We start from the raw sequence: 207949 nt of genomic DNA on the forward strand, positions 1-207949 counted from the left end.
GTATGCTTATATAATATTCATCACAGAAATACAGTTCAGTGTAGAGCAGGGGTAGCAAACTCTACCTGCCGCTGCGCAGGGGTACAGCAATTTCACCTACGTCAAAAAGGTAGGACCTTTCCCAAACCTCTTCAGGATTTCCCAAATATATGTCCATTCTACATAATCAAACGCGTGGGCCGCATCCAGAGACACCACAATTACATCGTCCATTCCCTCCTCCGCCAGCTGCAGGTATGTAAATAACCATCTAAAGTTTTAAGCGGTGCATCTACCAAGCATAAATCTCATTGACCTGAATGCACAAGCACCACAGCACCAGTTCAAGCACTGAATGCACAAGCTCAAGCATCACAGTACTCAGATGCAAAGCCAATATATTTATGTCAGTTGAGAGATTGGATGATACGAGTCTGGGGAAAGAAGATCCTTTCCAGGCTTTGGGATCAGCACTATTAAAGCTTCAGCCATAGAGGCGGAGTGAGCCATTCTCTAGCAAATAATTAAATATTAGTAAATGTTTTGGGGCATAAAAATCTAGCTGCGCTTTATAGATTTAAATTGGGAGACCGTCCACACATGGGGCTTTATTATTAGGGAAGGATTTTATAGCATTTTCATCCTCATCTAAGGTGATAGGACCATCAAAAAAATTGTTGGGAATCATTACATAATTCAGCTAAAATTCAGCTAAAATAACCTTATGTACAAAGCACTGGAGGGGAGTACTGCACAGCACACCAGATCAATAGACATTCAATTAATGGGTGCAGAAAACATTAGCGCTGGAAGGGGTATCCGTGCTTATCACACCATCAGCACTCTTTATACAGTGTACAAGTGGTGGGGGTTGACTCCTCCCTGGCCATATAAGCCATAAATATACTGGAGTGATCACTCTGTACATAATAATCATGGGTCAGTCCGTACCTGTTGACATAGAAAACACAATTTTTTATGTATTAAGACTGGCACACCTCTAGTGTTACAGTGAAAGGTAGAGTGGATAGTTCAGCCCACCAGTGGTATAACTATTACCAGCGATATGAATGCAATCACCGGCTGCGCTCCCACCGTACAGTCACAGTTGGAATTCCCTGCAGCTTCCGGCGGCAGCAGGGCCGCTGGCTCATGAGCCCAATCAGAGCTTGCAGTCCAGCAGCCGCTCTGATTGGCTGCCAGGCCGCAAGCTCTGATTGGCTAAGGAATCGGCGCTGCATTTGAAATGGCCGGGAACTGCAGCTGCTAGAGACATTCTCAGCAGGCACATGGGGGGCCTCTGTCATTCATAAAGGCTGCTGGCTGTCAGTCAGCCTGCCAGTCCTCCATCAGCACCTCCATCCTGTCCCAATGATTCAATAAATGGGCTCCATTTCTTATAGAATCGCCTTCTACCCTCCTCAATATCAGGTAAAGTTGAATAACGTTCCAGGTATAAGGTTTTAAGTAAGCGGGCGCGCAGTGTGTCAAGTCTAGGTGGGGAGCGGACTATCCAATTGGTGAGAATAAATTTTTTCCCAATGGTGAGAATTAAACATAATAGTGGGATAAGATGTTTTTGATTGCCAGGGAGTTTCCAGACGGAGAAGTTAAGCATTGACATGGCTAAGGGGTCTATCTTCAACTGGAGTTTAAAAATATTATTGATGAACCCCAGAGTTTTATACCAAAACTTTTTAATTTTGGGACATGAGCCATGATTCTGATGACCAGAATCAATGCATAAATAATGTGTAGAAGTGCCACATTTCAGACACCTTGGAGAAGATTCAGGTACCATATGGGCCCTCTGGCCAGGCGAAATGTATGCCCTATGAAGGAAACGTATATGCGTTTCCTGTAGCTGTGCCGAATGTAAGGATTTAAGAATTACACAGAGATTTCTGTGTAAATCCTTCAATATTAAGGGCCTTGATAAATCAGTCTCCCATGTTGATACTCCGCGCTCCCAGAGCTTATCCGGTTGAAGGGGGAGAAAGTCCCAGTACAAGAGTTTAAACCTTTATGGGGCCATGGAAACCATAGCTGACAGTGAGGTTAGGGGGGGTCTAAGGCTAGTGAGGAGTCGTACGGTGGCGGGAGTGATTGTACATAATTTCTTAACTGTAAGTACATAAAAAATCGGAAAGTATACCTTTTTTTTTGCCATAAGACAAATTTAGCATTGTTTTGAGATGCTGGGAAGCATGGATTACCACAAAAGGTGAGAAACCTGGAGTGAGCTGGGTGGCATTTTAAGAGCTTGTTTCCAGACCACCAAGCAAGATATGCACTTCAAAACAATGGATTGGACTTTGCCTCAAAAGGTAAAATGGCCCTAGGTGTGTGTAACAAAGCAGACAGGTTGTTCTAGAGCATGGGTGTCAAACACAAGGCCCTCGGGCCAAATCCGGCCCGCCAGACCTCGTCATGTGGCCCACGCGAGGAGATAGCACGCAGGGGCAGTGTGTCTAAAACAGGAGTGCTGCGGGCCGCGTCAACGTCCGCGGCCGCCTTACCTGTTCCTCCACTGTCGGCGGCCATTTTCCTGTAGGCACATATGTATGCGGCTACAGAAACATGGCCGCCGGTCTCTACGGCTACGTGGAGGAGGGCCCGGCCGCCTGTTCCCTCTGATGCCCGGCAGTGACAGACACTGGGTGGGGACATCATGATGATGACGCCGCCCGCCTATGCGTCTGTAGAGAAGTAGGAGCAGTCAGGGAAGCTGGACCGGGAGTCGGGGACAGTGTGGCCGCAGCAAGCAGTGAAGAAAAGCTGGAAGCCGCAGCAGCTGCAGGACAGACGGAGAAACAGTAAGTGAGGATGAGGATCACACTCACAATAAAAAAAAAATATATACAGTATCTGCTGTTTCCTGAGGTGTCCCCGTGTATAATAATAATAATAATGACATGACACCACAGGCTGCTCCTCCTGTATAATCATTTATGTGTCATGGCATTACTTTTATTATATTATACAGGGGGAGCAGTCTGTGGTGTCATGGCATTATTATTATACAGGGGGAGCAGCCTGTGGTGTCATGGCATTCATTTTATATTATACAGGGGGAGCAACCGGCCCTTTGAGGGTGACCAAACTGCTGATGCAGCCCCCGATGAATTTGAGTTTGACACCCCTGTTCTAGAGCAAAGTTAGTGTAAGTAGAGCGAGAAAGTAGCCAATCCCACATGTACAGTATCTAAATGCAGTGGCCTTTGAAAATGCTTTGATATCTGGGACTGCCATACCCCCATCCCCCTTTGCAGTTTTAGTTTAGGCATAGCTACTCTCGGTTTCTTACCCGCCCACATGAATCTGGTAAATACAATACTTTATGTCTGAAGATTTGGGGTACATCGGCAGCATTTGTATAATATATGTCAGTTTCGGAAATACTGTATAATACTCTTTAGCACTGCTACTCTACCTTGTAACGAGATTGGCATGTTAGTCCAGGACTGGAGGAGTGCATCAATCCTCCTAAACACTGGAGTATAGTTTATCGAGTCGATTTTAGGAATCTCTGGGGGTATGTGGATACCCAGATATTGAGTTTAAAAGGCTGAGAGATCAGAGGAAGAAGGTCGAGAAATGAGAGAAGTTGCAGCAGCATTCAAAGGGAAGAGCTCAGATTTATCAGTATTTATTTTGTAACCAGCAAAAGAACCAAATCTGTAAATCAGGTTCATAATGGCAGGTATGGAAAGCAGAGGATTGAAAACAAAAAGTAACATGCCATCAGCAAAGAGCGCAATTTTCATCTCATGCGATGCCACCCTGATGCCTTTAAAACTAGGTCATTTTCGTAGAGCCACAGCCAGCGGCTCTATAGCTAGCGCGAAAAGGAGAGGGGTAAGGGGGCATCCTTGTCTCGTTCCTCGTGTGAGGGGGATGGGGTTTGAGAGGTAACCATTACATATAAGTCTGGAGGTGGATCCTGAATAAAGAGATCTTAGTATAGTGATTAGGCTGGAAGGGAAATTCAATTTAGTAAAGGGTAAGGAAGATATGATCCCAGGAGACTATATCAAACGCCTTTTCCGCGTCTAAAGAGAGTAGGAAAAAGGCATCTGAACTTTCATGGGTAGATCTCCAGTGCATGGTTGAGATAACTTTGCGTATGTTTGACGTGGAATGTCTGCCTACTATGAATCCAGTCTGATCTGGATGAACTATATTTGGGAGAAGATTTTTGATGCGATTTGAGATAATGGAGGTGAATCATTTATAATCTACATTTAGGGAGCAGACGTATAATAGCGTTGTTAAAATATCTTGGGATGATACCAGAGGAAATAATACTATTAAAGGCAGCTGTCAACTGAGGTAGAAGTCTGTGTAAAAGAATTTTATAAAATTCTCCTGAGAAGCAATCTGGGCCAGGGGATTTAAAGGGTTTTAGCTGTTTGACAGCAAACTCCACCTCCTTTGGGTCATTAGCATAGGCGAATCTAGAATTATGGTAATGGGTGGTCCCAGATCTAGACATAACAGCAGGGGGACCTTTGCGCTTCGTAGCCGCGCGACAAAAAGGGGTGGGGTCTCATGGAAAGGAGGCGTGTCATCACAAAAAGGGGTGTGGTATTACACTTTACACCATACACAGTAATGCCTATTACACATTTTAGCAAACTCTGTAATACCCATTACACATAAAGCCACACGCCGTAATGCCAATTACACATTGTGCCACACATCATGATGCCCATTACATACTATATAACAAACCGTAATGCCCATTACATATTTGCCACATAAGTGCTGCTTACCTTCGTGCTCATTGCTAGGGGGTTCTTGCTTGATGGCACCATAGTACCCATTACACATGATGCTGCACACCATAGTACCCATTACACATGATGCCGCACACCATAGTACCCATGATGCTGCACACATAATGCCCCTTACACATGATGCTGCACACATAATGCCCCTTACACATGATGCTGCACACATAATGCCGCTTACACATGATGCTGCACACTGTAATGCCCCTTACACATTAAGCCACACATTATGCGTCCCCCACATACCGCCACTTGTAGCATCCCTAAGCAATGCCCCCAAAAGTGCCACTTTCTGTAAATTTTTATATGAGCCTTCGCTGCTGCTGCAGGGAGAGATGGAGAGCAGTGCAGCTGCTTCTATGGAGAGAGGAGCAGAGCGCAGCGCAGAGCACTCTCCCACTCCCCTCCTGGTGTCCCCTCTAGCCGAGTGGACATTTGAAATACGCTGTTGTTGTGCATGACGTCGGGGGAGCACACCAGGCGCCGGCACCACATGATTAAAGGGGGGAGGGCGTGGGCTGAGGTGAAAGCGGGGAGAAGAATTGGAGCGGATGCTGCAGGGGGGACAGTCATTGACAGCTGGGCAGAGAGCAGGGGGCTGCCCGGCTGTATTCAGAGCACTGCAGGTCACGGCTGTTTGAAATAATACCCCTTTCACAACAGAAAATGCAGGGATTTACCCGGGAAAATGGTCCCAGGATCATGCAGGGACATTCCCAGGCTGACCCCTTATACACCAGCCTAGTCCCTGCATTTTCTGGTGTGAGGGGAAGAGACAACCACTCCCCTCTCCCTACCCCCCTTTAACCAACCAGCTATATCTTCAGAACCAACTGACCCATTTACATGAGACCAGTATCATATTGAAGAACTTTTCAGTTGGCTTCGAATGATTTTGGTCCTGTGAAACTGGGCTGTTTGGTTCCAGAGAAATCTGCCCTTAAAGAACATAAACATGAAATTACATTTAAGAAATTAAAAAAATGGTTTAACCTCAATATCCCTGGAACCAATTAACCCATATGGATCCAGTCTAATATCAGATTGAAGGCCCAGCGATTTGGGTTCGACTGAGATCAACCTTGAGCTTCAGTGATGCCGAAGGGGGAACTGGCAGCCGTTGAACTGGGTGGGGGTCGGAATTAGCGGGTCCCATGTTATCATATAGGGAAAATGTTCCAGCTTTGCCTGGCAGTATCTCCGGTTCCCAGGGCGCTAGAGACATGGGGCTGGGCTCGTTGGAAAGCCCAATTCCTCAGCTACAAAATGGGCTAATGGGTGGTCCTGTGCATCCCCGGACCACCCCCTAGATTCGCCTATGGTCATTAGGTGAACTCAGACATGATGTTGCACCTTGATCCCAAAAATAGGATTCATTTCCAATGTCACAAGGGGGTTGTGAATAGATATCTGTGTAAAATGTGGATAGTAGAGCAGCGATGCCGGAGCCAGATCCTGCCAGATAACCATCAGGACGTCTAATGCTGTGAATTAGAGACGATGGTGATAAAGTTTTCAATAAACTTTCAATAAACGGCCAGTTTTGTTACCATATCTGTGAAATCGATGGTCTCTCTAAAAAGAGTGTCTGTCTCCCATGGCTATTAATAAAGTATCAAAGTTTTTTTTGGCCTTGTTGTAGCTAATTTTGTTGGGAAGGAAGGGGCATTGTTTGTAGTGATGTGTTGTTTCTAGTCTTTTAGATTAGCTGGTCATGTGACCTCAGCTGTAGGCTCTCCTAATTAGAACTGGTATATCTGTTCATGTAGAAGGCAGTTCTTTAATTGAGAAATATTTGAAGTGAGAAATTACAAAGTGGGAATTAATTATAAAGAACAGTTATAAAACAGTTGAAAAACATTGAACAACATCAAGCAAGGTAAATACAATACTTATTACACATTATTACAATACTATATCCACTCTACTTAACCTGGTCACCAACAGACAAACTATCACATCATGCTCACCACAATGTTACTTCTCATTCCATTACATGGCATACTCACCAAACTTCAACCATCCTATAATCTCCCTGACACTCACCACACTGCCTCTTCCATTATTCACTCCCCTCTTCTAAACACTCATGAGTTCTTTACTTACTTCTCTACTTGTACTTTCACATCCACATCCCATCACCAATACAAAAAACTGCAAACTTCCACCTATATCTATCTCTCCTTTCTAATCTTATTAGCTGGTGACATATCACCAAACCCAGGCCCCAACCACCTGACCCACTCAGATTTAATTGCTTCTAAGCCTAGAAATTCAGCTAACCTCATAAATATCACATGCCTCCCACCACACACCAAACAACTTTTTGCAATAAATTAACATCTATCCATGACCTCTTCCTCTCTCAACTTCAATCTGATGGCCATTACAGAAACCTGGCTCACACAATGAGACACGGTCTCGCCTGCAGCACTGTCACATTGTGGTTTCCACTTCACTCACACTTCCAGACCTGTTTACTGTAGAGGTGGAGTTGGTATATTACTTTCACATTTACAAGCCTTCACATACTCAGTTCTACCACTAGTTCCTTCACTCACATTTACATAATTTGAAGTACACTCCATTAGGGTTTTTATCCCTTTCTATCTGCATGTTGCTGCTATCTATCGCCCACCTGGGCTTCCCAAATCTAAATTTCTGGAAGATTTCTCTGCCTGGCTCCCCCATTTCTTATCCTCTGACATCTCCACTATCATCCTGGGTGACTTCAACATTGCTATTGACAGTCCACCATCTCTGCATGCCTCCAAACTCCTCTCTCTAACCTCTTCTCTTGGCCTCTCCCAGTGGTCTGACTCCTCTACTCATGAGGAAGGCCACTGCCTTTATCTTGTTTTCACCAGGCTGTGCTCAGTCTCTGATTTTACTGACACTCCCTTCCCTCTTTCTGATCACAATCTCATTACCCTCTCACTCTCCTCCATTACCTCAAGTTCACTGACACAGAAATCATGCAAGCCTACTATAACCCACAGAAATACTAATGCTATTCATTTTCCACAACTTTCCCTGCAACAACAGCTCTCACTAATTTCTACATTTACCTCTCCTGACTCTGCTGTTTCCCACCTCTACCAGACTCTTGAAACAGCCCTTGATGAAGTGGCTCCAGCTACCCATTACACCCCACGTAGGCTTAGATGCCAGCCGTGGCACTCCAAAACAATAAGACAACTACGAAATCAGTCACGTAAAGTAGAACGCCAATGGCGTAAATCTCATAATATGACTGATTTCCTCACATATAAGACTAGCTACCACTCCTACTGCAATGCTTTGGACACGTCCAAACAAACATACTACCAATCTCTCATCTCTTCTCATGCCACCAACCCTAAGCGACTTTTTAACACCTTTAAGTCTCTTCTGTACCCTCTCCCTCCTCCCCCACCGGCTACCATCTGTGCACAAGAACTTGCTTCCTACTTTAAGGACAATATTGATAACATATGAGATGCAATGGTATGCTCCACAACCTCTAACCCTCTTTCTTCCCCACCTGAACCCTCTGGCACTTTCTCTTCGTTTGGGCCCACAAATGAAAATGAAGTATCCACACTCTTCTTATCCTCCTACTCTACTACCTCTCCTCTTGATCCTATACCTGCAAGTCATTAAAAATCTATCTCCTGTGCTTATTCCAACCTTAACTAAAATCTGCAATCTCTCTCTTGCTACTGGTACTTTTCCGTCTCTGCTCAAACATGCAGTGATTACTCCCATTCTGAAAAAACACAATTCTGACCCTAACTCTCTCTCTAACTATCGTCCTATCTCTCAGCTCCCATGCCTTTCCAAGCTACTCGAGAGACTTGTCTACTCTCGCCTTACAAACTTTCTTAACCTCTAACACCCTATTAGACCCGCTTCAGTCAGGATTTCGCTCTCAACACTCCACTGAGACAGCACTGACTAAAGTGGTGAATGATCTGGTAACTGCTAAGTCTAAAGGCCATTACTCACTGCTTATTCTTCTAGATCTTTCTGCTGCATTTGACACTGTGGATCACACTCTCCTGTTACAAACACTACACTCCCTAGGTCTTAATGATACAGCCATTTCCTGGTTCACATCTTACCTATCTGTCGGAGTTCCGCAAGCTCAGTCTTAGGTCCTCTGCTTTTCTCAATCTATACCTCCTCGCTTGGCAAACTAATAAGCTCTTTCAGATTTCAGTATCACTTATATGCGGATGATACTCAAATCTATCTATCAACCCCAGAGTTGTCCCCAGTGGTTTTGGGCCGAGTCTCTGAATGTCTCTCTGCCATCTCATTTTGGATGTCTTCTCGCCAACTCAAACTCAATATTTCCAAAACAAAATTATTCCCGTCAACTAAGAACAGTTACCATCCTGATATCTCCATCACTGTTGACAACTCGACAATCTACCCTACCCCACAAGCTCGTTGCTTAAGGGTCATCCTGGACTCTGACCTGTCCTTTCTTCCCCACATTCAATCCATGTTACATGCATCTACAAAACATATCCAAAATCCGTATCTCAACACTACTAAATCTCTTATCCATGCACTCATTATATCTTGCATTGATTATTGCAATAGTCTCCTAACTGGTCTTCCCAAGAACAGACTCTCACCAATACAATCCATTTTAAATGCTGCTGCTAGGCTGATCTTCCTTGCAAGACGTTCATTATCTGCTGATCCGCTCGTCCAGTCCCTCCATTGGTTACCTGTATCTTACCGTATTCAATATAACACACTTCTACTAGCATATAAAGCTATTAACCATACTGCACCAGCATATATCTCTCTACTTATCACAAAATATCTCCCATCTCGACCACTCTGCTCTGCACAAGATTTGCTTCTCTCTTCTGAACGGATCACCAGCTCCCACTCACTATTACAGGACTTTCAACGGGCTGCTCCCATCCTATGGAATGCCCTTCCACGCACAATACTCTCCGCTAGCCTCCAAACTTTCAAGCGTTCCCTGAAAACTCACCTCTTCAGGCAAGCCTATCAATTTAAGTTCTACACGCATAACCGTCCGAGGCACATATGTATTATATATCTTCCCTTCTGGACTTGTAACTTGGTAGGACTGCTATGCTATTACTGATGCCTGTCCTTGTGTTTCCCTCCTATATCCCTATAGATTGTAAGCTTGCAGCAGGGCCCTCTAACACCCAAGTCTGTCTGTTGTTACCCAGTTTGTTTTATCACTGTCTACTATTGTAAAGCGCAACGGAATCTGCTGCGCTATATAAGAAACTGTAAATAAATAAATAAATAATATGTTGTGGATAACTCACATTGGAGTAGTTTGTATTTAGTGACAAATTATTTTTTTCTTTGAGAAACATATTGGATAATGCAACCTCAGTACTGCTTTTGACGTCTGCCAGAACAAAGCCGGGTCACTAGCGCAGATCCCCAAATTATCAATCCTGAACTCCTCCCAGAACATCTCAAGATGGTTGTGAAAGCCAATTGAAGAAGCTAGGTGTGAATGAAAGCGCCAAAGTTTGAATGCACCAATATCAAGGGACAGAGACATAGAGAACCAAACAAGAGAATGGTCAGAGAGGAACATTGGCTCAATTTGCGCCTCCACACAGTTAGGCAACACACCCTCAGACACTAGTATATAATCAATTTGTGACAGGGACCCGTGCGCAGCAGAGAGGCACGTAAATTCCCAGTCTGTAGGGTGTTACGCCCTCCATGTATCTATAAGTGCCAACTGTTCTGCTAAAAATGGAATACCCACATTAAAATCACCCCCCAGCACAATCTGATGGGGATGTATGAGGCTAGGGTAGTGATAAGATGGTGTAAAAAAAATTGAGCATGTGTTGAGCGCATAAATATTCATAAATATATATCTGATCGAATGTATTTTTAAGTCTACTAGCAAGTATCTTCCCTCTGGGTCCACAATAGTATCGGAGACCTCAAAGGGATGCATTTTTTAGACAGTATAGTTACTCCACGATCCTTGGAGGAGTATGGTGCAGAGGCTAACACTCTACACCACAGCGTATTCAATTTGGCACATTCCGGTTCCAGCAGGTGGGTCTCTTACAATAATGCAATATCTACTTCATACAGTAGAGGTACATCAATAGCTTTTTCCTCTTAATGGGTAAATTAATTCCACCCACATTCCACGACGCTACGTTATCTACAGACATGTATCGCTGTCAGAAATAGTAAGTGAAAGAGACCAGAGACGCATGATACCTAAAAGAGTAAAGAACTGGGAGGATATGGGGAGGAGTAAACAACTTCCAAAAAAATAGAAATGGAGTCCAACCAGTGGGCTCCCTTATCATTTTGACTTTGCATTGTGCATAGTAAAAACAGAATAATCAACATTTTATTAAATATAAACGGAAGCGGTGGCCCCGTACCAGGCCCTCCATACAAATTGAAAAAGGGATGTGACAGAGAAAGTCCCAACAGGACCAACAATCTCCGTTACACACCGCAAAACTGTAAGGTCAAAACATCAAGGATTAGAGTGGGGAGATCCCACAGCAATTCAAAAAGCATGTGAGTTATTTATAACGGAAACAGCATATTGATGGGAAACATTATAAAGTCATTCTTTCAGTAGTGAAGAAAAAAACAATTAAAGGCAAAAAAAAAAAGAGTATGTCACCCATCACTGTACTGAATCATAAACAAGTAATATGAGATGGTATGGAACATCTCGGTAGCAATAACTATCGTTGTTTAGTGTTGTTTATATCATAGCGTACAGCAGTGGTGATCTTCTAATTAGGAAATTAGGAAATAGGGATTTTCAGTGTAGATGGACCAGCTAGTATGAGGCAGAAATGTACTGATCAGCAGAGTCAGCCGTCTTTCTGTTCAGCTCTGTTCTTGCAAAAAGGCTTCGACATCATTAGCATTGGTAAAGTCATTGAATGAGGAACCATCGAATAGCTGTAATCGGGTGGGGTATAAGAGCACAAACTTTCTTCCAGTTTGGAGCATGTGGGTTGGGAGGCTTTTATCGCACGGGTCAATTCGGTGGAATAGTCCTGGAATGTCAGAATCTTTGCATCATTCCAGATCAAATCCCTTTTGCGGCGTGATGCTGCCCATATGGCTTCCTTATGAACATAATTGAGACATTTAAACATGACCACTCTTGGTTTGGAAATGGTGGAGGGATGCATTTGATCCGTTCTGTGGGCTCTCTCGATGACTAGATCACCAACTACAAGGCTCTAGCACAGTTTATGGCGGGTCCAGAGCAGCGGTGAAAGGCTCCCTACATCCGCCGCACCAGAACTGGAAGTTTCATAATGTAGGAATCATATTATGGGGGTACTCCCAGAGGGAGAGAGTGGGTAGGAATCTGGTGAGCCCTTTCAATAGCAAATTGTGGTGTAAAGGAGTCTGAACCATAGATATATATATTAGCCAGGTTAATATTGTTTTGGTTGAAAGCTTTCCACTTTTTCTGGGAGTCACACAAAACAAACATTGTTCCTCCTTAAACAACCGTCCATATAGGTTCACTTAAGCTTGTATGCCATTACCTGCAACTCCAGGGAGGTCAAACGAGCAGATATTGGGGTGTAATAGTCCGCTAAAGTAGATATACAGTTCTTGGTATCCCCAACTGTATCGCAAAGCTTTTGCATATCCTGCTGAATAAAAATTTTGGACATGTAGTTCTGCCAATTGTAAGAGTGGTGACAGCGTAACATTAGATGATTTGGCCATGCTGGGGAGAGAGGAGGGGGCTCAGCAGTAGAAGAAGATGGTGAAGTGGTGGAAACCGGTGTACACTCCTCATGTACAAACTTTGACAAATGTGCCACGGCAGTGGAGCCGCTCTTTTGTCCCATTAGTTATACACAGCAGGTTGAGGTTATAAATCACAAGGGACACCAAGCAACCTAATTCCACACCAGAGGTATTTGTTTCAGCAGACTGAGGCACACAAAGCAATCTCTAAATGTCCAGGAAAGCGGTAAAATTCAAGAAGTATTTATTAATATGTCCAGGGCATTCTAGGCTGCACATGAGGAAGTGAGAGGTGCAATGTCACCCTGTCACACTCCACAATGCACCGACACAGTTAAAGTCAAGGTAGAGAGAGGCTCAGCACCCAATGATGCAGCCATGCAAAGGAGGAGGGAGCAAGTCAGCTACTTAGCAGCTCCCTGCAATCCTCATCTGAAAAGTGTTTTGCAGCTGGAGTCTGTGGGTCACACATGGGAGAACAGGCTTTGGAGGCCAACAGGAGCTGTACCCGCCATGTCCCGTTGCTCCAATCACAGGAGGAGGTCCAGGCTGCAGCAGGATGGGCAAAAGCAGCCGCAGCAGCACCGGACACCTGGTTCCAAGATGGCACCAGTGAACTCTAAGATGTGGGCTGAGACCAGGCAGGAGGACGATAAAGGAGGGTCCCGCTGCAATCTGCCACCCCAGGTACAGGAGAGGGTCTTGGCTGGAGGAGGGAGTCCGGGTGGGTGAAAGCAGACACAGCAGGGCCAGGTCACTTAATCCAATAAGCTCTCAGGAGACACCACCAAGTAAGTCCCCACTAAGGGCAGGGTTTGCTGGGAGATATCAGTCACCCTGAGGGAATGTTAGGGGAATCCACAATGGGCTACAGGATAAAGACAGGCGTATAGGGATGGGCAACCAGCAGGCAAACATCCTACTCCATGAGCTGTTAGGTCATGCCTCCCCCTGTGCTAACACTAATTAGGATGACTACTACTTTGCACAGTGTAACATATAATATTAACTCAGGGTTAAATGAAACAATGCATAGGATGTTATTACTATTGGCAGAGTGTCTATATATACGTGCTGTGTGGTTGTTAGACGACACACTTTAGAAGATGTAACCAGCTTGAGATTTATTCAAGTGATAAGCTTGCAGAATACAACAGTACTTCAGTAGTTAACTTCAGGTGTAATACAACTGATGCAGGAATCACAGTTTCGGGTGTTACTTATCTGTAGCGTTCAGCTTGTGCAGGGTTAATGGCAATTGACTGGTTTACGCTGCGGTATCTCTCCCAGCGACGCTGCTGCCAATAGATGATGAATCTCCCTGTATAAAGGACACGCTTGTAACGGGAGTACAGCGGGGCTTGCTCTTACGCGCTCCGATGCACGTGGAGCTGCAAACAGGCATGGAGGATGTCACACATGCGCTGAGGCACACTATCACGCTATCACTTCCCTACAAGAAAGGAAACGCTGCCAGCAGGGTCAGGGGTCTCTGCCCTGCTATTCGCTATGTGAGCTGTCACTCAGGGTGACGTCTAGCTACAGTGGCTGCAGGGGACAAGGCAGTCTGTAGGCTGCACACTAACCAGTGTATGGAGACAGACGCAGGGCGCTGCTTTCTAACACTCCCCCTCGCTCAAGGCTGTCTTCGGCTACATAAAAGAACTTAATACAATACTTTGTCCTTTGTTATACCTGTAACCGAAAATATGGTTAGAGAGAAAAGACATTCAGAACATCAAAACTTCAAATCAACATTTTGAACTTAGACAAGTCCACAGTCCTTCACGAACTTAATAAGCAAGTTTGTCGACAGTCCTTTTGTAAGCATGTCAGCGGCATTCTTTTCACTTGCAATGTATTCAACATCGATGGACTTGTTCTCCACTAGTTCTCTGATGAAGTGGTGTCTGATCGTGATGTGTTTCGACCTCCCATGGTGCTTGGTACTACAGGAAAGATCTATTGCTCCCCTGTTATCACATGCGATGCTGTTAGTCTCTTCTTCATAAAGTAGACCTAACTCACACAAAGTCTCTTTGATCCAGAGTGCTTCCTTTGATGTCTTTGTAACAGCCATGTATTCGGCCTCAGTTGTTGAGAGAGCAACGGTTGGTTGTTTTCTACTCGCCCAACTAACTGCTGCCCCAGCCAGTATGAACAGGTAACCGGTGTGGGAACGACGATCATCTTCATCTGCTCCCCAGTCGGCATCGCAGAAGACTTTCAAATTTGAATTGCTTGTCTTGGAGAACTTTAATTTCAAAGAACTTGTACCTTTTAGGTATCTCAGAATCCTCTTCACTGCGATCCAGTGTTGCCTTCCAGGATTTATTGCAAATTGGCTCACCCGACTGACTGCATGAGTGATGTCTGGACGGGTTCCAATACTTGCATACATAAGACTTCCAACCACGTTCTTGTAAGGAACATCTTGCATTTCCTCTACCTCTTCTTGTGTGGTTGGTGACATACCTTTTGTCATCTTGATGCTCTTGTCAATTGGTGTATTTACTGACTTGGAGTCTGCCATCCCATATTTCAAGATTGTTGCCTCGATGTACATTTGTTGGTCGACTGTGACTGTTCCCTTTTGCAAATCTTGGACAATTCTCATTCCCAACAAATGATTGGCTGGACCTAGGTCTTTCAACTTGAATCTCTGTTTTAGCTGATCTCTCACACCTATGATGTGACCTTCATGACCTGCTATAAGTATATCATCCACATAGACTGCTATGATGAACAACTTTTCTCCCAGAGTTTTGTGATAAAGGCAGTGGTCAGTCTCTGATCTAATAAAATTCATTTCAAGTAGTACTGCGTCCAATTTTATGTACCAGCAACGACCACTCTGTTTTAGGCCGTATATGGATTTCTTCAGAAGACACACCTTCTCTGTCTGAAGCTCATCCTCATTATAATGATCTGGCGATTCCATGTAGATTTCTTCAAGTAGTTCTCCATTTAGGAACGCTGAGTCGAAATCTAGTTGGTATAGCAGTAAGTTTTGTAAGGTGGCGACTGCAATTACTAATCTAAGAGTGTTATACCTCGCAACTGGTGAGTATATCTCCCCATAGTCAATTCCGGATCTCTGTGTGTATCCCTTAGCAACAAGACGGGCTTTGTAACGGGCAACTTCTCCGTCCGAATTTAACTTCTTGCAGAAGACCCACTTGTTCTTGACTGTCTTGCGGTTGCTTGGCCTATCTACTATGGTCCAAGTATTGTTCTCTTTCAGTGCTGATAGCTCTGTGTCTATTGCAGATTTCCATTTCGCCCAATCACTGTACGCTTTCGCTTCTTGAATACTCTGAGGTTCACTGAAAGCAATGTTCGCATATTCTTCCTCATACCTTCTGGCTGGTATGCCTTTGTTGCTTCTTACGGAAGCCCTGTTTGTTGGTTCGCTTCCCTCTTCGGTATTTTCTATTTCAGGTATGCTTTCTATTTCGCACACCTCTACTAGTGCTTGCTTTTCTTGTTCTTTTGCTTTTGTGGGTGATGCTGTTTCTTGAAATATGACATCTCTTGATTTCAGAAGACGTCTGTTCTCTGCATCCCAGAGCCTGTACCCTTTGCTCTCCTCACAATAGCCTAGCAGTATGCACTGTCTTGATTTCGGGTCAAGTTTCTTTCTCTTCTCCTTTGGTATATGCGCATAAGCTCTGCTCCCAAAGACACGGAGATGACTGATGTCTGGCTTCTTCCCAGACCAGGCCTCTAAGGGGGTTTTTCCCTTCACGGCCACTGTGGGTGTTCTGTTTTTCAGGTATACTGCAGTAGATACAGCTTCTGCCCAAAAACTCTTCTCCAGGCCAGCATCGTTCACCATTGCTCGTGCTCTTTCAACGATTGTTCGGTTCGCCCTTTCACTTACGCCATTCTGTTCAGGCGTGTAGGCCATCATCAGCTGATGCTTTATGCCATGTTTTCTGAGAAAGTCGGTTAGTTCTTCATTTTCGTACTCTCCCCCATTGTCGGATCTCAGGGCTTTTAGCATTAGGCCCATCTGAGTTTCCACTAGGTTCTTGTACTCCACAATTTTCTTGACCACCTCACTTTTCTTCCTTATGAAGTACACGTGTGTCATTCTTGTGGCGTCATCGATGAGAGTCATGAAGTACTTGTAACCACTGGTTGACTCCTCTTCCATTGGTCCGCACACATCTGTGTGCACCAGAGCTAACTGTATTTCTGCTCTGCTCGCTGACTTGGGAAATGGGTTGTGGGTCTGCTTGCCTTTTATGCAACTCTCGCACACAGGTCTTCCGGTGTCTTTCACTGTGATCCCTGTTGCCATCCCATCAGCTAATTTCTGGACATTGTCATATCCTAAGTGTCCCAAACGTCTGTGCCAGAGTTCCATCGATTCATTTTCAGCAGAGGCTGCCAAAGCTACACATTCATCTGTGTCTAGGACGTATAGTTGGTTGCATCGGGTTGCTGAAGCAATTACAGTCCCTCTTTCATTATGCACCATACACCTGCCCTTTGCAAACTGGACTCTGTAGCCTTTTGCCTCGAGTACGCTGATGGCGATGAGGTTACTTCCCAATTCTGGTACATACAGGACGTCTTGGATATCTGTGACTACTGTCTGTCCCTCAATTCTTAGTCTCACTGTGATTGTCCCAACACTTGATGCAGTAAGGACCTTTTCACCAATCCCGGTAACTGTTGTGGGTGTACACTGTGTTAAAGAATTGAACCACTCCTTGTTGCAGCTGAAGTGTCTAGAGGCTCCCGAGTCCATGTACCAGCAATGTCTGCTACATTCAGTGCCGACTCGTTCTTCTTGTCAAGCCGCTTGTGCGTACCACTAGTGTTCTTCATCCTGCATTCTGAAGCCTTGTGCCCTACTTTGTGGCACACATAACATTTGAATGTGCATTTCTTGGGTTTTGCACCCTTTGCTACTAAGGCAGAACCCTCAGCTATGGCATCCTTGTGGATTCTCTCTTGGAACTGTAGTAGCTTGGCCCTCACAACTTCTGTTGTAAGCTTGGTTTCATTCGACTCTAGTGCGACAACTAGGAAGTCAAATTCTTCTGTCAAATTCTGCAGCATTACCATCGCCACTTCTTCCTCATCCACTTTTGCTCCTACACATGCCAATTGCTGAGCTATTGATATTATTTTATCAATGTAATCGTTTATGTCCTTGCATGCATTCAACTTTGTTCCATACAGTGTGCGTCTCAGACTTATCCTCCTCATTAGGCCTTTATTCTCATAAGCACCTTGTAGAGTTGTCCACATGTCCTTAGCGGACTCTTTCCCACAGATCGTAGAGTAAACATGCTGCTCCACAGCCAGGCCTATTGTACCAATGGCCTTGTCTACCTCTTCTGGGTTTGGACTATCTCCTGGGGCTATTGTGACTTTCCATAGCTTCTCCCTTTTAAGCTGCATTTCCATAGCGAACTTCCATGTAGTGTAATTCTCTGAGCCTTTGAGTTTTGGAAAGTTCATGCTATGCCCTGTACTGTGCATTCTCGTTAACTCTTCCACAAATGTCAATTCAGAAATATTTCTTTGTGTTCTTTTATGTACTGCGTTAGCACTTGGTCCTTAGGGGGTTAATCTTCGTGCACGTGACGTGCTGGGCCCATAACCTATTGGCAGAGTGTCTATATATACGTGCTGTGTGGTTGTTAGACGACACACTTTAGAAGATGTAACCAGCTTGAGATTTATTCAAGTGATAAGCTTGCAGAATACAACAGTACTTCAGTAGTTAACTTCAGGTGTAATACAACTGATGCAGGAATCACAGTTTCGGGTGTTACTTATCTGTAGCGTTCAGCTTGTGCAGGGTTAATGGCAATTGACTGGTTTACACTGCGGTATCTCTCCCAGCGACGCTGCTGCCAATAGATGATGAATCTCCCTGTATAAAGGACACGCTTGTAACGGGAGTACAGCGGGGCTTGCTCTTACGCGCTCCGATGCACGTGGAGCTGCAAACAGGCATGGAGGATGTCACACACGCGCTGAGGCACACTATCACGCTATCACTTCCCTACAAGAAAGGAAGTGCTGCCAGCAGGGTCAGGGGTCTCTGCCCTGCTATTCGCTATGTGAGCTGTCACTCAGGGTGACGTCTAGCTACAGTGGCTGCAGGGGACAAGGCAGTCTGTAGGCTGCACACTAACCAGTGTATGGAGACAGACGCAGGGCGCTGCTTTCTAACAATTACAGCAGAATATAAATGTAAGTTTCAAGAATACAGTAGGACAAGATTTCAAAACTGGATAAACAGACCCTGTTTGTTGCATAGGATGTAATAATAATAATAATAATAATAATAATAATGATAATTATATAGCACTTTTCTCCCAATAGGACTCAAAGTGCTTTACCATTGTCTTTACAGCTCAAAATACAAAACAAGCTTAACAGTAGATATCAGTAAAATGCTTGAGTAAATAGGTATGTTTTTAGTCTATTTTTAAAGGATTCTACAGTGGGGGCATCTCGCACTGTGCAAGGAAGAGAGTTCCATAGTGTTGGAGCAACAAAGTTGAAAGCTCGACCCCCAAATGAATTCAGGGAAATTCTGGGTACTGTTAGTAGTCCTTCTTCAACGGATCGTAGTAATCGAGTAGGACAGCAGGGAATCAGAATCTGCTGCACGTACCTTGGGCCTTGAAAGTGAGTAAGCCAATCTTGAATCTATTACAGCAGAATATAAATGCATAGGATGCTATTACAGCAGAATATAAATGTAAGGTTCAAGACAGTGGCGGAACTCTGGGAGGCAATGGAGGCTCCAGCCGCTGGGCGAAAAGCCCTGGCAGGGGTACTTCTGCTCGACTCCATTGTCACATCCAGAGTCGGCAGCCTGTCTGGAAGGTGAGTATCCCTGGGTCCCCCTGAAAACTCACACCCCACCCACGCGGCTCCTTCCACGCCTGATCATTTGTATGAGAGGCGTGGAAGATGAAACATCTCTGCGCCTCTCATTCCAATCGTGTACCGGCGGCAGAGCCAGCGGAGATGGAGAAGATGGAGAAGATGTCGGGATGTTCACCAGAAGACCTGGGTGAGTAGGATTTCCTTCCACAGGTCCCCCATGGATTTTTTCGGATCCAGGACCCCGGACTCTTCAGCCCTGGAGCACCGGACTAGCCCCAGAACCAAGCCACCGGACCCAGGGACCTACCGACGGGCTCAAGGTAGGTAAGTATCAGTATGTGTGGGCTTTGTATGTATTAAAGTTTTATTTTAAATGGGTGTCAGTGTGTTTATTTAACTATTTCTTTTACTGTGGAAATACAAGTGCCAGCGGGCCCTTTAATGCCCCGCATGCTGTGACTTGTGGTTCTCCAAGTCCCAGCATGCGGGGGAGGCTTGCTGGGACTCATAGTTCCACGGTATAAGATAATAGTTTTTCATATATTTTTTTACACCATTTACCAGCTCGATGCCCACCGCCCAGGAGAATCAAGGACGGCCCTGGGCTTCAGCATGGGCAGGTAAGTTCTGGAGGGGGGGAACCCTTCTTTGGGGGGGTCCCCACTCCCCAGGACCCCTGCCCCTGCTGACCGGTCAGGGGGATGAATGCTTTGTCCGGGGGGACTTGTACTGTGGCATTACCCTGCTGGCTGGTTGGGCCCGGTGCTGGTTCTTGAAATACGGGGGACCCCTAGTCATTTTGTCCCCCATATTTTGGGAACCAGGACCGGCCCTTGAGCCTGGTGCTGGTTTTATAAAATCAAGGGGAACCCTATTTGTTTTGCCCCGTGATTTTATGAAACCAGGACCGGCTCTTTGAGCCCGGGGCTGGTTATGCTCAGGAGGGGGGACCTCACGCCATTATTTTTTTTCGTTTTTTTTTTTTACCAGAAATCGCAAGTTCTATTAAATGTCACCCCAGGACTTAAAAGTCTGCAGATGCCTGGAAGTTGGAACTGGGACTTAACAGATTTTCCGTACAGATTTTCTGTCTGATCTATATGTGGGAACAAAAACCTGGAAATGTATGGGAGCAACTGACAATCAAAAAATTTATCCCAAACACTTGAAAACAGTGATCAGTCAGAAAAATTGATTAAATAATTCTGATATAACAAATTTATCAAAGCATATTTTTTTTTCTGTTTTCCAGCATTTGGGTGGAAATTTTGGATTGTCGTATGCTCCCATACATTTCCAGGTTTTTGTTCCCACCAGATAGATCAGACAGAAAATCTGTACGTGTGTACGCACCTTTAGACAGTGAGCTTTGAAGCTGGAGTAATCAACAAATTTAAAATTGAAACAAAGATTGGGACCAGGTATAACATGAACTAGAACCTCAAGGACAAGAACCTACAGCAGGCATTCCCAACCACGGTCCTAAAGGCACACCAACAGTGCAGGTTTCCTTCTGGGGGAAGGTTTGAAAGAATAAGTGAAAGAATAAACAATTAAATAATAAAATAAAATACATAAACAAACAAAAACTGGTGATGAATGTTTACAATCCTTTTATACCCCTTTCACATCGCACTTTTAAAACGGTAAATTGCCGTTTTTTTCCCTTTTTAAAACGTTTAAGCCTGCACTGTGAATGCACCACAGCCGATTTACCGTTTAAAGTTAACTGGCATTTCGAACCGTGTAAAAAGCAGAGTCCTACACGGTTCCTTGCCGTTTTTTGTGCAATGTGAATGTGTACAATGCTATGCATTCACAGTGCAGGCTTAAACGTTTTAAAAAGGGAAAAAAAACCCGGCAATTTACCGTTTTAAAAGTGCGATGTGAAAGGGGTATAAACCGGTATTTAAAACGGTAATCTGCGGCAATGTTAAGGCTCTGACCCGTTTTAATTACCGTTTTAAATACCGGTTTTTAAAACGTGTCGGCGATGTGAAAGTGGTATTAGAGTCCCGGAATGTTTGTAACCAATTGCTGTCTTGCCCTTTCTAAATGTACCAGGAGTCTGTTCGGCAGCTACTTCAAGGAGGCAGCTAGGTGGCAATTGCCGGTGCGCGGCTTCAGCATATGCGGCTTGGCAGGAGTCTGTTTGATGACGTCCCCCTCCTTTCATCTGTATGGTGCGGCAGGGTGCAGTCTTTTGGGCTCAAGAACCCCAGTCACTTGCGGTGCTCGTTGATGCCAGTCTCACCAGGGCCATTGCCAGAGGATGAAAGTGAGATTGGTGAGGTGGTAAGTACTGTACATTACATTGGCTTATTCATATTTGTTTTGTTTAAACAATGACATGTTGTACAAGAAGTATAGAATGTGTGCTATTGTAAGTGGGCGCTGACAACTTTGATATGTTGATTCCATGCCTTTTTTTGTGCTTTTTTGCTGTATGTAGTGTTTTATTTAACACTTGTTTTTTGTGTTATATTTAAGGTCACTGTTTTGGATGCAGACACTGACCAGCTCATCACGCAACATACAGAAGAGAAGCAGAAAGTTGTGGTGGAAAGCACACTTTGTCACATCCTAAGAGGGCCCTCACCACTGTCAAGTCTAGGACTTCTTCCAGTTCAGGACCAAACTGTGCAGAACAGTTTTTGAAAAGTGCAGAGGAGGTTCTGTAAAAGCCACCAAATTAATTTACGTTTTTTAGGACACATGTAGCTAAGGAATTGGTGGCAATGGCACCAGGCCAGCGCCTCCATTTCAAGCAGATTGTATACGATGTGATAATATGGGGGCAGAGTGTCGAATTGAGGCAAGAAATTTTCATATGCTGTACAATCCAAACCCTCCCCCTACCCAATAAACTGCTCACACATCATACCCACCAAAAAGTTTTCCACCTCAAACAACATCACCCTTGTATTGTGGCCCAAGTGCTACTTCATCACAGACCCAATATTAAACTTCCACACACAGGTCACTCTCCTGGGTGAGCCTGATCTTTACAAATTATGTTTTTTCTCACAGATGCTGAGAACTTCAGTATTTTGCATAGCACTGTTCATCAAAAGTTCTAGGAGTGGCTTATTTTATGGCTTTGTTTTTATGATGAGGTGACACTCATTGGTTCATTCTTGCTCGAAGAATCCAGATCCATTTTGTCTGGTTTGCAGTTTGACATTATTGAAAGTTCATTAAAAATTGTTACCAGCAAAACCAGTTTTTTTTTTTTTTTTTTATATATATACATTGCATTAGAGATGAGCATTTCCGGATTGGCCAGATCCAGATTCCCCCGAATGGCAGGGATCTGAGCCCAGATCTGAGTGCCATTCGGGGATTCCCACCAGCCCTCCTGAGTGCAAACACAGTCAAAATGTCATCATCTCACTTTGGATTCTCGCGAGATCCAAAGTCAATATAAGTCCCCCACTCCCGCTGCTATCTTCACTCCAGCATTGCAGAGCATTGAGGGAGGGTGTGCTGTGTGGCCTTTCAGAAGCTGGCGTGGGTGGTGTAGGGTGGGTGACCTAGTCACAATGGTGGTGTCCTCCTGTGTTGTCCAGTGCAGTCCAGTCCTGTGATCCTGTGCTGGTGTCCTATGCAGCTATAGTCCATGCAGTGGTGCTGTGTTACTGTTAAGTCCAGTGTTACTGCCGCTAAGACCAGTTTTACTGCCGTTAAGTCCAGTGGGACAGCCGTATAAGTCCAGTACTGCTGTTAAGTTTATTGTTACTGCCATTAATTCCAGTACTACCATTAAATCCAGTGGGACAGCTGTATTAGTCCAATGGGACAGCTGTATAAGTCCAGTGGTACTGCTGTTAAGTCCAGTACTTCCATTAGGTCCAGTGTAACTGCCATTAAGTTCAGTACTGCCATTATGTCCAGTACTGCCTTTAAGTCCAGTACTGCCATTAGGTCCAGTCCTGCCGTTAAGCCCAGTATTACTGCCTTTAAGTCCCGTACTGCCGTTAAGTCCATTGAGACAGCGTATAAGCCCAGTGGTACTGCCGTTAAGTCCAGTGGTACTGCTGTTAAGTCCCGTGGGACAGCAATATAAGTCGAATGGTACTGCTGTTAAGTCCAGTACTGCCGTTAAGTCCAGTGTTACTGCCGTTAAGTCCACTGGGACAGCCTTATAAGTCCAGTGGGACAGCTTTGTAAGTCCAGTACTGCCATTAAGTCCAGTGTTACTGCCGTTAAGTCCACTGGGACAGCCTTATAAGTCCAGTGGGACAGCTTTGTAAGTCCAGTACTGCCATTAAGTCCAGTGTTACTGCTGTATAAGTCCAGTGGTACTGCCGTTAAGTCCAGTACTGCCATTAAGTTCAGTGGGACAGCCTTATGAGTCCACTGGGACAGCCTTATGAATCAAGTACTGCCGTTAAGTCCAGAATTGCTGTTAAGTCCAGTGGGACAGCCGTATAAGTCCAGTGGGACAGCCGTATAAGTCTAGTACTGCTGTTTAGTCCAGTGTTACAGCCGTATAAGTCCAGTGGTACTGCCGTTAAGTCCAGTACTGCCATATAGTGTAAGTCCAGTGGGACAGCTATATAATTTCAATAGTACTGGGACAGTCCACTGGGACAACCATATAAGTCAAGTGGGAGAGCTGTATAACTCCAATGGTACTGCCCTTAAGTCCAGTACAGCTGTATTAGTCCAGTGGGACAGCTGTATAAGTCCAAGTCCAGTGATACAGCCATATAAGACTGTGGGGGAAATTTATAAAGATGAATTTGTTTTAAAAAAAAAATCGTATTTTCATAGTAAAATACGATTTTTTTGGGGGCGTATTTGTATTTTTGGCAATTACTAGTATACTTTACTTTACTAGTATTGATGGGACATTCGTATTTGTACAAATACGAATGAATACACCATTGATAGAATATGACAGGAATCACCATTGAAAAGAATGGTGATTCCTAATTTACTAAGCGGGCGTATTAAAAATGCGGCCGCTAATTAGCGTAAAACGGCCGCGAATTGCAGGCAAATACGCCAGGAAAATACACTTTATTTTCCTGTCGTATTTGGCAGAAGCCTGCACGGATCTGTGTAAAAAAATAGAAAAAATGGCGTGGGGTCCCCCCCACGGCCGTAACCAGCACCAGGCTGAAAGAACCGGGGCTGGTAATAAAAAATCAGGAAACCGGACAAATAGGGGTTCCCCGGTTTTCTAAAACCAGCCCCAGGCTCCAGGATCAGCAGACCCCCCCCCCAGGATCACCAGGATCACCGGACCCAGGGCTACCTACGGGCTCAAGAAAGGTAAGTATCAGTATGTGTGGGCTTTGGATGTAATAAAGTTTTATTTTTAATGTGTGTCCAGTGGCCTAGATAGTGTAAGGCAGCCACCGCTGCTGCTTGGGGGAGCGTGGGCTGCGTGGGCACTGGGTCCAGGCGCACTGACTGAGTCTGACATGCTGCTGTCCTCAGCAGCAGTGCCAACAGCACGTTCCCTAAACACCCGGCTCCTAAACACCCTGGTGGTGGTCAGACTTCAGAGGGGAGCTGCGGCAAGGACCAAAAAGGGGCGGGCTAAAGGCCAGAGTGGGCAGAGCTACATATTCAAAGGGGGTGGGGCTATAAGAGAGCAAGAGTCAAGACTGACTGGTGGAAAAAGAAACAGAAGAGAATGAGCTGCCACCAGCCTGAACTAGGTGAGTAACATGTGAGTATACTGCAACTGATGTGAGCATATGTACAAGAAGCACTATTACTGTCAACAACTGGTGTGGGCATATGTACAGGCAGCGCTACGAGTGTCGACAACTGGTGTGGGCATATTTACAGTCAGCGATACTACTGTCGGCAACTAGTGTGGGCATATGTATAGGCAGCGCTACTGCTGTCGGCAACTGGTGTGGGCATACGTATAGGCAGTGCTACTTCTGTCGGCAACTGGTGTGGGCATTACGTTTATGCACCACTACTACTGTTTATAGAACATCGTGCTTGCTAACTCTCCATCTTCTGTCTGTACTGTCGGCAACTAGTGTGGGCACATGTATAGGCAACTCTACTACTGTCGGCAACTGGTGCTGGCATTATGTATATGCAGCGCTACTACTGTCGGCAACTGATGTGGGCATATGTATAGGCAGTGCTACTGTACTTCTGTCGGAAACTGGTGTGGGCGTTACATTTATGCACCACTACTACTGTTTATAGAACATCGTGCTTGCTAACTCTCCATCTTCTGTCTGTATGATTGTAACATCCAAATAGTGGACTGTTTTGAAGCTGCATTCATAAGTCAGCTTAATTGGACATTGGTGACAATCAATCTTCAAAGGCTGCTTGTGGCCCTGTCCATAGGAGAAAAACATTGTCTATATAGCGGGTAGTCCTGCTATCTGTGACGCGATCTGATCATCAGTGAAAAAGAAGTCTTGCTCAATTTCAAACATGTAGATGTTAGCAAAGCTCGTGGCTACGCAAGACCCCATTGCGCACCCTGAGCGTTGCACATACATGTTTCCATTAAATAAAAAATAGTTGACAGAGTCAATTCAAGCAATTGTACAAAAAACTTTACATCCGGGCCTTTGTATTGCAAATTGTCCGACAAAAATCGGCGCGTCGTCTGGACACCCGCTGCCTGCGGGATACTGGTGTACAGGCTAGACACATCAATTGAGCACATCAGTGCCTTTTCTTTAGTGGTTGGCGGGGTCTGCGGTGCTATAGTTAAGCCGCTGCATTCAGTGTATTTTCGCCTGCCTGACCCTCCTTCTCTGTATGGCCCCTTGTGTAAGCCAGAGGATGGAGGGGCCAAGCAGGCACCACAAGGAGAGGAGACAGAAGCCTAAGCTCCCCACTCCCTCCATTGCTGCTGAGTCTGCTCTGCATGCTGCTGCCTCCCCCCTCCCTCCTCCTCCCTCCTGCCATACTGTTGTCAGTGTGATCGTAGCAGGGGAGGAGATTGCGACCGAGGATGAAGTGGAGCCCGGGCTGGGGTTGGACACACACTTACAAGAAGATGCCGAACCATGGCTGCCGACACCCGCTCACTGCTGAACACACACACATGGTAATGCACACTCACTGAAGGCCCCAACTCTACAGTCCCACGCAGTGTGTCCCGCATCTAATACTGCCTGCTTCTGGCTGGAGGCTGCAGGCCACTTAAAGTGACATTGCGGGCCGCAATTGGTTTGCGGGCCGGACTTTGGACATGTCTGCTGTTACGATACCCGCCTGGGCGCAGGGAGATACTGCTGGATACTCGAGTCTGGAGTTCAGGTGTGAGCCCGTAGCCGGGACCACCAATTAGGACGGCCACAGCGAATCCTACTCTAACTCTATTGAGTCCCCCAGCAGATGGCAAACCCCTGCAGAGCTAGGCTTCACCTGTGGCTGCCGCGTCCGAAGGAGCGAGTTATGCCCGCTCCAACCCCGATGCAGCTAGGTCTTAGGTATAGACAAGGGGTGAGCGATCAACAAGGGGTAGCTCAAGAGGACCGTCTAACTACTGGGCCTAGCTGGGAAATGACCCCTGACTGCCGGCACCAGGCCAAAGACGGGATTGCGACCTAGTCGCAGACACCAAAGACGGAGGGGAATCTCCACACAGAGACAAAACATACACTGTGACTCCCCAAAGCAGGGACCGGGATGGAAGAGGTAATCCCTGCCTAGATGGAACCATAGGCGTGCGCAGCACATTTTATTAGGGGGTGCACTGTCTAAGCGGTGTGTCTAGCACCACCTATTGGGCATGTCTAACACCGCCATTGGGTCTGTCTAACACCGCTAATCAGGCGTGCAATCACTACAATATAAAACGTCTCTCAGCCACAACAAAATCTCCTGCCTATTTCAGTTTTAATCTTCTAATTACTCTGTGTAACAGTATGTGCAAATAAAGTCAAAATCATATCTGGATGACACAGGTATTTAGTGATATGACAATGGTGTAATACAATTAATAATGCAAAACACACATAATTGATTGATGGGCGCTTATTTTAATGGAATACAGGTCTAAAAAGCAAAAGTCTTTGGTAAAAGGTATTGCTGGTATTATTAGCAGCAATAAGTGTGGGGGTGGGGGCACAGCATTAGGGGGTGCCTGTGCACCCCTAACACTCAATGTGCGCACGCCTTAGGATGGAACTAATGGAGGCAGGCTGAGGGGAGATCTGAAGGGAACTGAAAATAAATAACAAGACAAGGGGAACAGAAGGCCCACGGAGAGGCAAAGCCTCGGAGGGCTACTGAGCACAAGGAAAGAATGACCAGGCTCCACTGGAGCACTTACGTAACCCACAAGAAAGATGGAGAATGTGGATCCGTTGCAGGAACAGAGACATGACGGCCAAGGCAGAGACACTTGATCTGGAGGCAGAGGAACCAGTACAGAATGCACGGAAGATTCCAGGACAGAACACACGCTGAGCAATGCCGCAGGGGACCGGGTACATAAGCTATAAGCTATAACCGGCGTCTGTGCCCAGCAGACGCCGGCTATTTATTTGAAAATCGCGCCGCTTATATGACATCAGGCGCACGCATTCCCGGCCGCCGGGCGGAAGTTCGGGGACGTTGCCCGGCAACGTCCCTAGCCGCCTCCCTCTGCACTGCATCCGCCGTCCGTCCGGGTGCTGGGGATCCCGGACGGCGGCATGTAACATCTGCCTTACTGTGTCGGTTATCCATTGTTCCATTACTGCCTTATTCAAAATCTCATCCAGTTCCCTTTTGTAAACTGAAATAGGGTCACTATCAAATTTGGTATATATTTGGTAATCTGCTAATTGTCGGTCAATCTCAGCAATGTAAGTGTGGAAATCTTGCACCACTATACCGCCACCCTTGTCGGATGGATGGATCACTATATCCTTGTAATCCCCAATGTTTCGAGTGCTTAACGTTGTGACATGGTTAAACTATTCGGCGTTGCTTGAGAGTATTGAGTGCTGTTATAAATCGCCCGATCCATGAACTCAGTGAAGCACTTGATGTTTTTATTCCCAGAGCTTGGGGTAAAAGTTGATTTTTTACGGACTGCTGGTCTCTGTGAATCCTATGTCCTTAAGGAATCTCCAAAATGTTCACAGAGTTTAAGGAGACGGTCAAATTTGAATAGATCAACTTTGTCCTGAAATTGGTTGGCATGATGTGTTGGGACAAAGGACAAAACCTGCATTGAGGATGGCTTTGCATAGCTCTGCGCTATGCAACGCCATCCTCCCCCCTCCGTCGGCGCCGGGCAGGGGAAAGCCGTTCAGTGTGTATGCACTGAGCACTTTTCCCATTGACATCATCGCTGTCCATACACGCTGAGCATAGTCGTCTAGTGTGTATGGACCTTAAGTTTCCCTTGATCTGCTCAAGCCACTTTGTGGTTTATCAAATCAAATGCCCGTGTGGTATGCTCTATATCGGCAAGAGCACACGACAAATCAAAGAGAGACTGGTAATGCATAGGTCCCACATCAAAGCTGCCCTGGAAGGGAAAGCGGCCGACCAACCGGCAGCCCGCCATTGGAGAGATGCCCACCACAGCATCACCAATATAAAAATGAAGATGATTGATCATGTGCATGCCAGTAATAGAGGAAGCAACAGAGGTAGAACTTTACTGCAGAGAGAATCATACTGGATCCACACTTTACAAACCTTGAATTCCAAGGGACTGAAAGAAATGCTTTCGTACACCGCATTTCTATAATTGGTTTCCATCATCTGTGCATATGACTGACCGACTATCGGTCATCATGACTGAACATCATTATCATACTCTTTGGGTTTTCCCAGAGCATCAGCTAATTTTTTATGGCTGGTACACATTTAGCATTATATAACTGATTGTTGCGTTTGAACATGTTGCTTTTGCTCTGACGGCAGTAGGGGCGTTCTTGTTGTTGTCAACCTTGCCTTTAGCATCACCCTTATGATACGGACAGGATCCATGCTTTTTATGCATTGTAACTTTGCTTAGGTTGCCCTTGGCAATAGCCACATGCATTGCATCACTCCCATGTTTTGCTCTCCTCCCTCCGTGTTTTATTTTATTTCAGTGTTCTCTGTTGCTGCATGTTCTTTTCGATTTTTATGTTATGTACACATTTATTCACAGTGGTTCACTGGTTATTGAGATGATATTACTCCTAATGGGTGTCCACCAGTCAACGCTGCAAGTCAGAAGCTTTCAACACATTGATTCCCCTGCCGGGCAGCACGTACTGTGTCCAGAGAACACAGCATTCGGCTCCATGGTAACCAGCAGCCTCGGTGGAGCCGTGCCCCAGGGAGGTTCCGGGTCGTCTCTGCAGTCGCATCCTGATGACGTCACCGGACCCCGAACGGAGGTGAGGCTAGGTGATGGGTGTACTAAACTGTAAGTTTTGGACACTGTATATATATATATATATATATATATATATATATATATATATATATATATATATATATGTGTGTTTTGTACTTTGATCTCAGGTCTTGATAAAAGGGCCCTGAAAAGTTGGCTTAAGACGCTTGTGTTGCTTTGTTTTTTTGAGTGACATCCACTGCCGGATATATATATATATATATCTATATATATATATATATATATATATAGATATATATATATATATATCCAGTATGCAGCGCTACTACTGTTGGTAACTGTGGGCATGATTTAGGCATATGCAGGAGTACTCGGGGAATAGGGTGGAGCATAATATGTGTCGTAATATCATATGGGCATTATGGTGTAAGGGGCATTACGGTGCGTGGTATAATGTGTAATGGGCATTACAATGTGCTGCCTATTGTGTAAGGGGCATCATGATGTATGGCATAATACATAATGGGCATTACTGTGAGTGGTATAATGTGTTATGGGCATTACGGTGTTATTAGTACTTTTATATGGCACGACTTCGGCGCACACTCTCCCTGTTTTGACTATGGTGGTGGGGCAGTCACCTGGTACAGGGTACCAAAATGGGTAGCTACACCACTGGATCTGTTGGGCTGCTGTGTGATGCACAGACCCGGCTCTTTCAGCCTGGTGCTGGTTACGGCCATGGGGGGAGAACCTGACTTATCCGTGCAGGCTGACGCCAAATACGCCTGGAAAATTAAGTGTATTTCCAGGTGTATTTGGCCAGCAATTAGTGGGCGTATCCTGCTAATTGCCAATAATTACCTTTTGAATTCCTATTCGTATTCTGTGGTGTATACATTCGTATTTGTAAATACAAATACAAAATATGCCATAAATATGAATACGAATATGCATATTTTTGGCATAGTAAATGCCAAAAAATATGAATACGCCTAAAAAAATTCATATTTTACTATGAAAATACGATTTTTTGGGGGGGAGTATTTATCTTAGTAAATTTCCCCCAATATGTCTAGTCTAAAACTTAGAACAATAAATGTAGGAGGTGTCAATACTCCAGCTAAAAGGAAAAAAATGTTGGAATATTTAAATAAAATGAAGGTAGACTTGATACTAATACAGGAGACTCATCTCATCCCTTCTGATTGAGTTGAATACATAACAATGGAAAGTATTGGCATCGGCAACTTTCAATTCTAAGGCCAGAGGTGTCTAATATTAGCTAAGACAATCTTAGATATAAAGGTGCATAAGGTAGAAGAGGATGATCATGAAAGATATGAAATAATGGAAGCAACCATTAAGGGGAGTAAATATGTCCCGTGCAACAAGTATGCTCCAAACTCTAAAGCAAGGGAATTTTTCATGCCCCTGATTAATAAACTCCATGCATTTTCTACAGCAGAGATGATTGTAGGGGGATTTGAATTTAGTAGCCTCTAACATGCTAGATAGGAATATCCCTATCGCAAAGGGGACTCAGAAAACAAACTCGTTATTTATAGAATTAATACAACAGCTACAATTAGTGGAGGTATGAAGAGCTTATTTCCCTATGAAAAGGGAGTATACGTGCCTATCGGCAGCACATGGAATGATGTCCGGAATTGATTGTATATTGGCTTCAACAAGTTTGTTTTCTAGAGTAATAGATTCTAATATCGTACCAGTATGTATATCTGATCATGCACTTAGCTGGATGGAGATAGCTGTTACTATGGATAAGGGCCTAATACGCCAGTGGCGATTCCCTTCACATTTTACCAATCTGCCACCATTCCGTAACATGGTAGAGGATACATGGTTAGATTATTTACTAGGAAATGGAGCATTGGAAGGAAGCAATCCCATGTTATTGTGGCAAGCATTTAAACCCGTGATTAGGGGAAATACAGATGTAGCTGCTGTCATCCCACCAGCCGCCAGAAGGGGACGCGTGTGCACGAGACGCATGTGCATCCCATTACAATGGGGCTCCCCCTGGGTCCCTGCCGCCTCGCCGCTGGTCCCCGCCACGTTCCCCCACCTCTCTGCTCCCCCTCCATAACCCTGCCCATCTCCCTGAAGTGGATACGGGCAGGGTTCCTGTCCCCCCATCGATGGGAAACTGGGACGCACGTCTCAGTCCGATGTAGTGCTGCTCGTCAGTGGGGGTGGTCCGGCAAGCCCCGGTGCTGGATGAGCGGCACTACATCTGTATTATTTCCTACTGTAAACTTAGGGAAAAAACATTAGGATTTGTATACTGTATCTGGAGGCGCAAGATGCCCTGACAGAAACATTTCAAATATTCAATCAATTTCCTTCTCCCCAAAATAAGAATGAGTATTTAGAGAAAAAAAACACATTGTTGATAACATTCTCTTCTCATTGGAGGCCAAAAACTCTTTTTTCAGAGATGCGGCAGTACATAGATATGGAAATAAACCAGGAAAATTGTTATCAAATTTATTTAAGGGCCACTTTCAACCGTCTACTATTCAATCTATAAGAATGCTTATTACATCTATAAGGAGCTATAAGGAGCTTATTAGACAGGCCTCTGGGATAACTCAAGTATTTAGAGACTTTTACTCCCAAATGTATTCAGCTCCATCTATAAATATTAAAAAACAGGATGAATTTTGGTCTAAAATAAAAACTCCTCAGATCTCCCAGGTACAAGCGGAGTCTTTGTCCCTCCCAATAACAGTAGAAGAGGTGTTAAAAACCATCACTTCCTTAAAAATTGGAAAATCTCCAGGACCTGATGGATTATCCAATGAATTTTATAAAATCTTGGCACAGAAAATGAGTCGCTTGTTAGTTAAAATCTATAATAAGATCATGTTAGACACGCCATTACCATTGTACTTTAACTCAGCTACTTTAAAGATATTGCCAAAATTGTGTAGAGACTTAGAACAACCAAATTCATATAGACCAATATCTCTCCTAAACTCTGATTATAAAATAATGACAAAAATATTATCCAATAGACTAAAATTAGTCATGGCTTCAATTATTCACCCAGATCAGTCAGGATTTATATGGGGTAATCAATCAGTGGTTATCATTAGAAAAGGGAGCACGGTCATGGATTGGAATAAACACCATCCAACGGATAAACCCAATGTAGTCATATCATTAGACACTGAAAAAGCGTTCGATATGGTGAGCTGGGAACACTTGTTTGAGGCAATGGAAAGGTTTGGGCTACCGGATAGGTTTAACAATTGGATTAAACATCTATATACAAAACCAATGACACAAGTACCGGAAAATGGCTTTCTTTCACAGCCCTTCTACATCCAGAGAGGGACAAGACAGGGGTGCTCTCTGTCACCACTATTATTTGCTCTTGAGTTAGAGCCCCTAGCCATAGCCCTGAGAACATCAACAGTATACAAAGGGATAATGGTTGGGTAGATGGAGGCAAAACTGGAACTATATGCCGAAGATATACTTATACTTGCATCGAATCTGATTGATAGACGACTTTGCATCCTTATTAGGGTATAAGGTTAATTATACTAAGCCAGAAAATCATGGTCCTGTCCGGTGACCCTGAACCTCTGTTTGACCTCTTCCAAATGTCTGTACTGGCAATAAAAAGAAAAAGTTTCCAATTTAAATAGCTAGAGAATAAAAACAATTTGCCAGTAATGTGAAAAAACCTACAGCACCAGGTGTTCCCATGTGGTCTCCCACCCAAGTACTAACCAGGCCCATCACTGCTTAGCTTCCAAGATCAGACGAGATTGGGCCTATCCAATGTGGTATGGCTGTAGGTGAGATACATGCTCTTTTTTGCCCTCTTCTCTTCTATCACCAGGTAAGCTAATAAAAAAGCTTCCTAACTGTTTTTGCTTACTGAAAAAAATCATGTGTTGGTAATGTAAAAAGACCTACAGGACATGATATTAGCAGGGGATCTTAAATTAAACTACTAAAGAGGCTCAACACTGTTTAGCTGCCAAAAGCAGTTGGAATTGGGCCTAAACAGTGTGGTAAGTCTTTAGGTGATGGCTATTGTGTCTGTTTGACCTCTTACAAATGTCTCTACAGGCAATAAAAAGAAAAAGTTTCCAATTTAAATAGCTAGAGAATAAAAACAATTTGCCAGTAATGTGAAAAAACCTACAGCACCTGGTGTTCCCATGTGGTCTCCCACCCAAGTACTAACCAGGCCCAACACTGCTTAGCTTCCAAGATCAGATGAGATTGGGCATATCCAATGTGGTATGGCTGTAGGTGAGATACAGGCCCTTTTTTGCCCTCTTCTACTTCTATCACCAGGTAAGCTAATAAAAAAGTTTCGTAACTGTTTTTGCTTACTGAAAAAAATCATGTGTTGGCAATGTAAAAAGACCTACAGGACATGATATTAGCAGGGGATCTTAAATTAAACTACTAAAGAGGCTCAACACTGTTTAGCTGCCAAAAGCAGTTGGAATTGGGCCTAAACAGTGTGGTAAGTCTTTAGGTGATGGCTATTGTGTATGTTTGACCTCTTCTAAATGTCTGTGCTGGCAATAAAAAGAAAAAGTTTCCAATTTAAATAGATAGAGAATAAAAACAATTTGCCAGTAATGTGAAAAAACCTACAGCAACTGGTGTTCCCATGTGGTCTCCCACCCAAGTACTAACCAGGCCCAACACTGCTTAGCTTCCAAGATCAGACGAGATTGGGCCTATCCAATGTGGTATGGCTGTAGGTGAGATACATGCACTTTTTTGCCCTCTTCTACTTCTATCACCAGGTAAGCTAATAAAAAAGTTTCCTAACTGTTTTGGCTTAATGAAAAAAATCATGTTTTGGTAATGTAAAAAGACCTACAGGACATGATATTAGCAGGGGATCTTAAATGAAACTACTAAAGAGGCTCATACACTGTTTAGCTGCCAAAAGCAGTTGGAATTGGGCCTAAACAGTGTGGTAAGTCTTTAGGTGATGGCTATTGTGTCTGTTTGACCTCTTCCAAATGTCTGTACTGGCAATAAAAAGAAAAAGTTTCCAATTTAAATAGCTAGAGAATAAAAACAATTTGCCAGTAATGTGAAAAAACCTACAGCACCAGGTGTTCCCATGTGGTCTCCCACCCAAGTACTAACCAGGCCCATCACTGCTTAGCTTCCAAGATCAGACGAGATTGGGCCTATCCAATGTGGTATGGCTGTAGGTGAGATACATTCTCTTTTTTGCCCTCTTCTCTTCTATCACCAGGTAAGCTAATAAAAAAGCTTCCTAACTGTTTTTGCTTACTGAAAAAAATCATGTGTTGGTAATGTAAAAAGACCTACAGGACATGATATTAGCAGGGGATCTTAAATTAAACTACTAAAGAGGCTCAACACTGTTTAGCTGCCAAAAGCAGTTGGAATTGGGCCTAAACAGTGTGGTAAGTCTTTAGGTGATGGCTATTGTGTCTGTTTGACCTCTTACAAATGTCTCTACAGGCAATAAAAAGAAAAAGTTTCCAATTTAAATAGCTAGAGAATAAAAACAATTTGCCAGTAATGTGAAAAAACCTACAGCACCTGGTGTTCCCATGTGGTCTCCCACCCAAGTACTAACCAGGCCCAACACTGCTTAGCTTCCAAGATCAGATGAGATTGGGCATATCCAATGTGGTATGGCTGTAGGTGAGATACAGGCCCTTTTTTGCCCTCTTCTACTTCTATCACCAGGTAAGCTAATAAAAAAGTTTCGTAACTGTTTTTGCTTACTGAAAAAAATCATGTGTTGGCAATGTAAAAAGACCTACAGGACATGATATTAGCAGGGGATCTTAAATTAAACTACTAAAGAGGCTCAACACTGTTTAGCTGCCAAAAGCAGTTGGAATTGGGCCTAAACAGTGTGGTAAGTCTTTAGGTGATGGCTATTGTGTATGTTTGACCTCTTCTAAATGTCTGTGCTGGCAATAAAAAGAAAAAGTTTCCAATTTAAATAGATAGAGAATAAAAACAATTTGCCAGTAATGTGAAAAAACCTACAGCAACTGGTGTTCCCATGTGGTCTCCCACCCAAGTACTAACCAGGCCCAACACTGCTTAGCTTCCAAGATCAGACGAGATTGGGCCTATCCAATGTGGTATGGCTGTAGGTGAGATACATGCACTTTTTTGCCCTCTTCTACTTCTATCACCAGGTAAGCTAATAAAAAAGTTTCCTAACTGTTTTGGCTTAATGAAAAAAATCATGTTTTGGTAATGTAAAAAGACCTACAGGACATGATATTAGCAGGGGATCTTAAATGAAACTACTAAAGCGGCTCATACACTGTTTAGCTGCCAAAAGCAGTTGGAATTGGGCCTAAACAGTGTGGTAAGTCTTTAGGTGATGGCTATTGTGTCTGTTTGACCTCTTCCAAATGTCTGTACTGGCAATAAAAAGTTTCCAATTTAAATAGCTAGAGAATAAAAACAATTTACCAGTAATGTGAAAAAACCTACAGCACCAGGTGTTCCCATGTGGTCTCCCACCCAAGTACTAACCAGGCCCAACACTGCTTAGCTTCCAAGATCAGATGAGATTGGGCCTATCCAATGTGGTATGGCTGTAGTTGAGATACATGCTCTTTTTTGCCCTCTTCTCTTCTATCACCAGGTAAGCTAATAAAAAAGCTTCCTAACTGTTTTTGCTTACTGAAAAAAATCATGTGTTGGTAATGTAAAAAGACCTACAGCACATGATATTAGCAGGGGATCTTAAATTAAACTACTAAAGAGGCTCAACACTGTTTAGCTGCCAAAAGCAGTTGGAATTGGGCCTAAACAGTGTGGTAAGTCTTTAGGTGATGGCTATTGTGTCTGTTTGACCTCTTACAAATGTCTCTACAGGCAATAAAAAGAAAAAGTTTCCAATTTAAATAGCTAGAGAATAAAAACAATTTGCCAGTAATGTGAAAAAACCTACAGCACCAGGTGTTCCCATGTGGTCTCCCACCCAAGTACTAACCAGGCCCATCACTGCTTAGCTTCCAAGATCAGACGAGATTGGGCCTATCCAATGTGGTATGGCTGTAGGTGAGATACATACTCTTTTTTGCCCTCTTCTCTTCTATCACCAGGTAAGCTAATAAAAAAGCTTCCTAACTGTTTTTGCTTACTGAAAAAAATCATGTGTTGGTAATGTAAAAAGACCTACAGGACATGATATTAGCAGGGGATCTTAAATTAAACTACTAAAGAGGCTCAACACTGTTTAGCTGCCAAAAGCAGTTGGAATTGGGCCTAAACAGTGTGGTAAGTCTTTAGGTGATGGCTATTGTGTCTGTTTGACCTCTTACAAATGTCTCTACAGGCAATAAAAAGAAAAAGTTTCCAATTTAAATAGCTAGAGAATAAAAACAATTTGCCAGTAATGTGAAAAAACCTACAGCACCTGGTGTTCCCATGTGGTCTCCCACCCAAGTACTAACCAGGCCCAACACTGCTTAGCTTCCAAGATCAGATGAGATTGGGCATATCCAATGTGGTATGGCTGTAGGTGAGATACAGGCCCTTTTTTGCCCTCTTCTACTTCTATCACCAGGTAAGCTAATAAAAAAGTTTCGTAACTGTTTTTGCTTACTGAAAAAAATCATGTGTTGGCAATGTAAAAAGACCTACAGGACATGATATTAGCAGGGGATCTTAAATTAAACTACTAAAGAGGCTCAACACTGTTTAGCTGCCAAAAGCAGTTGGAATTGGGCCTAAACAGTGTGGTAAGTCTTTAGGTGATGGCTATTGTGTATGTTTGACCTCTTCTAAATGTCTGTGCTGGCAATAAAAAGAAAAAGTTTCCAATTTAAATAGATAGAGAATAAAAACAATTTGCCAGTAATGTGAAAAAACCTACAGCAACTGGTGTTCCCATGTGGTCTCCCACCCAAGTACTAACCAGGCCCAACACTGCTTAGCTTCCAAGATCAGACGAGATTGGGCCTATCCAATGTGGTATGGCTGTAGGTGAGATACATGCACTTTTTTGCCCTCTTCTACTTCTATCACCAGGTAAGCTAATAAAAAAGTTTCCTAACTGTTTTGGCTTAATGAAAAAAATCATGTTTTGGTAATGTAAAAAGACCTACAGGACATGATATTAGCAGGGGATCTTAAATGAAACTACTAAAGCGGCTCATACACTGTTTAGCTGCCAAAAGCAGTTGGAATTGGGCCTAAACAGTGTGGTAAGTCTTTAGGTGATGGCTATTGTGTCTGTTTGACCTCTTCCAAATGTCTGTACTGGCAATAAAAAGTTTCCAATTTAAATAGCTAGAGAATAAAAACAATTTACCAGTAATGTGAAAAAACCTACAGCACCAGGTGTTCCCATGTGGTCTCCCACCCAAGTAATAACCAGGCCCAACACTGCTTAGCTTCCAAGATCAGATGAGATTGGGCCTATCCAATGTGGTATGGCTGTAGTTGAGATACATGCTCTTTTTTGCCCTCTTCTCTTCTATCACCAGGTAAGCTAATAAAAAAGCTTCCTAACTGTTTTTGCTTACTGAAAAAAATCATGTGTTGGTAATGTAAAAAGACCTACAGGACATGATATTAGCAGGGGATCTTAAATTAAACTACTAAAGAGGCTCAACACTGTTTAGCTGCCAAAAGCAGTTGGAATTGGGCCTAAACAGTGTGGTAAGTCTTTAGGTGATGGCTATTGTGTCTGTTTGACCTCTTACAAATGTCTCTACAGGCAATAAAAAGAAAAAGTTTCCAATTTAAATAGCTAGAGAATAAAAACAATTTGCCAGTAATGTGAAAAAACCTACAGCACCTGGTGTTCCCATGTGGTCTCCCACCCAAGTACTAACCAGGCCCAACACTGCTTAGCTTCCAAGATCAGACGAGATTGGGCATATCCAATGTGGTATGGCTGTAGGTGAGATACCAGCACTTTTTTGCCCTCTTCTACTTCTATCACCAGGTAAGCTAATAAAAAAGTTTCGTAACTGTTTTTGCTTACTGAAAAAAATCATGTGTTGGCAATGTAAAAAGACCTACAGGACATGATATTAGCAGGGGATCTTAAATTAAACTACTAAAGAGGCTCAACACTGTTTAGCTGCCAAAAGCAGTTGGAATTGGGCCTAAACAGTGTGGTAAGTCTTTAGGTGATGGCTATTGTGTATGTTTGACCTCTTCTAAATGTCTGTGCTGGCAATAAAAAGAAAAAGTTTCCAATTTAAATTGATAGAGAATAAAAACAATTTGCCAGTAATGTGAAAAAAACCTACAGCACCTGGTGTTCCCATGTGGTCTCCCACCCAAGTACTAACCAGGCCCAACACTGCTTAGCTTCCAAGATCAGACGAGATTGGGCCTATCCAATGTGGTATGGCTGTAGGTGAGATACATGCACTTTTTTGCCCTCTTCTACTTCTATCACCAGGTAAGCTAATAAAAAAGTTTCCTAACTGTTTTGGCTTAATGAAAAAAATCATGTTTTGGTAATGTAAAAAGACCTACAGGACATGATATTAGCAGGGGATCTAAAATGAAACTACTAAAGAGGCTCATACACTGTTTAGCTGCCAAAAGCAGTTGGAATTGGGCCTAAACAGTGTGGTTAGTCTTTAGGTGATGGCTATTGTGTCTGTTTGACCTCTTCCAAATGTCTGTACTGGCAATAAAAAGAAAAAGTTTCCAATTTAAATAGCTAGAGAATAAAAACAATTTGCAAGTAATGTGAAAAAAACCTACAGCACCAGGTGTTCCCATGTGGTCTCCCACCCAAGTACTAACCAGGCCCAACACTGCTTAGCTTCCAAGATCAGATGAGATTGGGCCTATCCAATGTGGTATGGCTGTAGTTGAGATACATGCTCTTTTTTGCCATCTTCTCTTCTATCACCAGGTAAGCTAATAAAAAAGCTTCCTAACTGTTTTTGCTTACTGAAAAAAATCATGTGTTGGTAATGTAAAAAGACCTACAGGACATGATATTAGCAGGGGATCTTAAATTAAACTACTAAAGAGGCTCAACACTGTTTAGCTGCCAAAAGCAGTTGGAATTGGGCCTAAACAGTGTGGTAAGTCTTTAGGTGATGGCTATTGTGTCTGTTTGACCTCTTACAAATGTCTCTACAGGCAATAAAAAGAAAAAGTTTCCAATTTAAATAGCTAGAGAATAAAAACAATTTGCCAGTAATGTGAAAAAACCTACAGCACCTGGTGTTCCCATGTGGTCTCCCACCCAAGTACTAACCAGGCCCAACACTGCTTAGCTTCCAAGATCAGACGAGATTGGGCATTTCCAATGTGGTATGGCTGTAGGTGAGATACCAGCACTTTTTTGCCCTCTTCTACTTCTATCACCAGGTAAGCTAATAAAAAAGTTTCGTAACTGTTTTTGCTTACTGAAAAAAATCATGTGTTGGCAATGTAAAAAGACCTACAGGACATGATATTAGCAGGGGATCTTAAATTAAACTACTAAAGAGGCTCAACACTGTTTAGCTGCCAAAAGCAGTTGGAATTGGGCCTAAACAGTGTGGTAAGTCTTTAGGTGATGGCTATTGTGTATGTTTGACCTCTTCTAAATGTCTGTGCTGGCAATAAAAAGAAAAAGTTTCCAATTTAAATTGATAGAGAATAAAAACAATTTGCCAGTAATGTGAAAAAAACCTACAGCACCTGGTGTTCCCATGTGGTCTCCCACCCAAGTACTAACCAGGCCCAACACTGCTTAGCTTCCAAGATCAGACGAGATTGGGCCTATCCAATGTGGTATGGCTGTAGGTGAGATACATGCACTTTTTTGCCCTCTTCTACTTCTATCACCAGGTAAGCTAATAAAAAAGTTTCCTAACTGTTTTGGCTTAATGAAAAAAATCATGTTTTGGTAATGTAAAAAGACCTACAGGACATGATATTAGCAGGGGATCTAAAATGAAACTACTAAAGAGGCTCATACACTGTTTAGCTGCCAAAAGCAGTTGGAATTGGGCCTAAACAGTGTGGTTAGTCTTTAGGTGATGGCTATTGTGTCTGTTTGACCTCTTCCAAATGTCTGTACTGGCAATAAAAAGAAAAAGTTTCCAATTTAAATAGCTAGAGAATAAAAACAATTTGCAAGTAATGTGAAAAAACCTACAGCACCAGGTGTTCCCATGTGGTCTCCCACCCAAGTACTAACCAGGCCCAACACTGCTTAGCTTCCAAGATCAGATGAGATTGGGCCTATCCAATGTGGTATGGCTGTAGTTGAGATACATGCTCTTTTTTGCCATCTTCTCTTCTATCACCAGGTAAGCTAATAAAAAAGCTTCCTAACTGTTTTTGCTTACTGAAAAAAATCATGTGTTGGTAATGTAAAAAGACCTACAGGACATGATATTAGCAGGGGATCTTAAATTAAACTACTAAAGAGGCTCAACACTGTTTAGCTGCCAAAAGCAGTTGGAATTGGGCCTAAACAGTGTGGTAAGTCTTTAGGTGATGGCTATTGTGTCTGTTTGACCTCTTACAAATGTCTCTACAGGCAATAAAAAGAAAAAGTTTCCAATTTAAATAGCTAGAGAATAAAAACAATTTGCCAGTAATGTGAAAAAACCTACAGCACCTGGTGTTCCCATGTGGTCTCCCACCCAAGTACTAACCAGGCCCAACACTGCTTAGCTTCCAAGATCAGACGAGATTGGGCATATCCAATGTGGTATGGCTGTAGGTGAGATACCAGCACTTTTTTGCCCTCTTCTACTTCTATCACCAGGTAAGCTAATAAAAAAGTTTCGTAACTGTTTTTGCTTACTGAAAAAAATCATGTGTTGGCAATGTAAAAAGACCTACAGGACATGATATTAGCAGGGGATCTTAAATTAAACTACTAAAGAGGCTCAACACTGTTTAGCTGCCAAAAGCAGTTGGAATTGGGCCTAAACAGTGTGGTAAGTCTTTAGGTGATGGCTATTGTGTATGTTTGACCTCTTCTAAATGTCTGTGCTGGCAATAAAAAGAAAAAGTTTCCAATTTAAATTGATAGAGAATAAAAACAATTTGCCAGTAATGTGAAAAAAACCTACAGCACCTGGTGTTCCCATGTGGTCTCCCACCCAAGTACTAACCAGGCCCAACACTGCTTAGCTTCCAAGATCAGACGAGATTGGGCCTATCCAATGTGGTATGGCTGTAGGTGAGATACATGCACTTTTTTGCCCTCTTCTACTTCTATCACCAGGTAAGCTAATAAAAAAGTTTCCTAACTGTTTTGGCTTAATGAAAAAAATCATGTTTTGGTAATGTAAAAAGACCTACAGGACATGATATTAGCAGGGGATCTAAAATGAAACTACTAAAGAGGCTCATACACTGTTTAGCTGCCAAAAGCAGTTGGAATTGGGCCTAAACAGTGTGGTTAGTCTTTAGGTGATGGCTATTGTGTCTGTTTGACCTCTTCCAAATGTCTGTACTGGCAATAAAAAGAAAAAGTTTCCAATTTAAATAGCTAGAGAATAAAAACAATTTGCAAGTAATGTGAAAAAACCTACAGCACCAGGTGTTCCCATGTGGTCTCCCACCCAAGTACTAACCAGGCCCAACACTGCTTAGCTTCCAAGATCAGATGAGATTGGGCCTATCCAATGTGGTATGGCTGTAGTTGAGATACATGCTCTTTTTTGCCATCTTCTCTTCTATCACCAGGTAAGCTAATAAAAAAGCTTCCTAACTGTTTTTGCTTACTGAAAAAAATCATGTGTTGGTAATGTAAAAAGACCTACAGGACATGATATTAGCAGGGGATCTTAAATTAAACTACTAAAGAGGCTCAACACTGTTTAGCTGCCAAAAGCAGTTGGAATTGGGCCTAAACAGTGTGGTAAGTCTTTAGGTGATGGCTATTGTGTCTGTTTGACCTCTTACAAATGTCTCTACAGGCAATAAAAAGAAAAAGTTTCCAATTTAAATAGCTAGAGAATAAAAACAATTTGCCAGTAATGTGAAAAAACCTACAGCACCTGGTGCTCCCATGTGGTCTCCCACCCAAGTACTAACCAGGCCCAACACTGCTTAGCTTCCAAGATCAGACGAGATTGGGCATATCCAATGTGGTATGGCTGTAGGTGAGATACCAACACTTTTTTGCCCTCTTCTACTTCTATCACCAGGTAAGCTAATAAAAAAGTTTCGTAACTGTTTTTGCTTACTGAAAAAAATCATGTGTTGGCAATGTAAAAAGACCTACAGGACATGATATTAGCAGGGGATCTTAAATTAAACTACTAAAGAGGCTCAACACTGTTTAGCTGCCAAAAGCAGTTGGAATTGGGCCTAAACAGTGTGGTAAGTCTTTAGGTGATGGCTATTGTGTCTGTTTGACCTCTTACAAATGTCTCTACAGGCAATAAAAAGAAAAAGTTTCCAATTTAAATAGCTAGAGAATAAAAACAATTTGCCAGTAATGTGAAAAAACCTACAGCACCTGGTGTTCCCATGTGGTCTCCCACCCAAGTACTAACCAGGCCCAACACTGCTTAGCTTCCAAGATCAGATGAGATTGGGCATATCCAATGTGGTATGGCTGTAGGTGAGATACAGGCCCTTTTTTGCCCTCTTCTACTTCTATCACCAGGTAAGCTAATAAAAAAGTTTCGTAACTGTTTTTGCTTACTGAAAAAAATCATGTGTTGGCAATGTAAAAAGACCTACAGGACATGATATTAGCAGGGGATCTTAAATTAAACTACTAAAGAGGCTCAACACTGTTTAGCTGCCAAAAGCAGTTGGAATTGGGCCTAAACAGTGTGGTAAGTCTTTAGGTGATGGCTATTGTGTATGTTTGACCTCTTCTAAATGTCTGTGCTGGCAATAAAAAGAAAAAGTTTCCAATTTAAATTGATAGAGAATAAAAACAATTTGCCAGTAATGGGAAAAAAACCTACAGCACCTGGTGTTCCCATGTGGTCTCCCACCCAAGTACTAACCAGGCCCAACACTGCTTAGCTTCCAAGATCAGACGAGATTGGGCCTATCCAATGTGGTATGGCTGTAGGTGAGATACATGCACTTTTTTGCCCTCTTCTACTTCTATCACCAGGTAAGCTAATAAAAAGGTTTCCTAACTGTTTTGGCTTAATGAAAAAAATCATGTTTTGGTAATGTAAAAAGACCTACAGGACATGATATTAGCAGGGGATCTAAAATGAAACTACTAAAGAGGCTCATACACTGTTTAGCTGCCAAAAGCAGTTGGAATTGGGCCTAAACAGTGTGGTAAGTCTTTAGGTGATGGCTATTGTGTATGTTTGACCTCTTCTAAATGTCTGTGCTGGCAATAAAAAGAAAAAGTTTCCAATTTAAATTGATAGAGAATAAAAACAATTTGCCAGTAATGTGAAAAAAACCTACAGCACCTGGTGTTCCCATGTGGTCTCCCACCCAAGTACTAACCAGGCCCAACACTGCTTAGCTTCCAAGATCAGACGAGATTGGGCATATCCAATGTGGTATGGCTGTAGGTGAGATACCGGCACTTTTTTGCCCTCTTCTACTTCTATCACCAGGTAAGCTAATAAAAAAGTTTCATAACTGTTTTTGCTTACTGAAAAAAATCATGTGTTGGCAATGTAAAAAGACCTACAGGACATGATATTAGCAGGGGATCTTAAATTAAACTACTAAAGAGGCTCAACACTGTTTAGCTGCCAAAAGCAGTTGGAATTGGGCCTAAACAGTGTGGTAAGTCTTTAGGTGATGGCTATTGTGTATGTTTGACCTCTTCTAAATGTCTGTGCTGGCAATAAAAAGAAAAAGTTTCCAATTTAAATAGATAGAGAATAAAAACAATTTGCCAGTAATGTGAAAAAACCTACAGCACCTGGTGTTCCCATGTGGTCTCCCACCCAAGTACTAACCAGGCCCAACACTGCTTAGCTTCCAAGATCAGACGAGATTGGGCCTATCCAATGTGGTATGGCTGTAGGTGAGATACATGCACTTTTTTGCCCTCTTCTACTTCTATTACCAGGTAAGCTAATAAAAAATGTTAATGGTGATTAAAATATAACCAGAGTGACGATAAGTGAAAAGCGTTGGTTACGTAATAAGTCCGCAACCAACGTACCCTTTATACCTAACTACGTGCGAACAAAGCGTAGCGCAGCGTAGCGTACCTTTTATTGTATTATGTATACCAAGAACCAATACCTTATTCAGAGATTCCTTCGCAGTACTTTGTCTCTAATCTGCGAATATACCTTATCGGACTGTGTCCGCAATATACCTTATCGCTATTATGCGAATAAACAGACACGACCACTGAATAGGAATAAGGAGATTAGAACTCCGTAAAAGGTTTGTATTTAAGTCCCTAATGGACAAAAGGGGGTTACAGAAATAAGAATAAACAGGTATAACAGGTGATACAATATACTAACAATGAATACTAAACAGACTCTGCTAAGGGGAGAGAAAAACAGATACAAGACACAATCAGCCAATCAATACAATAAGGATAAATACCGTTAATGCAACCGTTTACCCGTCTCATCAAATATGCGAAGCGCAGTCCGGTCAGAGCTCACTATCGTTCAGGAATGAACTATAGTCCGGTAGGAAGGTCCAGGGAAAGTAGATGTGCCGAAGAGACTTTGGCTGCTCTGGGTCGCCTATCTTATAGGGTCAGAAAGGGGAGGTCAAAGGCCGTTCTCATTGGTCAGGGGTCGAATGTCCGGTCCACTGTGATTGGAGGTTAGACGCTGTACCTGGTCTGACCAGGTGCAGGGGAGTGAACTTTAAGAGTCCTTTGTTCTGTGGTTTCGGCGTCAGCAGTGATAAGAACTGGTTTCATCTAGTTTCCTTGTTACATTCTTTCAACAGAGACTGTCCCTGGATTATGGATTATGTCCATAACTATCGGGCAGTGTGTATTGCGAAATATTCGCAATGACCGGAATGCTTCGCATAATGAACTGAACAGAACGGTACTAAACACGATACAGATAGATGTATGCAGGGCTAACTAAGCTATGTGTGGCGTTCTAAACCTTTAACTATATTTTACTTAGGGTCAGTATGTGTTTATGAATTTATGTGTGATAGTATGGCTACTCTTCTGGTCCACTTTGCCACGCATACTCGGGTATGGAAACTTTATTTGCGCAACTCTGCGAACCAAAATGGCGGCCATACTATCCTAAAATGGCGTGTGTGTAACTCGACTTCCATAGTCCACCCTTTAACAGTAATTACAAAACTGTTACAATACAAAACATTTCACACGAAAATACAGAAATTCATAATCCTAACAGAGAAATTGGGATACATGAATTAAACATATAAGGGGAGTAAACCATCTGCTCTCGGCCGATCCAGGATCATGGATAAACGATGGGCCGCATTTATCGAACAACCTACTCAGGGTCACGAAGGATAATGTACAATTTTGGGATAAAAATAAAAACAGGGGTGGTTACAACATATACACGTTCACAAATATGGTTTCTTTAAAGGGAGGTGGTTTCGATTTTAGGGTCATATACCAAACCCTGGTCTTCCTCTGTATCTCTCGTTCTTACACTCATGATTTCGGTACGTTTTGTCTTTCCCTGGGTCACCACCTTTAAACATTTGAACAATAGCACAAAGACTATGATGGCACCACCGATACAGAGAAGGAGTTTTCCTATGCTAGCTATGATCCCTTGCGCCCATTCTCCTAAACCAGAGAACCAGTGCATTGGATTCAACCAGGAGGTCCATTCACTAATTTTGTTACCTATTTCTGCCAGGCTGATATTATGTTCCCTTCTAAATTCCCATTTAAGCTGAAGAATCTCATCCATCCGATGATCGATGATTTCTTCTGGGTCTTCAGTATTGTTGGTGATATATGTACAACACTTCACCCCAAACTGGGTAGAGAGGGTGACACAATATCCTCCTGTCATAGCTGTCAGATAGTTCAGCACCATCCGATGTTGGACTAGCTCTCTTTTATATGCTTGCAACTCCTTCCCAGTGTATCTAAAGGTGTCATCATAAATCTCTGTGATGTTATCTACCAAGCTGGCCAATGCTTGTATATATTTAAAATTTATGACTCCTCTGGCGGTATGGGTGATATCTAAAGCAATGAGGAGTTGGATACCGAACGACTCGTGTATCATTTCAGAAGCTAGGGGTTCTTTCTTGATTGTTAAATCCCTTTTATGGATTTGGTCATAATGGGTATGAGTGTAAGGAGGAGAAATACCTCTGTGGATGTTCATCATCTCATCATGTGTGAGGGTCATCACTTCCGGTAACACTCTGCCTAGATAACAAATACCAACGTAGTTCATGGAGAGCCATTTGTACGCCCTCCTACCACAAATATAATAAACATCGTCAGGGAGAAAATAAGGGACAGAGTATTTCATGATTTTGTCACACATTATCCATAAGAACATCCCCGTCCCCTGTTCCCTGACTTGTTCCTCACAGATCTCTGGCTGTAGGGTTACATTACAGTAGCCGGCTGATACTCTGCCGGCCATCATTTTACTTCTCTTCACCGTGTAGACATATTTATAGTGTCTCCCACTGGTTCGGATTTTTAACAACAATTCTTTATCAATAGGCTCTCCATCTGGACGTTGGGAGTAAGTTATTGTCTGGTTATGCCATGTCACTTCCCAAGTACCAATCGCTCTGGAACTCGAGAAGTTCATACATACCAGGGATTTATCCACTTGGTATGGGTGTAATCTAAGACTAGGGGACCTGGTATACAGGTATCTCTTATCCAATGGCCTCCCCTTATTTAATACGCTTATCTCTGAAATGTTAAGCGGGTATGGGACTAGGCCTACACTACTCCTTTTATGTAGCACTTGTGAACACACCCAGCATTCTGTTTGGTTTAAAACCTTACCCACTAGTGAGTGGTAATCACTCAAGGGATGTCGGCCGGTAGTTGCCTTACTTGTCGACTGACATCGCTGGATGCATTCTTCTTCCATTTTAGGTTGACAATATCTACAGACACAGTACTCACCAGACAATAACTCATCACATAGCCCTTGAACTACGTTTCCCTCATACCTTTTACCTTCTCCTGTCATGGGCAAAGTGTCAAGCTGGTTTAGGGATTCTACCTCACCCATATCTGGGTCCATTATTACACTGTCAGAACTCCGCTCCGATCGCTCTAGGATGTGGCAGCCACCGAGTATCTTTGGGTGAATAAAAGAACACAGAAAGAAAACAAAGACATATATGCATAACTGTGAACCTTTTGCTTGGAGTCCTTCCATCATCTCTACCAGGGGACTTTTATTTTGCTCTGCTCTTAGACCTTTGTTCGCTCAGGTTGCTCGACCTTGGCTGCTTCTCAGTGTTCCCGAAACAATGCTTCTAGCGACACTTCTTCTCTCTCGCTCTCTGCACACTGGGACTCTGGGTTACTGGCTTTCTTGCAGTGGGACGAATGTATCCAAGTCTCTCTCTCTGCGACTTTAATTGATGTAGTGCTGGTCAACAAAACTTGGTACGGTCCTTCCCAACGGTCTATCAAACAACCTGAGCGTAAAAAATTTCGGATCATAACAAAGTCTCCTGGTTTAAGATTATGACAATTCTCTGTAGGCATATCAGGGTTCAGTAATTTCAGCTGCTTTTGTTGCTCCCTTAGCTGTTTGTTTAGCTTTAGGAGATACTGTACAGTTAGCTCATTGTTACATTTGAGATCATCCTGTGGGTCTATCATGATGTGTGGCTGCCGACCAAACAATATCTCGAAGGGGGACAAGTTGAGCGGAGTCCTGGGAGTGGTCCTAATGCTATACAACACAATAGGCAGTGCCTCTGGCCATAACAACCCTGTTTCAGCCATCACTTTACCCAATTTGTTCTTAATAGTACCATTCATTCTCTCAACTTTGGCGCTCGCCTGGGGACGATATGGAGTATGAAGTTTACTATTAATCCCCAGGAGTTTACACATGATTTGGAAGACCTCTCCTGTGAAATGAGTGCCTCTGTCACTCTCAATGACCTTTGGGATACCATACCTACAGACAAACTCCTGACATATTTTCTTTGCTGTAAAGGTAGCAGTGTTGGAGGCAGCGGGGAAAGCCTCCACCCAGCTAGAAAACATGTCAACACAAACTAATACATATTTCAAATTCCTACAGGGTGGTAACTGTATGAAGTCGATTTGTATTACCTGGAAAGGGCCTTCTGTAGGAGGGATGTGGGATGGCTCTGTTGGGATGGCTTTTCCAACGTTCTTCCTCAAACAGGTGAGGCATGACATTGCCACTCTACCTGCTTGAGAAGCGAACCCTGGTGCACACCAGTAGGCCTTTACCAGCTTGCACATACCTTCCTTCCCAAGATGTGTCAGCCCATGGGCCGCCTCGGCTAGACTAGGAAGGTATGCTCTGGGGGCCACTGGTTTCCCGTGTCCATCTCTCCAAAGTCCGGTAGACTCTTGGCCACATCCCTTCGACTTCCATACTGCTCTTTCCTGTGGGGAACACAAATTCTGCATGTCTATCAGTTTGGATGTGGATACTATGTTCAGTGTACAAAGGTTGGTAGGATGGGTGAAAATATTTACAGGGCATGCGGCCCTTTTCGCTGCCTCATCAGCGCGGCTGTTACCAAGTGACACCGGGTCCTTCTCTGATGTGTGAGCTTTGCACTTGATAACAGCCACTCTGTCTGGGAGCTGAATAGCTCCCAGAAGTCTCCTAATATATGTCGCATGCGCCACTGGTGTGCCAGCCGCCGTCATGAAATTTCGGAGGCGCCATAGGGCTCCAAAATCATGGACTACTCCGAAAGCATATCTGGAGTCGGTATATATGTTGACTGATTTTCCTTGGGCCAGTTCACATGCTCTGGTCAGTGCCACCAGTTCCGCTACTTGTGCTGAGTGAGGTGGTCCCAAGGGTTCAGCTTCCACAATACCTTCTCCATCTACTACTGCGTAGCCTGTGCACAGCTCTCCCGTGTCCGTCTGTCTATGACAGCTACCATCTGTGAATAAGGTTATGTCTACCTCACTTAATGGGCTGTCGCTTATGTCAGGACGTGCTGTGAAGGTCTGATTCAGGTAGGACATGCAATCATGTTTGTCCTCACTCTCACTAAACTCTGCTTTACCATATTCAGCAACATTCCCATCACCCTCCACCCTTTGTGCCTTGGAAGGCACATGAGGAAGGAATGTGGCTGGGTTTAGTGTGTTGCATCTTTTGATGGTAATATTTACTGGGGCCATCAGCGCCAGTTCCCACTTAGTGAACCGTGCTGAGGACACATGACGTGTTTGGGCAGAATTTAGGAGGGCAGAGACAGCATGGGGAGCATGAACAGTTAAATCGTGTCCCAACACTACGTCCTCACTCTTACTTACTAGTTGTGCTATTGCAGCCACACTTCGTAAGCAAGTTGGGAGTGAGCGTGCTACTGTGTCCAGCTGGCCACTGTAGTACGCTATTGGTCGGTTGGCATCACCATGTTTTTGTACAAGCACTCCTGCCGCACACCCACCTGATTCAGTTCCGTACAGTTCAAAGGGTTTTCCATAATCTGGCATTCCCAGTGCTGGGGCCTTTGTTAGGCTCACCTTTAGTTCCTCGAAAGCCAGTTCAGATTCCTCAGTATGAGAGACCCGATCTGGCCTAGTTGAGGAAACCATCTCTTGTAGTGGTAATGCCAGAATAGAGAAACCTGGGATCCAATTGCGACAGTATCCACACATGCCTAGGAACGTACGGATCTGATGCTGGGTCTGTGGCAGTACCATATTCTGAATCGCTTGGATTCTGTCGTCGGTGAGGTGTCTCAGCCCTTGGGTAAGGCAGTGGCCCAGATACTTAACCCTGGTCTGGCATAATTGCAGCTTATCCTTTGATACTTTATGTCCTGTCTCTGAGAGATGCATCAGCAGCTGTCTAGTGTCATCCACTGATGACTCCAGTGACTCAGAACACAACAATAAGTCATCAACATATTGTATCAGTATCGAACCACTCATGGGTTGAAAGGATTGTAAACAATCATGCAAGGCCTGGGAGAAGATGCTGGGGCTGTCTATGAATCCTTGGGGGAGTCGTGTCCAGGTATACTGTACTCCTCTGTAAGTAAAGGCGAACAGATACTGGCTGTCAGGATGCAAAGGGACGGAGAAGAATGCTGAACACAAATCAATGACTGTGAAATGAGTACAATGAGGTGGGATTTGCATTAGGATGACAGCTGGGTTTGGCACTACGGGGAATTGGCTCTCAACTACCTTGTTTACCCCTCTTAAATCCTGCACTAGTCTGTAGCCCCTCCCCCCGCTCTTTTTCACAGGAAAGATGGGACTATTGGCCGTGCTGGAAGTTCTAACTAGGATTTCCTGTTGGAGCAATCGTTGGATCACTGGAAATATTCCTAGCTCAACTTCAGGTTTTAAAGGGTATTGCGGTATTTTTGGGGCTATCCTGCCTTCTTTTAAGCGGATTTCTACTGGAGCTACATTTGCCATTAGCCCAGCGTCCTGTCCATCTTTAGTCCAAAGGGAACTCGGTATTTTTGCTGTAATTTCAGCTACCCTAGATGGATTTGATTCTACAACAGTGGAACACAACATTAGCCTCTGAGGACTGTCCAGCATATCTTGCACTTCTTGTGTAAGATTTTTAGGAGTGTCCAGGAATACCCCCTCGGGGGTGCAATAGATGACACATCCCATTTTGCATAGTAAATCTCTACCCAGAAGGTTAGTCGGGGCCGCTGCAGCCAACAGGAAAGAATGTTTGGTATGCAAAGGCCCGATTGTAACCTCTGCTGGTTTCGTCAGTGGGTAATGTTGTATTTTTCCTGTTACCCCAATTGCCGCTACTGATTGGTTAGTGAAACCCAAGTGAAGAGGAGTGTTGAGAACAGATCTGGCCGCCCCTGTATCAACCAAAAAGGTTTGCCTTACTCCAGCTATATCAACCTTCACCTGAGGTTCCTCTCCAAGGTGTTGTGTTAGTCTAACTGGCTGTAGGATACAGGTATGACCTGTTTCCTATGGTCTGACCTGGGTTGCCCTTAGCACAGTGTCAGCCATCAGATGGGGAGGAGGCATGTTGCGTGACCTGTCTGTCTCCTCCCATTGTCTAGGGGCTGGGTATCTCCGTGTCTCACCTTTGTGAGATTCCCATTCTCGCTTATGTGTCTGATAATTCCTGTGGTTTCCTAACCTACAATGAGCTGCAATGTGTCCCTCCTGATTGCAGTTGTAACAGATAACTGGCTTTCTACCTGTGTCCCTGGTGTTTCGTTGGTATGCGGCTTTGTTTGGGGCATTAGTGAGGGCTTGGATGCTAACCATCATCAGTTTGTCAGTTTGCAGTTATCTGCGTTTCTTGATGTTACGGTCGTGGCCTACAGCAGATTCCCGTAGGGCATCCACTGTCATTCCACGCCAATTTGGAAAAGAAGTTTGGACTCTGGCTCTCAGGTTTTCGTTAAGCCCTTCCACCAGCACAGAGACAATCAGCTCCCTCAGGTGGGGATCGTCCTTAGGCTCGGAGACACCAGTGTACTTTGATACCGCCATCAAACCCCGGTTGAAATATTCGCTAGCTACTTCACCATCTTGTTGTTTGATAGTGAATATCTTGCTATATTCCACTGCTGCAGGAAAATACACTCCCAACTGTAAGTTAATCAGGCGTATATTCTCCTGGTTGATCTCATCATTTATCTCCTTGTCCACTTTCAATCCACTATCCTGAATGAATTTCGGGATGTCAATGTGAGTGGGGAGACAGGCCCTCAACATGATTCTCCAATCCTTGTTGGTGGGCTCATCAGAGTTTCCTAGATCCCTTACAAATTTCCGGCACAATGCCAGATCTTTCCTTGGGTCAGGGAAATCTGTAATGATGGACCGCAGCTCTAACCGTGTCCATGGGTTTAGCATGGTCATCTTTCTGGTAGGTATCACACCCTCTCTGTCTGCCTTACCATAGGGAACCTCCAGTGTGCGTACAGGGTATGTTTGTACCACATTCGCATTACTGGGACCTGCTTGGGAGTCATTTGTGTCTGTGCTGTGTGGTGCATCATTACCTGAGTCCGATACTATGCTGTTGGCATCAGCCGTCTCCTCCTCCTGTGCTGGGGCCTCAACAGCGGGTTGAGCTTTTCCCTCAATCATATTAATTGCATGAGAGACGGCCAGTGCCAACAGCTGCTCGTTTTCCTCTCGGGTTTCCTTGTAAGGGGATAAGACAGGGTACAGGTTAGCAACGGATACATTATTACTTATTCCTTTCTTATGCGTCATTATCCCCTTCGGCACATATGGGGGTGGGGGAGCTGTTTCTATTGTGGCGGCGGTTGCATTTATATTGTGGCTGATTGCGTCAGGTATTGCCAAACCTCTGCTTCCCCATTGTTCCTGTCCTTCCTTCTGCCACAATTTAAGAATATTTATATGCTTCACTCTCTCCTTACGACTGGAGAGTAGGCATATTTCATCTTTTACTGCCGATAAGATTTCCGGATCGAAGCTACCAACACTGGGAAATTCTAACTTGCTGCCTTGTGTCATTTTTCTCCATTTATTTTGGTAAACAACTGCGAGTTCACCGTGCTTCCTGCACATAATAAAAGCAGCCGATCCTCTTGGCCGGCTTGCTTCCTCCCTATCCTGCACGTTATCACAGCGTGACCCGTTATTACCCATAGTTACAGGAATAAACGTTCACAGCTTAATAGATAATCGGTGGGTTATTACTTATCTGAGAGCTCCCCAACCACTCACTTCTCCACACAGCGACACTTCAACGCAATCAAGCGAAGAGCCCACAATGCGAGGTAACGTACTCAATCACCAAGTCTTTCAACTAGCAGCGAACTTCTAGCCAACTTGCTTGGCGCGGCACAATTTTTCCAGGGTATAACAAACTTGTTTTCCTATACCCCCAAAAATCGGATTTCTAAAGTAGCTAATCGGAAACAAGTGCGTTCCGATATATCTTCTTGTACCCTCCTAGCGGAATCAATTCCACTGAAGGGGCAGTTCCTATGGGCACGTCGTCACGTGAACCCTAACCTTGTCCTACCTGGACTGTCCTACACTGGACTACACTGCGCTTGAGTCGTGTCGTCACACACCCGTTCGCCTCAGTTATTTTTCACACTGGGCGCTGGTTACACCTTGGTCTTATGCATATATTTGAAATATTTCTGTACAGAAAATCTTCCCAAGTTGGTAGCTTTTCACTGGATACTTATGCAGGTATAAATCCCTTATAACACTCTATAGGAATCTATTAAAATAATGCTTGCGTTGCTTGTTTAAAAAAAAAAAAAAAATGAACAAAAAAGAAAAAAAACTTATTTTCTTTTATTAATCACCGCCTCATTCGCAGTATTGCTATACTGTTTAAATAAAGCTAGTGGTTAAATACTGTTCACCTTTGCGTTCCTATGTGTGCTGCATGTGCAGTACCAATGAACAGCCACGTGTGTACATGCACTGTTCACAGGCCGCCGATGAATCGGCCACCCACGTGTTCTATAGTGTATTTGCAAGGTTGCACTCGGGTTTCGCTATACGCAGTAATTGCGCTTAAATGTGGAATAAATCCCTTAACTCCGTCCGAAAGTTACGTATCAAAATGCGAAATAAATCCCGCACTTAATCCGTAAATCACGTACAAAGATGCGAAAATTTCCCGATATGGGCACGTGCGCGCGCACCTTGCGTAATACACAATAGACGCTTTACGTTACTGCAAAAAGGCCCAGGGCTTGTCGCCACGTGGCTGAGTCCCTGGTTTTGCAGTAACTAACAAAAAGTTATAGTTTTGCACAGAGGGGATCCTCTATGTACTATAATAAACACAGACTCCACGTGTGCGAACCTTATCGCACGTGGTACATATACTATAATAAACAAGCAACCCAAGACACTATACCCCGTTAAACTACTTGTGGCAGGCAGAAGTACAGTTTACTAAACACTTAGGTATGATATGCTTTAAAACACGTGGCTTTCACTTATTGTACTCCGGGTTCAGCGCTAGCACTTCCCGAACCCCGCACCGCCGCGGACTCGGCCTATCCAGCAATGGAAACAAATAAATACTTCCACCCTTTTGCTGGTATAGGTCGAGTCGCACGCCTGGTACTGAGTTCCGGACTGTGAAACGACCGGGCGAGCACCCCAATTGTTAATGGTGATTAAAATATAACCAGAGTGACGATAAGTGAAAAGCGTTGGTTACGTAATAAGTCCGCAACCAACGTACCCTTTATACCTAACTACGTGCGAACAAAGCGTAGCGCAGCGTAGTGTACCTTTTATTGTATTATGTATACCAAGAACCAATACCTTATTCAGAGATTCCTTCGCAGTACTTTGTCTCTAATCTGCGAATATACCTTATCGGACTGTGTCCGCAATATACCTTATCGCTATTATGCGAATAAACAGACACGACCACTGAATAGGAATAAGGAGATTAGAACTCCGTAAAAGGTTTGTATTTAAGTCCCTAATGGACAAAAGGGGGTTACAGAAATAAGAATAAACAGGTATAACAGGTGATACAATATACTAACAATGAATACTAAACAGACTCTGCTAAGGGGAGAGAAAAACAGATACAAGACACAATCAGCCAATCAATACAATAAGGATAAATACCGTTAATGCAACCGTTTACCCGTCTCATCAAATATGCGAAGCGCAGTCCGGTCAGAGCTCACTATCGTTCAGGAATGAACTATAGTCCGGTAGGAAGGTCCAGGGAAAGTAGATGTGCCGAAGAGACTTTGGCTGCTCTGGGTCGCCTATCTTATAGGGTCAGAAAGGGGAGGTCAAAGGCCGTTCTCATTGGTCAGGGGTCGAATGTCCGGTCCACTGTGATTGGAGGTTAGACGCTGTACCTGGTCTGACCAGGTGCAGGGGAGTGAACTTTAAGAGTCCTTTGTTCTGTGGTTTCGGCGTCAGCAGTGATAAGAACTGGTTTCATCTAGTTTCCTTGTTACATTCTTTCAACAGAGACTGTCCCTGGATTATGGATTATGTCCATAACTATCGGGCAGTGTGTATTGCGAAATATTCGCAATGACCGGAATGCTTCGCATAATGAACTGAACAGAACGGTACTAAACACGATACAGATAGATGTATGCAGGGCTAACTAAGCTATGTGTGGCGTTCTAAACCTTTAACTATATTTTACTTAGGGTCAGTATGTGTTTATGAATTTATGTGTGATAGTATGGCTACTCTTCTGGTCCACTTTGCCACGCATACTCGGGTATGGAAACTTTATTTGCGCAACTCTGCGAACCAAAATGGCGGCCATACTATCCTAAAATGGCGTGTGTGTAACTCGACTTCCATAAAGAGTTTCCTAACTGTTTTGGCTTAATGAAAAAAAATCATGTTTTGGTAATGTAAAAAGACCTACAGGACATGATATTAGCAGGGGATCTTAAATGAAACTACTAAAGAGGCTCATACACTGTTTAGCTGCCAAAAGCAGTTGGAATTGGGCCTAAACAGTGTGGTAAGTCTTTAGGTGATGGCTATTGTGTCTGTTTGACCTCTTCCAAATGTCTGTACTGGCAATAAAAAGAAAAAGTTTCCAATTTAAAAAGCTAGAGAATAAAAACAATTTGCCAGTAATGTGAAAAAACCTACAGCACCAGGTGTTCCCATGTGGTCTCCCACCCAAGAACTAACCAGGCCCAACACTGCTTAGCTTCCAAGATCAGATGAGATTGGGCCTATCCAATGTGGTATGGCTGTAGTTGCGATACATGCTCTTTTTTGCCCTCTTCTCTTCTATCACCAGGTAAGCTAATAAAAAAGCTTCCTAACTGTTTTTGCTTACTGAAAAAAATCATGTGTTGGTAATGTAAAAAGACCTACAGGACATGATATTAGCAGGGGATCTTAAATTAAACTACTAAAGAGGCTCAACACTGTTTAGCTGCCAAAAGCAGTTGGAATAGGGCCTAAACAGTGTGGTAAGTCTTTAGGTGATGGCTATTGTGTCTGTTTGACCTCTTACAAATGTCTCTACAGGCAATAAAAAGAAAAAGTTTCCAATTTAAATAGCTAGAGAATAAAAACAATTTGCCAGTAATGTGAAAAAACCTACAGCACCTGGTGTTCCCATGTGGTCTCCCACCCAAGTACTAACCAGGCCCAACACTGCTTAGCTTCCAAGATCAGACGAGATTGGGCATATCCAATGTGGTATGGCTGTAGGTGAGATACTGGCACTTTTTTGCCCTCTTCTACTTCTATCACCAGGTAAGCTAATAAAAAAGTTTCGTAACTGTTTTTGCTTACTGAAAAAAAATCATGTGTTGGCAATGTAAAAAGACCTACAGGACATGATATTAGCAGGGGATCTTAAATTAAACTACTAAAGAGGCTCAACACTGTTTAGCTGCCAAAAGCAGTTGGAATTGGGCCTAAACAGTGTGGTAAGTCTTTAGGTGATGGCTATTGTGTATGTTTGACCTCTTCTAAATGTCTGTGCTGGCAATAAAAAGAAAAAGTTTCCAATTTAAATAGATAGAGAATAAAAACAATTTGCCAGTAATGTGAAAAAAACCTACAGCACCTGGTGTTCCCATGTGGTCTCCCACCCAAGTACTAACCAGGCCCAACACTGCTTAGCTTCCAAAATCAGACGAGATTGGGCCTATCCAATGTGGTATGGCTGTAGGTGAGATACATGCACTTTTTTGCCCTCTTCTACTTCTATCACCAGGTAAGCTAATAAAAAAGTTTCCTAACTGTTTTGGCTTAATGAAAAAAATCATGTTTTGGTAATGTAAAAAGACCTACAGGACATGATATTAGCAGTGGATCTTAAATGAAACTACTAAAGAGGCTCATACACTGTTTAGCTGCCAAAAGCAGTTGGAATTGGGCCTAAACAGTGTGGTAAGTCTTTAGGTGATGGCTATTGTGTCTGTTTGACCTCTTCCAAATGTCTGTACTGGCAATAAAAAGAAAAAGTTTCCTATTTAAATAGCTAGAGAATAAAAACAATTTGCCAGTAATGTGAAAAAACCTACAGCACCATGTGTTCCCATGTGGTCTCCCACCCAAGTACTAACCAGGCCCAACACTGCTTAGCTTCCAAGATCAGATGAGATTGGGCCTATCCAATGTGGTATGGCTGTAGTTGAGATACATGCTCTTTTTTGCCATCTTCTCTTCTATCACCAGGTAAGCTAATAAAAAAGCTTCCTAACTGTTTTTGCTTACTGAAAAAAATCATGTGTTGGTAATGTAAAAAGACCTACAGGACATGATATTAGCAGGGGATCTTAAATTAAACTACTAAAGAGGCTCAACACTGTTTAGCTGCCAAAAGCAGTTGGAATTGGGCCTAAACAGTGTGGTAAGTCTTTAGGTGATGGCTATTGTGTCTGTTTGACCTCTTACAAATGTCTCTACAGGCAATAAAAAGAAAAAGTTTCCAATTTAAATAGCTAGAGAATAAAAACAATTTGCCAGTAATGTGAAAAAACCTACAGCACCTGGTGTTCCCATGTGGTCTCCCACCCAAGTACTAACCAGGCCCAACACTGCTTAGCTTCCAAGATCAGACGAGATTGGGCATATCCAATGTGGTATGGCTGTAGGTGAGATACTGGCACTTTTTTGCCCTCTTCTACTTCTATCACCAGGTAAGCTAATAAAAAAGTTTCGTAACTGTTTTTGCTTACTGAAAAAAATCATGTGTTGGCAATGTAAAAAGACCTACAGGACATGATATTAGCAGGGGATCTTAAATTAAACTACTAAAGAGGCTCAACACTGTTTAGCTGCCAAAAGCAGTTGGAATTGGGCCTAAACAGTGTGGTAAGTCTTTAGGTGATGGCTATTGTGTCTGTTTGACCTCTTCCAAATGTCTGTACTGGCAATAAAAAGAAAAAGTTTCCAATTTAAATAGCTAGAGAATAAAAACAATTTGCCAGTAATGTGAAAAAACCTACAGCACCAGGTGTTCCCATGTGGTCTCCCACCCAAGTACTAACCAGGCCCAACATTGCTTAGCTTCCAAGATCAGACGAGATTGTTCCTATCCAATGGGGTATGGCTGTAGGTGAGATACATGCTCTTTTTTGCCCTCTTCTCTTCTATCACCAGGTAAGCTAATAAAAAAGCTTCCTAACTGTTTTTGCTTACTGAAAAAAATCATGTGTTGGTAATGTAAAAAGACCTACAGGACATGATATTAGCAGGGGATCTTAAATTAAACTACTAAAGAGGCTCAACACTGTTTAGCTGCCAAAAGCAGTTGGAATTGGGCCTAAACAGTGTGGTAAGTCTTTAGGTGATGGCTATTGTGTCTGTTTGACCTCTTACAAATGTCTCTACAGGCAATAAAAAGAAAAAGTTTCCAATTTAAATAGCTAGAGAATAAAAACAATTTGCCAGTAATGTGAAAAAAACCTACAGCACCTGGTGTTCCCATGTGGTCTCCCACCCAAGTACTAACCAGGCCCAACACTGCTTAGCTTCCAAGATCAGACGAGATTGGGCATATCCAATGTGGTATGGCTGTAGGTGATATACAGGCACTTTTTTGCCCTCTTCTACTTCTATCACCAGGTAAGCTAATAAAAAAGTTTCGTAACTGTTTTTGCTTACTGAAAAAAATCATGTGTTGGCAATGTAAAAAGACCTACAGGACATGATATTAGCAGGGGATCTTAAATTAAACTACTAAAGAGGCTCAACACTGTTTAGCTGCCAAAAGCAGTTGGAATTGGGCCTAAACAGTGTGGTAAGTCTTTAGGTGATGGCTATTGTGTATGTTTGACCTCTTCTAAATGTCTGTGCTGGCAATAAAAAGAAAAAGTTTCCAATTTAAATAGAGAATAAAAACAATTTGCCAGTAATGTGAAAAAACCTACAGCACCTGGTGTTCCCATGTGGTCTCCCACCCAAGTACTAACCAGGCCCAACACTGCTTAGCTTCCAAGATCAGACGAGATTGGGCCTATCCATTGTGGTATGGCTGTAGGCGAGATACATGCACTTTTTACCCTCTTCTACTTCTATTACCAGGTAAGCTAATAAAAAAGTTTCCTAACTGTTTTGGCTTAATGAAAAAAATCATGGGTACTTGTTTCCTAGAACGGCCACAATCGTGAGTGATCGTGGCTCTTAATTAAGGGACACGATCCTCACGATGTGGCCGATTTTTGACAATTTTTTCACTGTGATTGACAGAAATCGGGTCAATCGGTCGGTCGCGACCAATTAAAATCGGCCGCGATGCGACCGACCGATTGACCCGATTTTTCCATAGACTTCAATGTTAAAAAATCTTTTAACATTGAAATCGGTCGGTCTTGTGCCATTATAATGGCACAAGATGAGATGGACTTGATTAAGTCCATCTCACATAGGGTAAAATGATAAAAAAGGTGAAATGGGCCAATATGACCCATTTCACATTTTTTATGTGCCCGCCATGACCCCACGATAGACGTGAACCCGAAGCGTGGCGAGCGCAGCGAGCCCGCGAGGGGCGGCGGTGCGCGTCCTCCGACCTTTTCATTCCCCTACTATCCACTAGGGCGTGGAGTGAGAATATAATAGTGTGGCGAGCGCAGCGAGCCACCGAGCCCGAAGCGTGGCGAGCGCAGCGAGCCCCGCGAGGGGACGCGTATACCTGTGAAGCTAGACGCGTCCCCTCGCGGGGCTCGCTGCGCTCGCCACGCTTCGGGCTCGGTGGCTCGCTGCGCTCGCCACACTATTATATTCTCACTCCACGCCCTAGTGGATAGTAGGGGAATGAAAAGGTCGGAGGACGCGCACCGCCGCCCCTCGCGGGCTCGCTGCGCTCGCCACGCTTCGGGTTCACGTCTATCGTGGGGTCTACCACACTTATTAACATTTGGGGGGGCAATTTAAACAAATCTTGTGAAAAAAAAAAAAAAATCGGGTGAAAAATCGGCAGATCGGATCGGTCGCATCGTATGCGACCAAATCGCATGCGATGCGACCGATCCGATTTTTTATCTTACGACCACAACGATCTAAATCGTTGTGGCCGTTCTAGGAAACAAGTACCAAATCATGTTTTGGTAATGTAAAAAGACCTACAGGACATGATATTAGCAGGGGATCTTAAATGAAACTACTAAAGAGGCTCATACACTGTTTAGCTGCCAAAAGCAGTTGGAATTGGGCCTAAACAGTGTGGTAAGTCTTTAGGTGATGGCTATTGTGTCTGTTTGACCTCTTACAAATGTCTCTACAGGCAATAAAAAGAAAAAGTTTCCAATTTAAATAGCTAGAGAATAAAAACAATTTGCCAGTAATGTGAAAAAACCTACAGCACCAGGTGTTCCCATGTGGTCTCCCACCCAAGTACTAACCAGGCCCAACACTGCTTAGCTTCCAAGATCAGACGAGATTGGGCCTATCCAATGTGGTATGGCTGTAGGTGAGATACATGCTCTTTTTTGCCCTCTTCTCTTCTATCACCAGGTAAGCTAATAAAAAAGCTTCCTAACTGTTTTTGCTTACTGAAAAAAATCATGTGTTGGCAATGTAAAAAGACCTACAGGACATGATATTAGCAGGGGATCTTAAATTAAACTACTAAAGAGGCTCAACACTGTTTAGTTGCCAAAAGCAGTTGGAATTGGGCCTAAACAGTGTGGTAAGTCTTTAGGTGATGGCTATTGTGTATGTTTGACCTCTTCTAAATGTCTGTGCTGGCAAGAAAAAGAAAAAGTTTCCAATTTAAATAGAGAATAAAAACAATTTGCCAGTAATGTGAAAAAACCTGCAGCACCTGGTGTTCCCATGTGGTCTCCCACCCAAGTACTAACCAGGCCCAACACTGCTTAGCTTCCAAGATCAGACGAGATTGGGCCTATCCATTGTGGTATGGCTGTAGGTGAGATACATGCACTTTTTGCCCTCTTCTACTTCTATTACCAGGTAAGCTAATAAAAAAGTTTCCTAACTGTTTTGGCTTAATGAAAAAAATCATGTTTTGGTAATGTAAAAAGACCTACAGGACATGATATTAGCAGGGGATCTTAAATGAAACTACTAAAGAGGCTCATACACTGTTTAGCTGCCAAAAGCAGTTGGAATTGGGCCTAAACAGTGTGGTAAGTCTTTAGGTGATGGCTATTGTGTCTGTTTGACCTCTTACAAATGTATCTACAGGCAATAAAAAGAAAAAGTTTCCAATTTAAATAGCTAGAGAATAAAAACAATTTGCCAGTAATGTGAAAAAACCTACAGCACCTGGTGTTCCCATGTGGTCTCCCACCCAAGTACTAACCAGGCCCAACACTGCTTAGCTTCCAAGATCAGATGAGATTGGGCATATCCAATGTGGTATGGCTGTAGGTGAGATACAGGCACTTTTTTGCCCTCTTCTACTTCTATCACCAGGTAAGCTAATAAAAAAGTTTCGTAACTGTTTTTGCTTACTGAAAAAAATCATGTGTTGGCAATGTAAAAAGACATACAGGACATGATATTAGCAGGGGATCTTAAATTAAACTACTAAAGAGGCTCAACACTGTTTAGCTGCCAAAAGCAGTTGGAATTGGGCCTAAACAGTGTGGTAAGTCTTTAGGTGATGGCTATTGTGTATGTTTGACCTCTTCTAAATGTCTGTGCTGGCAATAAAAAGAAAAAGTTTCCAATTTAAATAGAGAATAAAAACAATTTGCCAGTAATGTGAAAAAACCTACAGCACCTGGTGTTCCCATGTGGTCTCCCACCCAAGTACTAACCAGGCCCAACACTGCTTAGCTTCCAAGATCAGACGAGATTGGGCCTATCCATTGTGGTATGGCTGTAGGTGAGATACATGTACTTTTTACCCTCTTCTACTTCTATTACCAGGTAAGCTAATAAAAAAGTTTCCTAACTGTTTTGGCTTAATGAAAAAAATCATGTTTTGGTAATGTAAAAAGACCTACAGGACATGATATTAGCAGGGGATCTTAAATGAAACTACTAAAGAGGCTCATACACTGTTTAGCTGCCAAAAGCAGTTGGAATTGGGCCTAAACAGTGTGGTAAGTCTTTAGGTGATGGCTATTGTGTCTGTTTGACCTCTTACAAATGTCTCTACAGGCAATAAAAAGAAAAAGTTTCCAATTTAAATAGCTAGAGAATAAAAACAATTTGCCAGTAATGTGAAAAAACCTACAGCACCAGGTGTTCCCATGTGGTCTCCCACCCAAGTACTAACCAGGCCCAACACTGCTTAGCTTCCAAGATCAGACGAGATTGGGCCTATCCAATGTGGTATGGCTGTAGGTGAGATACATGCTCTTTTTTGCCCTCTTCTCTTCTATCACCAGGTAAGCTAATAAAAAAGCTTCCTAACTGTTTTTGCTTACTGAAAAAAATCATGTGTTGGTAATGTAAAAAGACCTACAGGACATGATATTAGCAGGGGATCTTAAATTAAACTACTAAAGAGGCTCAACACTGTTTAGCTGCCAAAAGCAGTTGGAATTGGGCCTAAACAGTGTGGTAAGTCTTTAGGTGATGGCTATTGTGTCTGTTTGACCTCTTACAAATGTCTCTACAGGCAATAAAAAGAAAAAGTTTCCAATTTAAATAGCTAGAGAATAAAATCAATTTGCCAGTAATGTGAAAAAAACCTACAGCACCTGGTGTTCCCATGTGGTCTCCCACCCAAGTACTAACCAGGCCCAACACTGCTTAGCTTCCAAGATCAGACGAGATTGGGCATATCCAATGTGGTATGGCTGTAGGTGATATACAGGCACTTTTTTGCCCTTTTCTACTTCTATCACCAGGTAAGCTAATAAAAAAGTTTCGTAACTGTTTTTGCTTACTGAAAAAAATCATGTGTTGGCAATGTAAAAAGACCTACAGGACATGATATTAGCAGGGGATCTTAAATTAAACTACTAAAGAGGCTCAACACTGTTTAGCTGCCAAAAGCAGTTGGAATTGGGCCTAAACAGTGTGGTAAGTCTTTAGGTGATGGCTATTGTGTATGTTTGACCTCTTCTAAATGTCTGTGCTGGCAATAAAAAGAAAAAGTTTCCAATTTAAATAGAGAATAAAAACAATTTGCCAGTAATGTGAAAAAACCTACAGCACCTGGTGTTCCCATGTGGTCTCCCACCCAAGTACTAACCAGGCCCAACACTGCTTAGCTTCCAAGATCAGACGAGATTGGGCCTATCCATTGTGGTATGGCTGTAGGTGAGATACATGCACTTTTTGCCCTCTTCTACTTCTATTACCAGGTAAGCTAATAAAAAAGTTTCCTAACTGTTTTGGCTTAATGAAAAAAATCATGTTTTGGTAATGTAAAAAGACCTACAGGACATGATATTAGCAGGGGATCTTAAATGAAACTACTAAAGAGGCTCATACACTGTTTAGCTGCCAAAAGCAGTTGGAATTGGGCCTAAACAGTGTGGTAAGTCTTTAGGTGATGGCTATTGTGTCTGTTTGACCTCTTACAAATGTATCTACAGGCAATAAAAAGAAAAAGTTTCCAATTTAAATAGCTAGAGAATAAAAACAATTTGCCAGTAATGTGAAAAAACCTACAGCACCTGGTGTTCCCATGTGGTCTCCCACCCAAGTACTAACCAGGCCCAACACTGCTTAGCTTCCAAGATCAGATGAGATTGGGCATATCCAATGTGGTATGGCTGTAGGTGAGATACAGGCACTTTTTTGCCCTCTTCTACTTCTATCACCAGGTAAGCTAATAAAAAAGTTTCGTAACTGTTTTTGCTTACTGAAAAAAATCATGTGTTGGCAATGTAAAAAGACATACAGGACATGATATTAGCAGGGGATCTTAAATTAAACTACTAAAGAGGCTCAACACTGTTTAGCTGCCAAAAGCAGTTGGAATTGGGCCTAAACAGTGAGGTAAGTCTTTAGGGGATGGCTATAGTGTATGTTTGACCTCTTCTAAATGTCTGTGCTGGCAATAAAAAGAAAAAGTTTCCAATTTAAATAGATAGAGAATAAAAACAATTTGCCAGTAATGTGAAAAAACCTAAAGCACCTGGTGTTCCCATGTGGTCTCCCACCCAAGTACTAACCAGGCCCAACACTGCTTAGCTTCCAAGATCAGACGAGATTGGGCCTATCCAATGTGGTATGGCTGTAGGTGAGATACATGCACTGTTTTGCCCTCTTCTACTTCTATCACCAGGTAAGCTAATAAAAAAGTTTCCTAACTGTTTTGGCTTAATGAAAAAAATCATGTTTTGGTAATGTAAAAAGACCTACAGGACATGATATTAGCAGGGGATCTTAAATGAAAATACTAAAGAGGCTCATACACTGTTTAGCTGCCAAAAGCAGTTGGAATTGGGCCTAAACAGTGTGGTAAGTCTTTAGGTGATGGCTATTGTGTCTGTTTGACCTCTTCCAAATGTCTGTACTGGCAATAAAAAGAAAAAGTTTCCAATTTAAATAGCTAGAGAATAAAAACAATTTGCCAGTAATGTGAAAAACCTACAGCACCAGGTGTTCCCATGTGGTCTCCCACCCAAGTACTAACCAGGCCCAACACTGCTTAGCTTCCAAGATCAGACGAGATTGGGCCTATCCAATGTGGTATGGCTGTAGGTGAGATACATGCTCTTTTTTGCCCTCTTCTCTTCTATCACCAGGTAAGCAAATAAAAAAGCTTCCTAACTGTTTTTGCTTACTGAAAAAAATCATGTGTTGGTAATGTAAAAAGACCTACAGGACATGATATTAGCAGGGGATCTTAAATTAAACTACTAAAGAGGCTCAACACTGTTTAGCTGCCAAAAGCAGTTGGAATTGGGCCTAAACAGTGTGGTAAGTCTTTAGGTGATGGCTATTGTGTCTGTTTGACCTCTTACAAATGTCTCTACAGGCAATAAAAAGAAAAAGTTTCCAATTTAAATAGCTAGAGAATAAAAACAATTTGTCAGTAATGTGAAAAAACCTAAAGAACCTGGTGATCCCATGTGGTCTCCCACCCAAGTACTAACCAGGCCCAACACTGCTTAGCTTCCAAGATCAGACGAGATTGGGCATATCCAATGTGGTATGGCTGTAGGTGATATACAGGCACTTTTTTGCCCTCTTCTACTTCTATCACTAGGTAAGCTAATAAAAAAGTTTCGTAACTGTTTTTGCTTACTGAAAAAAATCATGTGTTGGCATTGTAAAAAGACCTACAGGACATGATATTAGCAGGGGATCTTAAATTAAACTACTAAAGAGGCTCAACACTGTTTAGCTGCCAAAAGCAGTTGGAATTGGGCCTAAACAGTGTGGTAAGTCTTTAGGTGATGGCTATTGTGTATGTTTGACCTCTTCTAAATGTCTGTGCTGGCAATAAAAAGAAAAAGTTTCCAATTTAAATAGAGAATAAAAACAATTTGCCAGTAATGTGAAAAAACCTACAGCACCTGGTGTTCCCATGTGGTTTCCCACCCAAGTACTAACCAGGCCCAACACTGCTTAGCTTCCAAGATCAGATGAGATTGGGCCTATCCATTGTGGTATGGCTGTAGGTGAGATACATGCACTTTTTACCCTCTTCTACTTCTATTACCAGGTAAGCTAATAAAAAAGTTTCCTAACTGTTTTGGCTTAATGAAAAAAATCATGTTTTGGTAATGTAAAAAGACCTACAGGACATGATATTAGCAGGGGATCTTAAATGAAACTACTAAAGAGGCTCATACACTGTTTAGCTGCCAAAAGCAGTTGGAATTGGGCCTAAACAGTGTGGTAAGTCTTTAGGTGATGGCTATTGTGTATGTTTGACCTCTTCTAAATGTCTGTGCTGGCAATAAAAAGAAAAAGTTTCCAATTTAAATAGAGAATAAAAACAATTTGCCAGTAATGTGAAAAAACCTACAGCACCTGGTGTTCCCATGTGGTCTCCCACCCAAGTACTAACCAGGCCCAACACTGCTTAGCTTCCAAGATCAGACGAGATTGGGCCTATCCATTGTGGTATGGCTGTAGGTGAGATACATGCACTTTTTGCCCTCTTCTACTTCTATTACCAGGTAAGCTAATAAAAAAGTTTCCTAACTGTTTTGGCTTAATGAAAAAAATCATGTTTTGGTAATGTAAAAAGACCTACAGGACATGATATTAGCAGGGGATCTTAAATGAAACTACTAAAGAGGCTCATACACTGTTTAGCTGCCAAAAGCAGTTGGAATGGGGCCTAAACAGTGTGGTAAGTCTTTAGGTGATGGCTATTGTGTCTGTTTGACCTCTTACAAATGTATCTACAGGCAATAAAAAGAAAAAGTTTCCAATTTAAATAGCTAGAGAATAAAAACAATTTGCCAGTAATGTGAAAAAACCTACAGCACCTGGTGTTCCCATGTGGTCTCCCACCCAAGTACTAACCAGGCCCAACACTGCTTAGCTTCCAAGATCAGATGAGATTGGGCATATCCAATGTGGTATGGCTGTAGGTGAGATACAGGCACTTTTTTGCCCTCTTCTACTTCTATCACCAGGTAAGCTAATAAAAAAGTTTCGTAACTGTTTTTGCTTACTGAAAAAAATCATGTGTTGGCAATGTAAAAAGACATACAGGACATGATATTAGCAGGGGATCTTAAATTAAACTACTAAAGAGGCTCAACACTGTTTAGCTGCCAAAAGCAGTTGGAATTGGGCCTAAACAGTGAGGTAAGTCTTTAGGGGATGGCTATAGTGTATGTTTGACCTCTTCTAAATGTCTGTGCTGGCAATAAAAAGAAAAAGTTTCCAATTTAAATAGATAGAGAATAAAAACAATTTGCCAGTAATGTGAAAAAACCTACAGCACCTGGTGTTCCCATGTGGTCTCCCACCCAAGTACTAACCAGGCCCAACACTGCTTAGCTTCCAAGATCAGACGAGATTGGGCCTATCCAATGTGGTATGGCTGTAGGTGAGATACATGCACTGTTTTGCCCTCTTCTACTTCTATCACCAGGTAAGCTAATAAAAAAGTTTCCTAACTGTTTTGGCTTAATGAAAAAAATCATGTTTTGGTAATGTAAAAAGACCTACAGGACATGATATTAGCAGGGGATCTTAAATGAAAATACTAAAGAGGCTCATACACTGTTTAGCTGCCAAAAGCAGTTGGAATTGGGCCTAAACAGTGTGGTAAGTCTTTAGGTGATGGCTATTGTGTCTGTTTGACCTCTTCCAAATGTCTGTACTGGCAATAAAAAGAAAAAGTTTCCAATTTAAATAGCTAGAGAATAAAAACAATTTGCCAGTAATGTGAAAAACCTACAGCACCAGGTGTTCCCATGTGGTCTCCCACCCAAGTACTAACCAGGCCCAACACTGCTTAGCTTCCAAGATCAGACGAGATTGGGCCTATCCAATGTGGTATGGCTGTAGGTGAGATACATGCTATTTTTTGCCCTCTTCTCTTCTATCACCAGGTAAGCTAATAAAAAAGCATCCTAACTGTTTTTGCTTACTGAAAAAAATCATGTGTTGGTAATGTAAAAAGACCTACAGGACATGATATTAGCAGGGGATCTTAAATTAAACTACTAAAGAGGCTCAACACTGTTTAGCTGCCAAAAGCAGTTGGAATTGGGCCTAAACAGTGTGGTAAGTCTTTAGGTGATGGCTATTGTGTCTGTTTGACCTCTTACAAATGTCTCTACAGGCAATAAAAAGAAAAAGTTTCCAATTTAAATAGCTAGAGAATAAAAACAATTTGCCAGTAATGTGAAAAAACCTAAAGAACCTGGTGATCCCATGTGGTCTCCCACCCAAGTACTAACCAGGCCCAACACTGCTTAGCTTCCAAGATCAGACGAGATTGGGCATATCCAATGTGGTATGGCTGTAGGTGAGATACAGGCCCTTTTTTGCCCTCTTCTACTTCTATCACCAGGTAAGCTAATAAAAAAGTTTCGTAACAGTTTTTGCTTACTGAAAAAAATCATGTGTTGGCAATGTAAAAAGACCTACAGGACATGATATTAGCAGGGGATCTTAAATTAAACTACTAAAGAGGCTCAACACTGTTTAGCTGCCAAAAGCAGTTGGAATTGGGCCTAAACAGCGTGGTAAGTCTTTAGGTGATGGCTATTGTGTATGTTTGACCTCTTCTAAATGTCTGTGCTGGCAATAAAAAGAAAAAGTTTCCAATTTAAATAGATAGAGAATAAAAACAATTTGCCAGTAATATGAAAAAACCTACAGCAACTGGTGTTCCCATGTGGTCTCCCACCCAAGTACTAACCAGGCCCAACACTGCTTAGCTTCCAAGATCAGACGAGATTGGGCCTATCCAATGTGGTATGGCTGTAGGTGAGATACATGCACTTTTTTGCCCTCTTCTACTTCTATCACCAGGTAAGCTAATAAAAAAGTTTCCTAACTGTTTTGGCTTAATGAAAAAAATCATGTTTTGGTAATGTAAAAAGACCTACAGGACATGATATTAGCAGGGGATCTTAAATGAAACTACTAAAGAGGCTCATACACTGTTTAGCTGCCAAAAGCAGTTGGAATTGGGCCTAAACAGTGTGGTAAGTCTTTAGGTGATGGCTATTGTGTCTGTTTGACCTCTTCCAAATGTCTGTACTGGCAATAAAAAGAAAAAGTTTCCAATTTAAATAGCTAGAGAATAAAAACAATTTGCCAGTAATGTGAAAAAACCTACAGCACCAGGTGTTCCCATGTGGTCTCCCACCCAAGTACTAACCAGGCCCAACAATGCTTAGCTTCCAAGATCAGGCCTATCCAATGTGGTATGGCTGTAGGTGAGATGCATTCTCTTTTTTGCCCTCTTCTCTTCTATCACCAGGTAAGCTAATAAAAAAGCTTCCTAACTGTTTTTGCTTACTGAAAAAAATCATGTGTTGGTAATGTAAAAAGACCTACAGGACATGATATTAGCAGGGGATCTTAAATGAAACTACTAAAGAGGCTCAACACTGTTTAGCTGCCAAAAGCAGTTGGAATTGGGCCTAAACAGTGTGGTAAGTCTTTAGGTGATGGCTATTGTGTATGTTTGACCTCTTACAAATGTCTCTACAGGCAATAAAAAGAAAAAGTTTCCAATTTAAATAGCTAGAGAATAAAAACAATTTGCCAGTAATGTGAAAAAACCTACAGCACCTGGTGTTCCCATGTGGTCTCCCACCCAAGTACTAACCAGGCCCAACACTGCTTAGCTTACAAGATCAGACGAGATTGGGCATATCCAATGTGGTATGGCTGTAGGTGAGGTACAGGCACTTTTTTGCCCTCTTCTACTTCTATCACCAGGTAAGCTAATAAAAAAGTTTCGTAACTGTTTTTGCTTACTGAAAAAAATCATGTGTTGGCAATGTAAAAAGACCTACAGGACATGATATTAGCAGGGGATCTTAAATTAAACTACTAAAGAGGCTCAACACTGTTTAACTGCCAAAAGCAGTTGGAATTGGGCCTAAACAGTGTGGTAAGTCTTTAGGTGATGGCTATTGTGTATGTTTGACCTCTTCTAAATGTCTGTGCTTGCAATAAAAAGAAAAAGTTTCCAATTTAAATAGATAGAGAATAAAAACAATTTGCCAGTAATGTGAAAAAACCTACAGCACCTGGTGGTCCCATGTGGCCTCCCACCCAAGTACTAACCAGGCCCAACACTGCTTAGCTGCCAAGATCAGACGAGATTGGGCCTATAATGTGGTATGGCTGTAGGTGAGATACACGCACTTTTTTGCCCTCTTCTACTTCTATCACCAGGTAAGCTAATAAAAAAGTTTCCTAACTGTTTTGGCTTAATGAAAAAAATCATGTTTTGGTAATGTAAAAAGACCTACAGGACATGATATTAGCAGGGGATCTTAAATGAAACTACTAAAGAGGCTCATACACTGTTTAGCTGCCAAAAGCAGTTGGAATTGGGCCTAAACAGTGTGGTAAGTCTTTAGGTGATGGCTATTGTGTCTGTTTGACCTCTTCCAAATGTCTGTACTGGCAATAAAAAGAAAAAGTTTCCAATTTAAATAGCTAGAGAATAAAAACAATTTGCCAGTAATGTGAAAAAACCTACAGCACCAGGTGTTCCCATGTGGTCTCCCACCCAAGTACTAACCAGGCCCAACACTGCTTAGCTTCCAAGATCAGACGAGATTAGGCCTATCCAATGTGGTATGGCTGTAGGTGAGATACAGGCACTTTTTTGCCCTCTTCTACTTCTATCACCAGGTAAGCTAATAAAAAAGTTTCGTAACTGTTTTTGCTTACTGAAAAAAATCATGTGTTGGCAATGTAAAAAGACCTACAGGACATGATATTAGCAGGGGATCTTAAATTAAACTACTAAAGAGGCTCAACACTGTTTAGCTGCCAAAAGCAGTTAGAATTGGGCCTAAACAGTGTGGTAAGTCTTTAGGTGATGGCTATTGTGTATGTTTGACCTCTTCTAAATGTCTGTGCTGGCAATAAAAAGAAAAAGTTTCCAATTTAAATAGATAGAGAATAAAAACAATTTGCCAGTAATGTGAAAAAACCTACAGCACCTGGTGTTCCCATGTGGTCTCCCACCCAAGTACTAACCAGGCCCAACACTGCTTAGCTTCCAAGATCAGGCCTATCCAATGTGGTATGGCTGTAGGTGAGATACATGCACTGTTTTGCCCTCTTCTACTTCTATCACCAGGTAAGCTAATAAAAAAGTTTCCTAACTGTTTTGGCTTAATGAAAAAAATCATGTTTTGGTAATGTAAAAAGACCTACAGGACATGATATTAGCAGGGTATCTTAAATGAAACTACTAAAGAGGCTCATACACTGTTTAGCTGCCAAAAGCAGTTGGAATTGGGCCTAAACAGTGTGGTAAGTCTTTAGGTGATGGCTATTGTGTCTGTTTGACCTCTTCCAAATGTCTGTACTGGCAATAAAAAGAAAAAGTTTCCAATTTAAATAGCTAGAGAATAAAAACAATTTGCCAGTAATGTGAAAAAACCTACAGCACCAGGTGTTCCCATGTGGTCTCCCACCCAAGTACTAACCAGGCCCATCACTGCTTAGCTTCCAAGATCAGACGAGATTGGGCCTATCCAATGTGGTATGGCTGTAGGTGAGATACATTCTCTTTTTTGCCTTCTTCTCTTCTATCACCAGGTAAGCTAATAAAAAAGCTTCCTAACTGTTTTTGCTTACTGAAAAAAATCATGTGTTGGTAATGTAAAAAGACCTACAGGACATGATATTAGCAGGGGATCTTAAATTAAACTACTAAAGAGGCTCAACACTGTTTAGCTGCCAAAAGCAGTTGGAATTGGGCCTAAACAGTGTGGTAAGTCTTTAGGTGATGGCTATTGTGTCTGTTTGACCTCTTACAAATGTCTCTACAGGCAATAAAAAGAAAAAGTTTCCAATTTAAATAGCTAGAGAATAAAAACAATTTGCCAGTAATGTGAAAAAACCTACAGCACCTGGTGTTCCCATGTGGTCTCCCACCCAAGTACTAACCAGGCCCAACACTGCTTAGCTTCCAAGATCAGACGAGATTGGGCCTATCCAATGTGGTATGGCTGTAGGTGAGATACATGCACTGTTTTGCCCTCTTCTACTTCTATCACCAGGTAAGCTAATAAAAAAGTTTCCTAACTGTTTTGGCTTAATGAAAAAAATCATGTTTTGGTAATGTAAAAAGACCTACAGGACATGATATTAGCAGGGGATCTTAAATGAAACTACTAAAGAGGCTCATACACTGTTTAGCTGCCAAAAGCAGTTGGAATTGGGCCTAAACAGTGTGGTAAGTCTTTAGGTGATGGCTATTGTGTCTGTTTGACCTCTTCCAAATGTCTGTACTGGCAATAAAAAGAAAAAGTTTCCAATTTAAATAGCTAGAGAATAAAAACAATTTGCCAGTAATGTGAAAAAACCTACAGCACCAGGTGTTCCCATGTGGTCTCCCACCCAAGTACTAACCAGGCCCATCACTGCTTAGCTTCCAAGATCAGACGAGATTGGGCCTATCCAATGTGGTATGGCTGTAGGTGAGATACATTCTCTTTTTTGCCTTCTTCTCTTCTATCACCAGGTAAGCTAATAAAAAAGCTTCCTAACTGTTTTTGCTTACTGAAAAAAATCATGTGTTGGTAATGTAAAAAGACCTACAGGACATGATATTAGCAGGGGATCTTAAATTAAACTACTAAAGAGGCTCAACACTGTTTAGCTGCCAAAAGCAGTTGGAATTGGGCCTAAACAGTGTGGTAAGTCTTTAGGTGATGGCTATTGTGTCTGTTTGACCTCTTACAAATGTCTCTACAGGCAATAAAAAGAAAAAGTTTCCAATTTAAATAGCTAGAGAATAAAAACAATTTGCCAGTAATGTGAAAAAACCTACAGCACCTGGTGTTCCCATGTGGTCTCCCACCCAAGTACTAACCAGGCCCAACACTGCTTAGCTTCCAAGATCAGACGAGATTGGGCCTATCCAATGTGGTATGGCTGTAGGTGAGATACAAGCACTGTTTTGCCCTCTTCTACTTCTATCACCAGGTAAGCTAATAAAAAAGTTTCCTAACTGTTTTGGCTTAATGAAAAAAATCATGTTTTGGTAATGTAAAAAGACCTACAGGACATGATATTAGCAGGGGATCTTAAATGAAACTACTAAAGAGGCTCATACACTGTTTAGCTGCCAAAAGCAGTTGGAATTGGGCCTAAACAGTGTGGTAAGTCTTTAGGTGATGGCTATTGTGTCTGTTTGACCTCTTCCAAATGTCTGTACTGGCAATAAAAAGAAAAAGTTTCCAATTTAAATAGCTAGAGAATAAAAACAATTTGCCAGTAATGTGAAAAACCTACAGCACCAGGTGTTCCCATGTGGTCTCCCACCCAAGTACTAACCAGGCCCATCACTGCTTAGCTTCCAAGATCAGATGAGATTGGGCCTATCCAATGTGGTATGGCTGTAGGTGAGATGCATTCTCTTTTTTGCCCTCTTCTCTTCTATCACCAGGTAAGCTAATAAAAAAGCTTCCTAACTGTTTTTGCTTACTGAAAAAAATCATGTGTTGGTAATGTAAAAAGACCTACAGGACATGATATTAGCAGGGGATCTTAAATTAAACTACTAAAGAGGCTCAACACTGTTTAGCTGCCAAAAGCAGTTGGAATTGGGCCTAAACAGTGTGGTAAGTCTTTAGGTGATGGCTATTGTGTCTGTTTGACCTCTTACAAATGTCTCTACAGGCAATAAAAAGAAAAGGTTTCCAATTTAAATAGCTAGAGAATAAAAACAATTTGCCAGTAATGTGAAAAAACCTACAGCACCTGGTGTTCCCATGTGGTCTCCCACCCAAGTACTAACCAGGCCCAACACTGCTTAGCTTCCAAGATCAGACGAGATTGGGCCTATCCAATGTGGTATGGCTGTAGGTGAGATACAAGCACTGTTTTGCCCTCTTCTACTTCTATCACCAGGTAAGCTAATAAAAAAGTTTCCTAACTGTTTTGGCTTAATGAAAAAAATCATGTTTTGGTAATGTAAAAAGACCTACAGGACATGATATTAGCAGGGGATCTTAAATGAAACTACTAAAGAGGCTCATACACTGTTTAGCTGCCAAAAGCAGTTGGAATTGGGCCTAAACAGTGTGGTAAGTCTTTAGGTGATGGCTATTGTGTCTGTTTGACCTCTTCCAAATGTCTGTACTGGCAATAAAAAGAAAAAGTTTCCAATTTAAATAGCTAGAGAATAAAAACAATTTGCCAGTAATGTGAAAAACCTACAGCACCAGGTGTTCCCATGTGGTCTCCCACCCAAGTACTAACCAGGCCCATCACTGCTTAGCTTCCAAGATCAGATGAGATTGGGCCTATCCAATGTGGTATGGCTGTAGGTGAGATGCATTCTCTTTTTTGCCCTCTTCTCTTCTATCACCAGGTAAGCTAATAAAAAAGCTTCCTAACTGTTTTTGCTTACTGAAAAAAATCATGTGTTGGTAATGTAAAAAGACCTACAGGACATGATATTAGCAGGGGATCTTAAATGAAACTACTAAAGAGGCTCAACACTGTTTAGCTGCCAAAAGCAGTTGGAATTGGGCCTAAACAGTGTGGTAAGTCTTTAGGTGATGGCTATTGTGTCTGTTTGACCTCTTACAAATGTCTCTACAGGCAATAAAAAGAAAAAGTTTCCAATTTAAATAGCTAGAGAATAAAAACAATTTGCCAGTAATGTGAAAAAACCTACAGCACCTGGTGTTCCCATGTGGTCTCCCACCCAAGTACTAACCAGGCCCAACACTGCTTAGCTTCCAAGATCAGACGAGATTGGGCCTATCCAATGTGGTATGGCTGTAGGTGAGATACATGCACTGTTTTGCCCTCTTCTACTTCTATCACCAGGTAAGCTAATAAAAAAGTTTCCTAACTGTTTTGGCTTAATGAAAAAAATCATGTTTTGGTAATGTAAAAAGACCTACAGGACATGATATTAGCAGGGGATCTTAAATTAAACTACTAAAGAGGCTCATACACTGTTTAGCTGCCAAAAGCAGTTGGAATTGGGCCTAAACAGTGTGGTAAGTCTTTAGGTGATGGCTATTGTGTCTGTTTGACCTCTTCCAAATGTCTGTACTGGCAATAAAAAGAAAAAGTTTCCAATTTAAATAGCTAGAGAATAAAAACAATTTGCCAGTAATGTGAAAAAACCTACAGCACCGGGTGTTCCCATGTGGTCTCCCACCCAAGTACTAACCAGGCCCATCACTGCTTAGCTTCCAAGATCAGACGAGATTGGGCCTATCCAATGTGGTATGGCTGTAGGTGAGATACATTCTCTTTTTTGCCCTCTTCTCTTTTATCACCAGGTAAGCTAATAAAAAAGCTTCCTAACTGTTTTTGCTTACTGAAAAAAATCATGTGTTGGTAATGTAAAAAGACCTACAGGACATGATATTAGCAGGGGATCTTAAATTAAACTACTAAAGAGGCTCAACACTGTTTAGCTGCCAAAAGCAGTTGGAATTGGGCCTAAACAGTGTGGTAAGTCTTTAGGTGATGGCTATTGTGTCTGTTTGACCTCTTACAAATGTCTCTACAGGCAATAAAAAGAAAAAGTTTCCAATTTAAATAGCTAGAGAATAAAAACAATTTGCCAGTAATGTGAAAAAACCTACAGCACCTGGTGTTCCCATGTGGTCTCCCACCCAAGTACTAACCAGGCCCAACACTGCTTAGCTTCCAAGATCAGACGAGATTGGGTATATCCAATGTGGTATGGCTGTAGGTGAGGTACAGGCACTTTTTTGCCCTCTTCTACTTCTATCACCAGGTAAGCTAATAAAAAAGTTTCGTAACTGTTATTGCTTACTGAAAAAAATCATGTGTTGGCAATGTAAAAAGACCTACAGGACATGATATTAGCAGGGGATCTTAAATTAAACTACTAAAGAGGCTCAACACTGTTTAACTGCCAAAAGCAGTTGGAATTGGGCCTAAACAGTGTGGTAAGTCTTTAGGTGATGGCTATTGTGTATGTTTGACCTCTTACAAATGTCTGTGCTGGCAATAAAAAGAAAAAGTTTCCAATTTAAATAGATAGAGAATAAAAACAATTTGCCAGTAATGTGAAAAAACCTACAGCACCAGGTGTTCCCATGTGGTCTCCCACCCAAGTACTAACCAGGCCCAACACTGCTTAGCTTCCAAGATCAGACGAGATTGGGCATATCCAATGTGGTATGGCTGTAGGTGAGATACAGGCACTTTTTTGCCCTCTTCTACTTCTATCACCAGGTAAGCTAATAAAAAAGCTTCCTAACTGTTTTTGCTTACTGAAAAAAATCTTGTGTTGGTAATGTAAAAAGACCTACAGGACATGATATTAGCAGGGGATCTTAAATTAAACTACTAAAGAGGCTCAACACTGTTTAGCTGCCAAAAGCAGTTGGAATTGGGCCTAAACAGTGTGGTAAGTCTTTAGGTGATGGCTATTGTGTCTGTTTGACCTCTTACAAATGTCTCTACAGGCAATAAAAAGAAAAAGTTTCCAATTTAAATAGCTAGAGAATAAAAACAATTTGCCAGTAATGTGAAAAAACCTACAGCACCAGGTGTTCCCATGTGGTCTCCCACCCAAGTACTAACCAGGCCCAACACTGCTTAGCTTCCAAGATCAGACGAGATTGGGCCTATCCAATGTGGTATGGCTGTAGGTGAGATACATGCTCTTTTTTGCCCTCTTCTCTTCTATCACCAGGTAAGCTAATAAAAAAGCTTCCTAACTGTTTTTGCTTACTGAAAAAAATCATGTGTTGGTAATGTAAAAAGACCTACAGGACATGATATTAGCAGGGGATCTTAAATTAAACTACTAAAGAGGCTCAACACTGTTTAGCTGCCAAAAGCAGTTGGAATTGGGCCTAAACAGTGTGGTAAGTCTTTAGGTGATGGCTATTGTGTCTGTTTGACCTCTTACAAATGTCTCTACAGGCAATAAAAAGAAAAAGTTTCCAATTTAAATAGCTAGAGAATAAAATCAATTTGCCAGTAATGTGAAAAAAACCTACAGCACCTGGTGTTCCCATGTGGTCTCCCACCCAAGTACTAACCAGGCCCAACACTGCTTAGCTTCCAAGATCAGACGAGATTGGGCATATCCAATGTGGTATGGCTGTAGGTGATATACAGGCACTTTTTTGCCCTTTTCTACTTCTATCACCAGGTAAGCTAATAAAAAAGTTTCGTAACTGTTTTTGCTTACTGAAAAAAATCATGTGTTGGCAATGTAAAAAGACCTACAGGACATGATATTAGCAGGGGATCTTAAATTAAACTACTAAAGAGGCTCAACACTGTTTAGCTGCCAAAAGCAGTTGGAATTGGGCCTAAACAGTGTGGTAAGTCTTTAGGTGATGGCTATTGTGTATGTTTGACCTCTTCTAAATGTCTGTGCTGGCAATAAAAAGAAAAAGTTTCCAATTTAAATAGAGAATAAAAACAATTTGCCAGTAATGTGAAAAAACCTACAGCACCTGGTGTTCCCATGTGGTCTCCCACCCAAGTACTAACCAGGCCCAACACTGCTTAGCTTCCAAGATCAGACGAGATTGGGCCTATCCATTGTGGTATGGCTGTAGGTGAGATACATGCACTTTTTGCCCTCTTCTACTTCTATTACCAGGTAAGCTAATAAAAAAGTTTCCTAACTGTTTTGGCTTAATGAAAAAAATCATGTTTTGGTAATGTAAAAAGACCTACAGGACATGATATTAGCAGGGGATCTTAAATGAAACTACTAAAGAGGCTCATACACTGTTTAGCTGCCAAAAGCAGTTGGAATTGGGTCTAAACAGTGTGGTAAGTCTTTAGGTGATGGCTATTGTGTCTGTTTGACCTCTTACAAATGTATCTACAGGCAATAAAAAGAAAAAGTTTCCAATTTAAATAGCTAGAGAATAAAAACAATTTGCCAGTAATGTGAAAAAACCTACAGCACCTGGTGTTCCCATGTGGTCTCCCACCCAAGTACTAACCAGGCCCAACACTGCTTAGCTTCCAAGATCAGATGAGATTGGGCATATCCAATGTGGTATGGCTGTAGGTGAGATACAGGCACTTTTTTGCCCTCTTCTACTTCTATCACCAGGTAAGCTAATAAAAAAGTTTCGTAACTGTTTTTGCTTACTGAAAAAAATCATGTGTTGGCAATGTAAAAAGACATACAGGACATGATATTAGCAGGGGATCTTAAATTAAACTACTAAAGAGGCTCAACACTGTTTAGCTGCCAAAAGCAGTTGGAATTGGGCCTAAACAGTGAGGTAAGTCTTTAGGGGATGGCTATAGTGTATGTTTGACCTCTTCTAAATGTCTGTGCTGGCAATAAAAAGAAAAAGTTTCCAATTTAAATAGATAGAGAATAAAAACAATTTGCCAGTAATGTGAAAAAACCTACAGCACCTGGTGCTCCCATGTGGTCTCCCACCCAAGTACCAACCAGGCCCAACACTGCTTAGCTTCCAAGATCAGACGAGATTGGGCCTATCCAATGTGGTATGGCTGTAGGTGAGATACATGCACTGTTTTGCCCTCTTCTACTTCTATCACCAGGTAAGCTAATAAAAAAAGTTTCCTAACTGTTTTGGCTTAATGAAAAATATCATGTTTTGGTAATGTAAAAAGACCTACAGGACATGATATTAGCAGGGGATCTTAAATGAAAATACTAAAGAGGCTCATACACTGTTTAGCTGCCAAAAGCAGTTGGAATTGGGCCTAAACAGTGTGGTAAGTCTTTAGGTGATGGCTATTGTGTCTGTTTGACCTCTTCCAAATGTCTGTACTGGCAATAAAAAGAAAAAGTTTCCAATTTAAATAGCTAGAGAATAAAAACAATTTGCCAGTAATGTGAAAAACCTACAGCACCAGGTGTTCCCATGTGGTCTCCCACCCAAGTACTAACCAGGCCCAACACTGCTTAGCTTCCAAGATCAGACGAGATTGGGCCTATCCAATGTGGTATGGCTGTAGGTGAGATACATGCTCTTTTTTGCCCTCTTCTCTTCTATCACCAGGTAAGCAAATAAAAAAGCTTCCTAACTGTTTTTGCTTACTGAAAAAAATCATGTGTTGGTAATGTAAAAAGACCTACAGGACATGATATTAGCAGGGGATCTTAAATTAAACTACTAAAGAGGCTCAACACTGTTTAGCTGCCAAAAGCAGTTGGAATTGGGCCTAAACAGTGTGGTAAGTCTTTAGGTGATGGCTATTGTGTCTGTTTGACCTCTTACAAATGTCTCTACAGGCAATAAAAAGAAAAAGTTTCCAATTTAAATAGCTAGAGAATAAAAACAATTTGTCAGTAATGTGAAAAAACCTAAAGAACCTGGTGATCCCATGTGGTCTCCCACCCAAGTACTAACCAGGCCCAACACTGCTTAGCTTCCAAGATCAGACGAGATTGGGCATATCCAATGTGGTATGGCTGTAGGTGATATACAGGCACTTTTTTGCCCTCTTCTACTTCTATCACCAGGTAAGCTAATAAAAAAGTTTCGTAACTGTTTTTGCTTACTGAAAAAAATCATGTGTTGGCAATGTAAAAAGACCTACAGGACATGATATTAGCAGGGGATCTTAAATTAAACTACTAAAGAGGCTCAACACTGTTTAGCTGCCAAAAGCAGTTGGAATTGGGCCTAAACAGTGTGGTAAGTCTTTAGGTGATGGCTATTGTGTATGTTTGACCTCTTCTAAATGTCTGTGCTGGCAATAAAAAGAAAAAGTTTCCAATTTAAATAGAGAATAAAAACAATTTGCCAGTAATGTGAAAAAACCTACAGCACCTGGTGTTCCCATGTGGTCTCCCACCCAAGTACTAACCAGGCCCAACACTGCTTAGCTTCCAAGATCAGACGAGATTGGGCCTATCCATTGTGGTATGGCTGTAGGTGAGATACATGCACTTTTTACCCTCTTCTACTTCTATTACCAGGTAAGCAAATAAAAAAGTTTCCTAACTGTTTTGGCTTAATGAAAAAAATCATGTTTTGGTAATGTAAAAGACCTACAGGACATGATATTAGCAGGGGATCTTAAATGAAACTACTAAAGAGGCTCATACACTGTTTAGCTGCCAAAAGCAGTTGGAATTGGGCCTAAACAGTGTGGTAAGTCTTTAGGTGATGGCTATTGTGTCTGTTTGACCTCTTCCAAATGTCTGTACTGGCAATAAAAAGAAAAAGTTTCCAATTTAAATAGCTAGAGAATAAAAACAATTTGCCAGTAATGTGAAAAACCTACAGCACCAGGTGTTCCCATGTGGTCTCCCACCCAAGTACTAACCAGGCCCAACACTGCTTAGCTTCCAAGATCAGACGAGATTGGGCCTATCCAATGTGGTATGGCTGTAGGTGAGATACATGCTCTTTTTTGCCCTCTTCTCTTCTATCACCAGGTAAGCTAATAAAAAAGCTTCCTAACTGTTTTTGCTTACTGAAAAAAATCATGTGTTGGTAATGTAAAAAGACCTACAGGACATGATATTAGCAGGGGATCTTAAATTAAACTACTAAAGAGGCTCAACACTGTTTAGCTGCCAAAAGCAGTTGGAATTGGGCCTAAACAGTGTGGTAAGTCTTTAGGTGATGGCTATTGTGTCTGTTTGACCTCTTACAAATGTCTCTACAGGCAATAAAAAGAAAAAGTTTCCAATTTAAATAGCTAGAGAATAAAAAAACTATTTGCCAGTAATGTGAAAAAACATAAAGAACCTGGTGATCCCATGTGGTCTCCCACCCAAGTACTAACCAGGCCCAACACTGCTTAGCTTCCAAGATCAGACGACATTGGGCATATCCAATGTGGTATGGCTGTAGGTGATATACAGGCACTTTTTTGCCCTCTTCTACTTCTATCACCAGGTAAGCTAATAAAAAAGTTTCGTAACTGTTTTTGCTTACTGAAAAAAATCATGTGTTGGCAATGTAAAAAGACCTACAGGACATGATATTAGCAGGGGATCTTAAATTAAACTACTAAAGAGGCTCAACACTGTTTAGCTGCCAAAAGCAGTTGGAATTGGGCCTAAACAGTGTGGTAAGTCTTTAGGTGATGGCTATTGTGTATGTTTGACATCTTCTAAATGTCTGTGCTGGCAATAAAAAGAAAAAGTTTCCAATTTAAATAGAGAATAAAAACAATTTGCCAGTAATGTGAAAAAACCTACGGAACCTGGTGTTCCCATGTGGTCTCCCACCCAAGTACTAACCAGGCCCAACACTGCTTAGCTTCCAAGATCAGACGAGATTGGGCCTATACAATGTGGTATGGCTGTAGGTGAGATACATGCTCTTTTTTGCCCTCTTCTCTTCTATCACCAGGTAAGCTAATAAAAAAGCTTCCTAACTGTTTTTGCTTACTGAAAAAAATCATGTGTTGGTAATGTAAAAAGACCTACAGGACATGATATTAGCAGGGGATCTTAAATTAAACTACTAAAGAGGCTCAACACTGTTTAGCTGCCAAAAGCAGTTGGAATTGGGCCTAAACAGTGTGGTAAGTCTTTAGGTGATGGCTATTGTGTCTGTTTGACCTCTTACAAATGTCTCTACAGGCAATAAAAAGAAAAAGTTTCCAATTTAAATAGCTAGAGAATAAAATCAATTTGCCAGTAATGTGAAAAAAACCTACAGCACCTGGTGTTCCCATGTGGTCTCCCACCCAAGTACTAACCAGGCCCAACACTGCTTAGCTTCCAAGATCAGACGAGATTGGGCATATCCAATGTGGTATGGCTGTAGGTGATATACAGGCACTTTTTTGCCCTCTTCTACTTCTATCACCAGGTAAGCTAATAAAAAAGTTTCGTAACTGTTTTTGCTTACTGAAAAAAATCATGTGTTGGCAATGTAAAAAGACCTACAGGACATGATATTAGCAGGGGATCTTAAATTAAACTACTAAAGAGGCTCAACACTGTTTAGCTGCCAAAAGCAGTTGGAATTGGGCCTAAACAGTGTGGTAAGTCTTTAGGTGATGGCTATTGTGTATGTTTGACCTCTTCTAAATGTCTGTGCTGGCAATAAAAAGAAAAAGTTTCCAATTTAAATAGAGAATAAAAACAATTTGCCAGTAATGTGAAAAAACCTACAGCACCTGGTGTTCCCATGTGGTCTCCCACCCAAGTACTAACCAGGCCCAACACTGCTTAGCTTCCAAGATCAGACGAGATTGGGCCTATCCATTGTGGTATGGCTGTAGGTGAGATACATGCACTTTTTGCCCTCTTCTACTTCTATTACCAGGTAAGCTAATAAAAAAGTTTCCTAACTGTTTTGGCTTAATGAAAAAAATCATGTTTTGGTAATGTAAAAAGACCTACAGGACATGATATTAGCAGGGGATCTTAAATGAAACTACTAAAGAGGCTCATACACTGTTTAGCTGCCAAAAGCAGTTGGAATTGGGCCTAAACAGTGTGGTAAGTCTTTAGGTGATGGCTATTGTGTCTGTTTGACCTCTTCCAAATGTCTGTACTGGCAATAAAAAGAAAAAGTTTCCAATTTAAATAGCTAGAGAATAAAAACAATTTGCCAGTAATGTGAAAAAACCTACAGCACCAGGTGTTCCCATGTGGTCTCCCACCCAAGTACTAACCAGGCCCAACACTGCTTAGCTTCCAAGATCAAACGAGATTAGGCCTATCCAATGTGGTATGGCTGTAGGTGAGATACAGGCACTTTTTTGCCCTCTTCTACTTCTATCACCAGGTAAGCTAATAAAAAAGTTTCGTAACTGTTTTTGCTTACTGAAAAAAATCATGTGTTGGCAATGTAAAAAGACCTACAGGACATGATATTAGCAGGGGATCTTAAATTAAACTACTAAAGAGGCTCAACACTGTTTAGCTGCCAAAAGCAGTTAGAATTGGGCCTGAACAGTGTGGTAAGTCTTTAGGTGATGGCTATTGTGTATGTTTGACCTCTTCTAAATGTCTGTGCTGGCAATAAAAAGAAAAAGTTTCCAATTTAAATAGATAGAGAATAAAAACAATTTGCCAGTAATGTGAAAAAACCTACAGCACCTGGTGTTCCCATGTGGTCTCCCACCCAAGTACTAACCAGGCCCAACACTGCTTAGCTTCCAAGATCAGGCCTATCCAATGTGGTATGGCTGTAGGTGAGATACATGCACTGTTTTGCCCTCTTCTACTTCTATCACCAGGTAAGCTAATAAAAAAGTTTCCTAACTGTTTTGGCTTAATGAAAAAAATCATGTTTTGGTAATGTAAAAAGACCTACAGGACATGATATTAGCAGGGGATCTTAAATGAAACTACTAAAGAGGCTCATACACTGTTTAGCTGCCAAAAGCAGTTGGAATTGGGCCTAAACAGTGTGGTAAGTCTTTAGGTGATGGCTATTGTGTCTGTTTGACCTCTTACAAATGTCTCTACAGGCAATAAAAAGAAAAAGTTTCCAATTTAAATAGCTAGAGAATAAAAACAATTTGCCAGTAATGTGAAAAAACCTACAGCACCTGGTGTTCCCATGTGGTCTCCCACCCAAGTACTAACCAGGCCCAACACTGCTTAGCTTCCAAGATCAGACGAGATTGGGCCTATCCAATGTGGTATGGCTGTAGGTGAGATACAGGCACTGTTTTGCCCTCTTCTACTTCTATCACCAGGTAAGCTAATAAAAAAGTTTCCTAACTGTTTTGGCTTAATGAAAAAAATCATGTTTTGGTAATGTAAAAAGACCTACAGGACATGATATTAGCAGGGGATCTTAAATGAAACTACTAAAGAGGCTCATACACTGTTTAGCTGCCAAAAGCAGTTGGAATTGGGCCTAAACAGTGTGGTAAGTCTTTAGGTGATGGCTATTGTGTCTGTTTGACCTCTTCCAAATGTCTGTACTGGCAATAAAAAGAAAAAGTTTCCAATTTAAATAGCTAGAGAATAAAAACAATTTGCCAGTAATGTGAAAAAACCTACAGCACCAGGTGTTCCCATGTGGTCTCCCACCCAAGTACTAACCAGGCCCATCACTGCTTAGCTTCCAAGATCAGACGAGATTGGGCCTATCCAATGTGGTATGGCTGTAGGTGAGATACATTCTCTTTTTTGCCTTCTTCTCTTCTATCACCAGGTAAGCTAATAAAAAAGCTTCCTAACTGTTTTTGCTTACTGAAAAAAATCATGTGTTGGTAATGTAAAAAGACCTACAGGACATGATATTAGCAGGGGATCTTAAATTAAACTACTAAAGAGGCTCAACACTGTTTAGCTGCCAAAAGCAGTTGGAATTGGGCCTAAACAGTGTGGTAAGTCTTTAGGTGATGGCTATTGTGTCTGTTTGACCTCTTACAAATGTCTCTACAGGCAATAAAAAGAAAAAGTTTCCAATTTAAATAGCTAGAGAATAAAAACAATTTGCCAGTAATGTGAAAAAACCTACAGCACCTGGTGTTCCCATGTGGTCTCCCACCCAAGTACTAACCAGGCCCAACACTGCTTAGCTTCCAAGATCAGACGAGATTGGGCCTATCCAATGTGGTATGGCTGTAGGTGAGATACAAGCACTGTTTTGCCCTCTTCTACTTCTATCACCAGGTAAGCTAATAAAAAAGTTTCCTAACTGTTTTGGCTTAATGAAAAAAATCATGTTTTAGTAATGTAAAAAGACCTACAGGACATGATATTAGCAGGGGATCTTAAATGAAACTACTAAAGAGGCTCATACACTGTTTAGCTGCCAAAAGCAGTTGGAATTGGGCCTAAACAGTGTGGTAAGTCTTTAGGTGATTGTTATTTAGTCTGTTTGACCTCTTCCAAATGTCTGTACTGGCAATAAAAAGAAAAAGTTTCCAATTTAAATAGCTAGAGAATAAAAACAATTTGCCAGTAATGTGAAAAACCTACAGCACCAGGTGTTCCCATGTGGTCTCCCACCCAAGTACTAACCAGGCCCATCACTGCTTAGCTTCCAAGATCAGACGAGATTGGGCCTATCCAATGTGGTATGGCTGTAGGTGAGATGCATTCTCTTTTTTGCCCTCTTCTCTTCTATCACCAGGTAAGCTAATAAAAAAGCTTCCTAACTGTTTTTGCTTACTGAAAAAAATCATGTGTTGGTAATGTAAAAAGACCTACAGGACATGATATTAGCAGGGGATCTTAAATGAAACTACTAAAGAGGCTCAACACTGTTTAGCTGCCAAAAGCAGTTGGAATTGGGCCTAAACAGTGTGGTAAGTCTTTAGGTGATGGCTATTGTGTCTGTTTGACCTCTTACAAATGTCTCTACAGGCAATAAAAAGAAAAAGTTTCCAATTTAAATAGCTAGAGAATAAAAACAATTTGCCAGTAATGTGAAAAAACCTACAGCACCTGGTGTTCCCATGTGGTCTCCCACCCAAGTACTAACCAGGCCCAACACTGCTTAGCTTCCAAGATCAGACGAGATTGGGCCTATCCAATGTGGTATGGCTGTAGGTGAGATACATGCACTGTTTTGCCCTCTTCTACTTCTATCACCAGGTAAGCTAATAAAAAAGTTTCCTAACTGTTTTGGCTTAATGAAAAAAAACATGTTTTGGTAATGTAAAAAGACCTACAGGACATGATATTAGCAGGGGATCTTAAATTAAACTACTAAAGAGGCTCATACACTGTTTAGCTGCCAAAAGCAGTTGGAATTGGGCCTAAACAGTGTGGTAAGTCTTTAGGTGATGGCTATTGTGTCTGTTTGACCTCTTCCAAATGTCTGTACTGGCAATAAAAAGAAAAAGTTTCCAATTTAAATAGCTAGAGAATAAAAACAATTTGCCAGTAATGTGAAAAAACCTACAGCACCAGGTGTTCCCATGTGGTCTCCCACCCAAGTACTAACCAGGCCCATCACTGCTTAGCTTCCAAGATCAGACGAGATTGGGCCTATCCAATGTGGTATGGCTGTAGGTGAGATACATTCTCTTTTTTGCCCTCTTCTCTTTTATCACCAGGTAAGCTAATAAAAAAGCTTCCTAACTGTTTTTGCTTACTGAAAAAAATCATGTGTTGGTAATGTAAAAAGACCTACAGGACATGATATTAGCAGGGGATCTTAAATTAAACTACTAAAGAGGCTCAACACTGTTTAGCTGCCAAAAGCAGTTGGAATTGGGCCTAAACAGTGTGGTAAGTCTTTAGGTGATGGCTATTGTGTCTGTTTGACCTCTTACAAATGTCTCTACAGGCAATAAAAAGAAAAAGTTTCCAATTTAAATAGCTAGAGAATAAAAACAATTTGCCAGTAATGTGAAAAAACCTACAGCACCTGGTGTTCCCATGTGGTCTCCCACCCAAGTACTAACCAGGCCCAACACTGCTTAGCTTCCAAGATCAGACGAGATTGGGCATATCCAATGTGGTATGGCTGTAGGTGAGGTACAGGCACTTTTTTGCCCTCTTCTACTTCTATCACCAGGTAAGCTAATAAAAAAGTTTCGTAACTGTTATTGCTTACTGAAAAAAATCATGTGTTGGCAATGTAAAAAGACCTACAGGACATGATATTAGCAGGGGATCTTAAATTAAACTACTAAAGAGGCTCAACACTGTTTAACTGCCAAAAGCAGTTGGAATTGGGCCTAAACAGTGTGGTAAGTCTTTAGGTGATGGCTATTGTGTATGTTTGACCTCTTCTAAATGTCTGTGCTGGCAATAAAAAGAAAAAGTTTCCAATTTAAATAGATAGAGAATAAAAACAATTTGCCAGTAATGTGAAAAAACCTACAGCACCAGGTGTTCCCATGTGGTCTCCCACCCAAGTACTAACCAGGCCCAACACTGCTTAGCTTCCAAGATCAGACGAGATTGGGCATATCCAATGTGGTATGGCTGTAGGTGAGATACAGGCACTTTTTTGCCCTCTTCTACTTCTATCACCAGGTAAGCTAATAAAAAAGCTTCCTAACTGTTTTTGCTTACTGAAAAAAATCTTGTGTTGGTAATGTAAAAAGACCTACAGGACATGATATTAGCAGGGGATCTTAAATTAAACTACTAAAGAGGCTCAACACTGTTTAGCTGCCAAAAGCAGTTGGAATTGGGCCTAAACAGTGTGGTAAGTCTTTAGGTGATGGCTATTGTGTCTGTTTGACCTCTTACAAATGTCTCTACAGGCAATAAAAAGAAAAAGTTTCCAATTTAAATAGCTAGAGAATAAAAACAATTTGCCAGTAATGTGAAAAAACCTACAGCACCAGGTGTTCCCATGTGGTCTCCCACCCAAGTACTAACCAGGCCCAACACTGCTTAGCTTCCAAGATCAGACGAGATTGGGCCTATCCAATGTGGTATGGCTGTAGGTGAGATACATGCTCTTTTTTGCCCTCTTCTCTTCTATCACCAGGTAAGCTAATAAAAAAGCTTCCTAACTGTTTTTGCTTACTGAAAAAAATCATGTGTTGGTAATGTAAAAAGACCTACAGGACATGATATTAGCAGGGGATCTTAAATTAAACTACTAAAGAGGCTCAACACTGTTTAGCTGCCAAAAGCAGTTGGAATTGGGCCTAAACAGTGTGGTAAGTCTTTAGGTGATGGCTATTGTGTCTGTTTGACCTCTTACAAATGTCTCTACAGGCAATAAAAAGAAAAAGTTTCCAATTTAAATAGCTAGAGAATAAAATCAATTTGCCAGTAATGTGAAAAAAACCTACAGCACCTGGTGTTCCCATGTGGTCTCCCACCCAAGTACTAACCAGGCCCAACACTGCTTAGCTTCCAAGATCAGACGAGATTGGGCATATCCAATGTGGTATGGCTGTAGGTGATATACAGGCACTTTTTTGCCCTTTTCTACTTCTATCACCAGGTAAGCTAATAAAAAAGTTTCGTAACTGTTTTTGCTTACTGAAAAAAATCATGTGTTGGCAATGTAAAAAGACCTACAGGACATGATATTAGCAGGGGATCTTAAATTAAACTACTAAAGAGGCTCAACACTGTTTAGCTGCCAAAAGCAGTTGGAATTGGGCCTAAACAGTGTGGTAAGTCTTTAGGTGATGGCTATTGTGTATGTTTGACCTCTTCTAAATGTCTGTGCTGGCAATAAAAAGAAAAAGTTTCCAATTTAAATAGAGAATAAAAACAATTTGCCAGTAATGTGAAAAAACCTACAGCACCTGGTGTTCCCATGTGGTCTCCCACCCAAGTACTAACCAGGCCCAACACTGCTTAGCTTCCAAGATCAGACGAGATTGGGCCTATCCATTGTGGTATGGCTGTAGGTGAGATACATGCACTTTTTGCCCTCTTCTACTTCTATTACCAGGTAAGCTAATAAAAAAGTTTCCTAACTGTTTTGGCTTAATGAAAAAAATCATGTTTTGGTAATGTAAAAAGACCTACAGGACATGATATTAGCAGGGGATCTTAAATGAAACTACTAAAGAGGCTCATACACTGTTTAGCTGCCAAAAGCAGTTGGAATTGGGCCTAAACAGTGTGGTAAGTCTTTAGGTGATGGCTATTGTGTCTGTTTGACCTCTTACAAATGTATCTACAGGCAATAAAAAGAAAAAGTTTCCAATTTAAATAGCTAGAGAATAAAAACAATTTGCCAGTAATGTGAAAAAACCTACAGCACCTGGTGTTCCCATGTGGTCTCCCACCCAAGTACTAACCAGGCCCAACACTGCTTAGCTTCCAAGATCAGATGAGATTGGGCATATCCAATGTGGTATGGCTGTAGGTGAGATACAGGCACTTTTTTGCCCTCTTCTACTTCTATCACCAGGTAAGCTAATAAAAAAGTTTCGTAACTGTTTTTGCTTACTGAAAAAAATCATGTGTTGGCAATGTAAAAAGACATACAGGACATGATATTAGCAGGGGATCTTAAATTAAACTACTAAAGAGGCTCAACACTGTTTAGCTGCCAAAAGCAGTTGGAATTGGGCCTAAACAGTGAGGTAAGTCTTTAGGGGATGGCTATAGTGTATGTTTGACCTCTTCTAAATGTCTGTGCTGGCAATAAAAAGAAAAAGTTTCCAATTTAAATAGATAGAGAATAAAAACAATTTGCCAGTAATGTGAAAAAACCTACAGCACCTGGTGTTCCCATGTGGTCTCCCACCCAAGTACTAACCAGGCCCAACACTGCTTAGCTTCCAAGATCAGACGAGATTGGGCCTATCCAATGTGGTATGGCTGTAGGTGAGATACATGCACTGTTTTGCCCTCTTCTACTTCTATCACCAGGTAAGCTAATAAAAAAGTTTCCTAACTGTTTTGGCTTAATGAAAAAAATCATGTTTTGGTAATGTAAAAAGACCTACAGGACATGATATTAGCAGGGGATCTTAAATGAAAATACTAAAGAGGCTCATACACTGTTTAGCTGCCAAAAGCAGTTGGAATTGGGCCTAAACAGTGTGGTAAGTCTTTAGGTGATGGCTATTGTGTCTGTTTGACCTCTTCCAAATGTCTGTACAGGCAATAAAAAGAAAAAGTTTCCAATTTAAATAGCTAGAGAATAAAAACAATTTGCCAGTAATGTGAAAAACCTACAGCACCAGGTGTTCCCATGTGGTCTCCCACCCAAGTACTAACCAGGCCCAACACTGCTTAGCTTCCAAGATCAGACGAGATTGGGCCTATCCAATGTGGTATGGCTGTAGGTGAGATACATGCTCTTTTTTGCCCTCTTCTCTTCTATCACCAGGTAAGCAAATAAAAAAGCTTCCTAACTGTTTTTGCTTACTGAAAAAAATCATGTGTTGGTAATGTAAAAAGACCTACAGGACATGATATTAGCAGGGGATCTTAAATTAAACTACTAAAGAGGCTCAACACTGTTTAGCTGCCAAAAGCAGTTGGAATTGGGCCTAAACAGTGTGGTAAGTCTTTAGGTGATGGCTATTGTGTCTGTTTGACCTCTTACAAATGTCTCTACAGGCAATAAAAAGAAAAAGTTTCCAATTTAAATAGCTAGAGAATAAAAACAATTTGTCAGTAATGTGAAAAAACCTAAAGAACCTGGTGATCCCATGTGGTCTCCCACCCAAGTACTAACCAGGCCCAACACTGCTTAGCTTCCAAGATCAGACGAGATTGGGCATATCCAATGTGGTATGGCTGTAGGTGATATACAGGCACTTTTTTGCCCTCTTCTACTTCTATCACCAGGTAAGCTAATAAAAAAGTTTCGTAACTGTTTTTGCTTACTGAAAAAAATCATGTGTTGGCAATGTAAAAAGACCTACAGGACATGATATTAGCAGGGGATCTTAAATTAAACTACTAAAGAGGCTCAACACTGTTTAGCTGCCAAAAGCAGTTGGAATTGGGCCTAAACAGTGTGGTAAGTCTTTAGGTGATGGCTATTGTGTATGTTTGACCTCTTCTAAATGTCTGTGCTGGCAATAAAAAGAAAAAGTTTCCAATTTAAATAGAGAATAAAAACAATTTGCCAGTAATGTGAAAAAACCTACAGCACCTGGTGTTCCCATGTGGTCTCCCACCCAAGTACTAACCAGGCCCAACACTGCTTAGCTTCCAAGATCAGACGAGATTGGGCCTATCCATTGTGGTATGGCTGTAGGTGAGATACATGCACTTTTTACCCTCTTCTACTTCTATTACCAGGTAAGCTAATAAAAAAGTTTCCTAACTGTTTTGGCTTAATGAAAAAAATCATGTTTTGGTAATGTAAAAAGACCTACAGGACATGATATTAGCAGGGGATCTTAAATGAAACTACTAAAGAGGCTCATACACTGTTTAGCTGCCAAAAGCAGTTGGAATTGGGCCTAAACAGTGTGGTAAGTCTTTAGGTGATGGCTATTGTGTATGTTTGACCTCTTCCAAATGTCTGTACTGGCAATAAAAAGAAAAAGTTTCCAATTTAAATAGCTAGAGAATAAAAACAATTTGCCAGTAATGTGAAAAACCTACAGCACCAGGTGTTCCCATGTGGTCTCCCACCCAAGTACTAACCAGGCCCAACACTGCTTAGCTTCCAAGATCAGACGAGATTGGGCCTATCCAATGTGGTATGGCTGTAGGTGAGATACATGCTCTTTTTTGCCCTCTTCTCTTCTATCACCAGGTAAGCTAATAAAAAAGCTTCCTAACTGTTTTTGCTTACTGAAAAAAATCATGTGTTGGTAATGTAAAAAGACCTAAAGGACATGATATTAGCAGGGGATCTTAAATTAAACTACTAAAGAGGCTCAACACTGTTTAGCTGCCAAAAGCAGTTGGAATTGGGCCTAAACAGTGTGGTAAGTCTTTAGGTGATGGCTATTGTGTCTGTTTGACCTCTTACAAATGTCTCTACAGGCAATAAAAAGAAAAAGTTTCCAATTTAAATAGCTAGAGAATAAAAAAACAATTTGCCAGTAATGTGAAAAAACCTACAGCACCTGGTGTTCCCATGTGGTCTCCCACCCAAGTACTAACCAGGCCCAACACTGCTTAGCTTCCAAGATCAGACGAGATTGGGCCTATCCATTGTGGTATGGCTGTAGGTGAGATACATGCACTTTTTACCCTCTTCTACTTCTATTACCAGGTAAGCTAATAAAAAAGTTTCCTAACTGTTTTGGCTTAATGAAAAAAATCATGTTTTGGTAATGTAAAAAGACCTACAGGACATGATATTAGCAGGGGATCTTAAATGAAACTACTAAAGAGGCTCATACACTGTTTAGCTGCCAAAAGCAGTTGGAATTGGGCCTAAACAGTGTGGTAAGTCTTTAGGTGATGGCTATTGTGTCTGTTTGACCTCTTACAAATGTCTCTACAGGCAATAAAAAGAAAAAGTTTCCAATTTAAATAGCTAGAGAATAAAAACAATTTGCCAGTAATGTGAAAAAACCTACAGCACCAGGTGTTCCCATGTGGTCTCCCACCCAAGTACTAACCAGGCCCAACACTGCTTAGCTTCCAAGATCAGACGAGATTGGGCCTATACAATGTGGTATGGCTGTAGGTGAGATACATGCTCTTTTTTGCCCTCTTCTCTTCTATCACCAGGTAAGCTAATAAAAAAGCTTCCTAACTGTTTTTGCTTACTGAAAAAAATCATGTGTTGGTAATGTAAAAAGACCTACAGGACATGATATTAGCAGGGGATCTTAAATTAAACTACTAAAGAGGCTCAACACTGTTTAGCTGCCAAAAGCAGTTGGAATTGGGCCTAAACAGTGTGGTAAGTCTTTAGGTGATGGCTATTGTGTCTGTTTGACCTCTTACAAATGTCTCTACAGGCAATAAAAAGAAAAAGTTTCCAATTTAAATAGCTAGAGAATAAAATCAATTTGCCAGTAATGTGAAAAAAACCTACAGCACCTGGTGTTCCCATGTGGTCTCCCACCCAAGTACTAACCAGGCCCAACACTGCTTAGCTTCCAAGATCAGACGAGATTGGGCATATCCAATGTGGTATGGCTCTAGGTGATATACAGGCACTTTTTTGCCCTCTTCTACTTCTATCACCAGGTAAGCTAATAAAAAAGTTTCGTAACTGTTTTTGCTTACTGAAAAAAATCATGTGTTGGCAATGTAAAAAGACCTACAGGACATGATATTAGCAGGGGATCTTAAATTAAACTACTAAAGAGGCTCAACACTGTTTAGCTGCCAAAAGCAGTTGGAATTGGGCCTAAACAGTGTGGTAAGTCTTTAGGTGATGGCTATTGTGTATGTTTGACCTCTTCTAAATGTCTGTGCTGGCAATAAAAAGAAAAAGTTTCCAATTTAAATAGAGAATAAAAACAATTTGCCAGTAATGTGAAAAAACCTACAGCACCTGGTGTTCCCATGTGGTCTCCCACCCAAGTACTAACCAGGCCCAACACTGCTTAGCTTCCAAGATCAGACGAGATTGGGCCTATCCATTGTGGTATGGCTGTAGGTGAGATACATGCACTTTTTACCCTCTTCTACTTCTATTACCAGGTAAGCTAATAAAAAAGTTTCCTAACTGTTTTGGCTTAATGAAAAAAATCATGTTTTGGTAATGTAAAAAGACCTACAGGACATGATATTAGCAGGGGATCTTAAATGAAACTACTAAAGAGGCACATACACTGTTTAGCTGCCAAAAGCAGTTGGAATTGGGCCTAAACAGTGTGGTAAGTCTTTAGGTGATGGCTATTGTGTCTGTTTGACCTCTTACAAATGTCTCTACAGGCAATAAAAAGAAAAAGTTTCCAATTTAAATAGCTAGAGAATAAAAACAATTTGCCAGTAATGTGAAAAAACCTACAGCACCAGGTGTTCCCATGTGGTCTCCCACCCAAGTACTAACCAGGCCCAACACTGCTTAGCTTCCAAGATCAGACGAGATTGGGCCTATCCAATGTGGTATGGCTGTAGGTGAGATACATGCTCTTTTTTGCCCTCTTCTCTTCTATCACCAGGTAAGCTAATAAAAAAGCTTCCTAACTGTTTTTGCTTACTGAAAAAAATCATGTGTTGGTAATGTAAAAAGACCTACAGGACATGATATTAGCAGGGGATCTTAAATTAAACTACTAAAGAGGCTCAACACTGTTTAGCTGCCAAAAGCAGTTGGAATTGGGCCTAAACAGTGTGGTAAGTCTTTAGGTGATGGCTATTGTGTCTGTTTGACCTCTTACAAATGTCTCTACAGGCAATAAAAAGAAAAAGTTTCCAATTTAAATAGCTAGAGAATAAAATCAATTTGCCAGTAATGTGAAAAAAACCTACAGCACCTGGTGTTCCCATGTGGTCTCCCACCCAAGTACTAACCAGGCCCAACACTGCTTAGCTTCCAAGATCAGACGAGATTGGGCATATCCAATGTGGTATGGCTGTAGGTGATATACAGGCACTTTTTTGCCCTCTTCTACTTCTATCACCAGGTAAGCTAATAAAAAAGTTTCGTAACTGTTTTTGCTTACTGAAAAAAATCATGTGTTGGCAATGTAAAAAGACCTACAGGACATGATATTAGCAGGGGATCTTAAATTAAACTACTAAAGAGGCTCAACACTGTTTAGCTGCCAAAAGCAGTTGGAATTGGGCCTAAACAGTGTGGTAAGTCTTTAGGTGATGGCTATTGTGTATGTTTGACCTCTTCTAAATGTCTGTGCTGGCAATAAAAAGAAAAAGTTTCCAATTTAAATAGAGAATAAAAACAATTTGCCAGTAATGTGAAAAAACCTACAGCACCTGGTGTTCCCATGTGGTCTCCCACCCAAGTACTAACCAGGCCCAACACTGCTTAGCTTCCAAGATCAGACGAGATTGGGCCTATCCATTGTGGTATGGCTGTAGGTGAGATACATACACTTTTTGCCCTCTTCTACTTCTATTACCAGGTAAGCTAATAAAAAAGTTTCCTAACTGTTTTGGCTTAATGAAAAAAATCATGTTTTGGTAATGTAAAAAGACCTACAGGACATGATATTAGCAGGGGATCTTAAATGAAACTACTAAAGAGGCTCATACACTGTTTAGCTGCCAAAAGCAGTTGGAATTGGGCCTAAACAGTGTGGTAAGTCTTTAGGTGATGGCTATTGTGTCTGTTTGACCTCTTACAAATGTATCTACAGGCAATAAAAAGAAAAAGTTTCCAATTTAAATAGCTAGAGAATAAAAACAATTTGCCAGTAATTTGAAAAAACCTACAGCACCTGGTGTTCCCATGTGGTCTCCCACCCAAGTACTAACCAGGCCCAACACTGCTTAGCTTCCAAGATCAGACGAGATTGGGCCTATCCAATGTGGTATGGCTGTAGGTGAGATACATGCTCTTTTTTGCCCTCTTCTCTTCTATCACCAGGTAAGCTAATAAAAAAGCTTCCTAACTGTTTTTGCTTACTGAAAAAAATCATGTGTTGGTAATGTAAAAAGACCTACAGGACATGATATTAGCAGGGGATCTTAAATTAAACTACTAAAGAGGCTCAACACTGTTTAGCTGCCAAAAGCAGTTGGAATTGGGCCTAAACAGTGTGGTAAGTCTTTAGGTGATGGCTATTGTGTCTGTTTGACCTCTTACAAATGTCTCTACAGGCAATAAAAAGAAAAAGTTTCCAATTTAAATAGCTAGAGAATAAAAACAATTTGCCAGTAATGTGAAAAAACCTAAAGAACCTGGTGATCCCATGTGGTCTCCCACCCAAGTACTAACCAGGCCCAACACTGCTTAGCTTCCAAGATCAGACGAGATTGGGCATATCCAATGTGGTATGGCTGTAGGTGAGATACAGGCCCTTTTTTGCCCTCTTCTACTTCTATCACCAGGTAAGGTAATAAAAAAGTTTCGTAACAGTTTTTGCTTACTGAAAAAAAACATGTGTTGGCAATGTAAAAAGACCTACAGGACATGATATTAGCAGGGGATCTTAAATTAAACTACTAAAGAGGCTCAACACTGTTTAGCTGCCAAAAGCAGTTGGAATTTGGCCTAAACAGCGTGGTAAGTCTTTAGGTGATGGCTATTGTGTATGTTTGACCTCTTCTAAATGTCTGTGCTGGCAATAAAAAGAAAAAGTTTCCAATTTAAATAGATAGAGAATAAAAACAATTTGCCAGTAATGTGAAAAAACCTACAGCAACTGGTGTTCCCATGTGGTCTCCCACCCAAGTACTAACCAGGCCCAACACTGCTTAGCTTCCAAGATCAGACGAGATTGGGCCTATCCAATGTGGTATGGCTGTAGGTGAGATACATGCACTTTTTTGCCCTCTTCTACTTCTATCACCAGGTAAGCTTATAAAAAAGTTTCCTAACTGTTTTGGCTTAATGAAAAAAATCATGTTTTGGTAATGTAAAAAGACCTACAGGACATGATATTAGCAGGGGATCTTAAATGAAACTACTAAAGAGGCTCATACACTGTTTAGCTGCCAAAAGCAGTTGGAATTGGGCCTAAACAGTGTGGTAAGTCTTTAGGTGATGGCTATTGTGTCTGTTTGACCTCTTCCAAATGTCTGTACTGGCAATAAAAAGAAAAAGTTTCCAATTTAAATAGCTAGAGAATAAAAACAATTTGCCAGTAATGTGAAAAAACCTACAGCACCAGGTGTTCCCATGTGGTCTCCCACCCAAGTACTAACCAGGCCCAACACTGCTTAGCTTCCAAGATCAGGCCTATCCAATGTGGTATGGCTGTAGGTGAGATACATGCTCTTTTTTGCCCTCTTCTCTTCTATCACCAGGTAAGCTAATAAAAAAGCTTCCTAACTGTTTTTGCTTACTGAAAAAAATCATGTGTTGGTAATGTAAAAAGACCTACAGGACATGATATTAGCAGGGGATCTTAAATTAAATTACTAAAGAGGCTCAACACTGTTTAGCTGCCAAAAGCAGTTGGAATTGGGCCTAAACAGTGTGGTAAGTCTTTAGGTGATGGCTATTGTGTATGTTTGACCTCTTACAAATGTCTCTACAGGCAATAAAAAGAAAAAGTTTCCAATTTAAATAGCTAGAGAATAAAAACAATTTGCCAGTAATGTGAAAAAACCTACAGCACCTGGTGTTCCCATGTGGTCTCCCACCCAAGTACTAACCAGGCCCAACACTGCTTAGCTTACAAGATCAGACGAGATTGGGCATATCCAATGTGGTATGGCTGTAGGTGAGGTACAGGCACTTTTTTGCCCTCTTCTACTTCTATCACCAGGTAAGCTAATAAAAAAGTTTCGTAACTGTTTTTGCTTACTGAAAAAAATCATGTGTTGGCAATGTAAAAAGACCTACAGGACATGATATTAGCAGGGGATCTTAAATTAAACTACTAAAGAGGCTCAACACTGTTTAACTGCCAAAAGCAGTTGGAATTGGGCCTAAACAGTGTGGTAAGTCTTTAGGTGATGGCTATTGTGTATGTTTGACCTCTTCTAAATGTCTGTGCTGGCAATAAAAAGAAAAAGTTTCCAATTTAAATAGATAGAGAATAAAAACAATTTGCCAGTAATGTGAAAAAACCTACAGCACCTGGTGTTCCCATGTGGTCTCCCACCCAAGTACTAACCAGGCCCAATACTGCTTAGCTGCCAAGATCAGACGAGATTGGGCCTATCCCAGAGCCGGCCCTAGCCTAAATGATGCCCTAGGCAAGATTTTGGTTGATGCCCCCTAGCACCGCCATTCCGCCTCTGATCCTGCTCCCCATTCCAAGCACCATCAACCCTCATCATAGCAGTCATCATTTTGGTGCTCCTACCCACAATATTTTAAATAGAAACAGTGCACATATTCGGTGCTCAGCCCAAACAGGGGTGTGTTCTTGCTGGGAAGGGGCAAGTCCACACATTAGTACCCCCAATTCAAATTATGCCACACAGTAGTGCAACTTTATTCACTTTATATCTTGCGATGGTGTCCCTTATTCACGTTACATCCAGGGCCGGCGCCACCACTAGGCAGCTCTAGGCATTTGCCTAGGGCGCCGGCACCTGGAGGGCGGCAGTTCGCCCCTCACCCCCTGCACTGTGGTACCTGCGTAAAAAAAACTTCTGTCCCCGGCGTCCCTGCTGAGTGCTGGTGTAGGGGTGTCCGTGCCGCCGGGGGAGCCTGCGGCGCTGTTATCGTGTATACGCTTGTCGCGCCCGGCGGGGTCCCTACAGAGCATAGAAAATAACGCCGCGCGCATAGCGCTAGTTATTTTCTATGCACTGTAGGGACCCCGCCGGGCGCGACAAGCGTATACACGATAACAGCGCCGCAGGCTCCCCCGGCGGCACGGACACCCCTACACCAGCACTCAGCAGGGACGCCGGGGACAGAAGTTTTTTTTACGCAGGTACCAACCAAGACCCCCCCCCCCCCCGCCCGGCACCGGGGCGCCCCCACCCCGACTCGCCTGGGGCGCTCCGGTGCCTTGCACCGGCCCTGGTTACATCACACAGTAGTACCACTTTACCTTATTTATATTACTCCTCACATTATACCCTTAGAAAAAAATCCTGAGAAAATATTGTATTTTAAGCACCTCCATGGCCACACTGCAACCCAGCACAAAGCAGTGTGTGCTGGACATAGGAGAAGAGCTGCAGCTGCTGCTGTCACTTAAGGGGAGGGGGCCCAGGGCCCCTACTGGGCCCTTCCATCAGACTTTGGCCTGGGTAATTTGTACCCCCTACCCCTTTCTCTCTGTACCCCTGATAATACCACACAGTAATGCCCCTTACACATGACACACATTATTAATGTCCTTATAACCATAATGCCCCTTACACATTATGCCAACATTTATTAATGCCCTTCATACACATAATGCCCCTTACACATATGTTGCACATTATTAATGCCCTTATACACATGACACACATAATGCCGATTACACATATGTTGCACATTATTAATGCACTTATACACATGCCACACATAATGCCTGTTACACATATGTCGCACATTATTAATGCATTTATACATGACACACTTACACATATGCCGAACACTATTGCACAACCAACCCACCTGCAGATAGCACTCGCACAGCCACTAACACTGTGACCTCTGCCTCTGCTTGGATACAGATGTTCCTCATACATTTTGACTTAATAAGACATGCAGCTCCAGGCCAGTTCTGCTAACATTGTTTGCCTTTTTTGTTGAAAATTCATCTTATTTGCATTGTTATGACCAGCACACACAAGGAGCTTCCAATGATTAAAATGATATGCGGCATGCCTATATTTTGTGTGCGACTGTGGCTGTACCTGCATACGGAATGCTATGTTACAGTGATTTCCATGAATACACTATTTTATATGCAGATTCAGCCTCACTCACACACAGAATATAGGCAATCTGCATATCATTTTAATCAGCAGAAGCTGCTGATGCCCCTAGGCATTCCAAATGCCCTAGGCAATTGCCTAGTTTGCCTATGCCTAAGGCCGGCTCTGGCCTATCCAATGTGGTATGGCTGTAGGTGAGATACACGCACTTTTTTGCCCTCTTCTACTTCTATCACCAGGTAAGCTAATAAAAAAGTTTCCTAACTGTTTTGGCTTAATGAAAAAAATCATGTTTTGGTAATGTAAAAAGACCTATAGGACATGATATTAGCAGGGGATCTTAAATGAAACTACTAAAGAGGCTCATACACTGTTTAGCTGCCAAAAGCAGTTGGAATTGGGCCTAAACAGTGTGGTAAGTCTTTAGGTGATGGCTATTGTGTCTGTTTGACCTCTTCCAAATGTCTGTACTGGCAATAAAAAGAAAAAGTTTCCAATTTAAATAGCTAGAGAATAAAAACAATTTGCCAGTAATGTGAAAAAACCTACAGCACCAGGTGTTCCCATGTGGTCTCCCACCCAAGTACTAACCAGGCCCAACACTGCTTAGCTTCCAAGATCAGACGAGATTAGGCCTATCCAATGTGGTATGGCTGTAGGTGAGAAACAGGCACTTTTTTGCCCTCTTCTACTTCTATCACCAGGTAAGCTAATAAAAAAGTTTCGTAACTGTTTTTGCTTACTGAAAAAAATCATGTGTTGGCAATGTAAAAAGACCTACAGGACATGATATTAGCAGGGGATCTTAAATTAAACTACTAAAGAGGCTCAACACTGTTTAGCTGCCAAAAGCAGTTAGAATTGGGCCTAAACAGTGTGGTAAGTCTTTAGGTGATGGCTATTGTGTATGTTTGACCTCTTCTAAATGTCTGTGCTGGCAATAAAAAGAAAAAGTTTCCAATTTAAATAGATAGAGAATAAAAACAATTTGCCAGTAATGTGAAAAAACCTACAGCACCTGGTGTTCCCATGTGGTCTCCCACCCAAGTACTAACCAGGCCCAACACTGCTTAGCTTCCAAGATCAGACGAGATTGGGCCTATCCAATGTGGTATGGCTGTAGGTGAGATACATGCACTGTTTTGCCCTCTTCTACTTCTATCACCAGGTAAGCTAATAAAAAAGTTTCCTAACTGTTTTGGCTTAATGAAAAAAATCATGTTTTGGTAATGTAAAAAGACCTACAGGACATGATATTAGCAGGGGATCTTAAATGAAACTACTAAAGAGGCTCATACACTGTTTAGCTGCCAAAAGCAGTTGGAATTGGGCCTAAACAGTGTGGTAAGTCTTTAGGTGATGGCTATTGTGTCTGTTTGACCTCTTCCAAATGTCTGTACTGGCAATAAAAAGAAAAAGTTTCCAATTTAAATAGCTAGAGAATAAAAACAATTTGCCAGTAATGTGAAAAAACCTACAGCACCAGGTGTTCCCATGTGGTCTCCCACCCAAGTACTAACCAGGCCCAACACTGCTTAGCTTCCAAGATCAGACGAGATTGGGCCTATCCAATGTGGTATGGCTGTAGGTGAGATACAAGCACTGTTTTGCCCTCTTCTGCTTCTATCACCAGGTAAGCTAATAAAAAAGTTTCCTAACTGTTTTGGCTTAATGAAAAAAATCATGTTTTGGTAATGTAAAAAGACCTACAGGACATGATATTAGCAGGGGATCTTAAATGAAACTACTAAAGAGGCTCATACACTGTTTAGCTGCCAAAAGCAGTTGGAATTGGGCCTAAACAGTGTGGTAAGTCTTTAGGTGATGGCTATTGTGTCTGTTTGACCTCTTCCAAATGTCTGTACTGGCAATAAAAAGAAAAAGTTTCCAATTTAAATAGCTAGAGAATAAAAACAATTTGCCAGTAATGTGAAAAACCTACAGCACCAGGTGTTCCCATGTGGTCTCCCACCCAAGTACTAACCAGGCCCATCACTGCTTAGCTTCCAAGATCAGACGAGATTGGGCCTATCCAATGTGGTATGGCTGTAGGTGAGATGCATTCTCTTTTTTGCCCTCTTCTCTTCTATCACCAGGTAAGCTAATAAAAAAGCTTCCTAACTGTTTTTGCTTACTGAAAAAAATCATGTGTTGTTAATGTAAAAAGACCTACAGGACATGATATTAGCAGGGGATCTTAAATTAAACTACTAAAGAGGCTCAACACTGTTTAGCTGCCAAAAGCAGTTGGAATTGGGCCTAAACAGTGTGGTAAGTCTTTAGGTGATGGCTATTGTGTCTGTTTGACCTCTTACAAATGTCTCTACAGGCAATAAAAAGAAAAAGTTTCCAATTTAAATAGCTAGAGAATAAAAACAATTTGCCAGTAATGTGAAAAAACCTACAGCACCTGGTGTTCCCATGTGGTCTCCCACCCAAGTACTAACCAGGCCCAACACTGCTTAGCTTCCAAGATCAGACGAGATTGAGCCTATCCAATGTGGTATGGCTGTAGGTGAGATACATGCACTGTTTTGCCCTCTTCTACTTCTATCACCAGGTAAGCTAATAAAAAAGTTTCCTAACTGTTTTTGCTTACTGAAAAAAATCATGTGTTGGTAATGTAAAAAGACCTACAGGACATGATATTAGCAGGGGATCTTAAATTAAACTACTAAAGAGGCTCAACACTGTTTAGCTGCCAAAAGCAGTTGGAATTGGGCCTAAACAGTGTGGTAAGTCTTTAGGTGATGGCTATTGTGTCTGTTTGACCTCTTACAAATGTCTCTACAGGCAATAAAAAGAAAAAGTTTCCAATTTAAATAGCTAGAGAATAAAAACAATTTGCCAGTAATGTGAAAAAACCTAAAGAACCTGGTGATCCCATGTGGTCTCCCACCCAAGTACTAACCAGGCCCAACACTGCTTAGCTTCCAAGATCAGACGAGATTGGGCCTATCCAATGTGGTATGGCTGTAGGTGAGATACATGCACTGTTTTGCCCTCTTCTACTTCTATCACCAGGTAAGCTAATAAAAAAGTTTCCTAACTGTTTTTGCTTACTGAAAAAAATCATGTGTTGGTAATGTAAAAAGACCTACAGGACATGATATTAGCAGGGGATCTTAAATTAAACTACTAAAGAGGCTCAACACTGTTTAGCTGCCAAAAGCAGTTGGAATTGGGCCTAAACAGTGTGGTAAGTCTTTAGGTGATGGCTATTGTGTCTGTTTGACCTCTTACAAATGTCTCTACAGGCAATAAAAAGAAAAAGTTTCCAATTTAAATAGCTAGAGAATAAAAACAATTTGCCAGTAATGTGAAAAAACCTAAAGAACCTGGTGATCCCATGTGGTCTCCCACCCAAGTACTAACCAGGCCCAACACTGCTTAGCTTCCAAGATCAGACGAGATTGGGCATATCCAATGTGGTATGGCTGTAGGTGAGATACAGGCCCTTTTTTGCCCTCTTCTACTTCTATCACCAGGTAAGGTAATAAAAAAGTTTCGTAACAGTTTTTGCTTACTGAAAAAAATCATGTGTTGGCAATGTAAAAAGACCTACAGGACATGATATTAGCAGGGGATCTTAAATTAAACTACTAAAGAGGCTCAACACTGTTTAGCTGCCAAAAGCAGTTGGAATTTGGCCTAAACAGCGTGGTAAGTCTTTAGGTGATGGCTATTGTGTATGTTTGACCTCTTCTAAATGTCTGTGCTGGCAATAAAAAGAAAAAGTTTCCAATTTAAATAGATAGAGAATAAAAACAATTTGCCAGTAATGTGAAAAAACCTACAGCAACTGGTGTTCCCATGTGGTCTCCCACCCAAGTACTAACCAGGCCCAACACTGCTTAGCTTCCAAGATCAGACGAGATTGGGCCTATCCAATGTGGTATGGCTGTAGGTGAGATACATGCACTTTTTTGCCCTCTTCTACTTCTATCACCAGGTAAGCTTATAAAAAAGTTTCCTAACTGTTTTGGCTTAATGAAAAAAATCATGTTTTGGTAATGTAAAAAGACCTACAGGACATGATATTAGCAGGGGATCTTAAATGAAACTACTAAAGAGGCTCATACACTGTTTAGCTGCCAAAAGCAGTTGGAATTGGGCCTAAACAGTGTGGTAAGTCTTTAGGTGATGGCTATTGTGTCTGTTTGACCTCTTCCAAATGTCTGTACTGGCAATAAAAAGAAAAAGTTTCCAATTTAAATAGCTAGAGAATAAAAACAATTTGCCAGTAATGTGAAAAAACCTACAGCACCAGGTGTTCCCATGTGGTCTCCCACCCAAGTACTAACCAGGCCCAACACTGCTTAGCTTCCAAGATCAGGCCTATCCAATGTGGTATGGCTGTAGGTGAGATACATGCTCTTTTTTGCCCTCTTCTCTTCTATCACCAGGTAAGCTAATAAAAAAGCTTCCTAACTGTTTTTGCTTACTGAAAAAAATCATGTGTTGGTAATGTAAAAAGACCTACAGGACATGATATTAGCAGGGGATCTTAAATTAAATTACTAAAGAGGCTCAACACTGTTTAGCTGCCAAAAGCAGTTGGAATTGGGCCTAAACAGTGTGGTAAGTCTTTAGGTGATGGCTATTGTGTATGTTTGACCTCTTACAAATGTCTCTACAGGCAATAAAAAGAAAAAGTTTCCAATTTAAATAGCTAGAGAATAAAAACAATTTGCCAGTAATGTGAAAAAACCTACAGCACCTGGTGTTCCCATGTGGTCTCCCACCCAAGTACTAACCAGGCCCAACACTGCTTAGCTTACAAGATCAGACGAGATTGGGCATATCCAATGTGGTATGGCTGTAGGTGAGGTACAGGCACTTTTTTGCCCTCTTCTACTTCTATCACCAGGTAAGCTAATAAAAAAGTTTCGTAACTGTTTTTGCTTACTGAAAAAAATCATGTGTTGGCAATGTAAAAAGACCTACAGGACATGATATTAGCAGGGGATCTTAAATTAAACTACTAAAGAGGCTCAACACTGTTTAACTGCCAAAAGCAGTTGGAATTGGGCCTAAACAGTGTGGTAAGTCTTTAGGTGATGGCTATTGTGTATGTTTGACCTCTTCTAAATGTCTGTGCTGGCAATAAAAAGAAAAAGTTTCCAATTTAAATAGATAGAGAATAAAAACAATTTGCCAGTAATGTGAAAAAACCTACAGCACCTGGTGTTCCCATGTGGTCTCCCACCCAAGTACTAACCAGGCCCAATACTGCTTAGCTGCCAAGATCAGACGAGATTGGGCCTATCCCAGAGCCGGCCCTAGCCTAAATGATGCCCTAGGCAAGATTTTGGTTGATGCCCCCTAGCACCGCCATTCCGCCTCTGATCCTGCTCCCCATTCCAAGCACCATCAACCCTCATCATAGCAGTCATCATTTTGGTGCTCCTACCCACAATATTTTAAATAGAAACAGTGCACATATTCGGTGCTCAGCCCAAACAGGGGTGTGTTCTTGCTGGGAAGGGGCAAGTCCACACATTAGTACCCCCAATTCAAATTATGCCACACAGTAGTGCAACTTTATTCACTTTATATCTTGCGATGGTGTCCCTTATTCACGTTACATCCAGGGCCGGCGCCACCACTAGGCAGCTCTAGGCATTTGCCTAGGGCGCCGGCACCTGGAGGGCGGCAGTTCGCCCCTCACCCCCTGCACTGTGGTACCTGCGTAAAAAAAACTTCTGTCCCCGGCGTCCCTGCTGAGTGCTGGTGTAGGGGTGTCCGTGCCGCCGGGGGAGCCTGCGGCGCTGTTATCGTGTATACGCTTGTCGCGCCCGGCGGGGTCCCTACAGAGCATAGAAAATAACGCCGCGCGCATAGCGCTAGTTATTTTCTATGCACTGTAGGGACCCCGCCGGGCGCGACAAGCGTATACACGATAACAGCGCCGCAGGCTCCCCCGGCGGCACGGACACCCCTACACCAGCACTCAGCAGGGACGCCGGGGACAGAAGTTTTTTTTACGCAGGTACCAACCAAGACCCCCCCCCCCCCCCGCCCGGCACCGGGGCGCCCCCACCCCGACTCGCCTGGGGCGCTCCGGTGCCTTGCACCGGCCCTGGTTACATCACACAGTAGTACCACTTTACCTTATTTATATTACTCCTCACATTATACCCTTAGAAAAAAATCCTGAGAAAATATTGTATTTTAAGCACCTCCATGGCCACACTGCAACCCAGCACAAAGCAGTGTGTGCTGGACATAGGAGAAGAGCTGCAGCTGCTGCTGTCACTTAAGGGGAGGGGGCCCAGGGCCCCTACTGGGCCCTTCCATCAGACTTTGGCCTGGGTAATTTGTACCCCCTACCCCTTTCTCTCTGTACCCCTGATAATACCACACAGTAATGCCCCTTACACATGACACACATTATTAATGTCCTTATAACCATAATGCCCCTTACACATTATGCCAACATTTATTAATGCCCTTCATACACATAATGCCCCTTACACATATGTTGCACATTATTAATGCCCTTATACACATGACACACATAATGCCGATTACACATATGTTGCACATTATTAATGCACTTATACACATGCCACACATAATGCCTGTTACACATATGTCGCACATTATTAATGCATTTATACATGACACACTTACACATATGCCGAACACTATTGCACAACCAACCCACCTGCAGATAGCACTCGCACAGCCACTAACACTGTGACCTCTGCCTCTGCTTGGATACAGATGTTCCTCATACATTTTGACTTAATAAGACATGCAGCTCCAGGCCAGTTCTGCTAACATTGTTTGCCTTTTTTGTTGAAAATTCATCTTATTTGCATTGTTATGACCAGCACACACAAGGAGCTTCCAATGATTAAAATGATATGCGGCATGCCTATATTTTGTGTGCGACTGTGGCTGTACCTGCATACGGAATGCTATGTTACAGTGATTTCCATGAATACACTATTTTATATGCAGATTCAGCCTCACTCACACACAGAATATAGGCAATCTGCATATCATTTTAATCAGCAGAAGCTGCTGATGCCCCTAGGCATTCCAAATGCCCTAGGCAATTGCCTAGTTTGCCTATGCCTAAGGCCGGCTCTGGCCTATCCAATGTGGTATGGCTGTAGGTGAGATACACGCACTTTTTTGCCCTCTTCTACTTCTATCACCAGGTAAGCTAATAAAAAAGTTTCCTAACTGTTTTGGCTTAATGAAAAAAATCATGTTTTGGTAATGTAAAAAGACCTATAGGACATGATATTAGCAGGGGATCTTAAATGAAACTACTAAAGAGGCTCATACACTGTTTAGCTGCCAAAAGCAGTTGGAATTGGGCCTAAACAGTGTGGTAAGTCTTTAGGTGATGGCTATTGTGTCTGTTTGACCTCTTCCAAATGTCTGTACTGGCAATAAAAAGAAAAAGTTTCCAATTTAAATAGCTAGAGAATAAAAACAATTTGCCAGTAATGTGAAAAAACCTACAGCACCAGGTGTTCCCATGTGGTCTCCCACCCAAGTACTAACCAGGCCCAACACTGCTTAGCTTCCAAGATCAGACGAGATTAGGCCTATCCAATGTGGTATGGCTGTAGGTGAGAAACAGGCACTTTTTTGCCCTCTTCTACTTCTATCACCAGGTAAGCTAATAAAAAAGTTTCGTAACTGTTTTTGCTTACTGAAAAAAATCATGTGTTGGCAATGTAAAAAGACCTACAGGACATGATATTAGCAGGGGATCTTAAATTAAACTACTAAAGAGGCTCAACACTGTTTAGCTGCCAAAAGCAGTTAGAATTGGGCCTAAACAGTGTGGTAAGTCTTTAGGTGATGGCTATTGTGTATGTTTGACCTCTTCTAAATGTCTGTGCTGGCAATAAAAAGAAAAAGTTTCCAATTTAAATAGATAGAGAATAAAAACAATTTGCCAGTAATGTGAAAAAACCTACAGCACCTGGTGTTCCCATGTGGTCTCCCACCCAAGTACTAACCAGGCCCAACACTGCTTAGCTTCCAAGATCAGACGAGATTGGGCCTATCCAATGTGGTATGGCTGTAGGTGAGATACATGCACTGTTTTGCCCTCTTCTACTTCTATCACCAGGTAAGCTAATAAAAAAGTTTCCTAACTGTTTTGGCTTAATGAAAAAAATCATGTTTTGGTAATGTAAAAAGACCTACAGGACATGATATTAGCAGGGGATCTTAAATGAAACTACTAAAGAGGCTCATACACTGTTTAGCTGCCAAAAGCAGTTGGAATTGGGCCTAAACAGTGTGGTAAGTCTTTAGGTGATGGCTATTGTGTCTGTTTGACCTCTTCCAAATGTCTGTACTGGCAATAAAAAGAAAAAGTTTCCAATTTAAATAGCTAGAGAATAAAAACAATTTGCCAGTAATGTGAAAAAACCTACAGCACCAGGTGTTCCCATGTGGTCTCCCACCCAAGTACTAACCAGGCCCAACACTGCTTAGCTTCCAAGATCAGACGAGATTGGGCCTATCCAATGTGGTATGGCTGTAGGTGAGATACAAGCACTGTTTTGCCCTCTTCTGCTTCTATCACCAGGTAAGCTAATAAAAAAGTTTCCTAACTGTTTTGGCTTAATGAAAAAAATCATGTTTTGGTAATGTAAAAAGACCTACAGGACATGATATTAGCAGGGGATCTTAAATGAAACTACTAAAGAGGCTCATACACTGTTTAGCTGCCAAAAGCAGTTGGAATTGGGCCTAAACAGTGTGGTAAGTCTTTAGGTGATGGCTATTGTGTCTGTTTGACCTCTTCCAAATGTCTGTACTGGCAATAAAAAGAAAAAGTTTCCAATTTAAATAGCTAGAGAATAAAAACAATTTGCCAGTAATGTGAAAAACCTACAGCACCAGGTGTTCCCATGTGGTCTCCCACCCAAGTACTAACCAGGCCCATCACTGCTTAGCTTCCAAGATCAGACGAGATTGGGCCTATCCAATGTGGTATGGCTGTAGGTGAGATGCATTCTCTTTTTTGCCCTCTTCTCTTCTATCACCAGGTAAGCTAATAAAAAAGCTTCCTAACTGTTTTTGCTTACTGAAAAAAATCATGTGTTGTTAATGTAAAAAGACCTACAGGACATGATATTAGCAGGGGATCTTAAATTAAACTACTAAAGAGGCTCAACACTGTTTAGCTGCCAAAAGCAGTTGGAATTGGGCCTAAACAGTGTGGTAAGTCTTTAGGTGATGGCTATTGTGTCTGTTTGACCTCTTACAAATGTCTCTACAGGCAATAAAAAGAAAAAGTTTCCAATTTAAATAGCTAGAGAATAAAAACAATTTGCCAGTAATGTGAAAAAACCTACAGCACCTGGTGTTCCCATGTGGTCTCCCACCCAAGTACTAACCAGGCCCAACACTGCTTAGCTTCCAAGATCAGACGAGATTGAGCCTATCCAATGTGGTATGGCTGTAGGTGAGATACATGCACTGTTTTGCCCTCTTCTACTTCTATCACCAGGTAAGCTAATAAAAAAGTTTCCTAACTGTTTTTGCTTACTGAAAAAAATCATGTGTTGGTAATGTAAAAAGACCTACAGGACATGATATTAGCAGGGGATCTTAAATTAAACTACTAAAGAGGCTCAACACTGTTTAGCTGCCAAAAGCAGTTGGAATTGGGCCTAAACAGTGTGGTAAGTCTTTAGGTGATGGCTATTGTGTCTGTTTGACCTCTTACAAATGTCTCTACAGGCAATAAAAAGAAAAAGTTTCCAATTTAAATAGCTAGAGAATAAAAACAATTTGCCAGTAATGTGAAAAAACCTAAAGAACCTGGTGATCCCATGTGGTCTCCCACCCAAGTACTAACCAGGCCCAACACTGCTTAGCTTCCAAGATCAGACGAGATTGGGCCTATCCAATGTGGTATGGCTGTAGGTGAGATACATGCACTGTTTTGCCCTCTTCTACTTCTATCACCAGGTAAGCTAATAAAAAAGTTTCCTAACTGTTTTTGCTTACTGAAAAAAATCATGTGTTGGTAATGTAAAAAGACCTACAGGACATGATATTAGCAGGGGATCTTAAATTAAACTACTAAAGAGGCTCAACACTGTTTAGCTGCCAAAAGCAGTTGGAATTGGGCCTAAACAGTGTGGTAAGTCTTTAGGTGATGGCTATTGTGTCTGTTTGACCTCTTACAAATGTCTCTACAGGCAATAAAAAGAAAAAGTTTCCAATTTAAATAGCTAGAGAATAAAAACAATTTGCCAGTAATGTGAAAAAACCTAAAGAACCTGGTGATCCCATGTGGTCTCCCACCCAAGTACTAACCAGGCCCAACACTGCTTAGCTTCCAAGATCAGACGAGATTGGGCATATCCAATGTGGTATGGCTGTAGGTGAGATACAGGCCCTTTTTTGCCCTCTTCTACTTCTATCACCAGGTAAGGTAATAAAAAAGTTTCGTAACAGTTTTTGCTTACTGAAAAAAATCATGTGTTGGCAATGTAAAAAGACCTACAGGACATGATATTAGCAGGGGATCTTAAATTAAACTACTAAAGAGGCTCAACACTGTTTAGCTGCCAAAAGCAGTTGGAATTTGGCCTAAACAGCGTGGTAAGTCTTTAGGTGATGGCTATTGTGTATGTTTGACCTCTTCTAAATGTCTGTGCTGGCAATAAAAAGAAAAAGTTTCCAATTTAAATAGATAGAGAATAAAAACAATTTGCCAGTAATGTGAAAAAACCTACAGCAACTGGTGTTCCCATGTGGTCTCCCACCCAAGTACTAACCAGGCCCAACACTGCTTAGCTTCCAAGATCAGACGAGATTGGGCCTATCCAATGTGGTATGGCTGTAGGTGAGATACATGCACTTTTTTGCCCTCTTCTACTTCTATCACCAGGTAAGCTTATAAAAAAGTTTCCTAACTGTTTTGGCTTAATGAAAAAAATCATGTTTTGGTAATGTAAAAAGACCTACAGGACATGATATTAGCAGGGGATCTTAAATGAAACTACTAAAGAGGCTCATACACTGTTTAGCTGCCAAAAGCAGTTGGAATTGGGCCTAAACAGTGTGGTAAGTCTTTAGGTGATGGCTATTGTGTCTGTTTGACCTCTTCCAAATGTCTGTACTGGCAATAAAAAGAAAAAGTTTCCAATTTAAATAGCTAGAGAATAAAAACAATTTGCCAGTAATGTGAAAAAACCTACAGCACCAGGTGTTCCCATGTGGTCTCCCACCCAAGTACTAACCAGGCCCAACACTGCTTAGCTTCCAAGATCAGGCCTATCCAATGTGGTATGGCTGTAGGTGAGATACATGCTCTTTTTTGCCCTCTTCTCTTCTATCACCAGGTAAGCTAATAAAAAAGCTTCCTAACTGTTTTTGCTTACTGAAAAAAATCATGTGTTGGTAATGTAAAAAGACCTACAGGACATGATATTAGCAGGGGATCTTAAATTAAATTACTAAAGAGGCTCAACACTGTTTAGCTGCCAAAAGCAGTTGGAATTGGGCCTAAACAGTGTGGTAAGTCTTTAGGTGATGGCTATTGTGTATGTTTGACCTCTTACAAATGTCTCTACAGGCAATAAAAAGAAAAAGTTTCCAATTTAAATAGCTAGAGAATAAAAACAATTTGCCAGTAATGTGAAAAAACCTACAGCACCTGGTGTTCCCATGTGGTCTCCCACCCAAGTACTAACCAGGCCCAACACTGCTTAGCTTACAAGATCAGACGAGATTGGGCATATCCAATGTGGTATGGCTGTAGGTGAGGTACAGGCACTTTTTTGCCCTCTTCTACTTCTATCACCAGGTAAGCTAATAAAAAAGTTTCGTAACTGTTTTTGCTTACTGAAAAAAATCATGTGTTGGCAATGTAAAAAGACCTACAGGACATGATATTAGCAGGGGATCTTAAATTAAACTACTAAAGAGGCTCAACACTGTTTAACTGCCAAAAGCAGTTGGAATTGGGCCTAAACAGTGTGGTAAGTCTTTAGGTGATGGCTATTGTGTATGTTTGACCTCTTCTAAATGTCTGTGCTGGCAATAAAAAGAAAAAGTTTCCAATTTAAATAGATAGAGAATAAAAACAATTTGCCAGTAATGTGAAAAAACCTACAGCACCTGGTGTTCCCATGTGGTCTCCCACCCAAGTACTAACCAGGCCCAATACTGCTTAGCTGCCAAGATCAGACGAGATTGGGCCTATCCCAGAGCCGGCCCTAGCCTAAATGATGCCCTAGGCAAGATTTTGGTTGATGCCCCCTAGCACCGCCATTCCGCCTCTGATCCTGCTCCCCATTCCAAGCACCATCAACCCTCATCATAGCAGTCATCATTTTGGTGCTCCTACCCACAATATTTTAAATAGAAACAGTGCACATATTCGGTGCTCAGCCCAAACAGGGGTGTGTTCTTGCTGGGAAGGGGCAAGTCCACACATTAGTACCCCCAATTCAAATTATGCCACACAGTAGTGCAACTTTATTCACTTTATATCTTGCGATGGTGTCCCTTATTCACGTTACATCCAGGGCCGGCGCCACCACTAGGCAGCTCTAGGCATTTGCCTAGGGCGCCGGCACCTGGAGGGCGGCAGTTCGCCCCTCACCCCCTGCACTGTGGTACCTGCGTAAAAAAAACTTCTGTCCCCGGCGTCCCTGCTGAGTGCTGGTGTAGGGGTGTCCGTGCCGCCGGGGGAGCCTGCGGCGCTGTTATCGTGTATACGCTTGTCGCGCCCGGCGGGGTCCCTACAGAGCATAGAAAATAACGCCGCGCGCATAGCGCTAGTTATTTTCTATGCACTGTAGGGACCCCGCCGGGCGCGACAAGCGTATACACGATAACAGCGCCGCAGGCTCCCCCGGCGGCACGGACACCCCTACACCAGCACTCAGCAGGGACGCCGGGGACAGAAGTTTTTTTTACGCAGGTACCAACCAAGACCCCCCCCCCCCCCCGCCCGGCACCGGGGCGCCCCCACCCCGACTCGCCTGGGGCGCTCCGGTGCCTTGCACCGGCCCTGGTTACATCACACAGTAGTACCACTTTACCTTATTTATATTACTCCTCACATTATACCCTTAGAAAAAAATCCTGAGAAAATATTGTATTTTAAGCACCTCCATGGCCACACTGCAACCCAGCACAAAGCAGTGTGTGCTGGACATAGGAGAAGAGCTGCAGCTGCTGCTGTCACTTAAGGGGAGGGGGCCCAGGGCCCCTACTGGGCCCTTCCATCAGACTTTGGCCTGGGTAATTTGTACCCCCTACCCCTTTCTCTCTGTACCCCTGATAATACCACACAGTAATGCCCCTTACACATGACACACATTATTAATGTCCTTATAACCATAATGCCCCTTACACATTATGCCAACATTTATTAATGCCCTTCATACACATAATGCCCCTTACACATATGTTGCACATTATTAATGCCCTTATACACATGACACACATAATGCCGATTACACATATGTTGCACATTATTAATGCACTTATACACATGCCACACATAATGCCTGTTACACATATGTCGCACATTATTAATGCATTTATACATGACACACTTACACATATGCCGAACACTATTGCACAACCAACCCACCTGCAGATAGCACTCGCACAGCCACTAACACTGTGACCTCTGCCTCTGCTTGGATACAGATGTTCCTCATACATTTTGACTTAATAAGACATGCAGCTCCAGGCCAGTTCTGCTAACATTGTTTGCCTTTTTTGTTGAAAATTCATCTTATTTGCATTGTTATGACCAGCACACACAAGGAGCTTCCAATGATTAAAATGATATGCGGCATGCCTATATTTTGTGTGCGACTGTGGCTGTACCTGCATACGGAATGCTATGTTACAGTGATTTCCATGAATACACTATTTTATATGCAGATTCAGCCTCACTCACACACAGAATATAGGCAATCTGCATATCATTTTAATCAGCAGAAGCTGCTGATGCCCCTAGGCATTCCAAATGCCCTAGGCAATTGCCTAGTTTGCCTATGCCTAAGGCCGGCTCTGGCCTATCCAATGTGGTATGGCTGTAGGCAGGGCCATCTTAACAGCAGTGTGGGCCCCTGGGCAAAACAATGCACTGGGGCCCTTAGCCATTCTCCCCTCCTAGGGGCGGGAGGTGCTATCAGCAGCAGCTTTGATGTCCCACGGGTGGCAGGGGTGCTCTACCTTCCATTCAACATGTAGGACCTGGAGCAGTAACTTCTACTAATTACTCCTTTACTGCACAGGTGGTGGGAGGGAGAACACTAACGTGTGGAAGGGGGCACTAAGCTGTATGAAGGGTCCCTTGTAAATGACTTCCAGGGAGGTAGGGGGTGTTTTATACGCAGGGGAGGGTTGGATAATGGAGTGGGCTTAATATTTGTCATTTTCCGGTGGAAGGGAAGCTTGTTTGACTGCAGATATCACCATTATCTGGAAATAGATTTCTTAGCCTTCAATAGTATAAAAACCTAGAGTCCCACTTTCAGCAGGTGCTGGGAACTCAGAGATCAGGAGCCAGAGCAATCCATTAAAAAAATATAAAACGGTACACCAGACGTTTGGAGCTGGAGCAGAGACTGGCTGCTGGAAGGCTGATATCTCTGGTTCTGGGCAAGATAGATACAAGCCGCTAGTGGAAACAGAAAGGGGAGAGTCCCAGCTTTTGCAATATACTCTCAGAAAAACTGTAAGTTAGAGAGAACCTGAGAAATATGACTGGGAATTGCAATTAACAGGTCGGATGTGGACTGCTGCTTTAAAGTTGGATATCTCCAGTTCCCCAGGGCCGATTTTCAAAATTCTGGTATCCCTGGAAAAAGGGGATCATCAGCTATCAGAACAGGGCCCTTATATACCTGGGGCCCCTGGGCAAGTGCCCATTAAGCCCATACGAAAAGACGGCCCTGGCTGTAGGTGAGATACACGCACTTTTTTGCCCTCTTCTACTTCTATCACCAGGTAAGCTAATAAAAAAGTTTCCTAACTGTTTTGGCTTAATGAAAAAAATCATGTTTTGGTAATGTAAAAAGACCTACAGGACATGATATTAGCAGGGGATCTTAAATGAAACTACTAAAGAGGCTCATACACTGTTTAGCTGCCAAAAGCAGTTGGAATTGGGCCTAAACAGTGTGGTAAGTCTTTAGGTGATGGCTATTGTGTCTGTTTGACCTCTTCCAAATGTCTGTACTGGCAATAAAAAGAAAAAGTTTCCAATTTAAATAGCTAGAGAATAAAAACAATTTGCCAGTAATGTGAAAAAACCTACAGCACCAGGTGTTCCCATGTGGTCTCCCACCCAAGTACTAACCAGGCCCAACACTGCTTAGCTTCCAAGATCAGACGAGATTAGGCCTATCCAATGTGGTATGGCTGTAGGTGAGAAACAGGCACTTTTTTGCCCTCTTCTACTTCTATCACCAGGTAAGCTAATAAAAAAGTTTCGTAACTGTTTTTGCTTACTGAAAAAAATCATGTGTTGGCAATGTAAAAAGACCTACAGGACATGATATTAGCAGGGGATCTTAAATTAAACTACTAAAGAGGCTCAACACTGTTTAGCTGCCAAAAGCAGTTAGAATTGGGCCTAAACAGTGTGGTAAGTCTTTAGGTGATGGCTATTGTGTATGTTTGACCTCTTCTAAATGTCTGTGCTGGCAATAAAAAGAAAAAGTTTCCAATTTAAATAGATAGAGAATAAAAACAATTTGCCAGTAATGTGAAAAAACCTACAGCACCTGGTGTTCCCATGTGGTCTCCCACCCAAGTACTAACCAGGCCCAACACTGCTTAGCTTCCAAGATCAGACGAGATTGGGCCTATCCAATGTGGTATGGCTGTAGGTGAGATACATGCACTGTTTTGCCCTCTTCTACTTCTATCACCAGGTAAGCTAATAAAAAAGTTTCCTAACTGTTTTGGCTTAATGAAAAAAATCATGTTTTGGTAATGTAAAAAGACCTACAGGACATGATATTAGCAGGGGATCTTAAATGAAACTACTAAAGAGGCTCATACACTGTTTAGCTGCCAAAAGCAGTTGGAATTGGGCCTAAACAGTGTGGTAAGTCTTTAGGTGATGGCTATTGTGTCTGTTTGACCTCTTCCAAATGTCTGTACTGGCAATAAAAAGAAAAAGTTTCCAATTTAAATAGCTAGAGAATAAAAACAATTTGCCAGTAATGTGAAAAAACCTACAGCACCAGGTGTTCCCACGTGGTCTCCCACCCAAGTACTAACCAGGCCCAACACTGCTTAGCTTCCAAGATCAGACGAGATTGGGCCTATCCAATGTGGTATGGCTGTAGGTGAGATACAAGCACTGTTTTGCCCTCTTCTGCTTCTATCACCAGGTAAGCTAATAAAAAAGTTTCCTAACTGTTTTGGCTTAATGAAAAAAATCATGTTTTGGTAATGTAAAAAGACCTACAGGACATGATATTAGCAGGGGATCTTAAATGAAACTACTAAAGAGGCTCATACACTGTTTAGCTGCCAAAAGCAGTTGGAATTGGGCCTAAACAGTGTGGTAAGTCTTTAGGTGATGGCTATTGTGTCTGTTTGACCTCTTCCAAATGTCTGTACTGGCAATAAAAAGAAAAAGTTTCCAATTTAAATAGCTAGAGAATAAAAACAATTTGCCAGTAATGTGAAAAACCTACAGCACCAGGTGTTCCCATGTGGTCTCCCACCCAAGTACTAACCAGGCCCATCACTGCTTAGCTTCCAAGATCAGACGAGATTGGGCCTATCCAATGTGGTATGGCTGTAGGTGAGATGCATTCTCTTTTTTGCCCTCTTCTCTTCTATCACCAGGTAAGCTAATAAAAAAGCTTCCTAACTGTTTTTGCTTACTGAAAAAAATCATGTGTTGGTAATGTAAAAAGACCTACAGGACATGATATTAGCAGGGGATCTTAAATTAAACTACTAAAGAGGCTCAACACTGTTTAGCTGCCAAAAGCAGTTGGAATTGGGCCTAAACAGTGTGGTAAGTCTTTAGGTGATGGCTATTGTGTCTGTTTGACCTCTTACAAATGTCTCTACAGGCAATAAAAAGAAAAAGTTTCCAATTTAAATAGCTAGAGAATAAAAACAATTTGCCAGTAATGTGAAAAAACCTACAGCACCTGGTGTTCCCATGTGGTCTCCCACCCAAGTACTAACCAGGCCCAACACTGCTTAGCTTCCAAGATCAGACGAGATTGGGCCTATCCAATGTGGTATGGCTGTAGGTGAGATACATGCACTGTTTTGCCCTCTTCTACTTCTATCACCAGGTAAGCTAATAAAAAAGTTTCCTAACTGTTTTGGCTTAATGAAAAAAATCATGTTTTGGTAATGTAAAAAGACCTACAGGACATGATATTAGCAGGGGATCTTAAATTAAACTACTAAAGAGGCTCATACACTGTTTAGCTGCCAAAAGCAGTTGGAATTGGGCCTAAACAGTGTGGTAAGTCTTTAGGTGATGGCTATTGTGTCTGTTTGACCTCTTCCAAATGTCTGTACTGGCAATAAAAAGAAAAAGTTTCCAATTTAAATAGCTAGAGAATAAAAACAATTTGCCAGTAATGTGAAAAAACCTACAGCACCAGGTGTTCCCATGTGGTCTCCCACCCAAGTACTAACCAGGCCCATCACTGCTTAGCTTCCAAGATCAGACGAGATTGGGCCTATCCAATGTGGTATGGCTGTAGGTGAGATACATTCTCTTTTTTGCCCTCTTCTCTTTTATCACCAGGTAAGCTAATAAAAAAGCTTCCTAACTGTTTTTGCTTACTGAAAAAAATCATGTGTTGGTAATGTAAAAAGACCTACAGGACATGATATTAGCAGGGGATCTTAAATTAAACTACTAAAGAGGCTCAACACTGTTTAGCTGCCAAAAGCAGTTGGAATTGGGCCTAAACAGTGTGGTAAGTCTTTAGGTGATGGCTATTGTGTCTGTTTGACCTCTTACAAATGTCTCTACAGGCAATAAAAAGAAAAAGTTTCCAATTTAAATAGCTAGAGAATAAAAACAATTTGCCAGTAATGTGAAAAAACCTACAGCACCTGGTGTTCCCATGTGGTCTCCCACCCAAGTACTAACCAGGCCCAACACTGCTTAGCTTCCAAGATCAGACGAGATTGGGCATATCCAATGTGGTATGGCTGTAGATGAGGTACAGGCACTTTTTTGCCCTCTTCTACTTCTATCACCAGGTAAGCTAATAAAAAAGTTTCGTAACTGTTTTTGCTTACTGAAAAAAATCATGTGTTGGCAATGTAAAAAGACCTACAGGACATGATATTAGCAGGGGATCTTAAATTAAACTACTAAAGAGGCTCAACACTGTTTAACTGCCAAAAGCAGTTGGAATTGGGCCTAAACAGTGTGGTAAGTCTTTAGGTGATGGCTATTGTGTCTGTTTGACCTCTTACAAATGTCTCTACAGGCAATAAAAAGAAAAAGTTTCCAATTTAAATAGCTAGAGAATAAAAACAATTTGCCAGTAATGTGAAAAAACCTACAGCACCTGGTGTTCCCATGTGGTCTCCCACCCAAGTACTAACCAGGCCCAACACTGCTTAGCTTCCAAGATCAGACGAGATTGGGCATATCCAATGTGGTATGGCTGTAGGTGAGGTACAGGCACTTTTTTGCCCTCTTCTACTTCTATCACCAGGTAAGCCAATAAAAAAGTTTCGTAACTGTTTTTGCTTACTGAAAAAAATCATGTGTTGGCAATGTAAAAAGACCTACAGGACATGATATTAGCAGGGGATCTTAAATTAAACTACTAAAGAGGCTCAACACTGTTTAACTGCCAAAAGCAGTTGGAATTGGGCCTAAACAGTGTGGTAAGTCTTTAGGTGATGGCTATTGTGTATGTTTGACCTCTTCTAAATGTCTGTGCTGGCAATAAAAAGAAAAAGTTTCCAATTTAAATAGATAGAGAATAAAAACAATTTGCCAGTAATGTGAAAAAACCTACAGTACCAGGTGTTCCCATGTGGTCTCCCACCCAAGTACTAACCAGGCTCATCACTGCTTAGCTTCCAAGATCAGACGAGATTGGGCCTATCCAATATGGTATGGCTGTAGGTGAGATATCTGCTCATTTTTGCCCTCTTCTCTTCTATCACCAGGTAAGCTAATAAAAAAGCTTCCTAACTGTTTTTGCTTACTGAAAAAAATCTTGTGTTGGTAATGTAAAAAGACCTACAGGACATGATATTAGCAGGGGATCTTAAATTAAACTACTAAAGAGGCTCAACACTGTTTTGCTGCCAAAAGCAGTTGGAATTGGGCCTAAACAGTGTGGTAAGTCTTTAGGTGATGGCTATTGTGTCTGTTTGACCTCTTCCAAATGTCTGTACTGGCAATAAAAAGAAAAAGTTTCCAATTTAAATAGCTAGAGAATAAAAACAATTTGCCAGTAATGTGAAAAAACCTACAGCACCAGGTGTTCCCATGTGGTCTCCCACCCAAGTACTAACCAGGCCCATCACTGCTTAGCTTCCAAGATCAGACGAGATTGGGCCTATCCAATGTGGTATGGCTGTAGGTGAGATACATTCTCTTTTTTGCCCTCTTCTCTTTTATCACCAGGTAAGCTAATAAAAAAGCTTCCTAACTGTTTTTGCTTACTGAAAAAAATCATGTGTTGGTAATGTAAAAAGACCTACAGGACATGATATTAGCAGGGGATCTTAAATTAAACTACTAAAGAGGCTCAACACTGTTTAGCTGCCAAAAGCAGTTGGAATTGGGCCTAAACAGTGTGGTAAGTCTTTAGGTGATGGCTATTGTGTCTGTTTGACCTCTTACAAATGTCTCTACAGGCAATAAAAAGAAAAAGTTTCCAATTTAAATAGCTAGAGAATAAAAACAATTTGCCAGTAATGTGAAAAAACCTACAGCACCTGGTGTTCCCATGTGGTCTCCCACCCAAGTACTAACCAGGCCCAACACTGCTTAGCTTCCAAGATCAGACGAGATTGGGCATATCCAATGTGGTATGGCTGTAGGTGAGGTACAGGCACTTTTTTGCCCTCTTCTACTTCTATCACCAGGTAAGCTAATAAAAAAGTTTCGTAACTGTTTTTGCTTACTGAAAAAAATCATGTGTTGGCAATGTAAAAAGACCTACAGGACATGATATTAGCAGGGGATCTTAAATTAAACTACTAAAGAGGCTCAACACTGTTTAACTGCCAAAAGCAGTTGGAATTGGGCCTAAACAGTGTGGTAAGTCTTTAGGTGATGGCTATTGTGTATGTTTGACCTCTTCTAAATGTCTGTGCTGGCAATAAAAAGAAAAAGTTTCCAATTTAAATAGATAGAGAATAAAAACAATTTGCCAGTAATGTGAAAAAACCTACAGCACCAGGTGTTCCCATGTGGTCTCCCACCCAAGTACTAACCAGGCCCAACACTGCTTAGCTTCCAAGATCAGACGAGATTGGGCATATCCAATGTGGTATGGCTGTAGGTGAGATACAGGCACTTTTTTGCCCTCTTCTACTTCTATCACCAGGTAAGCTAATAAAAAAGCTTCCTAACTGTTTTTGCTTACTGAAAAAAATCTTGTGTTGGTAATGTAAAAAGACCTACAGGACATGATATTAGCAGGGGATCTTAAATTAAACTACTAAAGAGGCTCAACACTGTTTAGCTGCCAAAAGCAGTTGGAATTGGGCCTAAACAGTGTGGTAAGTCTTTAGGTGATGGCTATTGTGTCTGTTTGACCTCTTACAAATGTCTCTACAGGCAATAAAAAGAAAAAGTTTCCAATTTAAATAGCTAGAGAATAAAAACAATTTGCCAGTAATGTGAAAAAACCTACAGCACCTGGTGTTCCCATGTGGTCTCCCACCCAAGTACTAACCAGGCCCAACACTGCTTAGCTGCCAAGATCAGACGAGATTGGGCATATCCAATGTGGTATGGCTGTAGGTGAGGTACAGGCACTTTTTTGCCCTCTTCTACTTCTATCACCAGGTAAGCTAATAAAAAAGTTTCCTAACTGTTTTGGCTTAATGAAAAAAATCATGTTTTGGTAATGTAAAAAGACCTACAGGACATGATATTAGCAGGGGATCTTAAATGAAACTACTAAAGAGGCTCATACACTGTTTAGCTGCCAAAAGCAGTTGGAATTGGGCCTAAACAGTGTGGTAAGTCTTTAGGTGATGGCTATTGTGTCTGTTTGACCTCTTCCAAATGTCTGTACTGGCAATAAAAAGAAAAAGTTTCCAATTTAAATAGCTAGAGAATAAAAACAATTTGCCAGTAATGTGAAAAAACCTACAGCACCAGGTGTTCCCATGTGGTCTCCCACCCAAGTACTAACCAGGCCCAACACTGCTTAGCTTCCAAGATCAGACGAGATTAGGCCGATCCAATGTGGTATGGCTGTAGGTGAGATACATTCTCATTTTTGCCCTCTTCTCTTCTATCACCAGGTAAGCTAATAAAAAAGCATCCTAACTGTTTTTGCTTACTGAAAAAAATCTTGTGTTGGTAATGTAAAAAGACCTACAGGACATGATATTAGCAGGGGATCTTAAATTAAACTACTAAAGAGGCTCAACACTGTTTAGCTGCCAAAAGCAGTTGGAATTGGGCCTAAACAGTGTGGTAAGTCTTTAGGTGATGGCTATTGTGTCTGTTTGACCTCTTAAAAATGTCTCTACAGGCAATAAAAAGAAAAAGTTTCCAATTTAAATAGCTAGAGAATAAAAACAATTTGCCAGTAATGTGAAAAAACCTACAGCAACTGGTGTTCCCATGTGGTCCCCCACCCAAGTACTAACCAGGCCCAACACTGCTTCGCTTCCAAGATCAGACGAGATTGGGCATATCCAATGTGGTATGGCTGTAGGTGAGATTCAGGCACTTTTTTGCCCTCTTCTACTTCTATCACCAGGTAAGCTAATAAAAAAGTTTCGTAACTGTTTTGGCTTAATGAAAAAAATCATGTTTTGGTAATGTAAAAAGACCTACAGGACATGATATTAGCAGGGGATCTTAAATGAAACTACTAAAGAGGCTCATACACTGTTTAGCTGCCAAAAGCAGTTGGAATTGGGCCTAAACAGTGTGGTAAGTCTTTAGGTGATGGCTATTGTGTCTGTTTGACCTCTTCCAAATGTCTGTACTGGCAATAAAAAGAAAAAGTTTCCAATTTAAATAGCTAGAGAATAAAAACAATTTGCCAGTAATGTGAAAAAACCTACAGCACCAGGTGTTCCCACGTGGTCTCCCACCCAAGTACTAACCAGGCCCAACACTGCTTAGCTTCCAAGATCAGACGAGATTGGGCCTATCCAATGTGGTATGGCTGTAGGTGAGATACAAGCACTGTTTTGCCCTCTTCTGCTTCTATCACCAGGTAAGCTAATAAAAAAGTTTCCTAACTGTTTTGGCTTAATGAAAAAAATCATGTTTTGGTAATGTAAAAAGACCTACAGGACATGATATTAGCAGGGGATCTTAAATGAAACTACTAAAGAGGCTCATACACTGTTTAGCTGCCAAAAGCAGTTGGAATTGGGCCTAAACAGTGTGGTAAGTCTTTAGGTGATGGCTATTGTGTCTGTTTGACCTCTTCCAAATGTCTGTACTGGCAATAAAAAGAAAAAGTTTCCAATTTAAATAGCTAGAGAATAAAAACAATTTGCCAGTAATGTGAAAAACCTACAGCACCAGGTGTTCCCATGTGGTCTCCCACCCAAGTACTAACCAGGCCCATCACTGCTTAGCTTCCAAGATCAGACGAGATTGGGCCTATCCAATGTGGTATGGCTGTAGGTGAGATGCATTCTCTTTTTTGCCCTCTTCTCTTCTATCACCAGGTAAGCTAATAAAAAAGCTTCCTAACTGTTTTTGCTTACTGAAAAAAATCATGTGTTGGTAATGTAAAAAGACCTACAGGACATGATATTAGCAGGGGATCTTAAATTAAACTACTAAAGAGGCTCAACACTGTTTAGCTGCCAAAAGCAGTTGGAATTGGGCCTAAACAGTGTGGTAAGTCTTTAGGTGATGGCTATTGTGTCTGTTTGACCTCTTACAAATGTCTCTACAGGCAATAAAAAGAAAAAGTTTCCAATTTAAATAGCTAGAGAATAAAAACAATTTGCCAGTAATGTGAAAAAACCTACAGCACCTGGTGTTCCCATGTGGTCTCCCACCCAAGTACTAACCAGGCCCAACACTGCTTAGCTTCCAAGATCAGACGAGATTGGGCCTATCCAATGTGGTATGGCTGTAGGTGAGATACATGCACTGTTTTGCCCTCTTCTACTTCTATCACCAGGTAAGCTAATAAAAAAGTTTCCTAACTGTTTTGGCTTAATGAAAAAAATCATGTTTTGGTAATGTAAAAAGACCTACAGGACATGATATTAGCAGGGGATCTTAAATTAAACTACTAAAGAGGCTCATACACTGTTTAGCTGCCAAAAGCAGTTGGAATTGGGCCTAAACAGTGTGGTAAGTCTTTAGGTGATGGCTATTGTGTCTGTTTGACCTCTTCCAAATGTCTGTACTGGCAATAAAAAGAAAAAGTTTCCAATTTAAATAGCTAGAGAATAAAAACAATTTGCCAGTAATGTGAAAAAACCTACAGCACCAGGTGTTCCCATGTGGTCTCCCACCCAAGTACTAACCAGGCCCATCACTGCTTAGCTTCCAAGATCAGACGAGATTGGGCCTATCCAATGTGGTATGGCTGTAGGTGAGATACATTCTCTTTTTTGCCCTCTTCTCTTTTATCACCAGGTAAGCTAATAAAAAAGCTTCCTAACTGTTTTTGCTTACTGAAAAAAATCATGTGTTGGTAATGTAAAAAGACCTACAGGACATGATATTAGCAGGGGATCTTAAATTAAACTACTAAAGAGGCTCAACACTGTTTAGCTGCCAAAAGCAGTTGGAATTGGGCCTAAACAGTGTGGTAAGTCTTTAGGTGATGGCTATTGTGTCTGTTTGACCTCTTACAAATGTCTCTACAGGCAATAAAAAGAAAAAGTTTCCAATTTAAATAGCTAGAGAATAAAAACAATTTGCCAGTAATGTGAAAAAACCTACAGCACCTGGTGTTCCCATGTGGTCTCCCACCCAAGTACTAACCAGGCCCAACACTGCTTAGCTTCCAAGATCAGACGAGATTGGGCATATCCAATGTGGTATGGCTGTAGATGAGGTACAGGCACTTTTTTGCCCTCTTCTACTTCTATCACCAGGTAAGCTAATAAAAAAGTTTCGTAACTGTTTTTGCTTACTGAAAAAAATCATGTGTTGGCAATGTAAAAAGACCTACAGGACATGATATTAGCAGGGGATCTTAAATTAAACTACTAAAGAGGCTCAACACTGTTTAACTGCCAAAAGCAGTTGGAATTGGGCCTAAACAGTGTGGTAAGTCTTTAGGTGATGGCTATTGTGTATGTTTGACCTCTTCTAAATGTCTGTGCTGGCAATAAAAAGAAAAAGTTTCCAATTTAAATAGATAGAGAATAAAAACAATTTGCCAGTAATGTGAAAAAACCTACAGCACCAGGTGTTCCCATCTGGTCTCCCACCCAAGTACTAACCAGGCCCAACACTGCTTAGCTTCCAAGATCAGACGAGATTGGGCATATCCAATGTGGTATGGCTGTAGGTGAGATACAGGCACTTTTTTGCCCTCTTCTACTTCTATCACCAGGTAAGCTAATAAAAAAGCTTCCTAACTGTTTTTGCTTACTGAAAAAAATCTTGTGTTGGTAATGTAAAAAGACCTACAGGACATGATATTAGCAGGGGATCTTAAATTAAACTACTAAAGAGGCTCAACACTGTTTAGCTGCCAAAAGCAGTTGGAATTGGGCCTAAACAGTGTGGTAAGTCTTTAGGTGATGGCTATTGTGTCTGTTTGACCTCTTACAAATGTCTCTACAGGCAATAAAAAGAAAAAGTTTCCAATTTAAATAGCTAGAGAATAAAAACAATTTGCCAGTAATGTGAAAAAACCTACAGCACCTGGTGTTCCCATGTGGTCTCCCACCCAAGTACTAACCAGGCCCAACACTGCTTAGCTTCCAAGATCAGACGAGATTGGGCATATCCAATGTGGTATGGCTGTAGGTGAGGTACAGGCACTTTTTTGCCCTCTTCTACTTCTATCACCAGGTAAGCCAATAAAAAAGTTTCGTAACTGTTTTTGCTTACTGAAAAAAATCATGTGTTGGCAATGTAAAAAGACCTACAGGACATGATATTAGCAGGGGATCTTAAATTAAACTACTAAAGAGGCTCAACACTGTTTAACTGCCAAAAGCAGTTGGAATTGGGCCTAAACAGTGTGGTAAGTCTTTAGGTGATGGCTATTGTGTATGTTTGACCTCTTCTAAATGTCTGTGCTGGCAATAAAAAGAAAAAGTTTCCAATTTAAATAGATAGAGAATAAAAACAATTTGCCAGTAATGTGAAAAAACCTACAGTACCAGGTGTTCCCATGTGGTCTCCCACCCAAGTACTAACCAGGCTCATCACTGCTTAGCTTCCAAGATCAGACGAGATTGGGCCTATCCAATATGGTATGGCTGTAGGTGAGATATCTGCTCATTTTTGCCCTCTTCTCTTCTATCACCAGGTAAGCTAATAAAAAAGCTTCCTAACTGTTTTTGCTTACTGAAAAAAATCTTGTGTTGGTAATGTAAAAAGACCTACAGGACATGATATTAGCAGGGGATCTTAAATTAAACTACTAAAGAGGCTCAACACTGTTTTGCTGCCAAAAGCAGTTGGAATTGGGCCTAAACAGTGTGGTAAGTCTTTAGGTGATGGCTATTGTGTCTGTTTGACCTCTTCCAAATGTCTGTACTGGCAATAAAAAGAAAAAGTTTCCAATTTAAATAGCTAGAGAATAAAAACAATTTGCCAGTAATGTGAAAAAACCTACAGCACCAGGTGTTCCCATGTGGTCTCCCACCCAAGTACTAACCAGGCCCATCACTGCTTAGCTTCCAAGATCAGACGAGATTGGGCCTATCCAATGTGGTATGGCTGTAGGTGAGATACATTCTCTTTTTTGCCCTCTTCTCTTTTATCACCAGGTAAGCTAATAAAAAAGCTTCCTAACTGTTTTTGCTTACTGAAAAAAATCATGTGTTGGTAATGTAAAAAGACCTACAGGACATGATATTAGCAGGGGATCTTAAATTAAACTACTAAAGAGGCTCAACACTGTTTAGCTGCCAAAAGCAGTTGGAATTGGGCCTAAACAGTGTGGTAAGTCTTTAGGTGATGGCTATTGTGTCTGTTTGACCTCTTACAAATGTCTCTACAGGCAATAAAAAGAAAAAGTTTCCAATTTAAATAGCTAGAGAATAAAAACAATTTGCCAGTAATGTGAAAAAACCTACAGCACCTGGTGTTCCCATGTGGTCTCCCACCCAAGTACTAACCAGGCCCAACACTGCTTAGCTTCCAAGATCAGACGAGATTGGGCATATCCAATGTGGTATGGCTGTAGGTGAGGTACAGGCACTTTTTTGCCCTCTTCTACTTCTATCACCAGGTAAGCTAATAAAAAAGTTTCGTAACTGTTTTTGCTTACTGAAAAAAATCATGTGTTGGCAATGTAAAAAGACCTACAGGACATGATATTAGCAGGGGATCTTAAATTAAACTACTAAAGAGGCTCAACACTGTTTAACTGCCAAAAGCAGTTGGAATTGGGCCTAAACAGTGTGGTAAGTCTTTAGGTGATGGCTATTGTGTATGTTTGACCTCTTCTAAATGTCTGTGCTGGCAATAAAAAGAAAAAGTTTCCAATTTAAATAGATAGAGAATAAAAACAATTTGCCAGTAATGTGAAAAAACCTACAGCACCAGGTGTTCCCATGTGGTCTCCCACCCAAGTACTAACCAGGCCCAACACTGCTTAGCTTCCAAGATCAGACGAGATTGGGCATATCCAATGTGGTATGGCTGTAGGTGAGATACAGGCACTTTTTTGCCCTCTTCTACTTCTATCACCAGGTAAGCTAATAAAAAAGCTTCCTAACTGTTTTTGCTTACTGAAAAAAATCTTGTGTTGGTAATGTAAAAAGACCTACAGGACATGATATTAGCAGGGGATCTTAAATTAAACTACTAAAGAGGCTCAACACTGTTTAGCTGCCAAAAGCAGTTGGAATTGGGCCTAAACAGTGTGGTAAGTCTTTAGGTGATGGCTATTGTGTCTGTTTGACCTCTTACAAATGTCTCTACAGGCAATAAAAAGAAAAAGTTTCCAATTTAAATAGCTAGAGAATAAAAACAATTTGCCAGTAATGTGAAAAAACCTACAGCACCTGGTGTTCACATGTGGTCTCCCACCCAAGTACTAACCAGGCCCAACACTGCTTAGCTGCCAAGATCAGACGAGATTGGGCATATCCAATGTGGTATGGCTGTAGGTGAGGTACAGGCACTTTTTTGCCCTCTTCTACTTCTATCACCAGGTAAGCTAATAAAAAAGTTTCCTAACTGTTTTGGCTTAATGAAAAAAATCATGTTTTGGTAATGTAAAAAGACCTACAGGACATGATATTAGCAGGGGATCTTAAATGAAACTACTAAAGAGGCTCATACACTGTTTAGCTGCCAAAAGCAGTTGGAATTGGGCCTAAACAGTGTGGTAAGTCTTTAGGTGATGGCTATTGTGTCTGTTTGACCTCTTCCAAATGTCTGTACTGGCAATAAAAAGAAAAAGTTTCCAATTTAAATAGCTAGAGAATAAAAACAATTTGCCAGTAATGTGAAAAAACCTACAGCACCAGGTGTTCCCATGTGGTCTCCCACCCAAGTACTAACCAGGCCCAACACTGCTTAGCTTCCAAGATCAGACGAGATTAGGCCGATCCAATGTGGTATGGCTGTAGGTGAGATACATTCTCATTTTTGCCCTCTTCTCTTCTATCACCAGGTAAGCTAATAAAAAAGCATCCTAACTGTTTTTGCTTACTGAAAAAAATCTTGTGTTGGTAATGTAAAAAGACCTACAGGACATGATATTAGCAGGGGATCTTAAATTAAACTACTAAAGAGGCTCAACACTGTTTAGCTGCCAAAAGCAGTTGGAATTGGGCCTAAACAGTGTGGTAAGTCTTTAGGTGATGGCTATTGTGTCTGTTTGACCTCTTAAAAATGTCTCTACAGGCAATAAAAAGAAAAAGTTTCCAATTTAAATAGCTAGAGAATAAAAACAATTTGCCAGTAATGTGAAAAAACCTACAGCAACTGGTGTTCCCATGTGGTCCCCCACCCAAGTACTAACCAGGCCCAACACTGCTTCGCTTCCAAGATCAGACGAGATTGGGCATATCCAATGTGGTATGGCTGTAGGTGAGATTCAGGCACTTTTTTGCCCTCTTCTACTTCTATCACCAGGTAAGCTAATAAAAAAGTTTCGTAACTGTTTTTGCTTACTGAAAAAAATCATGTGTTGGCAATGTAAAAAGACCTACAGGACATGATATTAGCAGGGTATCTTAAATTAAACTACTAAAGAGGCTCAACACTGTTTAGCTGCCAAAAGCAGTTAGAATTGGGCCTAAACAGTGTGGTAAGTCTTTAGGTGATGGCTATTGTGTATGTTTGACCTCTTCTAAATGTCTGTGCTGGCAATAAAAAGAAAAAGTTTCCAATTTAAATAGATAGAGAATAAAAACAATTTGCCAGTAATGTGAAAAAACCTACAGCACCTGGTGTCCCCATGTGGTCTCCCACCCAAGTACTAACCAGGCCCAACACTGCTTAGCTTCCAAGATCAGACGAGATTGGTCCTATTTAATGTGGTATGGCTGTAGGTGAGATACATGCACTGTTTTGCCCTCTTCTACTTCTATCACCAGGTAAGCTAATAAAAATGTTTCCTAACTGTTTTGGCTTAATGAAAAAAATCATGTTTTGGTAATGTAAAAAGACCTACAGGACATGATATTAGCAGGGGATCTTAAATGAAACTACTAAAGAGGCTCATACACTGTTTAGCTGCCAAAAGCAGTTGGAATTGGGCCTAAACAGTGTGGTAAGTCTTTAGGTGATGGCTATTGTGTCTGTTTGACCTCTTCCAAATGTCTGTACTGGCAATAAAAAGAAAAAGTTTCCAATTTAAATAGCTAGAGAATAAAAACAATTTGCCAGTAATGTGAAAAAACCTACAGCACCAGGTGTTCCCATGTGGTCTCCCACCCAAGTACTAACCAGGCCCATCACTGCTTAGCTTCCAAGATCAGACGAGATTGGGCCTATCCAATGTGGTATGGCTGTAGGTGAGATACATTCTCTTTTTTGCCCTCTTCTCTTCTATCACCAGGTAAGCTAATAAAAAAGCTTCCTAACTGTTTTTGCTTACTGAAAAAAATCATGTGTTGGTAATGTAAAAAGACCTACAGGACATGATATTAGCAGGGGATCTTAAATTAAACTACTAAAGAGGCTCAACACTGTTTAGCTGCCAAAAGCAGTTGGAATTGGGCCTAAACAGTGTGGTAAGTCTTTAGGTGATGGCTATTGTGTCTGTTTGACCTCTTACAAATGTCTCTACAGGCAATAAAAAGAAAAAGTTTCCAATTTAAATAGCTAGAGAATAAAAACAATTTGCCAGTAATGTGAAAAAAACTACAGCACCTGGTGTTCCCATGTGGTCTCCCACCCAAGTACTAACCAGGCCCAACACTGCTTAGCTTCCAAGATCAGACGAGATTGGGCATATCCAATGTGGTATGGCTGTAGGTGAGATACAGGCCCTTTTTTGCCCTCTTCTACTTCTATCACCAGGTAAGCTAATAAAAAAGTTTCGTAACTGTTTTTGCTTACTGAAAAAATCATTTGTTGGCAATGTAAAAAGACCTACAGGACATGATATTAGCAGGGGATCTTAAATTAAACTACTAAAGAGGCTCAACACTGTTTAGCTGCCAAAAGCAGTTGGAATTGGGCCTAAACAGTGTGGTAAGTCTTTAGGTTATGGCTATTGTGTATGTTTGACCTCTTCTAAATGTCTGTGCTGGCAATAAAAAGAAAAAGTTTCCAATTTAAGTAGATAGAGAATAAAAACAATTTGCCAGTAATGTGAAAAAACCTACTGCAACTGGTGTTCCCATGTGGTCTCCCACCCAAGTACTAACCAGGCCCAACACTGCTTAGCTTCCAAGATCAGACGAGATTGGGCCTATCCAATGTGGTATGGCTGTAGGTGAGATACATGCACTTTTTTGCCCTCTTCTACTTCTATCACCAGGTAAGCTAATAAAAAAGTTTCCTAACTGTTTTGGCTTAATGAAAAAAATCATGTGTTGGTAATGTAAAAAGACCTACAGGACATGATATTAGCAGGGGATCTTAAATGAAACTACTAAAGAGGCTCATACACTGTTTAGCTGCCAAAAGCAGTTGGAATTGGGCTTAAACAGTGTGGTAAGTCTTTAGGTGATGGCTATTGTGTCTGTTTGACCTCTTCCAAATGTCTGTACTGGCAATAAAAAGAAAAAGTTACCAATTTAAATAGCTAGAGAATAAAAACAATTTGCCAGTAATGTGAAAAAACCTACAGCACCAGGTGTTCCCATGTGGTCTCCCACCCAAGTACTAACCAGGCCCAACACTGCTTAGCTTCCAAGATCAGACGAGATTGGGCCTATCCAATGTGGTATGGTTGTAGGTGAGATACATGCTTTTTTTTGCCCTCTTCTCTTCTATCACCAGGTAAGCTAATAAAAAAGCTTCCTAACTGTTTTTGCTTACTGAAAAAAATCATGTGTTGGTAATGTAAAAAGACCTACAGGACGTGATATTAGCAGGGGATCTTAAATTAAACTACTAAAGAGGCTCAACACTGTTTAGCTGCCAAAAGCAGTTGGAATTGGGCCTAAACAGTGTGGTAAGTCTTTAGGTGATGGCTATTGTGTCTGTTTGACCTCTTACAAATGTCTCTACAGGCAATAAAAAGAAAAAGTTTCCATTTTAAATAGCTAGAGAATAAAAACAATTTGCCAGTAATGTGAAAAAAACTACAGCACCTGGTGTTCCCATGTGGTCTCCCACCCAAGTACTAACCAGGCCCAACACTGCTTAGCTTCCAAGATCAGACGAGATTGGGCATATCCAATGTGGTATGGCTGTAGGTGAGATACAGGCACTTTTTTGCCCTCTTCTACTTCTATCACCAGGTAAGCTAATAAAAAAGTTTCGTAACTGTTTTTGCTTACTGAAAAAAATCATGTGTTGGCAATGTAAAAAGACCTACAGGACATGATATTAGCAGGGGATCTTAAATTAAACTACTAAAGAGGCTCAACACTGTTTAGCTGCCAAAAGCAGTTGGAATTGGGCCTAAACAGTGTGGTAAGTCTTTAGGTTATGGCTATTGTGTATGTTTGACCTCTTCTAAATGTCTGTGCTGGCAATAAAAAGAAAAAGTTTCCAATTTAAATAGATAGAGAATAAAAACAATTTGCCAGTAATGTGAAAAAACCTACAGCACCTGGTGTTGCCATGTGGTCTCCCACCCAAGTACAAACCCGGCCCAACACTGCTTAGCTTCCAAGATCAGACGAGATTGGGCCTATCCAATGTGGTATGGCTGTAGGTGAGATACATGCACTGTTTCCCCTCTTCTACTTCTATCACCAGGTAAGCTAATAAAAAAGTTTCCTAACTGTTTTGGCTTAATGAAAAAAATCATGTTTTGGTAATGTAAAAAGACCTACAGGACATGATATTAGCAGGGGATATTAAATGAAACTACTAAAGAGGCTCATACACTGTTTAGCTGCCAAAAGCAGTTGGAATTGGGCCTAAACAGTGTGGTAAGTCTTTAGGTGATGGCTATTGTGTCTGTTTGACCTCTTCCAAATGTCTGTACTGGCAATAAAAAGAAAAAGTTTCCAATTTAAATAGCTAGAGAATAAAATCAATTTGCCAGTAATGTGAAAAAAACCTACAGCACCTGGTGTTCCCATGTGGTCTCCCACCCAAGTACTAACCAGGCCCAACACTGCTTAGCTTCCAAGATCAGACGAGATTGGGCATATCCAATGTGGTATGGCTGTAGGTGATATACAGGCACTTTTTTGCCCTCTTCTACTTCTATCACCAGGTAAGCTAATAAAAAAGTTTCGTAACTGTTTTTGCTTACTGAAAAAAATCATGTGTTGGCAATGTAAAAAGACCTACAGGACATGATATTAGCAGGGGATCTTAAATTAAACTACTAAAGAGGCTCAACACTGTTTAGCTGCCAAAAGCAGTTGGAATTGGGCCTAAACAGTGTGGTAAGTCTTTAGGTGATGGCTATTGTGTATGTTTGACCTCTTCTAAATGTCTGTGCTGGCAATAAAAAGAAAAAGTTTCCAATTTAAATAGATAGAGAATAAAAACAATTTGCCAGTAATGTGAAAAAACCTACAGCACCTGGTGTTGCCATGTGGTCTCCCACCCAAGTACAAACCAGGCCCAACACTGCTTAGCTTCCAAGATCAGACGAGATTGGGCCTATCCAATGTGGTATGGCTGTAGGTGAGATACATGCACTGTTTCCCCTCTTCTACTTCTATCACCAGGTAAGCTAATAAAAAAGTTTCCTAACTGTTTTGGCTTAATGAAAAAAATCATGTTTTGGTAATGTAAAAAGACCTACAGGACATGATATTAGCAGGGGATATTAAATGAAACTACTAAAGAGGCTCATACACTGTTTAGCTGCCAAAAGCAGTTGGAATTGGGCCTAAACAGTGTGGTAAGTCTTTAGGTGATGGCTATTGTGTCTGTTTGACCTCTTCCAAATGTCTGTACTGGCAATAAAAAGAAAAAGTTTCCAATTTAAATAGCTAGAGAATAAAAACAATTTGCCAGTAATGTGAAAAAACCTACATTACCAGGTGTTCCCATGTGGTCTCCCACCCAAGTACTAACCAGGCCCATCACTGCTTAGCTTCCAAGATCAGACGAGATTGGGCCTATCCAATGTGGTATGGCTGTAGGTGAGATACATTCTCTTTTTTGCCCTCTTCTCTTCTATCACCAGGTAAGCTAATAAAAAAGCTTCCTAACTTTTTTTGCTTACTGAAAAAAATCATGTGTTGGTAATGTAAAAAGACCTACAGGACATGATATTAGCAGGGGATCTTAAATTAAACTACTAAAGAGGCTCAACACTGTTTAGCTGCCAAAAGCAGTTGGAATTGGGCCTAAACAGTGTGGTAAGTCTTTAGGTGATGGCTATTGTGTCTGTTTGACCTCTTCCAAATGTCTCTACAGGCAATAAAAAGAAAAAGTTTCCAATTTAAATAGCTAGAGAATAAAAACAATTTGCCAGTAATGTGAAAAAACCTACAGCACCTGGTGTTCCCATGTGGTCTCCCACCCAAGTACTAACCAGGCCCAACACTGCTTAGCTTCCCAGATCAGACGAGATTAGGCATATCCAATGTGGTATGGCTGTAGGTGAGATACAAGCCCTTTTTTGCCCTCTTCTACTTCTATCACCAGGTAAGCTAATAAAAAAGTTTCGTAACTGTTTTTGCTTACTGAAAAAAATCATGTGTTGGCAATGTAAAAAGACCTACAGGACATGATATTAGCAGGGGATCTTAAATTAAACTACTAAAGAGGCTCAACACTGTTTAGCTGCCAAAAGCAGTTGGAATTGGGCCTAAACAGTGTGGTAAGTCTTTAGGTGATGGCTATTGTGTCTGTTTGACCTCTTACAGGCAATAAAAAGAAAAAGTTTCCAATTTAAATAGCTAGAGAATAAAAACAATTTGCCAGTAATGTGAAAAAACCTACAGCACCTGGTGTTCCCATGTGGTCTCCCATCCAAGTACTAACCAGGCCCAACACTGCTTAGCTTCCAAGATCAGACGAGATTGGGCCTATACAATGTGGTATGGCTGTAGGTGAGATACAGGCACGTTTTGCCCTCTTCTACTTCTATCACCAGGTAAGCTAATAAAAAAGTTTCCTAACTGTTTTGGCTTAATGAAAAAAATCTTGTTTTGGTAATGTAAAAAGACCTACAGGACATGATATTAGCAGGGGATCTTAAATGAAACTACTAAAGAGGCTCATACACTGTTTAGCTGCCAAAAGCAGTTGGAATTGGGCCTAAACAGTGTGGTAAGTCTTTAGGTAATGGCTATTGTGTCTGTTTGACCTCTTCCAAATGTCTGTACTGGCAATAAAAAGAAAAAGTTTCCAATTTAAATAGCTAGAGAATAAAAACAATTTGCCAGTAATGTGAAAAAACCTACAGCACCAGGTGTTCCCATGTGGTCTCCCACCCAAGTACTAACCAGGCCCAACACTGCTTAGCTTCCAAGATCAGACGAGATTGGGCCTATCCAATGTGGTATGGCTGTAGGTGAGACACATGCTCTTTTTTGCCCTCTTCTCTTCTATCACCAGGTAAGCTAATAAAAAAGCTTCCTAACTGTTTTTGCTTAATGAAATAAATCATGTGTTGGTAATGTAAAAAGACCTACAGGACATGATATTAGCAGGGGATCTTAAATTAAACTACTAAAGAGGCTCAACACTGTTTAGCTGCCAAAAGCAGTTGGAATTGGGCCTAAACAGTGTGGTAAGTCTTTAGGTGATGGCTATTTTGTCTGTTTGACCTCTTACAAATGTCTCTACAGGCAATAAAAAGAAAAAGTTTCCAATTTAAATAGCTAGAGAATAAAAACAATTTGCCAGTAATGTGAAAAAACCTACAGCACCTGGTGTTCCCATGTGGTCTCCCACCCAAGTACTAACCAGGCCCAACACTGCTTAGCTTCCAAGATCAGACGAGATTGGGCCTATCCAATGTGGTATGGCTGTAGGTGAGATACATGCACTTTTTTGCCCTCTTCTACTTCTATCACCAGGTAAGCTAATAAAAAAGTTTCCTAACGGTTTTGGCTTAATGAAAAAAATCATGTGTTGGTAATGTAAAAAGACCTACAGGACATGATATTAGCAGGGGATCTTAAATGAAACTACTAAAGAGGCTCATACACTGTTTAGCTGCCAAAAGCAGTTGGAATTGGGCCTAAACAGTGTGGTAAGTCTTTAGGTGATGGCTATTGTGTCTGTTTGACCTCTTCCAAATGTCTGTACTGGCAATAAAAAGAAAAAGTTACCAATTTAAATAGCTAGAGAATAAAAACAATTTGCCAGTAATGTGAAAAAACCTACAGCACCAGGTGTTCCCATGTGGTCTCCCACCCAAGTACTAATCAGGCCCAACACTGCTTAGCTTCCAAGATCAGATGAGATTGGGCCTATCCAATGTGGTATGGCTGTTGGTGAGATACATGCTCTTTTTTGCCCTCTTCTCTTCTATCACCAGGTAAGCTAATAAAAAAGCTTCCTAACTGTTTTTGCTTACTGAAAAAAATCATGTGTTGGTAATGTAAAAAGACCTACAGGACGTGATATTAGCAGGGGATCTTAAATTAAACTACTAAAGAGGCTCAACACTGTTTAGCTGCCAAAAGCAGTTGGAATTGGGCCTAAACAGTGTGGTAAGTCTTTAGGTGATGGCTATTGTGTCTGTTTGACCTCTTACAAATGTCTCTACAGGCAATAAAAAGAAAAAGTTTCCATTTTAAATAGCTAGAGAATAAAAACAATTTGCCAGTAATGTGAAAAAACCTACAGCACCTGGTGTTCCCATGTGGTCTCCCACCCAAGTACTAACCAGGCCCAACACTGCTTAGCTTCCAAGATCAGACGAGATTGGGCATATCCAATGTGGTATGGCTGTAGGTGAGATACAGGCACTTTTTTGCCCTCTTCTACTTCTATCACCAGGTAAGCTAATAAAAAAGTTTCGTAACTGTTTTTGCTTACTGAAAAAAATCATGTGTTGGCAATGTAAAAAGACCTACATAACATGATATTAGCAGGGGATCTTAAATTAAACTACTAAAGAGGCTCAACACTGTTTAGCTGCCAAAAGCAATTGGAATTGGGCCTAAACAGTGTGGTAAGTCTTTAGGTGATGGCTTTTGTGTATGTTTGACCTCTTCTAAATGTCTGTGCTGGCAATAAAAAGAAAAAATTTCCAATTTAAATAGATAGAGAATAAAAACAATTTGCCAGTAATGTGAAAAAACCTACAGCACCCGGTGTTCCCATGTGGTCTCCCACCCAAGTACTAACCAGGCCCAACACTGCTTAGCTTCCAAGATCAGACGAGATTGCGCCTATCCAAAGTGGTATGGCTGTAGGTGAGATACATGCACTTTTTTGCCCTCTTCTACTTCTATCACCAGGTAAGCTAATAAAAAAGTTTCCTAACTGTTTTGTCTTAATGAAAAAATCATGTTTTGGTAATGTAAAAAGACCTACAGGACATGATATTAGCAGGGGATCTTAAATGAAACTACTAAAGAGGCTCATACACTGTTTAGCTGCCAAAAGCAGTTGTTATTGGGTCTAAACAGTGTGGTAAGTCTTTAGGTGATGGCTATTGTGTCTGTTTGACCTCTTCCAAATGTCTGTACTGGCAATAAAAAGAAAAAGTTTCCAATTTAAATAGCTAGAGAATAAAAACAATTTGCCAGTAATGTGAAAAAACCTACAGCACCAAGTGTTCCCATGTGGTCTCCCACCCAAGTACTAACCAGGCCCAACACTGCTTAGCTTCCAAGATCAGACGAAATTGGGCCTATCCAATGTGGTATGGCTGTAGGTGAGATAAATGCTCTTTTTTGCCCTCTTCTCTTCTATCACCAGGTAAGCTAATAAAAAAGCTTCCTAACTGTTTTTGCTTACTGAAAAAAATCATGTGTTGGTAATGTAAAAAGACCTACAGGACATGATATTAGCAGGGGATCTTAAATTAAACTACTAAAGAGGCTCAACACTGTTTAGCTGCCAAAAGCAGTTGGAATTGGGCCTAAACAGTGTGGTAAGTCTTTAGGTGATGGCTATTGTGTCTGTTTGACCTCTTACAAATGTCTCTACAGGCAATAAAAAGAAAAAGTTTCCAATTTAAATAGCTAAAGAATAAAAACAATTTGCCAGTAATGTGAAAAAACCTACAGCACCTGGTGTTCCCATGTGGTCTCCCACCCAAGTACTAACCAGGCCCAACACTGTTTAGCTTCCAAGATCAGACGAGATTGGGCCTATCCAAAGTGGTATGGCTGTAGGTGAGATACATGCACTTTTTTGCCCTCTTCTACTTCTATCACCAGGTAAGCTAATAAAAAAGTTTCCTAACTGTTTTGTCTTAATGAAAAAATCATGTTTTGGTAATGTAAAAAGACCTACAGGACATGATATTAGCAGGGGATCTTAAATGAAACTACTAAAGAGGCTCATACACTGTTTAGCTGCCAAAAGCAGTTGGAATTGGGCCTAAACAGTGTGGTAAGTCTTTAGGTGATGGCTATTGTGTCTGTTTGACCTCTTCCAAATGTCTTTACTGGCAATAAAAAGAAAAAGTTTCCAATTTAAATAGCTAGAGAATAAAAACAATTTGCCAGTAATGTGAAAAAACCTACAGCACCAGGTGTTCCCATGTGGTCTCCCACCCAAGTACTAACCAGGCCCAAGACTGCTTAGCTTCCAAGATCAGACGAGATTGGGCCTATCCAATGTGGTATGGCTGTAGGTGAGATACATGCACTTTTTTGCCCTCTTCTCTTCTATCACCAGGTAAGCTAATAAAAAAGCTTCCTAACTGTTTTTGCTTACTGAAAAAAATCATGTGTTGGTAATGTAAAAAGACCTACAGGACATGATATTAGCAGGGGATCTTAAATTAAACTACTAAAGAGGCTCAACACTGTTTAGCTGCCAAAAGCAGTTGGAATTGGGCCTAAACAGTGTGGTAAGTCTTTAGGTGATGGCTATTGTGTCTGTTTGACCTCTTACAAATGTCTCTACAGGCAATAAAAAGAAAAAGTTTCCAATTTAAATAGCTAAAGAATAAAAAAAAATTGCCAGTAATGTGAAAAAACCTACAGCACCTGGTGTTCCCATGTGGTCTCCCACCCAAGTACTAACCAGGCCCAACACTGTTTAGCTTCCAAGATCAGACGAGATTGGGCCTATCCAAAGTGGTATGGCTGTAGGTGAGATACATGCACTTTTTTGCCCTCTTCTACTTCTATCACCAGGTAAGCTAATAAAAAAGTTTCCTAACTGTTTTGTCTTAATGAAAAAATCATGTTTTGGTAATGTAAAAAGACCTACAGGACATGATATTAGCAGGGGATCTTAAATGAAACTACTAAAGAGGCTCATACACTGTTTAGCTGCCAAAAGCAGTTGGAATTGGGCCTAAACAGTGTGGTAAGTCTTTAGGTGATGGCTATTGTGTCTGTTTGACCTCTTCCAAATGTCTGTACTGGCAATAAAAAGAAAAAGTTTCCAATTTAAATAGCTAGAGAATAAAAACAATTTGCCAGTAATGTGAAAAAACCTACAGCACCTGGTGTTCCCATGTGGTCTCCCACCCAAGTACTAACCAGGCCCAACACTGCTTAGCTTCCAAGATCAGACGAGATTGGGCCTATACAATGTGGTATGGCTGTAGGTGAGATACAGGCACTTTTTTGCCCTCTTCTACTTCTATCACCAGGTAAGCTAATAAAAAAGTTTCCTAACTGTTTTGGCTTAATGAAAAAAATCTTGTTTTGGTAATGTAAAAAGACCTACAGGACATGATATTAGCAGGGGATCTTAAATGAAACTACTAAAGAGGCTCATACACTGTTTAGCGGCCAAAAGCAGTTGGAATTGGGCCTAAACAGTGTGGTAAGTCTTTAGGTGATGGCTATTGTGTCTGTTTGACCTCTTCCAAATGTCTGTACTGGCAATAAAAAGAAAAAGTTTCCAATTTAAATAGCTAGAGAATAAAAACAATTTGCCAGTAATGTGAAAAAACCTACAGCACCAGGTGTTCCCATGTGGTCTCCCACCCAAGTACTAACCAGGCCCAACACTGCTTAGCTTCCAAGATCAGACGAGATTGGGCCTATCCAATGTGGTATGGCTGTAGGTGAGACACAGGCTCTTTTTTGCCCTCTTCTCTTCTATCACCAGGTAAGCTAATAAAAAAGCTTCCTAACTGTTTTTGCTTAATGAAATAAATCATGTGTTGGTAATGTAAAAAGACCTACAGGACATGATATTAGCAGGGGATCTTAAATTAAACTACTAAAGAGGCTCAACACTGTTTAGCTGCCAAAAGCAGTTGGAATTGGGCCTAAACAGTGTGGTAAGTCTTTAGGTGATGGCTATTTTGTCTGTTTGACCTCTTACAAATGTCTCTACAGGCAATAAAAAGAAAAAGTTTCCAATTTAAATAGCTAGAGAATAAAAACAATTTGCCAGTAATGTGAAAAAACCTACAGCACCTGGTGTTCCCATGTGGTCTCCCACCCAAGTACTAACCAGGCCCAACACTGCTTAGCTTCCAAGATCAGACGAGATTGGGCCTATCCAATGTGGTATGGCTGTAGGTGAGATACATGCACTTTTTTGCCCTCTTCTACTTCTATCACCAGGTAAGCTAATAAAAAAGTTTCCTAACTGTTTTGGCTTAATGAAAAAAATCATGTGTTGGTAATGTAAAAAGACCTACAGGACATGATATTAGCAGGGGATCTTAAATGAAACTACTAAAGAGGCTCATACACTGTTTAGCTGCCAAAAGCAGTTGGAATTGGGCCTAAACAGTGTGGTAAGTCTTTAGGTGATGGCTATTGTGTCTGTTTGACCTCTTCCAAATGTCTGTACTGGCAATAAAAAGAAAAAGTTACCAATTTAAATAGCTAGAGAATAAAAACAATTTGCCAGTAATGTGAAAAAACCTACAGCACCAGGTGTTCCCATGTGGTCTCCCACCCAAGTACTAACCAGGCCCAACACTGCTTAGCTTCCAAGATCAGATGAGATTGGGCCTATCCAATGTGGTATGGCTGTAGGTGAGATACATTCTCTTTTTTGCCCTCTTCTCTTCTATCACCAGGTAAGCTAATAAAAAAGCTTCCTAACTTTTTTTGCTTACTGAAAAAAATCATGTGTTGGTAATGTAAAAAGACCTACAGGACATGATATTAGCAGGGGATCTTAAATTAAACTACTAAAGAGGCTCAACACTGTTTAGCTGCCAAAAGCAGTTGGAATTGGGCCTAAACAGTGTGGTAAGTCTTTAGGTGATGGCTATTGTGTCTGTTTGACCTCTTACAAATGTCTCTACAGGCAATAAAAAGAAAAAGTTTCCAATTTAAATAGCTAGAGAATAAAAACAATTTGCCAGTAATGTGAAAAAACCTACAGCACCTGGTGTTCCCATGTGGTCTCCCACCCAAGTACTAACCAGGCCCAACACTGCTTAGCTTCCCAGATCAGACGAGATTGGGCATATCCAATGTGGTATGGCTGTAGGTGAGATACAAGCCCTTTTTTGCCCTCTTCTACTTCTATCACCAGGTAAGCTAATAAAAAAGTTTCGTAAATGTTTTTGCTTACTGAAAAAAATCATGTGTTGGCAATGTAAAAAGACCTACAGGACATGATATTAGCAGGGGATCTTAAATTAAACTACTAAAGAGGCTCAACACTGTTTAGCTGCCAAAAGCAGTTGGAATTGGGCCTAAACAGTGTGGTAAGTCTTTAGGTGATGGCTATTGTGTCTGTTTGACCTTTTACAGGCAATAAAAAGAAAAAGTTTCCAATTTAAATAGATAGAGAATAAAAACAATTTGCCAGTAATGTGAAAACACCTACCGTACCTGGTGTTCCCATGTGGTCTCCCACCCAAGTACAAACCAGGCCCAACACTGCTTAGCTTCCAAGATCAGACGAGATTGGGCCTATCCAATGTGGTATGGCTGTAGGTGAGATACATGCACTGTTTTCCCCTCTTCTACTTCTATCACCAGGTAAGCTAATAAAAAAGTTTCCTAACTGTTTTGGCTTAATGAAAAAAATCATGTTTTGGTAATGTAAAAAGACCTACAGGACATGATATTAGCAGGGGATATTAAATGAAACTACTAAAGAGGCTCATACACTGTTTAGCTGCCAAAAGCAGTTGGAATTGGGCCTAAACAGTGTGGTAAGTCTTTAGGTGATGGCTATTGTGTCTGTTTGACCTCTTCCAAATGTCTGTACTGGCAATAAAAAGAAAAAGTTTCCAATTTAAATAGCTAGAGAATAAAAACAATTTGCCAGTAATGTGAAAAAACCTACATCACCAGGTGTTCCCATGTGGTCTCCCACCCAAGTACTAACCAGGCCCATCACTGCTTAGCTTCCAAGATCAGACGAGATTGGGCCTATTCAATGTGGTATGGCTGTAGGTGAGATACATTCTCTTTTTTGCCCTCTTCTCTTCTATCACCAGGTAAGCTAATAAAAAAGCTTCCTAACTTTTTTTGCTTACTGAAAAAAATCATGTGTTGGTAATGTAAAAAGACCTACAGGACATGATATTAGCAGGGGATCTTAAATTAAACTACTAAAGAGGCTCAACACTGTTTAGCTGCCAAAAGCAGTTGGAATTGGGCCTAAACAGTGTGGTAAGTCTTTAGGTGATGGCTATTGTGTCTGTTTGACCTCTTACAAATGTCTCTACAGGCAATAAAAAGAAAAAGTTTCCAATTTAAATAGCTAGAGAATAAAAACAATTTGCCAGTAATGTGAAAAAACCTACAGCACCTGGTGTTCCCATGTGGTCTCCCACCCAAGTACTAACCAGGCCCAACACTGCTTAGCTTCCCAGATCAGACGAGATTGGGCATATCCAATGTGGTATGGCTGTAGGTGAGATACAAGCCCTTTTTTGCCCTCTTCTACTTCTATCACCAGGTAAGCTAATAAAAAAGTTTCGTAACTGTTTTTGCTTACTGAAAAAAATCATGTGTTGGCAATGTAAAAAGACCTACAGGACATGATATTAGCAGGGGATCTTAAATTAAACTACTAAAGAGGCTCAACACTGTTTAGCTGCCAAAAGCAGTTGGAATTGGGCCTAAACAGTGTGGTAAGTCTTTAGGTGATGGCTATTGTGTCTGTTTGACCTCTTACAGGCAATAAAAAGAAAAAGTTTCCAATTTAAATAGCTAGAGAATAAAAACAATTTGCCAGTAATGTGAAAAAACCTACAGCACCTGGTGTTCCCATGTGGTCTCCCACCCAAGTACTAACCAGGCCCAACACTGCTTAGCTTCCAAGATCAGACGAGATTGGGCCTATCCAATGTGGTATGGCTGTAGGTGAGATACAGGCACTTTTTTGCCCTCTTCTACTTCTATCACCAGGTAAGCTAATAAAAAAGTTTCGTAACTGTTTTTGCTTACTGAAAAAAATCATGTGTTGGCAATGTAAAAAGACCTACAGGACATGATATTAGCAGGGGATCTTAAATTAAACTACTAAAGAGGCTCAACACTGTTTAACTGCCAAAAGCAGTTGGAATTGGGCCTAAACAGTGTGGTAAGTCTTTAGGTGATGGCTATTGTGTATGTTTGACCTCTTCTAAATGTCTGTGCTGGCAATAAAAAGAAAAAGTTTCCAATTTCAATAGATAGAGAATAAAAACAATTTGCCAGTAATGTGAAAAAACCTACAGCACCTGGTGTTCCCATGTGGTCTCCCACCCAAGTACTAACCAGGCCCAACACTGCTTAGCTTCCAAGATCAGACGAGATTGGGCCTATCCAATGTGGTATGGCTGTAGGTGAGACACATGCTCTTTTTTGCCCTCTTCTCTTCTATCACCAGGTAAGCTAATAAAAAAGCTTCCTAACTGTTTTTGCTTAATGAAATAAATCATGTGTTGGTAATGTAAAAAGACCTACAGGACATGATATTAGCAGGGGATCTTAAATGAAACTACTAAAGAGGCTCAACACTGTTTAGCTGCCAAAAGCAGTTGGAATTGGGCCTAAACAGTGTGGTAAGTCTTTAGGTGATGGCTATTTTGTCTGTTTGACCTCTTACAAATGTCTCTACAGGCAATAAAAAGAAAAAGTTTCCAATTTAAATAGCTAGAGAATAAAAACAATTTGCCAGTAATGTGAAAAAACCTACAGCACCTGGTGTTCCCATGTGGTCTCCCACCCAAGTACTAACCAGGCCCAACACTGCTTAGCTTCCAAGATCAGACGAGATTGGGCATATCCAATGTGGTATGGCTGTAGGTGAGGTACAGGCACTTTTTTGCCCTCTTCTACTTCTATCACCAGGTAAGCTAAAAAAAAAGTTTCATAACTGTTTTTGCTTACTGAAAAAAATCATGTGTTGGCAATGTAAAAAGACCTACAGGACATGATATTAGCAGGGGATCTTAAATTAAACTACTAAAGAGGCTCAACACTGTTTAACTGCCAAAAGCAGTTGGAATTGGGCCTAAACAGTGTGGTAAGTCTTTAGGTGATGGCTATTGTGTATGTTTGACCTCTTCTAAATGTCTGTGCTGGCAATAAAAAGAAAAAGTTTCCAATTTCAATAGATAGAGAATAAAAACAATTTGCCAGTAATGTGAAAAAACCTACAGCACCTGGTGTTCCCATGTGGTCTCCCACCCAAGTACTAACAAGGCCCAACACTGCTTAGCTGCCAAGATCAGACGAGATTGGGCCTATCCAATGTGGTATGGCTGTAGGTGAGATACACGCACTTTTTTGCCCTCTTCTACTTCTATCACCAGGTAAGCTAATAAAAAAGTTTCCTAACTGTTTTGGCTTAATGAAAAAAATCATGTTTTGGTAATGTAAAAAGACCTACAGGACATGATATTAGCAGGGGATCTTAAATAAAACTACGAAAGAGGCTCATACACTGTTTAGCTGCCAAAAGCAGTTGGAATTGGGCCTAAACAGTGTGGTAAGTCTTTAGGTGATGGCTATTGTGTCTGTTTGACCTCTTCCAAATGTCTGTACTGGCAATAAAAAGAAAAAGTTTCCAATTTAAATAGCTAGAGAATAAAAACAATTTGCCAGTAATGTGAAAAAACCTACAGCACCAGGTGTTCCCATGTGGTCTCCCACCCAAGTACTAACCAGGCCCAACACTGCTTAGCTTCCAAGATCAGACGAGATTAGGCCTATCCAATGTGGTATGGCTGTAGGTGAGATACATGCTCATTTTTGCCCTATTCTCTTTTATCACCAGGTAAGCTAATAAAAAAGCTTCCTAACTGTTTTTGCTTACTGAAAAAAATCATGTTTTGGTAATGTAAAAAGACCTACAGGACATGATATTAGCAGGGGATCTTAAATTAAACTACTAAAGAGGCTCAACACTGTTTAGCTGCCAAAAGCAGTTGGAATTGGGCCTAAACAGTGTGGTAAGTCTTTAGGTGATGGCTATTGTGTCTGGTTGACCTCTTCCAAATGTCTCTACAGGCAATAAAAAGAAAAAGTTTCCAATTTCAATAGCTAGAGAATAAAAACAATTTGCCAGTAATGTGAAAAAACCTACAGCACCTGGTGTTCCCATGTGGTCTCCCACCCAAGTACTAACAAGGCCCAACACTGCTTAGCTGCCAAGATCAGACGAGATTGGGCCTATCCAATGTGGTATGGCTGTAGGTGAGATACACGCACTTTTTTGCCGTCTTCTACTTCTATCACCAGGTAAGCTAATAAAAAAGTTTCCTAACTGTTTTGGCTTAATGAAAAAAATCATGTTTTGGTAATGTAAAAAGACCTACAGGACATGATATTAGCAGGGGATCTTAAATAAAACTACGAAAGAGGCTCATACACTGTTTAGCTGCCAAAAGCAGTTGGAATTGGGCCTAAACAGTGTGGTAAGTCTTTAGGTGATGGCTATTGTGTCTGTTTGACCTCTTCCAAATGTCTGTACTGGCAATAAAAAGAAAAAGTTTCCAATTTAAATAGCTAGAGAATAAAAACAATTTGCCAGTAATGTGAAAAAACCTACAGCACCAGGTGTTCCCATGTGGTCTCCCACCCAAGTACTAACCAGGCCCAACACTGCTTAGCTTCCAAGATCAGACGAGATTAGGCCTATCCAATGTGGTATGGCTGTAGGTGAGATACATGCTCATTTTTGCCCTCTTCTCTTTTATCACCAGGTAAGCTAATAAAAAAGCTTCCTAACTGTTTTTGCTTAATGAAATAAATCATGTGTTGGTAATGTAAAAAGACCTACAGGACATGATATTAGCAGGGGATCTTAAATGAAACTACTAAAGAGGCTCAACACTGTTTAGCTGCCAAAAGCAGTTGGAATTGGGCCTAAACAGTGTGGTAAGTCTTTAGGTGATGGCTATTTTGTCTGTTTGACCTCTTACAAATGTCTCTACAGGCAATAAAAAGAAAAAGTTTCCAATTTAAATAGCTAGAGAATAAAAACAATTTGCCAGTAATGTGAAAAAACCTACAGCACCTGGTGTTCCCATGTGGTCTCCCACCCAAGTACTAACCAGGCCCAACACTGCTTAGCTTCCAAGATCAGACGAGATTGGGCTTATCCAATGTGGTATGGCTGTAGGTGAGGTACAGGCACTTTTTTGCCCTCTTCTACTTCTATCACCAGGTAAGCTAAAAAAAAAGTTTCATAACTGTTTTTGCTTACTGAAAAAAATCATGTGTTGGCAATGTAAAAAGACCTACAGGACATGATATTAGCAGGGGATCTTAAATTAAACTACTAAAGAGGCTCAACACTGTTTAACTGCCAAAAGCAGTTGGAATTGGGCCTAAACAGTGTGGTAAGTCTTTAGGTGATGGCTATTGTGTATGTTTGACCTCTTCTAAATGTCTGTGCTGGCAATAAAAAGAAAAAGTTTCCAATTTCAATAGATAGAGAATAAAAACAATTTGCCAGTAATGTGAAAAAACCTACAGCACCTGGTGTTCCCATGTGGTCTCCCACCCAAGTACTAACAAGGCCCAACACTGCTTAGCTGCCAAGATCAGACGAGATTGGGCCTATCCAATGTGGTATGGCTGTAGGTGAGATACACGCACTTTTTTGCCCTCTTCTACTTCTATCACCAGGTAAGCTAATAAAAAAGTTTCCTAACTGTTTTGGCTTAATGAAAAAAATCATGTTTTGGTAATGTAAAAAGACCTACAGGACATGATATTAGCAGGGGATCTTAAATAAAACTACGAAAGAGGCTCATACACTGTTTAGCTGCCAAAAGCAGTTGGAATTGGGCCTAAACAGTGTGGTAAGTCTTTAGGTGATGGCTATTGTGTCTGTTTGACCTCTTCCAAATGTCTGTACTGGCAATAAAAAGAAAAAGTTTCCAATTTAAATAGCTAGAGAATAAAAACAATTTGCCAGTAATGTGAAAAAACCTACAGCACCAGGTGTTCCCATGTGGTCTCCCACCCAAGTACTAACCAGGCCCAACACTGCTTAGCTTCCAAGATCAGACGAGATTAGGCCTATCCAATGTGGTATGGCTGTAGGTGAGATACATGCTCATTTTTGCCCTCTTCTCTTTTATTACCAGGTAAGCTAATAAAAAAGCTTCCTAACTGTTTTTGCTTACTGAAAAAAATCATGTTTTGGTAATGTAAAAAGACCTACAGGACATGATATTAGCAGGGGATCTTAAATTAAACTACTAAAGAGGCTCAACACTGTTTAGCTGCCAAAAGCAGTTGGAATTGGGCCTAAACAGTGTGGTAAGTCTTTAGGTGATGGCTATTGTGTCTGGTTGACCTCTTCCAAATGTCTCTACAGGCAATAAAAAGAAAAAAGTTTCCAATTTCAATAGATAGAGAATAAAAACAATTTGCCAGTAATGTGAAAAAACCTACAGCACCTGGTGTTCCCATGTGGTCTCCCACCCAAGTACTAACAAGGCCCAACACTGCTTAGCTGCCAAGATCAGACGAGATTGGGCCTATCCAATGTGGTATGGCTGTAGGTGAGATACACGCACTTTTTTGCCGTCTTCTACTTCTATCACCAGGTAAGCTAATAAAAAAGTTTCCTAACTGTTTTGGCTTAATGAAAAAAATCATGTTTTGGTAATGTAAAAAGACCTACAGGACATGATATTAGCAGGGGATCTTAAATAAAACTACGAAAGAGGCTCATACACTGTTTAGCTGCCAAAAGCAGTTGGAATTGGGCCTAAACAGTGTGGTAAGTCTTTAGGTGATGGCTATTGTGTCTGTTTGACCTCTTCCAAATGTCTGTACTGGCAATAAAAAGAAAAAGTTTCCAATTTAAATAGCTAGAGAATAAAAACAATTTGCCAGTAATGTGAAAAAACCTACAGCACCAGGTGTTCCCATGTGGTCTCCCACCCAAGTACTAACCAGGCCCAACACTGCTTAGCTTCCAAGATCAGACGAGATTAGGCCTATCCAATGTGGTATGGCTGTAGGTGAGATACATGCTCATTTTTGCCCTCTTCTCTTTTATCACCAGGTAAGCTAATAAAAAAGCTTCCTAACTGTTTTTGCTTACTGAAAAAAATCATGTTTTGGTAATGTAAAAAGACCTACAGGACATGATATTAGCAGGGGATCTTAAATTAAACTACTAAAGAGGCTCAACACTGTTTAGCTGCCAAAAGCAGTTGGAATTGGGCCTAAACAGTGTGGTAAGTCTTTAGGTGATGGCTATTGTGTCTGTTTGACCTCTTCCAAATGTCTGTACTGGCAATAAAAAGAAAAAGTTTCCAATTTAAATAGCTAGAGAATAAAAACAATTTGCCAGTAATGTGAAAAAACCTACAGCCCCAGGTGTTCCCATGTGGTCTCCCACCCAAGTACTAACCAGGCCCAACACTGCTTAGCTTCCAAGATTAGACGAGATTGGGCATATCCAATGTGGTATGGCTGTAGGTGAGATTCAGGCACTTTTTTGCCCTCTTCTACTTCTATCACCAGGTAAGCTAATAAAAAAGTTTCGTAACTGTTTTTGCTTACTGAAAAAAATCATGTGTTGGCAATGTAAAAAGACCTACAGGACATGATATTATCAGGGGATCTTAAATTAAACTACTAAAGAGGCTCAACACTGTTTAGCTGCCAAAAGCAGTTAGAATTGGGCCTAAACAGTGTGGTAAGTCTTTAGGTGATGGCTATTGTGTATATTTGACCTCTTCTAAATGTCTGTGCTGGCAATAAAAAGAAAAAGTTTCCAATTTAAATAGATAGAGAATAAAAACAATTTGCCAGTAATGTGAAAAAACCTACAGCACCTGGTGTTCCCATGTGGTCTCCCACCCAAGTACTAACCAGGCCCAACACTGCTTAGCTTCCAAGATCAGACGAGATCGGCCCTATCCAATGTGGTATGGCTGTAGGTGAGACACATGCTCTTTTTTGCCCTCTTCTCTTCTATCACCAGGTAAGCTAATAAAAAAGCTTCCTAACTGTTTTTGCTTACTGAAAAAAATCATGTGTTGGTAATGTAAAAAGACCTACTGGACATGATATTAGCAGGGGATCTTAAATTAAACTACTAAAGAGGCTCAACACTGTTTAGCTGCCAAAAGCAGTTGGAATTGGGCCTAAACAGTGTGGTAAGTCTTTAGGTGATGGCTATTTTGTCTGTTTGACCTCTTACAAATGTCTCTACAGGCAATAAAAAGAAAAAGTTTCCAATTTAAATAGCTAGAGAATAAAAACAATTTGCCAGTAATGTGAAAAAACCTACAGCACCTGGTGTTCCCATGTGGTCTCCCACCCAAGTACTAACCAGGCCCAACACTGCTTAGCTGCCAAGATCAGACGAGATTGGGCCTATCGAATGTGGTATGGCTGTAGGTGAGATACACGCACTTTTTTGCCCTCTTCTACTTCTATCACCAGGTAAGCTAATAAAAAAGTTTCCTAACTGTTTTGGCTTAATGAAAAAAATCATGTGTTGGTAATGTAAAAAGACCTACAGGACATGATATTAGCAGGGGATCTTAAATGAAACTACTAAAGAGGCTCATACACTGTTTAGCTGCCAAAAGCAGTTGGAATTGGGCCTAAACAGTGTGGTAAGTCTTTAGGTGATGGCTATTGTGTCTGTTTGACCTCTTCCAAATGTCTGTACTGGCAATAAAAAGAAAAAGTTTCCAATTTAAATAGCTAGAGAATAAAAACAATTTGCCAGTAATGTGAAAAAACCTACAGCACCAGGTGTTCCCATGTGGTCTCCCACCCAAGTACTAACCAGGCCCAACACTGCTTAGCTTCCAAGATCAGACGAGATTAGGCCTATCCAATGTGGTATGGCTGTAGGTGAGATGCATGCTCATTTTTGCCCTCTTCTCTTCTATCACCAGGTAAGCTAATAAAAAAGCTTCCTAACTGTTTTTGCTTACTGAAAAAAATCATGTTTTGGTAATGTAAAAAGACCTACAGGACATGATATTAGCAGGGGATCTTAAATTAAACTACTAAAGAGGCTCAACACTGTTTAGCTGCCAAAAGCAGTTGGAATTGGGCCTAAACAGTGTGGTAAGTCTTTAGGTGATGGCTATTGTGTATGTTTGACCTCTTCTAAATGTCTGTGCTGGCAATAAAAAGAAAAAGTTTCCAATTTAAATAGATAGAGAATAAAAACAATTTGCCAGTAATGTGAAAAAACCTACAGCACCTGGTGTTCCCATGTGGTCTCCCACCCAAGTACTAACCAAGCCCAACACTGCTTAGCTTCCAAGATCAGATGAGATTGGGCCTATACAAAGTGGTATGGCTGTAGGTGAGATACATGCACTGTTTTGCCCTCTTCTACTTCTATCACCAGGTAAGCTAATAAAAAAGTTTCCTAACTGTTTTGGCTTAATGAAAAAAATCATGTTTTGGTAATGTAAAAAGACCTACAGGACATGATATTAGCAGGGGATCTTAAATGAAACTACTAAAGAGGCTCATACACTTTTTAGCTGCCGAAAGCAGTTGGAATTGGGCCTAAACAGTGTGGTAAGTCTTTAGGTGATGGCTATTGTGTCTGTTTGACCTCTTCCAAATGTCTGTACTGGCAATAAAAAGAAAAAGTTTCCAATTTAAATAGCTAGAGAATAAAAACAATTTGCCAGTAATGTGAAAAAACCTACAGCACCAGGTGTTCCCATGTGGTCTCCCACCCAAGTACTAACCAGGCCCATCCCTGCTTAGCTTCCAAGATCAGACGAGATTGGGCCTATCCAATGTGGTATGGCTGTAGGTGAGATACATTCTCTTTTTTGCCCTCTTCTCTTCTATCACCAGGTAAGCTAATAAAAAAGCTTCCTAACTGTTTTTGCTTACTGAAAAAAATCATGTGTTGGTAATGTAAAAAGACCTACAGGACATGATATTAGCAGGGGATCTTAAATGAAACTACTAAAGAGGCTCAACACTGTTTAGCTGCCAAAAGCAGTTGGAATTGGGCCTAAACAGTGTGGTAAGTCTTTAGGTGATGGCTATTGTGTCTGTCTGACCTCTTACAAATGTCTCTACAGGCAAAAAAAAGAAAAAGTTTCCAATTTAAATAGCTAGAGAATAAAAACAATTTGCCAGTAATGTGAAAAAACCTACAGCACCTGGTGTTCCCATGTGGTCTCCCACCCAAGTACTAACCAGGCCCAACACTGCTTAGCTTCCAAGATCAGACGAGATTGGGCATATCCAATGTGGTATGGCTGTAGGTGAGATACAGGCCCTTTTTTGCCCTCTTCTACTTCTATCACCAGGTAAGCTAATAAAAAAGTTTCCTAACTGTTTTGGCTTAATGAAAAAAATCATGTTTTGGTAATGTAAAAAGACCTACAGGACATGATATTAGCAGGGGATCTTAAATGAAACTACTAAAGAGGCTCATACACTGTTTAGCTGCCAAAAGCAGTTGGAATTGGGCCTAAACAGTGTGGTAAGTCTTTAGGTGATGGCTATTGTGTCTGTTTGACCTCTTCCAAATGTCTGTACTGGCAATAAAAAGAAAAAGTTTCCAATTTAAATAGGTAGAGAATAAAAACAATTTGCCAGTAATGTGAAAAAACCTACAGCACCAGGTGTTCCCATGTGGTCTCCCACCCAAGTACTAACCAGGCCCAACACTGCTTAGCTTCCAAGATCAGACAAGATTGGGCCTATCCAATGTGGTATGGCTGTAGGTGAGATACATGCTCTTTTTTGCCCTCTTCTCTTCTATCACCAGGTAAGCTAATAAAAAAGCTTCCTAACTGTTTTTGCTTACTAAAAAAAACATGTGTTGGTAATGTAAAAAGACCTACAGGACATGATATTAACAGGGGATCTTAAATTAAACTACTAAAGAGGCTCAACACTGTTTAGCTGCCAAAAGCAGTTGGAATTGGGCCTAAACAGTGTGGTAAGTCTTTAGGTGATGGCTATTGTGTCTGTTTGACCTCTTACAAATGTCTCTACAGGCAATAAAAAGAAAAAGTTTCCAATTTAAATAGCTAGAGAATAAAAACTATTTGCCAGTAATGTGAAAAAACCTACAGCACCTGGTGTTCCCATGTGGTCTCCCACCCAAGTACTAACCAGGCACAACACTGCTTAGCTTCCAAGATCAGACGAGAATGGGCATATCCAATGCGGTATGGCTGTAGGTGAGATACAGGCACTTTTTTGCCCTCTTCTACTTCTATCACCAGGTAAGCTAATAAAAAAGTTTCCTAACTGTTTTTGCTTACTGAAAAAAATCATGTGTTGGCAATGTAAAAAGACCTACAGGACATGATATTAGCAGGGGATCTTAAATTAAATTACTAAAGAGGCTCAACACTGTTTAGCTGCCAAAAGCAGTTAGAATTGGGCCTAAACAGTGTGGTAAGTCTTTAGGTGATGTCTATTGTGTATGTTTGACCTCTTCTAAATGTCTGTGCTGGCAATAAAAAGAAAAAGTTTCCAATTTAAATAGATAGAGAATAAAAACAATTTGCCAGTAATGTGAAAAAACCTACAGCACCTGGTGTTCCCATGTGGTCTCCCACCCAAGTACTAACCAGGCCCAACACTGCTTAGCTTCCAAGAGCAGACGAGATTGGGCCTATCCAATGTGGTATGGCTGTAGGTGAGATACATGCACTGTTTTGCCCTCTTCTACTTCTATCACCAGGTAAGCTAATAAAAAAGTTTCCTAACTGTTTTGGCTTAATGAAAAAAATCATGTTTTGGTAATGTAAAAAGACCTACAGGACATGATATTAGCAGGGGATCTTAAATGAAACTACTAAAGAGGCTCATACACTGTTTAGCTGCCAAAAGCAGTTGGAATTGGGCCTAAACAGTGTGGTAAGTCTTTAGATGATGGCTATTGTGTCTGTTTGACCTCTTCCAAATGTCTGTACTGGCAATAAAAAGAAAAAGTTTCCAATTTAAATAGCTAGAGAATAAAAACAATTTGCCAGTAATGTGAAAAAACCTACAGCACCAGGTGTTCCCATGTGGTCTCCCACCCAAGTACTAACCAGGCCCATCACTGCTTAGCTTCCAAGATCAGACGAGATTGGGCCTATCCAATGTGGTATGGCTGTAGGTGAGATACATTCTCTTTTTTGCCCTCTTCTCTTCTATCACCAGGTAAGCTAATACAAAAGCTTCCTAACTGTTTTTGCTTACTGAAAAAAATCATGTGTTGGTAATGTAAAAAGACCTACAGGACATGATATTAGCAGGGGATCTTAAATTAAACTACTAAAGAGGCTCAACACTGTTTAGCTGCCAAAAGCAGTTGGAATTGGGCCTAAACAGTGTGGTAAGTCTTTAGGTGATGGCTATTGTGTCTGTTTGACCTCTTACAAATGTCTCTACAGGCAATAAAAAGAAAAAGTTTCCAATTTAAATAGCTAGAGAATAAAAAAAATTTGCCAGTAATGTGAAAAAAACCTACAGCACCTGGTGTTCCCATGTGGTCTCCCACCCAAGTACTAACCAGGCCCAACACTGCTTAGCTTCCAAGATCAGACGAGATTGGGCATATCCAATATGGTATGGCTGTAGGTGAGATACAGACCCTTTTTTGCCCTCTTCTACTTCTATCACCAGGTAAGCTAATAAAAAAGTTTCGTAACTGTTTTTGCTTGCTAAAAAAAATCATGTGTTGGCAATGTAAAAAGACCTACAGGACATGATATTAGCAGGGGATCTTAAATTAAACTACTAAAGAGGCTCAACACTGTTTAGCTGCCAAAAGCAGTTGGAATTGGGCCTAAACAGTGTGGTAAGTCTTTAGGTTATGGCTATTGTGTATGTTTGACCTCTTCTAAATGTCTGTGCTGGCAATAAAAAGAAAAAATTTCCAATTTAAATAGATAGAGAATAAAAACAATTTGCCAGTAATGTGAAAAAACCTACAGCAACTGGTGTTCCCATGTGGTCTCCCACCCAAGTACTAACCAGGCCCAACACTGCTTAGCTTCCAAGATCAGACGAGATTGGGCCTATCCAATGTGGTATGGCTGTAGGTGAGATACATGCACTTTTTTGCCCTCTTCTACTTCTATCACCAGGTAAGCTAATAAAAAAGTTTCCTAACTGTTTTGGCTTAATGAAAAAAATCATGTTTTGGTAATGTAAAAAGACCTACAGGACATGATATTAGCAGGGGATCTTAAATGAAACTACTAAAGAGGCTCATACACTGTTTAGCTGCCAAAAGCAGTTGGAATTGGGCCTAAACAGTGTGGTAAGTCTTTAGGTGATGGCTATTGTGTCTGTTTGACCTCTTCCAAATGTCTGTACTGGCAATAAAAAGAAAAAGTTTCCAATTTAAATAGCTAGAGTATAAAAACAATTTGCCAGTAATGTGAAAAAACCTACAGCACCTGGTGTTCCCATGTGGTCTCCCACCCAAGTACAAACCAGGCCCAACACTGCTTAACTTCCAAGATCAGACGAAATTGGGCATATCCAATGTGGTATGGCTGTAGGTGAGATACAGGCACTTTTTTGCCCTCTTCTACTTCTATCACCAGGTAAGCTAATAAAAAAGTTTCGTAACTGTTTTTGCTTACTGAAAAAAATCATGTGTTGGCAATGTAAAAAGACCTACATAACATGATATTAGCAGGGGATCTTAAATTAAACTACTAAAGAGGCTCAACACTGTTTAGCTGCCAAAAGCAGTTGGAATTGGGCCTAAACAGTGTGGTAAGTCTTTAGGTGATGGCTATTGTGTATGTTTGACCTCTTCTAAATGTCTGTGCTGGCAATAAAAAGAAAAAGTTTCCAATTTAAATAGATAGAGAATAAAAACAATTTGCCAGTAATGTGAAAAAACCTACAGCACCTGGTGTTCACATGTGGTCTCCCACCCAAGTACTAACCAGGCCCAACACTGCTTAGCTTCCAAGATTAGACGAGATTGGGCCTATCCAATGTTGTATGGCTGTAGGTGAGATACATGCACTTGTTTGCCCTCTTCTACTTCTATCACCAGGTAAGCTAATAAAAAAGTTTCCTAACTGTTTTGGCTTAATGAAAAAAATCATGTTTTGGTAATGTAAAAAGACCTACAGGACATGATATTAGCAGGGGATCTTAAATGAAACTACTAAAGAGGCTCATACACTGTTTAGCTGCCAAAAGCAGTTGGAATTGGGCCTTAACAGTGTGGTAAGTCTTTAGGTGATGGCTATTGTGTCTGTTTGACCTCTTCCAAATGTCTGTACTGGCAATAAAAAGAAAAAGTTTCCAATTTAAATAGCTAGAGAATAAAAACAATTTGCCAGTAATGTGAAAAAACCTACAGCACCAGGTGTTCCCATGTGGTCTCCCACCCAAGTACTAACCAGGCCCATCACTGCTTAGCTTCCAAGATCAGACGAGATTGGGCCTATCCAATGTGGTATGGCTGTAGGTGAGATACATTCTCTTTTTTGCCCTCTTCTCTTCTATCACCAGGTAAGCTAATAAAAAAGCTTCCTAACTGTTTTTGCTTACTGAAAAAAATCATGTGTTGGTAATGTAAAAAGACCTACAGGACATGATATTAGCAGGGGATCTTAAATTAAACTACTAAAGAGGCTCAACACTGTTTAGCTGCCAAAAGCAGTTGGAATTGGGCCTAAACAGTGTGGTAAGTCTTTAGGTGATGGCTATTGTGTCTGTTTGACCTCTTACAAATGTCTCTACAGGCAATAAAAAGAAAAAGTTTCCAATTTTAATAGCTAGAGAATAAAAAAAATTTGCCAGTAATGTGAAAAAACTTACAGCACCTGGTGTTCCCATGTGGTCTCCCACCCAAGTACTAACCAGGCCCAACACTGCTTAGCTTCCAAGATCAGACGAGATTGGGCATATCCAATATGGTATGGCTGTAGGTGAGATACAGGCCCTTTTTTGCCCTCTTCTACTTCTATCACCAGGTAAGCTAATAAAAAAGTTTCGTAACTGTTTTTGCTTGCTAAAAAAAATCATGTGTTGGCAATGTAAAAAGACCTACAGGACATGATATTAGCAGGGGATCTTAAATTAAACTACTAAAGAGGCTCAACACTGTTTAGCTGCCAAAAGCAGTTGGAATTGGGCCTAAACAGTGTGGTAAGTCTTTAGGTTATGGCTATTGTGTATGTTTGACCTCTTCTAAATGTCTGTGCTGGCAATAAAAAGAAAAAATTTCCAATTTAAATAGATAGAGAATAAAAACAATTTGCCAGTAATGTGAAAAAACCTACAGCAACTGGTGTTCCCATGTGGTCTCCCACCCAAGTACTAACCAGGCCCAACACTGCTTAGCTTCCAAGATCAGACGAGATTGGGCCTATCCAATGTGGTATGGCTGTAGGTGAGATACATGCACTTTTTTGCCCTCTTCTACTTCTATCACCAGGTAAGCTAATAAAAAAGTTTCCTAACTGTTTTGGCTTAATGAAAAAAATCATGTTTTGGTAATGTAAAAAGACCTACAGGACATGATATTAGCAGGGGATCTTAAATGAAACTACTAAAGAGGCTCATACACTGTTTAGCTGCCAAAAGCAGTTGGAATTGGGCCTAAACAGTGTGGTAAGTCTTTAGGTGATGGCTATTGTGTCTGTTTGACCTCTTCCAAATGTCTGTACTGGCAATAAAAAGAAAAAGTTTCCAATTTAAATAGCTAGAGTATAAAAACAATTTGCCAGTAATGTGAAAAAACCTACAGCACCTGGTGTTCCCATGTGGTCTCCCACCCAAGTACTAACCAGGCCCAACACTGCTTAGCTTCCAAGATCAGACGAAATTGGGCATATCCAATGTGGTATGGCTGTAGGTGAGATACAGGCACTTTTTTGCCCTCTTCTACTTCTATCACCAGGTAAGCTAATAAAAAAGTTTCGTAACTGTTTTTGCTTACTGAAAAAAATCATGTGTTGGCAATGTAAAAAGACCTACATAACATGATATTAGCAGGGGATCTTAAATTAAACTACTAAAGAGGCTCAACACTGTTTAGCTGCCAAAAGCAGTTGGAATTGGGCCTAAACAGTGTGGTAAGTCTTTAGGTGATGGCTATTGTGTATGTTTGACCTCTTCTAAATGTCTGTGCTGGCAATAAAAAGAAAAAGTTTCCAATTTAAATAGCTAGAGAATAAAAACAATTTGCCAGTAATGTGAAAAAACCTACAGCACCAGGTGTTCCCATGTGGTCTCCCACCCAAGTACTAACCAGGCCCATCACTGCTTAGCTTCCAAGATCAGACGAGATTGGGCCTATCCAATGTGGTATGGCTGTAGGTGAGATACATTCTCTTTTTTGCCCTCTTCTCTTCTATCACCAGGTAAGCTAATAAAAAAGCTTCCTAACTGTTTTTGCTTACTGAAAAAAATCATGTGTTGGTAATGTAAAAAGACCTACAGGACATGATATTAGCAGGGGATCTTAAATTAAACTACTAAAGAGGCTCAACACTGTTTAGCTGCCAAAAGCAGTTGGAATTGGGCCTAAACAGTGTGGTAAGTCTTTAGGTGATGGCTATTGTGTCTGTTTGACCTCTTACAAATGTCTCTACAGGCAATAAAAAGAAAAAGTTTCCAATTTAAATAGATAGAGAATAAAAGCAATTTGCCAGTAATGTGAAAAAACCTACAGCACCTGGTGTTCCCATGTGGTCTCCCACCCAAGTACTAACCAGGCCCAACACTGCTTAGCTTCCAAGATCAGACGAGATTGGGCCTATCCAATGTGGTATGGCTGTAGTTGAGATACATTCTCTTTTTTGCCCTCTTCTCTTCTATCACCAGGTAAGCTAATAAAAAAGCTTCCTAACTGTTTTTGCTTACTGAAAAAAATCATGTGTTGGTAATGTAAAAAGACCTACAGGACATGATATTAGCAGGGGATCTTAAATTAAACTACTAAAGAGGCTCAACACTGTTTAGCTGCCAAAAGCAGTTGGAATTGGGCCTAAACAGTGTGGTAAGTCTTTAGGTGATGGCTATTGTGTCTGTTTGACCTCTTACAAATGTCTCTACAGGCAATAAAAAGAAAAAGTTTCCAATTTAAATAGCTAGAGAATAGAAACAATTTGCCAGTAATGTGAAAAAACCTACAGCACCAGGTGTTCCCATGTGGTCTCCCACCTAAGTACTAACCAGGCCCAACACTGCTTAGCTTCCAAGATCAGACTAGATTGGACATATCCAATATGGTATGGCTGTAGGTGAGATACAGGCCCTTTTTTGCCCTCTTCTACTTCTATCACCAGGTAAGCTAATAAAAAAGTTTCGTAACTGTTTTTGCTTGCTGAAAAAAAATCATGTGTTAGCAATGTAAAAAGACCTACAGGACATGATATTAGCAGGGGATCTTAAATTAAACTACTAAAGAGGCTCAACACTGTTTAGCTGCCAAAAGCAGTTGGAATTGGGCCTAAACAGTGTGGTAAGTCTTTAGGTTATGGCTATTGTGTATGTTTGACCTCTTCTAAATGTCTGTGCTGGCAATAAAAAGAAAAAGTTTCCAATTTAAATAGATAGAGAATAAAAACAATTTGCCAGTAATGTGAAAAAACCTACAGCAACTGGTGTTCCCATGTGGTCTCCCACCCAAGTACTAACCAGGCCCAACACTGCTTAGCTTCCAAGATCAGACGAGATTGGGCCTATCCAATGTGGTATGGCTGTAGGTGAGATACATGCACTTTTTTGCCCTCTTCTACTTCTATCACCAGGTAAGCTAATAAAAAAGTTTCCTGTTTTGGCTTAATGAAAAAAATCATGTTTTGGTAATGTAAAATGACCTACAGGACATGATATTAGCAGGGGATCTTAAATGAAACTACTAAAGAGGCTCATACACTGTTTAGCTGCCAAAAGCAGTTGGAATTGGGCCTAAACAGTGTGGTAAGTCTTTAGGTGATGGCTATTGTGTCTGTTTGACCTCTTCCAAATGTCTGTACTGGCAATAAAAAGAAAAATTTTCCATTTATAAATAGATAGAGAATAAAAACAATTTGCCAGTAATGTGAAAAAACCTGCAGCACCTGGTGTTACCATGTGGTCTCCCACCCAAGTACTAACAAGGCCCAACGCTGCTTAGCTTCCAAGATCAGACGAGATTGGGCATATCCAATGTGGTATGGCTGTAGGTGAGATACAGGCACTTTTTTGCCCTCTTCTACTTCTATCACCAGGTAAGATAATAAAAAAGTTTCGTAACTGTTTTTGCTTACTGAAAAAAATCATGTGTTGGCAATGTAAAAAGACCTACATAACATGATATTAGCAGGGGATCTTAAATTAAACTACTAAAGAGGCTCAACACTGTTTAGCTGCCAAAAGCAGTTGGAATTGGGCCTAAACAGTGTGGTAAGTCTTTAGGTGATGGCTATTGTGTATGTTTGACCTCTTCTAAATGTCTGTGCTGGCAATAAAAAGAAAAAGTTTCCAATTTAAATAGATAGAGAATAAAAACAATTTGCCAGTAATGTGAAAAAACCTACAGCACCTGGTGTTCCCATGTGGTCTCCCACCCAAGTACAAACCAGGCCCAACACTGCTTAGCTTCCAAGATTAGACGAGATTGGGCCTATCCAATGTTGTATGGCTGTAGGTGCGATACATGCACTTTTTTGCCCTCTTCTACTTCTATCACCAGGTAAGCTAATAAAAAAGTTTCCTAACTGTTTTGGCTTAATGAAAAAAATCATGTTTTGGTAATGTAAAAAGACCTACAGGACATGATATTAGCAGGGGATCTTAAATTAAACTACTAAAGAGGCTCATACACTGTTTAGCTGCCAAAAGCAGTTGGAATTGGGCCTAAACAGTGTGGTAAGTCTTTAGGTGATGGCTATTGTGTCTGTTTGACCTCTTCCAAATGTCTGTACTGGCAATAAAAAGAAAAAGTTTCCAATTTAAATAGCTAGAGAATAAAAACAATTTGCCAGTAATGTGAAAAAACCTACAGCACAAGGTGTTCCCATGTGGTCTCCCACCCAAGTACTAACCAGGCCCAACACTGCTTAGCTTCCAAGATCAGACGAGATTGGGCCTATCCAATGTGGTATGGCTGTAGGTGAGATACATGCTCTTTTTTGCCCTCTTCTCTTCTATCACCAGGTAAGCTAATAAAAAAGCTTCCTAACTGTTTTTGCTTACTGAAAAAAATCATGTGTTGGTAATGTAAAAAGACCTACAGGACATGATATTAGCAGGGGATCTTAACTTAAACTACTAAAGAGGCTCAACACTGTTTAGCTGCCAAAAGCAGTTGGAATTGGGCCTAAACAGTGTGGTAAGTCTTTAGGTGATGGCTATTGTGTCTGTTTGACCTCTTACAAATGTCTCTACAGACAATAAAAAGAAAAAGTTTCCAATTTAAATAGCTAGAGAATAAAAACAATTTGCCAGTAATGTGAAAAAACCTACAGCACCTGGTGTTCCCATGTGGTCTCCCAGCCAAGTACTAACCAGGACCAACACTGCTTAGCTTCCAAGATCAGACGAGATTGGGCATATCCAATGTGGTATGGCTGTAGGTGAGGTACAGGCACTTTTTTGCCCTCTTCTACTTCTATCACCAGGTAAGCTAATAAAAAAGTTTCGTAATTGTTTTTGCTTACTGAAAAAAATCATGTGTTGGCAATGTAAAAAGACCTACAGGACATGATATTAGCAGGGGATCTTAAATTAAACTACTAAAGAGGCTCAACACTGTTTAACTGCCAAAAGCAGTTGGAATTGGGCCTAAACAGTGTGGTAAGTCTTTAGGTGATGGCTATTGTGTATGTTTGACCTCTTCTAAATGTCTGTGCTGGCAATAAAAAGAAAAAGTTTCCAATTTCCAACCCAGTTCCCGTTGGTGATGACCTCATATAAATATTTGGGCATACAAATCCCTAAGAGTATTGATCAGATATATATGCTTAACTTTAAACCAGTAATAGTAAAAATATCTAAAATTCTTAAAGGATGGACTAATTTACCCCTATCACTGTTAGGTAGAGCAACAGTTATAAAGAGTATAGCTTACACCAAACTTACATATCTACTCCAAATGTTACCAACAGCACTCTCTAAATATAACGGGATACTTATCAATACCCTCTTCTCTGGTTGCCTTTGGGCAGGGAAAATTATGCTTATTGCTTATGCAAAATTACAGCTTCCCAAAGCCGAATGAGATATTAATATGCCGGTTGTAGAGGTATTTTGTAGAGCAGTAGCATTTCGATACATTATGGATTGGTTTTGGACACGCTCCACATTTTTTAACTATGAGCTAAAGTTGTCATATTTCTATCCTCTCTCCCTAAGTACTCTTCTTCACGCGCCCAAAAATAAGATACCACCAGAAATTATGGATAGAGTTTTATTTAGAGACACATATAAAGCGTGGATAAACACAAATAGAAAAATATACCGACACCCACAGACATAAAGATTTACAACATTCTGGAGAAATCCATTGTTCACCCCAGGGCTGGAAAATAGCTTATTTTTTAACTGGCGAGAGAAAGGTATCTCATCTATTAGAGATGATGTATATGATCCTGGAGGTGGAATGCTCTTTTTCCTGGAATTGAAAGAGAAATATGGATTACTACACTCTCACTTTTTTATGTATTTACAAGTGAGACATTATATTAATACACAATATCCCACAATGAGAGCAGAAATCACTCAGGATCCAATGCAAGTGTTTTCCATGATCACACGCACTAATACATACAGATTAAAAATGGCAAAGGGTCTCTAAAGCTTCTATATCTGTGGCAATTAAAGAAAACGCTTACAAAATATACTATAGATGGTACCTATTCCCAACCCGCCTAAGTAAAATGTATAGAACAGCCTCAGACAGGTGTTGGAGAGGATGTGGGGAAATGGGATCATATATGTATATATGGTGGACATGTCCAACGATTACTAGGTTCTGGGATGATGTGGCTCAGCTACTATCCCAGGATCTTTTGGCACCACTTATTAAAACACCATGGTCTTTTCTCCTGGGCTGCCCTCTAGAGGGTCTTACTAATTCTTCAGATAAACTGTGTGTACATATCTTGATTGCAGCAAGATGTCTCATTGCCAAGCACTGGAAATGTCTGGACCCTCCCCCATTCCAACAGGTGTTGAATAAGATCTAGTATGTGGCAGCCATGGAGAAAATATCAGCTTATCTACAAGGCACCCCCCAGAAATTTCTCTCCACATGGAATGCTTGGTTCCTATATAATGCACTGACCTTAGGCAGACCTATAACATCGGGGTGGTCAGACATGCTGATTTAGTCAATCAGATTACTTCTTTTATAATACAGTGGTTACTCTTAGGTTAATATTTTACACCTGTACTCTGCCTCCTTCCTCCCCCTTTCTTGTTCTTATTCCATTTAGTTATTATTAAATTTTATTTTATTTTATTTATTTATTTAATTTTCTCTCTCTTTCTCCTTTTTATCTTCCTTCTTTCCCCCTTTTCTCTCTCTCTATTTGGGACAAGAGTGCTTGATGCTCTAGAAGATGGAGGGAGCTGGCCTTAAATATTAATCTAGGTACTCGATTTGATGGTTGGCTTGCTATACCTAATAGAAAATGTAAGCATTTTTGGAGGGTATACCTCCATGTAATATTCTTTTGCTCTTATAATGATATTTTATGTGCTAAATAAGGAATACTGTGTGTTGATATATTATGTAGCTTTCACATCACACTTTTAAAACGGTATATTGCCGTTTTTTTGCCTTTTAAAACGTTTAAGGCTGCAGTGTGAAAGTGTCATAGTTGAAATACCATTTAAAGTTAACTGGTATTTCAACACGTTTAAAAAGCAGAGTCCTACCCGTTTTAAAGCCAATTCAGAGCCGTTTTTTGTGCTGTCTGAATGGCACTGAAATGGTATTTAGTAAAAAATAAAGGTTAGAGCACTGTGATAGGCTGTCCCTTGTCTTGTGTCCCTTCCATGAACCAGGAAATAAGCTGTGGGTAGAAACGTGTTCAGAGGTTAAACGGCTTGACTGGTGATGTGAATGGTACTTAAACGGTATTTTTAAATGGTAATCTGCTGCAATATGAACACTAGACCCGTTTAAAATACCATTTAAAATTACAGTTTTTCAAAACGTTTCAAAATGTTTTATGTGATGTGAAAGCTACATAAGAGTGTGAACTTGTTTGTTTTGATTATTGAATATGAAGAAAATTTATAAATAAAGATAAAAAAAAATGGCAAATTACGAAGACAGTATCCAGGGAGCCAATGATGTTTTGACATATGGTTTGTCAGCTCATAAATCGCTATTTTCGGCCTCCCCGCAGGAAGTATATGTAAAAATTGATCATATATTGCACAGGCACAGAGGGCTCATATGATATCAGATATTCTCAACAGCTGTGTGAAATGTAAAAAAAACAGAAGGCATCCTTGTTTCATAATGTGTGGGAGTGTGGGAAAATAATAAATTTTTGGAATAGAGTGATGAATTTTATTAATGCTACATTTCAGATAAGATTGATTAGATCTTAAATTTTGCAGAATGGGAATTGGATAGCAATAAGAAACTCCTTATCCCTTCTATAGAAAATGGGGTCTATACAGGGCCGGCGCCACCACTAGGCAGCTCTGGGCATTTGCCTAGGGCGCCGGCCACTGGAGGGCGGCACTGAGCCGCCGAGGAGAGTATGTTACCTCTCCTCGGCGGCTCAGTACCGCAGAAAACACACCCCTGGACACGGGGGGTGTGGGCGCCCACCGCAGTATCGCCCTCACCCCCCCCCCCCCCGGAGCACGTGTAGGGATGACGCGGGAGCCGGGCACCTTGCAGGCTGAGGCAGGAACTGGAAGTCACGTTCGGGAGATGCAGCAGAGATACCCGGCGGGAGAGGAGGATGTCCGCGGGTAGCGGTGAGGTGTACGGCGGCTGGTGGAGGCTCGCTCAGCGGGAATCAGGTACGCGGCACCCGACACACACCCCCCCCCCTCCGTACCGCAGTATCATGTGTCGTCGGCCCCCGGAGCGTGTGTAGTGCGCGCTGAGCTGAAACCCCCCCCCCCAACAGAGGGCAGAGGGGGAAAGGGGGGGGCGGGTGTAAGGGAAAATTGCCTGGGGCGCAGAGAGGGTTTGCATCAGCCCTGGGTCTATATATTGAGCAACTGGATGATCAAACGAAGGAACATGTTTCAGAATTGTTCGAAAATATGAACTGGTTCCTACATAGACAGACATATGCCATATAGAACTTACAAAGTACCATACAGTATAGTTAGGAATTAAGGGAGAATCAGGATTATATTATGAGTATTTAATATGAAGTGGATATGACTAATAATCCAAAACTAGTAATGAGATAGAGATAAAGGCGAGGAAGGGTATGTGTATATGTTTAGATGTGTATATGTTTACACAGTATGTGGAGTAATGTTTCCCACTAATGTGTGCGTCATTTAGTGTGGTTAAAATGTTATAAGTAGTAGAGATGTACTGTATCTTAAAAAATGGTACACGCAACAAGAATACTATGCCTAGGATGTGAGATTACATATTTTCACATATAGAGCACGGGTAGTTTAGTTTACAGAATAGTAATTCCTGTATAAGGATTTTTTATGAATTATATATAATAATGTCTCATGGTGACGTAATATAAGGATCACTTTTGGTCTAGGAAGCATCTATATTAATATTCACAGTAATCATATTTAGCGCTTCCTAATTAGACACTAGCGACCAGCCCCGCCTTTGCCGGGAAGCACTAATTATCTATAGCCAGATGAATTCTGGTGGATGGATGGGGGCGGTCACGTGACAAAGTTTTAGTAGATATCTATAGGTACAGTGCCGATGGTCAATCTGGTTCCGTTGTACAACTTTGGTGCGTTTAAGTTGCGAATAAGCATCACTGGTGATCCAACCTTCAATGTTGATATGTGCAGTGGCATTCTGGGTGGTTGCAATGAATTAAAAAATGCAATTGGATAACTGATGGCTTGTTCTTCGTCCATTACTGTGTCGATCAATTTGTATTTGACTGTTTTGCCGGCCAGTTTCAACTGAATTTGCTCATTGAGCTTGTTGACATCATCATTGTTTGGTGCCAAAATTGCTTGTTCGCACAGCCAATCCGGATTTTTGTAGTTGGTTGTTAGATTTGGGAATACGTTGTCGACAATAGCTTGAATATTCAGTTGAATTTGACAAGTTCGGCAGGAATGAAATCTCATTCGTGCCGCAATCAATTGATTGCCAAAAAAAAACAAAAAATGAATTCTGTTGATCCTACGCTACGAAACTTCACAGGATCAACCACTGGGCTAATCTGAAGACCTGAAAATTTCATCAAAATCGGTCAGGCCGTTTTGGAGTCCATAGGGAACATACACACATACACACATCGATTTTTATATATATAGATTTCACAATTGATTAGTTAGTACATAGCAAAAAAACACATATTATTACATATAGTAATTTAATACACCGCTTTCCCACCCTTACACAGGTTAACGTAATCTCACATACTGGCATGGCTGGTAATATATAAGGGTCATTAAAAGCAATAAGATGGATTGGATCCAGTAATGAACAGGATACAAAGGTATGTAAAATTACTGATGAAATAATTGCTTGTTTAGATGAATGGAATGTATAATATGTAATTCTTGTTGCTTGATGTTAACCAAATTATTGTCATGCTGAGAAATGAAATTTACATCTCTAGTGTCAGATATTGCGTTCTATGTATGTTTTATGTTTTAAAATATAATAAAATAAAATAAAAAAGTTGTTAAAAATAAGTAATACACAGACATAGACAGACTAACATTAAAAAAAACCCAGATGATTAATTTGGTTAGCAGCTTTTGTGTGCTTTTATTTTTAAGGTTCCTCATGGTAGGTGTTCCTCAAGGTAGGTGTTAAAATCTCTCATAAACACACCCATCACCATCATACTAACACCGCTCACAAATGTATTCTGACACAAGTTGTGTAAAATGGATATATAGGGGGAAATTTACCAAAATGGATTCGTAAAAAATAGGTGTATTCGTAGGCAGAAATACACCTATTTTTTACACATTTGTATTTTCGGGATTTACAATCCCGAAAATACAACAATTCGTATTCCTAAAGATGGAACATTCGTATTTGTATTTACCACAGCCGGGGGGAGACTTTTTATACAAGTCCCCCCGGCCAAAGCATTCAGCCCTCTGGCCAGTCAGCCTGGCCAGGGGTCCTGGGGGAGTGGGGACCCCCCCAATAAAGGGGTCCCCCCCCCTCCAGGACTTACCTGACCAGGCTGAAGCCTGGTGCTGTCCCCGATGCCCCTGGGCGGTGGGCATCGGGCTGATTCTGGTGTAAAAAATAGAAGAATAAACTATTGTTTTAAACTGTAGAACTATGAGTCCCAGCAAGCCTCCCCTGCAAGCTGGGACTTGGTGAACCACAAGTCCCAGCCTGCGGGGCATTAAATGGCCCGCTGGGTCTTGTAGTTCCACAGTAAAAAAAAATAGTTAAATAAAAACACACTGACACCTGTAAAATAAAAGTTTAATACATACATTACACACACACTGATACTTACCTATCTTGATCCCGTAGGTAGGTCCCAGAGTCTTGATCCAGTGCCTTGTCCTGGTTCCGGATCCATGTCGCCATTCTTCTTTATGTCGATCTTCATGTCGGCGTCGGCGTCAGGTCCGGGTCCGAAGAAATCCATGGTGGACCTGTGGAAGGAAATCCAACTCACCCAGGTCCTCCATGGAAGTTCTTCTGGCTTGGTCCGACGTTGTCCAGGCATTCTTCCTTCTTCTTCCATCTTCTTGCTTCTTCTTTAAGCTGCCGGGCGACTCCAGCAAACTCCCCGTCTGTCAGAGTTTTTTTGGTACTTGTGTATTTTGGCGGCGCCCATCGCATATGTCTGTCAGAGCTGCAGAGATGTTTCCTCCTCGGCGTCTGGACTAAGAATGAATTCTAGCCAATCAGGAGCCGACTTTACTGGCTCCTGATTGGCCGCTAGGCGGCTCCTGATTGGCTAGAATTCATTCTTAGTCCAGACGCCGAGGAGGAAACATCTCTGCAGCTCTGACAGACATATGCGATGGGCGCCGCCAAAATACACAAGTACCAAAAAAACTATTAAATTAATATAAAGAAGGGTCTTTATAAGGTCTAATAAAGTGCATGTGTACACTGTTAACTGGGACGTGTGGTAGAATTTCTACCACAGATGGCTGTAGACCCAGAAAAGAGGATATGGTTGTATTGTCAACACCACTTAGGTCGACACCATTGGGTCTAAATAGATGAATGGATAGCGCACTCTATGTGTGGTATGTATAGTGAAATGGGTGGGGAGGTAACCCACCCATTTCACTATACATACCACACATAGAGTGCGCTATCCATTCATCTATTTAAACTGTAACTAAGGGTTTCTGGACAAACCCTGAGGATTAAGCCGCACCACGCACATTTTAGTAGGTAGAGCGCAATATACCGCCATTTTTCATGACACCATTGGGTCGACAGGTGGCAAGGTTGACAGGTGTCTAGGTCAACATGGGTGAAGGTCGACCGGTGACAAGGTCGACATGGTTTTATGTCGACGTGGTTTTAGGTCGACACATCGTTAGGTTGACACGGGTTATGTCGACAGGTCAGAAGGTCTACAGGTTTTTTTTAACTGTTTTTTGAGCCGACATGTGCCAACAGGCGGTATTTCCTACCCTACCATCCACTAGGGCATGGCGGGAGAAAAAATAGTGTGCCGAGCGTAGCGAGGCTCTGTGCCCAAAGCATTGCGAGCGTCTGCGGTTGACTTGCAACTGTGTCTGCCGGCAGACCGAATCGATATCTGGAAGGAGATACTTAAATACGGTAACACCTGCAGCTTTACAGCAGTCCATTGGTTCCTCTTGTTCTATACAGAGACTTTTATACAGAGACTTTTCCATAAGAGCAAATGTGGGGTGACATTCTATGGAATGAGAGTTGTGTTTTTTGGCGATTTTTACTCCAAAAAACGGCTAATTCGCATTTTTCCGTGAATTCGCATATTTAACCCCTTCCTGACAGAGCCAGTTTTTGCGTTCCTGACAGAGCCCTTTTTTTCAAATCTGACATGTCTCACTTAAGTGGGGATAACTTTTTTTTGCTTTTACTTATCCCAGTGATTTTGAGATTGTTTTTTCGTGACACATTGTACTTCAAATTAGTGGTAAATTTGGGTCGATACAGTCTGTGTTTTTTTGTGAAAAATACCAAAATATCGTGAAAAAATGGAAAATTTAGCGATTTGCAAAATGTTAAATTTTCTGCTTGTGAGACAAATAATCTTACCACTCAAAATAGTGAATAACTAACATAGGCCATATGTCTACTTTATGTTGACATCATTATTTCAACTTCCTTTTAATTTTTTGGGACACTAGGAGGCTTACAATATGAATAGCAAATTCTCAAATTTTCAAGAAAATTTCAAACACTGATTTTTTTAGGGACCAGTTCAGTTCTGATGTAACTTTGAGGGACTTGTATGTGAGACACCCCCATAAATGATGCCATTTCAAAAACTGCACCCCTCACAGTATTCAAAACAGCATTTTGGAAGTTTGTTAACCCTTTAGGTGTTTCACAGGAATTAAAACAAAGTGTAGGTGAAATTTCAAAATTTCTTTTTTTTTGCAGATTTGCAATTTTAATACATTTTTATAAGGAACACAGTACATTTTACTAGAGAAATGTGACTAAAAATTGATTCCCCCAATTCTTTTGTTTTCATAAATATCCTATATGTGGCCCTAGTGTGCACGGTGACCAAACCACAGGCTTCATAATAGAAGGAGCACCTACTTGATTTTGGAGCCTCCTTTTTATGAGATTATTTTTTAGGCACCATGTAGGTTTCAAGGCACCATAAGATGCTAAAAGTTAGGAACCCCCCCACAAGTGACCCCATTTTGCAAACTACACCCCTCAGGGAATTCATCTAGGGGTATAGTGTACATTTCAAACCCCCAGGGGTTTCACCAATTGTGGTACAACTGGGCAGTGAAAATGAAAAATTATTTTTTTTACACAAAAATGCAGTTCTGGCTCCAAATTTGTCATTTTCAGAAGGTATGAAGGAGACAAAGCACCCCAAAATCTGTGCCCCAATTTCTCCCGAGTACGGCAATGCCTCACATGTGACCAAAAAATACCAGTTGGGTGCATGGCAGGACTCAGAAGGGAAGGAGTGATTTTTGGATTTTGCAGCTCAGATTCTGGTGGAATTTTGGTGGGTGCTATGTCGCATTAGCAAGACCCCCCAAGCACCAATACAGTGGAACCCCCCCACAAGTCACCCCATTTTGAAAACTACACCCCTCAGGGAATTCATCTAGGGGTATAGTGTACATTTCAAACCCCCAGGGGTTTCACCAATTTTGATACAAGTGGGCAGTGAAAATGAAAAATTACATTTTTTTACACAAAAATGCAGTTCTGGCTCAAAATTTTTCATTTTCAGAAGGTATGAAGGAGAAAAAGCACCCCAAAATCTGTGCCCCAATTTCTCCCGAGTACGGCAATGCCTCACATGTGACCAAAAAATACCAGTTGGGTGCATGGCAGGACTCAGAAGGGAAGGAGTGATTTTTGGATTTTGCAGCACAGATTCTGGTGGAATGAATGGTGGGTGCTATGTTGCACCAATACAGTGGAACCCCCCCACAAGTCACCCCATTTTGCAAAGTACACCCCTCAGGGAATTCATCTAGGGGTATAGTGTACATTTCAAACCCCCAGGGGTTTCACCAATTTTGATACAAGTGGGCAGTGAAAATGAAAAATTAAATTTTTTTACACAAAAATGCAGTTCTGGCTCAAAATTTTTCATTTTCAGAAGGTATGAAGGAGAAAAAGCACCCCAAAATATGTGCCCCAATTTCTCCCGAGTACGGCAATGCCTCACATGTGACCAAAAAATACCAGTTGGGTGCATGGCAGGACTCAGAACGGAAGGAGTGATTTTTGGATTTTGCGGCTCAGATTCTGGTGGAATTTTGGTGGGTGCTATGTCGCATTAGCAAGACCCCCCAAGCACCAATACAGTGGAACCCCCCCACAAGTCACCCCATTTTGAAAACTACACCCCTCAGGGAATTCATCTAGGGGTATAGTGTACATTTCAAACCCCCAGGGGTTTCACCAATTTTGATACAAGTGGGCAGTGAAAATGAAAAATTACATTTTTTTACACAAAAATGCAGTTCTGGCTCAAAATTTTTCATTTTCAGAAGGTATGAAGGAGAAAAAGCACCCCAAAATATGTGCCCCAATTTCTCCCGAGTACGGCAATGCCTCACATGTGACCAAAAAATACCAGTTGGGTGCATGGCAGGACTCAGAACGGAAGGAGTGATTTTTGGATTTTGCGGCTCAGATTCTGGTGGAATTTTGGTGGGTGCTATGTCGCATTAGCAAGACCCCCCAAGCACCAATACAGTGGAACCCCCCCACAAGTCACCCCATTTTGAAAACTACACCCCTCAGGGAATTCATCTAGGGGTATAGTGTACATTTCAAACCCCCAGGGGTTTCACCAATTTTGATACAAGTGGGCAGTGAAAATGAAAAATTACATTTTTTTACACAAAAATGCAGTTCTGGCTCAAAATTTTTCATTTTCAGAAGGTATGAAGGAGAAAAAGCACCCCAAAATATGTGCCCCAATTTCTCCCGAGTACGGCAATGCCTCACATGTGACCAAAAAATACCAGTTGGGTGCATGGCAGGACTCAGAAGGGAAGGAGTGAATTTTGGATTTTGCAGCACAGATTCTGGTGGAATGAATGGTGGGTGCTATGTTGCACCAATACAGTGGAACCCCCCCACAAGTCACCCCATTTTGCAAAGTACACCCCTCAGGGAATTCATCTAGGGGTATAGTGTACATTTCAAACCCCCAGGGGTTTCACCAATTTTGATACAAGTGGGCAGTGAAAATGAAAAATTACATTTTTTTACACAAAAATGCAGTTCTGGCTCAAAATTTTTCATTTTCAGAAGGTATGAAGGAGAAAAAGCACCCCAAAATATGTGCCCCAATTTCTCCCGAGTACGGCAATGCCTCACATGTGACCAAAAAATACCAGTTGGGTGCATGGCAGGACTCAGAACGGAAGGAGTGATTTTTGGATTTTGCGGCTCAGATTCTGGTGGAATTTTGGTGGGTGCTATGTCGCATTAGCAAGACCCCCCAAGCACCAATACAGTGGAACCCCCCCACAAGTCACCCCATTTTGAAAACTACACCCCTCAGGGAATTCATCTAGGGGTATAGTGTACATTTCAAACCCCCAGGGGTTTCACCAATTTTGATACAAGTGGGCAGTGAACATGAAAAATTACATTTTTTACACAAAAATGCAGTTCTGGCTCAAAATTTTTCATTTTCAGAAGGTATGAAGGAGAAAAAGCACCCCAAAATATGTGCCCCAATTTCTCCCGAGTACGGCAATGCCTCACATGTGACCAAAAAATACCAGTTGGGTGCATGGCAGGACTCAGAACGGAAGGAGTGATTTTTGGATTTTGCGGCTCAGATTCTGGTGGAATTTTGGTGGGTGCTATGTCGCATTAGCAAGACCCCCCAAGCACCAATACAGTGGAACCCCCCCACAAGTCACCCCATTTTGAAAACTACACCCCTCAGGGAATTCATCTAGGGGTATAGTGTACATTTCAAACCCCCAGGGGTTTCACCAATTTTGATACAAGTGGGCAGTGAAAATGAAAAATTACATTTTTTTACACAAAAATGCAGTTCTGGCTCAAAATTTTTCATTTTCAGAAGGTATGAAGGAGAAAAAGCACCCCAAAATTTGTGCCCCAATTTCTCCCGAGTACGGCAATGCCTCACATGTGACCAAAAAATACCAGTTGGGTGCATGGCAGGACTCAGAAGGGAAGGAGTGATTTTTGGATTTTGCAGCACATATTCTGGTGGAATGAATGGTGGGTGCTATGTTGCACCAATACAGTGGAACCCCCCCACAAGTCACCCCATTTTGCAAACTACACCCCTCAGGGAATTCATCTAGGGGTATAGTGTACATTTAAAACCCCCAGGGGTTTCACCAATTTTGATACAAGTGGGCAGTGAAAATGAAAAATTACATTTTTTTACACAAAAATGCAGTTCTGGCTCAAAATTTTTCATTTTCAGAAGGAATGAAGGAGACAAAGCACCCCAAAATCTGTGCCCCAATTTCTCCCGAGTACGGCAATGCCTCATGTGTGACCAAAAAGTGGCAGGACTCAGAAGGGAAGGAGTGATATTTGGATTTTGCAGCACAAATTCTGGTGGAATGATGGTGGGTGCTATGTCGCATTAGCAAGACCCCCAAAGCACCAATACAGTGGAACCCCCCCACAAGTGACCCCATTTTGCAAACTACACCCCTCAGGGAATTCATCTAGGGGTATAGTGTACATTTCAAACCCCCAGGGGTTTCACCAATTTTGATACAAGTGGGCAGTGAACATGAAAAATTACATTTTTTTACACAAAAATGCAGTTCTGGCTCAAAATTTTTCATTTTCACAAGGAATGAAGGAGACAAAGCACCCCAAAATATGTGCCCCAATTTCTCCCGAGTACGGCAATGCCTCACATGTGACCAAAAAATACCAGTTGGGTGCATGGCAGGACTCAGAAGGGAAGGAGTGATTTTTGGATTTTGCGGCTCAGATTCTGGTGGAATGAATGGTGGGTGCTATGTGGCATTAGCAAGACCCCCGAAGCACGGTGAAATTATGAACCTAATATTCCATAGATGTGTGGTATATTTTAAAACACTCCTTTATACATAGGCCGGGTTTGTCGGGGCAAGTGTCACACTGGAAAATAGTTTGCTTTCTTATTCCCTTTTTATAGCAAACTTTGCACCTTTTTTGTGTCCTGCCCTTTTTTCCAGTGGAGGGGATTTCATCAGGAAAATGCTGCCCTGGTACAATACGGGGGCCAGTACTAGAAGTACTGGGGCCCTCTGCCTGCTGGTTCCCAAATATTAGGCCCTTTATGACTTCCTCTTGAAAGTGCATAAATGTCCCCCTCTGGCCGGTAGAACGGAATAGCACGTAAGCGTTATACAGTGCCATCTGGATGATATACACGGCCACCTTCTTGTACCAGATTTTTGTTTTCCGCAGGGCACTGTACGGCTTCAGTACCTGATCTGAAAGATCCACTCCGCCCATGTACCTATTGTAATCCAGGATACAATTAGGTTTGGAGGTGTGGGTACTGGTACCTCGTACAGGGACGGAGGTGGTACTGTCTCCGTGAATTGTTGTCAGTATAAGGACATCCCTCTTGTCCTTATATTTGACCAACAACATATTTTCGGTGCATATTCCCCTGCTTTCACCCCTTCTCATTACTTGGGCAATGTGCGTTTTTGGGAGGCCTCTTTGGTTCTTGCGCACAGTACCGCAAGCTGCTGTACCTCTTGAACCAAGGGCCTTAAACAGGGGGATGCTGGTGTAAAAGTTATCCACATAGAGGTGATAACCTTTATCCAGGAAGGGGTGCACTAAATCCCAGACAATTTTCCCACTAACACCTACGAGGGAGGGGGGGCATTCTGGCGGTTCAATTCTTGAATCCTTCCCTTCATAAACCCTAAACCTGTGGGTGTACCCTGAGGTGCTTTCACACAGTTTGTACATTTTTATGCCATACCTTGCCCTCTTACTGGGAAGGTACTGGCGGAATTTAACCCTTCCTTTAAAATGTATAAGGGACTCGTCGATACAAATAAATTTTTCAGGGATGTACACCTCTTCAAATTTGGCACTGAAATGATCAATGACCGGCCTGACTTTGAATAGCCGGTCAAAGGTGGGATCATCTCTGGGTGGGCACTGTGCATTATCGGTGTAATGTATAAATTTAAGAATTGTCTCAAATCGAGTCCGGGGCATGGCCATACGGTAAAATGGAGTACTGTACAGAACATCTGTACTCCAATATTGCCTAATTTCTGGCTTTTTTACTATGCCCATATGAAACACCAGACCCCAAAACGTCATCATCTCTACTGCATCTACAGGGGTCCACCTAGCAAATGATGACGTGGGGTTTTGAGCAATAAACTGCTGGGCATATAAATTAGTTTGGTCCACCATTAAATTTATAAAATCATCAGAGAAAAATAATTTGAAAAAGTCAATTTCTCTGAGACCTGTGGAATCAAATTGGATTCCTGGCATGGCCAAAAACTCAGGAACCTGGGGCTCAAAATTGTCTGGTGGTGGGGTCCATACGAGATCAATTATTGGGGGGGGGGTCTCAGCTGCTCTACGGGGGCGTCTTTGAGGGGGTCCCTCATCACCAGAGGAGGAAGAGGAGCTTAAGGCGAATCCTTCAAATTCCCCGCTTGCATCACTGGCTGTGTCAGAGTCAGAAGCAAGCAGGGCATATGCCTCCTCCGCTGAATACATTCTCCTGGATGACTGGGAGGACATTTGGGAGGACATTTGGGAGGACATTTGGGATGCCATTTTTATTTTTGTGTTACTGGTAGTGAAATGTTTCAACACGTGTATAGTGTAGGGGGGGTACAAACTTTATTTCAATCCGGGGGGTATGTAGTGTGTAGTGTGTATGTGGTGCAGAAAAAAAAAAAATACTTTATACCAATAAAAAAAAAAAAAATGAAGGGGTTAAAAATAAAAAATTTAAGGGGTTAAAAAAAAAAAAGGTCCTGCGACAAAAATTGAGCACAGATGTTGGTCAGTAACGTCTGTCACTGAACAGCGCTCAAAGGCAACAGGAATTTGATCAAAAAAAAAAATATATAGATCAACCCTGTACCGAAAAAGATGATCAGTGATGTACGTCACTGATCAGCGCACAGCGGCCACAGGACACCCACAAAATCACAGTGTGTGTAAAAAAAAAATTAAAAAAAGACCCCACAGCACACACACAAAAAAAAAAAAGGTGATCAGTGATGCGACACTGATTACCAGTGAGGTGCAGCAGGTGCACAACCTTTGGTGCAACTGACAGGTATATATATAAAAAAAAAAACCTCTGTACCCCCAAAAAAGTTGCTGATCACCTCAGATATAGTGATCAGCACAAAAGGCGGGGGCAGCAGACAAAAAATTTAGCACTCTCTATCACTCTCTGTCACTATCTCTCTCTATCTCTCTATCTCTCACTATCTATCACTCTATGACACTGCAGCAGCAGCACTGACAGGTATATCTATATATAAAAAAAAACCTGCGCCCCCAAAAAGTTGCTGATCAGTTAATTTATACTGATCAGCACAAAAGGAGGGGGCAGCAGTCAGTTATATCAAAAATATATAGCACAATCTGGGCCTTATTCGGGTTCACTCTTTCAGACAAAATCCTTCTTAAGTGGACAAAACCATGTGCACTGCAGGGGGGCAGATGTAACTTGTGCAGATCTAATTAGATTTGGGTGGGGTTTTACTTCAAAGTGAGATCTATATTGCAGTGTTAAAATAAAGCAGCCAGTATTTACCCTGCAAAGAATCACCAAAAAATCACCAAATCTATTTCTATCTGCACATGTTACATCTGCCCCCCTGCAGTGCACATGGTTTTGTCCATCTAAGAAGGATTTTGTCAGAAAGAGTGAACTCGAATAAGGCCCTCTGTCACTATCTCTCTCTATCTCTCTCTCTCTATCTCTCTATAACTATCACACTGCAGCAGCACAAAATATAGCACTCTGTCACTAGGCCTCTCTATCTATCTCTCTCTCTCTATCTCTCTCTATCTATAACTATATCACACTGCAGCAGCACAAAATATAGCACTCTCTGACACTATCTCTCTCTATCTCTCTCTATCTCTCTATAACTATCACACTGCAGCAGCACAAAATATAGCACTCTGTCACTAGGCCTCTCTATCTCTCTCTCTCTCTCTATCTCTCTCTATCTCTCTATCTATCTCTCTATCTAGCTAGTACACTGCAGCAGCACAATTTCACAGGAAGGCACAAGTAGCAACAGGATCCAGGAAGCAGTGATGAAGCAGCGATCAGCACTCTCTGACACTATCTCTCTCTCTATCTCTCTCTATCTCTCTCTATCTCTCTATCTCTCTATCTCTCTATCTATCTCTCTATCTCTCTATCTATCTAGCTAGTACACTGCAGCAGCACAATTTCACAGGAAGGCACAAGTAGTAACAGGATCCAGGAAGCAGTGATGAAGCAGCGATCAGGTAAGTATGGAGCAAGCTATGGAGCAAGGTTCTGGTCAGTATGGCGGCAGGGAGGTACGGTGACCGCACTGCACGCTATTCCAGACCGGAATGGCGTCTGCAGTGCAGTCACCGTTAGTTTAAATCCCCCTCCTTGGCTGTGATTGGTCCGTCGGTCCGACGAACCAATCACGGCCTTTGGGGGCGGGCGGGGTGCGGTGGGGTGACACCAGTGTCACCCTTACACCCCGCGGTGATTGGTGCTGTACTTTACAGCACCAATCACCTCTGATCCCGTGTCACCGGCGAACGTTATTCGCCGGTGACACAGGAAAACGCTGTAATTGGCTGTTCACACTGAACAGCCAATCACAGCGATCGCCGACGGGGGGGCGGCATCGCAGCCCCCCCTGGGCATGCACGGACATGTCTGCTGTCAGGGACAGCAGACATGTTGAAACTGTCACCGCGTCTATAGACGCGGTGACAGTTAAATGCCATGACGTACATTTACGCCATGTGTCGGGAAGTACTTCCCGACCATGACGTAAATGTACGTCAAATGTCGGGAAGGGGTTAATGTGAATTGAAAAGGTCCCTAAATCGCATATTTTGTGCGATAAGTCATGCGTACTGAAAGAGCGGTTAAAATTCGCACTTTTATCGCATTCAGATGTTTTCCAATAGAAAAGTATACAATCCGCTTATTTAATGGAATGGGATTTCGCAAATCGCACTTTTAAGGTGTCTAATAATCGCCATTTTTTCAGACCAGGTTCTGTTGGGCGATTTGGCCCAGAACTCAATTTGGTCAAGTGCACACATGGTTAATGTCATCACAGGTGTCCTTAATTTTACTCACAAACACTCCTACATATACCCCCACATCATTAAGGACACCTGTGAGGGTTTGAGACATGGAGCGATTTCTGAAGCTGAATATGGACAAAACCGAACTTATTATCTTTCCCCCACCCAGAGCTATGCCCCCTACTAATATCTCTATCACTGTTAACAACACCATCATCTCCCCTGTTCCCCAACTCCGCTGCCTGGGTGTCACTCTTGACTCCTCCCTCTCCTTTGCACCCCACATCCACGCCCTGGCCCATTCTTGCCGGTTCCAGTTACGCAACATTGCTCGCATCAGGCCCTTTCTCTCACAGAGTGCAACTAAGCTGATTATCCACTCATTAGTCATCTCACGGCTTGACTACTGTAATGCTCTTCTCACTGGCCTCGCTCAATCCCAACTAGCTCCTCTCCAATCTGTCCTCAATGCTGCAGCCAGGCTTATCTTCCTCTCCCGCCGCTCTAACTCTGCTACTCCCCTTCAACAAAATCTGCACTGGCTCCCATTCCCCTACAGAATCCTCTTCAAACACCTCACACTCACATACAGGGCCATCTCTAATTCCATTGCTCCATATATCTCTAACCTCATCTCCATTCATACACCCTCCCGCCCTCTACGGTCAGCTGACGACTGTCGTCTCTCCTCCACCCTGATCACTGCTTCCCATGCTAGAGTACAGGACTTTGCCCGTGCTGCACCCCTTCAGTGGAACGCACTCCCTCGCTCCATTAGACTCTCCCCGACCTTGCAAAGCTTTAAACGGGCACTGAAAACTCACCTATTCATCAAAGCGTACCCTTCCACTGCATAAACCAGCTGGTTCTCCGACCCCTTGCCTGTTTACATCCTGCTATCTAACCACCACCCCCTCGCTTGCACCTCTTGTAATCTGTCTGTCTCCCCTTCCTACTAGATTGTAAGCTCCTCCGAGTAGGGCCCTCTTCCCTCCTGTTGTCAAAGCCCACTTCTCTTCACATTTCACTCACAGCTCTCCTTTACCCAACACTCAGTGACCATCTTCATACTCATCTCCATCATTGGCCTCAAGCCTCTAGTTGTATGTTGATTGGGTCCTCACTACTTACATTTAAGCTGTAATGTGTATTGAACTGTGGTGCTCTTTATTTGTACTGTATTTTTGTTATTTATTCAATGTTATGCCAAGTTTTGTCTCCCTGTATTGTTCCTTTGTACGGCGCTGCGAAACACTTGTGGCGCCTTATAAATAAAATTATAATAATATAATAATAATAATGGAGATTGTGCAGAGTGGATTTGAGTTGCTCATTTTGGATTTGGCCCATTTGGAGGAGCTGGGCAGGAGGGAGGAAGCTGCGCACCAGAACCAGGTACCACCCCAAATAGTGCGTACCCCACGTATGTATCGTGCTAGGCTGTACCTGGACTCCCTCTCGGATCAACAGGTTGTGGGGATGTTTAGGCTAAACCGCAATAACTTGTTTAACTTATATGAGCAGGTGAGAGATGATTTGGACCCTTTTGGGAGGGGAAACTATGCAGTGTCTGGGCTGCAGAAATTAATGTGTACCCTCTACTATTTGGCCACTGGCTCCACTCAGTCCGTGACCTCATGGTCCTTGGGGTATCACAAGCCACTTTCTCAAAGCATTTTACTCAAGTATTACTTGCTTTTAAGAAGTTGTGGCGGACATACATCAGATTCCCCAGTTCAGAGTCAGAGTGGCAGGACCACAAGGTTGCTTTCTATAGAGTGGCAGGACCACAAGGTTGCTTTCTATAGACTCTCAGCATTCCCTCACGTGCTGGGAGCTACTGTATAGACTGCACACACATTGGGATTAGGGCACCGCACGTGCGGGGCCACGTCTATGTCAATAGGTGTGGGCGGCACTCCCTGAACGTGCAGGTTGTATGTGATGCTCATCTGAAAATCCTAAGTGTGGTTGCAGGCTTCCCTGGGAACTGCCATGACGCCTATATTCTGAGACACTCCGGCCTCTGGAACTGATTTACCCAACAACAAATGCCAGAGGGCTGGCTACTTGGTAAGTACATTTTTACATATTACCCTCTCTATTTGTGTTTGTACCTGCTGAAATGTGTGTGTGTTTCAATTTTCACCAGCCTACTACTCTTGTCCAAGTAAATACTATTTGCCCACTGCACATACCTTACCATATAAGGCAATAACTTCCTTTCTTTGGTTTAGGTGACTCAGGATATGGGTGTCTTTCCTGGCTCATGACACCTTTGCACACCCCCGATGGCCCTGCACAGCACCGGTATAATGAAGCCCATATTGCAACTCGCAATGTGGTGGAGCGTACGTTTGGAGTGCTGAAAAGTAGATTCCGGTGTTTGGACCGGTCATCTGGTTTGCTGCTTTACCACCCTGCAAAAGTAGTGATGATCGTCCAGGCTTGCTGCATGTTACACAACATAGCCCTATACCAACCAGCCTATGTGGAGGAGGATCATGCAGCAGTCGTGCAGGAAGCACAACCTACCACACCTCGGGTAGTGAGGGGTACGCAGAGGGGGAATCTGGTGCGTACAGACATCATCAGGCACTACTTTTCTGGTAAGCACATGTGCCCTCTATTCCTACATGTACCTTTGCTGGAAGTGAACTCACCTACATTACATTTATCAACATCTTTTTGCCCCCACATTTAGGCCAATAGACACAGTCCAAGGGTACAGTTGGTGGTGCAGACCTATCCCTTGCTGTAAAAAACCTTGTAAGTATATTCACAACATGTATGTGATTTTTGTGCAATCAACTATGGCTCACCTGTTGTTGTGGAACTACATGGCCCAGCATGCCCTAACACACTGTAAGCATGACAGCTCAAAACATGACTGCCACAGCTTGCTGAAATATGTAGTTCCACAACCTCGGACGGGCCAGATTTGAGACAACAGCATCTTCCACCAATACCTTGCCCATATATCATTACATTATGGAACAGATCACACAACAAATGTTTGAAGAATAACACACAGACAAAATGGTATGCGTTGTGACATTTTTACTACAGTATATTATATCATACATAACCTGCATTTGGCAGTCGCAAACAATAGAAATGTGTATTAATGTCACAAAAATGCAAGCATAGTACATGCATTATCAATTTATTTTATGTAAAATAATAATTTTTTCCCTCCATCAGGCCGTGCACTACCACCTCTTGACCCTGCGCACACGCCACCCCGGGTCTTAATACTCCGACTACACCAACCCGTACACTCCTAGACCATTTTCTCAACTGTAGAAAGGTGTCACACATGTACCCCTTAATGTTGCCCATTTCCAGACTTTGGGAGGCCATACATTCTAGTTGTTTGTCCTTGAAATGTACCAAGGAGGTAGCTACTTGGGCAGCAGAAGCAGCTGTAGGGGGAATATTTCTGGGTGGGGGTGGGTTTGGAGTCACCCCACTTGGTGGCAGATCACTCTGTGATGATGTGTTTATTTCCTCCTCAGCCGCAAACGTGTCCACTGGTTCCAGAATTATCTCTAGGTCATCCTCCGTCATATCAGAGGATTCTGTGGATTGTTGCCCTACTTGTACAGTACCTGTGGATACAGAGGAAGAGGTAAGTACAGATGCATATATTGTCCTTTCTGTCGTCAGTACTGTTTTGGAAAGGGTCTGAGATGGTAGACGCCCATGCCTAGGGGTACTATGTACTTACAAATGGACCCCGATCCTGCATGAAACATTGACAATAATCTTCATTGACATGGCTAGGTCACATTAAATTCATGTCCGTTGCAATGTAGCAGCTGGAGATGACTGTAATGTGATTTATTATTTGATGTGACATAGGTGTGTGTACTGTATGTGTAATGGCCTGTGGTTTGAACATTTACCTGCTTCCACAGATGCAGCACCATGGAAGCTTCTTCTCTTGGATGCTTGATCACTTCGGGACGGACAATCTGTGAAAGGAAAGATCGGCAGATTTTATGTACTGAGCAATGGAGATGCTTTTGTGCAAAATCATCAAATAAATTACAATAATGGACAAATTTACCTTTGGTTTAGGGCAATATTATTTACTATTCATATTTTTACATTAATGTTTTGTACCTGTAGTCAGGCAAAAAAACCAACAACACGGTACTTGTGTATTTTGGCGGCGCGCATCGCATACCATAACGCATACCATAACGCATACCATAACGCATGCGATGGTATGCGATGCGACGCGATTTCTTTGGTTAGTGTACGATGGCATACAATTTTCAAATTGTATGCCATTGTACATGGCATACAATGCCATACGATGCGATGCGATTAAACATTGTATAAGCACCCTAATGGGTGCTTATACAATGTTAAGCACCCTAATGGGTGCTTACAATGTTAAATGCACCCCCACGCCACCCCCCCACTATAAACGTGAACCCGAAGCGTGGCGAGTGCAGCGAGCCCGCGAGGGGCGGCGGTACGCGTCCTACGACCTTTTCATACCCCCACTATCTACGTCGGCGTGGAGTTGAGAATAGATTAGTGTGGCGAGCGCAGCGAGCCACCGAGCCCGAAGTGCTCGCCACGCTTCGGGCTTGGTGGCTCGCTGCGCTCGCCACACTAATCTATTCTCAACTCCACGCCGACGTGGATAGTGGGGGTATGAAAAGGTCGTAGGACGCGTACCGCTGTGCTCGCCACACTTCGGGTTCACGTTTATAGTGGGGGGGTGGCGTGGGGGTGCATTTAACATTGTAAGCACCCATTAGGGTGCTCAAAAGCACCCTTTAGGGTGCTTATACGATTTTTAATCGTATAGGGGGTCAAAATCGCATCGCATGCCATCGGGTACGCTATAATACACAAGTACCAAAAACACTGCTTGACACATTACAACTGTTGGCAAATCTGTGGTATGTAGGCGTGACTGCTAAACCACCAGTAAACCAATGTTTTTGGGCCACATACATATGAAGCTGCTAGAAAAAATGTTACAGTGTGGAACAATAGATGTGCAGTTGTGGAACTACAAGGCCCAGCATTCTGATAATTTTTAAAGTAGGTGTAAACTATTGCCATTGACAGACCTTGCTGGGCTATGTAGTTCCACAGAACCACATTAATTAGTATAAAAATACAAAATAACATTGCAGTTTAAATACATTGGAATGTATGTTTCATATTGCATGTGGTGACACTTACCAGCTCAGGGTGGGCTTGCCGGCCTATCGGTATCCGCAATGTGCATCCCAGGCAGGACCTCAGGGGGGATAATTCTTTGGAGCTTCACCTCATATGATGTGTAGGTTATTGTGGTGGGGCTTCCTCCGCCAGTCTTGGTGGCCTCCTCCATCTCCATGGCCATTTTGTTTTTCAGCTGCCGCTTGATGTCGTTAAACCGCTTTTTAACGTTTTTGCTTAGCCTCTTGCGGTGACTGACAGCGTTGACCGCCTGGGTGATGTCCTTCCACATACCACGTTTACGATGTGAGGTGGTCTTGTGCTGGTTTTTCCCCAGTAAGCGGTCATACAGGGGTATGATGGCTCGGACAAGCGCCACATTCTCCTCATAGCTGAATCTGACCTTTCTCCCACTTTCGGTGCGGCCAGCTTCACCCTCCTCCCAGGGCCGGTGTAAGGCTTCTCAGCACCCTAGGCAAAACTTCAACCTACTCCCACCCCCCCACCCAAAAAAAATCACGTGGTCCTCCCAGCCCATCCCCCCCCCCCCCAGGAAGGTGGGAAAGTCCCCTGCTTTTCCTGAAGGCACTCTGCACCCTCCCCTTTGCCACCCACAACAGAGTACAAGGAGGAGGGAGCAGCAATGTAGAGAACTATGTCTCAAGGGAAAGTATGGAGGTGAGGTCTTAGAGGTTCCACAGTTGCCACCTGCATTAAGTACAAAAAGAATCCACATAGACATCCTTGATTTTTTGATTTGCAGACTTGGTGGCGCCCCCCAGATCCTGGCGCCCTAGGCAGATGCCTAAAGCTGCCTAATGGTAGAGCTGGCCCTGCCTCCTCCTCATCCTCTATATCTTCCACATGCATGTCAAAATCCTCCTCCATGCCAGTGTCTTCCTCCTCCTCCTCCTCCTCCTCCTCACCTCCATCTTCCTCCATCTCGGACATGTGACCCTCCTGCAGCTGCTGTGGGGTATGGGCAAGGTCCTGGCTACAGGATGGGGATGCCAGCGGATCCTCCACCTCCTCCTGCTGGGCCTGATCTGCCAGGGCCTGGTCTGGGGCTGCCCTTGCAGTGGCCATGGTGGCTGCCACACTGCTGCCACTCCCTGTAATGGAGGTCGACCTCACCAGTCCTCTGCTGCCTCTCCCACTGGCTCCTCTTGCCTGGCTGCTGCCACTGCTCCCTCTGCACTGGCCCCTCTTCCTCTGGTCACACTGCCACTGCTCCCTCTGCCACTGGCCCCTCTGCCACTCCTCACTCTGCCACCAACACCTCTTCCTCTTCTCACACTGCCACTGCTCCTCTCCATGCTCCCTACTTCCTATCAAAGAGTGAAATGGCGCCAATGCCCTTATATATAGGGGGTGTGATGCAGAATGGAGGGGACCTAGGTGGCCCAATAGGTTAGGAGGTTATTTGTCATGTGGAGACAGTCTTGTAAATCGCACTCCGGTTGGTCTAAAATGCGCACATGACCGGCGGAAGAAATTTTTAGTGACATAATTTTGCATCAATTCGCCGCAAATCGCATTACATCGCACTTTTTATCCTCTAATGCGCATCCCATTAAATATGCGAATTATGACAAAAAAATGCGATTTTAGAAAGTACGAAGAGCGGCGATGTGGAGTGCGAAAAATATATGCGCTTTTCTCTCAGCCCCCGGTGTCAAAGTACCATCATATGCACATATCCATCAGTATAAACCTGGACTATATTTTACCTTAATATTTTTATTATCTTTTCTGGGTCCACAGCCATCTGTGGTAGAAATTCTACCACATGTCCCAGTTATCAGTGTACACCTGTAATAGGGTGCAATTTTTGGACACGTTTAAAAATTGCACCAAATCACATGTGTGAAAATTGCATTTTTTGCCGCAAATGTAATGAGATGCGAATTCATGGCAATATATATGGATTTTTAGACTTGAAAATGTGCGCATTTTAAGACATGCGATTTTGTGTAAAAAAATAAAAAATAATTAAAAAAACGGCGTGGGGTCCCCCCTCCTGAGCATAACCAGCCCCGGGCTCAAAGAGCCGGTCCTGGTTTCATAAAATCACAGGGACAAACATGTTGGGGTTCCCTGGATTTTACAAAACCCGCACCAGGCTCAAAGGCCGGTCCTAGTTCCCAAAATACGGGACAAAATGACTAGGGGTCCCCTGTATTTCAAGAACCAGCACCGGGCCCAACCAGCCAGCAGGGTAATGCCACAGCCAGAGGAGACTTTTTATACAAGTCCCCCCGGCCAAAGCATTCAGCCCTCTGACCGGTCAACATGGGCAGGGGTCCTGGGGAAGTGGGGACTGCTGTGAGTCCCAGCAAGCTTGCACCACATGCAGGGACTTTGAGAACCACAAGTCCCAGCATGTGGGGCAATAAAGGGTCCCACAGTAGTACAAATAGTTAAATAAATACACACACACACACACACACTTACACACTTACAGTAAAACTTTATTACATATGGAGCCCATTCATCCAATATTCACCTATGTTGCCATGAAGCATCGGCCCCCTTCTCCAGTAGAATCCATAGTGGGGTACCTGTGGAGAGAAAACATACTCACCAGCCGTCTTCAGCGCTTCTTCTGGAGCCATGCTCTGGTCTTCTGTTTACATCTATGGCACCGACCCCCGACCGGCACTTAGGCCCACCCAAAAGCATACCTCCCAACATGACCCTCTCCAGGAGGGACAAAATGCTCTGTTCCTGGACTTCCCTCCTAATTTATGATTTCCATCACCTGTGGTGAACAGGGTAATTGATGAGAAAGGTGTTTCACCACAGGTGATGGCAATCAATAATTAAGAGGGAAGTCCAGAAACAGAGCATTTTGTCCCTACTGGAGAGGGTTATGTTGGGAGGTATGCAAAAGCCAATCATGGTCTGGCATGAGGGTTTTCCCGGACCATGATTGGCTGGGGGGCGGGCCTAAGTCCCATCAGTGGCGGAGCAACAGATGTAAACAGAAGACCGGGGTGTGGTTAGAGAGGTGCAGGGCTCCAATGAGAAGCGCTGAAGATAGCTGGAGAGTATGTTTTCTCTCCACAGGTACCACACTATGGATTCTACTGGAGAAGGGGACTGATGCTTCATGACAACATAGGTGAATATTGGATGAATGGGCTCCGTATGTAATAAAGTTTTACTGTCAGTGTGTGCATGTGTGTATTTATTTAACTATTTGTACTACTGCGGGACTACAAGTCCCAGCGGGCCCTTTATTACCCCACATGCTGGGACTTGTGGTTCTCAAAGTCCCTGCATGTGGTGCAGGCTTGCTGGGACTCATAGTTCCACAGCAGTATACAATAGGATTTGATACATTTTTTACACCAATTATCAGCTCGATGCCCACCGCCCAGGGCTTCAACATGGCAGGTACTGTAAGTTCTGGAGGGGGGACACCTTCTTTGGGGGGGGTCCCCACTTCCCAAGTACCCCTGCACATGTTGACCGGTCAGAGGGCTGAATGCTTTGACCCCCCGGGGGGACTTGTATAAAAAATCTCCCCCGGGCTGTGGCATTACACTGCTGGCTGGTTGGGCCCGGTGCTGGTTTTTGAAATACGGAGGACCCCTAGTCATTTTGTCCCCCTGTATTTTGGGAACCAGGACTGGCCCTTGAGTCTTGTGCTGGTTTTGTAAAATCAAGGGAACCCCAACATGTTTGTCCCTGTGATTTTATGAAACCAGGACCGGTTCTTTGAGCCCAGGGCTGGTTATGCTCAGAAGGGGGGACCCCACGCGTTTTTTTTTCTAACCCTTTTCGCACCCTATTACATGTGCGTGTTAAATGCTTTCCAATGGGAAAACATCTGGATGCGAATTGAAGTGTGACTAAAAATCGCCACTCCAATATGTGCGATTTCGCGGCAAAAAGTGTGATTTTTGGAAAATGTGCGATTTCGGACTTTTTTTTTACCAAAAATCGCACATGTCTAAAAAAATCGACCCCTATTACATTTCGCCCCTGGACTTAGACCTTACAAAGGCCCTTCTTTATATTAATTAAAAATTTTTTTTTTTTATTATATACACTCATATTTTTAATTGTGTATGTTATATGTATGTATGTCTTGTCCACGTATACCGGTATTAGGTCAACCCATTTGACCAATATTCTTAATTTCCTATTCTCATTATTGAATAAAATATATGCATTTTACACAACTTATTTGTGAGCGGTGGAGTTTTACGCAATAATATCCTTTTTTCTTTGTCTTACATTTATTTAAGGGTGGTTGTTCTGTAGTACACCCTAGGATCCATTGCTGCAACCCCATTCATACCGAATACTCAGCGCAGTCTTTCTCCCCCATTTTTTCACTCAATGGAGAGGATCAGTAACAACCCACAGGAGCGAGCATAAAGGCCCATACACACTAGTAGATTTTAATTTCAAAATACTTTGCCAAAATCTGTGATAGAAAATCGCTCAAAATGGCTGTTTTGATCGATTTTCAGCTGAAAATCGTCAAATGTCAGGGGCAAACGCAGGATTTTCAGAAAGGGGTTTCCAGAGGGGCGGAGCAAAGCACAGAGATGGACACTATGGGCGGTATTCAATGACTTTTATCGCCAGTCACAGCGATACTGTTTTTAGATTCGCCAGCAATTCGCCGGCTTTTTTGCGGCGATTCGCCATGCATGGGGATTCGCCGGGACTCGCCGAGTCACCCTATTCAACGTGGCTGAGATTCGCTGCCCCCAACGGCGAATCTCAGCCAATCCGGCGTATCTGGTGACTGGGGGGAGGGCGGGAGCATGTATTCCCGCTCTTCCTCGCTCATATAAGTGAGTTCCCTGCTGCGTAGCTTCGCTATTCGCTTTCAGCAGGGGTGGAGTGAGTTGCTGCAGCTAATAGTTCTCCCAGGACCCAGGACCCGTGCAGAGAGCAGAGAGCAGAGTGTAGAGTGCAGAGTGCATTTTTTCTTTTGCAGGTGAGTATTGTGATGCAGTTATATTGCATTTGCTATGGGGGTTTGTTGTATGGGGTGAGTGTTTGTTTGTTTGTTTGTTGTATGCTGTGTGTTTGTTATAGTTCGTTTTTATCTGTTGTCTTTTTTTTCTTGCATGGTGCATGTAGTGGGTAACTTAGCTTATGTGTGTGGTGGTGGGTGCCCCCCTTTTTTGGGGGGGATTTACACTGCATACCTCCCAACTCTGCCAGGTCTGCAGGCGGGACGCCGCTGCTGCGCGCCGTAGGCGCGTTAAAATTTTCGGGGGTGTGGCCTAATTTGGGGCGTGGCCTATACTCGCAGCCCCCATTTTGCCACTATGGGGGCATGACCAAGAGGCTCTGTGAGCCTCTAGCCATGCCCCCAGCCCCCTGGCTGCGGGAATAGACGCTGTGCGCATGCGCACAGCGTTTATTCCCCGCTACTTAGCAGCTGACAGGGGGGACTCCCAACAGCCCCCCCACACCGCGGGACACTGCCGCCCGCGGGTGGGACAGCGGGACAGGCCCTGATAATCGTGACTGTCCCGCTAAAATCGGGACTGTTAGGAGGTATGGACTGTTTTATGCTTTTGGGAGTGTTTAATTTTATTTATTTTTTAACATGTGCTCGGTGCAATGTGCAGCCATGCTGCATGCTTTTTTGGGGAGCTGGGGTGTTGTGGGGGGTGCCCTTCATGCTTTGGGCGTGTTCGTGTGTCCCCATTTCAAAATGACTGCAGCCCAAAAAAAAAGACATTTGAAAGAAAAACCATGCAGCCATTTTGAAATGGGGGCCCTGGGTCACGCCCGTAGCATGTCGGGATCCCCCTCACCACACCCCAGCTTCCCTGCAAGGCATGACTGCACTGCGCACCCCTTTTGGGTTTGGCTCACCCCTAAATGCCATTTTGCATAATTGCCTGTTGGGGGTATTTTTTTTTTCATATTTTTTTTTTGGGTGCAGTTTCCCCAGCAAGCTTGTAGGATTGGCTCTTGGGGGTGGGACACCCCAGCACATACAGTGGGCTGTGTGTCCTTGCTTGTGGGTTTCATGGGGGGGGGACATTGCTGTGTCTTGCTTGTTTTTCATGTTTTTTCCAAGCAGGTGCTCGGTGCAATGTGCAGCCATGCTGCATGCTTTTTTGGGGTGCTGGGGTGTTGTGGGGGGTGCCCTTCATGCTTTGGGCGTGGTCGTGTGTCCCCATTTCAAAATGACTGCAGCCCAAAAAAAAGACATTTAAAAAAAAACATGCAGCCATTTTGAAATGGGGGCCCTGGGTCACGCCCGTAGCATGTCGGGATCCCCCTCACCACACCCCAGCTTCCCTGAAAGGCATGCCTGCACTGCGCACCCCTTTTGGGTTTGGCTCACCCCTAAATGCCATTTTGCATAATTGCCTGTTGGGGGTATTTTTTTTCTTGAGGTGCAGTTTCCCCAGCAAGCTTGTAGGATTGGCTCTTGGGGGTGGGACACCCCAGCACATACAGTGGGCTGTGTGTCCTTGCTTGTGGGTTTCATGGGGGGGGGGACTTTTCTGTGTCTTGCTTGTTTTTCATGTTTTTTCCAAGCAGGTGCTCGGTGCAATGTGCAGCCATGCTGCATGCTTTTTTGGGGTGTTGTGGGGGGTGCCCTTCATGCTTTGGGCGTGGTCGTGTGTTCCCATTTCAAAATGACTGCAGCCCAAAAAAAAAGACATTAAAAAAAAACCATGCAGCCATTTTGAAATGGGGGCCCTGGGTCACGCCCGTAGCATGTCGGGATCCCCCTCACCACACCCCATCTTCCCTGAAAGGCATGCCTGCACTGCGCACCGCTTCTGGGTTTGGCTCACCCCTAAATGCCATTTTGCATAATTGCCTGTTGGGGGTATTTTTTTTTTCTTGAGGTGCAGTTTCCCCAGCAAGCTTGTAGGATTGGCTCTTGGGGGTGGGACACCCCAGCACATACAGTGGGCTGTGTGTCCTTGCTTGTGGGTTTCATGGGGGGGGGGGGGGGACTTTGCTGTGTCTTGCTTGTTTTTCATGTTTTTTCCAAGCAGGTGCTCGGTGCAATGTGCAGCCATGCTGCATGCTTTTTTGGGGTGCTGGGGTGTTGTGGGGGGTGCCCTTCATGCTTTGGGCGTGGTCGTGTGTCCCCATTTCAAAATGACTGCAGCCCCAAAAAAAAGACATTTAAAAAAAAACATGCAGCCATTTTGAAATGGGGGCCCTGGGTCACGCCCGTAGCATGTCGGGATCCCCCTCACCACACCCCAGCTTCCCTGAAAGGCATGCCTGCACTGCGCACCCCTTTTGGGTTTCGCTCACCCCTAAATGCCATTTGGCATATTTGCATTAAAGTGGCCTAAATTCACATTAAAGGAACAAAAATGTTAATTAACATTGCTTTATCTGTGTTTATATTCCACAGGAATGTCAAATCGGACCAGGAGCCAAGAACCCCCTTCCCCTCTTTTTTCTATTTCAGGTGAGACAAGCCTAGTGGAGATAACTACAAGGGAGGAAGATAGTGAGAGGATATCCACAAGTAATCCTGGCAGGCCGGTGCAGGACGAATCAGAACATCGAGGACGAAGAGGAGCACCTCAAGCAAGAAAAACTACTAAAAGAAAAAGGAGCCAGGTAACTTGATCAAAACTTACTACATACATCATGAATTTAATGTTTGCTATATGCCAATTCCATGTGTCATTTGGCTGAAACTGTGTTTTTTACAAAGGCTACAGAAAGACCACAGGAGGAACAACCCAGTGGTTCTGGGGTACAACCCCCCGTAGCGTGGAAGAAACCTGGATGGAAAAAAAAGGTTCCCCTAGAACATCTTGCCGAGGGAGAAGAAGAGAGCAACCCTTTCAATACAGCAGTGAACAATGTGTTGATTGAATTAGTCCACAAGTACTATGACAAATTGTGTGGACCAAGAAGACAAGGAACCAGCAATAGAGACCGAAAAAGAATATGGGCTTCAATTGCAGAGAAGGTTCATATATCATTATCTTTAATTTAAATTCAATTTAAAAAAATGCAATATTTGATTATTGTTTATTATAATTTGATCTCTTTCATCTTAATCATAGATTACAGCAGTGAGTGGCAACGTAAGGGAAATCGACAAATGCCACAAACGCTACAATGATTGTCGACGCCAAACAAAACGGAAAATGGGACTAGTACGGCAACATGCATTGGAGACTGGAGGCGGTTCTCCATTAAATATCACATGGCAGCCGTGGGAACTAGCCATCCAGGAACACATGAACCCAATCATGGTGGAAGGTGTCTGAGGCTCTGTGGAGTCCAATGTCCGCTGAGCAGAAGTGTTAAATGCTCAGGAAGCGCAAATTCCGCAAGCACAACGAAGAAGACGGAAGTCAACACCTGCAGGAACAGCGCCTTTACAAACACCACAGCAGGGTAATTAAATGTACTATTTTACTTCCCTTTTATTTCTTTAAAATAATTTTGCAACTTTCTGAAATGTGTATTCTCATTACAACAGTTGTCCTTGCTGAAGAACGGACAGAAGACACCCATTTAAGCCAACCGGCTGAAGAAACGTCAACACAGGATGAGACCATCACCCTGGATCTTTACTCTGTAAGTCAATTTGAATCCTCCAATCAAACAGAAGACACCTATCCAGGATTAGAAGACAGCAGTTTGCAAACCCCACTGGGCGAAGAAGGATCAACAGCAAGTGGAGGATTGGCCCGTCAGCTTCCCAGTTTTAACCATTCCATCCAGGACATTGAGGAAGCATCTGAAAAGGAGGAGGTGGATCCCACCAGAACACCACCGATGGATTGTAAGCTTTTGCCATTTGTTTGTAACCTGAGGTTTTTTACTTTTTTTTTTTAAATGGTGTGGAAGTGAGCAAATATTATATATTTTTTTTTTTTTATAGCCGGAATGCAGCTCGTAGAAGACATCCAGAGAGATCAGGCTCCAACGCGTGTCCATAGAGTCCGGCAATTGGCATCTGAAATCGAAGACCATCAGAACCAGTACCGGATCATGATGGAGCAGAGGATGACGGCCATGGAGAAACATCTGGAAACACTGGCCACAACGATGTCAGACATCGAGCAAAGACGCCAGGAGGATTGGGCCGAAATAGAGCGAAGACGCCATGAAAACTGGGTGGAATCAGACCGCCGTCGTCGAGAGGATAACCAGGTGATGATGACCGGAATCTACAAGTTGGTTGAGAATGTGGCGTGTCAACAGGAGACCCTAAGGCAAATCTCGACCTGCCAGACGCAAATCTCGGCAAGCTGCATGATGATCGCCAATTCCCTGCAGCGCAAATACAATCCGGACTACGTGGGACAACCAACAAGAGCCACCCCTTCATCGTGGATTCCAGCAGCATCAACAAGTCGACATCAGGAGCCTGTGCATCTCCAAACATCGTGGCCCGGATCTTCGCAGGCATACCAAGGGTACGCTGTAATGTATCCACCTCCTCCACCCTCCACCCAAAGACCAAGGACGCCACCACAACGCTCATCTCCAGCACGATCTTCAACCGCCCAAAGGCCGGGACCGGCGGAGGAGGACACGGTCGTATATTTCCATTTATTTTAAATGTTGTTTGTTTTTATGTTAATATTCAAACATTTCTTTTCTCCTACTTTCAGTTTGTCTTTTCATATGTTTATTTATTTAACCCTTGCAAATTAATTTTACAGCTGTGTTCACAAAGGAGTTGGGCGTAACAGTTATGCAATGCATGCGTGTGCATGCATTGCGAATTGTTGGGAAATGATGAAAGCTCCTTACATTTGGTGGATGTAATAATGGGCCATAAAAAGAGCAATCTGATCCCACATTTTTACCCTTGCAATGCAAACTTTAAACCATTTTCTAACATTTAGCAAAATTAAACCCAGTGCATTCACCTTTTTTTGTTATTTTATTTCTACAGTGGTGGTGCATTGAAAATTGATTGTCACAGCTTGAAATAACAAACCGGGAGGATGCCAAATGTACATTGCCTATTGGTGAGTAATATACAAGCACACACTCTAAAATCTAATTGCTTTCTTGTCCCCAATCATGGCCCTTGTGCTATCGCACAGGCCAGACGCATTTCAAGTGTGGCTGGCTTGTGCGTTACCACAACGGCTACTCTGCACCGGTGCCCACATCTTCCAAGTGACTTCTTGACCCCAATCATGGCCCTTGTGCTATCGCACAGGCCAGACGCATTTGAAGTGTGGCTGGCTTGTGCGTTACCACAACGGCTAATCTGCACCGGTGCCCACAACTTCCAAGTGACTTCTTGTCCCCAATCATGGCCCTTGTGCTATTGCACAGGCCAGACGCATTTCAAATGTGGCTGGCTTGTGCGTTACCACAACGGCTACTCTGCACCGGTGCCCACATCTTCCAAGTGACTTCTTGACCCTAATCATGGCCCTTGTGCTATCGCACAGGCCAGATGCATTTGAAGTGTGACTGGCTTGTGCGTTACCACAACGGCTACTCTGCACCGGTGCCCACAACTTCCAAGTGACTTCTTGTCCCCAATCATGGCCCTTGTGCAATCGCACAGGCCAGACGCATTTGAAGTGTGGCTGTCTTGTGCGTTACCACAACGGCTACTCTGCATCGGTGCCCACAACTTCCAAGTGACTTCTTGTCCCCAATCATGGCCCTTGTGCTATCGCACGGGCCAGACGCATTTCAAGTGTGGCTGGCTTGTGCGTTACCACAACGGCTACTCTGCACCAGGGCCCACAACTTCTAAGTGACTTCTTGACCCCAATCATGGCCCTTGTGCTATCGCACAGGCCAGACGCATTTGAAGTGTGGCTGGCTTGTGCGTTACCACAACGGCTACTCTGCACCGGTGCCCACAACTTCCAAGTGACTTCTTGTCCCCAATCATGGCCCTTGTGCTATCACACAGGCCAGACGCATTTGAAGTGTGGCTGGCTTGTGCATTACCACAATGGCTACTCTGCACCGGTGCCCACAACTTCCAAGTGACTTCTTGTCCCCAATCATGGCCCTTGTGCTATCACACAGGCCAGATGCATTTGAAGTGTGGCTGGCTTGTGCATTACCACAACGGCTACTCTGCACCGGTGCCCACAACTTCCAAGTGACTTCTTGTCCCCAATCATGGCCCTTGTGCTATCGCACAGGCCAGACGCATTTCAAGTGTGGCTGACTTGTGCGTTACCACAACGGCTACTCTGCACCGGTGCCCACAACTTCTAAGTGACTTCTTGACCCCAATCATGGCCCTTGTGCTATCGCACAGGCCAGACGCATTTAAAGTGTGGCTGGCTTGTGCGTTACCACAACGGCTACTCTGCACCGGTGCCCACAACTTCCAAGTGACTTCTTGTCCCCAATCATGGCCCTTGTGCTATCACACAGGCCAGACGCATTTGAAGTGTGGCTGGCTTGTGCATTACCACAACGGCTACTCTGCACCGGTGCCCACAACTTCCAAGTGACTTCTTGTCCCCAATCATGGCCCTTGTGCTATCGCACAGGCCAGATGCATTTCAAGTGTGGCTGGCTTGTGTGTTACCACAACGGCTACTCTGCACCGGTGCCCACATCTTCCAAGTGACTTCTTGACCCCAAGCAGGTTCTTTAGACCTATATTAAATTTTTGTTCTCCTTTTTTGCAGGTCATACCGACAGGAAAGATGAATAATTGACACCGGGATAATCTTTGCAAGCGCAATAATTTATTTGAAATTTAACATGTGTAATAAATTTTAATAAAGTATTTCAAATAAATGGACTGTGCTTTATTCATTAGTAATATTATTCTAAAGGTTTAAGTTGAGTGTAATTTCATGTTGCAGTTGTGAATCTTTTCTTTTGAAGCGCCTGAAATAAATGATAAGGTTCAGTGTTAGAGAATTAGTAAATAATGATTTAAAAAAAAAAAAATGCAGTCAGGCTGGGAGTTTCCAGATTGGTGCATGTTTACAGTCACAGCTTTCATGGTTACTATTTCACTGACACTCCTGCTTCTAAGCTGTTTGTCAAATTCACCATTGTTGTTGCAAAATACACCAAAAAGATTTCTGAAGGTGTGTCAGTGAAATATTTGGAGCAATCACCGCTGTCTCATGACAGTGTCGATTGAGCAAAAAAGACAATTGCTGGGCCAAATATAATAGGGTGATAGTTTCAGAAAGTGAGTGAATTTAGGAGAGTTTTCCCATTGTTAAGAAGAAGCAATGAATTACATGGTCAAATCAACTTGGTTTTGCAGTTTAATTGATCGCTATTTTCAAATAAATGAGAAAACTCTCCCAAAAGCTGACAAATACTCAAACTAGCCATATTACATTTGACATGCAGTGTTTTCACGGATGAGAGGTAAATCAACATGGATAATTTATTGATGACAATCACCATTACTTAACCCCCACACCAGGCATCATACTTATACAGGATAGACAAGTGGATCCATACTCACCAGAGATTTGGTTTCAAGGAATGCGTTAAGACTGGCAGGCACACACTTTGGTCCAGCAGGTCTTGTAAACTTTAGGGGTTCACCCACAGCAGACCAGTCGGAGCAGACCTCCCCGGCCAGAGACCAGCACAAGAAACTGCAAAGAAGAAAGAAGGGGTTAGTGTTTGGTGACTGTATCCCAAAGCCTCCCACCACCTGTCCCCCCAATCCTCCACCCATTGCCCAGGTAGAGCCATACTCACCAGAGATTTGGTTTTAAGGAATGCGTTAAGAATGGCAGGCACACCCTTTGGTCCAGCAGGTCTTGTAAACTTTAGGGGTTCACCCACAGCAGACCAGTCGGAGCAGACCTCCCCGACCAGAGACCAGCACAAGAAACTGCAAAGAAGAAAGAAGGGGTTAGTGTTTGGTGACTGTACCCCAAACCCTCCCCACCTTTCCCCAGGAGGAGCGATACTCACCGGGTAACTGCACAGTAGCCCTGGGAAAGGAGTCACGCACCCACACCTGACAGCAGCCATCACACATCAGGGGTTCATCCACTGCACACAGGATCCAGCTGCTTTTAGGGTCCTGCAAAAAGTATTAAGCAGGAATAGGCTGTGGAGAAGAAAGAAGGGGTTAGTGACACCTAACAGGGCCCAAACCCTCCCCACCTTACCCCGGGAGGAGCGATACTCACCGGGTAACTGCACAGTAGCCCTGGGAAAGGAGTCACGCACCCACACCTGACAGCAGCCATCACACATCAGGGGTTCATCCATTGCACACAGGATCCAGCTGCTTTTAGGGTCCTGCAAAAGGTATTAAGCAGGAATAGGCTGTGGAGAAGAAATAAGGGGTTAGTGACACCTAACAGGGCCCAAACCCTCCCCACCTTTCCCCGGGAGGAGCGATACTCACCGGGTAACTGCACAGTAGCCCTGGGAAAGGAGTCACGCACCCACACCTGACAGCAGCCATCACACATCAGGGGTTCATCCATTGCACACAGGATCCAGCTGCTTTTAGGGTCCTGCAAAAGGTATTAAGCAGGAATAGGCTGTGGAGAAGAAATAAGGGGTTAGTGACACCTAACAGGGCCCAAACCCTCCCCACCTTTCCTTGGGAGGAGCGATACTCACCGTGTAGCTGCACAGTAGCCCGGGGAAAGGAGTCACGCACCCACACCTGACAGCAGCCATCACACATCAGGGGTTCATCCACTGCACACAGGATCCAGCTGCTTTTAGGGTCCTGCAAAAAGTATTAAGCAGGAATAGGCTGTGGAGAAGAAAGAAGGGGTTAGTGACACCTAACAGGGCCCAAACCCTCCCCACCTTTCCCCGGGAGGAGCGATACTCAACGGGTAACTGCACAGTAGCCCTGGGAAAGGAGTCACGCACCCACAACTGACAGCAGCCATCACACATCAGGGGTTCATCCACTGCACACAGGATCCAGCTGCTTTTAGGGTCCTGCAAAAAGTATTAAGCAGGAATAGGCTGTGGAGAAGAAAGAAGGGGTTAGTGACACCTAACAGGGCCCAAACCCTCCCCACCTTTCCCCAGGAGGAGCGATACTCACCGGGTAACTGCACAGTAGCCCTGGGAAAGGAGTCACGCACCCACACCGGCAAGCAGCCACAACACAGGAAAACAACCATCAGAAACAGAATAAAAAACGGCAACAGGCCAACAAACCAACACGCCCAAACGGAACTCTGGAAAACATAAATTAAGGAAAAGAGTTAAAAATCATAAAACTAATCAAACAAGTAACAAACTTTGGACTAAAAATACTCACAGTGGGCAAAATACGACCGGATGAGTCGAGCTCTCGCATCATTCATTTCATCTCGTTCATTCATGCCCTCAAGCAAAGCTGTTGAAAGGTCCCCATGCCGGAAAACCTCAGCATCCACGGTCACCGGCAAACGGTTTGCGATGCAAATGTTGTGTAGAATACAACATGCATTTATTATGCCGCAAACCTTTGCCGGTGAGTATAAAAGGGCTCCACCGGTCATGTCTAAGCATCTGAACCGGCTTTTAAGGACACCGAAGGTTCGTTCAATTACTGCCCTCGCTGTCGTGTGAGCCTTTGGTACCTTTCAGCAGCTTCACCCAAAGGATCAGATAATGGGGTCAGGAGCCAGTCCTTGTTGGGGTAACCCGCATCACCTATGGAAACCAAAAAAAATAATATTTACATTATAAACAATGTTTGGATTTGAAGACAAATAAAAACCAAAAAAAAAAACTACTCACCTAACAGCCAGCCGTCCAGCATTCAGCCGTGCTCGAAATCGGCATACAGGGCGGACTGGCTTAAAATGAACGAGTCGTGGGCCGACCCAGGAAAACCCACAAGGAGGTTGGTGATCTTCATTTGGTGGTTGCAAACCACCTGAACGTTCATCGAGTGGAAGTGTTTTCGGTTCCGAAAACATTCCTCTGATGCACGCGATGGTTTGAACGCCACATGGGTGCAGTCAATCGCGCCCAAGACACTGGGGAACTTCCATTTTGAGAAAAAGCCAAATTTGATCTCATTCCATCCGCTGTCTTGATCAGGAAATTTAATAAACTGGGTCGTTAATTTGCGGAATGCCTTTATGACCTGGGCTATACAGCGTGAGAGGGTTGGCTGTGAATAACCGCATGTTTGGCTCAAAGTGGGCTGGAATGTGCCCGACGCAAAAAAATGCAACGCACCCAACAGTTTCTGGAAACCGGTGAGTGCGTGATTGCCCCGTTTCCGTGCGACCAGGTCTGGCTCCATGAGATCGTACAGCATATGGATTGCCGCAGACGAAAGGCGATAATTAGAAATCACCTCCGTCTCGGTGAGATCACCCAGTTCACGCCTAGTACGAAAGTGGCGTGGACGTGGGACTGAAACACCCACCGACTCACCTAATGGAGCTATCGCCGGTATACTAGTGCCATGGTCCATCATATCTGCCTCCTCCTCCACACTGGCATTCAGCATGAAAACAACAATAGTATCCGTAAACAGCTCCATTACTGTAGTCAGTGTTTAAGAAATTGCAGTGAAATGCAAAAAAACGCAAATTACCCTGAAAAAACGATTCCAATACAGCAGACTGCAAAAGCTGTGTAATCTCTTTAAAGGCCAAACGAAGGAGTGAGGTGGGGAGGAGATTCATGGGTAATTGAGGTGAATCATGGGTAATAACAATTCATTGTGGGAGAAAAAAAAAATACCAGAAAAAATTAAATATATATTTATATAGCACTTCTACAACCATAAAATCACACAAGGGCAGCAAATAATATTAGATTAGGTACTTGTTTCCTAGCACGGCCACAACGATTTAGATCGTTGTGGTCGTAAGATAAAAAATCGGATCGATCGCATCGCATGCGATTTGGTCGCATGCGATGCGACCGATCCGACCGACCGATTTTTCACCCGATTTTTTTTTTTTTTCACATGATTATTTTCAATTGCCCCCCCAAATGTTACTAAGTGGGCTAGACCCCACGATAGACGTCAACCCGAAGCGTGGCGAGCGCAGCGAGCCCGCGAGGGGCGGCGGTGCGCGTCCTCCGACCTTTTCATTCCCCTACTATCCACTAGGGCGTGGAGTGAGAATAGAATAGTGTGGCGAGCGCAGCGAGCCACCGAGCCCGAAGCGTGGCGAGCGCAGCGAGCCCCGCGAGGGGACGCGTATAACTTCACAGGTATACGCGTTCCCCTCGCGGGGCTCGCTGCGCTCGCCACGCTTCGGGCTCGGTGGCTCGCTGCGCTCGCCACACTATTCTATTCTCACTCCACGCCCTAGTGGATAGTAGGGGAATGAAAAGGTCGGAGGACGCGCACCGCCGCCCCTCGCGGGCTCGCTGCGCTCGCCACGCTTCGGGTTGACGTCTATCGTGGGGTCATGGCGGGCACATAAAAAATGTGAAATGGGTCATATTGGCCCATTTCACCTTTTTTATCATTTTTCCCTATGTGAGATGGACTTAATCAAGTCCATCTCATCTTGTGCCATTATAATGGCACAAGACCGACCGATTTCAATGTTAAAAGATTTTTTAACATTGAAGTCTATGGAAAAATCGGGTCAATCGGTCGGTCGCATCGCGGCCGATTTTAATTGGTCGCGACCGACCGATTGACCCGATTTCTGTCAATCAAAGGGAAAAAATTGTAAAAAATCGGCCACATCGTGAGGATCGTGTCCCTTAATTAAGAGCCACGATCACTCACGATTGTGGCCGTTCTAGGAAACAAGTACCTTAGATTACACTTGCAGAGTTGAATTGAACACTTAAAACCAATTATTTCAGAAGTTCATATAAAAGTTCACCATAAAAAGATGACGAGGGAAACTCGGTAAAGAATGGCGATAAGAATCAAGAAATAGATTCGCCAACTTCTCATTGAATACACTATTGGCGAATCATGGCGAGTCCCGGCGAGTCCCGGCGAATCCCAATGAAAAATCCTATTGACAAAGCCCGGCGATTTGCAGCGAATAACATATGGCGAATTGTCCTTCATTCGCCGGTCGCCATCGGCGAATATAGCTCATTGAATAGGGTGATTCGCTTTTGGAACTCCAAAAATCGCCGTCACACACGAAAAAATCACAGATTCGCCATAAAACTTGGCGAATCTGCCTCATTGAATACCGCCCTGTATATGCCGGGTCAGTTTAAGTATTATAGATAGACCAAATGTATATAAATAATAATAATAATACTAATAAAAAAAAATATATATATATATATATATATATATATATATACAGGGGCGTCAACAGCAGTGTAGACCCCTGGGCATAGCAATGTATTGGGGCCCCTACCGATCCTCCAGCGGTAGGGGCGGGGGAAGCTTTGATGTCCCGCGGGTGGTAGGGGGTATTATATCAACCGCTCAGCATGTTGGGCCTGGATCAGTAATTTCCACTAATTACCCCTTTACTGCACAGATGGTGGGAGATGGGGGCATTGGGCTGAATGAAGGGGCCCTGATACATAACTTCCAGGGTGGTAGAGGATGTTTAATATGCAGAGCAGTGGCGTAGATTGTGTAAGGCAGCCCCCGCTGCCGCTTGGGGGAGCAAGCGACAGCGGGGTCTGTGTGGGCGCAGGGCTCTTATGGCTGTGGATCAGGGAAGAGGGGTTACCTTGTCTCCCTGTCAGTGCAGCAGCGGCTGGCGTCTAAGTTAAACTCAGCCCACCCCCCTCCCCTTCCTGCCAGCGTGCAGCAGGAGCGTCTGGACTCCGGTGTCTAACTCCATCCCCACCCACAAACCTGTCAGTGCGCAGAGGCGGCCGGCTTCTCCGTGCCAGGCTGGGCTGGGGGAAAGGTGGTCTGTCCCCCAGTCCTTTATACTCTACATAACTCATGGCTGTGGATCAGGGAAGAGGGGTTACCTTGTCTCCCTGTCAGTGCAGCAGCGGCTGGCGTCTAAGTTAAACTCAGCCCACCCCCCTCCCCTTCCTGCCAGCGTGCAGCAGGAGCGTCTGGACTCCGGTGTCTAACTCCATCCCCACCCACAAACCTGTCAGTGCGCAGAGGCGGCCGGCTTCTCCGTGCCAGGCTGGGCTGGGGGAAAGGTGGTCTGTCCCCCAGTCCTTTATACTCTACATAACTCATATGTGTCCAGGGCTGTGCCTGACATGCTATGGGCAGCGGCGCCAGCAGACCGCAGCTCCCGTCCCTACAAGCAAACAGCTCATGAAGGTGGGAATCCTCCGTATACACTGACAGCCTGGAACTCCGTCCGCACAGGCTGTCAGTCAGATTTATGTTTCTGCTACAAGGCAAGGAACTATTCCCTTGATGTCAGTCCTCCTCCCCCTCCAAATACTTACGTGTTCTGCGTTCAGGGCAGACAGTTTAACTCTTTGAGACCTTTCTTTACTACTGCTGCTTTTTTATTTGTGTATGTGTGTGTACTGTATGTGGGTGTGTGTATGTATGTGTGTGTGTGTGTGTGTGTGTGTGTGTGTGTGTGTGTATGTATGTATATTATATCTCTATATATATCTATATAGAGATATATATAGATCTATATATATATAGATCTATATATATATATATAGATATATATATTGTGGCAGGTCCGGCACTCCCAGCTAGCAAAGGATCAACGCCTCCTGGTGCCCTCACAAATGGATACCCAGCGTGTATAGAGGTGCGGCACTCAGCACAAATGAAACAGACTCACGGAGAAGTCACCACTTGGTTTTATTTGTCCTGGGTGCTGCACCTCTGTACACGTGATATAGATATATATATATATATATATATATATATATATATAGTTCAGCAGGTGATTGGCACTCAGGATGATGATGACGATGAACCGCGGTGCCTTCCACAAAGATAGATATAGGGTTGTATTCTCTCCTAACCCTGTTTACGCAAGGATGTTTGAGAAGAAGAAGCGGCACTCAACGGGTTGGTTTCAGGTGTATATTATAAAACGACTTTACAGCATGATAGACAACGTTTCAAGACCGGTGCGGTCTTTTCATCAGGTCGTGCATACAGTGCAAAAAAGATAATAAATAAATATTATCTTTTTTGCACTGTATGCACGACCTGATGAAAAGACCGCACCGGTCTTGAAACGTTGTCTATCATGCTGTAAAGTCGTTTTATAATATACACCTGAAACCAACCCGTTGAGTGCCGCTTCTTCTTCTCAAACATCCTTGCGTAAACAGGGTTAGGAGAGAATACAACCCTATATATATATATATATATATATATATATATATATATATATATCGTTACTAGGCAACTAGGTTTGTGACATAGGGCCTTATTCTGATCGTAGCGGCCAAACGTGCGTACGTTCGCTATTAACGTACGCTATCCGCACGCGGCCGTTGGGGTTAAGTCCACCCACAACTCAACCGCATACTTACGGCCAGAAACAACGTCAAAGGGGAGTGGCGTACAATTGAGCGTACGCCAACGTACACGGACGGGCCAGCCCTTACACTCCGACAACTGGCGTACAATTGCGCGTACGCCACCGTTTACGGACGTCTCTCGTCCGTCTTCCCACCGACTTCTTGCGGCTATCTGAGCGTACGCCAGCTTGCACGGACGGGTCCCTATTGTTTTCAATAGAAAACTCAGCTTATGTCACCGCTCGTGAGAGTGAGCGTACGTCCGTGTACGCTGACATACCCTTCACATATATGGACCTGCAAATCTTGCCTTTCAACTATAATTATGAAAAATAATTAATTGATTGAATTAATTAATGTGCAAAATAGTGGGCATGGGCTTAAAACATTGCTGAAACATCCTTTGTAGGTGTTAGATGTGGTTTATGTTATTGTATCATAAATACAAAACCTATGTTTGTATTAGAGTGAACACGTTGACACATGTCGACTTGTGTAGATTGAGTGTGCTACTGTGTAAAGTCTATGAAAGCACGTAGTGAATGTGTCTAACTGTTTAACAAATACCTACCTTAGCATATATAAGCAGGTCTTAAAAAGATTCTTACCTTAAATTAAACAAACCTTTAAATGTAGAGAAGTATAGAAAGATAAGCTTCCAATGTGTTTGAGTGCTGTGTGTGGCTTGCAGGTAGTGAAATCATGGTTTGGACTTAATAGACTGCAGCATTGGTTATTACATTCAGGTGTATGTGTTTGGTAGTAATCAGCGTAAATTAGCAAACCCAGGCGCACGCTGGCATGCGGTATCTGTAGGGGTGGTTTGAGATGGCGGTTGGCGGCCGCCTGTTTTGTGTCCGAAATGAACGGTGCTTTAGTCGATCGTGCGGTAGTAGCACCGCTCATTTTTGGTGCACACCCCCGTGTACGCCCATATTTACGCCCATTTTCCCTCATTATTTCGACCGCTCCCCTCATCACGCCCCTATGCCGCCCCCAATGCCCGTACACTCGCGTACAGGTTTTTTCGCACGTAGAGACCCGTCCGTAAGCGTTGTGGAGTGTTCGCGCCTGCGCATTAGCGAATGTACGCATGCGCAGATCATAAAAAATCCCGGGACGTACGCGTACGGCCCGGCCGCTCCAACCAGAATAAGGCCCATAATGTGTTATGGGCATAAAAACTTGTGGCATAATGTATAGCAAAAAGATGGAGCAAAATTTACAAAAAAGGGCCATGAGTCAGGCATTTAATTTTTCTGTGGTGGCAAGTTTGTGCAGGTTGTAAAACAGGTATAAAATAATCCACAGCCCTTGCAGCAAGGCCACAAACCTGTTTTTCAGAAACATGCATATACTTTATTTTGAAAATATCCATGGGGGCACCATTGCCTAAAACCGCCCTGTTTGTTTTACCAAAATGCTATGGGGAGGGGGCGCCAGGAACTTTTTGGCAGGGGGAAGCAAAATTTCTAGCTACGCCACTGATGCAGAGGTGGGGTGTATAGTGGAGTGGGCTTATTATTCATAATTTTCTGGTGGCAGGACAGCTTGCTTGACTGCAGATATCTCCAGTTCCCGTAAATAGATTTCTTAGATTTTTATGGAAATAAAAACTAGAGAATCCCGCCTACCAAATGGTATTGGGGACTAGGGGATTCAGGAGCAATCTGCCAACGAGTATATAAAACTACATACCAGGTGTGTGGAGCTGGAGCAGTAACCAGCTGCTGGAAGGCTGATATCTCTGGTTCTGAGAACAGTAGAGACAAGCTACTAGTGTCCATCAAAGGAGGAAAGTCTCAGCTTTTGGAAGATACCCTCAGAAAAACTATAAGTCAGAAAGAACCTGAAATATCTGACTGGGAAGAGCAATTAACAGGTTTGGATGGGGATCACTGCTTTGAAGTCAGATATCTCCGGTTCCCAAGGGCCGATTTTTAAAATTCTTATACCCATGGAAAGAGGGGACCCTCAGCTTTCAGACTAGGTCCCTTAGACTCCTAGGGGGGTTTCTGGGTACTCAGAAACCCCACACTGCTTGCGCTACTGAGTGTGTATGGACTGTAAGGCTATTTACATAATCGGCAGGGTTTGAAATCCAAGGGTGGGAGCAGGGGCCATTTTATTCAGTGCATTTCTGTCCTTGGGGCCTGATTCAGAGCTGATCATTGGGCTGCGTATATTCAGAGCCCAGTGATCGCGAGGTAAATGCCGCACCATGCTGCACTGCCAGGGTGAAATCTCACCCATCTGTACGGCTGTGATTTCATTTGCTGCTGTGCACATAGGTAGAAACCATTCACCATCAAATGTTTTTCTCCTTAATCACACTACCAATGTATAATAGGAATAAGCTAGTAATGTATATACCTTGCTGGACTGTGCCAGCAATGTATATACATTACCGCCATAACAAAATATACTTTGGTGGTCAGTGGAGGCGGTAACATATACCTAAGTTACCACCATAACATAATATACATTGGTGAGCAGTGGTGGAGTTACTGTAAACATAGCTGGCCTGCGCCAGCAATGTAAACGTTACAGCCATAACATAATATACATTGGTCGGCAGTGTCAGTGGTAACGTATACATTGCTGGAATGCGCCAGCAATATATACGTTACCGCCGTAACAAAATATACATTGGTGGGCAGCACCAGCATTGTATGTTACTGCCTATTGTTCTAAAACATTGGTGGGCAGTGGTGCTTAAATAAATATACATTGGTGGCAGTGGTGAAAATATATACATTGCTGGCCTGTGCCAGCAATGTATATATTGTGGGCAGTCAGTTACATTTTTAACTCACTTTCACCTACTGCCTTCAGGGGGGCGGGCAGGATGGAATCTTAAGTCTCTTCTCCCTGTTCTGTGTGCAATGTGAGAATATGGAGCAGGGAGTGAGCAGAAGTCCAGCCAGGTACACTGCAGGGCGGGGGGAGCAGGGGATCGGGCGGGAACGGTCACCCGGGCTGAAAGTGTATCATCTTTCAGCCCAGCGGCCATGCATTCACACTCAGAGAGATGGCTGAGGAACCAGCCATCATCACTAGACATGCTGGTAAAACCAGTTTCTCAGCTGTAGATATTTAAATAAGTCAGCCATATCGTATGTTTCCCGTAGGTAGGTTAATGGGGCTAGCTGTTCCACAATAAACAAATCACCCAGTGCCATCACTGACCGTAAGTATAAGAGATGGGCTGGCAGGGCAATGTCCTTGCTACAAGATATACTCTCATGCCAGACCCTCACTGTGGCCTTTACAGAAGTATTTACTATATTCAATGATCGGGAGGAGGCAGGTGGCATCCATAGTAGATCAGCGAGGCCTCCACCCCCTCAATGTGGACTCAGGGTTTTGAGGAGTCTTGCGCAAACCAGTCCCTTGCCTGACTCAGGAGACACGCTCGGTGATACTGTTCTATATCCGGAAAGGCAACTCCCCTGGCTGCTTTAGATCGTATTAATAAATTCTTGGCTACTTTAGGTTTTAAGCCTTTCCAAACATATTTAGTGAAAGTCCTGTTGATCTTATTATACAAAGGCTTTGGGAGTAAACTAGGGATTCGCCTGAATAAATACATTAGTTTTGGGAGCAGTACCATCGGTACTTGTTTCCTAGCACGGCCACACCGATTTGCATCGTGGTGATCGTGTCGGAAAAATCGAGTCGGACGCATCGCATGCGATGCGACCAACGCGATCGACCCGATTTTTACATTGAATCAAATGTGAATAGGGCCCCTGGGACCCTATTTTACATTGGATTCAATGTAAAGTATTCCCCAGACCCCCAATTTTACCCCCTCAACGCCACACCACAATTGACGCCAACCCGAAGCGTGGCGAGCGCAGCGAGCCCGCGAGGGGCGGCGGTGCACGTCCTCCGACCTTTTCATACCCCTACTATCCCCGTCGGCGCTCGCCACGCTTCGGGTTGGCGTCAATCGTGGGGTGACGCTCACAATGGGGTTGCGTAACCCATGACGGGGCCATATACAATGTGAAATGGGTCATATTGGCCCATTTCACATTGTTTCCTATGTAAAATGGACTTAATCAAGTCCATCTCATCTTGTGCCATTATAATGGCACAAGACCGACGCGATGCTCCCGATTTCAATGTTAAAAATATTTTAACATTGAAGCCTATGGCAAAATCGGGGGCATCGCGTTGGTCGCGTCGGGGGCCATGTTAATGCACGCGACCGACGCGATGCCCCCGATTTTGCATTTGCCTGCAAAATGGACCTGATTTCAAAGGAAATCGGGTCCATCGCGTCCATCGTGTACCTTAACTTTAAGGTACACGATGGCCGCGATTGTGGTCGTGATAGGAAACAAGTACCGTACCATCTTTACTGCAGCAATTCTACCTAGCCAATAGACTTCCTGCATCATCCAATCTCTGGTCAGGCCCTCAAATGCCTTAAGGAGAGGACCATAATTGCAGTCAAACACATCTACATCCCTGGCCAAATGAACCCCAAGTCTGGTCAGTATGTCGGGAGGCGTAAAAAAAGGGAAGGACCTCTGTCTTACTTCTATACAACTTGTAGTAGGAAACGGAAGAGAACTGTGCCAGGATGTCATGTAGGGCTCGGAGGGAAGAGACCAGATTCAAAATACATAATAAAATGTCATCGGCAAACAAACATATCTTGTGGGACAAACCTTCTAGCTCTGGGCCTGCTATTGAGCCTGTCCCTCAAATCCTCTCTGCCAGGGGCCAATCGCTAGAACGAAAATGAGAGGGGAAAGAGGGCACCCCTGTCTGGTATCATTAGTAATAAGAAAACTCAAAGAGAGATACCTGTTTGCATACACCTTTGCTGAAGGGAATAAATACAAGGCTAGTATGGAGTCTAAAATTCTACCTGCAAAACCGAAACAAAGCCAGATCTGAGGTAACCCCAGTGCAACCTATCAAAGGCCTTTTCGGCATCTAAAGATAAGAGGAGCAGCGAGTCCTTTGTCCTGGAGCAATGTTCTATCACATTCAACATTCTACATGTATTGTCTGGGGCCTTTCTGCCAAGCATGAAACCGACCTGGTCGGGACCAATGAGAGTTGGTAGTAGTGGACATTGGACCTTATTCTAGTTCACTCTTTCTGACAAAATCCTTCTTAGATGGACAAAACCATGTGCACTGCAGGTGGGGTAGATGTAACTTGTGAAGAGAGAATTAGATTTGGGTGGGGTTTTACTTATTTATTATTTATTTATTAACAGTTTCTTATATAGCGTATACATATTCCGCAGAGCTTTACAGAGCATAGTTATGAGCAAAAACACATAACGAATTACAGCACAAGACAGTTTAGGACAAGTACATGGTTAATACGGATAGTTGCATCAGTGGACAGGACACTGAAGCAAGCATCAGGGTGGCAGAGGTTTATATATTCTAAGAAAGGCACATGAGGAGAGAGGGCCCTGCTCGTGAGAGCTTACATTCTAAAAAGGGAGGGTTAGACAGACAGGGGTGACACAGAAGGGAAAGAGGTGAGCATAAACAGTAGGTTAGGATGAGAGATGGTCGGGTTTTATGCAGGAGGGTGGGAAGAGGTCAGCTTAGTCCTTGATATTTTAAGTCTAAAAAAGAGCTGGGTCATCCAAGAGTAGACAGCAGAGATACAATTGGAGATATGAGTGAGGATAGAGGGAGAGCGGTCAGGAAAGGAGCGGTAGATTTCAGTGTTATCAGCATAGATGTGATAGTGGAAGTCGAGTGAGCAAATATGCTCACCCAGAGAGGACGTATAGAGATAGAGAAGAAGAGAGCCAAGAATAAAATTTTGGGGGACACCTAAAATCAATGGAAGAGCAGGACAGGACACTTCAAAGTGAGATCTATATTGCAGTGTAAAAATAATTCAGTCAGTATTTACCCTGCACAGAAACAAAATAACTACCCAAATCTAATTCTCTCTGCACATTTTACAGCTACCCCCCTGCAGTGCACATGGTTTTGTCCATCTTAGAATGATTTTGTCAGAAAGAGTGAACTAGAATAAGGCCCATAGTCTATTGGCCACAATCTTAGCATATAACTTAATATCAATATTAAGTAAGCCAATGGTCCTATAATTCTGCACTACGGAGGGGGATTTTCCTGGTTTGGGGATATTTATTATCTGCGCTTCCAGCATTTATTTAGGGAAATAGTTTAGGTCAGATGCTTCATTAAAGACCAATACAAGGACTGGGGCTAAATCCACTTTAAAAGCTTTATTAAAAATTAGCAGGATATCTATCCGGGCCTGGAACTTTATCCTGTGGCATGGAATCTATTGCCAGTGAAACTTCATCTAAGGCAGGGGTGGGGAACTTTTTTTGTGCCAAGGGCCATTTGTATGGGGAAAAAATCCTTCGGGGGCTATATGTAAAAATTTCTCTTACAAATTGTCCTGATGCAGCCATCCCACACTCGGGCGGCTGCTGCTGAATAGGACTGTCAGTCTCCAGCTGCTGTTGATTAAGAGGAATCTCGCAAGAACTACCGACCTCTCGCGAGAATTCCCCCTGTACTTGACTCCCAGCAAAGCCGCCGGGCGGGCCACCCAGACCAGCTACGGGGGCCGCATACGGCCCCAGGGTCTGAGGTTCCCCACCCCTGATCTAAGGTCTAGGGTTTGATAAGTGACAGACAGGCCTCAGGTGTCAGTCTGGGCAACTTCAGATCTCTGAGTAATTCCTCAATTAAGTCTGCTCTAGGTTGGGGCGTGGAAGGATCTTTCTTAAGATTGTACAATGTAGAGTAATATGTAGCAAACACATTAGCTATCTCAACTGGGTCGGTGACTTTCTGTACTTTATCTGAGACAATATTTTTAATTTTTTTCTTTGGCTTTTCTACCTCTCAGTTTACATGCCAATAGCCTACCCGCTCTACTTCCCAGGACATAACATTGTTGGTAAAGTCTTTAAATATTCTGCTGAATCTCAGCTAGGGAGAACTGGTTTAATTTTTTGCGCGCACTCTGTAGGGACTTAAATAGTATCTTATCCGAAGGATTCACTGTATGTATTGCCTCAAGTCTCACTACCTCTGCCTTCGCTTCTTCGAATTGCTTCTTATATTCCCTTTTTAGTTTTGCAGCCACCTGTATCGCAGAACCCCTAACTACCGATTTAATAGCGCACCAGTGGTTGAATATTGAGGTATCTAATAGGGAATTGTCACTCAAGTCATTCTGAATTGAACGCAGAGAGATTGGTATGCCCCTGGCTTAGAAAGGATCTGTCTACCTAGTCGCCACTGCTCAGGTTGGACCCTCCTAGCAGCAATGTCCCATGATATAAAAAGGGGAGAGTGATCTGACCATGTTAAAGGGAGAATATCCACTTTGCCAAACATTGGCAGAGACCATCTGTCCGAAATAGCTAAATCTATGGGAGTATGTACAGTGTACATGTGAATAATAGGTATAGTCTCTCACCAAAGGATGTTTAATACGTCATATATCGAAGAGATCATATTATGCCAGTAGTAATCTAAGGTTCTTATTAGACTCCTCTTGGGGAAGATTAACCAATAAAACTGGTTTCTTAGTTCTATCTACAGCTGGGTCTAAAACTATATTAAAATTACCTAACAACAGCAAAGCCCCTCTAATATGTTTTTGAGTAACCTCCAATAGTTTATGACAAAATGCTAGCTGTTTGGAATTAGGTGCATAACAGGTGACCAGGGTGACCTCTGCACTCTCCAGCAAACCCACCAGGATTAAATAGTGGCCCTCTGTATCCGCCACTTGCTTAAGTAAAGAAAATGTGCAGCTTTGTGATATGAAGATGGCAACCCCAGCTTTTTAAACAGGAATGTTCGCCATGTAGCAGTGTGGGAATTTTGCGTTGATAAAGAGTGGTGGTGCCAACTTTTTAAAGTGGGTCTCCTGTACCGCAACAACTTGTGCCTTTAGCTTGGAAAAATATTTCAAAGCTACTCTTCGTTTGTGAGGGGAATTCAGCCCCTTCACAGTCATAGAGACAACATTAACCATAATCTATGTACAGTGTGAGAAGTAGCATGAACAATATGCAACAAAGAAATTGAGCATTCACATTCTCCTGGTTTCTAGAACAACAACAATAGAAAAGGGGGAGGGTATAAAGCAAGAAAAATAAAAACAATGGGGAAAGGTAATGTGGGGAAACTGAAATGTCCCCTTTTGG

General features: G+C 42.3%; 198 non-coding genes and 30 pseudogenes across 198 annotated transcripts; all 228 read right to left on the minus strand.

The window, feature by feature from the left end:
- Positions 1-33398: 33398 nt before the first annotated feature.
- On the minus strand, positions 33399-33517 carry LOC146022950 (5S ribosomal RNA). The gene has a single exon (XR_014452384.1). It is a non-coding gene; the product is annotated as a 5S ribosomal RNA (ribosomal RNA).
- Positions 33518-33861: 344 nt separating this feature from the next.
- LOC146021500 (5S ribosomal RNA) lies at positions 33862-33980 on the minus strand. The gene has a single exon (XR_014450983.1). It is a non-coding gene; the product is annotated as a 5S ribosomal RNA (ribosomal RNA).
- A 345-nt stretch (positions 33981-34325) lies between these two features.
- On the minus strand, positions 34326-34444 carry LOC146024123 (5S ribosomal RNA). The gene has a single exon (XR_014453515.1). It is a non-coding gene; the product is annotated as a 5S ribosomal RNA (ribosomal RNA).
- A 346-nt stretch (positions 34445-34790) lies between these two features.
- Positions 34791-34909, minus strand: LOC146022951 (5S ribosomal RNA). The gene has a single exon (XR_014452385.1). It is a non-coding gene; the product is annotated as a 5S ribosomal RNA (ribosomal RNA).
- Positions 34910-35253: 344 nt separating this feature from the next.
- Positions 35254-35372, minus strand: LOC146021511 (5S ribosomal RNA). Its single transcript, XR_014450994.1, has one exon. It is a non-coding gene; the product is annotated as a 5S ribosomal RNA (ribosomal RNA).
- Positions 35373-35717: 345 nt separating this feature from the next.
- LOC146024124 (5S ribosomal RNA) lies at positions 35718-35836 on the minus strand. The gene has a single exon (XR_014453516.1). It is a non-coding gene; the product is annotated as a 5S ribosomal RNA (ribosomal RNA).
- Positions 35837-36176: 340 nt separating this feature from the next.
- LOC146023029 (5S ribosomal RNA) lies at positions 36177-36295 on the minus strand. Its single transcript, XR_014452461.1, has one exon. It is a non-coding gene; the product is annotated as a 5S ribosomal RNA (ribosomal RNA).
- A 344-nt stretch (positions 36296-36639) lies between these two features.
- On the minus strand, positions 36640-36758 carry LOC146022952 (5S ribosomal RNA). Its single transcript, XR_014452386.1, has one exon. It is a non-coding gene; the product is annotated as a 5S ribosomal RNA (ribosomal RNA).
- Positions 36759-37102: 344 nt separating this feature from the next.
- LOC146021523 (5S ribosomal RNA) lies at positions 37103-37221 on the minus strand. The gene has a single exon (XR_014451005.1). It is a non-coding gene; the product is annotated as a 5S ribosomal RNA (ribosomal RNA).
- A 345-nt stretch (positions 37222-37566) lies between these two features.
- Positions 37567-37685, minus strand: LOC146024125 (5S ribosomal RNA). The gene has a single exon (XR_014453517.1). It is a non-coding gene; the product is annotated as a 5S ribosomal RNA (ribosomal RNA).
- Positions 37686-38025: 340 nt separating this feature from the next.
- On the minus strand, positions 38026-38144 carry LOC146024300 (5S ribosomal RNA). Its single transcript, XR_014453685.1, has one exon. It is a non-coding gene; the product is annotated as a 5S ribosomal RNA (ribosomal RNA).
- Positions 38145-38488: 344 nt separating this feature from the next.
- LOC146022371 (5S ribosomal RNA) lies at positions 38489-38607 on the minus strand. The gene has a single exon (XR_014451830.1). It is a non-coding gene; the product is annotated as a 5S ribosomal RNA (ribosomal RNA).
- Positions 38608-38953: 346 nt separating this feature from the next.
- On the minus strand, positions 38954-39072 carry LOC146021747 (5S ribosomal RNA). The gene has a single exon (XR_014451224.1). It is a non-coding gene; the product is annotated as a 5S ribosomal RNA (ribosomal RNA).
- A 347-nt stretch (positions 39073-39419) lies between these two features.
- Positions 39420-39538, minus strand: LOC146023030 (5S ribosomal RNA). The gene has a single exon (XR_014452462.1). It is a non-coding gene; the product is annotated as a 5S ribosomal RNA (ribosomal RNA).
- A 344-nt stretch (positions 39539-39882) lies between these two features.
- Positions 39883-40001, minus strand: LOC146021615 (5S ribosomal RNA). The gene has a single exon (XR_014451094.1). It is a non-coding gene; the product is annotated as a 5S ribosomal RNA (ribosomal RNA).
- A 346-nt stretch (positions 40002-40347) lies between these two features.
- Positions 40348-40466, minus strand: LOC146021748 (5S ribosomal RNA). The gene has a single exon (XR_014451225.1). It is a non-coding gene; the product is annotated as a 5S ribosomal RNA (ribosomal RNA).
- A 346-nt stretch (positions 40467-40812) lies between these two features.
- LOC146023031 (5S ribosomal RNA) lies at positions 40813-40931 on the minus strand. The gene has a single exon (XR_014452463.1). It is a non-coding gene; the product is annotated as a 5S ribosomal RNA (ribosomal RNA).
- Positions 40932-41275: 344 nt separating this feature from the next.
- Positions 41276-41394, minus strand: LOC146022383 (5S ribosomal RNA). The gene has a single exon (XR_014451841.1). It is a non-coding gene; the product is annotated as a 5S ribosomal RNA (ribosomal RNA).
- Positions 41395-41740: 346 nt separating this feature from the next.
- Positions 41741-41859, minus strand: LOC146021749 (5S ribosomal RNA). The gene has a single exon (XR_014451226.1). It is a non-coding gene; the product is annotated as a 5S ribosomal RNA (ribosomal RNA).
- Positions 41860-42205: 346 nt separating this feature from the next.
- On the minus strand, positions 42206-42324 carry LOC146023032 (5S ribosomal RNA). The gene has a single exon (XR_014452464.1). It is a non-coding gene; the product is annotated as a 5S ribosomal RNA (ribosomal RNA).
- A 344-nt stretch (positions 42325-42668) lies between these two features.
- LOC146025583 (5S ribosomal RNA) lies at positions 42669-42787 on the minus strand. The gene has a single exon (XR_014454240.1). It is a non-coding gene; the product is annotated as a 5S ribosomal RNA (ribosomal RNA).
- Positions 42788-43132: 345 nt separating this feature from the next.
- Positions 43133-43251, minus strand: LOC146021535 (5S ribosomal RNA). The gene has a single exon (XR_014451016.1). It is a non-coding gene; the product is annotated as a 5S ribosomal RNA (ribosomal RNA).
- A 346-nt stretch (positions 43252-43597) lies between these two features.
- Positions 43598-43716, minus strand: LOC146021751 (5S ribosomal RNA). Its single transcript, XR_014451228.1, has one exon. It is a non-coding gene; the product is annotated as a 5S ribosomal RNA (ribosomal RNA).
- A 347-nt stretch (positions 43717-44063) lies between these two features.
- LOC146022395 (5S ribosomal RNA) lies at positions 44064-44182 on the minus strand. The gene has a single exon (XR_014451853.1). It is a non-coding gene; the product is annotated as a 5S ribosomal RNA (ribosomal RNA).
- Positions 44183-44527: 345 nt separating this feature from the next.
- LOC146021752 (5S ribosomal RNA) lies at positions 44528-44646 on the minus strand. Its single transcript, XR_014451229.1, has one exon. It is a non-coding gene; the product is annotated as a 5S ribosomal RNA (ribosomal RNA).
- Positions 44647-56349: 11703 nt separating this feature from the next.
- On the minus strand, positions 56350-56468 carry LOC146024279 (5S ribosomal RNA). Its single transcript, XR_014453665.1, has one exon. It is a non-coding gene; the product is annotated as a 5S ribosomal RNA (ribosomal RNA).
- Positions 56469-56812: 344 nt separating this feature from the next.
- On the minus strand, positions 56813-56931 carry LOC146022406 (5S ribosomal RNA). The gene has a single exon (XR_014451864.1). It is a non-coding gene; the product is annotated as a 5S ribosomal RNA (ribosomal RNA).
- Positions 56932-57278: 347 nt separating this feature from the next.
- Positions 57279-57397, minus strand: LOC146023572 (5S ribosomal RNA). Its single transcript, XR_014452985.1, has one exon. It is a non-coding gene; the product is annotated as a 5S ribosomal RNA (ribosomal RNA).
- Positions 57398-57743: 346 nt separating this feature from the next.
- LOC146024540 (5S ribosomal RNA) lies at positions 57744-57862 on the minus strand. Its single transcript, XR_014453916.1, has one exon. It is a non-coding gene; the product is annotated as a 5S ribosomal RNA (ribosomal RNA).
- A 344-nt stretch (positions 57863-58206) lies between these two features.
- Positions 58207-58325, minus strand: LOC146022417 (5S ribosomal RNA). The gene has a single exon (XR_014451875.1). It is a non-coding gene; the product is annotated as a 5S ribosomal RNA (ribosomal RNA).
- A 345-nt stretch (positions 58326-58670) lies between these two features.
- On the minus strand, positions 58671-58789 carry LOC146024682 (5S ribosomal RNA; annotated as a pseudogene).
- A 345-nt stretch (positions 58790-59134) lies between these two features.
- Positions 59135-59253, minus strand: LOC146022428 (5S ribosomal RNA). The gene has a single exon (XR_014451886.1). It is a non-coding gene; the product is annotated as a 5S ribosomal RNA (ribosomal RNA).
- A 341-nt stretch (positions 59254-59594) lies between these two features.
- LOC146023570 (5S ribosomal RNA) lies at positions 59595-59713 on the minus strand. The gene has a single exon (XR_014452983.1). It is a non-coding gene; the product is annotated as a 5S ribosomal RNA (ribosomal RNA).
- A 1312-nt stretch (positions 59714-61025) lies between these two features.
- On the minus strand, positions 61026-61144 carry LOC146022129 (5S ribosomal RNA). Its single transcript, XR_014451597.1, has one exon. It is a non-coding gene; the product is annotated as a 5S ribosomal RNA (ribosomal RNA).
- Positions 61145-61484: 340 nt separating this feature from the next.
- Positions 61485-61603, minus strand: LOC146024187 (5S ribosomal RNA). The gene has a single exon (XR_014453577.1). It is a non-coding gene; the product is annotated as a 5S ribosomal RNA (ribosomal RNA).
- Positions 61604-61948: 345 nt separating this feature from the next.
- Positions 61949-62067, minus strand: LOC146021546 (5S ribosomal RNA). Its single transcript, XR_014451027.1, has one exon. It is a non-coding gene; the product is annotated as a 5S ribosomal RNA (ribosomal RNA).
- Positions 62068-62408: 341 nt separating this feature from the next.
- On the minus strand, positions 62409-62527 carry LOC146023052 (5S ribosomal RNA). The gene has a single exon (XR_014452482.1). It is a non-coding gene; the product is annotated as a 5S ribosomal RNA (ribosomal RNA).
- Positions 62528-62872: 345 nt separating this feature from the next.
- LOC146022130 (5S ribosomal RNA) lies at positions 62873-62991 on the minus strand. The gene has a single exon (XR_014451598.1). It is a non-coding gene; the product is annotated as a 5S ribosomal RNA (ribosomal RNA).
- Positions 62992-63336: 345 nt separating this feature from the next.
- Positions 63337-63455, minus strand: LOC146022440 (5S ribosomal RNA). Its single transcript, XR_014451897.1, has one exon. It is a non-coding gene; the product is annotated as a 5S ribosomal RNA (ribosomal RNA).
- A 341-nt stretch (positions 63456-63796) lies between these two features.
- LOC146023053 (5S ribosomal RNA) lies at positions 63797-63915 on the minus strand. The gene has a single exon (XR_014452483.1). It is a non-coding gene; the product is annotated as a 5S ribosomal RNA (ribosomal RNA).
- A 345-nt stretch (positions 63916-64260) lies between these two features.
- On the minus strand, positions 64261-64379 carry LOC146021558 (5S ribosomal RNA). Its single transcript, XR_014451038.1, has one exon. It is a non-coding gene; the product is annotated as a 5S ribosomal RNA (ribosomal RNA).
- A 345-nt stretch (positions 64380-64724) lies between these two features.
- Positions 64725-64843, minus strand: LOC146024025 (5S ribosomal RNA). The gene has a single exon (XR_014453422.1). It is a non-coding gene; the product is annotated as a 5S ribosomal RNA (ribosomal RNA).
- Positions 64844-65188: 345 nt separating this feature from the next.
- LOC146022131 (5S ribosomal RNA) lies at positions 65189-65307 on the minus strand. The gene has a single exon (XR_014451599.1). It is a non-coding gene; the product is annotated as a 5S ribosomal RNA (ribosomal RNA).
- A 344-nt stretch (positions 65308-65651) lies between these two features.
- LOC146025026 (5S ribosomal RNA) lies at positions 65652-65770 on the minus strand (annotated as a pseudogene).
- A 341-nt stretch (positions 65771-66111) lies between these two features.
- LOC146023355 (5S ribosomal RNA) lies at positions 66112-66230 on the minus strand. Its single transcript, XR_014452776.1, has one exon. It is a non-coding gene; the product is annotated as a 5S ribosomal RNA (ribosomal RNA).
- A 341-nt stretch (positions 66231-66571) lies between these two features.
- LOC146023054 (5S ribosomal RNA) lies at positions 66572-66690 on the minus strand. Its single transcript, XR_014452484.1, has one exon. It is a non-coding gene; the product is annotated as a 5S ribosomal RNA (ribosomal RNA).
- Positions 66691-67035: 345 nt separating this feature from the next.
- Positions 67036-67154, minus strand: LOC146021569 (5S ribosomal RNA). Its single transcript, XR_014451049.1, has one exon. It is a non-coding gene; the product is annotated as a 5S ribosomal RNA (ribosomal RNA).
- A 345-nt stretch (positions 67155-67499) lies between these two features.
- Positions 67500-67618, minus strand: LOC146021753 (5S ribosomal RNA). The gene has a single exon (XR_014451230.1). It is a non-coding gene; the product is annotated as a 5S ribosomal RNA (ribosomal RNA).
- Positions 67619-67963: 345 nt separating this feature from the next.
- Positions 67964-68082, minus strand: LOC146022132 (5S ribosomal RNA). The gene has a single exon (XR_014451600.1). It is a non-coding gene; the product is annotated as a 5S ribosomal RNA (ribosomal RNA).
- A 344-nt stretch (positions 68083-68426) lies between these two features.
- Positions 68427-68545, minus strand: LOC146025027 (5S ribosomal RNA; annotated as a pseudogene).
- Positions 68546-68890: 345 nt separating this feature from the next.
- On the minus strand, positions 68891-69009 carry LOC146024127 (5S ribosomal RNA). Its single transcript, XR_014453518.1, has one exon. It is a non-coding gene; the product is annotated as a 5S ribosomal RNA (ribosomal RNA).
- A 346-nt stretch (positions 69010-69355) lies between these two features.
- On the minus strand, positions 69356-69464 carry LOC146025208 (5S ribosomal RNA; annotated as a pseudogene).
- A 344-nt stretch (positions 69465-69808) lies between these two features.
- Positions 69809-69927, minus strand: LOC146022887 (5S ribosomal RNA). The gene has a single exon (XR_014452325.1). It is a non-coding gene; the product is annotated as a 5S ribosomal RNA (ribosomal RNA).
- A 345-nt stretch (positions 69928-70272) lies between these two features.
- On the minus strand, positions 70273-70389 carry LOC146025156 (5S ribosomal RNA; annotated as a pseudogene).
- A 346-nt stretch (positions 70390-70735) lies between these two features.
- LOC146023332 (5S ribosomal RNA) lies at positions 70736-70854 on the minus strand. The gene has a single exon (XR_014452754.1). It is a non-coding gene; the product is annotated as a 5S ribosomal RNA (ribosomal RNA).
- A 345-nt stretch (positions 70855-71199) lies between these two features.
- LOC146025172 (5S ribosomal RNA) lies at positions 71200-71308 on the minus strand (annotated as a pseudogene).
- Positions 71309-71654: 346 nt separating this feature from the next.
- LOC146022953 (5S ribosomal RNA) lies at positions 71655-71773 on the minus strand. The gene has a single exon (XR_014452387.1). It is a non-coding gene; the product is annotated as a 5S ribosomal RNA (ribosomal RNA).
- Positions 71774-72117: 344 nt separating this feature from the next.
- LOC146021754 (5S ribosomal RNA) lies at positions 72118-72236 on the minus strand. Its single transcript, XR_014451231.1, has one exon. It is a non-coding gene; the product is annotated as a 5S ribosomal RNA (ribosomal RNA).
- A 346-nt stretch (positions 72237-72582) lies between these two features.
- On the minus strand, positions 72583-72701 carry LOC146022955 (5S ribosomal RNA). The gene has a single exon (XR_014452389.1). It is a non-coding gene; the product is annotated as a 5S ribosomal RNA (ribosomal RNA).
- Positions 72702-73045: 344 nt separating this feature from the next.
- LOC146021755 (5S ribosomal RNA) lies at positions 73046-73164 on the minus strand. Its single transcript, XR_014451232.1, has one exon. It is a non-coding gene; the product is annotated as a 5S ribosomal RNA (ribosomal RNA).
- A 345-nt stretch (positions 73165-73509) lies between these two features.
- On the minus strand, positions 73510-73628 carry LOC146022555 (5S ribosomal RNA). The gene has a single exon (XR_014452005.1). It is a non-coding gene; the product is annotated as a 5S ribosomal RNA (ribosomal RNA).
- A 344-nt stretch (positions 73629-73972) lies between these two features.
- Positions 73973-74091, minus strand: LOC146021756 (5S ribosomal RNA). Its single transcript, XR_014451233.1, has one exon. It is a non-coding gene; the product is annotated as a 5S ribosomal RNA (ribosomal RNA).
- Positions 74092-74436: 345 nt separating this feature from the next.
- On the minus strand, positions 74437-74555 carry LOC146022556 (5S ribosomal RNA). The gene has a single exon (XR_014452006.1). It is a non-coding gene; the product is annotated as a 5S ribosomal RNA (ribosomal RNA).
- Positions 74556-74899: 344 nt separating this feature from the next.
- LOC146021757 (5S ribosomal RNA) lies at positions 74900-75018 on the minus strand. The gene has a single exon (XR_014451234.1). It is a non-coding gene; the product is annotated as a 5S ribosomal RNA (ribosomal RNA).
- Positions 75019-75364: 346 nt separating this feature from the next.
- On the minus strand, positions 75365-75483 carry LOC146023364 (5S ribosomal RNA). The gene has a single exon (XR_014452785.1). It is a non-coding gene; the product is annotated as a 5S ribosomal RNA (ribosomal RNA).
- A 344-nt stretch (positions 75484-75827) lies between these two features.
- Positions 75828-75946, minus strand: LOC146022271 (5S ribosomal RNA). Its single transcript, XR_014451736.1, has one exon. It is a non-coding gene; the product is annotated as a 5S ribosomal RNA (ribosomal RNA).
- A 345-nt stretch (positions 75947-76291) lies between these two features.
- Positions 76292-76410, minus strand: LOC146025413 (5S ribosomal RNA). The gene has a single exon (XR_014454112.1). It is a non-coding gene; the product is annotated as a 5S ribosomal RNA (ribosomal RNA).
- A 345-nt stretch (positions 76411-76755) lies between these two features.
- Positions 76756-76874, minus strand: LOC146022133 (5S ribosomal RNA). Its single transcript, XR_014451601.1, has one exon. It is a non-coding gene; the product is annotated as a 5S ribosomal RNA (ribosomal RNA).
- Positions 76875-77219: 345 nt separating this feature from the next.
- Positions 77220-77338, minus strand: LOC146022451 (5S ribosomal RNA). Its single transcript, XR_014451908.1, has one exon. It is a non-coding gene; the product is annotated as a 5S ribosomal RNA (ribosomal RNA).
- Positions 77339-77679: 341 nt separating this feature from the next.
- Positions 77680-77798, minus strand: LOC146023055 (5S ribosomal RNA). Its single transcript, XR_014452485.1, has one exon. It is a non-coding gene; the product is annotated as a 5S ribosomal RNA (ribosomal RNA).
- Positions 77799-78143: 345 nt separating this feature from the next.
- Positions 78144-78262, minus strand: LOC146021580 (5S ribosomal RNA). The gene has a single exon (XR_014451060.1). It is a non-coding gene; the product is annotated as a 5S ribosomal RNA (ribosomal RNA).
- A 345-nt stretch (positions 78263-78607) lies between these two features.
- Positions 78608-78726, minus strand: LOC146023754 (5S ribosomal RNA). Its single transcript, XR_014453160.1, has one exon. It is a non-coding gene; the product is annotated as a 5S ribosomal RNA (ribosomal RNA).
- Positions 78727-79072: 346 nt separating this feature from the next.
- On the minus strand, positions 79073-79191 carry LOC146022134 (5S ribosomal RNA). Its single transcript, XR_014451602.1, has one exon. It is a non-coding gene; the product is annotated as a 5S ribosomal RNA (ribosomal RNA).
- A 344-nt stretch (positions 79192-79535) lies between these two features.
- Positions 79536-79654, minus strand: LOC146025029 (5S ribosomal RNA; annotated as a pseudogene).
- Positions 79655-79995: 341 nt separating this feature from the next.
- Positions 79996-80114, minus strand: LOC146023056 (5S ribosomal RNA). The gene has a single exon (XR_014452486.1). It is a non-coding gene; the product is annotated as a 5S ribosomal RNA (ribosomal RNA).
- A 343-nt stretch (positions 80115-80457) lies between these two features.
- On the minus strand, positions 80458-80576 carry LOC146022135 (5S ribosomal RNA). Its single transcript, XR_014451603.1, has one exon. It is a non-coding gene; the product is annotated as a 5S ribosomal RNA (ribosomal RNA).
- A 346-nt stretch (positions 80577-80922) lies between these two features.
- LOC146025261 (5S ribosomal RNA) lies at positions 80923-81041 on the minus strand (annotated as a pseudogene).
- A 341-nt stretch (positions 81042-81382) lies between these two features.
- Positions 81383-81501, minus strand: LOC146024711 (5S ribosomal RNA; annotated as a pseudogene).
- Positions 81502-81846: 345 nt separating this feature from the next.
- Positions 81847-81965, minus strand: LOC146022463 (5S ribosomal RNA). The gene has a single exon (XR_014451919.1). It is a non-coding gene; the product is annotated as a 5S ribosomal RNA (ribosomal RNA).
- A 341-nt stretch (positions 81966-82306) lies between these two features.
- Positions 82307-82425, minus strand: LOC146023057 (5S ribosomal RNA). Its single transcript, XR_014452487.1, has one exon. It is a non-coding gene; the product is annotated as a 5S ribosomal RNA (ribosomal RNA).
- A 345-nt stretch (positions 82426-82770) lies between these two features.
- On the minus strand, positions 82771-82889 carry LOC146023600 (5S ribosomal RNA). The gene has a single exon (XR_014453012.1). It is a non-coding gene; the product is annotated as a 5S ribosomal RNA (ribosomal RNA).
- A 345-nt stretch (positions 82890-83234) lies between these two features.
- Positions 83235-83343, minus strand: LOC146025174 (5S ribosomal RNA; annotated as a pseudogene).
- A 346-nt stretch (positions 83344-83689) lies between these two features.
- Positions 83690-83808, minus strand: LOC146021758 (5S ribosomal RNA). The gene has a single exon (XR_014451235.1). It is a non-coding gene; the product is annotated as a 5S ribosomal RNA (ribosomal RNA).
- Positions 83809-84154: 346 nt separating this feature from the next.
- Positions 84155-84273, minus strand: LOC146022956 (5S ribosomal RNA). The gene has a single exon (XR_014452390.1). It is a non-coding gene; the product is annotated as a 5S ribosomal RNA (ribosomal RNA).
- Positions 84274-84617: 344 nt separating this feature from the next.
- Positions 84618-84736, minus strand: LOC146021759 (5S ribosomal RNA). The gene has a single exon (XR_014451236.1). It is a non-coding gene; the product is annotated as a 5S ribosomal RNA (ribosomal RNA).
- Positions 84737-85081: 345 nt separating this feature from the next.
- On the minus strand, positions 85082-85200 carry LOC146022957 (5S ribosomal RNA). The gene has a single exon (XR_014452391.1). It is a non-coding gene; the product is annotated as a 5S ribosomal RNA (ribosomal RNA).
- Positions 85201-85544: 344 nt separating this feature from the next.
- LOC146021760 (5S ribosomal RNA) lies at positions 85545-85663 on the minus strand. Its single transcript, XR_014451237.1, has one exon. It is a non-coding gene; the product is annotated as a 5S ribosomal RNA (ribosomal RNA).
- Positions 85664-86009: 346 nt separating this feature from the next.
- Positions 86010-86128, minus strand: LOC146022958 (5S ribosomal RNA). The gene has a single exon (XR_014452392.1). It is a non-coding gene; the product is annotated as a 5S ribosomal RNA (ribosomal RNA).
- A 344-nt stretch (positions 86129-86472) lies between these two features.
- On the minus strand, positions 86473-86591 carry LOC146022475 (5S ribosomal RNA). Its single transcript, XR_014451930.1, has one exon. It is a non-coding gene; the product is annotated as a 5S ribosomal RNA (ribosomal RNA).
- Positions 86592-86936: 345 nt separating this feature from the next.
- Positions 86937-87055, minus strand: LOC146025415 (5S ribosomal RNA). The gene has a single exon (XR_014454113.1). It is a non-coding gene; the product is annotated as a 5S ribosomal RNA (ribosomal RNA).
- Positions 87056-87400: 345 nt separating this feature from the next.
- LOC146022136 (5S ribosomal RNA) lies at positions 87401-87519 on the minus strand. Its single transcript, XR_014451604.1, has one exon. It is a non-coding gene; the product is annotated as a 5S ribosomal RNA (ribosomal RNA).
- A 345-nt stretch (positions 87520-87864) lies between these two features.
- LOC146022486 (5S ribosomal RNA) lies at positions 87865-87983 on the minus strand. The gene has a single exon (XR_014451941.1). It is a non-coding gene; the product is annotated as a 5S ribosomal RNA (ribosomal RNA).
- A 341-nt stretch (positions 87984-88324) lies between these two features.
- LOC146023058 (5S ribosomal RNA) lies at positions 88325-88443 on the minus strand. The gene has a single exon (XR_014452488.1). It is a non-coding gene; the product is annotated as a 5S ribosomal RNA (ribosomal RNA).
- A 345-nt stretch (positions 88444-88788) lies between these two features.
- On the minus strand, positions 88789-88907 carry LOC146021592 (5S ribosomal RNA). Its single transcript, XR_014451072.1, has one exon. It is a non-coding gene; the product is annotated as a 5S ribosomal RNA (ribosomal RNA).
- Positions 88908-89252: 345 nt separating this feature from the next.
- LOC146021762 (5S ribosomal RNA) lies at positions 89253-89371 on the minus strand. Its single transcript, XR_014451239.1, has one exon. It is a non-coding gene; the product is annotated as a 5S ribosomal RNA (ribosomal RNA).
- Positions 89372-89716: 345 nt separating this feature from the next.
- Positions 89717-89835, minus strand: LOC146022137 (5S ribosomal RNA). Its single transcript, XR_014451605.1, has one exon. It is a non-coding gene; the product is annotated as a 5S ribosomal RNA (ribosomal RNA).
- Positions 89836-90179: 344 nt separating this feature from the next.
- LOC146025030 (5S ribosomal RNA) lies at positions 90180-90298 on the minus strand (annotated as a pseudogene).
- Positions 90299-90639: 341 nt separating this feature from the next.
- LOC146023060 (5S ribosomal RNA) lies at positions 90640-90758 on the minus strand. The gene has a single exon (XR_014452490.1). It is a non-coding gene; the product is annotated as a 5S ribosomal RNA (ribosomal RNA).
- A 344-nt stretch (positions 90759-91102) lies between these two features.
- On the minus strand, positions 91103-91221 carry LOC146022138 (5S ribosomal RNA). The gene has a single exon (XR_014451606.1). It is a non-coding gene; the product is annotated as a 5S ribosomal RNA (ribosomal RNA).
- Positions 91222-91567: 346 nt separating this feature from the next.
- LOC146023061 (5S ribosomal RNA) lies at positions 91568-91686 on the minus strand. Its single transcript, XR_014452491.1, has one exon. It is a non-coding gene; the product is annotated as a 5S ribosomal RNA (ribosomal RNA).
- A 345-nt stretch (positions 91687-92031) lies between these two features.
- On the minus strand, positions 92032-92150 carry LOC146022748 (5S ribosomal RNA). The gene has a single exon (XR_014452190.1). It is a non-coding gene; the product is annotated as a 5S ribosomal RNA (ribosomal RNA).
- A 345-nt stretch (positions 92151-92495) lies between these two features.
- Positions 92496-92614, minus strand: LOC146022506 (5S ribosomal RNA). Its single transcript, XR_014451959.1, has one exon. It is a non-coding gene; the product is annotated as a 5S ribosomal RNA (ribosomal RNA).
- A 341-nt stretch (positions 92615-92955) lies between these two features.
- LOC146023062 (5S ribosomal RNA) lies at positions 92956-93074 on the minus strand. Its single transcript, XR_014452492.1, has one exon. It is a non-coding gene; the product is annotated as a 5S ribosomal RNA (ribosomal RNA).
- Positions 93075-93419: 345 nt separating this feature from the next.
- Positions 93420-93538, minus strand: LOC146022140 (5S ribosomal RNA). The gene has a single exon (XR_014451608.1). It is a non-coding gene; the product is annotated as a 5S ribosomal RNA (ribosomal RNA).
- Positions 93539-93883: 345 nt separating this feature from the next.
- On the minus strand, positions 93884-94002 carry LOC146022498 (5S ribosomal RNA). Its single transcript, XR_014451952.1, has one exon. It is a non-coding gene; the product is annotated as a 5S ribosomal RNA (ribosomal RNA).
- A 341-nt stretch (positions 94003-94343) lies between these two features.
- LOC146023063 (5S ribosomal RNA) lies at positions 94344-94462 on the minus strand. Its single transcript, XR_014452493.1, has one exon. It is a non-coding gene; the product is annotated as a 5S ribosomal RNA (ribosomal RNA).
- A 345-nt stretch (positions 94463-94807) lies between these two features.
- LOC146021763 (5S ribosomal RNA) lies at positions 94808-94926 on the minus strand. The gene has a single exon (XR_014451240.1). It is a non-coding gene; the product is annotated as a 5S ribosomal RNA (ribosomal RNA).
- A 344-nt stretch (positions 94927-95270) lies between these two features.
- On the minus strand, positions 95271-95389 carry LOC146025031 (5S ribosomal RNA; annotated as a pseudogene).
- A 345-nt stretch (positions 95390-95734) lies between these two features.
- On the minus strand, positions 95735-95853 carry LOC146024128 (5S ribosomal RNA). The gene has a single exon (XR_014453519.1). It is a non-coding gene; the product is annotated as a 5S ribosomal RNA (ribosomal RNA).
- A 346-nt stretch (positions 95854-96199) lies between these two features.
- LOC146025178 (5S ribosomal RNA) lies at positions 96200-96308 on the minus strand (annotated as a pseudogene).
- A 344-nt stretch (positions 96309-96652) lies between these two features.
- LOC146022888 (5S ribosomal RNA) lies at positions 96653-96771 on the minus strand. The gene has a single exon (XR_014452326.1). It is a non-coding gene; the product is annotated as a 5S ribosomal RNA (ribosomal RNA).
- Positions 96772-99418: 2647 nt separating this feature from the next.
- LOC146023333 (5S ribosomal RNA) lies at positions 99419-99537 on the minus strand. The gene has a single exon (XR_014452755.1). It is a non-coding gene; the product is annotated as a 5S ribosomal RNA (ribosomal RNA).
- Positions 99538-99882: 345 nt separating this feature from the next.
- On the minus strand, positions 99883-100001 carry LOC146021764 (5S ribosomal RNA). The gene has a single exon (XR_014451241.1). It is a non-coding gene; the product is annotated as a 5S ribosomal RNA (ribosomal RNA).
- A 346-nt stretch (positions 100002-100347) lies between these two features.
- LOC146022141 (5S ribosomal RNA) lies at positions 100348-100466 on the minus strand. Its single transcript, XR_014451609.1, has one exon. It is a non-coding gene; the product is annotated as a 5S ribosomal RNA (ribosomal RNA).
- Positions 100467-100811: 345 nt separating this feature from the next.
- Positions 100812-100930, minus strand: LOC146022959 (5S ribosomal RNA). Its single transcript, XR_014452393.1, has one exon. It is a non-coding gene; the product is annotated as a 5S ribosomal RNA (ribosomal RNA).
- Positions 100931-101274: 344 nt separating this feature from the next.
- On the minus strand, positions 101275-101393 carry LOC146023108 (5S ribosomal RNA). Its single transcript, XR_014452536.1, has one exon. It is a non-coding gene; the product is annotated as a 5S ribosomal RNA (ribosomal RNA).
- A 345-nt stretch (positions 101394-101738) lies between these two features.
- On the minus strand, positions 101739-101857 carry LOC146025117 (5S ribosomal RNA; annotated as a pseudogene).
- Positions 101858-102202: 345 nt separating this feature from the next.
- LOC146025032 (5S ribosomal RNA) lies at positions 102203-102321 on the minus strand (annotated as a pseudogene).
- A 345-nt stretch (positions 102322-102666) lies between these two features.
- Positions 102667-102785, minus strand: LOC146024130 (5S ribosomal RNA). Its single transcript, XR_014453521.1, has one exon. It is a non-coding gene; the product is annotated as a 5S ribosomal RNA (ribosomal RNA).
- A 346-nt stretch (positions 102786-103131) lies between these two features.
- Positions 103132-103240, minus strand: LOC146025180 (5S ribosomal RNA; annotated as a pseudogene).
- A 344-nt stretch (positions 103241-103584) lies between these two features.
- LOC146022889 (5S ribosomal RNA) lies at positions 103585-103703 on the minus strand. Its single transcript, XR_014452327.1, has one exon. It is a non-coding gene; the product is annotated as a 5S ribosomal RNA (ribosomal RNA).
- A 2648-nt stretch (positions 103704-106351) lies between these two features.
- Positions 106352-106470, minus strand: LOC146023335 (5S ribosomal RNA). Its single transcript, XR_014452757.1, has one exon. It is a non-coding gene; the product is annotated as a 5S ribosomal RNA (ribosomal RNA).
- Positions 106471-106815: 345 nt separating this feature from the next.
- On the minus strand, positions 106816-106934 carry LOC146021765 (5S ribosomal RNA). The gene has a single exon (XR_014451242.1). It is a non-coding gene; the product is annotated as a 5S ribosomal RNA (ribosomal RNA).
- A 346-nt stretch (positions 106935-107280) lies between these two features.
- LOC146022142 (5S ribosomal RNA) lies at positions 107281-107399 on the minus strand. The gene has a single exon (XR_014451610.1). It is a non-coding gene; the product is annotated as a 5S ribosomal RNA (ribosomal RNA).
- A 345-nt stretch (positions 107400-107744) lies between these two features.
- Positions 107745-107863, minus strand: LOC146022960 (5S ribosomal RNA). The gene has a single exon (XR_014452394.1). It is a non-coding gene; the product is annotated as a 5S ribosomal RNA (ribosomal RNA).
- A 344-nt stretch (positions 107864-108207) lies between these two features.
- Positions 108208-108326, minus strand: LOC146023109 (5S ribosomal RNA). Its single transcript, XR_014452537.1, has one exon. It is a non-coding gene; the product is annotated as a 5S ribosomal RNA (ribosomal RNA).
- Positions 108327-108671: 345 nt separating this feature from the next.
- Positions 108672-108790, minus strand: LOC146025118 (5S ribosomal RNA; annotated as a pseudogene).
- A 345-nt stretch (positions 108791-109135) lies between these two features.
- On the minus strand, positions 109136-109254 carry LOC146025033 (5S ribosomal RNA; annotated as a pseudogene).
- A 345-nt stretch (positions 109255-109599) lies between these two features.
- Positions 109600-109718, minus strand: LOC146024131 (5S ribosomal RNA). Its single transcript, XR_014453522.1, has one exon. It is a non-coding gene; the product is annotated as a 5S ribosomal RNA (ribosomal RNA).
- A 346-nt stretch (positions 109719-110064) lies between these two features.
- On the minus strand, positions 110065-110173 carry LOC146025181 (5S ribosomal RNA; annotated as a pseudogene).
- A 344-nt stretch (positions 110174-110517) lies between these two features.
- LOC146022890 (5S ribosomal RNA) lies at positions 110518-110636 on the minus strand. Its single transcript, XR_014452328.1, has one exon. It is a non-coding gene; the product is annotated as a 5S ribosomal RNA (ribosomal RNA).
- A 3516-nt stretch (positions 110637-114152) lies between these two features.
- Positions 114153-114271, minus strand: LOC146023336 (5S ribosomal RNA). Its single transcript, XR_014452758.1, has one exon. It is a non-coding gene; the product is annotated as a 5S ribosomal RNA (ribosomal RNA).
- Positions 114272-114616: 345 nt separating this feature from the next.
- LOC146021766 (5S ribosomal RNA) lies at positions 114617-114735 on the minus strand. Its single transcript, XR_014451243.1, has one exon. It is a non-coding gene; the product is annotated as a 5S ribosomal RNA (ribosomal RNA).
- A 346-nt stretch (positions 114736-115081) lies between these two features.
- Positions 115082-115200, minus strand: LOC146022484 (5S ribosomal RNA). Its single transcript, XR_014451939.1, has one exon. It is a non-coding gene; the product is annotated as a 5S ribosomal RNA (ribosomal RNA).
- A 345-nt stretch (positions 115201-115545) lies between these two features.
- Positions 115546-115664, minus strand: LOC146022961 (5S ribosomal RNA). The gene has a single exon (XR_014452395.1). It is a non-coding gene; the product is annotated as a 5S ribosomal RNA (ribosomal RNA).
- Positions 115665-116008: 344 nt separating this feature from the next.
- LOC146021767 (5S ribosomal RNA) lies at positions 116009-116127 on the minus strand. Its single transcript, XR_014451244.1, has one exon. It is a non-coding gene; the product is annotated as a 5S ribosomal RNA (ribosomal RNA).
- Positions 116128-116473: 346 nt separating this feature from the next.
- LOC146022962 (5S ribosomal RNA) lies at positions 116474-116592 on the minus strand. Its single transcript, XR_014452396.1, has one exon. It is a non-coding gene; the product is annotated as a 5S ribosomal RNA (ribosomal RNA).
- A 344-nt stretch (positions 116593-116936) lies between these two features.
- Positions 116937-117055, minus strand: LOC146025584 (5S ribosomal RNA). Its single transcript, XR_014454241.1, has one exon. It is a non-coding gene; the product is annotated as a 5S ribosomal RNA (ribosomal RNA).
- A 345-nt stretch (positions 117056-117400) lies between these two features.
- On the minus strand, positions 117401-117519 carry LOC146022511 (5S ribosomal RNA). Its single transcript, XR_014451964.1, has one exon. It is a non-coding gene; the product is annotated as a 5S ribosomal RNA (ribosomal RNA).
- A 345-nt stretch (positions 117520-117864) lies between these two features.
- LOC146024967 (5S ribosomal RNA) lies at positions 117865-117983 on the minus strand (annotated as a pseudogene).
- A 344-nt stretch (positions 117984-118327) lies between these two features.
- LOC146022963 (5S ribosomal RNA) lies at positions 118328-118446 on the minus strand. Its single transcript, XR_014452397.1, has one exon. It is a non-coding gene; the product is annotated as a 5S ribosomal RNA (ribosomal RNA).
- Positions 118447-118790: 344 nt separating this feature from the next.
- Positions 118791-118909, minus strand: LOC146022523 (5S ribosomal RNA). The gene has a single exon (XR_014451975.1). It is a non-coding gene; the product is annotated as a 5S ribosomal RNA (ribosomal RNA).
- A 345-nt stretch (positions 118910-119254) lies between these two features.
- LOC146025416 (5S ribosomal RNA) lies at positions 119255-119373 on the minus strand. The gene has a single exon (XR_014454114.1). It is a non-coding gene; the product is annotated as a 5S ribosomal RNA (ribosomal RNA).
- Positions 119374-119718: 345 nt separating this feature from the next.
- LOC146021431 (5S ribosomal RNA) lies at positions 119719-119837 on the minus strand. The gene has a single exon (XR_014450918.1). It is a non-coding gene; the product is annotated as a 5S ribosomal RNA (ribosomal RNA).
- A 346-nt stretch (positions 119838-120183) lies between these two features.
- Positions 120184-120302, minus strand: LOC146023809 (5S ribosomal RNA). The gene has a single exon (XR_014453213.1). It is a non-coding gene; the product is annotated as a 5S ribosomal RNA (ribosomal RNA).
- A 344-nt stretch (positions 120303-120646) lies between these two features.
- On the minus strand, positions 120647-120765 carry LOC146023990 (5S ribosomal RNA). Its single transcript, XR_014453389.1, has one exon. It is a non-coding gene; the product is annotated as a 5S ribosomal RNA (ribosomal RNA).
- Positions 120766-121111: 346 nt separating this feature from the next.
- On the minus strand, positions 121112-121230 carry LOC146022485 (5S ribosomal RNA). The gene has a single exon (XR_014451940.1). It is a non-coding gene; the product is annotated as a 5S ribosomal RNA (ribosomal RNA).
- Positions 121231-121575: 345 nt separating this feature from the next.
- LOC146022964 (5S ribosomal RNA) lies at positions 121576-121694 on the minus strand. Its single transcript, XR_014452398.1, has one exon. It is a non-coding gene; the product is annotated as a 5S ribosomal RNA (ribosomal RNA).
- A 344-nt stretch (positions 121695-122038) lies between these two features.
- LOC146021768 (5S ribosomal RNA) lies at positions 122039-122157 on the minus strand. Its single transcript, XR_014451245.1, has one exon. It is a non-coding gene; the product is annotated as a 5S ribosomal RNA (ribosomal RNA).
- Positions 122158-122503: 346 nt separating this feature from the next.
- Positions 122504-122622, minus strand: LOC146022966 (5S ribosomal RNA). The gene has a single exon (XR_014452400.1). It is a non-coding gene; the product is annotated as a 5S ribosomal RNA (ribosomal RNA).
- Positions 122623-122966: 344 nt separating this feature from the next.
- Positions 122967-123085, minus strand: LOC146025585 (5S ribosomal RNA). Its single transcript, XR_014454242.1, has one exon. It is a non-coding gene; the product is annotated as a 5S ribosomal RNA (ribosomal RNA).
- Positions 123086-123430: 345 nt separating this feature from the next.
- On the minus strand, positions 123431-123549 carry LOC146021674 (5S ribosomal RNA). The gene has a single exon (XR_014451151.1). It is a non-coding gene; the product is annotated as a 5S ribosomal RNA (ribosomal RNA).
- Positions 123550-123894: 345 nt separating this feature from the next.
- On the minus strand, positions 123895-124013 carry LOC146022534 (5S ribosomal RNA). The gene has a single exon (XR_014451986.1). It is a non-coding gene; the product is annotated as a 5S ribosomal RNA (ribosomal RNA).
- A 345-nt stretch (positions 124014-124358) lies between these two features.
- Positions 124359-124477, minus strand: LOC146024968 (5S ribosomal RNA; annotated as a pseudogene).
- A 344-nt stretch (positions 124478-124821) lies between these two features.
- Positions 124822-124940, minus strand: LOC146022967 (5S ribosomal RNA). The gene has a single exon (XR_014452401.1). It is a non-coding gene; the product is annotated as a 5S ribosomal RNA (ribosomal RNA).
- A 344-nt stretch (positions 124941-125284) lies between these two features.
- LOC146022546 (5S ribosomal RNA) lies at positions 125285-125403 on the minus strand. The gene has a single exon (XR_014451997.1). It is a non-coding gene; the product is annotated as a 5S ribosomal RNA (ribosomal RNA).
- Positions 125404-125748: 345 nt separating this feature from the next.
- Positions 125749-125867, minus strand: LOC146025418 (5S ribosomal RNA). Its single transcript, XR_014454116.1, has one exon. It is a non-coding gene; the product is annotated as a 5S ribosomal RNA (ribosomal RNA).
- A 345-nt stretch (positions 125868-126212) lies between these two features.
- Positions 126213-126331, minus strand: LOC146022603 (5S ribosomal RNA). The gene has a single exon (XR_014452051.1). It is a non-coding gene; the product is annotated as a 5S ribosomal RNA (ribosomal RNA).
- Positions 126332-126677: 346 nt separating this feature from the next.
- LOC146023811 (5S ribosomal RNA) lies at positions 126678-126796 on the minus strand. Its single transcript, XR_014453215.1, has one exon. It is a non-coding gene; the product is annotated as a 5S ribosomal RNA (ribosomal RNA).
- A 344-nt stretch (positions 126797-127140) lies between these two features.
- Positions 127141-127259, minus strand: LOC146023991 (5S ribosomal RNA). Its single transcript, XR_014453390.1, has one exon. It is a non-coding gene; the product is annotated as a 5S ribosomal RNA (ribosomal RNA).
- A 345-nt stretch (positions 127260-127604) lies between these two features.
- LOC146025025 (5S ribosomal RNA) lies at positions 127605-127723 on the minus strand (annotated as a pseudogene).
- Positions 127724-128069: 346 nt separating this feature from the next.
- LOC146022968 (5S ribosomal RNA) lies at positions 128070-128188 on the minus strand. Its single transcript, XR_014452402.1, has one exon. It is a non-coding gene; the product is annotated as a 5S ribosomal RNA (ribosomal RNA).
- A 344-nt stretch (positions 128189-128532) lies between these two features.
- On the minus strand, positions 128533-128651 carry LOC146021585 (5S ribosomal RNA). The gene has a single exon (XR_014451065.1). It is a non-coding gene; the product is annotated as a 5S ribosomal RNA (ribosomal RNA).
- Positions 128652-128995: 344 nt separating this feature from the next.
- LOC146024820 (5S ribosomal RNA) lies at positions 128996-129114 on the minus strand (annotated as a pseudogene).
- A 346-nt stretch (positions 129115-129460) lies between these two features.
- LOC146023597 (5S ribosomal RNA) lies at positions 129461-129579 on the minus strand. Its single transcript, XR_014453009.1, has one exon. It is a non-coding gene; the product is annotated as a 5S ribosomal RNA (ribosomal RNA).
- Positions 129580-129923: 344 nt separating this feature from the next.
- LOC146021587 (5S ribosomal RNA) lies at positions 129924-130042 on the minus strand. Its single transcript, XR_014451067.1, has one exon. It is a non-coding gene; the product is annotated as a 5S ribosomal RNA (ribosomal RNA).
- A 345-nt stretch (positions 130043-130387) lies between these two features.
- Positions 130388-130506, minus strand: LOC146024663 (5S ribosomal RNA; annotated as a pseudogene).
- Positions 130507-130852: 346 nt separating this feature from the next.
- On the minus strand, positions 130853-130971 carry LOC146022558 (5S ribosomal RNA). Its single transcript, XR_014452008.1, has one exon. It is a non-coding gene; the product is annotated as a 5S ribosomal RNA (ribosomal RNA).
- A 345-nt stretch (positions 130972-131316) lies between these two features.
- Positions 131317-131435, minus strand: LOC146024669 (5S ribosomal RNA; annotated as a pseudogene).
- A 345-nt stretch (positions 131436-131780) lies between these two features.
- On the minus strand, positions 131781-131899 carry LOC146024694 (5S ribosomal RNA; annotated as a pseudogene).
- Positions 131900-132243: 344 nt separating this feature from the next.
- LOC146023624 (5S ribosomal RNA) lies at positions 132244-132362 on the minus strand. Its single transcript, XR_014453035.1, has one exon. It is a non-coding gene; the product is annotated as a 5S ribosomal RNA (ribosomal RNA).
- Positions 132363-132695: 333 nt separating this feature from the next.
- Positions 132696-132814, minus strand: LOC146022530 (5S ribosomal RNA). The gene has a single exon (XR_014451982.1). It is a non-coding gene; the product is annotated as a 5S ribosomal RNA (ribosomal RNA).
- Positions 132815-133159: 345 nt separating this feature from the next.
- LOC146022143 (5S ribosomal RNA) lies at positions 133160-133278 on the minus strand. Its single transcript, XR_014451611.1, has one exon. It is a non-coding gene; the product is annotated as a 5S ribosomal RNA (ribosomal RNA).
- A 344-nt stretch (positions 133279-133622) lies between these two features.
- Positions 133623-133741, minus strand: LOC146021769 (5S ribosomal RNA). Its single transcript, XR_014451246.1, has one exon. It is a non-coding gene; the product is annotated as a 5S ribosomal RNA (ribosomal RNA).
- Positions 133742-134087: 346 nt separating this feature from the next.
- On the minus strand, positions 134088-134206 carry LOC146023122 (5S ribosomal RNA). Its single transcript, XR_014452550.1, has one exon. It is a non-coding gene; the product is annotated as a 5S ribosomal RNA (ribosomal RNA).
- A 344-nt stretch (positions 134207-134550) lies between these two features.
- LOC146022570 (5S ribosomal RNA) lies at positions 134551-134669 on the minus strand. Its single transcript, XR_014452020.1, has one exon. It is a non-coding gene; the product is annotated as a 5S ribosomal RNA (ribosomal RNA).
- A 345-nt stretch (positions 134670-135014) lies between these two features.
- LOC146024355 (5S ribosomal RNA) lies at positions 135015-135133 on the minus strand. Its single transcript, XR_014453739.1, has one exon. It is a non-coding gene; the product is annotated as a 5S ribosomal RNA (ribosomal RNA).
- A 345-nt stretch (positions 135134-135478) lies between these two features.
- LOC146024189 (5S ribosomal RNA) lies at positions 135479-135597 on the minus strand. Its single transcript, XR_014453579.1, has one exon. It is a non-coding gene; the product is annotated as a 5S ribosomal RNA (ribosomal RNA).
- Positions 135598-135941: 344 nt separating this feature from the next.
- LOC146023583 (5S ribosomal RNA) lies at positions 135942-136060 on the minus strand. Its single transcript, XR_014452995.1, has one exon. It is a non-coding gene; the product is annotated as a 5S ribosomal RNA (ribosomal RNA).
- Positions 136061-136405: 345 nt separating this feature from the next.
- On the minus strand, positions 136406-136524 carry LOC146023842 (5S ribosomal RNA). The gene has a single exon (XR_014453245.1). It is a non-coding gene; the product is annotated as a 5S ribosomal RNA (ribosomal RNA).
- A 344-nt stretch (positions 136525-136868) lies between these two features.
- Positions 136869-136987, minus strand: LOC146023584 (5S ribosomal RNA). The gene has a single exon (XR_014452996.1). It is a non-coding gene; the product is annotated as a 5S ribosomal RNA (ribosomal RNA).
- Positions 136988-137332: 345 nt separating this feature from the next.
- On the minus strand, positions 137333-137451 carry LOC146022690 (5S ribosomal RNA). Its single transcript, XR_014452135.1, has one exon. It is a non-coding gene; the product is annotated as a 5S ribosomal RNA (ribosomal RNA).
- A 346-nt stretch (positions 137452-137797) lies between these two features.
- On the minus strand, positions 137798-137916 carry LOC146022144 (5S ribosomal RNA). The gene has a single exon (XR_014451612.1). It is a non-coding gene; the product is annotated as a 5S ribosomal RNA (ribosomal RNA).
- A 344-nt stretch (positions 137917-138260) lies between these two features.
- Positions 138261-138379, minus strand: LOC146021770 (5S ribosomal RNA). Its single transcript, XR_014451247.1, has one exon. It is a non-coding gene; the product is annotated as a 5S ribosomal RNA (ribosomal RNA).
- Positions 138380-138725: 346 nt separating this feature from the next.
- LOC146021556 (5S ribosomal RNA) lies at positions 138726-138844 on the minus strand. The gene has a single exon (XR_014451036.1). It is a non-coding gene; the product is annotated as a 5S ribosomal RNA (ribosomal RNA).
- Positions 138845-139188: 344 nt separating this feature from the next.
- Positions 139189-139307, minus strand: LOC146022823 (5S ribosomal RNA). Its single transcript, XR_014452264.1, has one exon. It is a non-coding gene; the product is annotated as a 5S ribosomal RNA (ribosomal RNA).
- Positions 139308-139640: 333 nt separating this feature from the next.
- Positions 139641-139759, minus strand: LOC146024891 (5S ribosomal RNA; annotated as a pseudogene).
- A 346-nt stretch (positions 139760-140105) lies between these two features.
- Positions 140106-140224, minus strand: LOC146024263 (5S ribosomal RNA). Its single transcript, XR_014453649.1, has one exon. It is a non-coding gene; the product is annotated as a 5S ribosomal RNA (ribosomal RNA).
- A 344-nt stretch (positions 140225-140568) lies between these two features.
- LOC146022824 (5S ribosomal RNA) lies at positions 140569-140687 on the minus strand. Its single transcript, XR_014452265.1, has one exon. It is a non-coding gene; the product is annotated as a 5S ribosomal RNA (ribosomal RNA).
- Positions 140688-141020: 333 nt separating this feature from the next.
- Positions 141021-141139, minus strand: LOC146021771 (5S ribosomal RNA). The gene has a single exon (XR_014451248.1). It is a non-coding gene; the product is annotated as a 5S ribosomal RNA (ribosomal RNA).
- Positions 141140-141484: 345 nt separating this feature from the next.
- LOC146021773 (5S ribosomal RNA) lies at positions 141485-141603 on the minus strand. The gene has a single exon (XR_014451250.1). It is a non-coding gene; the product is annotated as a 5S ribosomal RNA (ribosomal RNA).
- Positions 141604-141947: 344 nt separating this feature from the next.
- Positions 141948-142066, minus strand: LOC146022581 (5S ribosomal RNA). The gene has a single exon (XR_014452031.1). It is a non-coding gene; the product is annotated as a 5S ribosomal RNA (ribosomal RNA).
- Positions 142067-142411: 345 nt separating this feature from the next.
- On the minus strand, positions 142412-142530 carry LOC146024439 (5S ribosomal RNA). Its single transcript, XR_014453820.1, has one exon. It is a non-coding gene; the product is annotated as a 5S ribosomal RNA (ribosomal RNA).
- Positions 142531-142876: 346 nt separating this feature from the next.
- LOC146023337 (5S ribosomal RNA) lies at positions 142877-142995 on the minus strand. The gene has a single exon (XR_014452759.1). It is a non-coding gene; the product is annotated as a 5S ribosomal RNA (ribosomal RNA).
- A 344-nt stretch (positions 142996-143339) lies between these two features.
- On the minus strand, positions 143340-143458 carry LOC146024440 (5S ribosomal RNA). Its single transcript, XR_014453821.1, has one exon. It is a non-coding gene; the product is annotated as a 5S ribosomal RNA (ribosomal RNA).
- Positions 143459-143804: 346 nt separating this feature from the next.
- LOC146023338 (5S ribosomal RNA) lies at positions 143805-143923 on the minus strand. Its single transcript, XR_014452760.1, has one exon. It is a non-coding gene; the product is annotated as a 5S ribosomal RNA (ribosomal RNA).
- Positions 143924-144267: 344 nt separating this feature from the next.
- On the minus strand, positions 144268-144386 carry LOC146021561 (5S ribosomal RNA). The gene has a single exon (XR_014451041.1). It is a non-coding gene; the product is annotated as a 5S ribosomal RNA (ribosomal RNA).
- A 345-nt stretch (positions 144387-144731) lies between these two features.
- Positions 144732-144850, minus strand: LOC146024441 (5S ribosomal RNA). Its single transcript, XR_014453822.1, has one exon. It is a non-coding gene; the product is annotated as a 5S ribosomal RNA (ribosomal RNA).
- A 346-nt stretch (positions 144851-145196) lies between these two features.
- LOC146023339 (5S ribosomal RNA) lies at positions 145197-145315 on the minus strand. Its single transcript, XR_014452761.1, has one exon. It is a non-coding gene; the product is annotated as a 5S ribosomal RNA (ribosomal RNA).
- Positions 145316-145660: 345 nt separating this feature from the next.
- On the minus strand, positions 145661-145779 carry LOC146024442 (5S ribosomal RNA). The gene has a single exon (XR_014453823.1). It is a non-coding gene; the product is annotated as a 5S ribosomal RNA (ribosomal RNA).
- Positions 145780-146125: 346 nt separating this feature from the next.
- Positions 146126-146244, minus strand: LOC146023340 (5S ribosomal RNA). Its single transcript, XR_014452762.1, has one exon. It is a non-coding gene; the product is annotated as a 5S ribosomal RNA (ribosomal RNA).
- Positions 146245-146588: 344 nt separating this feature from the next.
- LOC146023952 (5S ribosomal RNA) lies at positions 146589-146707 on the minus strand. Its single transcript, XR_014453351.1, has one exon. It is a non-coding gene; the product is annotated as a 5S ribosomal RNA (ribosomal RNA).
- A 345-nt stretch (positions 146708-147052) lies between these two features.
- On the minus strand, positions 147053-147171 carry LOC146024113 (5S ribosomal RNA). Its single transcript, XR_014453505.1, has one exon. It is a non-coding gene; the product is annotated as a 5S ribosomal RNA (ribosomal RNA).
- Positions 147172-147515: 344 nt separating this feature from the next.
- Positions 147516-147634, minus strand: LOC146024079 (5S ribosomal RNA). The gene has a single exon (XR_014453474.1). It is a non-coding gene; the product is annotated as a 5S ribosomal RNA (ribosomal RNA).
- A 346-nt stretch (positions 147635-147980) lies between these two features.
- Positions 147981-148099, minus strand: LOC146023341 (5S ribosomal RNA). The gene has a single exon (XR_014452763.1). It is a non-coding gene; the product is annotated as a 5S ribosomal RNA (ribosomal RNA).
- Positions 148100-148443: 344 nt separating this feature from the next.
- LOC146023667 (5S ribosomal RNA) lies at positions 148444-148562 on the minus strand. The gene has a single exon (XR_014453077.1). It is a non-coding gene; the product is annotated as a 5S ribosomal RNA (ribosomal RNA).
- Positions 148563-148908: 346 nt separating this feature from the next.
- On the minus strand, positions 148909-149027 carry LOC146023911 (5S ribosomal RNA). Its single transcript, XR_014453312.1, has one exon. It is a non-coding gene; the product is annotated as a 5S ribosomal RNA (ribosomal RNA).
- A 344-nt stretch (positions 149028-149371) lies between these two features.
- Positions 149372-149490, minus strand: LOC146022594 (5S ribosomal RNA). The gene has a single exon (XR_014452042.1). It is a non-coding gene; the product is annotated as a 5S ribosomal RNA (ribosomal RNA).
- Positions 149491-149836: 346 nt separating this feature from the next.
- LOC146023700 (5S ribosomal RNA) lies at positions 149837-149955 on the minus strand. Its single transcript, XR_014453109.1, has one exon. It is a non-coding gene; the product is annotated as a 5S ribosomal RNA (ribosomal RNA).
- Positions 149956-150298: 343 nt separating this feature from the next.
- Positions 150299-150417, minus strand: LOC146024501 (5S ribosomal RNA). Its single transcript, XR_014453879.1, has one exon. It is a non-coding gene; the product is annotated as a 5S ribosomal RNA (ribosomal RNA).
- A 345-nt stretch (positions 150418-150762) lies between these two features.
- LOC146023615 (5S ribosomal RNA) lies at positions 150763-150881 on the minus strand. The gene has a single exon (XR_014453027.1). It is a non-coding gene; the product is annotated as a 5S ribosomal RNA (ribosomal RNA).
- Positions 150882-151227: 346 nt separating this feature from the next.
- LOC146022969 (5S ribosomal RNA) lies at positions 151228-151346 on the minus strand. Its single transcript, XR_014452403.1, has one exon. It is a non-coding gene; the product is annotated as a 5S ribosomal RNA (ribosomal RNA).
- Positions 151347-151691: 345 nt separating this feature from the next.
- On the minus strand, positions 151692-151810 carry LOC146021572 (5S ribosomal RNA). Its single transcript, XR_014451052.1, has one exon. It is a non-coding gene; the product is annotated as a 5S ribosomal RNA (ribosomal RNA).
- A 345-nt stretch (positions 151811-152155) lies between these two features.
- LOC146024132 (5S ribosomal RNA) lies at positions 152156-152274 on the minus strand. The gene has a single exon (XR_014453523.1). It is a non-coding gene; the product is annotated as a 5S ribosomal RNA (ribosomal RNA).
- Positions 152275-152620: 346 nt separating this feature from the next.
- Positions 152621-152739, minus strand: LOC146022580 (5S ribosomal RNA). Its single transcript, XR_014452030.1, has one exon. It is a non-coding gene; the product is annotated as a 5S ribosomal RNA (ribosomal RNA).
- Positions 152740-153084: 345 nt separating this feature from the next.
- LOC146025056 (5S ribosomal RNA) lies at positions 153085-153203 on the minus strand (annotated as a pseudogene).
- Positions 153204-153549: 346 nt separating this feature from the next.
- Positions 153550-153668, minus strand: LOC146022971 (5S ribosomal RNA). The gene has a single exon (XR_014452404.1). It is a non-coding gene; the product is annotated as a 5S ribosomal RNA (ribosomal RNA).
- A 344-nt stretch (positions 153669-154012) lies between these two features.
- Positions 154013-154131, minus strand: LOC146023273 (5S ribosomal RNA). The gene has a single exon (XR_014452696.1). It is a non-coding gene; the product is annotated as a 5S ribosomal RNA (ribosomal RNA).
- Positions 154132-154476: 345 nt separating this feature from the next.
- Positions 154477-154595, minus strand: LOC146024133 (5S ribosomal RNA). The gene has a single exon (XR_014453524.1). It is a non-coding gene; the product is annotated as a 5S ribosomal RNA (ribosomal RNA).
- A 346-nt stretch (positions 154596-154941) lies between these two features.
- LOC146021680 (5S ribosomal RNA) lies at positions 154942-155060 on the minus strand. Its single transcript, XR_014451157.1, has one exon. It is a non-coding gene; the product is annotated as a 5S ribosomal RNA (ribosomal RNA).
- A 345-nt stretch (positions 155061-155405) lies between these two features.
- Positions 155406-155524, minus strand: LOC146022973 (5S ribosomal RNA). The gene has a single exon (XR_014452406.1). It is a non-coding gene; the product is annotated as a 5S ribosomal RNA (ribosomal RNA).
- A 344-nt stretch (positions 155525-155868) lies between these two features.
- On the minus strand, positions 155869-155987 carry LOC146023420 (5S ribosomal RNA). Its single transcript, XR_014452839.1, has one exon. It is a non-coding gene; the product is annotated as a 5S ribosomal RNA (ribosomal RNA).
- Positions 155988-156331: 344 nt separating this feature from the next.
- On the minus strand, positions 156332-156450 carry LOC146024650 (5S ribosomal RNA). Its single transcript, XR_014454022.1, has one exon. It is a non-coding gene; the product is annotated as a 5S ribosomal RNA (ribosomal RNA).
- Positions 156451-156796: 346 nt separating this feature from the next.
- Positions 156797-156915, minus strand: LOC146024134 (5S ribosomal RNA). Its single transcript, XR_014453525.1, has one exon. It is a non-coding gene; the product is annotated as a 5S ribosomal RNA (ribosomal RNA).
- Positions 156916-157258: 343 nt separating this feature from the next.
- On the minus strand, positions 157259-157377 carry LOC146025099 (5S ribosomal RNA; annotated as a pseudogene).
- Positions 157378-157722: 345 nt separating this feature from the next.
- Positions 157723-157841, minus strand: LOC146025058 (5S ribosomal RNA; annotated as a pseudogene).
- Positions 157842-158187: 346 nt separating this feature from the next.
- Positions 158188-158306, minus strand: LOC146023949 (5S ribosomal RNA). Its single transcript, XR_014453348.1, has one exon. It is a non-coding gene; the product is annotated as a 5S ribosomal RNA (ribosomal RNA).
- A 344-nt stretch (positions 158307-158650) lies between these two features.
- On the minus strand, positions 158651-158769 carry LOC146023000 (5S ribosomal RNA). Its single transcript, XR_014452432.1, has one exon. It is a non-coding gene; the product is annotated as a 5S ribosomal RNA (ribosomal RNA).
- Positions 158770-207949: the final 49180 nt, after the last annotated feature.

The sequence above is a fragment of the Crinia signifera genome, chromosome 7 (assembly GCF_055691185.1).
Source record: "Crinia signifera chromosome 7, ASM5569118v1, whole genome shotgun sequence".
Taxonomy (NCBI): domain Eukaryota; kingdom Metazoa; phylum Chordata; class Amphibia; order Anura; family Myobatrachidae; genus Crinia; species Crinia signifera.